At 37.9% G+C, this 288,358-nt stretch overlaps 1 long non-coding RNA gene across 1 annotated transcript; it reads right to left on the bottom strand.

Moving 5' to 3' along the window:
- Positions 1-85,729: 85,729 nt before the first annotated feature.
- On the bottom strand, positions 85,730-274,500 carry LOC130858076 (uncharacterized). Its single transcript, XR_009054982.1, has 3 exons — positions 274,413-274,500; positions 130,414-130,488; positions 85,730-85,969 (listed from the first exon to the last, which is right to left on the bottom strand). It is a non-coding gene; the product is annotated as an uncharacterized LOC130858076 (long non-coding RNA).
- Positions 274,501-288,358: the final 13,858 nt, after the last annotated feature.

Below are 288,358 nucleotides of genomic sequence, written 5' to 3'. Positions count from 1 at the left end.
ATTCACAGTGAACTCGACCCCCATGACCTTCAGAGGCAGATCTGAGAACCAGGCATCTTAGCTGAGTAAAGACCTGAGTGGGAAAATATTTCAGCTCCAAAACTGAGGTTTAAAGATTTGTACTTCTTTTCAGTGGGTCGTGACTGACATAAGTACACAACCGAAGTGAAGGAGATTCTTCCTTCAAATACACACACACACACACACACCAGTGAAGTGGAGCATCTAGCCCTTGTCCTTATTCCCCTCTGATTTTCCAACTTTCTTACATGCTTTCCTTCCTAACTATGTGTTACTGTCACAGACTCTTATTTGAGTTTGCTTGATGAACTAGACATTTTAAAAACATCTAACTGACAGCTCCTGCATGCTGTAGCTAAAGAGACTATTGTCATGAGAATAAAATAAAAATATGCTAAGGCATCATTTTTTTGTACGGAAATTCCTATACACATCTTTAATATTTTGAGGATAACTAATTAATTATTACAGGATAATTTAAGCAACTGAAAAATTAAAGTTCTGATTTCAGATGTATGATCTTATTATACCCTTAAATATTATTACATACTTTACAACGTGTCTTGATTTTGGGTTAGGAAATTGTTTGCCATGCTCAGAGCTTCTATTTGTTATACAAGAAACTTTGACATATTGTTTACAAACTTAAATGCTCATAAATTAAACGTGCGTTTTTATGGGCAACTTGAAGCAGTAAGGAACACAAAAGATGTTTATTGGTATCCAGGACTCACTCTGCATTTGATATTCTTCCACCCAGAGTCCCCACACCTCTCCATCTCAAGTTTCAAAGACTTTCCTCCAGCCAATTTAACAACTACCTAAACTAACTATAAATAAAGCACTAATTTTAAAATATGCCTTTAAGGTGCAGCTTTGCTACCGCAAGTTGGGTGATACTAAATTGCCACTTAACCCTGCTGGTTCTCAGTTATTACATCTGCAAAATGACGGTGTTGCAATATATGATTTTTCAGGAACTGTCTTTCAGATACTTATGGTTGTTTTTTCACAAGAATTTTACACTTAGGAACAAATTTTACATAGGCCTGACTAATCATAACTGGAAAAGAGTTCTGTAAAACATGGCTATTGACCAAGCACATCATGTTTCCAAATAAGAGTTTTGCCTAACAAATTAAGGCTTCCTTTAAAAGAACTATTACACTGATCTTAGAGAAAACTCAGTGAGGGCCAGAAACCCTCACTGTATTGATCCAGACACATATAGAACTTCAGTGTCTCTGCTTCAATTCAAAAGATGCAGAAACACACCTGGTAAATGCGTCTTTACTTTACATAGCCCTTACATTGGATCTTTTTTCTAATTGTTTTTGCTAATACTACCAAAGTAACAAAGTTTACTTTTAGAATTCCTCCTGTTTCTAACACCAATAATCCTATGGATCTGCAAAGGGTCATTGAAAGTTCAAAACTAGAGTCACACTGAGACTTAATCTCTCGCTAAATTATTTTGTCAAAATGAAAACCATCAGGACACTCATTGGGACACATTTGGTGCCTGTGACTATTTGTTTTTTGGGTTTTTTTTTAAGATTTATTTTATTATTTATTTATTTAATTTATGGCTGCGTTGGGCCTTCCTTGCTGCACATGGGCTTTCTCTAGCTGCGGTAAGCAGGAGCTACTTTTCGTTGCAGTGCATGGTCTTCTCATTGTGGTGGCTTCTCTTGTTGCGGAGTACCGGCTCTAGGTGCACGGGCTTCAGTAGTTGTGGTGCATGGGCTTAGTTGCTCCACGGCATGTGGGATCTTCCAGGCCCAGGGATTGAACCCATGTCCCCTGCATTGGCAGGCCGATTCTTAACCACTGCGCAACCGAGGAAGCCCCTGGTGCCTGTGACTATTTGAATGCATGCTCCTGGCAATAGGGAACAACTCTTCTTCAGTGGGGAATGCCTGTTGCTTGCATACACATCACGCAGACACATCATCAGTGCTTTATTACTGGTCTCAGAAGACTTTTCCTTTTTTTTTTTTTCTAAATCAAACAGTAAGACACATGGCGCCAAATTAAAATTTAAATAGAGAGATAGCTGGTGGAATATTATCCTAGGAGTGTGTATTTGGAAGTGAAAGATCTTGACGCATCAAGGTCAGCCCCAAGAGTAGTGACTCCAGGGCTTAGCGTTCTTTTCAGAGCACAGCAGAGGATGTTCACTTTACGTTTCTAATTATCTAACTCAGGTTCTCCCAGTCTTATGAGGAGAAGATCGCCAAGGAGCAGAGAAACAGCAAAGGCAACCAGGCATGCATTAAAAAATCATTACAGCCTTGAGCTGAGCTCAATTTCTCTCAGGTCTGGGTTATGTGGCTGTGTGCAGAGGGAAACAAATGCAGCTATAGGTATACAAATGTCTCAAATGTGTTATTCTTCTACACATTTGTAAGAGCTTTTAAGAACAACTTTGCTGGGTCATTGCAGTCCAAAGGGAAAGTGGCTATCTATAAAATCTGTCACATTAAATGCTGGAAACTAGAAGATATACTTGGTAATATCTGGAATGACTTTTCCAAAAAACTTCCCAAGGAATTAAACTTCCCAAAGCTCATCCTCTTCCTCCCACGTTGGTGAGAGGACATTTGATTAGGAAATGTCATCCTAGTGCAACCCAAGCAAGGTCTCAGGCCATCTTTATTATCTAAAATCTTCAAGCTGGTGCAACCTTGTTTGGTAATTTCATCGCGAGCAGTGGTGCTACCTTGTGATGAAATAGAAGAGGTTTCCCCTTCCCCTTCCCTCTAATATTTTTTTTTAATGAAAAGAGCAAAATCCTCTAAGAGAAGGTTTTCTGTTTTTCAACCCAATATTCTGACCATAAAAATACAAACCATGCTGTTGGAAGATGTTAATGGCTAAAAACTTAGATGTAATAGTTTGCAGAAAAGAATTAAAAAAGAATGTATATATGTGTATAACTGAGTCACTCTGTTATATAGTAGAGATTGGTACATTATAAATCAACTATACGTCAATAAAAAAATTTTTAAGTCCCCCCCCCCAAAGAAAAAACCTACTAGAATAACCAGCATATCTACTACCTGAGTTGTCTGCCATGGAGAGCTCTGCTGAATTCTGGATTATTTTAATCAAAGCCCAACCATCTTTTCAAAGTCCAAGAATATAAAGTGATTAGACCTGCTTCTCATTTGATTAAGGACATTTAAGTATGAAGGGTACTGACAGCTATTCATGTGCCAAGTCAACTTGCTAGGATTTGTGTCAAACATTGATATGTTTTTCTCAGGTGAAAAGAGTAGAATCTGATTTGGATGTCAGCTTGTACTGTGCAATTTGGGTCAAATAAACATACCTTACCTTGTGTTATCATCTCTAAGATAAGGAAAATAATATTTACCTTAGAGTTACTGTGAGTAGAAAACAGTAAGCATTAAAGTTAGTGACCATCCCTTACCTTTAATTTGTCCTTTGAGCAGATGCTGTTGTTTAAAGATACATCACATCATCTCAAAGAAAGGCAAGAAATATAATATTAGTGAGTGTATCAGTCACGGTCCCAGTCAGGAATATATAAATGCATCTGAAAGTTTCACATAGAGGTAAATTTAATACAAAAAAAGTGGTTACAAAAATTGTGGCTAGGTGGAAGAGTCAAGGGGAGAATGGGGGCACTCTACAGAGTCCGTAAATAATGCATTTACTGCTGAGGTTGCCACCAATGTCACTGGAGCCTGTCATCTGTCATACCCACTACTGTCTCTTGCTAGTCCCAGATCCACCGACGCTGCTGGAGGTCATAGTCACCCACAGTCACCTGTACTTTTGCCCACAGCTCCTGCTGGAATCAGAAGCAGAAAGACTACCCCCTTTGTTGTCCTTGGAATCCCACTGAAATGCTCCCTACTGGCAAAGCTTAATAGAAACCTGTCAGAAAGAGAGTTTGGGGAATGCATTTGCTAGGCATCCAGACCCCTCAATACAGGGGAGAGCATGAAAGGGAAGGGGAACAGGTGGAGCATGAGCAGACATTATCCCAAAGAATAAACACTCATGTTAGTTACCACTCTCGTGCCAGGAAGCAAGCAATAATTCTGGTTCAAAAGGTGGACTATGTTTCTCTCTCCCCCCAAATCCCATGGAAATGCCATAAAAGATATGAAGGAAAAGAGTAAAGCATTTGTGATGTTAACTTTATGTGTCAACTTGACTGGGCCACAAGGTGCCCAGATATTTAGTTAAATGTTATCCCGGGTGCGTTTGTGAATATGTTTTGGGGTGAGATTAATATTTGAGTTGGTAGACCAAGTAAAGAAGATTGCCCTCCCTGATGTGCGCGACCCTCATCCGATCCACTGAAGGCCTCAATAGAACTAAAGACTGAGGAAGAGAGAATCCTTTCTCTTTGCCCGTCTCCAAGATGGGACATTGATCTTCTCTTGTCTTTGAACTTGCACTGGAACTTACACCATTGGTTCTCCTGGCTTTCAGGCCTTTGGACCCAAGCTGGAACTTACATCATTGGTTCTTCTGGGTCTCCAGATTGCTGACTACATATCTTGGGACTTCTCAGCCTCCAAAATCCTGTGAGCCAATTCCTCATAGTAAATGAATAAATAGACAGTTATGGATATAGATACAGATATAGATAGAAATATCCTATTGGTTCTGTTTCTTTGGAGAACCTAGACTATTAGATTCATCGATAGATTAGAAACGTTGGTAAGTTTCTAGAAGAAAGAAAGTAGAGAGAATCATATTGATGAACAGACCACAACAGAGAATACTGTATTCTGAAGATGCACAGGAGTTGGTGACACTGGGAGGGGCAGCTCCCTTTCCTGGGAGGTGCCCAGCAGGTCCAGCTGATGCTGAAACCAGAAAGGAGGAAGGGCTGTAATCAGGGCAGTTGCTAATGAGCGTCTAAGGAATAGTTTGGACAAACTGTTCTTCCCCATCTCCTGTATGAAAAACCAAAAACTTGTGCAAGGAAAGTATGGCCCAAAAATAAAGTTAAATAAAACCTGACCTGACTTTTATGCCAATTATGGAATCCAGAGAAAGAAACTCCATTCGACTTGGAACATTGTCATTCAAGCGAAGAGCTTAATAACATAGGATTATATTTCTTTCTCTGAGCACAATCACATTGCTTGGTTCTGGCAATGCAAACATATTATTGTAAATACTGCTTATTGTTTTTTTGTTTGTTTTTTAAAGATTTGTTTTATTATTTATTTATTTTTGGCTGTGCTGGGTCTTCGTTGCTGTGCACAGGCTTTCTCTAGTTGTGGCGATGCATGGGCTTCTCATTGCAGTGGTTTCTCTTGTTGCGGAGCACAGGCTCTAGGCACGCAGGCTTCAGTAGTTGCGGCACGTGGGCTCAGCAATTGTGGCTCTCCAGCTCTAGAGAGCAGGCTCAGTAGTTGTGGTGCATGGGCTTAGTTGTTCTGCAGCATGTGGGATCTTTCCGGCCCAGGGATCCAACCCGTGTTCCCTGCACTGGCAGGTGGATTCTTAACCACTGTACCATCAGGGAAGTCCCTGCTTATGGGTTTTTAATCAATTTCAAGTATAAAACATCATTATGGTTATAGAGAAGAATACATGAAATAAAATTTGGCAATGGAAAAGCAAAGGTACAACTAACCAAGGTTGGGAGGCAGAAATGGAGGAAGAGAAGTAGGAGAACGCACTTATATATTTACTCCTCATCTAAAACAATGTGAAGTCAATGGATTCTGTCTAAGGTGATGGGTCAAGAAACATTTATGTGTATTGTTTAATAGCTGTAAAGTTAACCCCTAGAAGAAAGGGAAAAAATTAGTAACAGATCGAGAATGAAAGAGACAGAAATAGGACCGAATTATTCATTTTTCATATTCAGGAGTAAATAGATAAGATCTAAAGCTGACAAATTAACAAATCAAGTTTCAAACATATAATTTAGTGTTGTGACTATAACCATAGAAAACAAGATCAGAAAGAGTAAAAAATTATTACCTCTTGTGAGTAAGGCTATGGTTAGTGGAAGGATGAGATTTTTTTACTTTTTCATTTTCATATTTTTGCACTATTTAATTTTTATTCTGCACATGTATTGTGATTTTATAATAAATAAATATAGGGGAAATGTTCTTGTCGGAGTGGATACAGTGAGAGGCAGGCATACAAGCCTCAGCTCCATGTTTAGTTACAGTGATTTTATGAATGTAAAGCAGCTACATATGTAAACTGAAGAGAGAGATCAATGCTACTGTCTGATAAAATAGAGTCAATAGTGTACATGTTACCCGGGGCACCATACCTAAGCAATCATGTGCGAAGGAAACCTTTCTTAGAGTCAGCTGCCAAAGCAGCAAAGAGTTTTCAGGCTGGTTTAACCTTTTTTCCCCTTCTCCCCAACTTTCACTTATAACATTTAAACTCAAAGAAAATTATTGGCCAGACAAACGTGAAACTTTCTCAACAGGAAGTACTCCTCAGTTCCTTGTTGAAAAAAACTATCATAAGAAAAGAGTAAATAAATAAAACATATGATGCCTGACAAGGTTATATGGTTGAGAAGTCACTTTGGTTTTACATTAAGGAATAAATCAAGTCGGCAGCACTTTTCTCACTTCTGGTTGAGTGTACACAATTTGCGGGGGCCGAGGGGGGGGTGTTCCTTGTATTTTGTATATGTCTCCACAAAGAAAGGTCTTTGAAACGAAGTCCCAACTTCCCCTGTGTTATAAGAAGTCAGCTCTCAGTGCACACTGAAAATTCTGGCATTTGGACCAAGCCTCTGTCACTCACTAGAAACTTAACAGTAGTAGCTCACATTCCTAAAGCAAAATAGTGACAGTTGGCATCCACTTCTTAACTAATCCATAGAAAAGTGTGAGCAATCCCCTTTGATCCAGAATTGCCATGAGGCCCAAAGGTCAGGGTCAGAATATGTGGGCTAAAATAACGTTAATATATCTTTTTTGGACCATCTTCCTAGTCCCATTGCCTTCACTTCCTTTAGTTAAATCTTAGCAAGTTTTTGACAATTCAGTTTGTCTAGATTGTTCAGAATCCTCATTTGCAAAAATATTCCCAGTCTTTTCATTAAATAAAAGCCCATGACTCGGTACCTACTATCATCCAAGAATTTTTGAGACACTGAGAATAAAGCAGAGAGCAAAACAAACCCCTCTTCCCCTCAAAATCTCATGGAGTTTTATTCTGAGTGTGAGAGACAATAAACAAGATAAATAAGGAAAAAAAAAAAAACGCCCATGATCTCCAAACAATCTCACCAAATTACTTCTCACTGGGTGCATGAGGACCTTAGTGTGTAGCTTTCCAACTAAGACTCAGAGCCCAGAGCTCCTATTTCAAGTGGGTCCTACTTGTCTCAAGTTCTTACACGAGTTTCCAACTCCATCAGGAAAATGAATATGGTCAGAAAATCCTTGGAAATTCACATATCCTTTTGAAAAATAAAGTCTCTCTGTTTAAAAATGAAGCAAGCCAAAACAGCCTATGCTAACCCATAAGGAAAATAATTTCAGTGCCTACGTGTGGAGAATTTCCAACTTCTGAACTACTTGGTATTCCCACATGGTCAAAATTAATGTCATTCCATCCTGACTGACTCTTCCTGTCCCCATGGGTGGAAGTGGGTTCAGAAACATGTTGGATGGAGAAATTTCCCAGTGTATCACAGTTACCAAACCAGCTGTTCAAGGTCATTTTTACACAGATAGAGTTGAAATCTTACAGATTTCTGACAGGCTTAATTATTGTACCTATCTTGTGAGCTCTGGGATCTGGGCCAGATTGTGAAAAATATGTGAAGCTTTCTGGACAAAGGATAAGGATGCTCTTGTGTATCATAAAGAACTCTGGTCTGGGACTTAACAGTTCCAACTCCATGTCAGCACAAATACAGACCCCAGGCCTTTGTTGTTTATCAGAACATACACAGCAATAACACTTAAGCATAATGTTTAGAGAATTGGGGGTTTGGGTTTCCATTTACTTTAATTTTCTGGTTGACTTGGGATTAAACAAACAAACACTTTTTGTATTCAAGCCTATGGAAAAGGGAAGGAAGGAAATAACATTTATTGACTATTGTGGCAAATATAATGCTAACTTTCAAAAAGTATATCATTTATCTTCACTATAAGCCTATGAAGTATGTATAATTTAAAAAAAAAAACTTGAGGAAAAATCCTCAGAAAGGTTAAGTAAGTTGCTCAAATCACAAAGCTAGTGTTCAGAAATATAAAATTAAAACCTAAGTTGGTCTGCTTCCAAAAGACCATGTCTGCCTAATATTTTAACAAGATGAAATTCTATTTCTTTGTATGTGTAGATTTAAAATAATTAGTATATTTTGATTTTTTTAAATCAATATTTTTTGTCATCTATTAAGTGCTAATCTCTGGGCTTACTATTAAAGATAGAAAGGTGAATTCTATGTAATAATGCCTTCAAGAAACTTTCAACAGAATAGGCACTACTACTTAGTGATAAATATTTAGAATACAGGGTGTTTATTTCTATGAAATAGTCGTTTTCTCTGTATTATGCAGGAGCTACCATTAATAACTAGGGGTAGGAGAATGGCATTAAAAAAGCTTCAGAGGGAAGGCAATTTGAGCTCACTGGCAGGAAAGGTACACCAGGTGGGGAACAGCACATGCAGTGGTAAAGAGCCATGAAAGTACATACTTGAGGCTCTACAAGTGGCTTAGCACAGTCAGAAGAACAGGGACCTATAGGACACTGATGAAAAGTGAGCCTGGAAAGGCAAGCGTGGAGCCACAGCATATGTGCAATAGTGTATGGTCTGAGTTGTACTGTGTGTGCGATAGAAACTGAAAGTGGAAAGACATCAGATTCACATTTTAAATTATGTCTTCAAAATGGAGGGAGATCATTTAAAGTTATTTAGGAAACTCCAAAAACCTGGTGAAGGATCACCAGTTGAAGAGCGGGAGAGGCTTCCAGTTTAAATGAGGACGCTGCACAGCTCCAGAGCCATCTGCAGGAGCCCAGGTGCCTCTGGGAAGCGCCACAGGTGCAGAAGACAGACGATACAAGATGGAATCTCACTGCCTCCCAGGCATACCGAAAAGTTAAATTTTAAAAATCTGTTATTGAATTAGGGACTTGATATTTGCTTTTCTAATAAAAGAGGAGAATGGAAATACTGTTTGAGTGCTTCTGTTAATAAAAGGTTTACTGTACATTTCAAGAGGTCATTTGCTGTTATTTCCCCTGATGCTGTCATCCAAATCTCCCACAAGAGTGGATCCTACTCTTTACCTGCAAAGTGACCCTATCAGGAGGAGGAGGAGGGTGAGTGGCCATACCAGGGCGCCTGGGGAGAAGTCTAAAAAAGCTCGCCACAAGTTTTGTATTTCTTTGAAGTCATTTTTATTTGTCATGTGCATCATATATTCTGCTCTATAATATAATCATTTTGAAACATTTAAAACACTATTGTAAATGTTTTTCACTTTTCTCCAAAATTCTTGAATAAATTTGAAACGCCAAGAAAACATACCAAATTTACGAGGTAAATTCTTGTTTCTTGTTGGGCATAACGCACTGTACTTGGAGACTCTGGTATTATCCTATTCTGTTAGCCAAAGACAGGCAGCCCATTCATTTAGGAAATTAACAAATGGATTTTCCTTTCTCATGTCAATAGAAGTAAGTACTCTTTCCCAAATTTTATTCACAAGAATCATACTAGTTGTTAAAAAGAAAAGTCAGAGTCCCAAGATTCATCCACGGAGACTATTTTAATATAACATGTCCATGGAACCAACATTTAAAAAAAAATGACTGTAAGTGATTTTGTTGGTGTTCTGTAGCCCCCACACTCAGATGCTTGGTTTCAGTGAAACTCTAGACTATGGACAACACCGCATGGGCCAAGGTCCCTATTATCTTCCACTGCGTTGTCCAGCACACTAAGCCTGCAGCTGCCTAGGCCCCATATCCCTGCAACATGAGATACAACACACATGGACCCCAAGGTAAAGGAGTCAGAATCCTCACACCCTCTGGGCTGTAGGTATAAATGCACTCAGACTTAGAGCCACTCAACAATGGAACTATAGTGTACTATGAAAGCAAATTGCACTGTAGGAAAGAATATTTTAAAGTATATAAAAATATATTTTAAGTATATTACAAAATAGTGCTGAAGTTTAAAAAAAAGGTGAGGACAATAAAAAAAGAAAGGCAATCTAAAAATAACTGGTTATGGGGCGCCTTCCAAAATTTGTTAAGCTGAGCCCTCCATGATCATTTCAATCATGTCGGGAGTGTGGAGGGAACTAACGGTTATTAAATGCCCACTGTCTATCAGGTAGAACTAGTAATGAGGTATGAACACTTTCCCATTTTTTCCTAAGAAAAGACAAAGACAAAGACTCATTGAGGTAAGCTAAATAGTAAAGTTAAACAAAAGCATATTGGAACCGGTCCAAAGTCATTCTTAGGCTCTCTCTGGAAGCACTGATACCTGTTTGTAACTTGGAACTTGGTAAGATTTATTTCCTTAGGGGCTGTCCAGTCACATCCCTTTGCCACAGCTTGGAGCTCTAAAGAAAGTCGCCTCACCCACAGAGGACAAAGGTGAGACGACAGATAACCTGAAGGAAGTCGTTTGTCACTGGAGATGCCGGCAAGACCTCAGAAAAGAGGAAGATGATGCCACTCTCCCAGTTCGCTCGCATGATCTAAACTAGCACAGGCACCACCCTGCACCGTCTCACCCCCATGCCCAGTGTCATCACTGTGCACCTCTAAGAGCCAGAGGTGCAAACACATCACTCCAGCCCAAGTGTGCCAGGGAAGTGTCTCTAGCTCTAGGGGAAGATCATCGACTGATGAGTTATCAGGACCCCAGGCAGCTTTCAAAATGGAACAAAAGAATCAATGAAGCATGTATTTCCATTTCAGATTCTTAATCCCATTAGAATGGGCTGAAATGAAGCTGGAAGAAAAGACCTAAATATCTTCTTGTCTACAACAACAAACAAACTTTGACATGGAAGGTCTTCAAGAGAGCATTTAGCCCAGTGCCTCCCTGGTTTTCTGGGCATTGTGCTAAGTCCCATGGAGAGAAAAATCCCAAGACCTACCAGGCAAAGGACGCATCTTCTAAAGAAATTGCAATTTCAGTGGTTTTTTTTCTGAGCAAACTTCTCAGCCCCATAGGGCTTTACTAAAATGGCAAGTTGGGACATGCCAAGGTAATGCCTAATTGGTCACACACAAATGCCTTCACTTCCTGCCTTGGAAGTAAAATCTTGCTGTTATATGACTAAGAAGTCTTGCAGCTCAGAGACACACCTGGGGTCCAAGTCATGCAAGCCATGTGCCCTTCTAATAAAACTGACAAGCAGAGCTGCAGTGCTCACAGGTTTCTTTCTCAGGCCCTCTTGCTGCTGGCAGAGCAATCTTTGATGTTAAAGTCACATGCGTTTCTTTTACCCCAGAGAAGAGATGCGGTGGCTATCCTTTAAGTGGCTGGTCTCAGTCACCTCATTTTATAGCACCAACTGTCATTTGGGCAGGAAATGTCTTCAGGGAACTGGCTCTTTCACACTAGCATTTTATGGTACTTCAAAATCAATTACAGATTGAACCCAAAAGTACGATTTTCTCTGTTTCTGATATGCTTTGCTGGATTCCGCTGAGCTAATTGGAAACATTTCAGTCCTGGAATGTCAGAGGAATGAAGAAAAATGAAACCAACCAGTCGTTCACTCCGACATAAGGAGGACCTTTCAGTAATTACAATGACGTTTCATGCACCTCTAAACCCAGACACCGTTAGAGACTCCGCAGCAGTTTGAGATATGGAGAACAGGAACCCCAGGTTCTAGTTCTAGCAAGATGACCATGCACAAGCCAGTGTCCACCCTTATGAAATAAAGATGAGGAAGTAGCTACCTCGAACACATTTTTTTGATAAAATTTACAAGATTCTGGTGAAGCATTGTGTGTTGGAAAAAAATTTAAAAAAAAGAATCAAGAACAAGGAGCATGGTGGGGAAGGAGAAGCCGGGACAAAGTGAGAGAGTAGCACTGACATATACACACTACCAAATGTAAAACAGATAGCTAGTAGGAAGCTGCTGCATAACACAGGGAGATCAACTCGATGATGAGTGATGACTTAGGAGGCGGGGGATAGGGAAGATGGGAAGGAGTCACGGGAGGGAGGGGATATGGGGATCTATGTATAAATACAGCTGATTCACTTTGTTGTACAGCAGAAACTGGCACAACAGTGTAAAGCAATTATACTCCAATAAAGAGCTTAAAAAAAAAAAGAACAAGGAGCAAATAATAACATCTTTCCTGCAAACACACTGCTACACTGAAACCTCTCAACAGCTGTATGAGGCAGGTTTCAGTGTCCCCGTTTTATAGGAGAAAAACTAGAGACTTGGAAAGGTTGAGGAGGCGGCCCAAGGTCACATTTAATCAGTAGCAGAGCAGAGATTCAAACCCATGTCTGTCTCCTTCCTAAGTCCACTGCACTTCATGGCCTCCCACTTGGCTCACAAGAAAGTTGTGAGGCTGTGTATGCATTACTTTCCTTCTTTGGACCTTAAACCTCTGTTACACTCTACCCTGAAGGGACTTAACAGGGTGTTACTCAAGCACATCAAGTGTAGGGAGGGGTCCGTGAGGAAGCCAGGGAGAAAGGTTCAGCCCTCACTCCCCCCACCCTCTTCCTCTACTTCCAGAAGACTTCAACTTTAGATATTTAGATATTGATCCTCTTAATGAGATATTTTTTTTAATGGTACCACTGCTTGAAAAACAGAAGAATGGGAGAAAGGAAGCAACAAACAAGGAAAGAGGAAGGAATAAAAGAAATTGAAAACGACTCAGTGACTCTTTATTTCATCTCTTAGAATTTTTAAAGCTTGAGCGCTCAAAGTGACAAAGCTAGGAGAGATTTCACATCTGTAAACTATTTTATAAACTGCCTCATAAACTAGGTTGCACTCCTCAACTTTTATGCTGTGGTCACAAAATTTCCAAAATCTCAAAGCTCACAGCACCCAATGTTCATTTCTCACTCATGTTACTAGTCCTGCACAGACTGACCATGGTTATGCTCCACAATGCCTTCACTTCCGGACCCAACGATGAAGGAGAAGCTCCCATCCAGGACATACAGTCTGGCGCCAGAGAAAAAGGACCCATGGTAGACCCATGAGAGAACATTTCAAGCTTCTGTGCAGCAGTGAATTAGGCTGATCATAAATAAAGATTCATTTAATTGACAAACAAATCACATAGCCACGCCTGAGAGCCAGATGTGGAGAGAAATTAACTGCTTACATGGAGAGGCGGCCACTAATGAGAAACAATGTAATTTTTCTCACATGACTTATGGTTACAAGACTTACTCTACCCTTAGTCACACATTTTTGTTTCTGTCCCTTCCTTGAATAAAATACACTCTCCCTCACTTCAGGAAAGAGGCTACAATGTCCACTCCAACCCAATCATAGCAACTGGCTCACTGTCTGAAATTTTATCATATTATCTACACCAGGGCAAGATGGGGGTCCTTTTGATCCAGAGACTATGCAGTTAAAACAAGTCCCCTGCCTCCCGTGTCACACATAAGGGATAACTACAATAAATAGTCCCATTAAGAAAGGGAAAGATGAGAGACACACAGCAGTCACTGGACTGCAGCAATTCTGAAGTCTTGCTGGTCAGACTCTGCAAGTGCCGTCTTCCTGGGCACAGGGAATGTGCCTTGATGAAGCCCTGGGTCTGCGCCCTGTGAGGAGCTCCCGAGACCATTTACTCCATGGGGTCTTGGCTCCACTCTCTGAAAAGGTCATTCTTTCTCGTGAGGAAAGTGTTGGAACTGTGCCTTTTGCAGGGTTGTGTAGCTTTCTCAACCAGCTTCCTTCTGTAGAAGGCTGGGACAGCAAAGCTGGTTTCAACCTCACAGTCTATTATAACCCAGGTTGGTAGCTCTTTCCACCGTACAATTCCCGCTAAAACTTAATTGGCTGTTTATCTGTTTGATTTCAGACAGCACCATGTACAAACAGCCACACCTATAACTCTTTTGGAGTCATACTTTTCTCATAAGACTTAAATACAGCAAATAACTGGGGAAAATGATGCAACTTCCATGCAGAATAAGAAAGGTCCAGGCAGTCACATGGACGATAAACGCACTGCAGTCTCTTTGCAGGTCCACAGGAAGTTTAGAATAATTATGAAAGCCTGTATATGTGCAGGGTCAAAGGTAGACTCCTCAACACCTAGACGGCTTCTCAGGGAGTGTCCCAGCCTGTGGCCCTTTCTCTGATAACTAACATTGATCCACTGCCCTTTGTCCTCTTTTCAGAGTTTACTTCAAATGACCTTAATGAGAGGGTGGCTGGCTGAGTAAGACTATCTCCCCTATTCAAAGTTTAGTGGGTCAGGGTTAGATGCCTGAACTGAGGAGCTAATCAAATTTCTTTCTGAGAATTTGATTTGGGACTCAGAGACTCTAGCTAACCTCTGTTGGAGGTTGAGCAAGGAGGGTATCACTCAGGCTATATTACTCTAGGCACAGTGAAGCCCATAGTCTGCAAAGAGAAACAGAGAGAGAGAGAGAGAGAGAGAGAGAAAGGCGGTAATGAAATATATACACTGTTGCAATCAGAGAAATTTGCCTGCCCTTATGAACCATGACATTCTTTTTCAGAAAGTTCTTCTTTACCGGAGATATTCTGTGAGTTTCTATAACTAACTTGCAACCAAATAATCATTCAGATCGCCTGTTAAACTGAAATTCAATTTCCTTCAACAAATCCTTCCTAAATTCTATGAACACATTACTAAAAAAGAATTCCCAAAGAATAACAAGATGAATACAACACAATTACAAGACTTAGGGTGTCTAAAACATTTGAGAGAGGTACACAAGTACCCACAATGAAGATAATAATAGAATAAAATATTGGGGCAATTCAAAAGAAATCGTGGTCACATCTGATTAGAAGAATCAGAATTTTTTATGGAAAAGGTGTCAATTGAGACACAGTTACAGGATGGACAAGATTTGAAAGGCAGAGATGACGGAAAACTTCAGTTGGAGTAAATGGCATAAGCAAAGGCCTGGACTAAGGAAATTTGGTGAGGTATTATTTGCCTGGAGCATGGGAAACATATTAGCAAGAGGAGGCAAATACCTGGAAAGGTAGTTTGGGATGTTGTTACAAAATATGTACAAATATTCATCAACTTAGGTAGATAACAGAATCCCACAGAAGGAAATGATGCAATCATTTAGAGATGTGATCCAGCAGCCATGTGTATGGTAGGTGTGCATGGAAACAAAACTATAAACAGAAAAATTAATAATCTATTGAAAGAAGTCCTAATGTCTTGAGTCAGACAGTCTCAGAGTTAGCAGGAAGGAAGTGTATACAACAGGAAAGAAGACAGTTGGAAGCTGGAGACCCACACATCTGATTAGATATGAACACAGAGAGAAGAGGGATTTGAAGAGGGAAAAGCTTTCATTCCATCAAAGGAAATAAGGACAAGAATGAGATGTTGGAGGGAAAAAGCATTTGGACTTGATAAATTAAATATGCCAGGACCTCCAGGTTGAGACAGCTACCTGGTAGGCCACTGAATATCATGAAATCCTAGAATTTTCATCTAAGAGAGTGCTTAGAAGTCATTCTGTAAACTCCCTCATTTTCTAGGCAAGAAGACTGAGGTCCAGGGTAATTCTTAGGGACTTGCCCCAAAGGACAAAGCTTATAATCTAGGAAATCTGTTGACAGAGATTTCAGGAGTAAAAATGCAAGGTCGATGGGTCAACCTAATGTCCAGACTGAGCAAGAAGAGGGAAATGAGGCTACATGACAGCTCTCCGTTTGCCAGTCTCCGTGGGAAGTGTGTAAATGCTGGCCATTGGCAACATGGCGCGCCTGCTGTGTGCTAAGGACCCCACTAAATACCCTGCAACGCTTCAAAAGACAGGAACAATGCAGACACCAGGTGCCTGCGGAAGCGCGGGGCTCTAATTGGGAGGGCAGGCCAGCTCCGGGAGAGCAGCCCTCACGGAGGGGTTCCAGCCCAGTGTGCAAACACAGGGACCTGACGCTCTCGGGATTAATCAAGGAAGAATCGCTCTAAGTGTTTCTAATCCAAAACACAGACAAAAGGAGGGCATTTATTATGTCTTAATAACCAAACCAAGATTTATAATCTTGTAAATTCTACCAAGGATCTTATTGTCAGAAGTTGGAAGCGACTTGCTTTCTTCCTTCAGGGTGGTTAGACTCTGTGTACTGAATTTACATTTAGGAAAGTTGGTGGTATTAAATATGCTCTGGGAATACCTACAAATTTTCAAATTAAAAAAAAACAGGAGTCATTACAATAAATATCGTATATTATCTGTGATCTTTAGGTTTTAGAGGCTGCTAAACTATTTTAATAAAGAATTGTATTTTCAAGACAGAAACAGAAAAAAGGAGCATTAATTATAATTAAATTTTATTAATATCTAGGCATATGTTATTTTAAAATAAAATTTCAATGTATTCCTTTGGCTCTGCTACATGATTGGTTGAAATGTATATTTATTATTGAAAAGCCTTAAATTACAAATGAAAACTATTTTGAGTAATGCACGAGTAGAAGCATCCTTGGAAGATGTGGGACAATTCCTAGAATAACATTCAACTTTTCCATCTGATCTCCTCTGACCCTCATCATATTCTAAAGGAATAAAGAAAAGATAGATTTGGGGGAAAAAATTCTCAGCTGTGGTCAAGTAGGCACTCTTCCTGCCTGTTGGTGATTATTTTGACCTATTTATATGCAAATGAAGAAGGGCCCTGTCCTCTTTAATTTGGAAATCTTGCTTCAACAGCTGGGATTTTGCCTTCTTTATCAGGCATTAAATTCTTATTCCCACACTTTCAGCAACTAGATGTTACTTGCCTCCTCCATAAGGCAGCCTCTGAAAGGTCCACATCGGAGGCACGAGCAAAAACGCCTCACACAGCATCACCGCTGTTAGGCAGTGTGTGGGAAGCCAAGCTTTCTCTCCAGGATGGAGCTTTTCAAGGCGCCCACATTTTTAAGAGACATACAGATGGTGCTACTTAAGACCTGAATAGGGCATTCTTTGCATTCCACAATGCATTTCTTTCAGAAGCAGCATTTCCAATCCTGCAGGTTATCAGAATGTCAAAAATGTTTGGGCCTGAAACACCTACATAAACTCTCACACAAAAAGAAAAACAGGCACAGCACAGTTTTTTGATCATATACATTTTAAGGCAATTTCCTTTTTTTTCTGATACTAATGATTCATTTTCTGAATGGGGGAAAGAAAACCATCCTCACAAAGGTTAGTGACAAAATGTCAAGGTAGGCCTGCCCAAAAGAGGATCTCCACCATGAAACACGTTTTTCCTCTTGCAAAAAGATTTGTGGCTAGAGAATAACATGTAATATCTCCAAGGTTACATGGAGGAAAAGCTAAGAGAATGACTTTTTTTTTTTTACTGGCAAAAAAGAAATCACATTGACGAATGCCCAAAAAGCAGTCAATTCAGTTTATGGAGAGGTGATACAGAATGTAGTGGTTGGATTTTAGCTGTAGAACACAGACAGCTGTTCTCCCTCCACTCAGCACATTAATAAGTGGCTCATAAATTTGACAATATTAATAAAATAAAAACATGTTTTTAAAATTCTTTGTATTATAAATTTAAAAAAAAGGTTTTGTAGCAAGTAAACTGGAATTTAAATTCTGGCTTAGACATGCACCTGATAATAGGATGCTGAGGAATTTACATCTGTGAACATCAGATCCTTCATTGAAGTATTAATATCTATGAGCCTGTCAAACAACACACACCAAATCCAAGAACTGGGGCCAGAAATTGATTTAATGGAAAGAAGGTAGCTCACAGAATCAGCTGAGGGTCTGGAGTCCCAAGTTTGGAAACAAAGAAAAAGCAAGCAAGCCTGGGTGTGTGAGGCCACACACCAAGCCAGGGGATTGCCTGTTACAGCCCTGCCAGGGGTAGACCCCTGAGCACTGGATGCTAGGTGCCGCCACTACAGCGACCGTCCACCTGTCCCTGTTTCTTTGGTGTAGAAGCCAAATTCCTGCCAGGGACCTCTGATTGGTCACACTTTAGATTACATACCTCAGGCCAGCTTGTGGAGCTCTAGGAGAAGAAATGCCCGATCTATCCGGCTACCTCCAGCGGAGGCCTAGCCTAGCCTTCCAACAAGAATCACACAAGAAGGATTTCTGAAACACAAACACAAAACATCCTTTTTGTAGAATTGTTTAAAGGACAAAATAATAAGATTCATGCAAATTTCACATTATGTTGCTCAGCCCAACCTGTCTTGATAGGAAGGGAAGAAAAGAGTATTGACTGAGTTCTGGCTATGTTGTTAAGAACGGTTATACTTCGAAGACCAGTTGAAGGGAATGATATCTACATGTACAATTACACATAATTTATTTACACATAAAATATAATTTTACATATATCATAATATAAATCTGAAGTCTGTTGGTTGGATGGCATTAATATTTTACCTTTTCTACTTCACTGGCAAAAATGTCAAGGTAGTACTACCTGTCATGGATAGAGGTTAGGATGCTCCTAGTGTAGAAAAGACAGGAGCAGAAGTTGAGATGGAGGGCTAAGTGTGGAACAAAACAGGAAACTGAGTACGGCTGAGGTACCAGAGATAGAAAAGGAGTGGGGTAAGTGCCTTGCAGGATACGAAATCTGTGAATGCTTCCTTAGCTGCATGAGTTCCAAAAGCAGAAGGGGAGTGGAAGGGGTGAGGGGAAGAAAGGGGGCCTGGCCTCCAGATGACCCTGGCCCTTGGGAAGGGGTCACTGGAAGGTGCCGAAGAGCTCTCAGGAGGGAGGCCTGGGTGTGGGGTGGGGAGGGGCAGGGGGAAGCTAGTATAATTTGGCAAGGCCAAAGACCAGCAAAGGCCAAAGAACGTGACGGCGGATTCTCAGAGGAACATCTTGCAATGAGAGACAGAACCAGAGAAGGCCATCAGAAAGCGCCACGACAGACTCTTAGCAGGGGACGTTCATTCATCACAAATTCGGTAGAGATGATTCAGAGCAACGAGCTGGCTGACATTCCCATGTCAGGACCAGGAACTATGAGGCACCTTCGGGAATCAGATAAGTTCTAATACGATGGAAGAATTATTGTTTTTTCTTAAATTTATGTCTGCTTCCTTTTATACAACAAAACTCAAGAATATGGGACACTTATTTTTAACGTTTTACTTTGAAACAATACAAACCTTAGGAATAGCTGAAAGAGTAGTCCAAAGAACTCTTGTATAACTTCACTTGAATTCACCAATTGTTACTATTTTGTCATGTTTGCTTTATCTGGCTATCTATCTATCACCTATCTATCTATCCATCATCTATCTACCTATAATCTTTTTCCTGAAACATTTCAGAGCAAGTTGCATCTATCGTGAGGATTTCCTAAACATATTTCAACAAATATTTCCTTTTACTTGAAAAAACTCCTCAATCTTTTGTTTTTTCTTTTATAATACTGACATTTTTTAGGACAACAGATCTTCTCAACTTGGCTTTATTAAATACTACTCATGATTAGACTCAGTTTGTGCATCTTTGGCCGGAATAGGATGTAAGTGATGGTTTGTCCTCAGCACATCACATCAGGAGTCACGTGTTGGATCTGTTCCATTACTATTGATGTGAAGTTTGATCGCTTGGTTAAACTGGTGTCTGTTATAATGAAGTTACTTTTTCTCTTATCAATAGGTATTTTGTATGGCGATACTGTGAGATTATGTTAATATCCTGTTTCCCAACAAATTTTCACTTGCTAGTTTTAGCATCCATTAATGAGTCTTGGCTGAATCCTTATTACCACAATATGTGTAAAACACTGATTTCGTATCTCCGTTATTCCTTTTACATTTCTTATAATTGTTGCCTATTGAAAGGAAGAACTTTTCCTTATTACTCATTTATGTATATATGTGTAGTTATACATATTATCTTTGTGCATATTATATGAAAATATAATTGTTTCTTGAGGTATAACTAGATTAATTATGGAGACTTGCCATGTTTTAAATTAACTGACTAAAACAAGACAGATCTAGGGTGTGATCAGGGGATAATAAATGACAGGTAAGGCTGAAGCAAGGGGTAGTAGGAGTAACCATCTGCCTGGATCCCTCTCCCAGGGAGAAGGGGGCCCTGTGTGTGGGGTCACCATATGCTGGCCATGCATACAGCTCTCAGCAGAATTTCAATGTGGGTCACACCATACCTTATGGCTCCAGGTGTGATATACAGAAGCCCAAGCACAGAAACACAGAAATAGCACTTTATGTACACCAGTAGTCCCCAACCTTTTTGGCACCAAGGACCAGTTTCGTGGAAGACAATTTTTCCAAGGACCAGAGGGGAGGTTGGTTCAGGAGGTAATGCCAGTGACAGGGAGTGATGGGGAGCGGCAGATGAAGCTTCGCTCGCTTGCCTGCCGCTCACCTCCTGCTGTGCAGCCCAGTTCTTAATGGGAACCCATCTGCGGAACCAGGGGTTGGGAACCCCTGATGTACACTATTAGGTGAGAATGTAACATGCTTCTTCAGCCAAGAGTCTTCAGCTGCTGGATGGGCCATATCCAGCACCTGGTGGTGCCATTCATGAGGCGGATCTAGAACACTCCTGATTGCCAGAGGAATAACTGAAAATGGAAAGGCAACAATCTAAAGAAAAGAAGAACCCAAGTAAAATAAAGGAAAAGCGGCATCTTGACAGCAGTCAAAGGTAAAAAAAAAATGGAAGCAAGTGAAGAACAGAATTCACTTAAAAAACTTAGCAAGTGGAAAAGAGAAAAAAAAAAATTGAAACACAAATTAAGCGATCCTGAAACAGATGCTAATAGACGCCAAGGAGTGAATTCAAAATAATCCACTGGGGCAATCAGAGAGAGTCGACAGGCCATTTCCTCCCGCCAGGAGTCGTAAGGAAATAACTCTTGAGGCAGGAGTTCTTTCTATGACGGAGATGCCAACGTCCGCAGGAGAGCAGGAGAAGGAGCACTGCATGTCCTGCCAATGAGTGCTGGGCGCTACCGAAACAAATGATAATCAGAACATACTCGAAGGTTTCTAAAAATGTATTCCAATATAATATACACACAGGAAAGTGTCCACATCATCAATTCGCTGCTCAGTGAGTTTGCATAATTGAGCACACCTGTGTGCTAACCAGCCCCCAACCAGGAAGCAGAACATTTACCAGCACCCCTGCAGCCCGGGCCCCTTTCGGTCACTCCCTCCTTTCCGGCTAAGGGTAACATCCTGCAGCATGGGTGAATTCGCCTTTATATGTACTTTATATGAATAAAATCATGGAGTATACACTCTTATTTTATGTCTTACTCCTTTGTTCAACATTAAGCTTTTGAGATTCATCCAGGCTGCTTGTGCCAACGTAATTTTTTTTTACCCTCAGTGCTGTGTAGTATTCCATTATATGAATATGCCCCAATTTATGTGCGTATTCTACCACTGATGGCCATTTGGGTAACTTCCAGTTTGGAGTAGTGTAAATAAATCTACTATGAACGTTGTAGTACATGTCTTCTGGTGACCATGTGTACATTCCTGCTTACTGTATACCTAAAAGTGGAATTATTAGGCCATAGCTATGCTTTAGTAGATAGTGACAAATAGGGAATACAAATTTCTCTTCTCACCTGGCCTATGCATTTTTTTAAAATTTATTTTATTTATTTATTTTATTGGCTGTGCGCAGGCTTTCTTTAGTTGTGGTGAGCGGGGGCTACTCTTCATTGTGGTGCGCAGGCTGCTCATTGCCGTGGCTTCTCTTCTTGCGGAGCATGGGCTCTAGGCGCGTGGGCTTTAGTAGTTGCAGCACATGGGCTCAATAGTTGTGGCTCATGGGCTCTAAAGCGCAGGCTCAATCGTTGTGGCGCATGGGCTTAGTTGCTCCATGGCATGTGGGATCTTCCTGGGGCAGGGCTCGAACCCATGTCCCCTGCATTGGCAGGTGGATTCTCAACCATTGCGCCACCTAGGAAGCCCCCCTATGCATTTTTAAAGCACAAAGGTTGATGATAATAGTTACCAGTGAATTAAGCTGCTTTCCTGGAAACGAAGAAAAAATGGCATTAGGGAGTAGCATTAATTCATGTGGATTATAATGAAAACAGTGACAGGCCAACATAAGCATATGATGTAAGAGAGCAAAGACGAAAAATTCTTCCCTCATAAGAGGGGTTTCCTTGAATTCACAGATTTTGAAATTCTTGTATTTGTATCTCCATACAAAGCCTAGAAAAAAATGGATGAAATGGTAGAAGAAATGTTTGCTGTTTGTAAAATTCTTTTTTTTAAATCCTGTAATTTGTAGCATATCATCTACATTTCTTAATGAATATACACATACACACAAATACAAATTGAAAGAGAGAGAAAAGCTGAGGTTTAACAAAGTCAAGCAACTTACCCATGATTAAAAGAAGTGAAAACTGGGGAATTCCCTGGTGGTCCAGTGGTTAGGACTCTGCGCTTCCACTGTAAGAAGCATGGGTTTGATTCCTGGTGGGGGAACTAAGATCCCACATGTTGTGCAGCGCAGCCAAAAAAAAATAAAAATAAAAAAAAAAACACTAAAACTGGGAAGTTAGATCTATTAGGGCCTTTCACGCAAACTCTGCAGGTCAGTAATGACACAGTACTTGGCACACTGTTTGCTGGAAGAATTTATTATTTGAAATAGATTATGATCAAATGACTTTGTTCCATTTGTATCACATGACATTAAAGTAGTAGCAAATTCTAAGAAATCAAGAAAATTGTACAAATGAAACATCCGGAGTTTTTCTCTCCCAGCTGAGTGGTGTGAAACATGGTGGCTGCCAGCACCTTATGTTCACTGACCATCTACTCTGGGCCCTAAATCATAACTGAATGCTCTGAGCCAGCAGAATGATATCTTAAGGCACCTTCCAAACCCCAAACAGTAACACACTAACCAATTCTTTTACACCGTAGCTGTGAAAATAAACCATAACCACCAGAAAGACCCAATGAAAGTGTAAGAGTGGAAAATACAAACAAAATGAGAATGTAGACAATTCCGCATGAGACAGCAAGTTCCATGAGGTTCCAGGACGGTGAGACCTCTGTGGGTGGCACGCATGGGAAAGGACTAACAAAAGAAGTAAAACTTGAATTGGGGCTTGAAGGGAGGATGGAATGTGGGTGAGTCTGTAGGAGACTGGGAGAACATTTCAGCTGGAGCGACACTGTGACCGAAAGCTGGGGGCGGAGGTGCATGCAGCTGTTCAAAGGACCTTGGGTAGGACTGGTTTGGCTTGAGTGAAGGGCCGAGGCCAGTCTGGAGCGGCAGTTGCATAATCCAAAGCCAGGGAAAGATGACAGGCCTTGGAATGTGTGGCATTCTCATGACTGTCCGGGTTGATGGCCCAGGCAAGCCCAGGTTTCTATGAGCATGAGAACTGGGGCAGCGTGGCTGGCACACCCACACCTTCCACGTTTGAAAACTGATCTTCAAATGTGAAAGTTCATCCCAGCTGCTGGAAGGCTGCCATCAGGGCTGGATCACCCAGATCTGTCACGTGATAGACGCAGTCAACCTCCTCATCACAGGCAGCTCCAGGAGCCTGGCGTGTCACCGTGGGCAGGATGTGTACTTATCACAAGTACGGATAGCAGATGTAAAAATGGAAAGAGAGATTTATCTGGAAAGATGCTCCATCTGGGAGGGCAGGCCAGGAATGGTATAATAATCTTGGAGTGGAGCAAGGGATGTCACGAAGATTTAGAGGAAGAACCATATTCCAAGTAGGTGGTAGGGCTGAGCTGTAGGGAAAAGCAGGGATGCACAAAAGACCTCGTGGGAGCAGAGACCCACCACCTGGACAAAGCCTGCTTATTCACTTTAGAAAGCAATTCTCTTGAGCATTTAACAGAAGGTCCATTTCAAAGATTAACCTTACAAAAAGACTCTGCCATTTGCAATTATTTTCCTTTTTAATTATTCTTTAATTTATACCAACAACATATTTGATTAAATGTTCCCATTAGCATTAAATTAACATATTGTTACACATATAACTTCTACATGTGTATACAATTATAAACCTCTCTTTAGCGGTAACATTTTTGCTTGAAAGATTGAATATGCATCTATTACATGTGTGAACGAATAGTATTTATATACCTGCAACTGTAAAAATCTGATAAATTAAGAACAATGTAATGTCATTTGCATTAAAAGGAAAAAACACAATGCCCTGTATTTGCACAAACTAGTTAGAGTGAATGTTGTTCTGAATTGCTGAAGTTGGGGAATTTTCTGTTCTTGCATTGGTTGAACAAGACAATATTTCTCCATATTTTAATAGATTTCTTACATACAGACAGTGTTGCTTTTAAAACAAAGTTTTTGGACGGGAGAAAAAAGGACTTAAAATGTAAATAAGGAGGGGAACATTAACCACAGGATATTTTGCTATACTGAACAAACACATGAGAACAGATAAAACATACTTCCCTGAGACTGATCACATGAAGATATATAAGTTTTAGTTTTGTGGGTTTTTGGTGGTTGCTTAACAACAGTATATAAATCATGACTTGCCAAAAGTTAAAGTTTCTCTTTTATTGGGAAAAGTGCTTTAAAATTCCTATGGGGAACTTAAATCTTAATATTGCCAAGTAAAACCAAAACTTTCCCAGACTTCTATAGCCTATGGCTAAAATGGGGACCCACTGAAATGAATGTTCCAGTGTTGCTGGCTCATCACCCCATATGTATAACTGGGGCTGGCCTTACAGCCCTCCCCTCCCAATCACCTCATGCTCTGTCCCCAGGGTACCTCCCACAAGGTCACAGAGACAAATCCACACACCATAGATGCTTGCTGCCTCAAGCTTACTTAGGTGGCCACTTCAGATGTGCCAGCATCTCAATGAAAAACATCTTTCCTGCCTGCATGCCATCTCTTTGGGCCACTGAGGCCTATAAAACCATCAGGATGCCAAATTGCATTGGCTTCCCTTGAACTTTCGTAGTGCTGAAGGTGAAATGAAAGAAAGCCATTCTCCCCAGTTCTGGACCTCCAGTTAGGACTGTTTGAAGTCCAAGTTTCATAAGGTCTTTGGTGAAAAAGTTCTTCTTGGCCTCCGCCTGTGGAAAGCGCAAACATTAGTCCCTGGGATCCAAGTAGGAGACAAATACAAACCTCTCCATTTCCTGTTTCTACCCCAGGGACCTGCACTCAAAACTTACTCCCAATAGAACCATCTCCCCTGCTGTGTACATCGATTCCTGCTGGAATTTACAGATCATCAGTTTTGCAGGCACAGCCAGAATTTCTTTCCCAGTTTAGGTTTAGCCAAAATGCCCCTGCTACTTGAGAAGCCATGTATCTTAGTATCTAAGCCTTAACTCAAAGTATGCACACAGTTGACAACAGGGTATTAGAAACAAACATGCTTGCAGTCTCTGATATTCCCCACCCTGAGATATGTGCACATCAACTGTGCTGAGAACAGAAGCCCATCCAGGGACCCAATGATAGAACCTTCACAAGGTCTAGGACAGCAGTTTGAGAGCTCCGTCCTCTGAACAGCCTTGAGAATGACTCAGGAAACATAGCCCTCACACCTAGTCACTGATTGTTTGGTATCTTGGGCAATATGCCTAAACAGTCGATCTTCTTAATGTTGGTAAATTAGGTATTTTTAGGTTGCTCCCAGTACTAAAATTCTATCATTCTGTTAGTCTAGAGGCTTTTTATAAAGCTCTGCCCACCCTTCAGCACTTTTTTGCAGGGGATCAAAATGCTTTCACTGAAAAGGGTTAAAAACAGAGTCGCATAAAGATAAAGCATTAATAAACAGAAACCTTGCCAAGCATAAAGCTAATGAAATGGTTGGTATCTAAGGGACAATCACATCTTTAAACATGAACAACAAGGTCCTGCCAGAAATTCAGCATCCGCATTTTTGTGGTCTCCTTGCTCATAGATTATTATCTTTGGATGCTCCTCCGGTGGGTGGTCCCTTGTACATAATGGACACTGTTGATTCTGCAGTAGGGCTTGACTTAAAATAACTGCAGGTTTGGTATTTTCTAGCACTTATTGCAGATTTCCTTTCCTAAACACCTCCCTGTTTTACTTAAGCTCCAAAAGGAAGCTTGGAGTCCTACTGGTAAATCTCCTCCCTTTTTGCCAGGAAATTGCTGGTTAGCCATTTGAAGAGAATTAAAGCAAAGTATCAAATGGCTTTAAAGGCTGAAGGGTACTTATCTTATACCTCCTTCTCCCAATTTCAAAGAGCAGACAAATTCTGGACTTTCTCTGGATCATGAGAAGGATTTTAGATACTGATCTGAGTAAACTAAAATCAGTTTCCAGTCTCCTGAATGTTAAAGTAACCAAGCTTGGCTGTAGAAAAAAATCACCATAAACTTTTGTTACCTTACATGTACTCTCAAGGAATCAGATAACTGAATTGTGAATGAGAGGTGGTTGCCGCACTCTAAAAGAGGGGTTTGCAAACTGCAGCCCAAACTGGCCTAGATTGAGGCTGCCACCTGCTTTTGTAAATCAAGTTTTATTGGAATACAGCTATGCTCATTTGTTTAGAAATTGTCTGCAGCTAACTTCACACTCAGCCAGATTTGAACAGTTTTGACAGAGGCTATACGTCACACAAAGTTTAAAATATTTCCTGCATGTTCCTTTACAGAAAAGGTTTGCAGATCCCTGTTTAAAACAATTCCATTTGGGGGTTACCAAAACCTCAAAGGCTGCAGTTTTGAGAATTGTAACCTCAGAATGACAGTTAGTTTTGTTTATTGTATTTAGAACAGTGTCACCCAAGTTGAGTTTCCTGAAATACTTGCTAGATATGCAGAATGTTACTAGATTTAACAAAAGAAAAAGAGAGTTGTGGTCAAAAAAAAAAATTGTCAAATGTTAGAATAAGCCAAGTGAAACACTTCTTTTTAGCAGCCCTTTTCAGGTCATTTGATGTGCTGATACATAGGGCAAGTCTACAAAAAAGGGTTAGATGATACAGAATTTCTAAAGTCACTTGGTCTTTAGCAAACCTTCTTTTCCATGGAGCATCTCATAGAGTTAATGTCTGAGAACATACTGTGGGGAAAATGCCTTGTTCAGACCTGCCCAGTCTGATAATACTGTATCATATCATACCACTTGTGTGTCTTCAAGAATGCTTAGCATTAAGAAGAATAAGCTGGCTAACAGGAGAAAGGTAAGTACCACAGGTTACGCAAATCACTCTGGGTTCACATAAAATTTAACTCTTTCAGTAGCAGTTAGCTCCTTGCTCAGAATGCATTAGAGACAATGTTATGTTGATGACATCACCATGACAGAGCAGAAAAGAACTCCCTGCATAAAACTTTCACTCAACACAGCAAAATTCTCAGGCCCTTTCTTCACCCTAAAATTTTAGAAACGCAAAAAGTCTATGGAACAAGTGTTCAAATCTCAGTCCCCAGTGAATTCTGACCAGCTTACTTCTGACCAGCCAGCACTTAGTATGGGAAGGTTCTGTGGGCATCAAGAGGCCGAGGAAAGCCTTATGTGTCCTTTGGGGGATGTTGCAAGAAACAATGGAAAAGTTCCTGAATATCGGGAAATGTTTTCTCAAGATCAAGAGATGTATTGGTATGTGGGAGAGATTCCAAAGCAGCTCTATTGCCCAAAACATTTCAAATTTGACTGCTGGCTGCCAGTGCCAATTTTGGGAAGGGCAATTTCAGTACAGTGGCACACAGTGTCCCAGGCTGCCTAAGTAACGCAGGACCAGTGAAACTGTGATTTTGTTTCCAAAGGCAGGACTTTTTTCCCTGTATTTTTAAATGACCAAGCATATTTTAAAAATTTCTACCGACACTGTCACCTATTTGCCTGAGGATGTTCTTGATAATAAGCCAGGTATTTGTTCACGGTAGTCAAGCAGGACTTGGAAACCAAAACAGTCACTCTGCAGTCCAAGGATTTGGCAGCTGTGGTGAGTGACCTCCACTTCAGAGAGTGCCAGGAACTGCCTGCTTGCTTGCAGGAAGAGAGCTTTCATCTGGCTGATAGATCTGTAGTCCTCTAGGTCAGAGATGGAAAGCCATCCTTACCCAGCACAGGGTAAGGAGCAGAGCGGTTACCTGGCAAGGCAGATCACAACTGATCTGAAATTGTAAGGCTCCCCAGCACTGCACCCTGTGAACATTCAAAAACACGCACAGGAGACAGGCCCTACTCAGGGCTCCTTTGTGCAAAGCCTTCATCACGGTGCTTATTATATAAGCGTCTCTGGCTGGATGCTACAAGGAGCTTTCCTGATGACTGGTACCACCAGCCCTTCCAGAATCAATAAACTCTGTAACTCAGGACTTCAAAAACCAACAAAAGGGATTGTTTGGGAAGAACCCAAAATAATGACATTGACAAATGATTCTTAGCCAGATTCATTATTAATATTAATTGTACTAATGACCTCTAATTTTTGAATTTGAAGGTGACCACTATTGATAGTGCATTTATTACCTCATTAAATCCCAACAGCAACCTATAAAGTAAAGGTGATTAAACTTATTTTACACAAGAGGAAACAGAGGCTCAGAGACTGGCTGTTTTGCCTTAGGCCACGTATGATTCAAATCCAAGTTTGTCTGTTCTAAGACCTAAAATCTATTGCCTGCAGTTTTATGTATTGAATCTTATTTAGGTCCAAGTTCCTCCCCACTAAGAACACCCCAGTGTTCAGAAACTCACAATCAAATACTTGCTGATGAGAACACTCATTTAGCAAATATTTACCAAGGGTCTGCTCTATGTCAGGCAATGTGCTGGTGCTGGGGACACAGCGCCAAACATCCTGGAGCCTTCAATCATGGGGAGGGACAGATGCTTACAAATAAGTTATTATTATATTACGTTACCATTACATTACATTACGTTACGTGACATGACATGACATTATTACATTATATTATATTATAATATATTATATTGATTATATTATATCATATTATATATTAGAAGGTAAAAACTGCTGTGGAGGAAATAAGCCAGGCATGAGGGACAGGGGATGCCAGAAGGATACAATGTCAAATAAGGTAGTCAAGGAAGGCCCCTGGAGAAGCCACCACTTGAGCAAAGATCTGCAGGAGGTGCGGAAACCAGCACTGGGAAGATCTAGGGGAAGAGAGGTCCAGCCAGTGGGAGCAGCAAGGGCGAAGGCCCTAAGATAGGAGCGGGTGGATGTATTTGATCCAGAAGAAGGAAGGCCAGGTGGCTGGAGGTGAGAAAGAGCTGGGGGCAAAGTGAGGCGCAAGACAATCCGTGTCCTCTTTGGCTGCCCTGCATCTGTCCGCGACTCAGTTCTCCTTGGCCACGTCTCTCTTCAGTAAAGGTAAGTAAACTTCCACTCTTCTAAGCTATCCGGTCTATCTGCTGGCAATACAGTTAATATTTCACCTTTTCTCATGTACTTTTTTTTTTTCTGCTCCGGTTCCACTAACCAGTGGACATCCTGACCTATGTGTCTGGTGTTGACAGCCCACATACAAAAAATTCCCAGAATTTTATCATTGATTCCTCTCTTTCTTTTCTCTCTCTCTCTTTCTGGTAACTCTTAGGACTGAATCATCTCATGTTTTGTATTTGTGTAGGGATTCAGTATTTAAATTTTGTAGCTAAGTCCTTGGCTTTTTCCAGCCTTGAGCTCTTTGCCCTAAGGTCTGCTCCAGCACCCCTTGTGCTGTTGGATGCTTCTAACAGGTTCACCCGGAGGCCCAGAATTTGGACTCCAACCCGTGATTTCAAACTATTCCATAGGTTTGCAGTGAAATATTGTGCTTTCATCTATTGCTGTATAAGAAATAATACTACATGTAGCAGTTTAAAACAATAATAACCATTTACGATCTCCCACAAAGAAGGAAGAGATTACTTTTCCCTGGTTTTCCTTCCGTAACAGCCCTCCTCCTCCATACATATCACTGCTTTCTTGCTTTTTTTTTTTTTCCTTCCAGAAAGCAGTGAGATGCAGGAAGAGGGGCTCTATCAAACAACAGCCATGGAAAACCAGTCTCTTCTTGACAAAGCCATGAGATTTCTCCAGAATTTATGTACCCAATTTCTCTGTCTAACTCTGTCCACCTCAGAAAAACAAAGTTTCTTTTTTATTTAACCTTCTAAATTTTAGCTGATTACTATTTTCACAGTTGTGATCTGACGGTCAAACATAAGCTTCTGAAATCAGCACATGAAAAAAATAATAATTTCCTTTGGTAGCAGAAGTTGTCCTTGCCCTGCCCATATCCTCCAGAACATCCAGCTAACTTCCAACTGCCAGTATCGCATCTCTGTGCCTGAGGGCACCCTCCGCCGGAAATACAGAAGGCACTCACTCACATGCAGACACGGCGCAGGCGGGAGCTACCAGGGAATTCATTCCCCCAGAAGTCGCGCCCCACCCACGACTCTCAGGAGTTGGTGTGTAAATACTTCAGCTCCACTGCCCCTCAGAAGAGAGTAATCAAGGTGGGGGTTTTGCAGCATATCCCTGCAGGATTAAACTCCATTCACTCACCATGGTAGATGGGTTGGTTAATACCTTACCCTTTATCGGCCTTTTCCTTTCCAGGTATCAGTTCCTCACTCCCTCATGGTATTTCCCATAGCTTCCAAATTACTTGCACTTGAATTCTTCTCCTCTCTCTCTCTTTTTTTTTAAATAAATTTTTTTATTTCTTTATTGGTTGTGTTGAGTCTTCGTTGTTGCACATGGGCTTTCTCTAGTTGCTGCAAGCAGGGGCTACTCTTCGTTGTGGTGCGCAGGCTCCTCATTTCTGTGGCTTCTTTTGTTGCGGAGCACAGGCTCTAGGTGCATGGGCTTCAGTAGTTGTGGCACATGGGCTCAATAGTTGTGGTGCACAGGCTTAGCTGCTCCGCAGCATGTGGAATCTTCCTGGAGCAGGGATCAAACCCATGTCCCCTGCATTAGCAGGTGGATTCTTAACCACTGCACCACCTAGGAAGTCCCCTCTCTTTTTTTTTTTCCTGTGGATAAGTGAACATTTAAAAAAATTTTTATTTTATATTGGACTATAGTTGATTAACAATGTTGTGTTAGTTTCAGGTGTACAGCAAAGTGATTCAGATATACATACACATGTATCTATTCTTTTTCAAATTCTTTTCCCATTTAGGTTATTACAGAGTATTGAGCAGAGTTCCCTGTGCTATACAGTAGTTCCTTGTTGGTTACCTATTTTAAACATAGCAGATTGTACATGTCAATCTCAAATTCCCCATCTATCCCTCCCCCCACCCTCCCCTGCTGTTAACCATAAGTTTGTTCTCTCAGTCTGACTTGCACTCAGGTTTTGTTCTGGAGGAATCCAAACTAAGTCACCTTCCCATTAATATTTAAATTATACGAAGTCATATATTACTTGAATGAAGACACTTTTCATTTGTTGGGGGAGGTAACTACTCCTTTTCACTACCTAAGCTATTTGTCCCCCAAATAAGTAACTGAAACCTAACCGCAAAAGTGAATGAGTTAGAAAAAACCAATGACGCTTGATTCTAGGTATGCCACATCTACTTAGGACTTGCTGGTCAGAATGTATGTAATTTAGAATGTGTGCTCTTAAAAATGCTGGAAAGTAGAGCATCTTTTTAAAAAGTTGAACAATTAAGTAGAAAGACAAAGCTATATAGAGCAAAATACTGAAGACAGATGATTTGGAACAGATGGACCTGGGTGCCTTGCTTGGATCAACTTTCCAGATGGGTCATTCTGGGCAAATTACCTTATTTTCTGAGCAACTTGGCAAAACTACATTTTCTTATCCAATGAGTAACTCAGAAAATATAAGTAAAGTGCTGAACATAGGCCTTAGTGTAGTAAGTGATCAATAAATTTAGATTTCCAGAAAAGTCGGGCAGGTATCAACCCAGGCAGGCCAAGGGTCCTAAGTCATTTCCTCACCCACACCACAACCACAACCACAACCTTCCTGATGTCACACAAGTAGCTAATGATCCCTACTGGTTCTAACGTGCGGTTACTCTGGCACTGGATGTGCCAGAAGTAATTCACATTCCTTATGGTAGCACAGAAGTGCCTTAGCTAAGCTAACACATTTTATTATTCCAGAAGTAATTTACAGCTATGTTTCTCTAGTTCCATTACTCATTCCCTACTTTGAACTCAATCAGGATCTTTGAAACTGGCCAATGTTTGCAGGCATTTTGTGCTGGGCCTGGAGGACATGGCCTCCATGTGAAAGGGACTGGGATAAACTGGCGAGCAGTCTTTAATGCCTACATTCTCCAGTAGTTGACTGGATCCTGCTAAGTAGTCCTCCTTCATGGGTTAACCCTGTATGGCTTCTACTTTAATCTTTCTACCCAGACGCTCATTTCTAAGTAATTTGTTCCCCTTTTAGTTTAATTCAATAGACAATTCTAGTATTTGGAAGAAAAAAAAATTCAAAAGGGGTTGATATACTTAAAATCAACCAGGATTATGTGATGACTGAGGTCATTTAGTACAATGAAAATTTTGATCTGGTTTTAGCTTTGAGTTGAAAATGTCAGTTACCAAAACTATAAGCTGCTTAGCAATAGACTGGATGAGAAAACATGCTACTTATTTCTCAGATGCTTTCTGTGAGTATTAAACCTTAGACATTGAAATTATGTGGAGCCTTCATGTTGGAAATTATAATTAGAAAGTATCATGATAAGGGGCCTTGGCTGAGTTATTTATACACTTGTGTGTTTTGGAACTAACCATGACTGGCTCTGGCATTCTTTGTGGCAGGGATTGGGCTTAGCTTTCTCCTTGTATGGCTACCGTTAGCATGAGGGGGCATGCCCAGCAGACAAGGGTCTGCACCCTGCGGTACCTCTGCCTTCATCCCCCGCCCCCCACCCCCACCCCCACAATAAATTGCGGCCTTTATCTTTCAAGAGGGTCCAGGGGAACAAGCCATACTTGCTTTCTTATCACTTACTGTCGTGAAAATCTTCTTCTAAAATATATTTTATTCTTAGACACTTACAGGTAAATACATTCTGCCCTCTGACCCCCAGCTAGACTTCTTCCTAAGGACCCTGAACATTGTGTGAACGTATTGGTTTGCTAGGGTTGCCATAACAAAATACCACAGATTGGGGGACTTAAAAAATAGGAATTTATTTTCTCACAGTTCTGGAGGCTGGAAGTCTAAGATCAAGGTGCCAAAGGGTTGGTTTCATTCTGAGCCCTCTCTCCTTGGCTTGTAGATGGCAGCCTTCTCACTATGTCCTTACATGGTCTTTATTATTTAATTAAAAAAAGATTTTTGTGTGTACATGTGCCCCGGTGTCTCTTTATATGTCCTAATTTCTTCTTATAAGGGCACTAGTCAGAGAGGATTAGGGCTGACCCTAATGGCCTCATTTTAACTTAATTGCCTCTTTAAAGGCCCTACTGCTAAATACAGTCACATTCTGAGATATAGGTGATATATTCACATATATATACAGATATATTCTGAGGGCTTCAACCTATGAATTTTAAGGGGACACAATTCAGCCTATAATAGTAACATTATAATATAATCAGCTTTATTAATTGCTGCTGCAACTCAAAAGCTACCTTTTTCTGAAAATTAGTGGCAGAAACAAGAAGAAGAAAAGAAAGAAAAATTAGTAGTTATTTACATAAGTATTTACCTATTACTGTTCTAAAAGCTTAACACTGCTTTCACTTAGAAAGTCCCGCTTTTGACGAGCACTGCAGCACATGTAGAGCAGGCTGTACTGCAATCAGTGTGCAGGTTCTACCTGGACTCATTTGAATTCCCCTACCTGTCTTAACAACTTCCAGAACTCAGTAAGGACTGCTGGTTGCAACTGGCAGGATTTTGAGATGCTTATTCTATTTTAGTGTTTACTTCTAACTGAAATGCTGAGGTTTTTTAAAAGAAACTCATTAACTCCCTCTGAGACCTAACCTCTCATCTTTGGCTGGTTTCTCTTATAATTGGCCTCAGTAGAAGAGTCAGCACAGGAAACTGAGATGAAATGTGTTGAGCTCAACTGAAAATGGAAATCAGTGAATCTGTACATTTAAGCTTCGTTAAAAATACATGAACAAATCAATTTGCCAAAGAGATGACTGATTGACAGGGTCTAAAGTTCACTTAATGGGTTACATTCTGTTATGTTCCTGTAAAGAGATTTCCCAAATCTATTTTCTTGAAAAGTACTTTTAACTGAATTCTTCATACAGATATTAGGTCAAGTCTATCTAAGCTCATCTGTAGATTAAGCCATTCATCTAACAACCTTAGAATGTTTTCCAAACTCTAAAAATGGTGGGTCTAATTTGGGGATCGTTACATATATTGGAAGGAGTTTCTGGAAAGAGGTAGGGGAGTCTCAGAAGCTAGAAAGACGCTATAAGTTTTAAGGATACTGTCCATATATCATTTTAATATGAATTTTATTAAAATCATAATTTGAATTCTGAGCACAATTGAACTTAATTTGTAAATGTAAAAGTGAATTATGTTGTTTGAAATAATCTCAATTTATATTTTTCAGATCATAGGAAGAACTTTCTAGTTTTAGAAGTTAAGCCAATATAAATTTAAGCTAATGTACATTTAAGTCAATGTAAAGCATTTAAATCTTTTTAGAAAAAAGATAATATATTACTGTTGAATGGTAACACTGCAGAAAGGTATAAAATAATAAATAATTGGTCTCTTTTTCTTGTTACCTTCCTCACCACAATTCCAACTTAAATCCTCTCAATCTCCTGCTCCAGAGGAAATCACTGGTAATGATTTCTTAAATGCCCCAACAGATATGTCCTATGCATATGTATTGTTATGCAAAAGGAATCCTACTCTGTATAGAGTGCTATGACTTGCTTTATAAGCACACTTGTAAATTTATTTATATCTGCTTGCAACCTTATTTATTGGGTAAATTCCTAGATGTGTTAAATGAGATTCACATTTAAAATTTTGGGAACCAGTACCAAATTGTCCTCTAGAAAGCACTACATGCCTATTAGAATGGCTAAAATCCAAAAAGAAACCTGGCTGGTAAAGATGCAGAGCTGCAGGAATTCTGTTTCACTTCTGAAGGGAATGCAAAATGGTACAGCCATTTTGGAAGACAAGTTGGCCGTTTCTTACAAAACTAAACATAGTCTTACCATGTGATACCATTGCATTCCTAGGCATTTACCAAAGTAATTTGAAAACTTACAAATTTATGTCCACATGAAAACCTGCATGTGACTGTTTATAGCATCTTTGATTTTTAATTGGCCAAAACCAGAAGCAACCAAGATATCTCTTAGGTGAATGGATAAACTGTGGTACAAAAGATAAAAGTAAATGAGTTAACAAGCCACAAAAAGACATGGATAAATCTTAAATGCATAAGTGAAACAAGCCAATCTGAAATCATACATACTGTATGATTCTGACTACATGACATTCTGGAAAAAGCAATAAAGAATATGAAAATACAAAGCATACAAAAGAATTACAAATCATTTATGTAGGCTTTCCATCAAGGAGGTGGAACATAACTCCCAACACTGTAAGTGTGAGCCGCCCATAGTGACTTTTTTCCGAAGAGGAGAGTATGGAAATGGAGTGAAAAAGAGTGATTTTACAGTGGAGTAATGTTGACAGGTCAACATTGACAGTGACAAGCTATGTTCCTAGTACATACTCCTGATATAATGTGTTGACAATGGCACTTTACCTCTGTGATCTTCCTCCTAACACATAAGAGAAACATCAGACAAATTCCTTTTAAGGGACATTCTACAAAACACCAGACTAGGACTCTTCAAAATTCTTAAAGCCACCAAAAGCAAAGAAAGCCTGAGAAACTGTCACATTTAAGAGAACCTAAAGAGACATGATGACTACATGTAATGTGATCTCCTGGATGGGATGCTGGAACAGAAAAATGACATGAGGTAAAAAATAAGGATATGTGAATGAAGTTTGGGCCTTAAGTACTAACATTAGTTCATTCATTGTAACATATATACCATAGTATCACAAATTGGTAATAACGGGAAACTTGGTGTGGGGGGTATAGGAGCTCTGCACTATCATCACAGCTTCTCTGTAAATCTAAAACTGTTCTAACATAAAAAGCTTATTTAAAAATGCACATAAATTTATACTGTTGCCAACATTTAGGAAAGTTTCTGCTTCCCCAGGTCTTCTGCAACATTGACTGTCAGTTTTTTTTTTGTTTTTTGTTTTTGTCTTTGCCAACTTGATAAGTTAAAAAATGTTATTTCATTGACTTACTTTTTGAGGCTTTAAGTATGAATAAAATTGAGCATCATGTATTTTTTGGTCATTTTTAGTTATTTTTAATTTTTTTCTTTTTTTTTTTTTGGATAAACTGCCTATTCATGTTCTTAGCCCTTTTCTCTATCAGTTGGCATTTTCTTCTTTCTTCTTGGTTTGTGGATACCCCTTGTATATCAAGGAGATTATTCTATGTGTTATATATAAAGAACAACTATTTTCCTTAGCATAACATTTGTCTTCTGACATACTGTTACAACTTATGAGGACCTGACTGACTTACATCACCTTTCCTTCTCTCTCCTACCCCCACCAACCTCCCAATTGACTTTTACCATTACTTTTAGTTCAAAATTCATTAACCTTATAACTTAAAATAATATACTAGTTCCTTTATTCTTTCTCATATCAATACGGAGAGCAGCTTTTGACTTACAAGATAAAAATTTTATTATCCACACTATTCCTTTCACTTCACCTACTGTTTCAATTCCAAATTATATTATATGTATTTACACATTTACATTCTATAATCATGGCTAAATTTAAAGTTTATAAATCTGTTCACATTTTTATGACTACATATTGTTCTCTGAAGAGCTATGAATCACTATGACTTCACTGCCTTTCCTATACCTTTCTTGAGTTTTTAATTGCCTTGATTTTCCATTTTGCTTTTCCCTTTTTTGTGTTTGCTTTTTCTTTTGCATAAATTTGCAATAAGCATATCTTTAAGTTCAACCAAATTTCTGAGAGGAAAGAGTTGAGCAGCTGGCCTGCAATCATTTCCTCCTTTTCCAGTGGGATATGCCTATTCTAAGGAAAGAAAGCCAATGAGCTGGCCTGAGGCCTGTCCACTGGACTTATATGTAAGTAGACTAATGAGATTTGCTAGGAGGAAAATACTTAATCTATAGGATGCCCTTTGTAAAGATATCTCTGGGCAAAGCATTACCTGCAGCAAATAAACACAGAATCTAAGAATTTTGAAACATGAATCCCTGGAGAAAGCCACATAAGTGAATCAACTCTCCGGAGCATAGAATGAAGATGTTTCATAACTTAAACATTCTTAGCTATGTGAATAAGCCCACAAAACTCACTTAGAGACTCCATCTATTATTCTGGGCCAGATGTGTGTGCCCATTGTCAAAAGGAAGGACCCAGGGAACCATGTGGGATACTTCTTTCTTCTCTCTACTTCATCTAGAGCTTGTATGATTACCCATATCCTTAAAATTGTTAGTAAAGCTTGATACTAGCTAAATTCTCTGATTTGTGTGAGTTTGATTGAAAATTCAATCCTGTGTGTTAGCTCAATATCCATCCACTTAAATCTTCCAAATATTCTTTGTCTATAAATTCCTTCTCCCATATACTGATTTCCTTTCCAGATGTTTCTGTCCTACTATAAAACACAATGAATTTATTCCTGTCCTGCCATTAAGAAGCAGGCTAATTAACCAAAAGATGAATCTCCATAGTATTAATTTAGTAAGCAACCAATTTGTCAAATTTACCAATTTATCTAATTCACCTTATTTTCAAAAGCATTTTAAAATATTACTTTTATTGACTGTACTGAATAAATATGCTCACCTCTTGAATATTCAATAGTCTATATAATTTAAAATATATTTACTATGAAAAAGAATATGCCAGAATTCAAGGGAGAATTAAATAAAATACTAATATTTATCAAAACACATCATTAACAAATTAGAATTTTTGGTCAGTTTGGTGAATTTTGAAAATTGATCCCTTAGTGAAGTAGTTTACAAGAAACTGATACTTAGCAAAATAGCCATCAGGTATATTGATTGGCTAAAAGTCTGGACGTTTGCTTTGCCCTGAGTTTTATAATTAATATTGTGTAAGTCTCATGGTAAAACATCATTTCTTATTCACGAATTTGCATTTGGCACTTGGAAATTTTAGAAATAAATGCAATGGCTAAAATTTCACGGCATATTGTGATTTACATTTAAAGCTTTATCCAAAAGTTTGCAAATAATTATTGTTTCCAATATTATGGAATTTAACTGTGTAATTCATATTCTACAACTTAAAGTTTATATATTTAAAAATTTTTTTAATTCTTTAAATTTGAATTATTCGTGGGCCTATTACATTCAATGGCTCATTTGAACCTGCAATAATTCTACCATAAAGCAATAGTTATGAATTATTCTTAGGTTAAAAATGAGGAAATTGATATTAGTAAGTTTGAATGATTTGCCCAAAGCTCTTATAGTCAGTGGCAGCAGTGGAATTCAACCTGGGTCCTCTACATCTATGTCTAGCTTTCTGGAGAATTTCTCATGATTCTTGTGCCCTTACATTATTTATTTAGTGTAACAATATTACACTAAAACATTTGCCATAATTTATTTTAATCAAAATGTTAAAAAGTTTATTATTGTAGAAGTATTATGCATATACAAATTCTATAAAACTTATGCATATAAATAATAATAAACTCATATGTCCTCCTAACAGAACTTTAGAAAAATAAGATGATATATACTCTTCTATTGCATTCTCTTCATTTCCGCTAACCAATATCCTGACTTTGTATTAATAATTCTTGTTTTTAGGGCTTCTCTGGTGGTACAGTGGTTAAGAAACTGCCTGCCAATGCAAGGAACACAGGTTCGAGCCCTGGTCTGGGAAGATCCCACATGCCACGGAGCAACTAAGCCTGTGTGCCATAACTACTGAGCCTGTGCTGTAAAGCTCGTGAGCCACAACTACTGATCCCATGTGCCGCAACTACTGAAGCCCGTGTGCCTAGAGCCTGTGCTCCGCAACAAGAGAAGCCACTGCAACGAGAAGCCCATGCACTGCAACAAAGAGTAGCCCCTGCTCTCCGCAACTACAGAAAGCTCACGCACAGCAACGAAGACCCAGTGCAGCCAATAAATAAAAAATAAAATAAACTTTTTAAAAAATTCTTGTTTTTCGATTATATTTTACCATTTGTTTAGTGTTACTATTTTCCAAGTTTATATGAACATATGCATACTGTGAGTATTCTTCTATGACCTGCTTTTTATGTAAGTATAAGCTTCCGAGATTTACCAGTGTTAATAACTGTGGCTTATTCCAAATATCTTATTTTGTGTTTATATCTTTTTATTGTAAATGTATACTCAGTTGTTTCCAGTTTGGGATTTTAAAATAATTATCTGTTTGCTTGTGTTTTTATACTATGAATTGTGAAGATTCTTATCCATGTGGTGGGGAGCACATGTATAAGAGTTTCTCTAAAATTTCTAGAGTGATATTTGGAGAATATGCTCAGAGTTCTTATAAAGGCCATAGAAAATAGCAACAGCATTTATGAATGTAACTAAATGAACCCCTACTTAGGTATGTAGGAACAGAAACTAGATAAGAAGAAGAAGCATTCTTGTTTGAACAAGTATTTCATTCAACATTTTGCCCTCATCAATGATAATTGATCACAACTAAGAAAAAAATATGACATTGATAGAGAGTGTATGTATATCAGTGCATGTGTACAAGTCCTTTCTGATAAGTGTTTATGCTTCTTCATCTTTTCTTCATGAAGAAGACCATTCTGTGATTTCTTGTAATTTTTCCAGTATCCTGAAATCAATGAAAATAACACCTACATTCCAAATTTTACTTTTAATAACAAAAATGTAAACAAAAATCTTTCCCACTAACAAATGTATATTTTTGGTTAATTTTTAAAAAATGGATTTATGGGGAACTATTCTTCTGTCAAGGCCATTAAACATTAAAGCTTATGAATATTTCTGTCACGGAAGAGTAATCACCAGTATAAACTCATCCCACTTGAGAAATTAATAATTTTCAAATTTCATTTTATTTTCAATGGAGTCTCTGGTCCATCAATACATAATTACATGTTTCTTGGTTCACATAATTTCTATAATTGAAAGAAAAGATCCAAATATATATTTTATTTACAGAATTATCTTTTACCACGTGAGTTTTGGTACTGTAATATTCTAGTACCAATAGCACTTTTCAACAGATTGGTCTGTGAAATAAGTCATAAATATACATACAATGGTCCCAAACAAAATAATACTGCAAACTCCCGACCCTCTGAATGGTATCAAAATTCCAAACATATGCTATGAGATGTCCAAGGGCCATATAAATCCCATGAAGTAGAAAAATTATGAATTACTACAAACATATGTTATCTGTAATACTTCCTTACAAAAAGATATTTGAATATTTATTCATACTAATGTTTTTTAGGAGTGCAAACATGACAAGAATAGTCATCTTTGATATCTTAACAGTTTAGTGAAGACTCTAGTGGAATACTTTATCTGCTTTTCTGTCCAGAGAAAGGCAATTTATAACATATAAATAATTCATGCCATCTTATGGGCATCTTTTAGTAATTATTATATAAAGGGAATTATATATGAGATCTAATCCTTAACTTCAAGGAACTTAAAACGAGCTGGGAAAATGAGTCATGTACACATAAAACACATTACAGTGAAACAAATAATGAACCTAACAGATCAAACATATCCCTTTGAAGTGATTTCTTTAAAAACTTGAAATACAGAAAATACAGAAAAAACTTGGACTTGAGTTGAAATATTCAAAATTCTCACCACTTTAGATTCCCCACCCTTATAATAGGTTTACATTTCAAAAACACCAGGTAGAACGATAGAAAGATTTATTAGAGTAAGCTCCACAAACAGTATACAGATTACTTATTGCCACAGATAATTATAATTCTTCCTTTCCTCTAACAGGATTATTCCTGGTCAGAAGATAAGATTTGGAAAACCTAGAGGAGAATACCTTTAGGAAGGTAGAAGACCTCAAGCTTCACACATAGAAGTAGGAAGGCCATTAAAATCTGCTGGAAGTCAATATTTGTCTATAGTTAAACTATGCCACTGACTTTTTGGAGTAGGTAAATAATCAGCTCATTCTTATTTGAACATCTCCATTCTAAACGAATAGGGGTAGTTTGGTGGAATAACAACTGGATTAGGAGGCAAAAGACAAACATTTTGTTCCTTTAATTAGTACTTATAACTGGCTCTATGATATGTGTATCTTAGTTGCTTTGTCATTTAGATTGGAAGTAAAATATCTATCCACGATGGTAGTTGTGAATGTTAAGGAAAGTTTTGTGAATACAAATGCCTTATATAATGCCTGAAACAAAATGTATACCCAGTAACTATTAATATATACTGATTATGCATGAAGACTCTTTGATAACCAGGTATTCCCCTTCATCTAGAAAGTGTGCTTCTGAGGATATTTTCTAAGAACATAATCCTAAAAGAAGAAAAAGTTTTTTTACAGATAAGTTTATTGAAGCCATATATCTATTAACAAAAAACCTGGAAACAACCACAAGGCCCCAAAAGAGAGAAATTATAAACTTGGTGCATTTAGTTTCTATATTATACAATCTTTAAAAATGATCTTTACAAAGTACTTATTATATTATAATATTAACTTATTATTATGCTATGCCATATTAAGAAATATGAGTATCAAAAACTGGAAATATAATATGACCATAAATATATGAACCAAATAAAGAGTATACATTGAAAAAAAAGCCACTGGGAATGAATACTTCAAAGTGTAGCAGGAATTGGTTTTGTGTGAGGAGGTTATGGATAATTTTTATTTTTCTTCTACTTCTCTGTAGTTTCCAAATATTCTATTCCAATTATTAATTACCTTTATAATGAAAGAAGAAATGTTGTCATTTTAGGTATGTGTTTTATCTTCCCAACAAACTGATGTTTCTTGAGGGCAAGAATCATGTGATTTGTTCCTTTGAATCATAGAGTACCATTACGCCTAAATTAAGTGCCCACTAAAGCTTTTCCAAGTGGCCAATGACTGATAGCTTTTTCCCTCTTAATTTCAGTTCTTTCTAGGACATCAAAAGGGCAAAAATGTGACTCAATCTATTTTGTTTCTAAATCGCATCCAAAAGATTCCATACACATACCAAATTATGAGGCTAAAACTAGGCTGTTATAAACTGTTTAGAAAGGGAAATATTGAAAAAGAGTCAGTTTCCTAAAGTTATGTGACTAACGCAGCATGTGCAAGATTTGGCATCAGTTCATACTCTGATAGCACCAGGCTCCCAAGAGAAAATCATTTCTTGTCTTTTCCTCACTTAAGGGAAGAAATAGTATCTGCTTTTACTGAGGAACTAAAGGTGAAGTGAAAAAGAGTTGCTGGAGTATTTCTACTGAAAACCCCATCCAACACTATGGTTGATAGTAATAAATGGTCTCGGAGCCTCCTATACTGGGTCCCATCTGTTAAAATGGCACCATGCCTAACTGCCAGATGGTGTACTGGCTTCACAGGGACAGAGGCGCCAAAAAGATGGCTTTAGAAGACTTTGTTAATACCACCCCCTTGGGCCTCCTGCCTCAGTTACAACTCACCCGTGTTGGCGCTTCTGTCACATCTCACACCGCTTTCATAATTTCTAGAAATACGTGGTTCCAAACACTTACTAAGTCACTTCCTTGAGCTGCCTACTGGTTTCTGATCTTACAAAAGTTGAAAAAGAATACTAAAGTGGGGGAAAGAAAGGCTGAGAGTATCCAAACACTTGATGTTGCCAACATCCACAGCAAGTGCCCAGAGGCCATTAAAATCATATGATGTGTCAAACGCCATCATGTAAGGGTGGATTGTGCAGGCACCACTTGTGAAATTTAACCAGTCTCAATGAGAAGAGAGCAGCTCTGCTGCACAGGAGGACCAGTTTATAGAGTACACTCACCAGAAAGAAAAAAGTAGCTCTAGTGACTCAAACAACAAAACCAAACCAAAATTTTTCTCAGTGGAAGTCAATGGAAGAAAAGATAATTTCAAAGTGCATTTATTAATGTCTTAAATATTCCTCAAAACGGTTATGTTAAACAAGAATGAGCATAGAGGGTAATTTTCAAAAAAAGATGTCTTTTATATAATAGATGTATCATTGTGTTAACTCATTAATTATGCGACCAGTAGGATGACAAAGTTGGTTCAAAGAACACTTGAGAAACTAGTTATACAGACATTTAAAAACATGAACATTAATTGTCTAAGTAAGACACAAAGCTTGTTTGGGTCCAATAGGGACAATAAGACAACAACTTTTGGGGTGATTTTTCTTATGGGAAAAAAATCTCCAAGTAACATGTAGCTTCAGAGTTATATTCTCCAGGTAAACCAAACAATCCAAGGGTGGACCTGTTGACACTATGTCACTGAAAAAATTATTCTGTACTCTTTTTACTCTTATTTCTAAGATTAGGATAATTTTTCTTAATTCCAATGTATACATCAGAATAGAATCTTTTGGAGATGGAGGCAATTCTGGAGAATCATGAGAATTTTCTTTAGCCACGGTAGAGATGGGGTGGGTTCCCACTTCCCTGGGTTGCAATCAGTTTCCTTATAGGCAGTTTATATATATATATATATATATATATATATATATATATAGTGTGTGTGTGTGTGTGTGTGTGTGTGTGTGGCATTCTGTCCCACGACATCCACAATCACCAAGAAGATGATTTGTATTTCATTCTGAATCCTTTTACCCCAGGATCTTTAATGACTTAACCTCATTGCAAATGCTTAGCTATCCTCATCAAACATATTATACCAAGCTAGTATAAGCATTTTCTTATGTAATTTGTATAGAAACAAAATATTTCAACATAAAATTAAATTTCTGATTGCATTTGGAGCATACATGCCTCTTTTTCTGTCATCTGTTCCACTAACTACTCCACTCTAAGAGCAAATGGGTTTGGAAGGGATCTTAAGCACTGTGGCTACTACATGGGATTCAGGCCTATATAAATCTGCCCTCCACATCTTGAACATGTGTGTGTGTGTTCCTGTGTGTGTACATATATATGCTCACACATATATGTATATATACATATGTACACACATATATACACACATATAAAACATATACATACATAACTGTATATGTGTATATACATAGTCATGTACTTATTTGGATAGGAATTCAAAGATTCTGGGTTTTCATGTTTATATGAATTAAATTATTCATTCATTCATTCTATAATTCCATCAGGTACTATTTTCTCAGTTAAATAATATTCTTGCCATTCAGACATTGGGCTTGATGCTAGGCATATAACTTTGAAAATAAATGAAGACAGTAAGTCTCCCTCTTGGAGCTTAAAGTCTTGTGGGAAAGACATTGAAAAACAAATTTATCATCTATCTATCATCTGTCTATTTACCTATCAATCTATTATCTATCTACCTATAATGTGAAAATGAAATAGAGGGTGCTATGAGAATGCAAATCAGGGAAAATGAACTACTCAAAACCAAAATAGTTTTCCCTGAAGCAATCACAAGAAAACTAAGAAATGAGGAATAAATAAAGTTTATCCAGGATCTCATGGGCCATGTTTGAAATAACATTGCAAATAATTAGACATAGTTTTTCTATCAGAAAGCCAAAGGCTCTGTCTTCCATTGTGTTCAAGAGGACAGTGATCCCTGTGTATCTTTGCTTTCTACTGGAGATGATGGAAAACCCAACTCAAAATTGTTTAAGAAAAAGAGGAATTTATTGCCTCATATAAGGGAACAGTGATTTCAGATATTGCTTATTCTAGAGTTCAAATAATTTTTCTCTCTCTTAATTTTTAGGCATTTCCTGTTCAGTATTGGCTCCATGATCTAAGCCCACATGGTTGCAAGATAGTAACTTATGCCCCTGGGGTAATATTCTTCCAGGTTTGAAGCCAGCAAAATTGACCCTTCACCATCATAAGATCTGAGATTCAAATTATACCAGCTCAGGTCACTTACCAATCCCTGAAATAGTATCACAAAACACTAGAAAATAAAAAACATAATATTTATGTGCAACTACAACTCTATAATACTATTAATCTTACTTTTATGGATGTACACTCTTTGCTTCTCCATATGACAATTCTGTAATATTTTCTACAGAGAATATAGAAAGCTAATTCAATGGTTTCTCTACCACAGTTGATACAATTTTATTATTGATAGATTAAAAATGTATCTTGGTTATGTGATTTATTAGTAATATTATGTTATTTTTTATGATTGTTGTTAAATATGTGAAAAACTCTTGAGGCTATGCCTGCCTTACTTACAACCAGCAATTGGTCCTTATTGCTAGTTCCAAAAACCATCCTGACAGCTTTCTGGGGCTACTTTTGGTACCTCTGTTTTAACTTGGGTTTCTTCAAATACAAAGGCTGAGCCAAAGTCTCATAGGTAGGTCCTTAAGGAAGAAAGTGATCTTAGAGGGCATGAGTAAGAGAAAGGGATAGCGAAAGGAAAGGCCAGTAAGCCAACTGTATTGGACACCACTGGAAGGGGCCGACTGCACCCTTGGGAAGCACTGTAAGATAAATCTCTGAATTATCATTTGAGAGAAGAAAGGTGAACACATTTACACTTTGGATTCCATCTTCCACTGGTCAAAGGTGATCTTTGGGCATTAACATCCCATTGCACATGCTTACCTGCCAGGTGAATCTCCAGGGATCCCGCATCACTGTGTTGGAGAAGCTCTGGGGTGAAAAGTGATAGGTACACTGTGTAGGTCCAAGAGAGGTTTTGTCAGTTTATGCTTGCACAAAGACGGTCAAAGCAGGTGCAGACAGGTTGAAGCAGCAATGGCTGAAGTCAAAGTAAGGTTGAGAGGATTTAAAGAGAAACATGCATACCCCATTTTCTTTTGTGGAAAAAAATACTTAGCCTAGAGTTCATAAAATTACCAATTCTGGGAAATATAGATCATATTCCAAGAATATTTTTCATCCATGAAAAGCAATCATATTGAAATAAAATGTTTTTTTCCCATCTCTCTTGGATGCATTTTCTGTATTATTGCTCCTTGTCACATATGAGAAAAGTAAGACACTGTCTTATTCCACATAACATCATCTTAAATAAATCATTAAATAATAAATACACAAATAAAGTTTCCAAGGAAAAAAATAATTCTGAATAGAATCTAGCTGACTATTTCCAGGCCTATATTTTTATAGGTCTTCTCATACAGTATTCTATTAAAAAATTCTAGTTCTCTAAACTGCAAATGTTCATACAATACTCTAAATATTTCTCTTTTGTGTGTCTCTTCTAAGTCTTCTAAATTTAAAGTAAAGAAAATGTAATCATCCCCACTGAGTTAAAGATTTTTCTTAGACCTAAATGGACAATAAATTTCTAGTTGAAGAAGGTGATTTCCTGTCCTTGACTTATTTCTCAGCTGTTATAATCATTTGTAAAACAGATTAAGAAACACCTTTGACATTCTCCTGTGGCTCTGAAATTGCTATGTAGCTATTCATCCACACAGAAATCAAATGAATGAATTACCAGAATTTAACAAAAAAAGAAATCTTCATGTGAAAAAAGCTGGGAAATGGTTGAAGAGAGCAGCAGACTGCAATCTAGTTAGTAAATAATAATGCAAACCACAGTGCAATGGAACTGAAAAGGAGAACAAATAGGTTGGTCTGATGAGGTTTCATAAAAATTTTGGCACTGAACAACTGGGAAATTTTCCTTGCCTATTCATATCAGCTAAAACATTCCCTATTAAGAAAAGCAAGAAGAAAATGAAAACTTTCCATAGAGAGTTCAAATAGGTTTATTTGTTATTCAAATTTTTGCTTCACCCTGCACAAAAGCATTAACTATTTTAGGACACCTGGGAGCCAGGTAAATTTACCTAATCTACCTTTGTAAATTTTTATGTACAAAGTAAGTAGGAAACTTAGCACTTCTTAAAAGCCACAGATATTTTTCTCAGTCTCTCCAGGAATATAAGTTTACACATTTATTCTTTCAGAAAATATTTTAATTGCACAATTAATTTCTGTTAATTTGAAAAACTGGGAAAACCACATGAGGAAAAAATACTAATTGCCTATATAATCTTAACACCCAGAGAGAACAACTCAACATTTGATAGTTTTCCAAATAGCTTTAATGCCTACACATGCACATAATACACACACACACACACACACACACACAATCTGAAATCTCAAAATAGATCACATTTTAGCTGCTGTTCTATTCTTTGCATATATGCTCCAAAAATCTTTTTCCATCAGTAAATAACTTACACATTTACTATGTGTATATACTATGTATATGTATACCATATATATACATATCCACATACATGCCTACATATGTGTGTACACTATTTTCAAATTTATAAGTTAAAAACTAGAAATCTACACTAACATTTCTGAAAAAAAATAGTGATCTTGTTTTCAAAGTAAAAGCAATTCATTCTCATTAAAAAAATTCTTTCCAAGCAAAACTGAAAAGGACTAAAGAAAAAAAATTAATCCCACAACCTGAAAATAACCACTGTTAACTTTGGAAAATCAAACCAAATATTTTTCAGGAATATATTCAAATAGAATAATAGCTGGATAAATGTATATACAGAAACAATTTTACAAAATAAGATAATAAATATTATTTTAAATAAATGTATTTTCCTTAATTGTCCTAGAATTTAAAAGCAGTAAAAAAGCAAATGACACTGAAGGAAATGTTGACACTTCCCATAAATACTTTTTCACTGAAATAGGTACTGGTTCCTAAAATATCTCTAAAATTTATAACAGCAGACGAGGTGATACAGAATGCATAAATGATCTGGAAGACAGAATAATAGAAATCACCCAATCAGAAAAGAAAAAAAAAAAAAAAACAAATTTTAAAATATGAGAACAGTTTAAGGGATCTCTGGGACAACATCAAGCATACCAACATTTGCATTACAGGGGTCCCAGAAGAGGAAGAGAGACAGAAGAGGGTAAAAGATATATTTGATAACATTTTGGCTGAAAAATTCCCAAACCTGAAGAAGGAAACAGATATCCAGGTTCAGGAAGTACAGAAGGTCCCAAATAAGATGAACCCAAATAGACCCACACCAAGACATATTACAATAAAAATGGTAAAAGTTAAAGATATGGAGCAAATTCTAAAGGCAGAGGAGAGAAAAAAAAGAGTTATATACAAGGGAACCCCCATAAGGCTATCAATTACGTTCTCCGCAGAAACTTTGCAGGCCAGAAGGGAGTGGCACAATACATTCAAGTGCTAAAAGGGAAAAGTCTGCAACTTAGGATACTCTACCCCGTAAGATTATCAGTTGGAATTGAAGGAGAGATAAAAGAACTTCACAAACAAGCAAAAACTAAGCGTTCATCAATACTAAACCTATCCTAAAAGAAATGTTAGTGTCTTCTCTAAGTGGAAAAGAAAAGGCTATAACAAGAAGTAAGAATCTATAGGAAAGGAAAAATCCCAGCAGTAAAGGCAAATATATAGTAAAGCCTGAGGATCAACCACTTAAATAAGCTAGTGTGAAGATTAAAAGACACAAAAATTGTAAAACCAACTATAACTATAATAAAGTAAAGGCATAAACATGAAGATGTAAAATATGACATCAAAAACACAAAAAGTGGGGAAGAGAAGTAAAAAATGTAGATCTTTTAGAATGTGTTTGCACTTAAATGACTCCTGTTTAAAACAAGTAAATATAGTTATACGTCAACATATATAAACCCCATGGTAACCACACATCAAAAACCTACATTAAATACACAAGAACTAGAAGGAATGGGACACAAGCATACCATTAAAGAAAATCATCAAATCACAAGGGAAGAAACTAAAAGAAGAAATAACAAAGAACTACAAAAATAATCAGAAAACAAGTAACAAAATGACAATATGTAAATACCTATCAATAATCACTTTCAATGTCAATGGACCAAAAACTCCAATCAAAGGACATACTGTGGCTGATTGGATAAAAACACAAAACCCATCTATTAGCTGCTTACAAGAGACTCATTTCAGAGCTAAAGACACACATAGACTGAAAATGAGGGGATGAAAAAAGATATTTCATGCAAATGGAAATGACAAGAAAATGGGGGTAGTGGTACTCATATCAAACAAAATAAACTTTAAAACAAAGTCTATAACAAAAGAAAAAGAAGATGCATTATAGAATGACAAAGAGATCAATACAAGAAGAGGATATTATACTCATTAACATATATGCACCCAATACAGGAGCACCTAGACATATAAAGCAAATATTAACAGACAATAATATAATAATAATAGGGGATTTTAACATCAACTTATATCAAAGAACAGTTCATCCAGTGAGAAAATAAATAAGACAACAGTGGTCTTAAGTGACACATTAGACTAGTTGGACTTGATAGATATCTACAGGATATTCCATCCCAAAACAGCAGAATACACATTCTTTTCAAGTGCACATGGAACTTTCTCCAGAATAGATCACATGCTAGTCCATAAAACAAGCTGAACAAATTTAAGCAGACAGAAATTATATCAAGCACTTTCTCTGACCACAACAGTATGAAACTAGACATTAATTATAGGAAGAAAAATGGAAAAGTTCAAACATATGGAGATAAACAATATGCTACCAAAAAAACAGTGAGTCAATGAAGAAATAAAAGAGGAAACCAGAAAATACCATGAGACAAATGAAAATGGAAACACAACTTTCCAAAATCTATGGAATGTAAAAACAGCAGCTCTAAGAAGGAAGTTTATAGTGATACAGGCCTACCTCAAGAAACAAGAAAAATCTCAGATAAACAACCTAACCTACTATCTAACGGACTTAGAAGAAGAACAAAGCCCAAAGTCAGCAGAAGGAAGGAAATAATAAAGATCAGAGAGAAAGTAAATAAAATAGAGACCCCAAAAACACAAAAGAAAAGATCAATAAAAGAAGAACGGACTTTTTGAAAGGATAAACAAAACAAAACAAAACTTTAGTCAGGCTCATCAACAAAAAAAAAGAGAGGACCCAAATAAACAAAATAAGAAATAAAAGAGAAATAAGAACAGATATCACAGAGGTAATAGCCTAGAAGAAATAGGTAAATTTCTAGAAAAATACAACCTCCAAAGACAGAATCAGGAAAAAATAAACAATCTGATCAGACTGACCACAAGTAGTTAGATTGAGTTTGTAATTCAAAAACTCTCAGTAAATGAAAGTCTAGGACCAGATGACTTTACAGGGGAATTCTATCAAATATAAAGAAGAGCTAATACCTGTCCTTCTCAAACTATTTTAAAAAACTGAAGAGGATGGAACACTCCCAAATTCATTTTGAGGCCACTATTAATTACCCTGATACCAAAATCAGAGAAAGAAAGAAAGAAAGAAAGAAAGAAAGAAAGAAAGAAAGAAAGAAAGAAAGAAAGAAAGAAAGAAAGAAAGGAGGAAGGAAAAAGAGAGAGAGAGAGAGAAAGGAAAGATGGAAGGAAAGAAGAAAGAAAGGGAAAGAAAATTATAGGCCAATATTTCTGATGAATATCAATGCAAAAATTCTTAACAAACCAAATTCTTAGCAAGCCAAATTCAGTAATGTAAAAAGAATCATACAACATGATCAAGTGGGATTTATTCCAGAGATGCAAGTATGGTTCATTATTAGCAAATCAATCAATGTGATACACCACATTAACCAAAGTAAGGATAAAAAGCATATGATCATCTCAATATGTGCAGAAAAAACATTTCACAAGATTCAACATTCATTTGTAATAAAAATTCTCATAAAAGTTGGTACAGAGGGAACATATCTCAACATACTAAAGCCCGTTTATGACAAACAGCCAACATCATACTCAACAGTGAAAAGCTGAAAGTATTTCCTCTAAAGTCAGGATCAAGAGAAGATGCCCATTCTCACCACTTCTATTTAACATAGGATTGGAAGTCCTAGCCATCACAATCAGACAAGATAAAGAAAGAAAAGGTATCCAAATTGGAAGGGAAGAAATAAAACTGTCAATATTTGTAAATGATATGATTCTATATATAAAAACCCTAGTCTTCACCAAAAAACTATTAGAACTAATAAATGAATTCAGTACAGTTGCAGGATACAAGATTAATATACAGAAATTGGTTGCTTTTCTATACGCTAAAAAAGACCTAGCCAAAAGAGAAAGCAAAAAAAAAAAAAAAAAAAAAAAAAAAATTAAACTGCATCAAAATGAATAAAATACCTAGGAATTAAAGTTAACTAAGGAAGTGAAAGACCTATACTCTGAAAACTATAAAACACTGATGAAGAAGTTTGAAAATGATACAAAGAAATGGAAAGATACACATGCTCATGGATTGGAAGAATTAATATTGTTAAAATGTTCATGCTACTCAAAGCAATCTACATATTTAATGCAATTTCTATCAAAATACCCATAACATTTTTCACAAAACTAGAACAAATAATTCTAAAATTTATATGGAACCATAAAAGACCCTGAAATACCAAACCAATCTTGAGAAAAAGAGAACAAACCTGGAAGTATCATGCTCCCTGACTTCAGATTATACTACAAAGCTACAGTAATCAAAACAGATGATACTACCACAAAAACAAACATATAGATCAATGGAACAGAATAGAGAGCCCAGAAATAAACCCACACACTTAAGGTAAATTAATCTATGACAAAGAAGGCCAGAATATACAATGGAGAAAGAAAGACTCTTCAATAAGTGGTGTGAAAACTGGACAGTTACATGGAAAAGAATGAAATTAGAACATTTTCTAACACCATATACAAAAATTAATTCAAAATGGATTAAAGACCTAAATGTAAGACCTGAAACCATAAAACTCCTAGAAGAGAATAGGCAGAACACTCTTTAACATAAATTGTAGCAATATTTTTTCAGATCTGTCTCCTAAGGCAAAAGAAATATGAGAAAAAATGAACAAATGAGACCTAATTAAACTTAAAAGCTTTTCACAGCAAAGAAAACCATAAACAAAGTGAAAAGACAACCTACTGAATGGAAGGAAATATTTGCAAATGATATGTCTGATAAAGGATTAATATTCAAAATTTCTAAACAGCTTATACAACTCAATATCAAAAAAAAAAAAAAACAAAAACCAAACAACCCAATTAAAAAAAAATGGACAGAAGACCTGAATAGACATTTTTCCAAAGAAGACATACAGATGACCAACAAACAGAAAAAAATCCTCAACATCGCTAATCACCAGAGAAATGCAAATCAAAACCACAAGGTATCATCTCACACTTAGTACTTCATCACCAAAAAGTCTACAAATGACAAATGTTGGCAAAATTGTGGAGAAAAGGGAATCCTAGTATGCTGTTGGTGGGAATTTCAATTGGTACAGCCACTATGGAATACAGTGTGGAGGTTCCTCAAAAAACTAAAAATAGAACTACCAATGACCCAGTAATTCCAATTCTGGGTATATGTCTGAAGAAAACAAAAACGCTAATTCAAAAAGATACACACACCTCAATGTTCATAGCAGCATAATCCATAATAACCAATATATGGAAGCAAACTAAGTGTCCATCAACAGATGAATATATATATACACACACTCATGATGACCTACTGTGTTGCTTGTTTAAGAACCTGGCATTTAGATCTTTTATTATTTATTTTTTATTACACCACAATCCAGTTTATCTTGATTAATAGAACACCAATCTTTAAACCACATCTTCTGCTGTTCTTAATTTTAATGTATCGCTTGATAAGCTGGATTTTATCTTTTTTTCCCCCAAGATATCGTGACAGTTATCTTATTGCAACATCAACTGTGCTTGAGAATTGTCTTTCTGTTGCTTTTAGAAACTTAGCTGAGTATGTAGTTACTGGGTCAAGTTTTCCTGACCTGACACAGCCAAAAAAAAAAAAAAAAAAGTAAATAAAATAAATAAATATTAAAAAAGAATACTACTAAGCAGTAAAAAAAAGAATGAAATCCTGCCATTTGCAGCAATATAGATGGACTAGAGGGCATTATGGGAAGTGAAATAAATCAGACAGAGAAAGACAAATACTGTATGATCTCACTTACAGGTGGAATCTGAAAACAAAAACAACAAAATGATCTCATAAAAGGAGAGGTCAGATTTGTGGTTACCAGAGGTGGGGGCGGGGAATTGAATTAAGGTGGTGAAAAGATTAAACTTCCAGTTATAAGATAAATAAGTACCAGGATGTCGTGTACAACATGACAACATTAACATGACAGTTAACACTGATATACAGGACACTTGAAAATTGCTAAGAGAGTAAATCCTAACAGTCTCTTTACAAGGAAAAAAACATTTTTAAAATCTATATGAGATGATGAATGTTAACTAAACTTATTGTGGTAATCATTTCACAATATACAGAAGTCAAGCCATTATGCTACACACCTTAAACATATACAGTGCTCTCTGTCATTTATATCTCAATAAAACTTAATGAAAAAAAAAGGAACTAGTTTGGATAAAGTGATGAACTGAGAACACTAACAAAAGCATCAACTTTATGCACCTTTTAAATTTAAAGACTTGTACAGAAATGGATGATCCTGTTCAGGTTAGTGTTTAATAAACACATATTTTAAGGTAAATGTTCCACATAGATTGTTACTTTGTTCTCCAAAATATAATCTTTAATTCTTAAAAACAAACCAAAAAAGCAATCATACTGCCTACAATATGTTTGAGAATAGTGAGAATCATTTCTTTGAACCCTTCTTTTTCTTTAGGAAACTCCTCTATTCTTTTTGCAACATGTATTTGCATAACTTTTTGTTTATGTTTTTTCCTTATTAAAAAAAATTTTGCTTCATTTCCTGTAGTTTCTTTAAGCTGGGAAGAATTAGCAAAAAAAAAAAAAAAAAAGGTTTATGAAGAAAGCTTCTCCTACAGCTCCGCCTCCCTTGCTCTCATGCAACATGAACTAGGTTTCTCTGAGATGTCTTCTTGTTCTTCAACACTTATTCTTGACCAAAAAATTTCTCATTCTATACTACGCTTTTGGTTATTGTGACTCTTTCAGGAAACCATGTAGTCCAACCCAAGACCTTGAAAGTATGTATCAGTTCTTAGTGTCCTTATCAGTTTTGGTTTCTGTAGTGTCACTGACCAGACAGGGTAAAAAATTATGATTTCGGGTTTGGCCATTTTCTTGTTTCAGTGAAGACTGAATTATTCCTTTTATTTTTTGTTCCTTTTCTAGTTGTCCTTACGTGAGGGAGAGGCATTGTGGAGGGACCACTGGTTATTCACCAATCAATCTCTTCTTCTTCCTGGGAGGAGAGCTAGATGACATTTCTCACATTCTTGCATTTAAGCGTGGTCATGTAAGATGTAAGAGACAGTGAGGATCACCACTTCCAGGACTGGACTAGAAAACCTCCGACACACCATTCTCCATTCTCTTTCCTATTCTGCAGCAATTTGGAAGCTGTGTTTTGAAGACAGTGGAGCTGAAAGATGGAAGAGAATCTGCCCCTCAGAGCAGGAATATCCACTTTGTTTTTGTGACTCTGAAGTACACTTCTATTTTGTTAAACCACTGAGGCATGAGGACTCATGGAGCAGCTAGAAGTACCTTAACAACACAGGACTAGAATAGAAGTGAGGAAAGAAAAACCTCCAAGTTATTCTCAAGGACAACAGAGGTATTTTTAAATAATCTATTTCATCTGCGAGAAACAAGAAGACCTAAGCCAGGTATTGCAAACTCAAAAGCACATACAGCCTAGGTAGATAATGTAACAGAGTAAGAAAAGGCAGAAGACATGAAAAATAACTACACACATAGTAAAGATTTCTATGTTTTAATTAAACTATCCTATATAACCATGCAAGATAATTCAACCATGGACTTTATTAGATTATATTTCAAATTAATTTCTTAAAAATAGAAATTGAAAATGATTTCTAATTATTAAATGTTTCTTCGTTTTCATTACAATTGATTTTTAACCTGAAACCTTACTTATTTTCTTCTGCACCAAGATACTCATTTAGCTCTAATAGTTGAGTTATGATAGGCAGTAAATAATTCATCCCTGAAAATATTAACTGAGAATGATATTTATTTTTATTCTGCTTCATAACATAAAACAGCTGTTCACAAAGATATATACTTTGAACATGGAAAGAATCCATGAATGGTTCTTTTTATGTTTTGGATAATTACTTCCAAGATATTTCAGAAACTTGGTATTCCAACAGTTTCAGATTTACTTTTTAGTACCGTTTTGCCTTTTAGTTCAGCAATTTCCAGTTGTATTCTTCATTCATACTGTCAGTGTTGATTAAGAAAGGAAATTAATCAATTTTACTTCATTTTCATGAGGTCTGCCACTATATAGCCTTTTTTGAAATTCAATTTTCATCTTCACAATGCCAGGAATGTAATTCAGCAAATTATTTTCATTTCTTGAAACTGATTTCAGCATAGGACAATGTGCCAGATTTTTTCTTGCCAAATGAATTTTCCAAAGACAAGTGTAGTGGGCCACATGATGACTTCAAAGATACTGTATCCTAATCCGTGGAAACTACAAATATTACCCTTTGTTGGAAAAAGTGTTCAGAATCTTGAGATGGGGAGATTATTTTGGATTAACTGGGTAAACTCTAAATGCCATCACAAGTGTCCTTTTAAGAGAGAGACAGAGAGAGATTAAATATACAGAAGTGGAGGGGGCAGTGTGATCACAAAAGCAAGAGACTAGAGTGATGCAGCCACAAACTGAAGACTGCTGGGAGACACCAGAAGCTAGAAGAGTTAAGGAACAGATTTTTCTCTATAGCCTCCTGAGGGAACACGGCCCTGCTTACACCTTGATTTAAGTCAGCAAAACTGATTTCAGAATTCTGATCTCCAGAACTGAGACAGAATAAATCTCTTTGTTTTAAGAATCCAAGTTTGTGGTAATTTGCTACAGCAGCCACAGGAAACTAATACAACATGTGTTCAGTAGAAATGAATGAGAAAAATCAAATCATAAACATCTGTAAAAATAGGAATTCCCTTGCACAGAAATATGCAAAAAAATTTTGTTGTTATTATTTAAATCTAAAAATAAAATTTTGATCTATTCTGTTGAGAAGCAGAGGCAAGAATTTTCTTTGGAAGACATGAACAAATTACTTTTTTTCAGTGGCTTAAAAAACGCCTTCACCACCTCCTTATGACCTAGCTTCGATGCAGTACAGTAATCTACCTTATTGTGCATCCACTTCAAGGATGGATCAAGATATGGAATCAATTCAGTTTACAACATTAACTACTATGTCCATTATGTATCCTATTTTCAACTTTTAGCACAAACCTATGCCAATAAATAATACAATTTTGAAACTGAAATTTCTTGTTTCTACCAAGTGTGCAACTTTGAATATGTTTTCTAAGAAGTCCGAGGTCAACTTCAGCGATCTCATGAATATTCTTTGCAGATAAGCTTACTGATTTTGCTAAGACAACATTAAACTTTTTCAACGTACAAAAAAGTCATTTTGTGAAATTCTACCTATCATATCCTAATGTCCAAATTTCTTGCTTCTATCAAAACTTTCACCAAAATTGTTGATGTGGCTAACTCAGTGGTATTTTTAATCTCTGTTTTCATCAGCTACAGTAGAAAATGCCCAAAATAATTAACATTTTCTTTGTTAATTTTTCCTGTAATTTCTAAACCATAGCTTAAACATTCTAAGCAATAATGTTTTAGTTATATTTACAAATGTGAATGCTTATTCCTGTTGGAAAACATATAATTCTTACTATATCCTATGGACTTAAAAAAATGCCAGTGTGAAAAGCTTTTAATTTGGGGGCAATTTTATGATCCAAAACATTTCAGAAATAAACCCTCTGACACGTTGACATGTTAATACCACTTTCAAGTTATAATATTTCTTTATTTTATTAAAGTTTCAATTTGCTTTTATTCTGATTTTCTACCTAGTTCTCTTTATGATTTGCTTTACAAAGATGATTTAAATTACACTCTTTCAGCACTGATACGTTTTATTTGCATATGATGCATGAAGGAATATTCTTTACAACCACAGGAAAAAATACACACTATAGTATTTTTCTTAAACAGGCAGCTCTCTCACTCTTTTATCCCCCTCACTTTTTTGACATAAATATGTATCTAGAATAGCCATCAAGAATATTTTATTCCTATTTAACACTAGCATAAGAGAAAAAAAAAACATGAGTATAATGATAAAATATAACTGAAACTTAATCTCAGGGTCAGAGAGGGTGAAGTTTATAGCAAACTGGACTCAAAATGTTCCATCTAAAGGGGAAGTCACAGCCTGTTGTTGCAAGCAGGATCTGAGATGTATTGCTGCCAGATCTCTCATTTCAAAAGAAGCTGGAATTCAGGATTTCTAACAAATCTCCTAATTTTTACACATTGGCAACTGAATTAAAACTTACAACCTACAACTCAAGGGGAAAAAAGAAAACTGATGAGACTAGTGGGGAGAAATATATAAAATAGGATGAGATAAAAATAAATTAGTCAAAAAAGAACTGCAAAGACATAAAAAATGCAATTCAAAAATTTGAATAACTATTTGGATGCAGTAAAGTACAGTAATGTCATCCAGAAACCTAAGCAATGACCAAAATGATTTTGAAAATTTCTCCTAGCATGCAGAATAAAAAGGAGAATGAAGGTCATGACTAGTAAAAAGATGATCAATATGCAGAATAGAGATTAAAGATTTAAACTAACAGTTATGATTTCTGAATTAGGAACAACAACAAAAAAGATAATTGAAAAAAAAGTATACTCAAAGACAAAACTGAAGAAAATTTCCAATTTGACAAATCACTTGGGTATCATTGTAGATTATTTTTTTTTAATGTCACCAAATATCCACCCATTTCAAATCTACACACTTTGCCACTCCTCTCATCAATAGGTGGATTCCATTTCTCCATCCCTGAATCTGAGATGTCCCTGTAACTTACTCTGACCAACAGAATGTGGTATAAGTGACGATATACCAGGCCTCCAGAGGCCTTGTATGCTTCTATTCTCTTCCCTGACACTCCATCATCACCATGGGAAAAGGCCTAAGCTAGCCTACTGAAGAATGTTCATCAGAGGAAAATCATCCTACCTGAGGCCAACTCTCAGTGAACCTGCTAGATGATCCCCATCACATGAGCAATTTTAAAGAGCAGCCAAGCCTAGCTCCTATCATCAGAACTACCCAGCTGACCCATAGATGTCCAAGCAATAATTAAATGCTTATTGTTTTAAGTCTCTTAACAATAGAGTGGTTTGTTAATGCAGCAATAGCCCACTGACACAGGTTATACTAGATGGACCAATCATATTCCAAACACAATGAATAGAAATATATGTACACCTAGATGAAAGCATAAACTACGTAAAAAAAATATTCTATAAGCAACTAGATGGTAGAAGAGGATGAGCATGAAGAAGGAAGAGGAGGAGGTGGAGAGGAGAAAATATGCTATAATAGTCATAAAATTAGATGGCCTTCTATTTCTCTTCTGAAATACTAAATGAAGAAACAAATTCAAGATAAAAATTTGCAAAGTTAGAAAAAAAACATATGCTACAAAACTATTACACTTAACCACTTGTGCATTCAGATGACAGAAAAATAGTTTATGCAAAGATATGGGAATTACACTTTCCATCAGTGGGGAGCTTACTGAAGATGTATTTTTGAGGTGATAAATTACAAATAATGCCATTAATAGTTTTCAAATGCTACTATTTTTTAAAGGCTACCATTTTACTAATTTAAAATGTCTCTCCATGTCCCCCCAAATAAGAAAATAGATAACATCATTTTTATTAAATGATTACTTCTGTGCCACGTACTATGTTTGGACTCTACATATAGAATCTAATGCTTAAAATATCCCTGAAAATTAAAATTAAATCCTAATTTAATAAGAACATCAATAATGGAAAAGTCATGGCCTAAAAGCATTGGCAATCAGAATTGACAATGGCTTATAAGTGACTTATGCTCAAATAATTCTTGTAATTTTTGGACCCAAATGTAATATCAATGCTAAAAAAATTGCTGCTCAAGAAGAAGATGTGGAACGTAGTATGCCATAATGTTCTGAATCCAAAAGTCTACAGCATATACTAAAAATACTGGTAAAATAAAGTGCAGGAGGAATAACGATACGCTAGGTTCCTCATCTTGTGGATTTGTCCTTAATTTGATAGAGAAATATTTATTTTAAAATTGATGATTGATTAAAAACATAATATATATTTTAAAAATTTATACATAACTAGTAAAGAAAAAATCCACATGGCAAAAGTCAGAAAACAAAATGACAATAAAATAGATCTCACATGCCTCAGAGCAACTAAGCCTGTGTGCTATAATTACTGAGCCTGTGCTCTGGATCCCGCGAGCCACAACTACTGAGCTCACGTGCTGCAACTACTGAAGCCCCCGTGCCTAGAGCATGTGCTCCGCAACAAGAGAAGCCACCGCAATGAGAAATCTTCGCACTGCAACAAAGAGTAGCCCTCGTTCTCTGCAACTAGAGAAAGCCCATGCACAGCAACAAAGACTCAACACAGCCAATATAAATAAATAAATAAATAATAAATCTATCTTTAAAAATACGTACTCCATAGCTGGGATATATCTTAAAAATTAAATAGAAATTTTGAACATAAAAGTAAATGGGAGGGGGAAGAATCAAGATGGCAGAGTAGGAGGACGTGTGCTCACTCCCTCTTGCAAGAGCACCGGAATTACAACTAACTGCTGAACAACCATCAACAGAAAGACACTGGAACTCACCAAAAAAAACCACCCCACATCCAGAGACAAAGGAGAAGCCACAATGAGATGGTAGGAGGGGAGCAATCGTGTTAAAATCAAATCCCATAAATGCTGGGTGGGTGACTCACAAGCTGGAGAATAGTTATACTGCAGAAGTCCTGAGGGTTCTGAGCCCCACATCAGGCTTCCTAACCTGGCAGTCCAACAACGGGAGGAGGAATCCCCAGAAAATCAGACTTTGAAAGCCAGCGGGATTTGATTGCAAGACCTCCACAGGACTGGGGGAAATGGAGACTCCACTGTTGGAGGGCACACAAAAAAGTGTGCTTACCAGGACCAGGGGGAAGGAGCAGTGACCCCATAGGAGACTGAACCAGACCTACCTGCTGGTGTTGGAGGGTTGCCTGCAGAGCTGGGGGGCAGCTGTGGCTTGCTGAGGAGACGGGGACACTGGCAGCAGGGGTTCTGAGAAGTGCTCATTGGCGTGAGCCCTTCCAGAGTCCACCATTAGCCCCACCAAAGAGCCTGTAAGATCCAGGGCTGGGTCGCCTCAGGCCCAACGACCAGCAGGGTGGGAACACAGCCCCACCCACTGGCAGACAAGCAGATTAAAGTGTCACTGAGCTCCTCCCACCAAATTGGATTAAAGTTTTGCTGAGCTCCACCCACCCAGCCCAACCCACCATCAGTCTCTCCCATCAGGAAGCACCCATGAGCCTCCTAGGCAGCTTCCTCTACAAGAGGGCAGACAGCAGAATGAAGCAGTATCAGCACTATTTCATCTTGTGGAACTGAAAATCACAGCCACATAAAGACAGAGAAAATGAAAAGGCAAAAGACTTTGTACCAGATGAAGGGACAAGATAAAACACCAGAAAAACAACTAAATGAAGAGGAGATAGGCACTCTTCCAGAAAAAGAATTCAGAATAATGATGGTGAAGATGATCCAGGACTTTGAAAAAAGACTAGATGCAAAGATCGAAATGTTGCAAGAAAAGTTTACCAAAGACCTAGAAGAATTAAAGAACAAACAGAGATATGCAACACAATAACTGAAATGAAAAATACACTAGAAGGAACCAATAGCAGATTAACTGAGGCAGAAGGATGAATAAGTGACCTGGAGAACAGAATGATGATAATCACTGATGTGGAAAAGAATAAAGAAAAAAGAATGAAAAGAGCTGAAGACAGCTTAAGAGACCTCTGGGACAATGTTAAACGCACCAACATTCGCATTATAGGGGTCCCAGAAGGAGAAGAGAGAGAGAAAGGACCCGAGAAAATATTGGAAGAGATTATAGTTGAAAACTTCCCTAACGTGGGAAAGGAAATAGCTACCCAAGTCCAGGAAGCGCAGAGGGTCCCAGGCAGAATAAACCCAAGGAGAAACATGCCAAGACATATAGTAGTCAAAATGACAAAAATTAAAGAGAGAGAAAAGTTATTAAAAGAAACAAGGGGAAAATGACAAATAACATATAAGGGAACTCCCATCAGGTTAACAGCTGATTTCTCAGCAGAAACTCTACAAGCCAGAAGGGAGTGGCATGATATATTTCAAGTGATGGAAGGGAAGAACCTACAACCAAGAATACTCTACCCAGCAAGGATCTCATTCAGATTCGGCGGAGAAATCAAAAGCTTTACAGACAAGCAACAGCTAAGAGAATTCAGCACCACCAAACCAGCCTTACAACAAATGCTAAAGGAACTTCTCTAAGTGGGAAACATAAGAGAAGAAAAGGACCTACAAAAACAAACACAAAACAATTAAGAAAATGGTAATAGGAACATACATATCAATAATCAACTTGAATGTAAATGGACTAAATGCCCCAACCAAAAGACACAGACTAGCTGAATGGATACAAAAACAAGACCCATATATATGCTGTCTACAAGAGACCCACTTCAGACCTAGGGACACATACAGACTGAAAGTGAGGGGATGGAAAAAGATATTCCATGCAAATGGAAATCAAAAGAAAGCTGGAGTAGTGATACTCATATCAGACAAAATAGACTTTAAAATAAAAAATGTTACAAGAGACAAGAAAGGACACTGCATAAAGATTGAAGGATCCATCCAAGAAGAAGAGATAACAATTATAAATATATATGCACCCAATATAGGAGCACCTCAATACATAAGGCAAATGCTAACAACTATGAAAAAGGAAATCAACAGTAACACAATCATAGTGGGGGACTTTAACACTCCCCTTACACCAATGGACAGATCATCCAGAAAGAAAATTAATAAGGAAACACAAGCTTTAAATGACACAATAAATCAGCTTGATTTAATAGATATCTATAGGACATTACATCCAAAAACAGTAGATTACACATTCTTCTTAAGTGCACATGGGACATTCTCCAGGATAGATCACATTTAGCATCATAAATCAAGCCTTGGTAAATTCAAGAAAATTGAAATCATATCAAGCATCTTTTCTGACCACAATGCTATGAGATTAGAAATCAATTACAGGAAAAAAACTGTAAAAAAACACAAACACATGGAGGCTAAACAATACGCTACTAAATAACCAAGAGATCACTGAAGAAATCAAAGAGGAAATCAAAAAATACCTAGAGACAAATGACAATGAAAGCACAACGATCCAAAACCTATGGGATGCAGCAAAGGCAGTTCGAAGAGGGAAGTTTATTGCGATACAATCCTACCTCAAGAAACAAGAAACATTCCAAATAAACAATCTAACCTTACATCTAAAGAAACTAGAGAAAGAAGAGCAAACAAAACCCACAGTTAGTAGACGGAGAGAAATCATAAAGATCAGAGCAGAAATAAATGAAATAGAGACAAAGAAAACAATAGCAAAAATCAATAAAACTAAAAGCTGGTTCTCTGAGAAGATAAATAAAATCAATAAACCTCTAGCAAGACTCATCAAGAAAAAGAAGGAGAGGACTCAAATCAACAAAATTAGAAATGAAACAGGAGAAGTTACAACAGACACTGCAGAAATAAAAAACACTGTAAGAGATTACTACAAGCAACTATATGCCAATAAAATGGACAACCTGGATGAAATGGACAGATTCTTAGAAAGGTATAACCTTCCAAGACTGAATCAGGAAGAAATAGAAAATATGAACAGACCAATCACGAGTAATGAAATTGAAACTGTGATTAAAAATCTCCCAACAAACAAAAGTCCAGGACCAGATGGATTCAAAGGTGAATTTTATCAAACATTTAGAGAAGAGCTAACACCCATCCTTCTCAAACTCTTCCAAAACATTGCAGAGGAAGGAACACTCCCAAACTCATTTTATGAAGCCACCAACACCCTGATACCAAAACCAGACAAAGATACTACAAAAAAAGAAAACTACAGACCAATATCACTGATGAATTTAGATGCAAAAATCCTCAAAAAATACTAGCCAACAGAATCCAACAGCACATTAAAAGGATCATCTACCATGATCAAGTGGGGTTTATCCCTGGAATGCAAGGATTTTTCAATATATGCAAATCAATCAATATGATACACCACATTAACAAACTGAAGGATAAAAACCACATGATCATCTCAATAGATGCAGAAAAAGCCTTTGACAAAATTCAACACCCATTTATGATAAAAACTCTCCAGAAGGTGGGCATAAAGGGAACCTACCTCAACATAATAAAGGCCATATATGACAAACCCACAGCACACATCATTCTCAGTGGTGAAAAACTGCAAGCATTCCCTCTAAGATCAGGAACAAGACAAGGATGTCCACTCTCGCCACTACTATTCAACATAGTTCTGGAAGTCCTTGCCACAGCAATCAGAGAAGAAAAAGAAATAAAAGGAATCCAAATTGGAAAAGAAGAAGTAAAACTGTCACTGTTTGCAGATGACATGATACTATACAAAAAAATCCTAAAGATGCCACCAGAAAACTACTCGAGCTAATCAATGAATTTGGTAAAGTTGCAGGATACAAAATTAACACACAGAAATCTCTTGCATTTCTCTACATTAACAATGAAAGATCAGAAAGAGAAATTAAGGGAACAACCCCATTCACCATTGCAACAAAAAGAATAAAATACCTAGGAATAAACCTAACCAAGGAGGTAAAAGACCTGTACTCAGAAAACTATAAGACACTAATGAAAGAAATCAAAGAAGACACAAACAGATGGAGGGACATACCATGTTCTTGGATTGGAAGAATCAACATTGTGAAAATGACTATACTACCGAAAGCAACTTACAGATTCAATGCAATCCCCATCAAATTACCAATGGCATTTTTCACAGAACTAGAACAAGAAATTTTACGATTGGTATGGAAACGCAAAAGACCCCGAATAGCCAAAGCAATCTTGAGAAGGAAAGACGGAGTTGGGGGAATCAGGCTTCCTGACTTCAGGCTATACTATAAGGCTACAGTGATCAAGACAGTATGGTACTGGCACAAAAACAGAAATATAGATCAATGGAACAGGATAGAAAGCCCAGAGATAAACTATGGTCAACTAATCTATGATAAAGGAGGCAAGGATATACAATGGAGAAAAGGCAGCCTCTTTAATAAGTGGTGCTGGGAAAACTGGACAGCTACATGTAAAAGAATGAAATTAGAACACTTCCTAACACCATACACAAAAAGAAACTCAAAATGGATAAAAGACCTAAATGTAAGGCCAGACACTATAAAACTCCTGGAGGAAAACATAGGAAGAACACTCTTTGACATAAATAACAGCAAGATCTTTTTTAATCCACCCCCTAGAATAATGGAAATAAAAACAAAAATAAACAAGTGGGACCTAATGAAACTTCACAGCTTCTGCACAGCAAAGGAAACTATAAGCAAGACGAAAAGACAACCCTCAGAATGGGAAAAAATATTTGCAAATGAATCAACAGACAAAGGATTAATCTCCAAAATATATAAACAGTTCATCCAGCTCAATATCAAAAAAATAAACAACCCAATCAAAAAATGGGCAGAAGACCTAAGTAGGCATTTCTCCAAAGAAGACATACAGATGGCCAAGAAGCACATGAAAAGCTGCTCAACATCACTAATTATTAGAGAAATGTAAATCAAAACTTCAATGAGGTATCACCTCACACCAGTTAGAATGGGCATCATTAGAAAATCGACAAACAGTAAATGCTGGAGAGGGTGTGGAGAAAAAGGAACGCTCTTGCATTGCTGGTGGGAATGTAAATTGATACAGCCACTATGGAAAACAGTATGGAGGTTCCTTGCAAAACTAAAAATAGAACTACCATATGACCCAGCAATCCCACTACTGGGCATATACCCAGAGAATACGCTCATTCAAAAAGACACATGCACTCCATTGTTCATTGCAGCACTATTTACAATAGCCAGGACATGGAAGCAACCTAAATGTCCATCAACAGATAATGGATAAAGAAGATGTGGTACATACATACAATGGAATATTACTCAGCTGTAAAAAGCAATGAAACTGGGACATTTGTAGAGACATGGATGGACCTAGAGACTGTCATACAGAGTGAAGTGAGTCAGAAAGAGAAAAACAAATATTGTATATTAACACATATATGTGGACTATTGAAAAATGGTACAAATCAACCAGTTTGCAAGGCAGAAATAGAGACACAGATGTAGAGAACAAACATATGGACACCAAAGGGGAAAGTGGGGAGGGTTGGGGGGGGAACGAATTGGGAGACTGGGATACCAAATTGTACACTCTAAATATATGCAGTTTTTTGTAAAAAATAAATAAAAAGTTAAAAAAAAAGAATGGGAAAAAAAAAAAAGTAAATGGGAGGACTTCCTAGGTGGCACAGTGGGTTAGAATCTGCCTGTCAATGCAGGGAACATGGGTTCAATTCCTGCCCCAGGAGGATACCACATGCCATGGAGCAACTAAGCCCGTGTGCCACAACTATTGAGCCTGTGCGCTAGAGCCCGTGAGCCACAACTATTGAGCCCATGTGCTGCAACTACGGAAGACCACGCGCCTAGAGCCCATGCTCTGTAACAAGAGAGGCCACGGCAATGAGACGCCCGTGCACCACAACGAAGAGTAGCCCCTGCTCGCCGCAAGTAGAGAAAGCCCATTTGCGGCAATGAAGACCCAACATTAAATAAATACATAAATAAATAAATAAATAAATTTTTAAAAAGTAAATGGGAGAAGACATTAGACAAACATTACTACAAATACAGTCACAATATTAAGTTCTAGGTGAATACTTTTATATATATGAAATAAAAAGATAATTTAAAAAATAACCCATAAAGTCATCAACATTTATACAAAACATGTCAGAGGATCTAAATATATGAAGGAAAAACTAGACCTATAAGAAAAATTGATAGCAGCATAATTTTATTAGACATTTAATGCCTCTTATGCCTGGGAAAACTACCACAGGGATTGACATTCTGCTAAAAGTAAAGCAGTTTTGGAGAAGGTATTTCAAAAAAATCCAGAGAAAGAACGAGAGTTTTCTGAGGGTTGAAAACTAATTATTGGAGGAGTTTATGGGCAAAGTGTTCTTATACATATATTTGTAGAAGGCCTTGTTAGAAGACAAGGATAGATTCTAAATTACTAGGAGTGATTTAATAAAGAAGGAAATGTAAACTGGGATGGTGGTTATTTCAACTCATCTAACTACAGTAGAGATTCTAGGGTGGAAAGATGAAGGAGGCTGGTGGGTCTCGAAATCCTACTCAGCAAATAAGCAAAAAACCAAAGAAACCAAGAGGAATCCTTACGGAGTTTGAAACAGTAGATTCCTAGTGGTAGGGGCAGTGCCGGTTGGTAGGAAACTATGGCCTGGATCCCAGCAGGGAATGGGAAAGGGAGAGCATTCTGGTTGCATCCACTTCTCTACCCAGGCTAGGCCCACACCAGTGCCTCAGAATCCAAAGTCCCAGATTATTATCCATCTGTTTGATTCTGGATAGGAAAGCAACAGCAGCAGCCAAGAGTGATAACTAACATCGGGACAGTGGCATAGCTGAGCTTAAGGCGGGAGCCATAAGCAAGGAATCCTGATTGCCTGGCTGGCCTCTGAACAACCCCACCCCTTGGCTATTGGAAGCAGCTGCCCCAATAAGAGCAGGGCTGACATATAAAGAGTTCTGGTGACAAGCCTGGGTGGTAGGAGAGAACTGGAGAGTGGAGGCAGATGGAAGAACAGGGAATGGTCTTGAGGTGCTCAGCCCCCATACACACCCAGAATGCTTTTTAAGAGCACAAAACAAGACTTGGACTTCTACTCTGTTTACTTTTCTTCCCTGAAGTAATATTACCACCCGACATACTTGTGAAGCCAGGGAACAGTGGGGGTGGGGGGAAGCCACATTACAAATGGAACGACTTAGGAAAATTAACTGATGGAATGAACAGAACACATATTCAAAATGGGATATTGGAAACATGGCATAAGAGCAAGCAGTTTTCGACAGGATCCTATTGAAGATATTAGGGTGAAATAAATGTATCATTACTGAAACAGAGACCTCAAAGGATAGGTTGAATAGAATATAAAACACTGGAAAATCAGTTATAAGCTGGGCAGAAAAGTTGAAGAACTCTCCCAGAATGTATCAACAAGGAATAATATAATAATATATGTGTATACACAAATTATGAATTCAAAAAGTTGAAGAAAGAATGAGCCAGAATTTCCTAGAGTTAAAGGTATATCAGACTCTGGCTGAATAAATGCCGAACAGTGTGCCAAAACTATAAATAAGAAAAAAGTAATTTAAATTAAAAAAATTTAAAACCTCAACTAAGCATATTATAGTGATATTTGAAACATAAAACAAAGAGAACATGCTGAAAGTTTCTGGAGAGAAAAAGAGAATCACCTAAAAATGAACACGAATCTGACTAATGTTAGACTTTTCAACAGTAATGCTGGACACATGAGAACAATGGAGTAATGCCTTTCTGATACATCCAATAGAAATTATTTAAATTACTTTTTTCATTTTATTTTGTTTTTTTCAGTACTCCAGCCACCTCCACCGCTCCCTCCACTTGGGGACTATTGCAATAGTCTACCTATCACATGCACTATGTCACAACCCATCAATGTATGCTCCACATAACAGTTTAAATGGTATTCTCAATGCTCAAATCTGAGCGTGTTACCTTCTAATTAAAATGCATCACTTTGGGGGAAACATCTAAAATCCCAACATGGCTTAAGGCACTGTCTGGCCTAGTCAAGCATCTCTGCACACTGCCTGATATGAGAATCCTCAGGGAGCTTTGTACCACTGCATGGGCCCTGCTTAGGTAGTTCTCCTTGAAGGGTCTGGGGCTGCCCCTAGCTCCTCAAGTGACTCTGAAGGCAGACAGTTCAGAAGCCCTGATCTTGCCCTTGCGGCCTCCCCAGCCCCACCTCTTCCTGCGCCCCTCAGTGCTCGTGCTACACAGCTCTCCTTCTGCACCTTGAACATGCCAGGCTCCTTCTTGCTCCAGTCTTTGTGCAAGCTGTTCCTCCATCCTGGAGCACTCCCATACCTTTTCCCAGGGTCACTTCTGCTGTGCCTGCTGATCTAGCTCACTCCTCACTTCCCCAGGGTAACCCTTTCCCATCTTCCTAAGTCCCTCTCATCTATCATAGAGATTTATAGCCAGAGATACATCTCCTCAACAGCACTTATGATGCTGGTTATTATTTATTTGCATGTGTCTTTCATAAAACTCTCTTTCTTTGTATTGTGAGCTCCATGGGATTAAGGATTATGTCAATTTTCTTATTTAGTATTGTATAGTTTTCAAGTAATGCAGTGCTGCCTAACATTTGCTGAAGGAATGAGTGAATGAATGATACCTATAAACCTAAAACCAGTAAACATCTTAAATTCACATATGCCTTGGTTGCACGTCATATACAAATTTATTGTTATTTCATGCATATATGATGGTAAAGGTGTGGTGAATCTAGTAGGTAGATGAGCTATTGAATGATACGAGGCTATGTTTTAAGTAGCACAAATATCATTTCAGTGTTACTGAAAAATTTTACAATTATTTTTCCCATGTTTGTTAAAAAAACATATAAACTTTTTCCTTTTCCAGAGAAAAATCATGATTGCAAACCGAATGATCTGTGCATTCAAAGCTAGAAACACATCTACGATAGGAAACATTTCCATGTTATTGAGACCCTTTTTTCATTTTTTTTTACTATGATTTTTCTAAAGTTGCTTTGATACAAAATGCCATTTCACGATCATTTAAAAAAGAAGAGTAAAGAATGTTAATTCATTTCGAAAATAAGTGAACAATTTATTCATGAAGTGTTTTTGAGGGTGATAAGTAAGAAATAAAGAATACAGGTTATCAAACTGAATCACTAACTTCTCCAAATCCAGAAGATTTGTGGATTTTTCTGTATATATATATATATATATATACCCACAATTTAATCATCATCACATTTTGAAAAATAAAAGCAACTGACAGCCTATTTGCCTTAGATTGCAAATGTCATTAGAAAAAGCATGAGGGTGATGAGGAGGGATCAACTTGAGTAACCAAGAGAAGAATAATATTTAATGGAGCACATTTTATCAAAGAAAATTGAGAATAGTAGATCCATAATACATGACACGCAAACCCTGAAATACCACTGACTCTTCCAGCTATGAAGCAAGTACTTCTCAGAAAATCCTCACCATCCATGGAACTAACATTTTTCTTCTGAAAGCAGAACACCTGTGCTGTAAAGAGCTAAACATCATGGAGCCAAAGGACTCACAGTAATCTATATATGTATTTACCCATACACAAAATTGTGCTATGCTTGTTTTTTTTATTTGACTTCTAATGAAAATGAATAATTTTATATATTCATTACTATGTAGTTTCTTCCACTCTTAACTTTTGTTCTAATTATTAGTGCATACTCATGTAATTTTAACACAAATGGGACAGTATAGAGTATTTTTTTTTTTTTTTTTTTGGTCTGAGGAACCTCTTTTTTACCTGTCCCTTCTCTCTCTTCCTCTTCTTCTCCACCCTGGGCTGCCATACATGGTTGTGCAAATTGCTAACTGCAAACATCAGATCACAGTGAGATCTATACATTAATTACCCATTGCTACATACCAATATTACCACACACTTGACAACTTAAAACAATATGAATTTATTATCTCACAGTTCCTGGGGGTCAGGAGTCAGGGTGTGGCTTAGTCAGAGCCTCTGCTTAGGGTCTCACGAGCCTGCAATCTAGGTGTCACCCAGGGCTGCAGCAGCATCTGGAGGCTTGACTGGGGAATTATCTGCTTCCCTGATTGCATAGTTGGTGGTAGGTCTGAGCGCTCAGGTTTTTGTGGTTGTTGGCCAGAGACCATCCTCAGCAACTCACCCACAGTACTTGTCATCTGGGGTTCCCCAACATGGCTACCTGCTTCCTCGCAGTCAATGAGGGTAAAAGAGATTCCAGAAAGATGGGCACTATAACCTTAAGTAACATAATCACATACATGTAATCACATACATGTAATTAAATTATATTGTACAATCAAATCACAGATTCTTCCTACACATAAGAAGAGGAAATCAAAAAAGGGCACGAACACTAGAAAGCAAGAGGGCACTTAAAACTCTGTCCACCACAGTCTATACAAATGATACCCCTGGAATTACAGAGTGCATAATCTGCGTGCCCATACGCAGCTGTCCCTTCCATCAGTATCAGTATCCCCTCACCGCCACCAAGTAACTTGTGGTAAAAACCTAGTGTATATCTTCCCCTATTTTTTTCCTTGCTTACATAATAATGTATACATATGTAATAGAAATTTTTATTATGGCTTGTTTTACAAATAGAGGTTATATTATGCAGTCTTTTCTCTACTGCTTTTCTCACTTAGTAACATTTCATTGAAAACATTCCAAGTCAATTGATACAGCTCTACTATATTTTTCTAATGGCTGTACGATATTCCAAAATGTGCATATGTAATAATTTATCTAATCTTTCAACTGTTGAAAAATACTCAGTTGTTTTATTTTTTCTTCCCCTCAAGTGAACATACATATATATTTATTGCAGGTGCATATATTGAATATATAACATATATTCATCTATATCTACCTATAAGAATATGGTTTTTTTACATTAGAAAATTTTAAATTTAATCTGAAAGGTTACAGCATCTTCCATATTAATCAACAACCATTTAATTCCTAGATGAAGGTTGAAATGATTTTCTTTGACTTACTAGCTTGGCATAAGGCTATACTTCAGGCTGTTAATTCACCTTGCAAAGGCTTCACTTGAATTCCTCCGGGTTCTGAAAGAGTGGGGCATCTTTTAAAAAGTTGGTCATTTTATTATGATGAGTCATAAGACAAACTCCATTAGAGTTTCTCTCTTTGAGCAACATTAGGTATAAGATGGTGGGTTTTTTAAAATTATGTACAATACTTGGAATGGGAGGATCTAGAGCTCAGGGGCAAGGCTATGGGATTCATCACCTCTCTCCTTCATTTCAGAGCCCATATATTGAGTGATTTTTAGATTGTTTTTGTAAGATTGTTGTTGTAAGATTTTAGATTGTTGTAAGAATTCAATACCCAAACGTTATTTCCTATTTAGAACAAAACCTCTTCAAATGAAGAAGAAATTTTTACATTATGTAGCATCTCTGTTCACAGACACTATTAATGATGACCATTATGTCAGTAAATTACAGTGACGATTTGGGAAAACTTCTACCTACTTCTGATATCTTTTCTTGTATTCCCAATGTGTTGCATCATCTTTCTAGTCCCTAGAATTTGTAGGGACTCAGCAGTGGTAGAAAGAGAGAGAAATGCCAGGGTTTAATTACTGATGACTTAGAGGTGCAAAAGTCTGAAAGTTCTATAGTCATCAAGTTAGGATTATCATTAAAGTGTAGGAATATATGTTCTTATAGATGGTTTCTCTCTTCCTAGGAGATGGAGTCTCAGAACTGGGTTGCTGAATTAAAGGGTATGTGTATTATATTTTAATAGATGGGGCCAGGTTCCTTCCAAATTGGCTTTAACAATCCACATTGTCATAAACAATGCATGAAAATACCTTCTCTTAACATCCCCCATAACAACAGGCATCTTAACTCTTAAAAATTATTACCAGTCTAATAGATGCAAAGCATAGTTCATTGTCACTGTAATTTGCATTGTCCAGGATACTCTGAGTTGGAAAATCCTGTAAATGTTCTTTCATTTATTGAAGACATATGTATTGAATGCCTACTATATTCCTACATACTGCTCTACAACAGGGAATACAGCACATCGTGTACATGTGAGCTATATATATAGTGAGCAAGATATTTTGTTCAAATGAGGGTTACATACTCATAATAATAATAAGTTGTTAATGGAGGTTATAGTACTATAGAACACATTCAGCATCTTTTAGAAGTTCATATAGGGAAGATAATTTTTATTATCCATATTTTGTGATGAAAATAAAGTTTCTCACCTCCTACATTTTAAAAAGCTTTAGATGGAGTTGGAGGTTGTCAGCCTATATGAATCTAGTAATGTTTAAAAATCTAGGAGACATTAACTATATCTCAGTGGTGGAAATGGGGATGGGGCAATATTCCCTTATATAAAGAGGTCACTTTCCAAGTCATGGAAGTAAGTTAGTGGGAAGTCATGGAAGTAAGTTAGGTCCCAGAATTGTAAAAAACAAACAAACAAACAAACAAAAAGAAAATATATGAAGGTGTGTGTATGTTATGGAGGTTGGGGGGAACACAGGAGTACCTCTTAAGAATCTTGAATATAAGGTTTGTGGAATGTTTAAAACAGCAATGGGTATAAGAAGAGTACACAGAATAAGCTGAATGAGACGGAGGGACTTAGGCAACCAACAAATTGGAAAACAGCATCACTACCAAGATCAGAAGTGAATGAGGTAGAGTCAGTCTAAGATAATGAAGAGTTCCTACTCCATATATAGGAGCACAGGAAGCAGGACCTCACCAGACCCTGAATCTGCCAGTACCTTGATCTTGGACTTCCCAGCTGCCAAAACTGTGAGAAATAAATGTTTATCCTTTGGGCCACCCAGTCTATGGTAGTTTGTTATAGCAGCCTGAACAGACTAAGACACTAGGTTAGCCAATACATAAGAATAACAAAAATCACTCCTCCAGCATCTTCTATGGGCTACGGTGTAGAATCCTCTCATGGCGAGAGGGGTCCTAGAGGAGAGCACCCTTGGGCTTTGACACTTCTTAGATCCTGCCTTTTGCAAAATTACTATGTTTTTTTCTTTGTCAAAAGTATATTTCAATCAATTTAATTAGTTAATATCCACTTTCTTAGAAACAAAAGCAATTTTTTTTCTTTAAGTCTGGGTAACTTCCTGCTTTGTATCATAGAAGAGAGTAATGTAAATAAGCCATTTTAGAGAAGGCTATGAGAAGCTGGGGACGCCATGACTTGCCTTTGCATATTATAGTGAAACTTAAAAGCACCCTTTCTTTCTATGCTCCTATATGGAATTGCCAAGTTAAATACTATATGACTATAAAATATTCTAAGCAATTAAACAAATAATGCTGGTGTCTCACATGAGACTTGGAAAGTGAATACTATGTTCTTGGAAGAAACATCCAAACTACACTGAGGACATAAAGATCGAAAGTACATTTAGAAAGAAAGCAAACATTCATGAATAAAAACTACTTAATCATTTCTTATACTTAGAAAGGTAAAAAATCTACATTAAACAAGAGAGTATAAACAAGCATGTGCTAAGTATTGAACCTCATTCCTCCTGGTAGAGACTGGTGCAGTCTCAAATGATTTAAAATTTAGGGGTTTTGTTTTCAATCCCCAAAATGTACTGAATGGAGGAAACAGAGGCAATAATATTTCTATACTGTGGCATTTTCTTTTTTGTGTGCAATAGATAGAAATCACTGGAACCTTTCTAAATGAGTAAAGAGAAAAAAATTTACAAAACAATAATGTAAACATATTTATAATACTTTTTGTTCTTTGTGAATTTGACAGACATGACAGACCTGCCTAAGTAGGGCAGGAAAACCCCACCTTTTTTTGAGTTCTTAAACATTTGTGTAAACACCTTTCGCACCTATTCACCTACGACATTTAAAAAAGATACCACAGTGTTCCGATAGAGCCTGAAAAGAATGAACTTTTATGGAATCTATCTTAATTTGCAAGTTCATCTGATTCTGTGGACTAGCCATGCATTAATTCACTGAATATCAAGTGCCTACTTTGTGCCACATATGTTCAAGGTATTGAGGCCTATAACGAGGTAAATGCATTCACCAAACTGTAAAAAGGAAAGTCTGAAACCACCGAGTGCTGAGAGAATGCTGAACAGAGGAATTTACACACACTGCTGGAAGAGACACACACTGGCAAACAGTTTAGTGCAGTCCAGCATCCTTATGCACAGATTCTGTATTTGTGAATTTACCTACTCACTAAAATTTATTTGTAGCCCCCAAATCAATACTCACAGTACTTTTGCAGTCATGTGTGGATGTGAAGAGAACAGTGAAAACTGAGTTGTCTGAAGCACATGTTCCCAGCTGACATCAAACAGGGTAACACTCTGCCTCTTGTTTCAGCTCCTCTCATTGTAAACAAGTGTCCTTTTTGCAGTCTATTTAATGCCATGTTTTTCACATTTTTGTGCCTCTTTTTGGTGATTTTGCTGTTTAACATGGCCCTTAAAGATAGTGCTGAAGTGCTGTCTACTGTTCCTAAGTGCTAATATGCTGTGATGGGTCTTATGGAGAAAATATGTGTATTAGATAAGCTTGCTGTTGGCCATGAGTTAATTACAAACGAACCCACAGTACATATTAAATAAGGCATCTTTAAACAGAAACACATAAGTTAGGGTTATGTGCTGATTGGTTGATGAAAATGTTGTGACCAGAGGCTCACAGGAACCTATCTGTATTTCCCCTAGGAGCAATGGTTCAGTACTCACTGATTCAGTGTTTGTGGCGACTTTACAGAACATAACTAACTCAAATAAGAATCTGCTGCATTTCCTCATTCCTATATACATTATCACTTCACAGGCAATGTCTATTTCTACAAAAGAAGCAAAGCTGGTCATTTCCCTTAATTATAACAGAATATCACTCTCAAATGCGACTGTGTGCTTCTTGCCATTACTTTCCTCAAAACCAGCCCTGCATAGCCTGAAAATTCACAGACATTCAGCCATTTGGCTTTCATTCTTAGAGGAGAGGGAAGCACCTTTAACTTGAGATTAGACAAGAAAAAGGAATGAAAGGAACAAGGGACTTCATAGATTAACAGGACTAACAGGCACTGTGGCCTAATTCTGACCAGTGGGGAGATGCTCCTTTTTCCAGTCCTTGGCTCCCTTTTCTTCTGCACCTCACTGGAGCTCAAACTCCAAGTCCCCATAGCATCATTCTACGGGATACCATTCCATGACTTTGACTTTGCACTTCAAAATTAAGGAGAGTGACTTAGAGGGAGAGGCAGTGAGATATTTTAATCAGCAGATGAAACCTAAGCATATAAACAAAAAACCCATTGCCAAGTTGAAAATAATAACAGCATCTAATATATATTGATTTTTCCTATGTGCCCAATACTATGTTAAACATCTTATATGGACTACTTTATTTAATCCTCATACTAACTCCAAGAGGCAGACACTAACAGTATCCATATTTTAGATGTGAGGAAAATGAGGTTAAGTGAATGTTCAAGGTCACAGAACTAGGAAGTGGTAGGACTTGGATTTGAAACTGGTCAGTCTAGTTTCAGAGCATTCTCTTAAACCACTCCCATTTGCTTCCTCTCATGAGATTATAAATTTCCTAGTCAAACCTAAGACTTGAAACTCCCTTAACAGAAATACTCATCTGAGACCCAGTGCAGCAGAGCTGAGCAAAGCAAAAAAGAACAGAAGTCAGTTACTTTCCTGCTTCCTCTCCTCACATGGGTGTGGACTGTTTCTTCTTTTGTGAGGGGTATCTAAGTTTATTTTCAAATTACATAAGGAGACTGGAATTATTCTTCTCATCTTCAGAAACCCATCAAATGGGTGAAACTGAATCGTGTGTCTCCCACCGAGGAGAGTAACTAGGAGACGATTTGACACGCAGGCAATGTGGGCTAGAGGTGGGGAAAGCTAGTGTCTTTCTAAACTTGCATTTGTTGATCATAAGCATGAGACCAGAGGAAAAAGTAAGCCTCCACTGATCATCTGTGGAGAAGGGAGCTCGCACGTCTATTTTCCTTGGCCTTGACTCCTAGGAGCAGCTCAGTGTTCACACTGGTCACATTTCAGTGTGAACATTGGATTTCCCTTTCCTCCTCATACCTAGGCCTAGCAGGAACCTCTACTGATCTGAACAGCTTGATCACACAGGTGGCCACATACTGGTCATCCTGGATGCCTGGCTCGGAGAGAGCTGAAACCCTGTCAAGGTGGGGTGCGAAGCATACCTGAGCGTGTGTGTGTTGTTGGTCTTATAAGAAAAGGATGGCCTAGAAAGATTTAAGTAATTTGAAACACACTATCAAGTTACATATAAGAAAATTACTATGTTTTTAATTGTTCAGGACATTGTTCTGTAACATGTAATCCTGTATACAAGCTCATGTTCTCTGATAATGTGTAGTGCTACACATACACACGCATACACATATCATATAGGTCCACAGAAATAAATTTACTAAAACCTCTGCGTTTGTAGGAACAAATAATTTATTACTGACTTTTTATTCCAACTATATCTTGGAAACAGATGGGATTCATTGGCCACCAGATATTTGCCTCTTCTGGGTGAGATATTATCAAGATATTTATAAACCACTTTTTCAAAGGGACTCTGATAGATAAGACCAGTTGCAGCATGTTCGATGTTTTGAGAGTAAGATAAGCAGAAAAGGCTTAATGAAACACAAATGAAAACTATAGTTTACCAAGATGGGAACAGGCTGTAAAACTGTTTTTCATCTGAGTTGGTTTTTGGGGGGGTACAAGAATCTTGCCTCTACTGATCAGGGAGCCTGCACACACTGGCCAAACTGGAAGGGCTCTGCAGCAGTACCTCTAGGGAGTCTTTAAGATCGGGATCTTCATGAAAATCATCAAGTGTTTGCTGACAGTGACTCGCGCCAAGCTTTGAACGAAGAGCTGTTTGCATTTTACATTGGCTGGATAGGGACACATGGGCACCTCAGACAGACTAATGCTTTGCTTCAACTTCAAACAGATCTTTTTAAAGTGTTCGTTCGATATTTTATTTAGAGACAAAGCATGAGGGAAGAGCAAAGAAGGAAAACCACGAGTGGTACCTTCTCTGTTATCCCAGCAATTTACCTTTGGCTCTAAGTTTACAGATCTCATTTCTAAAAAGGAGTGAAGAACATTTTTAGAGTATTTATTATTACCGAGGCATGCTCATTGGGATGTCTCACCTACACACAAAAGCTCCAAGGGGCTTATTCAAAAATTCCTGTTGCTAACTATGGAAGTTTCTCTAGAGTGACATTTCTAGAAATCTTGCTCATATACAAGTACCTGGTCTCCTTCCCTTGTGATATCACGCAGTAACCTAATCACAATCACCATGACTGAAGATACCATTCAGTGCATCCATGCTGACCTGTACTCGCTCCTCTCCTCTGAGGGTGAGGGGACTGGACTGCGTGATGACATCCACACCCCACGTTCCCTTGTTCCCTTGTTGCTGATTCTCTTCTGTGAGACCTGTAGGTCTGCAGTTTTTCATTTTGTGATGGGTTGTTCTCACATTTTAGGTCCCTGGAGATAATATTTACATAATCCTCAATCTTTGCATCTGCAAGTGCTCAAAACTTACTGTAAGTGCTCTCTTTTGGAAGGCTTCATTTCTTTTCATTGTGCTTATACAAAACATAGACTTCCTGGATTTTTTGGTTGATCTTTGGGAAAGTTTTGGTCATTTTACTTGATCCAGCAGACATTTCTCTTACTTAAAATTTCTTTCTCTCTACCAGCTGCGTTCTCTATCCTCTGTGCAGTTGATAGGAGATGTATTCAGAATCCCTTTCTTTTCTTTCTTGAGGTCGCGTTTGTTCTGTGCCACTAATGTATCATTAATAAGCATCATTACGCCCTACTAGCTAATTAATAGCACACTCATGCTACTATGGAATTATATCCAATATAAAAGGCTTTCCCTCAGCCAACTTTCTGTGAACACAGTGACAAAAAACTTCAGCTGAGAGGAAGGTCATGACTTTCTTTCTTTCTTTCTTTTTTTTTTTAGATTTTGAGTCTGTAATTGCAACAGACTTTCCTGCAACAGAGAAATCATGGATTTTGAAAATTCTTCATATTAAGTATTCTTTGCTATGTTCCAAACCTTCATAAATTCCATTGGCTATTAGAGAACTACACTGGTATCTAATATTTATGAAAAGCATATTAAGGCAGCTGACTGATTCTCTAGGCAGGAAAAGTATAACTCTGAATTTGAGGTCTCGGTAGACCATCCTTTACAAAGTGTAGAGAAATTGGAATTGACTATACTTTAGTTCACAGCTCCCACACTGGGGAGTTCTGATGAGTTGCAGATCCCAGATGATTCCTGGGAAGGGGCTTTTGGTCACTTCAGCTCATTCCTGAGATTTTTTTTTTTTTTTTAACAGAAAAGCTTAGTAAAGCAGCAGGTCATGTAAACTAATGTGTTCTGTAGACTCCAGCGCTATTAGGTTGGGAGCTACGATGGGACAAGAAAGAAAAAAGGGAAGCACAGGGACTCACATTTTACTGAGTTCCTACTCTCTGTTAGACTTGAAGTCTTGAATAATTATAGAATTCTCCTCAATTAGTTTGAATTTCATTAACAGGAGTTCGTTTAAGCCAAATGGATTCATGTACTTTTAACCAATGAAGAAACTTTCCCCAACAAAACTATTATCCCAAACTTTGTGAACAACCACAGGTTTGCTATACCAAATTAATAGTTTTCTACGTAATTTATGTGCTAATTTCAATTTCAATTTCACTCTCAATCCCATCTGTTATTGCTTCAATCCTGAATTAATGAGGCAAGTTAGAGCTGGAAAATGTCACATCATCTGAGGGCATTGTTCTTTTCTAAGGTCATATAAAATGAAAGAGTACTTTTGTCATAATTCAACAATCCATCCCATTTTATAGAGTCATAACATGTTAGAGCTGGACGGTTTATAAAATATCATCAAATGCAGATTTATAGGTAAGGAAACTGAGGTCCAAGGAGGTAAAGTGATTCATTCAAGTTTTTGTAGCCATTGTTCTTTATCCATTGCTTCTAGCTTTACAAGGTCTAGATGCAAGCTTTAATTCATCTGAATGCGACATTCTGCTACTCTTTACAGGTAGATTTAAGGACTCCTCACCTTTTCAATGCTCCTGCTGGAGTAAAGAAGGACTTGAGTTGCTTCACTCCCCTTCTTAACACTTAGGGGATTCTATTTAGTCAGGGCTTGCTATGTGCAGTCATTGTGTTAATACTTTTATATGCATTACCACATTTAATCTCCATAGAGATAGGAAAAGGCTTTGAGGATTGGTCGCCTGCCCAAAGTAGCATAGCTATTAAGGTGGAAAAGCAGAATTCAGAGACTTGGGGATGATGCTCTTTGCTGCTGTGCTATGCTGCCTCCTTCTGATGTGCTGACCTGGACTAGACGCTTCTGCACTCACCTCTGAGTTCACAGCTCCACCTTCCTCCAGTACCCTTGTTTTATTAAAGAGATTCCTGCCAGCAAGTTTCTGAGCTAGAATCTCCTTTCGAGGTCCAAGAAGGAGGATTCATTGTCTCTTTTGATTGACCTTCTGAATTCTTTCCTAGCAAATCTGTCTCACTTCCCAGCAAGAATTCTGACTTGGCTTTTTTTTTTTGGCAGGGGGTCTGTCTGCCTTCCCCAAATCCTCAGCCTGAAGGCTGGCACACTGCTGCTCTGACCTGGGCCCAGGCAGAGCTGCTGGCTGGGAACATTCACTTATTGATAATTCAGAAAGCAAAGGAAGCGGGAATCAAGATGGACAGGAGCCAGGTCATGCTAAGGAGTTTGGATTGGATTTTCTGGGTGATGGGGAACAGCTGAGGATTTGTCAGCAGGAAGGTGATAGGTCTGACCTTGTGGAAGTCTCAGAGGCAGAAAGAAGTCTCCAGCAGTGTGGAGAATATTTGGAGAAAGTTGAGGTAGAATGAACCTCTCTCTTCTGGTTTGCCTCTCTGTCCAATTGATGGACACCTGGGTTCCTCCCTGCCTCGAACACTTGCATACAGTCTTTGTGTGCAGAAATATGTTTTCATTTGTTTTGGATAAATACCTAGGAGTGGGATTCCTGGACTGCATGGTATGCATATATTTAACTTTATTAGAAATTGCCCAATTTTCCAAGTGGTTGTACCATTTTATAACCTCACCAGCAATGTATGAAAGTTCCAGCTATTCTACATCCTTGTCAGCACTTGGTAATGTCAATCTGCTTAATTTAGCCAATCTAGTAGATGTGAAGTAGTAACTCAATTTCGTTTTAACGTGTATTTCTTTAATGGCTAATAACATTAAGAACTTTTCATCTAGTAATTGATATTCTTCTGTGAAGCCAAATCTTTCCCACATTTTTAACTGCATCAACTTCTTATTATTGAGTTCTGAATTTTAAAAATTTGCCCTGTACAACATGCACACATTATTAAATATGTACCTGCAAATATTTTATGCCAGTCTAGTGACTTGCCTTCTTAACTTCCCTTACAATGACTTTCAAAGAGCAGAAGTTTACTTTTAATGAAATCCAATTTATCTTTTATCTTTAGCACTTCATGCTTTTGGTCCTAAGAAATGTTTGCCTAACCCAAGATCACAATGGTTCTCTCCTGTGTTTTCTTCAGATAGTTCTATAATTTTAGCTCTTATATTGAATTCAATCATACATTTTGAGTTTATTTTCATGTGTTGTAGTAGATAAGAGGAGGGATTTTTTATTTTGCATATGAATGTCATATTATTCCAGCACCATTTATTAGAAGACTATTCTTTTCCCAACTGAATTACCCTGGAACCTGTCCCAAATCAGTTGACCACATATTTCTTCTGTATTTCTGGACCTATTATTCTGTTACATTGATCTACATTTTTATTCTTTTGCTGCTATCTCCCCAGATGTTTACCATTTATTTAATGCTTGGATTACTTTTTGGTTTTTGCTTTTTACTACATTTCTCTGCAGAAGAGGTAATACAGCAGGCCTGACACCGCTATCCTTAGAAAAACCTGCTTGCCAGGTTGCCATCTGGGAGCTTAGATTTCAGGAGTGTTCCCACCATTCCTAACTTCTAAGAGTGATTCACTACACCTAAAATGTACAAACACTACAGTTATGCTGAACACCCGATTTTCCTTTGGAAGTCTGAAATTCTAGTATGTGCTAGGTAGTCAGTGCCTACCTGACCAATCCCTAATGAAAATCTTGGGCACACTCTAATGAGTTTCCCTGGTAGACAGTTCACACATGTTGTCACCATTCATTACTGGAAGAATTAAGCATGTACTAGGTGACATCTCAGGAAAGGACTCTTGGAGGCTTATGCCTGGTTTCCTCTTCCCTTTACCCCATGTGCCTTTTCCCTTTGCTAATTTTACTGTCTCCTTTTGCTGTAATAATCCATTCCTCTGTGTATGTGTATATATATATACACACACATATATATATACACACTGGTTCTGTGAGTCCTCTAGTAAATCACTGAACTTGGGAGTAGTTTAGGAACCCCCGAGACAGTGTCTGTCTTATCTCCCTGTCTAGACTATGAATTCTTTCTAGGACAGAGATAATAGCTTAACGGTCATAGCTTAAATCTGCCCATGGTGTCTTATATATGGCAGATATTTAATGGATGTTTATTGTTTGAGATGAAGGACCTAGAGAGATACAAACTAGAGAGTTTTATCATGCCCTTAGTTAGAAAGAAAACTTAAATCTAGAGAAGCTTTGAACCATAGAGGAAACAATTAAATCATTACTGCCTTGTAATTATTCAGAAAACAACAAAAACAAAAACAAATTTGCCTTTGCTTTGTATGTAGAGTACATTTTCCCAGGAGTTGAAGAGAAAAAGCAGCAATAAACTAAGTTTCTGCCTCACCTCATGATGGCCCCACAAAAAAAGTTACCAGTCTGGGGGACACCAATTCATAAAAATCCCTGTCCAATAATTTCTGCCTAGTGACTTGGAAATGTGCCCATCTTCCAGGGACTGAATACATTTTGAAAATAAGCGGCCCTGCTCTCCCTCTGGGCTCTCTCCAAGTTTTTCCCACTTCATCCAACCAATTAGCACATGGACTCACCCAGAGTAATCTCACTTTAAGAGATGAGGTTTCTAAAACTTAGTGCAAAGAACAGGATAGACATTTTGCCTAGTTTGCAAAACCATAACCCTGATGTATACAATCTTAAAATGGAAGTGTCCTTTTGAGACAAAGCCAGTTCACTCAGAGAAGACACTCCATTGTTAACCTCATAGCAAAGCTATTTTAACAAAAATTCTGACAGTAATGCACAAATGCAAAGTCAAAAGAAAAACATCCTGTTGGTTGTATAGCTAATGGAAACGTGTACAATCAGGGAATAAACAAGTCGCTCTATATTTGGAACTTATCAGAAACTATTAATCATTTGTTAAGAATTTTATGTGTCAGGAAAATCCAAAATATTCTCTCTTGGCTATTCTTTCCTTCCTTTTTCTCTTTCTACTGGTCTTTACGAAAAATTCTGTTTATCTATATCCATTAAGATAGCCCTGTGACATGATCTAGAAACCTAAGTGTGTTTCTCATAAATCATTATGTACTTTTGTCTTCCAAACAAGGAAGCTGCCTTTGCCACAAATAAACAAACAAATCCCAGAAGATTAGAGGTCAGTGCAGAATTCAGAAAAGTACATTTTAAGCACAGGAGGAATGTTCCTTCAAACTTATACATTTCACAAAACTAGTAAAATTTAAAAATTTTTGTCTTAAAGCTTTGTAACCACAGTTAATCCATGATGTAGAACAAAAGGTGAAGTTTAAAAAACCTTACGGAATTAAGAAATTTTCACCTAATGACATTTCAATTCAATAAATATGGGGTAAAAAAACACCCTTAAGAGTAAATATTGATTTCCACCCTTAAAGATGGAAATAATATATTTGGCTCAAACAGATTTTTAAATGCAAGAAAACTTTGCATTCCAAATCTGATGCACCAACTGGAATAGAGTTTACTCAAAAAATAGTTTTGTGTCTGAGTAGCAGTTCTACTCTGGCTTTTCCTGGAAGCACTGTTCAGTATCTCCCTTACATTTCAAATAACTACAGATGCTGTTATTCACATTTAAATTGGCAAATGTATTCTATCCTAGAAGATTTCATGAAAATGCTTTGATTTTTTTTACAGAAATTTCCACATTAGGAAAGCATGGCTAGATTAAGAATAATTGGAATAAAGCAAAGTCTTTAACTACTTGTACTTAAAAATTAATGTAAATTCTCATAGATAATAAAGAATTGACCCTAAGCTACAGAACATTTTGACATAAATACTGGCAAAGATGAGTTGCATACAAAATTCACTTTTTTCATGAAGCAGGAGGAAATTCCTTTCTGTGCATAGCTAATAATCAATATCCTAGAAACGTGAATAAAATTGAAACTATATTTTTTAAAGCCATGCTATTTTAAGGCTTCTCTTTATTAAGTTCTCTCATGGCACAGTTAAGGCATCACCTTGAAAAATTAAATCATCAATAATACTGTCTGCACTAAATAAGTTTCCTGAAAACTACTGAATTTATTCCTTCTGTGTCAGCTTTTCCTTCTCTACAAACTATTCAGCTATAAATCTAGTGTATTGAGGACTTCTGAGTTGTAAATTGCTAAGAGTCTTTCCTACTTGTTCAAATAAATAAAATGATAATCACCTTGTCTAAGCATTTAAAACTTTTCAGTATACAGTTTCTGAATCTATGCATAGAGCATTCTGCTTACCCATTTGTAGATTCTATAAATAAGGCCTGGGCAAGATTATCGAGGGTCCCTGAGCTCAGGACTCTCGCCAAATTAGGTCAAATGCCACTAGATTCTAGAAAGTCTGTGTACTAATGGCTCTTCAGAGAGCATTAACATTCCAGCAGGAAGAAAGCTGTATTCATTTTAGTTTTAAAGATTTTCCCTCCCCCACCCTGTTTTATTGGAATGAGCTGTTACACAGCAGCCCAACACTGACATGAAATTGGCTTTTGGTGGATTGTTCACTACCTTAGCAAGTGCAGAGAAAAAAATACGACCAAAGAGAAGGATGATAATGCTGTTAATGAACTCAGTTCTGCATAACTGAGTAGCAGTTTCTTCACGGGGGGTGTTCAGAGTTGACCTCAAAGGAAAGATGGCTGTCTTCCTTCCAGACTGGAGTATCCTGACCACGGTGAGAGATTCAAAAGAGAGACTTAAGTGCTGGCTATTGAGGATGGTGCTGTGGATTTTAAGCAAGGTAGTAACGCAAAGCTGTATCAACTAGTGTTGGGCTGTTAGTTCCCCTTTTTTGCTTTATTTATCAAAATAAAAAGTTTTATTTTTCTGATTATTAAAGTAATTCATGCTTCCTTGGAAAATTCCATTTAAATAAGAAACAAAAAATTACTTATAATCGTAATATCAAAAAATAGGCATTAATAGCAGAAGCACTATTATGTGTGTGTGTGTGTGTGTGTGTGTGTGTGCATAGGCACACATATTTAGAAAAAAATAGGACAGGACTGTGCATACGGCTTTGTGTTCTAACAATTTTTCATCAAACTGGTAACATAGTTTGGCCTTTCTATAATATATATAGCATATATTATACATAATTATTAATACATCAATGTAACTTATCATTTACATATTAATAATGTAATAATATTAATAATTAAACTTACACATTAATAATATTAATATGTTGAATTCTACGTAACATATAAATATATATAATGATTTTAAAATTTGTATGAACATACCATAATTTATTCAATCTCCCAGTAATATGTATTTATTATTTCTAATTTTTCATTAAACAATGCTGCAATGAACATTGTGGTGTGATTTGCTTTGCATATTAGTCCTGTGATTTCTCTAAAAGAAATTCCTAGGAGTGGAATTCTTGGGTCAAATGGTATGCACATTTTCAAGACTTGATAAATGCTGCCAAATTGTCCTTCAGAAAAGTTGCAATCATTTTTATTTCCACCAGCAGTTTAGAAGAGTGCTTATTTTCTGTTTCTACTTGTTAGCTGGGAGTGTAGTTAGTTTTCCTCATTTTTAAAAACAGAGTACCAATTTAATAAAGAAAATTCAAAGTTTATTTTTGCTTTAATTTGTATTTCTTTGGTTATTATTGAGGCTGGATATCATCTCACGTCGTATTTCTTCTTGTATTGAATATTCTTTTCCTTTGCCCATTCCCTTCGGGTAGTTCATTCTCTCATTACTTTGTCGGAGTGTTACTGGTCAACGATATGAGCGTTTTGCGTGTCATGTAGGGCACAACCGTTTTTTTTTTCCAGTCTGTCCTCTGTCTTTGACATTGACTTCTTTTAAATACAATTTTGTAAGCTGTTTTTAAATCCTTTCTGAATCAGGTGACAGCTAGATGGGTGGAAATACACAAGGACTCAGAATTAGTAAATAGCAGAACAGGTCTACCTTGAATCCAGGTCTATCTTTTTGCAACGTCTATGCCTTTACACTCTGTATTCCTCAAGTTCTGACTGTCTTGAATTTGGCCTATTAGTACATATTACCCACAAATACAGAAACAGCATTTGAAAATGGGCTGTCTTACTAACTACAGAGAGTATTATTCTCCTTCCTGCTTCTCTGGAGTTCTGGACCATGACAAATAACATAACTTCCCTGTACACCCCACAAGATCAAAACCACCCTGGCTGAGGCTGGCTCCTTTCCTCACCACGCAGTGGCAGGCACTCTCCTTTCTGTGCACAGAAGCGCTGAGTCCTTCAGTAACATCCATGGGAAGGGAGGGTTCCCAGCTCTAGGAGTCTCTCAATCCAATGGACGCATTTGTGGATCCACCTACAGGCACGGCCTTAATTTTCACAGACAGAAAATGACTCAGAATTCAGCAATGGCTCCTGTTCTTATCCACGCAATAAATATTTCCATAAAACTTCTATTTTGTGATGATAGTAAGTTAATACTTACTGTATGTCATTCTTCTGAGTGCTTTATGTTTGTTACTCATAGTATCCTCGTAATGACTCTATGCTGTAGGTGCTATTACGATCTTCCTTTAAATGGGGACATTTTGAGGCACAGAAAGGTTAACTAACTTGCCCAGGGTTGTACAGTTAATAAGTGGAGGAGACAGAAGGGACTCAGGGTGTCTGGTTCCAGAGCCTGCCTACCACTAACCTGAGCTGCCTCCCAGCACACGGTACCTGCACAGCATAAAGTACTGGATACAGAATTAAATACATAGACATACAGGGCTTCACCACACTGGGTGGAGGGCGTGGCACACAAATGGCAAGGTTCCCATACTGACTGCAGAGAAATAATCCACTCAGCCTGGGTTTTGGAAGCCAGAGACTTCAGAAAACCTCTTCTAGAGAAGAGGTGCCAAAATAAATGAATGGAGAAATGTGGGCTTTATAATCAACATGCAACTTTTTACTGCTGAAAACTCAATATATTAAAATAAAATTTTTAAGTGTAATTTGTTTTTCCAAGGCTTTCAGCCTCCTGGGGTTAAATTTCCTTTAATGCCCCAAAGAAAATGATTCAAGCCCTTATCCCACATGCTATGGGAACTTGTGTTCTGATTACCACTTGTTCCAAATTTCTCCTCCTGACTCATCTCCCCCTTGCTGTCCTCACTGCACTCTGTTTCCCCTGTCCTTCCGCTGACCTTTCCTAAAGAACCTCTACGCAAGCCTACTGTACATAGTCACCTTCTACTGAGGGCTGAGTATAAGTGAAGGGAAAGGAAGGAAACTTAAAATTAAATATTAGATATCATGGTGCTAACAGAAACAGCCACTAGAGTCTGGAGTTTCTCATAAGCCATTTGTCTCCCTGAGTTCTAACTTCTGTCAAAGTACAGGTCTTCTGTTCTCTACAGAGATCCTTCTCCTGTCTCTTATCATTTTCCTGGCACCCCACACGCAAGTGACCAGCATTCAACACCCAAGTGCTTGTTACTTCATACTAAGAAGAAAACTGGCTCTCTCTTTGTTTCCTGTTCCACATGATTTCCTGCAAACCTTGCGGGCATGGTGGGGGGGGAGGGCGCTTATCTCAAAACCACTGGAAATTTTCTCCATCAGAAGAGTTTATTCTCCTCCTAAAAATTCCATCTTTTGGAAGTAACTGCCTTAAAATACAGCCATCTCTGGAGATAATCAGTTTTGTCTCTCACACAATTACTTTCAGGAGGTAGTATTCAAATTATAGGAATAACATTTTTCATCACAGGATGTATTTAAAAGTAATATTTCTACTGTTTGTAGCTGTTTATAGACCATCTGAGGCTTGAAGAAAAGAGACACCTTGCACTGGATGTCAATCTGGGAGGAAGATGGAAACTTCCCGCATGTAATTCAATGCAAAGAACAAGATTCTGCAAGTCATTCCTCTGTTGGTGCCCATGATGAAAGTCTGTAAATTGATGGTTTGGAGCTCGGGCTATATTTTCATCAAATAAATAGTAGTCAGAGCTCAGATTATCCCATAAAGGCCTATTTAACCCCCACGGTGGCTGAAAAATGGTAGCAATTACACTGGTCTGAATTTGGGGTGTTGGGAGTAGGAGACTCCATGGTATAGGAAAGAAAGGAAAAAGAAAGATTAGTTCACTTACACTCATGACCCTAGACAGTTACAGTCATTGCTAGTTGCTAATATTTTATCTGTACTCTTCTTCCACCCCTTCCACCTCTCTCCTTAGGCAGGTCCAGCCCATGTCCTTCTCCACGGCACCCGCCCAGCCTTTGCCTCACACTAGAACTGTGTTCATGAGTGATTCCTTTCTTCACTCAACACCCCACTCTCTCAGTGCAGACAACCTCAGCCCAGTGTCAAGAACAACTATCTGAATCAGTTAATTGGCAGTAAGGAACAACTTCTAATACTGTCAACCTTTCAATGAGTATTTTTCTTTCAAAAATAATATTTAAATACTTTGAACATGTTTTGATGTGGTGGAATTCCAAATTAGTGAACAAATTTAAAAAAAATTTGTGTAGAAGGAAATATTTTCCAGAAATGGGAGGAAGAGGGGAGTAGAACAGAGAAAATGAATGAGTCATTAATGCCTAGGATTTTGTCCCTGGGATGAAGTTGATACATATTAAAAGCATCCAGTTTTCTGTTTGTTTTACTTTGGTTCCCTTAGGGAGGCAGCAATGCTTTGGACAATAGAGATGGTTGTTTCAGAATGTGTTTCTTGTTTAGATATTTTAGAAGCATGCCCATTGCCTAAATGAAAGTACATCTTTTGCCTAGTAATGGCAAAAGCTAAAACATTTCTATAAAATTATTTCAGTGTAACGTTGAATAATGGTTACTTCCCACCTACTTCCCTATATTTATGGTATACAGCATAACCAGCACATAATGTAAGCATAGTGAGGTAAAAATAGCAGAGTCCTGGACTATAAACCAAGAATCCTGCATTTGCCCTGGATGTGCCCATTGTTAAGAAGCTACAAAGAAAAGAAGACAACATTAGATGTTTCTTTTGGCCCAAAAGAACCTTACTACTTCATCAGTCTATTAACAGCCCAAACCACGGTCAAGGTGCACTGGCAGATCCGCCTTTTAAACTGACTTACTCATTCCCCCAGCTGCAGGGAATGCTGCCAACTGAACCCCATCCCAGAATGGCCCTCTGCTAAAGAAAAGCACCTCTTCCTGGAGCATCCGAATTCTAACGACTGGCCAACGCAGAGGTTTAACGTCTGAGCTCATGTCAATGAAGGTCAATCCTAAAGGCCTGCCCAGCTCCAAAGCTTGTAGTGGGATGAGCTGAGGCCTTCCTCGCAATTGTACTTCTGCCAAATGTCTTCACTTCCTCAGAGGTGTTGTTGCTACACTACAAGGAACCTCACGAGTGCAAGTCTCCCTCACAGAGTCTGTTTCCCCAGGAACCCAACCTAAGAAGGTTGGTGCCAAGAGCAGTTCAAGGAAGCAAAACCTAAAATTGGATTTTGGAGGTGGAGTACACATGGAGTATGAAAAGTTATTCCAAGGCATGCTACAGCCATGTACACTGTTACAACCGGTGGCCAACTGGGATGTGGTGCCTTTGGAAGGGGAGTGCTGCCTGGGTGCAATACCACAGGTGTTAAAAAGTTCAAGGAAAATAGTAATTATAAGAAGAATGAACTATTTAACACTCTGCTGAATGCCATCTATGCACTGGAAAGAGACAAAGAAAGTCTGAGCATGATTAATCACCAATTTAAGGCCAAGTGTGAAAATCAAACAGCCTGCTGGCAACATATAAAGATTCTGATCTCTAGGAGGGCAGAATAAGCTAAGTCTTTGGTCCAGGACTTAATTATAAGGGTAGTGGAGCACTAGGAAAATCTGAATTCTCATTTCTAGTCAATGCTAGGCCAAGGTCAGGGCAATGGTTAGAAAAGAATGGGGCTCTGAGATTACAGTAGAAACATCTGAATCCATGTACTTAAGAAACTTAAAAGCCTAAAGCTCCCTGAACCCTGCAGACCTATAGAAGGGGCTTGCTTCTCCCTTTGCAAGGCTAGTCTTCCCCTTTGGCTGAAGACAATACAAAGGCCTTTGTCTGCCTAGGAAGACAACACATGCTGACCTTCTCCCAAATTAGGATTTACCCTTCCTCCTTTCCTTGTTACCAGACCAATAACTTGGGTCATGTTACAATATTAACCAACCTGGGGACACCGTGGGCCTGCAAAGGGAGAAAGGGGATGATAAGTTGAAGAAGCCGCAGGACCTAATCAGTATGTGCTAATAGGAGCTGGAAAAGTCTGTATGGAACTGGATCTTGAAGGTGTTAGGTCAGTGTGGGGGAGGGGTGCAGAACATAAAACTGGATAAGGGAGGGTTTATCATTAAGGGGACGCTCTCCTGTACTGTGTGTTTTAACATCCTAGCAAGAACCCCAGAAAATCAGAATAACATGCTGCTATAACAGCTCTTAGAAACCTGGAGAAAGTGATGGCCCACAATAAGTAAAGGAGGGATTTCAGAACCACTGCTGTGGATAATAGCCTTATGGAGCAAATGGCTCAGAGAAATGGGCATAGCAAGGGTAAGGCCTGAGTACCAATCAGCTGGTTTTATTCCATCAGAGGTTCTGGAGGACACATCATTTTCCAAAGGGATGAGAAATGTGTTCAGAAAAAGAATACTAGCATCCAGATTATGAAGCCTCTTCCCTCCCATCACATTTTTCTAAGGCTTTTTGTGTCCTCAGACTGAAGTTACTCCAGGAGTTCATCTTAGACTCAGGCTTCTACAGGTATGAGTGTGCTTCCTTCCTTCCTTCTTTTAAGAAACAGCCAATAAGATGTTTAAAATTACACTTAGGACAATAAACCCACCAGTTGTGCTTAGTAACAAAACACCACTTGGTTTACTGGAGTTGGAAGTTAGTTGGACTCAGTACATAAGAGATTGTTATATGGAGAGATTCAAAGACAGAGTTAAACCATACAGGCTAAAATATCTCCAATGTGTATTTCAGTGGATTTCTCTATTGAATCTCATTAAACCTTTATCACTAATATTCTGTAACAGGCATGCCCACAGAGTCTAAACTTGCAGTATTTGCCCAAGAGTAATTCTGAAAGGTTGAGTGAAGAGTAAATATCTCCTTTTGAGGTAGTGAGAGGCATGGTTCAAAGGGGAAGGAGACTGAAAGGAGGATTACCAGAGTCTGAGGATAGTAAGGTGAGGGGATAAAAGGGAATGGCTTAACAGACTCTCCGAGTGAGCATGGTTTCATGCAACCAAGAGAAAAAGGAGGTTAAATGGATTAAGGGGCAGTTCACAGGTTTGATCATACCCCACTGTGAAGCCAGGTATTTCTAACGCATAATTATTCTTGAGTTCCCTTTTCTGAGAGCCACTGCTTGAGAAGGCATGCAAGTGGAAAAGCCATCAGTGGGCTGCAACCAGATCACCGGGAACATAAGTAACCACCGACTGTTTAAATAACTGCTACGCAGCCCTGTCGATCCAACTGTTTCCAGGAGACAGCCGTGCTCTCTGGCCCTATAAAATGCCCTCCTTTCCCCCAGCCTGAAGTGAAAAGGTCAACCAGCACTCTGGGTAATAGTGTCACCATCCACTCCACTATTTCACCTCTCTTTCTCCTCTGTCCTCACTCTAAGTACATGAGAAGGGGAGGCTCCTGGATCCCTACCCCCCTGGAGACCTCCATGCTGCTCCTTGGTGATGAACGGCAAATGAGGCAACGTTTGGCTGGTGATTGTAAGCCATTTGCCAAGCCTTGGCCAAAGGGAGATTTCATACACCAAGTGTTTTGTAGATTAGGGCAGCCTCAGCAAACACAGAATATGACTGACAAATCGTAACAGTTTCTCATGAAGAGCTCACAGCTCTCTGCAGGGCTCCACTTCATTAATCACTTGCTGAATGTGCGCTGCTTCAGCCACTGAGACAGGTGCAAGGTATATAAAGAAAAAGGAGGCACAGAAACTGTATTTTCAGTGTGGAAAAGCACTGGAGAGACAGCAGGATGTGAGGTTTAGGGATTTGGGATCTGGATGAGGTTGACCTGGGTTCAATTTGCTGCTTCACCACTTATGTGCTTTAGAACCTTTGCCAAGTTCCTTAATTGTTTGGATCCTCAGTTCCCTAATCTGTTAAATGGGGTCAATGTTCCCCAATGTTTTTTAAAGTCTTTACTGAATTTGTTACAATATTGCTTCTGTTTTATGTTTTGGTTTTTTGGCCTCCAAGCATGTGGGATCTTAGCTCCCTAACCAGGAATCAAACCTGCACCCCCTGCACTGGAAGGCGAAGTCTTAACCACTGAACGGCCAGCAAAGTCCCCAAATTTTTTAAAAGAACCAAATAGGATAAAATAAAGAGCTAGCACTGTCTTTGGTATGTCGAAAACACCCAACAAATGCCAGCTACTATTATAATAATAATTCAGGATGAGGGCACATAAGTATTGACTGAGACAGTGGCAAAGATATTCTAATCAAATGTGCTAAAATACCCAACACCAAAGTCATCCGAGTTAAAGCCACAGGATGTTGTCATTATTCAGACTCAATTTCCCATATTCTGATGTTGCCTATTTATATATTTCCACTTCTATCCCTGGTTGAGATTCTAACAAATGCAAAGAAGCAGAGAGTAAGTAAAGTATCCACCCTGCCTAACTGCATCTCCTGTATGCCTGCCTGTAGGTGAGAGGTGTGAGTTGAGGAAATCATGGTGGAGTGATGGACGAGGAGGTCCAATACAAGAGCAGAACATGTGAGTCCTCATCTTGGCCTAATTTCAATCTTTTTATTTATTTATTTTTGCCTTTAAGAACTTTTATTGAGATACAATTGACATACTAGTTTCAATCATTCTAATCTGTAAGCTAGATTTATATTAAAAGGAAAACAAATAAATATGTTACCCCCTAAGAGATAAAAATATTTTTCTTCTAACAGTTACCTTCAGGTACTGTTAAACAGGTACAAAGGGTACGTTGTGTACCCTTTGTTTTAACGTAAGGTAAAAACAACTTGTCAACATTTGGGTTTATACTGGTAGGAGAACCTCTCCCAACATTCTGAAATCACACTACATTTTAAGTAGGCCATTGCCTCTTTTACCTACATGCTATCCATGTTTACAAGTCCAAATATACTAAATTATCATATATGGAGAAATTATTAAGTATATTTACAAAAACCAGTTCTAATATGTCACAGTCAGTCAGTCAGTGAACATTTTATTAGTTGTTCACAGGGTACATGATGCTTATATTAGATATAATTTGGCAAAGATGCATTGCAATAGAAAAAAACTTAATTCAATCCAATCCAGTAACACACTCCACCAGAACAAATTACTATAAAGGATAATTTAACCCTGATAAATTCAGATACGTAGAAATGTTGTGGGTTTTTTTTTGTAATTCGGGTCTAGATTTATAATTAAAATTATAACTGTCTTAACAGTAATAGGAATGCTTTTTTTAAAGGCTTCAAAGCATTTGCTGGAAAATGATTATTTGATTCAGCAATTGCTTCAGACAGTCAACTAAGATGTATGCCTTGAAAAAAAGCCCCATGTCCGGACCATAACCTTTAAGAGATGAGAGGAATAATCTGAACCTGTAACAGCACCGACCGCTGTGCTCAAAAGTATAAATATTCCTGTCTTTGACTGGCATTTAGCATTATAAAAGAAGAATGATGTCCTCTATTACAGCAAGGAAAGAATCATCAATTCAGTTTACACGAAGATTTTCTACGTCCTTGCGTCAATCATTTCATAAAATTATTGATTAAAAGAAATAGAAAAGGAGTGAAATGTCATAAATAATGGAAAAACACTGAAGACCTGCACACACTCTGTGTTTGGAGCTTATGATGCAGATCTCAATTCAAATTTAACCTTCAAAGACAAATGTCAGGGACTGTGCCATCACTTTACTGAACATCCAAGGTCAATCAATTACTTCCGTCTACTTAGTACACAATTAGACACGCATTAGAGAAAACACAAAAACCTAGGATTCAGATACTGGTTTTCCTTTTCATTTGAATGTCAAATTTATCTGAATTTTAAAAAGAGGGCATATTATGAGCGAGCAGCTAGAAGAATTTCCAAAGTGAAAATACAAAATGGGTACATGAGAACTAGAAAGCCTCCTATAAGCCCCAGTCAGTAATTCCCCCTCCTTCTTCAAAGGTAACAGCAGCTTGCTTCTAACACCAAAGATTAATTTTGCTACTCTGTAACTTCATGTAAACTGAATTATACTGATTTTTTTTTTCTATTTCCCAAAGAGGTCCATAAGCATTTGAGAATGCTTTTTTTTTTTATTTTTTTTTTATTTTTTTTTTGGGGGGGGTATACCAAGTTCAATCATCTGTTTTTATACACATATCCCCATATTCCCTCCCTTCCTTGACTCCCCCCTCTCGAATCCCCCCCACCCTCCCCGCCCCAGTCCTCTAAGGCATCTTCCATCCTCGAGTTGGACTCCCTTTGTTATACAACAACTTCCCACTGACTATCTATTTTACAGTTGGTAGTATATATGTCTGTGCTACTCTCTCGCTTCGTCTCAGTTTCCCCTTCACCCCCCATCCGCTCCCATACCTCGAGTTCTCCAGTCCATTCTCTGTATCTGCATCCGTGTTTTTGTCACTGAGTTCATCAGTACCATTTTTAGATTCCGTATATGTGAGTTAGCATACAATATTTGTCTTTCTCTTTCTGACTTACTTCACTCTGTATGACAGATTGTAGTTCTATCCACCTCATTACATATAGCTCCATCTCATCCCTTTTTATAACTGAGTAATATTCCATTGTGTATATATGCCACATCTTCTTTATCCGTTCATTTGTTGATGGGAATTTAGGTTGTTTCCATGTCCTGGCTATTGTAAATAGTGCTGCAATAAACATTATGGTACAAGTTTCTTTTGGGATTATGGTTTTCTCTGGGTATATGCCCAGGAGTGGGATTACTGGATCATATCGAAGTTCTATTTGTAGTTTTTTAAGGAACCTCCAAATTGTTTTCCATAGTGGCTGGACCAACTTACAGTCCCACCAACAGTGCAGGAGAGTTCCCTTTTCTCCACACCCTCTCCAACATTTGTTGTTTCCAGACTTTGTGATGATGGCCATTCTGATTGGTGTGAGGTGATACCTCATTGTGGCTTTGACTTGCATTTCTCTGATGATTAGTGATGTTGAGCATCTTTTCATGTGTTTGTTGGCCATCTGTATGTCTTCTTTGGAGAAATGTCTATTTAGGTCTTCTGCCCATTTGTGGATTGGGTTATTTGCTTTTTTGGTATTAAGCTGCATGAGCTGCTTGTATATTTTGGAGGTTAATCCTTTGTCCGTTGTTTCATAGGCAATTACTTTTTCCCATTCTGAGGGTTGCCTTTTAGTCTTGTTTATGGTTTCTTTTGCTGTGCAAAAGCTTTTAAGTTTCATGAGGTCCCATTTGTTTATTCTTGATTTTATTTCCATGATTCTAGGAGGTGGGTCAAAAAGGATCTTGCTTTGATGGATGTCAAAGAGTGTTCTGCCTATGTTTTCCTCTAGGAGTTTTATAGTGTCTGGCCTTACATGTAGGTCTTTAATCCATTTTGAGTTTTTTTTTGTGTATGGTGTTAGGAAGTGTTCTAATTTCATTCTTTGACATGTTGCTGTCCAATTTTCCCAGCACCACTCATTGAAGAGGCTGTCTTTTTTCCATTGTATACTCATGCCTCCTTTGTCAAAGATAAGGTGCCCATATGTGTTTGGGCTTACTTCTGAGTTCTCTATTCTATTCCATTGATCTTCCTTTCTATTTTTGTGCCAGTACCATACTGTCTTGATCACTATGGCCTTGTAGTATAGTTTGAAGTCAGGAAGCCTGATTCCACCAACTCCATTTTTCCTTCTCAAGATTGCTTTGGCTATTTGGGGTCTTTTGCATTTCCATACAAATCGTAAGATTTCTTGCTCTAGTTCTGTGAAAAATGCCATTGGTAATTTGATCGGGATTGCATTGAACCTGTAAATGGCTTTGGGTAGTACAGTCATTTTCACGATGTTGATTCTTCCAATCCAGGAACATGGTATGTCCCTCCATCTGTTTGTGTCATCTTTGATATCTTTCATCAAAGTCTTAAAGTTGTCTGCATACAGATCTTTTGCCTCCTTAGGCAGGTTTATTCCTAGGTCTTTTATTCTTTTTGTTGCAATGGTGAATGGGAGAGTTTCCTTAATTTCTCTTTCTGCTCTTCCATTGTTAGTGTATAGGAATGCAAGAGATTTCTGTGCATTAATTTTGTATCCTGCTACTTGACTAAACACATCAATTAGTGCTAGCAGTTTTCTGGTAGAGTCTTTAGGGTTTTCTATATATAATATCATGTCATCTGCAAAGAGTGACAATTTTACTTCTTCTTTTCCAATTTGGATTCCTTTTATTTCTTTTTCTTCTCTGATTGCTGTGGCTAAAACTTCCAAAACTATGTTGAATAACAGTGGTGAGAGTGGACACCCTTGTCTTGTTCCTGTTCTTAGAGGGAATTCTTCTAGTTTTTCCCCATTGAGAACGATGTTGGCTTTTGGTTTTTCATATATGGCTTTTATTATGTTGAGGTAATTTCCTTCTATGCCCATTTTCTGGAGAGCTTTTATCATAAATGGATGTTGAACTTTGTCAAAAGCTTTTTCTGCATCTATTGAAATGATCATATGGTTTTTATCCTTCAAGTTGTTGATATGATGTATCACGTTGGTTGATTTGCATATATTGAAGAATCCTTGCATCCCAGGGATAAACCCCACTTGATCATGGTGTATGATTGTTTTAATGTGCTGTTGGAGTCTGTTAGCTAGTATTTTGTTGAGGATTTTTGCATCTATATTCATCAGTGATATTGGTCTGTCATTTTCTTTTTTTGTGACATCTTTGCCTGGTTTTGGTGTCAGGGTGATGGTGGCCTCATAGAATGAGTTTGGGAGTGTTCCTCCTTCTGCAATATTTTGGAAGATTTTCAGAAGGATAGGTGTTAGCTCTTCTCTAAATGTTGGATAGAATTCGCCCATGAATCCATCTGCTCCTAGGCTTCTGTTTGTTGGGAGATTTTTAATCACTGCCTCAATTTCCGTCCTTGTGATGGGTCTGTTCATAGTTTCTATTTCTTCCTGGTTCAGTCTTGGAAGATTGTATTTTTCTAAGAATGTATCCATTTCTTCCAGGTTATCCAATTGATTGGCATATAGTTGCTTGTAGTAGTCTCTCATGATGTTTTGTATTTCTGAGGTGTCCATTGTTACTTCTTTTTCATTTCTAATTCTGTTGATTTGCATCTTCTCCCTTTTTTTCTTGATGAGTTTGGCTAATGGTTTATCAATTTTGTTAATCTTCTCAAAGAACCAGCTTTTAGTTTTATTTATTTTTGCTATGGTTTCCTTCCTTTCTTTTTCATTTATTTCTGCTCTGATCTTTATGATTTCTTTCCTTCTGCTCACTTTGGGGTTTCTTTGTTCTTCTTTCTCTAGTTGTTTTAGGTGTAAGGTTAGGTTGTTTATTTGATCATTTTCTTGTTTCTTAAGGTAGGACTGTATTGCTATAAACTTCCCTCTTAGAACTGCTTTTGCTGCATCCCATAGGTTTTGGGTTGTTGTGTTTTCATTGTCATTTGTTTCTAGATAATTTTTGATTTCCTCTTTGATTTCTTTAGTGATTCCTTGGTTGTTTAAGAGTGAATTGTTTAGCCTCCATGTGTTTGTATTTTTTGCAGTTTTTTTCCTGTAATTGATATCTAGTCTCATGGCATTGTGGTCTGAGAAGATGCTTGACATGATTTCAATTTTCTTGAATTTGCTGAGGTTTGATTTGTGACCCAAGATGTGATCTATCCTGGAAAATGTTCCATGTGCACTTGAGAAGAAAGTGTAGTCTGTCGTTTTTGGATGGAATGTCCTATAACTATCAATTAAGTCAAGATGGTCTAATGTGTCATTTAAAGCTTGTGTGTCTTTATTTATTTTCTGTTTGGATGATCTGTCCATTGATGTAAGTGGGGTGTTCAAGTCTCCCACTATTATTGTGTTCCTGTCGATGTCCCCTTTTATAGCTGTTAGCATTTGCCTTATGTATTGAGGTGCTCCTATATTGGGGGCATAGATATTTACCATTGTGATATGTTCTTCTTGAATGGATCCCTTGATCATTATGGAGTGTCCTTCCTTGTCTCTTTTAATAGTCTTTACTTTCAAGTCTAATTTGTCTGATATGAGTATTGCTACTCCAGCTTTCTTTTGACTTCCATTTGCATGGAATATCTTTTTCCATCCCTTTCCTTTCAGTCTATATGTATCCCTTGGTCTGAAGTGGGTTTCTTGTAGGCAGCATATAGAAGGGTCTTCTTTTTGTATCCATTCAGCCAGTCTGTGTCTTTTGGTTGGAGCATTTAATCCATTTACATTTAAGGTGATTATTGACATGTGTATTCCAATTACCATTTTCTTAATTGTTTTGGCTTTGTATTTGTAGGTGTTTTCCTTTTCTTGTGTTTCCTACTTAGAGAAATTCCTTTAGCACTTGTTGTAAGGCTGGTTTGGTGGTGCTGAATTCTCTTAACTTTTGTTTGTCTGGAAAGCTTTGGATTTCTCCCTCAAATCTGAATGAGATTCTTGCTGGGTAGAGTATTCTTGGCTGTAGGTTTCTCTCTTTTAGGACTTTCAGTATATCCTGCCATTCCCTTCTGGCCTGCAGAGTTTCTGTAGAAAGGTCAGCTGTTATCCTTATGGGTTTTCCCTTATATGTTGTTTGTTGCTTTTCTCTTGATGCTTTTAATATTTTTTCTTTGTGTTTAATTGTCATTAGTTTGATTAATATGTGTCTTGATGTGTTTCTCCTTGGGTTTATTCTGTATGGGACTCTCTGTGCTTCTTGGACTTGGTTCATTATTTCCTTTCCCATGTTGGGAAAGTTTTCCACTATAACCTCTTCAAATATTTTCTCAGACCCTTTCTTGTTTTCTTCTTCTTCTGGGATGACTATAATTTGAATGTTGGTGTGCTTAATGTTATCACTGAGGTCTCTGAGACTGTCTTCTAGTCTTTTTATTCTTTTTTCTTTTTCCTGCTCTGTGGCAGTTATTTCCCCCATTCTATCTTCCAACTCACTTATTTGTTCTTCTGCCTCCGTCATTCTGCTGGTTATAGCATCTAGAGTATTTTTAATTTCAGTTATTTTGTTATCCATTGCTGTTTGTTTTTCTGAGTTCTTATGAACTGTTTCTTGTACTTTATTTTGTTATCGAGATTTTGTATCATTTTTACTATCATTACTCCAAATTCTTTTTCAGGCATTTTTCCTATTTCCTCCTCATTTATTTGGCCTTGTGTGTTTTTTTCCTGCTCCTTTGCCTGCATGGTGTTTCTTTGTTTCCTCATGGTTGTCCAAACTTTTGCGGTTGCTTGTCCTGGCGATAGAGGTGTTTATAGAAGACTGTCCAAGCCTTAGACTAATGTCCAAGTATTGGATTAAATAAATATTAAGTCTAGGAAACACATACATGTATAAGACACACAATTACTGAATCCATTAGGACATAAGGCTCTAGAAAGACCTGACAGAACCCCAGTGTGCTATCAGATATTCAAAGAGAAACCCAACAGAAATTGACAACTGAAACAGAACAAATCAGAGACAAAAGCAAAAGCAAACAAACAAACAAATAACACCTTACACATACAAACATTAATCCAGGGAGATTTTGTAAGCTAGGATCAAATATAGAAAAGAGCCAGAGTACCACCAGAGAGAATGGAGATTCTCCGAATGTAATTAGACAACTGTACTAAGAACTAAGATAGAGACAAAAGCCTAATATTAAATACCCAGGCAGTGCGTCATCTGGAGAATAGAGCAAGGAGTCTGAGCAGACCGACAGTGTTGCTTATAAGTATGTTAAGATAAAATAAACTTAAAAAGGCTGGAAGAAAGGGGAACAGAAGAGCATAATGTGGTTGGAAATATGGAAATAAAAAGAAAGGAACAGAAATGTATAAAAGATAGGGATGAAAGGAAAGTATGAGAGATATATTGTCCATAATACCAAAAACTTAGCTAGATATAGAAGTATATAAAAAGGCAAAAAAAAAAAAAAAAGAATAAAAAATATCATTAAAAAATTATGTTATAAAACTTGTAGACCCCTTAGGGCTAAGATCGTATTTAATAAAGAAAAAAAAAAAAAAGAGAGAGAGAGAAAGGAAAAAAAAAAAAAAATCCAGAACTGATCCCAGAATGGACCAGTTCAATAGATATTGATACTACTATTTCTGTTTCCTTAGAGTCTCAGCTGTAAGTGTCCTTCTCCTTGCCTTGGGTTTTTTTGCATTATTCTGTGACCAGCAGAGGTTCCTTTATTGTTCGTCTGTAAGCGTAGGTGTGTGGGGAGGGAGAGGGTACAATAGTGTCTCCTTCTCCTGGGAGTGAGTGATCAGTGGCGCACTGTTGTTTCAGTCAGGCTTGGAGGTGCCTGTTGCAGAGGGATGCTGGTGGCTCAGGTGTACACAGAAAGTCTTAGAGTTGGGCCTCTCTCGGGGTTTTTTTTGTTGTTGCTTTTTTTTTTTTTTTTTTCTCTCAGCAGCCTCCCTGCTGCTGGCGTTGCAAGGGGTTTTAATCTAGCCCCACCCGAGTGCCTGAGGGTACTTGTTATCCCTGAGGGCCTTAGTTGGCCCACAGGGCGTCTCTCCACTGCCTGTTGCAGAGGCGCCGAAAGAGAGAGAGAGGCTATGCGCGCGGCTCCTCCCCCCGCCCGTGAGCCTGCAGCCTCCAGCCGCCATCATGGCCGGGCAGCTCTCTGGGACGGGCACTCCTCTCCGCGGACCTCCTCCCTCCTGTCCTCTCGGTCCGTCACCCTACCGGCAACAATGTTTCTCACCCTGAACCAGCTCTCTGGTTCCCACGCTCCCATTCCCGGACCCTCCGTTCAGCCCAGCCGCGCATTGACGTCTCGATCCGGGAACGCTGATCTGCGCTGCGGACCCTGCGTGTGTTTCTCACTCCCTCCCGTCTGCAACAGCTCCGCCGCTTCACCCTCTTTGAGCCTTCGTAGATGCCTCCCTACCGGCTATGTCGGGCTCCCCGCGGTCCTTTCTGGTGTCCGAGGCCATCTGCTGGTGTTCAGCTGGTTCTCTGTGGGAATTACTGTGTCCTTCCGTGCGTTCCCAATGCATCTGTGGAGAGGGATGCACTCCACGTCCCTCTACTTCGCCGCCATCTTTTCTCCTATCCTGAATTATACTGATTTTGTGCCTGGCTTTTACTGTTCAACAGTACAGAGTATGAAAAGCACTTATTTTATTCATGTTTGTAGTTTGTTTTCATTGCTGAAAAGTAATCAATTTTATAGATGTACAAAGATATTAATCGCTCTATTATTAAAGGGCATTTGGATTGTTTGGGGATGTTACACACATAATTTTGCAATGGATATTCTTGTACATATTTTTGATGCACACGTGCAAGCATTTCTGCAGAAGACATTCCAAAAGGAAAAATGCTGGGTCATGGGGTGTGAGCATATTTAACATTCAGTAAGTGATGACAAATAGTCTTCTCAAGTAGGTGTAACAAATTACATTCCCATCAGCAATAAATGAGAGTTCTCATTGCTCCACCTCTTCACACACCTGGTAAGGTCAATCTGTTTAACTTTTAGACATTCTGGTGTGTATGTAGTTATAAAACCATGGAGGTGTAAATGCGTGTGTCCCCGATGACTAATGAAGTTGGGGGATTTTATATATACTTATTGACTGGACTCTATGTTACATCCCCAGAACTTATTTTAGAGCTGGAAATTTGTACACTTTGATCAACATCTCCCCGTTTCCACAACTCCCCCAGTCCCTGGCAACCAATTCTACTCTCGGTTTCTAAGAGTTCAGCTTTTTGAAGATTCCACATATAAGTGAGAGCATACAGCATTTGTCTTTCTAAGTCTGAATTATTTCATTTAGCATAATGTCCTCCATGTTGTGACAAGGTCCATCCATGTTGGATGGGTTACCTCGTTTTTATATCTGAATAATATTCATTCCCACCAACAGAGTAAAAGGATTCCAATTTCTCCACATCCTCACCAACACTTGTTATTTCTTGTCTTTTTAATAATAGCCATCCCAACAGGGTGAGGTGATATCTTGTTGTGGTTTTGGCTTGCATTTCCCTGATGATTAGTGACACTGAGCATCTTTTCATGTACCTGTTGGCCATTTGTGTCTTCTTTGGAGAAATGTCTATTCACGTCTTCAGCCCATTTTTAAATTGGGTTATTAGGCTTTTAGATTTTGTTTTGTATTTCTTTTTTTTGTTTGGGGGGGCGTTGCTATTGAGTTGTATGAGTTCCTTACATATTTTGGATACTAATCCCTTATCTGATATATGGCTACCAAATATTTTCTCCCTTTCTGTAGGTTGCCTCTTCATTTTTTTGATTATTTCCTTTGCTGTGCAGAAGCTTGTTAGTTTGATGTAGTCTCACTTGTTGATTTTCCTTTTGTTGTTTGTGTTTTTGGCATCAAATCAAAAAAATCAGTGCCAAGACCAAATCATTGCCACTTCCCTGTTTTCTTCTAGGAGTTTTATGGTATCAGGTCTTACGTTTAAACCTTTAATCTTTTTTGTGTTAATTTTTGTGAGTGGTGTAAGTCAGGGGTCCAATTTCATTGCATGTGAATATTCTCTTTTGCATGTGAATATTCAATTTTCCCAACACCATTTATTGAAAAGAATATCCTTTCCCCATCTGAGTATTTGTGAGTCCCTTGTCCAACATTAATTGAGATATATGCATGGGCTTACTTCTGGGCTCTTGATCATATTCCATTGGTCTATGTGTCTGTTTTTATGTAAGTACTATATTGTTTTGATTACTATAGCTTTGTAGTATAGCCTGAAATCATAACATGTGATGCCTCTGGCTTTGTTCTTTTTGAAGATTGTGTTCACTTCTGAAAGTCTTTTGTAGTTATATATAACTTTCAGGATTGTTCTATTTCTGTAAAAAAATGCTATTGGAAGTTTTATAGAGATTGCACTGAATCTATATTTGGCTTTGGATGGTATGGGCATTTTAACAATATTGATTGTTCTGAGCTATAAACACAGGATATCTTTCCATTTATCTGTGTCTTCAATTTTTTTCATCAATGTCTTCTGGTTTTCGGTGCACAGATCTTTCATTTCCTTGGTTAAATTATTCCTAAGTATTTTATTGTTTTTGATGCTATCATGAATAGGATTGTTTTATTTCTCTCATATATTTTATTGTTAGTGTGTAGAAACACAACTGATTTTTGTATGTAGATTTTGTATCCTGCAACTTTACTGAATTTGTTAATTACTTCTAAGAGTTTTTTGGTGGAGTCTTTAGATAATATCATCTGCAAACAGAGATAGTTTTATTTCCTTTCCTATTTGGATGTCTTTAATTGTTTTGTTTTGTTTTGTTTAGCCTAATATTTCTGGCTAAGATTTTCCAGAACTATGTTAAATAGGAGTGGTGAGAGTGAGCATCCTTGTCATGTTCTTGAATTCAGAAGAAAAGCTTTTCAGCTTTTCACCATTGAGTAGGTTAGTTGTGAGCTTGTCATATATGACTTTATTAAGTTGAGGTACAATCCCTCTATAATCCAATTAATTGAGAGCTTTTATCATGAGAGGGTTTTGAATTCTGTCAAATGCTTTTTCTGAATCTGTTGAAAGGATCAAATGGTTTTTATCCTTCATTCTTTCAATATGGTATATCATATTTATTGATTTGCATGTGTTGAACAATCTTTGCATCCTAGGGATAAATCCCACTTGATCATGGTGTATGATTCTTTTAATATGATGATGAATTCAATTTACTAGTATTTTGTGCAGAATTTTTGCATCTATATTCACCACAAATATTAGTCTGTAGTTTTCTCTTCTTGTAGTGTCTTTATCTGGTTTTGGTATCAAAGTAATTCTGGCCTCATAAAATGAGTTTGGGAGTATTCTTCTCTGTTAAATTTTTTGGAAGAGTTTGAGAAGGATCAGCATTAATTCTCCTTTAAATATCTGGTATACTCCACCAGTGAAACCATTTTGTCCTGGGCACTTCCTCATTGGGAGATTTTTGCTTACTGCTTCAAACTCCTTAATTGTTATTGGTCTGTCCAGATTTTCTATTTCTTTGTAATTCAGTCCTGGTAAGTGGTATGTTTCTAGTAATTTATTCATTTCTTTTAGGTCATCCAACATGTTGAACTTTGACTGTATCACCCCATTCCCTCCTGGCCTGCAAGGTTTCTGCAGAGAAATCCACTGATAGCCTTATAGTTTTCCCTTATTTGTGATGAGGGAATTCTTTTGCTGCTTTCAATATTCTCTCTTTGGTTTTTACTTTTAACACTTTGATTATACTGTGTCTTGGAGTAATGTCCTTTGAGCTTCCTGTATGTGGATGTGTGTATCTCTCTCAAGATTTGGGAAAGTTTTAAGTTATTATTTCTTTAAATGAGCTTTCATTGACTTGATGGCATCCCAAAATTCATATAGGCTTTCGACTTTCTTCACTCTTTTTCATTCCTTTTTCTTTTGTTCCTCTAACTGGCTAATTTTAAATGATCTTTGAGTTTGCTGATTCTTTCAACTGCATGATCAAGTCTGATGTTAAAGCTCCCTGTTGACTTTTTCTCTTTGTTCACTGTATTCTTCAGTTCCAAGATTTCTGTTTGGTTCTTTTTTTTTATGGCTTCTATTTCTTCATTAAACTTCTTGTTTTGTTCATGTGTTGTTTTCCTGATTTCATTCTGTTGTCTATATGTTCTCTTGTATTTCATTTATTTTCTTTAAAATAATTATTTTGAAATATTTGTCTTGCAAATCATAGATCTCCATTTCTTTAGGGTTGGTTACTGGAATTTTATTAGTTTCCTTCTGTGGTGTCATAGTGTCATATTTGCCTGATTCTCTGTGATCCATGTAGTCTTGCATTGGTGTCTGTGCCTCTGAAGGAGCAAACACCTCTTTCAATATTTATAGACTGCTTTCAGCAGGTAAAGACCTTCTTCTGTCAGTTCTGTAATCTGATGGGATTATCTCTGAAACTGCAGTCATACTGGGTTGGAGCCAGTTGTGAGCTTTGTCTCTATGCCTGCAGTGAGGCCTGCTGTTGGTGGGCTTGTTACCAAGAATTCAGGCGGGCATGGGTTCTGTCTCATCCCCAGGTAGATGAAGCTGCCTCCAGTACTTTGTTCAGTAGGGTGATGCCGGAACAGGGTCTGCTTCGGTGTCCAAAGCTGGGTTCTCAGACAGTGGGCCTATTTCCAGATACACAGATGGATGTGTCTCCAGCCACGTCCTTGAGAAGGTTCCTGGTTGATTGCTGGATGGGCCCCTGGGTGGGCAGGACTGGCCCTGGACTATGGCTGAGAAGGGCTGGAACTAAGCCTCAGGACTGTTTCAGGTTCCACAGCCAAGACTGAGGTCTGCAAACCTGGCTCTGGAGGCACGGATGGGCATGTCTCCCTCCAGGTCCTTAGGCTGGCTGTACTGCTCCTTGACTGCAACTCAAGAGGCTATAGCTGAGTGTAGCACACAAAGGATCTTCTGGGTCTTAGTTGGGAGTGTCTCTTGCCAAGTCTCTTTGCCAGCAAGATTGCTGGCTGACTGTGACTAGCATGGACTGGAGCCAAGTTAAGGGCCCTTTCATAATCTGCAGTCTGACCAAGTTTGGGGGGCTTACTTCCAGGGACACCTACACTGCAGCTGAAAGGGACCAGAGCAGGTTCACAGACCACTTTACAGTCCACAGCTAGGACTTATGTCTGTATGCCTGTTACATGATAATTGGTGGGCTTGACTCCTCCCAGGTCCCCAGGCATAGAATGGTGGTGACAGGACCAAATGGAGCTGTGGGCAAATCCTCAGGGTACAGGGCTGTCTCCAGGTCTGTAGTGGGACGACTGTTGGTGAGTCAGTCACCTGGGTGTGAGACTGCCTTCTTGAAATGCCTCCCCTCAGTGTTGGACTAAATCAGGGTTTAACAATCTCCTACCTGGATCCCATAGCTCTCACAAAGGCACTTTTGTTTGTGGATGGAAGTCTTGGAAACTATGTTGGCTGAAATCTTTGTGCGTTTGTAAAAGCCTATGGAGAATTTAAAGAGCTACTACAAGGCAACATGAACCCCATATTTAGGGATTGGGGGAGCTTAAGTAACATTATTTATTTCTTGGATAAGGGAATTAAGCCATGCACAAGACAGGTTATAACCAACATAAACCTATATTTGACTCAAATTTCTATACATTTTACATGAAAGTTGATCTTCTTTCAGCTCAATTTATCAGGGAAATTTCCAGGTTTGCCAAATTTGTAAAGTCATTGTCTTTGGCAACACTTGCTTCAAGGACTCTTTACCTGGTATTTCATAAGATGAGGTAAATATATCTTCTTGATTAAAATCATTGAATCTCTTCTTCACACTTCTAGACCACTGCCAAAAACAACAATTACTAAATTTAATACACAACATATCAGACTTGCAGTAATTGGTAGAACAAGTTGAGACGCTATACAATGTGACTTGGAGAGCACGGGTTATAGTGGATTGTACTCTCTTCTCTATTTAAGAAATCAAAATAATAAACAGAAGATCAATAGGACAATAGCATATGTAGAGGAGTAAAGGCTCCTAGGTGGGAGCCAGTATGGAGAGTTAGTTCAGGGAACTAAACAATGCAAATGTGACTGAAACAGGAGCTTGGGAGGGAGTGGAGCTGGATGAGGTTGCAGAGGTGAGCTGGGGTCAGAGCGTGCATAGTCTTGAGAGAAAGTCACAATAATTGTGGCTTCCTCCTAAGGGCAGTGTGAAGCCAAAAAAGAAATTAAGTCAAGCAGTGGCATGATGAGAACTGCATTTTTAAAAGGTCACTCTGGCTGCTGTGTAGAGAATAGATTAGAGTGAAGTGAGAAGACTCAGAGAAAGGATTCTAGAGGTCTGAGAGAAAAATGGTGACTCTCACTAGAAGAGTGGTGTGGAGATGGAGAGAAGACAGTGGACTCCTGAGAAATAAAAGGGAACACTACCTTCCTTTCAGACCATATCCCAGACATACATACAACATGGTCCATCTGAATACAGTCACTGGCTGGTGTGTGATATCCATGAAAGTCTGCAATCATTCTTCATGAATTAGCTCTAAGTAGGACTTTCTGGTTCAGGTTCACACCCTGTGTTCCATGCTGTGCTCAGCTGATTTTGAAAGAGGCAGAAGAGGAAGAGTTTGTGATAAGTCACAACCTGTGCATTTTGCCTCCTAAAGCTGGCACATGGTAGGCAGTGGGAGGAATGTTGACTGCCAGCAGGACACAGGTGCAGGGGCAAAGGTTCACCCACTCCCTCTAAGCTGTTGGTTTAGAAGCTTAAACACCTGCCAAGTCTGTAGCCTTAACCAGCCTAACTGAGCAGCCCTTTCTCCCACCTGGAGAAAGGACAGTTACAATCAATAAATAAACAGATTCAATCAGTTAAAATTTGCTTATAAACAATCCCATGAAATGCACTATGTCCTTAGAAGGAAGGCATTAACCTTTTGAAATGCAGTACCAATATCTCAACCCAAAGCCCAGTTTAATTATCCTCTGAAAAAAGCGATAATAAGAAGGAATGGCAGGGATTATCTCATATTAGAGGCATATCAGAGTCTTTACAGGCAAAAGGAGAGAGTATGATAACAAATGTTTTGTGTATTATGCTTAATACTTAATATCATTTACTTAATGGCCTAAGTTGTGTTGGGAAACTACAAACTGCAAGCTAAGTCCAGGCCAACACCTATTTTTTGAGTAAAGTTTGACTGGGACACAACCACACCCATTTATTTATGTGTTGTTTCTGGCTGTTTTCAAACTACGACATCAGAGATAAGTAGATGCAACTGACTGTATGGTCAACAAAGCCTAAATATATTTACCATCTGGCCCTTTAGAGAGAAGTATGCTGACCCTGCTTTTTCTCTAAACAGAACTTATTTAAGAGAGCAGTAGGCTTCTTTTAGTCAACTTTTATACCAAGTTCTTGATGTTCACACATATGGTTACCACTCACACGGAAAACTTCTGATCCAAATTCCATTTGGCACTAGTAAGAGATAGAATCATTTATTCTTCCTGAAGTCCAAAAACGTTGTTCTTACAGTAAGTATTTTTGTGTGTTTGAATAGCACAGGCTTTCATTTTAAAAGATAACTTTATGAAATTAAGCCCTTTTTAAAATAAGTTGAGGAGAAAACTGCTTTTTAAAAATTCAAAAAAAGTTTCTTTAAACCAACACTTGATGAAACAAAGCTCTCAAATTTTCAGGCTCCATTCAACTGTCCCTGGTTCCCCTAAATTCATAGCCCTCAAATAGAAAATAAGTTAAATAGTAAGAAATCCATAGTGAACTGTGCTATTTTAAATGATTTCATAACATCTATTTAACGCGAAAAACTCAGTTGCAACTATTCTATTTATTGCCATAGCAAACTGTAATTCCATTCGTACTCAACTGTTCTGTGTAAAAACAACCATATAAATTCCTTACTCAGAAACTGACACCCAATTGCTTGATTTATATTCTAGCTCATTAACCCAGTGAACATCCTGAACCAAGTTAAATTAAATGTCTTCAGTGCTGGTGCACAGTAAGTTGGTGTGAAGTTGATTTGTTTTCTGATATTATCTACCTGAGTAGTTTGAGGTGAGAGTTTGGAAGCAGTAGAATTGAAGGCTGGAAGGACCCTTTGTGACAATAGCCACTCATGAAGTCTGCTAGTATTTAGCAGACTTCATGAGAGAATCCAGGAGTCCTACTTTTGGCTAAAACACTGACAAACATTTAAAAGCTTGACAAGGTCAAGATGGGGCACAACAAGCACATCTGTCACTGATGGTGGGAGTGTGAACTGGCACATTACTTTGAACAACAATTCGGCATTATCATGTAAACGAAATATGTGCATATCCTAAACCCCAGCAAGTTGACTTCTAGGTATGTCATCTAAAGAAACTCGTACTTGCACACTGAGTCATAATCTAAAATGTTTAATGCAACACTGTTTGTAACGAAAAAAAAAAAAGGAAATAACTCAGATGTTTATCAATAGGAACAAATGCAATGGCATACTATGTAGCAGAAACACTGAGTGAATTAAAACTACAGTCTGGAAGAATCTTAAAAACAAAATGTTGAATGAAAAAAGCAAATCCCAAAGGAATATACATAGTGTGAGGGCTAATTTTATGTGCCAACTTAGCTAGGCCATAGTACCCAGTTTTTGGTCAAACACCAGTCTAGATGTTGCTGTGAATTAATACTTAGATGGGATTAATATTTGTTAGTAGACTCTGAGTAAAGCCCATAATGTGGGAGGGCCTCATTCAATCAGTTGAAAGCCTTACAAGAAAAGCCTGAAGTCCCCCAGGGAAGTAGGAATTCTGCCTCCAGACTGACTTTGGACTTGAGCTGCAACATGAGCTCTTCTTTGGGTGTCCAGCCTACTGCAGATTTCAGACTTTCTGGGTTCAATAATCATATGAGCCAATGCTGTAAAAGATGACTTGAATGTATATTAGTGGTAGAATGTAGTAGTAGGTGATGGTGCATATACATATTATGTAATATTCTGCAACTATTACTAAGAATGAGTAAAATTATACTATATCCATTTGATGGACTAGATGGCCATAATATATTTTTAACGATAAAACCAAATTTCAGAGTAATCTGTTTAGGTAGATCCCATGTTTGTTTTTAAACACACACACATACACACACACACACACACACACACACACAGAGAGAAAATATACCACTTTGCATATGATTGAATAAACACAAAAATATCTGAAAATAAAGATGCAAACAGTTAACATTAGTTAGTTCAAGGTGGAACGAAGAGAGTTGAGAATATTAACTTTTCATTTATATCTATTTTTTGTTTAACCTTAAGAAATAATCAAGTATTACTGTCATAAAATAAAACAAACTCAACAAAATGAACTCAAAGATCCCATTGGGCATTGAAGGTCCTTTAACTGCACAGTTGATCACTAATTATATATACAAACTTAGATTATAATCTTTCTTTTTAATAATTAACCCTAAACCTGAAGATCTACTTTCAAGTGGGTCTATCAATCTTTGCTTCCCATCTGAGCCTGAAGGTAAATCTTTTGCTTTAAATTTCTCCAAAGCCTCTTTTTCTCCCATATCTCTGTTTCTTAACTTGCACAAGAAAGAGCTTATAGAAAAAAGAAAAATGTGTTTATATCTTTGCCTGTCATTTCTCTGACTACCTATTTTCATCTTTGTTTCTTTTGATAGTCCCCCGAGAAAACTGTGTAGGTGCTTTAAAAAATAAAACAAAATATAGATATAATAAGGTTTCAATGCCAGAATGTTATTTAAAAATTTGTGCTAGCTTTTATACTTTTTTAATGGAGTATAACAAACTTTTATCTCTTTTACTGATGCCTAATAGTTTTAGCTAGGTGTCACTTTATTTTGATAAAGTAACTATAATTACCCTCAAAGGAACGATATCCCTTCCAATATACAAGATTAGTATAAATGTTATTAAAAACAAGATTACATGATTACACACACAAGAATAATACTACTGGCTTATCCTCTCTGTGACAACCACTTTGAATTGCTTTCAAAGAGGAGACATAAATAGTAGACCTATTCTTGTTGATGCCTTCACACTTTCTCACTAATTTTCCCTCTGAATTTGAAATCAGCATTAGGCAAAATTAAGATCTACATCTAGCCATTTCTGTTAACCACATACTCTGATGCTTCTTTGGTTTTGAATTCTATGACTTAGACAAATAACTCAGGTATGAGGATGTCTCCTCTAATTTTATACACAGGTGTATTTGAAGAATACCCGGTTGTCAAGATATTTGTGATTGCTGGCAAATGTTCCTCTTTTTAGTCACCTTGCCCACAGCAGGTGCAGACCTCATTTGTGACTCCATCTCTATGTGCTACTCCTAGAACCAGTTGTAGTTACTTATTTACAGCTACAGTGATTTCATGTATAATCTATGTGCCCCTTGAGATCTGGAATTTAGCCACGGTAAGTGTGTTAAAGAGACCAAACTACACACTGCTATAGTCTGAGTCCAGAACAGAAGTTCTTCTCATAGGACCCCCACTATATATTTATTTCACCAACCACTTTGGGCCCATAACACTAACAAGTGAATTCCAGGTAAATCTCACATTCCCTTCTGCAATTACTTTCTCAAATTTCTTTACATTTCTCAAACTGCAAATCTGCTCATCTTTCTACTTCCTCCCCCAAAGTCACCTCATTTCTAATTTACAGGCAACAGAAGCCATAAGACAGGAACTCCCTCTGTTGCCCATCCACAAACCTACATGTGCACATCACTCCTCCTCCCTCTGATTAATCAAAGGCCAATCCTTTTAGCTAAACTCTAAATCCTCTCTCCTAAGAAATTTTTGCACTATTAATTATCCCTTCAAACCATTTACCTTCCATTTTTCTCTACGAATCAGTCTCACAAAAAAGCAATATTTCTTAAGTATCTCGCATCTCCAAAACAACCAAAACCAAAATAAAATGAAACAAAACCACACATTTAATCATGTCCCTACTTCCCACCTTTCCAACAGCCAGACACTTGTCATAATCATCAGAAAAGGACTGAAAACATAAATCGTAATTCAGGAACTCATCACAGAACGAACAACTATGAACTCACTACCCGGGTGAAGAGCTAAACACTACCAGGTCTCACAAGACCCTCTCCCAACTCATGCCCTTTCCCAGTCACTGCTCCCTTCCCTCTGCCCTAAGGGGACTCCTAACATGACTTAGAATCCCGTAGTTCAGAGTTTGTGTAAGTTGATCATATAAATACTCATTATTATTATTTCTTAACATATTTTACAAATTCATCCATATTGGTGCAGTGATTCATTTACTTTTATTGCTTATAATTCTTCTTAGTATGATTGTTAGCAAAATAGTCGTGCATCCACCACCACACACAAGACGTATCAATAGAACATTTCCAACACCCCCAAAAGCTTTTTCATGTCCCTTTATAGCCAGTTCCCTTCCCCACCCAGAGACCCGGGCAACCATTGATCTGCTGTCATTATAATTTTGCCTTTTCTAGAATTTTATATAAATAAATTCATATAGTATGTACTCTTTTGTGTCTGTCTTATTTCACCTACAATAGTGCTCTTGAAATTCATCCATGTTGTCACATGTTGGTAGTTTGCTCTTTTTTATTGCTAAGCTATATTTCATTGTAGGAATTTATTTGTAATCTCTTTAATCCATTGAGCAGTTCTTGGACATTATTCGCTATAATGACAGGGTTACCAACCATTTATCTATCTTCTAAGTGTCTGTCCAACATTCTTGCCCATCATTCTACTAGGTAGACTTTCTTATTCATTTGAAGGGGTTCTTTACATATCCTGAATATAAGATCTTTGTTATTATTTTGATTGCCTTGGTTTTTCATTTCTTAATGATATCTTTTTTTTAATTTATTTATTATTTTTTGAATGATATCTTTTGATGAATAGAAACGATCATTTTATTGTAGTCAAATATATTGGTCATTTCCCTTTTGGTTGGTATATTTTGTATCCTGTTTAAAAAATCTTTCCCTGTCCCAAGAACATTAAAATATGTTCCTTCATTATCTTATACAAACCACATTAGTTTGTGTTTCATATTTAGATCTTAATGAACCTGAAATTAATTTTTGTGTATAGTGTGGGATAGGGGTTAATTTTCTTTCCTTTTTCCTTTCTATTTGTGTATTTGTTTGGAAAAAATATCTAGTTAAACTAATACCAGTTTTTGAAAAATCCATCCTACCCCATCAGCCTGTGTGTCACATATCATAAATCAATGTCCATATGGACACTGTTTTCTTTCTGGACTCCACACTAAATCTTCTAATCCATAAACATTATGTGTCCTTCTATTTTTTAATGTCTCCTTAAATTTCTCTCAATAACATACAAATATAAATATACATATACACACACACATATGTGTAGAGAATCTAACATTCTTAGTTAGACTTAGTAGGTAGTGGGGTTTTTTGACTATTGTAAAGGTATTTAAATTTTTTTTCTTACAGCTTCTTGCTGGTATATTTAAACAATTCATCTTTATATACTGACTTTTACACATCAACCTTGCTAAAGTCATTTCTCATTCCAATAATTCACATGTAGATATTTTGGCTTTCCTAATTATGCTGTCAGATCAAATACAAGTAACAGCATGTTTAACCTCTTTTAAATACTATATATCTTATTTCTTTTTATTAGCTTACTGAACTGCCAGTGTTTTGCTGAACAGAAGTCATATGCCTAATCTGAGAGAAAGCTTTCAATATTTCACCATTAAATATAATATTTGCTTTTAGTATTTTTTAAATGTTATTTATCAGATTAATGAACTTCTGTTCTATTCTTGGTATGTTAAGAATTATTAATTTTTAACCATAAATGGATGCTGAATTTTATCAAATGCTATTTTTGAGTATCTATTGAGATGAATATATTGTTTTTCTCCTTTGGTAGATAACACTGATTGACTCTTGAATATTAAATCACCCTTGCTTTACTGGAATAAGTCTAAATCGGTTGTGATATATTACACTTTTTGTATGTTGCAGGATTTGGTTCATGAGTCTAACTGCCTTATTCTTGTTCTTTTCTTTAATGCCCTTGTTCAGCTTTGGAATCAGGGTTGTGTTAGCTTCATAGCATAAGTTGGGAAGTCATTCCTTTCCTATGGAAAAGCTTGTGTAAGATCGATATTATTTGTTTCTTAAATATTTGGTAGAACTCAAGAGTGAAGCCATCTAAGCCTAGAATTTCCTTTGGGGGAATAATTTTAATTACAAAATCAGTATATTTAATGGTTAACAATACAATTCAATCGGTTATTTCTTCCCAATTGAATTTTGGGCATTTTTTTTTCCCTAGAAATTTCCACATTTCATCTGAAGTTTGTTCATAATATTTTCTCATGGTGGCTTTAATGTCTGTAGGATTCGTAGTGATGTCCTCTCTTTTTATGTTTGCTATTGTTCATTTCTGCCTTCTCTCAATTGTCTTCATCAGTCTCATGAGGCATTTACAATTCTATAACCTTTTAAAAGAATAAATTTGTCAGTTCTCTCAACTGTAGGCTTGTTTTCTATTTTGTTAATTTCTCCTTTTATTTACTTTCCCCTTCGTTTTGCATTCTTTGGATTAAATTTGCTATTCTCTTTCAATAGTCTTGCTCCAAACATTTGAGAGTGTTACAGTTTTAAAACCTGCAAGTCACAAATAGCTGTTGATTGAAATGTACTACCTAGGAAAAGTATATCTTTAAAATAATAATATTTTAGAATATTTGTAAGTTCATGGTTTTTATATGACTAAAATTTAGTAAAATACCCAGATGCCTAAATTTAACTATCACTGCACATGTTTGGGCATTCTATTTTGGAATGAGAGTCTTTGAATAGACAAAAAATAAAATCATGCCTAAATCAAAATTATTATATATTTTCCAGAAAAAATTTTTTTTACTTCTCTTCAGCACAATCATTAATTATACTGATATAATTAAGAATTTTAGGTAATTAACTTTCTAATGACAAATTTAAACTTTTTATTGAAATATTATAGTTCTTAGATGGTTTTAAATTAATTTCAATTTGGAAAAATTTTACTCTGCTGAGACTAAGGCAACTGGAATTGTCAACTGTCAAATTTAACCAAGAATTAACATAATCTTCAAGTACTGCAATGGAGTTATATTTGATAGATTATTATTATTACAAAAATATTACAAAACATTAAATGTCATAATGTAAATCATCATCACATAATTTGCAGAGAGCAAATGCAAGCTTCCTCAGTCTTTTGTCCTATCCAGGCCTTCACCAGATTGGATGACGCTCACCCACACTGGGGAAGGCCACCTGCTTTACTCAATCCACCAATTCAAATGCTAATCTCTTCCAGAAACACCCTCACAGACACACCCAGAAATAATGTTTAACTAGATATCTGGGCATCCTGCAGCCCAGTCAAGTTGACACACAAAATTAACTATCATACTTTTATTGCACACATTCCTGTGGAACTGTTGCTCCAACACCCTGCCCTCATTATTCAAGAAATGGAAGCATTCTCTAAGCCAATTAGGCCTCCTGCTCTGAATTTTTCAGTCTTGATTAGTAGGATGCAAGTTATATATGGGGAGGGGTGGAGAGTGGGGCTGATTCACCCAAGTAATGATATTTGGAAATGACTTTGCGGTGATCGATTCATGTTATTTACATGAATATTTATGGTGATTTATTTCATGTTCCGCTAATAATGGTTTTTGTTGCTTGAAATAAAAAACAAAACCACCAAACAGTAACAATAGTACTTATTCACAAATTAAGAATATTATTCAATTTACAATTTTCCTTTAAACTGTTGGACTACATCAAAGAAATACTTTAATGATGACATAAGTTTAAAACTCCTCTACTACATCTTAATTTTCTTTTCTAGCAAGAACAAAAAGGCAAGGTCTCAAGCTTAGAATTTAGGGCAAACAATAGTATATACAGCTAGAATTTAATGAAATTTTATTATATTTCTTCTATACTTCTTTCTGTCTATATCAGGTGTTAATGGTTTTTCCACTTATGATATGTCACATAAAACTGCTTTAAAGAAACATAATTCAAATAAAAATATTAAATAAAAAGATTGAGCAGTTTGAAGGGTGATATGGAAAAAATCAAGGACATGTTTTGAGAATGACTGAAGTTTGGGAAACACAGCCCAGTTGAAGGAATCTGGGCAGCGGCCAGTTCAGTGGTTAATCTAACCCACTCTTCATCATACTCCCATGACCAACTCTCCTTTCTTTCCAAATTTTCCTTCCAAAAAAACTCAACTTCTTTTATTAATGCTTGTCGCCTTACTTTCATAAATTTCTTCCCTCATTATCTTCTTTGGAGTTCTCAGATTGACTTTGTCTAAGTTCTACATATATCAAAGGCTGATTTTGTATACAACAGAGCACATTCTGCTATAGAATGGTTAAAACTGCAGGCCCCGCAAAAGTCATCCAAAAAAGCAAACCCTTCTAAGGCAGTTTATTTTTAATGTATAATAAATTAATCAGAGAAAAAATTGATTTTAAGTGTTTTTTGTGTGCATAAGTCCAGCCTGCCATGCCAGATGAATCCCATCTTACAGAAACAGTTTAGCTGCATCCCAGTCATTGTGAAACCCTCAAGCTAATTTCACGACAGGACTAGGCTCTGAATGCACAGAAACTTTTGAAATGCAAGTGACTGCAGGATCTACCTTTCCTAGTTACAAAAAGCTCTTCTGAAAGTGGCTGTTCTTTATACGCCTTGTATACAATTTCTTCACATTCCTTCCACTCCCTCCCCACTTTTTTTGCTGTGTTTTTGTTGGATCTTAACTTCCTTATAGTCCTTCTGTTTTTCATTTGTGGTGATGAAATCAATAATTAGACTAGGATATGAATCCAAATAAAGTTGTCTTCTTTTTAAAATTGAGAATACAACCAACAATTTGTTTTCATTTCTATTCTTCAGCAGTCTTTAACTGCATTTCTCAGTGAAATTTTATCAGAATATTCAATACTGATAACATTGCCAATCTCATTTTCAAAGCTGGGGCTTTTCATATGGGCTGTGTTTGGCACTGCCCTCTGCCTGATTTGGATTTTATTTAATCATTTTGGCTTCAACTGACATCGCGAGGCAAAGAAAACCAGCAATCAGCCTGCCATAAATTTGTCATGGGACCACATGCTGCTGCAGAAACAACCATATAAATGTGCTGAGGAAAGACAAATTCACAGCAGGCAGATTACAGCCTGGTCCCCATGCAATATAGGTTCCAGGGAAAGCAAAGCCTGAAGCATGAGCATAGAATGAGGAAGCTGCCAGGGAGGGGTATGTACATTCTTCCTGAGAGAATCCTTTTAAAAAAGCAGGAGCCACTGCACTTCTGTCACTAAAGGGAAGAAGGCAGTGTGACAACATATACACAGTTCGGGGCTAGAAGTTATGAAGACTGGATTTGAGACCATGCTCTGCCATTGAATACTTGTGTGGTTTAGAGTAAGGCAGGCAACACCCCCGAGCCTTAGTTTTCTTTTCTGTGAATGGGAGTAACAACTATGGCCATGAATAACTCTTAGCACATTGTCAAGATCAAATATAAAAATGTTTATGAGAATTGCCTCGTGAAATATAAAACTTTACAAGACTATAAAATGGTCTAATTAATCATTATCTTAAAGTTATTATTAATAATAATAATAACAGTAAACACCTAGCTCCTGAGTTAAGCAAGCAGCAATTAGTATTCAAGCAGTATAAGTATAAAGGTAAATATAAGTGGCATCTAAATCTCAGGAAATTTTTGTGCTTTCATTTTAAATTAGGGTTTCTTCATGATGGATCATTATTAGAGAGTTTCTCAGGGAAAAAAAAATTATCCATGGGGGGGATTGCACGCAAAATGGCTGTTTTCATGTATGGTTATAGGGACGCTCTAGTTCATTTTCTAGATGTTCACTGAATTTTCCTCTTCCCAGAGATCCATTTACTTTCTGCATTTTAATAACACTGCTATTTTCTGAACAGTTTTATGACACCAAGAGTGTTAAGTACAAAACCAATAGAAGTATTTATGAAATCCAACCATGGCTACCAATAAAATGAGAGAATAAACAAGCAAGCTTAAAACAATAGGATATGTACTATTCCCCAAAGGTCCCTGAACACTTAGTCCATAGGGCAGGTAGAAACAGAATCAGACAATAAAAGAAAAACAAAACAAAACCATGTGTACAGAGTAAACTTGGTTAGACTGTTAGGAAACAGTCATGAGATGAACTACAACAGTGCACTACCAATTTTTTAAGTTATTTAAAAATTAAGTTGATGTTCAACTACTACAACATGGGGTGTGTGTGTGTGTGCGTGTGTGTGTGTGTGAGAAATGGTTCTAGTCTATCATTAGTGAGGCATGAATTTTTGTTTTGTTTTTTATGTCAGTCATAGTAATATTATGATCTGGCTAATTCTAAAACACCAGACAAATAACTCAAAAGAACAGATCTCCAAAACCATATGATTGTTCACAAGCAGTATTTGCTTCAACTGACTTTGTTTGACAATAATATAGTTATACCACCTTTCTTTAGTTACCAATTTCAGCCTTTTAAGGTCAAACTTCCTGTAGATTAGCATTTTTAAAGTACCCCTTGTAAACAGGATTTGGCTTAAAAAAATTCTAGTTGGGTAATTTTTGTCTTATAATTGGAGCATTTAATCCATTTACATCTAAAATAATTATTGATGAATTTGTACAGTTTTTTTTTAATTTACACTTTGAAATAATTATACATTCATAGGAAGTTGCAAAGATAGTACTGAAAGGATTCTTATACATTTTATTCACTTCTTATATAATTATAATATCCAAGCCAGGAATTTGACATTGGTACAATGCGTGTGCATAGTATATAATTTCATCACCTGTGTAAGTTTGTGTAACCACAGTCAAAAACAAAACAGAACTATTCCATCACCACAAAGGTTTCCCTTCTGCTACTCCTTTATAAACACAGATACCCTCTAAGCTCGCCAGTCCTAAACCGTGGTAAACACTAATCTACTTTCCATCTTCATAAATTTTTTATTTTGAGAATGTTATATAAGTAGAATCATATAGTGTGTAACCCTTCTGAGATCTTTTTTCAACAAGTATAATGCCCTTGATTCATGCAAATTATTACATGTATAAAAAGTTTCTTTTTTTTATTGCTGAGTAGGACTCCACGGTATGGATGTGCCAAGTTTGTTTAACCATTCACCTATTGAGGGATATTTTGGTTTTATCCAGTTTTTGGCTATTACAAACAAAACTGCTATGAACAATCATGTGTTGATTTTTGTGTGGAAATACATTTTCATTTCTCTGGGGCAAATGCCCAGCAATGTAATTGATAACAGGTATGGTAAATGTGTTTAATTGTTTTAAAAACTACCAAACAATTTTTCAGAATGGCTGTACCATATTACATTCCCATGTATGAGGTCCATTTCTCTACATGCTTGCCAGTATTTGATCTTGTCACTATTTTTTTTTTTTTTTGCACATGGGCTTATTTGCTCCACGGCATGTGGGATCTTCCTGGAGCAGGGATCAAACCCGTGTCCTTTGCATTGGCAGGCGGATTCTTAACCACTGTGCCACCTAGGAAGCCTTGTCACTATTTTTTATTTTTGCAATTCTAATAGGTATGCAGGGATGTCTCATTTTGGTCTTTATTTTCATTTCCCTAATGTCCAGTCATGTTGAACATCTTTTCATGTGCTTATTTGCCATTCATATATCCTCTTTGGTGAAAGGCCTCTTCCTATCTTTTGCCCGTTTTCTAATTGGATTGTTTTCTTTTTGAGTTTTGAGTGTTCTTCTATATTCTAGACATGATTTCTCTGTAAGATACATGGTTTGCAGATATTTCATCCCAGTCAGTAGCTTGTCTTTTCATCCTCTTCATATGGTCTTTTTATAGCAAAAGGTTTTAATTGTGATGAAAGGCAACTTACCAGTATTTTTTTTTCTTTTTTTAAAACTTATCATCCGAGAAATGAGAAGACTATAACTTTTTTTTAATTAATTAATTTATTTATTTTATTGGCTGTGTTGGGTCTTCTTTGCTGTGCGCGGGCTTTCTTTTTAGTTGTGGTGAGTGGGGGCTACTCTTCGTCGTGGTGCGTGGGCTCCTCACCGCCGCGGCTTCTCTTATTGCAGAGCACGGGCTCTAGGTGTGTGGACTTCAGTAGTTGCAGCACATGGGCTCAACAGCTGTGGCTCACAGGCTCTAAAGCGCAGGCTCAGTAGTTGTGGCGCACGGGCTTAGTTGCTCCGCGGCATGTGGGATCTTCCTGGAGCAGAGATCGAACCCATGTCCCCTGTATTGGCAGGCAGATTCTCAACCACTGTGCCACCTAGGAAGCCCAGTATTTTTTTTTTTATGAATCTTGCTTCTGATGTCACGTCTAAGAACTCTTCCCCAAGCCCTAGGTCCCGAATATTTTACCCTATGTTATCTTCTATCAGCTTTATGATTTCATGTTTATATTTAAATCTGTGATCCATTTTGAGTTGTTTTACATGACGTTTAGGTTCTTTTATATTGCGGGGGGTGGATGGATATACAACTGATTTAGCACCATTTGTTAAAAAAAATTAGCCTTCATCTGTTGAATTGCTTTTGCACCTTTGTTAAACATCAATTGGCTACATTTGTGTGCGTTCTGGGTTCTCTATTCTGTTTCATTGATCTAAATGTCTACCCTCTGCCAATACCACACAGTCTTGATTACTCTAGCTATACAGTGTAAGTCTTGAAGTCAGGTAGACTAATTTCTCTCACTTTATTCTTTTTCAAAATTGTTTTAGCTATTCAACTTTACCTTTCCATATAAAATTTAAAGCTACTATATTACTTGTTTCTTTCTATTTATCCCACCTGTTCTGCACCTTTGTTTTGTTTTATTTAGTTATTTATTTGCTTTTTTCTTTTCTTCTTGTTTGATTATTTTCTATTACTTTACTACCTCTCTCCATTAGCTTGGAAGTTACATGCTTTTTTTACTATTTTTTCAGCACTTACCCTAGAGACTTATAAAATAAATGAATTGGTACTTTACCCTCTTCCTAGGCAATGTAAGAATCTTAAAACACTTTATTTCATTCTCCCAATTTATATGACATTGTTATAATTTATTTTAATTCTCTATATATTAAATGACATAATTTTTTATTATTTTACACAGACAACACTAATTTATTGAATGATATATTTACCAATTTTGTTTCTCTTGGGAGCATCTCTGAGCTTCCACAGGGAGTCATTTTTATTCTGCCTAAAGAGCAATACTCACTAATATTGCTTTCATAGTAGATCTGCTGGTGAAAAAGTATCCTTATTTCTGTTTAACTGAAAATATTTTTACTTCACTTTCATTTTCTAAGCATATTTTCCACAAGGCATAGATTTTATTGGTTGGTAGTTTGTTGTTGTTGTTGTTGTTTTTTCAATCAAGTATCAAGATTTTGAAGATTCTGTTGTCAGCTCTCATCATTATTACTGGTCTTTACACTTACTTTGCCTTCTCACCACCACCAACAAGAATCCTGCCCTCACTTAATTTAAATTTTGTTTGCCTTTTTTTTTCAACAATTTTACTATCATGTATATAGACAGTCCTTATTTTTATTTATGTTGCCCGGGATCTTCAGGGCTTTGTGATGTGTCTTGCATCAGTTTTCAAAGGTTCTCAGCTATTCTCTTTTCAAATACTGCTCTTGCCCTGTTTCTCTCTTCTTTTGAGATTTCAATTACATTTTTTTCACTTTCTTATTGTGTCTTCTCTTATGCTCTTTTCTGTATCCATTCTTTTATTCTCTCCATGATTCATTCTGTGTAATTTATTCTGACCTACATTCCATCTCATCAATTCTTCCTTTAGTTGCATCTAATATGGAACTAAACTCATCCATTGAGTTCTTAATTTGGAAACTGAGAACTTCAGTATTATAATTATTTTTAAAAGATTTATTTATTATATATTTATGTATCCATTTTGGAGTATAGCGTTGGGTCTTCGTCGCTGTGCATGGGCTTTCTCTAGTTGTGGCGAGTGGGGGCTACTGTTTGTTGCGTACACAGGCTTCTCAATCCAGTGGCTTCTCTAGTTGCGGAGCAGAGGCTCTAGGCACATGGGCTTCAGTAGTTGTGGTAGGTAGGCTCAGTAGTTGTGGTGCATGGGCTTAAGTGCTCCACAGCATGTGGGATCTTCCTGGACCAGGGATCAAACCCATGTCCCCTGCATAGGCAGGTGGATTCTTAACCACTGCAGCACCAGGGAAGTCCCAATATTATTTTTTAAAGTTTTTATTTTTTTCCTGCCAGAATTCTGTCTTGTCTCTTTTCTCCTTGAACAATAAAAATGATAGTTACTTTAAAGGTCTATGACTGACAACATCAATTATCCGGAATCCTGGAGGTCTATTTCTATTGTCTGGTATTTTCACTCATTCCTATTCATGTTATCTTGTCTCTGCATATGTATAGATATTTTAAATTATATGCCAGACATTTTATTTGTAAGATTGTTTGTATAAATAAATTGAGGACTAGGATGGTGTTATCTTGTATCAGAAAGTATCTTGTATCATATCTTGTATCAGAAATGTGTTCATTTCTGTCAGTTGCCTGTTAGCACCAGAATTCTGGGATCACCTCAATTATAGGGGTTAAAAGGGATCCTAAAATGAGCTGCAGTTCCTTTGAGAACATGTCTACTTTTAGTTTACCCTTTCTCCTAGGGTGCAGCCCTTAAGGGTTCCAAACACACAAGATAGATGCATTAGGATTTGAACCCTGACAGAACTTGGACTCTGTACTTTTAGCCCTTTAAACATGTCTAATGTGCCATTCGGCCTCTTATCTGTCCATCTGAACCATCAAAAGTGGCCACAGACATTGGTCTCTATTCTCCATACATTCTTGTTCTCGCCTGTTTCTAACCCCTTTAGCAGGTAGGCTCACCGTCTGTCTCACTCCTAGAACTTCGAAGGTGCTGACCTTTCTCTCTGCACCAACTATGATTCACACCCTCCTCTCTCTTTATGCTGCTTATGGAGGTTAAGGGGGGAGTAGGTCTCGACTTCTCTTGCCTCATATTTCCATGAGGAACTTCCTATACTTTTTCCCTGGGCCTCTCTCTCCTCATTCCTTTCCCACACTTCCCTCTGGGAGGATGAGTGAGTCAGTGTGATGTGAGTCTGGGAGAAGCCTCTTGTGGGCTGTGCTCCCTTACCGAGCTGGCTGCCTGTACAGAGAGGGCATTGTATTTTGCTCTCAACCATGTGGGCTATCTCCATCCCTGCAAAAGGAATTCCAGCAGATTTGAGTGCCAGATTAAATCCATTATGGAGGGTAAAGAAAATATTAAATGTCCATTTGGCCACATAGTAAATTGCATTCTCTGATGCAACTTTTATACATAAAAAACTACTATTTTAGTCTCTTTTTGTTTGACTTATGTCTTCTTTTTCGATAGGTTCCAAGCTCAGGAGGGAAAAAAAGGAGCGTTATTTATTGATTTCCCAAAAGCCTCCAAATGGCTATTTACCAAAAATCTCTCTTATAACTCATTGTGCAGTGGTAGATCTTCATCCTGATCCTCATCAGTGTGTGTCATCACCCCAGGGTCATGCCTGCAGCTTGACGCAATAATACTGATACATCCAGCCATATGCCTTCTTTCTCCCCATTGCCATATTCTGTTCACAGCCTGAGATTAATGACATGTTTAGAGTCACAGCAAACTGAAAACAACGAATGTGAAGGTATTTCCCCAAAGACACAAGGACATAGCATCATAAAATGTAACAGAAGCAACTGACAACCTGTGTGTTCTGCCCACAGCTATAATATCAAAGTTCACCTTCTCTGAACAAAGTAACCAAATTATTAACTATAGTTTACTTTTTTACAGTATGTGGGTTTTTTTTTTAAATAAAATATTACACCACCAATGAGACCTGATGTCGTCTAAGCCAAGGGAAGTGTTTCCCCAACCCAGCTAGAACAAAAGAGCCTGAACAATAGGAACAGTAGTGCACACCTGGTCCTTAAACCCACAGCCTGTGTTTACAGAGACATAACTGTAGATAAAACTCCTTTTATCTCAAAACTTTTCCATGAGCTTTAATTTTCCTCTTTTTTTTTTTTTCTTTTTTGAGAGCTTCTGCTTATTTGCAACTATTTCTGGGCTACAGCAGTACTCCAACAGAGTGCTTTGGCAACAGCCTCTGTTGTGGTCAGCAACTCCATCTGCAGCTGGGATTTCTTAAAAGAAGTGAGTAGCATTTGCCTTATAATGTTCCACCAACAAAACAAGCAAAACTTCCATGGGAATCAGATGGTCATGGAGCTTCACCCCTCTCTTTCCTTCCCTTCCTTCACGCGATCAGGGAGGTCAAAGCCACTGGTGCACATTTCAGCAAGTATGTCAGTCACAGCACAGCTAATACACAGATACAATCCTAACCACTAGGTCCTGAAACAGATCGTGGGAAACTTCATTGACTAAAGGGATTGCAGGACTAATAACCTGGGTGTTTGGAGCTGGAAGACTTGTTACAGGCTAAGACTGTATCCCCCTGAAGTAGAAACATGCCTCAGGGTGGGCATCTACACGTATGTGCATTTGGTGGGGAGTGGTTCAGCTACAGGATTTGCCCAAAGACAACAAAGCCATGGAATAAACAAACAAACATCTATCTTTGCCTTAACTATTGCCAATGAAACAAAGCAAAACCAAACAACAGCAACCAAAAAAGAAGACAATTTTTTGGCAATGCAGTAATTTCTGAATTAGGAGTTAGAAGTAGGTAAGGAGACAGAGGTGATGAGACTTACAAGGTAAAAGTCACAACTAACATCCTAAAATGTGGGAGTCTTATCTGGCTAACTGAACAAGTTGAACAAAGTCACAATAAGAAATCAACCTAAATACCCCAAAAATACGCCGTGAGGGTTACAAAAATGAGCTTGTGAAAATGTAGATGACTAAAATTTCACCTAATATCTCAAGATGTTGCCACCTTCTAATAACCTAAAGAAAACACCAAAACAACTAAAGAAACTTCATCGAGTCACCATGAGTTTAAATAATTATCAAGTTGGAATCAGAGAGATGGAAAAGCCTGTGAGAAATGTCCTAAAGCTAAAAAAACAGGCCACGGACTTTTTGTTTCACCTTGTAAAAACTAGTCTTTTATTAATGATATTTTTATGTGAACCTAAAAAAATTTTCTTTCAGTGTCAACCTCTCACTGCAAACATTCGTCTTTACTTTGAGGAACTGGTGACATTACCACCACTAGCGTCGTCCAATGAAGGTCAAACCCTTCTACTTTTGATAAGCAACAGTTTTCAAAACTCACATTAGGCAAAAGGGCATTTCTCACAAGAAAAACATGCTGTTAACTTTGACAAAGGGCTGTTTGTGAGGTTGCCTCCTGTTTGAATTGCCCCATAGTAAGACAGATCCTGGAAAGGGAAGTTCGAGAATCACTCTAATCCAGACCCACTTTTGGTTACTTCCTCTGCTTGCTTCCAACACAGCTGCACAGAATAAAACAAAAAGAGGAAATGGGGACACCCAGATTGAATATTACTGCCTTCAGCAAAAGCCTTTAAAAAACCCTCTCAGGAACCTGTGACATCACAGAGATGTGTCATCTTCCGTGTAGAACTTTGCTTTAAAAGCAGGATTTATGCAGTTTCTTAACACAGACAATTAATTGCTGAAATACAGCTAAGATGCAAGGCATTAACTTAAGAAAAAGGCAACACTCAGGCAAAGTCTTTCCGGGAATTAAAAATGTTATTAACAACCAATTTTTCTTTTAACCAACCAAATAAACAATAGCAAGACATGGTAAGCTTTGGCCCAGAGAAAGAGACTCACAGTAAAACTGCGGACTGAATGTCAGAGCCGTGGTGCTTTAACTCCTCTAAGACTATGGGTGATCTCCCTAAACTTACTTCATTCCTCTGAATCTTAGTATTCTCATATTAAAAAGTGAGTGTTGGACTTGATGATACTTCTTGTTTCTAGACATCTGACTGATGTCTTATGAACACATAAAAATAATATACTTAGATGTAACTCATTATCCCTACCAGTGTCCGACAAACACTCCCTCCTCCTCCAGTAATTCAATTTAGAATGGAGCAATTACCCTGCTTCCATAGTTAGAAATCTGTTAGCCATCCTTTCCTATTCTATTTTTCATAACACAGTCTTCCCTTAAGTTGTTCAGTATCATTTCACTACATATTTTTTGTGAAAACCTAGTCCTATGAGTTTAATATCTAAATCTCTTGTTGAACCATCTATTTTCATCAGCCTTCTCAGTCTAATCCTTAGCTCAGATCTGTCCCCTCTTATTCAGGCTTTGGCAAGAGTCTTCTAGCTGGTCTTCTGCCATTACGTCACACTGTACTGCATCCCCTTGCTACCTAGCTTTTCAAAGCCACCCTTAAAAGGTGCATACTATACACTGTCTCCTATTTAAAGTCCTTCAGATATATTCCTCACTGGACTCAAAATAAAGTCTAAGCACATCATGCAAAGTCCTTCAGCACCATTTCCTACAAACACTCCACCCACACTGCAAAAACTCCTGATTTTCGATAATCTCCTGAATACTTTGAAACCTCCACATATACAGTGTCCTAAACGCCTTGTTGATATAAATCTGTCCCTCAAGACTCGGCTGAAACATCAGCCCTTGTGCCTTTACTGCTAGTTTACCTTTCTGTCCTCCAGAATTCATTGCTAGTGTTTGCTTCTAAAGGGAATACTAAGCAGTACAAAGAGACAAGGCTTAGACATGTCTTTTTCTCTCTCTACACTAACAAAATTAAGAAGTAGAAAAAGAAGCCACCAGAAACAATAGCGAGTTGACAACTACAATCCCTTAATTTGTTCAGACTTCATCTGCATGAATATACTGAAAGGTACCTTTAGTTTATCTCCTATTATCAAGAAAGAAATATTGTAACTTCATAGTGAATATCACTCCGAATATGACAGTACTCCAGACAATCATGCCTTGAGGCCTAGAAAAATTAGTATAATTTATAAGTGCAGAGTGCTAGGGAAACAATCACACTCTTGAAACTGTGTCCCTGGGGGTGTTCTGCTATGGTTGTAATTAGTCTCAGGGAGGTGATAAGATCTAGAGTATCTAGAAAGGATACTTCTAAGAGATGAGAAAAATGGTGCAGAGGCTGCTGTGAGACCATGAGAAAGTTAACTTTCTTGGGTCTCAACTTTCTGTCCTGAAAGTTTAAGGCACCCAATCTGTAGAAAAAATTTGCAGCAATGGTTCTAGAACTACATGTGCACTTCTATGGGACAAAGGTTGAGGTAGGGTGGCCATACTTCAGTTGTCTAGTTTGCTTAGGACAGTCCTAGGTTATGCAAGCGGTCTTAACAAATTATTTTTTAAATGCTTCCTTACACTTTTCCAAATGTCCCATTGGGGGTGATAAATTATATAATAACTATAGTACAACTTTTAACTTTTTCTCTGAAAATCATTGGGAATTATGTACATGTCTGGCTTTTGCTAATTCACAGATTAGGGAAAAGATTGGGAGATGGGAGTTGGAAGCTGGACTGGAAAACTTTTGAAATCTCCTTAAAAACATTTTTTTTTATTTTCAATCTTTTAGCATAAATGAAAGTTTCATATAGTCTTTTAAAAATAATTTTCAGGTTTTATTTACTTTGGTTTAAGTTTACAGAACTCCAGTGGTACTATTTTTTTTTCCAAAGACTATTCTTATTGCACTCCTCCATTGAAAGCTTCCTTGTTTAGGGAATTCAGCAAAATATATACATCATTTTACCATCTGTAGGTTGACAGCATTTAATTAGGAAAACCAGGAGTACCAGAGGACATTTTCAAAGCAGCACCTCAGGTAAGAGACCCCCTCCCCACCTCTGCTGCAACTAATGGTTCTGCAACTCATTTTATGCTCATTGCATTACAGAATTTCCCCTAGAGAATACGAAATTCAAATCGGATGAACAGATGCTCACAAATTTAGGTACTCCATGTACATACCTACAGCAATCATGAAGTGGTAGGTAGAGAGGAAACAGACAAAGGAAGAAACACACAAGAAACTTATAAACCATTAATTTCTTGTCTCTCTTTCCCCTTATCTTTTCTCATCTCCATGGCCCTCTGCCATTATTGCTGTCCATCACTACATGATTTTTCCTATAACCTCTCAGTTGCCACAGACAGAGAGCTCTGCTCTCTGGCAGACAGTCACAATTGAGTTACTAAGGGGCATGTGTTTTCAGATGCCAAAAGTCAGTCTCTTCCTCTCTTCCTCTCTTCACAATCATGGAACTTCCTCTCAGTAGTCTGACTAAGAAACAGAGCTCATAAATACTGAACATTGCTTTTTTAGGCTATGGTTCAACAAACAGAGAAATTGGCTTTATCCTGAACAGAAGTGTTTCTCTAACAACACTGGTCCCCAGTTCCTTCCCCTTTGGACATTTCTCTCCAGATCACAGGCTTTGACCCAGGCTTGTTAGCCAAAGATCATTCAGGCTCATCTTCACCCAAATCCTAGGTCCCAACCACTGTTTCCCATCTTGACCCCAATCAAAATGTGCCCTTCTGCTTCTGTACCCCACAAACAGGAAATAAGCTATCCATGCTCTCATGCCTGATAAGGACATATATTTACATCTTGTTATCTACATTTATATTTTTTTTTTAAAAAAACCATCCTTTCACTGGAGTTAGTTCTTCTTAAGTGAGAAATATTGCAAAGATCTCAAGCAAGAATGCCTTTGAAAATCTTTTCTCTCTGTATATTAGATAGATGTCACTGTCTCATGAAAAACAGCCACAGTTCACCAGCAAACACTTTAATGAATACTTTTTTTGGCACACTATATTTCCTTCCATCCTCTTTTCTCAGTTGAATTTTAAAAGATATATTTGTTTTTACAAAACAATAATGATTTGTCATCTTTGTTTTGGAGTTTATGGAGAAATTATAAAAACCCATGTTTGTCTGTCTCCATCACTCTTTGCATCACATTATTTTATTCGTTAAACAATGCTTTAAAATGTCTTAGATTTATTTTTCTACTCCGGTTACAGCAACTCAGCATTTGTCTCAAGAGAGCCATTCCTCAGCTGCCTTATCTGTTTCTGAGAACCTCGCTAGTAGACTCGGCTGTGCGGCCACATGAGGTAAGGTCATTCAAGCTCATCGTGTCAAACTTGTCATAACCCTGAGACTTCACATCACCGAATTGCCCCTCGTGCATTCTTAGCAATGCCACACAACAGGGGATTTTAGAATCTGATCTGCAATATCATAGTCTCTAATTTGAATGGGTGTTTCAACAAAATTTCCAGCATTGTAAAATTGTGAAGCATAAAAATAAACAGATGAAGAAAATAGTGGCTCACCTCGTTTATTCTATTTCAAGGTGGAAAATTCATAGCAAAAGGAAAGAAAATCTTTTCTACCCATGGTAAGGGGTTGGTGGTAGAAGGGCGTGAGACAGCATAAAAGCCACATTTCCTCTAGCCATCCAGAAAACATCTTTGTTTACCACTGTAGTGTTGCCAAGGCAACAGCAGCTACTCATGACATCACGTCAAGATGGCTATCACAGGCACGATAGCACTGTTGTTTAAATGTTATACTGATTCTTGTCCTTCTCTGTCTTTCCCTAAAGGAAAGGCAAAAGGATCACTGGTAGCCAAAGACTGTAACAAAAGAGGAAAACTAGATTGGAGCCTACATTCAGCTACATATGGATCATTCTTATTTTATTTTTAGCCCAATAGTGATGAGTCGATTCTGATTTGGGGTTAACAGTTGAAGTTTGCACACACCTACACCCTAACCCTCACCTGCCATGTCTTTCCCAAAAATCTCAAAAGGAAATAGTAGAAGAATCACCTCAAACCATTTGGATCATCTCAGACCATCAGGGCATATCTTTGAAGACAGCCATGTTAACATGGCTTATTTTTTTTACATTTCTCTCTGGCCTTGACTCCTTACGGCCACAGAAACTCAAATATAATAGAATGTCATCCTCCCTATATAACTGTCCCCTGCCAACTTCCATACAATGCTCCTGAGAAAAACTTTCTGGCTATTACCCTGAAAATGTAGGAAGGACTTAAGCCAACCGTCAGGAAGAAGTGCACAGACGTTGTGCTGCCCAGTGGTGTGTGCACGGGGAAGCCAGAGGGAGGAGCAGCAGCGAGGAAATGCCAGTGAGCTGAGGTGCAAGGGTCTGCAAAGGGAAGAATCTAGATCAACCTGCTTTCTGCATACAGCCCTTAACACTTTTAGATTGTTTTGCAATATCTGGCAGATTCTCGAGAAGGAAAGTGCCTACGTCCCTATTTGGCTCTCTAAGCAAATAGGAGTCTATGTACTGGAGGGAGTGTAGATTGCAGACTTGGGAACGAGCTGGCACACTGATTAATGGCAGTTCACTCTAGGTGCCCAGAAAGGAAAGCAGAGGATACTATTGGCTCCCTACGCACAGGACTAACCTCACATGGTGGCAAGGAGATCGTGCACAGCTCAGCTTCACACAGATCCTCAGCATAGGTCTAGGGGAGAGGACTCTGCAAAAAAATGAAGCAAAAAGGTTTATAAAGTGAGAGGGAGCTTTGGGAAAGAAATGAAGTTGCCACAGATAAAGTATTACTTCTTTGAGGCATGTGGTGTCTTAGTAAAGAATCAGGCAAAGTGGCCAATACATTTACAATGATGAGGTGCCAGTGCATCATCAGTGGTAGCAATGGACCACATGATGCCTTAAGTGCTGCATATGGGGCTTCTCTCTGTTCTATAAACCCTTCACGGAGGTGGGCCCCATACAAGGTGTACGTCCAACACTCTCTCTTCACTGGGTTCCCTTTTGCCAGCCTGGACAGGTTGGAGGCACTTACTGCCCTTTTATTGTCTCCCAAACGCCTCACACAATTTGTCATATCTACCCACCATGCAATTCCTGAATAGACCCCCAAGTTTCTAATCTTTACTGCCTCTATTCCATGCTTAACTCTCCAAAGTCTCAACCTCATGGCATAAAACTTTCTACTTTGCAAGGTGATGGGGAGAGCTGTGTAATCATAGGCCTATATTTGGAGTAACTGTGGTCATTTTTACCATTCAATTCACAACATAGTTCACTATTTACCAAATCTGCTCAAATTGCTAACCCTTCATTGAGTACACAGCATTCAGGTTCTCAGGACAACATACAGGAGAACTCTAAAGGAAGTCATAATTTTGAAAAAGATATGAATATAAGTTCTTATTTGTGTAAATTATTGCTTCCTGCAGAAAGAGAAAAAAATGTTTATGACATCATGGAAGAAAAATGCTTCATTAAAAGTTATGTTTGTATGTATGTGTTTGTATGTTAGTTTATTTACTTATTTATTTATTTTGCAATCCCTATCAAAATACTGAGGGCATTTTTCACAGAGCTAGAACAAATAATTTTTAAATGTATATAGAAGTACAAAAGATGCCAAATAGCCAAAACAATCTTGAGAAAGAAGAACAGAACTGGAGAAACCACACTCCCTGACTTTAGACTATACTACAAAGCTACAATAATCAAAAGAGTATGTGTCCATAAACAGGTGAATGGACAAAGAAGATGTGGTACATATGTACACTGGAATACTACTCAGCCATTAAAAAAGAATGAAATCTTGCCACTTGCAACAACATGGATGGACTTGGAGGTTACTATGCTAAGGGAAATGTCAGAAAAAAGACAAATACTGTATGATATGATTTATATCAATATGTGGAATCTAAAAAAAAAGAACTAGTGAATATAACAAAAAAAGAAACAGACTCACAGATGTAGAGAACAAACTAGTGGTTACCAGCACAGAGAGGGAGGTGGGGAGGGGCAAGATATGGATAGGGGCTTAAGAGGTACAAACTACTATGTATAAAATAAATAAACTACAAGTATATATAGTACAACACAGGGAATATAGCCAATACTTTATAATAGCTATAAATGGAATACAACCTTTAAAATTTTTGAATCATATTGTACACCTGAAATATATAATATTGTACATCAACTAAACCTCAATAAAAATATAATACTCGTGCCATAAGACTACAGCCTATAGAAAGGGCTGCTATAAGTAAATGAGTGAGAAATGAACTGACCATATTGCATAGTAAAAAAAAATTAAATAAGAAATAGCAGAGCATCAAATATCTCCTCTGCTGCCCATCTACAGTCTAGATCACACACATCATAATATGGCTTTCTATTTATTAAAAGAAAAGGTGGAGAAAAAACTTGTTCTGATTTTTAAAATCCACTCCCAAAGTTAAACAAACAAACAAAAAAGAGTTATGTTTTCAATGAGGAATAGATTATTAGTGAATAATCACATAAAGTTAAAACTAAAAATAATTGCCATAAAGAAAAACTGGTTACATACCAATTGACATCTTTAAGAGAAAAGCCAAAAAGTATATAGTTTTAAAGTTTGTTAACTATATTTTAGGTTTATATTGTACTTACTTATCAACTCTGATTTTCATGTAAGCAATTATTATTTCAAGTCTTTAATTTCATTACAAACAATTGATTCTTTAAGCTCAAATGTAGGATTTGTATTTTCCCTATTAAATTTCATTTTATGAAAATGCCACATTATTCACGTTAACCTCATGTAACAAACGCTAAGAAACTTTTTGTCCTATTCACCCAATAACTCTCAGGTTTTTATTTCTTCTCTGAAAGTCGGAAGACTAATCAACAGTTCATGAAAGAAGTATAAGTACAATGGAGAAAGCTTGTTAATACCCTGGATGAGTAGTAATAGGTTGATTGATGAAGAATAATAAGGGTCTACCTTATAACTCCAAGGATTTTTCTGCAAAAAAAGTTTCGTATCTTTTATTTTGATGTACGAGGAACTCCCATCATACCCATTACCCAGATTCCACAATTTGTTTACATTTTGCTCCATATGATTGATTTCTGTCTATCTGTGCATGTACATATACATTTTTTTTTTCTGAACCTTTTGACAATAAGCTGGAGACAATGTATTTTTTTATCCCTAAAATTTTAAGTTATATTTCTGAGGAGGAAGGACATTTCCTTACCTAACCCCTGTATAATTACCACAATCAGAAAACTTAATATTGATATCTGGATGTTATGGACCAAATGTTTGTGTCCTTCCCCAAATTCATATGCTGAAGCCCTAACCCCCAATATGATGATATTTTGAATTGGGGCCTTTGGGAAGTAGATGAGATCATGGGGATGGGGCCCTGGTCTGATTGGGTAAGTGCCCTTTAAGAAGAAACACCAGATGGCTCTTTCTCTCCCTCTCCTTCTCTTTCTCTCTCTTCTCTCTCTCTTTCTCTCTCTCTCTCCACCCCAGCCCTTCCCTCCTCCTCTTCCTGCATGCCACTTGCAACCCAAAGAGAGAGTTCTCTCAGAAACTGCTGGCATGCTGATCTTGGACTTCTGGCCTCCAGGACTGTGAAAAAATAAATGTCTATTATTTAAGTCACCCATTTTATGGTATTTTGTTATGTAAGCTCAAGCAGACTAAGACACTAATCCACAGCCTATATTCAAATTTTGTTAATTGTTCCAATAATGTCTTTTATAGCTGCTTTCTCTTCCTCAGCTCAGGGTCCAACTTAGGCTTATATGTTAAAATTAATTGTCATGTTGCTTTAATCTCCTTTGATCTGGAAACTTTTCCCTGACTTTGTCTTTCATGATCTTGAAATTTCCTCTTTCCTTGTCTTTCATGACCTTGACATTTTCAAAGTGCACAGGTCAATCACTTCATAGAATGCCCCTTGGTCTGAGTTTGTCTGTTTCCTCATGATTATGTTCAAGTTCTTTGCTTTAGCAGGACTATCATGGAAGTGATGGGTTGTCCTTCTTTGCATCATATCTGGAGGTATTTGATATTGGTGGTCCCAGTATTGATGGTGTTTACTTTGGTAATTGCCAGGTTTCTAGACTGAAAGGTGCTATTTGTTGCTCTGCAATTAACAAATCATTTGTTTAGAGATAAGTGAAGCCTATGTAAATGTCCTGGTTCATTCAAATTCTACCCACAAGTTTTACCCATCAGCATCCAAAGATGATTTCTCTGTCATTCCTTCCACATTTATTGGTTGTCATTCTACTATAAAGAAGAACAGCTTTCCCTTCTGTCTGTTTTTTAAATTTACATAAGAAAGGACTTATGAATCCTTATTTTATATACTGGACTGTAAGTTTAACTATTGTTATTGTTGTTATTATATTTTGATGCTTAAATTGTTCCCAAATCTGCCAGTGGAAGCCCATTCAAGCTGGCTTCCATGTCCTTTTGACACGCCCCTGTCATTCTCTGGGCACATTCTTATTTTCTGCCACAACAAGATATTCCAGTCTCATCTTGTTCTTTCCTGCTGCAGTTCTAGAATCATCAATTACTCCAAGAAGCCATGATCCCGGTTCCTTTTTATGGATAAAGGTGATTAGATGTCAAGATCATCTGGGCGTTAGGTGTGTTCTTGGCTATAAATGTGGCTTTGTTTCAGGGCTTCTCAGCAGACAGAGGTGTGTACACACACACAATTAGTTTCTTTACATCATTCAAAAATTGAGGTTTAATTCTCTTTCTTCATTTTGTTTCCTTTCTCCTTTCTTTTTTGCCTTTTCTTGTCTGGCTACCATTCTCTATCTTTCTCCCTTTCTTTTACTTCTTTCTTTCTTTTCCCATGTTTATTCAGTCACCTTGTTTACAGCTAAGAGAAATGTGTCTTTGAATTTTCCAGGCACATAAATCACGTACATCTCCCATTCATTCAAGAAAGAATGGGAATAGATAGGGGAGAGGCTGCAGACTGGAAATGTCCCAGGAAGAGAGTATGCTGGTGGCCCTCCAAGCCCCTTATTTTCTACCAAAAGAATGAGGAATGTTGTTCTTGGCAGTTGTCCTTTGCAACATCCCTTGGTCTGGACATAATCACTAAAGAGAAGTGAGAGGAAGCCAGGCTTAAGTTTAAAATCATCTTGGACCTATGTTTCCCAACAATTAAACATAACCTTAAAAAAACAAAAAATTTGCAGTTTGAAGAAATTACACCAGACACTTTAACTTGTTTTAAGAAGCTTAAATAACAGATTCATAGAGTAGAGCAGTACTGCCAAAGCAGCAAAACATTTGGGATTCATAACTTGACACAAAATGTTTTTCTACTTTAACTTCCTAGTTTAAGATCTAATTAAGGGGGGTGATGTTTTCCTGCATACAATGGTAGGTCCTAAGTGGGTGTGAATATAAAATATACATATCTGGTGCAAATGTAGGGCTCAAAAATCAACCTTTCTGTACCAATTCAGGGCTCATAAAACTAAGCCTTCCAAATCTGGTATACTTCTCAAAAATATTCTAAAGGGTTCATCTAGGTCGCTTTGTTTGCCTTTTTCTTGACCTTATGGCTTTTTACCAAGTCATAGATTCATAGAATTTTAGTCAAAATTATGCAATCCTACCTTCTTAGTCTATGCTTACTTTTAAAGGAATTGTTTACTAAGACAAGTTTAACAGGTAGAGACTATTGAGAATTTTACCTCATTCTGAATAAAATCCTTTCAGTGCCTACAGTAAGCTGATAAATCAATTAGCTTTCAAATATTTCAATCAAGCATAACTTTTGTTTATTTATTGATGCCTGGCCATGTGCAAGGACCCTGTAGGTGCTGTGGATGTAGAAGCCTGGCTGGTGCATGGAGATTAGATGGCAGGGGATTACGGACAGAAGCAGGGACACCAGTTCGGAGGCTATTGCAATAACAGCTTATGCAAAAGGTAAACAACATGGACTAGGAGGATAGGTAAGGTGGTAGGTTAGCTGAATTTAAATATATTTTGTTAGAACTCACAGAATATGCTAATAACAGGATGTAGAATTGAGAAAAAGAAAGAAGTCAAGGGAATTCCCTGGCAGTTCAGTGATTAGGGCTCCCCGCTTCCACTGCAAGAGGCATATGTTCAATCCCTGGTTAGGGAACTAAGGTCCCACACACTGCAAGGCACAGCTAAATTAAAAAAAAAAAAAGAATTTCGTTTAAAAAAACATTTGAAAAAAAAAGAATTTCATCCAAGAAGAAAAGCAGAATTTTTTTAAAAAGTCAAGATGACTTCAGAATTGTATTTGTTTTTTAGTCTGAACAACTAGAAGAGTGAACTTGTCCTGCATATTGGAGGGAAAGACTAAGGGAGAACAGATTTGGAAGAGGAAAGAAGACAAGTGTATTTTGTGGGCATGATAATTTGGATATGAGCATTCTATTTCAAAGTGGAGGTGTATAAGTATTCCGAGTGGATAACTTAAGTGGGGTTCCATGGAGGATCAGGACTGGAGAAGTCATCAGCTTATAAACAGGATTTTATAGCATCAGACTGGGGCCCAAAGGTCTGTTTTTAGCTGACATTTCTTGAATCCTTACTGTGTGCCAGCAACTGTTCTGAGTGCTTTGCATGCATTGATTCATGTAACTCTAACAGCAATTCAATCCAATCAGGTAAATACGTTTATTATCATTATTTACAAATTAATAAACTGAGAGCAAAGAGAGACTATGTCATGTGTTCCAGGTTGCATTGCTAGTAAATGTCAAGGCAGAATTTGAACCCCAACAGTATGAATCCACAATCTTGCTGTTAACCATTAAGCTGCTGTTATTTATGTGATATGATCCTGCATGAAAGAAACTTATGGTTTAGTTGAAGAAATAAAATTAGCACACATCAAAAAACTAAAGACTATTTCGCTACTAACACCTTTTGGCACTGACTATGAGGCAAAGGAGTTTAGAATATGTGTGAACTACCAAGATAATGGGACACAGCAGTAATTAGCTGCTTCATTATGATTAAATTACACGCTGGAGATCTGAAAGAATTTTGCTGGTTCCATAGATATCCAATTTACAGCCATAGATTAGCTTAGTCATGGGTATTATCAAGCTCATAATGGCTAATCATTTAGATATTGTGCACACCTTGCCCTACTGCCTAGCACTTTTGTAAAATCTCACTGTCATTTAAGTCTTTCGCAATCACCCTTCATAAATAGGAGTGAAGAATGCTACTTAAAGGTTCATTGCATTAACCCCTTGTCTTCTAAATAGACAATTATAGTCTATGTTCACTTCATTCTACATAGTAAGCAAGAACTTAGGAACATTGTGGGAATTTCAATTAACTTAACAGATATTTATGGAGCACCAAATTGAGATTGGTAATGTACTTAGCCCTGTGAGAATATCTTTGCCCCAAGATTTTGCAGGCTCTGTGCGAAACTGTGCTAATTTCTCTCCTTTGAACATAAAGCAGGGGTCTCTGACTTTCTGATGAGGAAATACTTCTACTTTTCCTATGCAAGGATGACCACCTAACTTCTAGACTCCTGCTGTTCGATATTGCCTTTGCTGACAGTGCTGAAAGTGTGTGTTACCAGAACAGGCTCCCTAGAAGCATTTTCCAACTCAGAGAATTATTTGAACAGAGTATTGTCTATAGTAGCAACAAATGTTTCTCTGGTGTTCTAGGTCAGTATTCAACATGGCCCATGGACCACTCCAGCCCATCAGTTGTTTTTGTATAACCCATGAGCTTAAAATGGTTTTTCCATTTCTAAATAGCTAAAAAAAAATAAAAAGAAGAATAGTATTTCATGATGTGGGAAAATTATATGAAATTTACATTTCAGTGTCTATAAGTAAAGTTTTATTGGAACATGCTCATCCATTTACATGTTATCTATGGCTATTTTTGTACTATACAACAGTAGAGTTGAGTATTCATGACAGAGACCATAAGTCCTGCAAATTCTGGTCCTTCACAGCAAAAGCTTGCTAACCCCTTGCTCTATATACTTAAAAAAAGGATCTGTCAGAACATATTTTGAAATATAAAAGTTATTCATTATTATACTTCTGTCCTTAAACATCACAGCCCTATGTGGCAAAGCCTAGTCAAAAGTAAGAGGACCATCTTTATCAATGAGTTACAAAACAGAACAACATTGAAGCAAACCAACTCATCATTTAAAAAGAAACTAATTTGATAATAGTCCTGAGAGACAGCCAAACCAGAGTTACCACTGGCTTCTTTTTAATGACTTTCTATTCTTTCTTTAAGAGGATTTATTCCTAAATGTTTTCAGATAGGAAATTCCAGGGTTCTACACATGCATTCGTATTGGGCATTTTTTTTTTTTTTGTAGAAGAATGTGGAGAAGAAGGCTTTATGGTCTAAGGACAGAGCCCTTAGACTTAAAAACAAAAGCAAGATGATTAATTTATAATTGCATAAGGCTGTGACTAGTCAGAGTGTTAAAAAATTTAATTATCTCTTGTCATACCCACAACTTAAGTCGGCAAATTAAGTATATTTATCTTTGGTTTGAAATGAGGAAATTGAGGCTCAGAGCCTCATTGTATAATTTTTTACAAAGCATAGGGCTTAGAGTCAAAATCCCTGATCTTCTTCCCACTCAACTCTCCAAGCAACAGTGTCCCTTATGTAGAAAGAGAAGTGAGAACTCTTGACCAGCTAACCTCACTGGGATATTTGTTGTAAGACTGAATGAGATATATATGGACACACTTTATAAAAAGAAGAAGAAAAAAGAGAGAAGAAAGGAAAGTAATTTGCTTAGATCAAGTAACTCTTGGATAACTGGGGGTATTCACCTGCCTTCCAGCCCTGTGTTCATTCCATTAGCCAAGGTTAATGGAGATGAAAATAAAAATCATTTGCAATGGGAATCTATGCTTTTGGCCATCAAATGTTGTAAGCTTAGTCAGGATGAATTTCACACCAGAGGGACCTGCGATCCGCGACTGCACTGCTCTCACCTCTTTCCTCTAGCAAGTAGAGCAACAAAAGCTTTACACCCACTGCAACAAATGCCATCAATTCAAAATTTCCTTTAATAGCATGGATGCTGATATCATGAGTGTCAACACAACAGGGTTCCAGATGCCACTCAATCTATGTATTATTTAATAAATTGCAAATGTACTTTACTGAATAATATAATTGATAAAATCACCTTATCTTTGGACTTCAATGAACTGCTTGTGTGATGATGTTGTTCTTCATTACATGCCTGAATGCACTCATTAAGCTCAGAGTGAACAATAAGCCTGAAAAAGCAGAAAGGTGGTGTGCCTGAACCAGCAGGAAGTCCACATTTCAACCACCCCAGGATCTGGCAGGTCTGTTCCTCGAGAAGGAGAATATTCCAAGCATTGCACCTACATTTCATATTCAATAGGCGATTAAGCCTTTTGCTTTTCAAAAACTGAGAATGAGAGCTGAATATCCTTGATTATAAACACAAACCTGAGATGGGAAGATTCTTAAATTCACCTATTTTTCAAGTTATTAACACCTTTTACCTGTGCTGCTGAAATGCCTACACCTGTTTTCAAATTAATTTTCCCTCAAGCTGTGTATATCCTTGCCTTAAAATAGCACCACATTCCTGGGAACTTCGGAGGCTTTTACCTTCTCTCCTTGCTGTCTGATAGCAAAGGATGTACCCAGCTAGTCTGACAAAGGCTCTGCACAAGGGTTACGCAGCTTCATCCCTGTTGGAAAGGATTTCTGAACTAGATTTGGCTGATATAAAGCATTCATTTTTCTGGGTTCCCAAGTTTTAAACAGAATCCATTCACTAACTCATTCACCAAATATGTATTGAGCACTGGAATATTCCGGGTTCTGGGGATAAAAACAGATGAATAGAATAGAACAAAGTCCCTGTTTCCTTGATTCTCACATTAGTGGGGGTAGAAAAGGAAAGACAAACAATAAACAGAACATCTAGCATAATAGGTTTCATTATAATGAAATATAACATATACAGTATAATATGATATTATAAAGTGCTAGGGTGAAAATATGATGTGATAAGAGAGCAGAGTGGTAGGTGGAGCTGGAAATACTACCTTGCATAGAATGCTCTGGTCAACATCAATAATGCCCTGAAGTACTGCTGGTTGTCCTCTTCTTCCAGGAACACTCGAGGGTTACATTTGCTCACATTTCAAAAATTGGACATGACTATATGACTTACTTTGGCCTATGAAATGTGAATAGAAATGACATAGCACTGTCAGGCTGAAGAATTTGGGAGCCAATGTGCATCTCTCTGAGAGGTGTTTTCCCTGCTGTGTCAAAGCTTTAAGCCTCATGTTGAAATAGTGGTATTACAACTTCTGGTTTCTAGTTTGGCATGTAAGAATCTTGGAAGTCAGCACTCTTTCCTACACAAGAAGAAAAAAGTTGAAAAAACTAAAAATCAACAACTTGTTTTAGATCCAACAGAGAATTGAGGTTACAAGGAAAAAAAACTGTCCCCCCACCCCCAAACTGGGGAGGCAGACAGGTGGATACAGAGAATTACAATTTACTGGAATAAAAACCTGCAAGTAAAAACCTCCATGGGAGCCAATGTCAGGATAAGAAAACCTAAATGGGAATCGATGGAATTGCTGGTGGCTCAATACGGACAAATTTGAGAGTTAAAAATTCCAGGATACCTCTTAGGAGGATGACCCATACACTTTAGTGAGGTTTACCTCTAGGAGCCCTGCCAGGTTCTCACAGTGAAGATCGCAGGAAAATTCCCTGGTGCTTCCAGCAGGGGAGGAGGAAAAAGGAACCATTTTGAAATACTCCCAGAGCACTCTTTTTATTAGCAAGGCACACCCTCAAGAGAAACTATTTTACTAGAGTTTAACCAACTTGAGTTTTATCAGAACCTAACTGATCTGGAAGACAAGAAGCACCCAACTCCAGCTCCCTCTAGCCTTCCTGCCTAAACTAACGGTGATGGGGACTGAAAAGCACTAGTGAAGGTCACAGCCCAAGTGCGCAGGCACAGGCTCACTAAAACCTGAAAGTCAAAGCGTAGAACTATAGAGTGCCTCCTCTCCCCCTACACCTTACCACAACATCAACAGGGCTCCTGTATAATAGGCAGATACTATGCAAAGAACTGCATGCCTCAGAACTGCTTAAGAAAAAGTCTCCAGGGAAACCCACAGACAACAGGAGAGACAAAAACAAGGGCACCAGAGGAAATTTTAGCTTCTGACACCTACAGCTACAGCAAACAATAAAGACAGCCTAGCTCTTAATCAGATAAACACAAAACTTCACACTAAAAGGCTATGTACCTCAGTACCTTTTACCCAGTACATCATGCCTGGTTTACAACAGAAAATCATAAGGCATACTAAAAGACAAGAAAATATATAGTTTGAAGAGACAAAGTGAGCATCAGAACAGACACAGACATGGCAGAGATGTTGGAATATTAGACCAGAATTTAAAGCAACCATTATTAATATGCTAAGGGATATAATGAAAAAAGTGTACAACATGCAAGAACAGATAAGTAATGTAAGCAGAGAGATGGAAATTCTAAGAATCAAAAGGAAATGCTAGAAATCAAAACACTGTAACAGAAGTGAAAAACGTTTTCGAAGGGCTTATCAATGGGCTGGATACAGCCATGAAAAGAATCAGTGAACATTAAGAAATGCTAGTAAAAACTTCCAAAACTGAAATGCAAAGAGAAAAAAAGAACTTAAAATATAGGATATCCAAAAACTGCAGGACAATTATAAAAGGTATAACATATGCATAATGAGAATACCAGAAGGAGAAGGGAAAAAGAAAAGAAAGGAACAGAAGAGATAATTCAAGCAATAATAACAGAGAATTTTCCAAAATTAATGACAGACACCAAACCAAAGATCAAGGAAGTTTAGAGGACATGATGCAGGATAAATACACAGGCATAAAAAATATAGCTAGGAATATTATATTCAAAATGCAGAAAATCAAAGACAAAGAGAAAATCTTAAAAGAAGCCAAAGAACAAAACACCTCACCTATAGAGGAGCAAGGGTAAGAACTTCCTCAGATTTCTCTAGAAACTATGCCAGCAATAAGAGAGTGAAGTGAAATATTTAAAAAAAAAATTTTAATCCACCAACCTAGAATTCTCTATCCAGCAAAATTACATTTCAAAAGGGAAGGAGAAATAACACTTTCTCAGACAAACCAAAACTGAGGAAATCTGACACCAGTAAACCTGCTTTCCAAGAAATGTAAAATAGAAATTCTTCAAAAAGAAGGAAAATGATGATGTCAGACACTAATATCTACATAAAGAAAGGAAGAGCATTAGAAAAGGAAAAAACAAAGGTAAAATAAAATCTATTATTTTTCTTATTCAAAATTTTTTAATTTTTAAGTTTATTTTTTTATTGAAGTGTGGTTGATTTACAATATTATATTAGCTTCAGGAGTACAGCATAGTGATTCAGTATTTTTACAGTTTTTACTCCATTGAAAGTTATTACAAGATAATGGCTACAATTCTCTGTGATGTGCAGTATATCCTTGCTGCTTATCTGTTTTATATATAGCAGTTTGTATCTCTTAATCCCATACCCCAAGGTGCCCCTCCCTCCTTTCCTCTCTCCACTGGTAACCACTAGTTTGTTTTCTATATCTGTGAGTCTATTTCTGTTTTGCTGTAAACATTTATTTGTATTATTTTTAGATTCCACACATAAGTGATATCATACAGTGTTTTCTTTCTCTGACTTACTTCATCAAGCATAATATTCTCTAGGTCCATGCACATTGCTGCAAATGGCAAAATTTCATTCTTTTTATGACTAATATATGGTATATATATATACCACATTCTTACTCATTCACCTGTTGATGGACACTTGGGTTGTGTCTATATCTTGGCTACTATAAATGGTGCTGCTATGAACACTGGGGTACAAGTATCTTTCTGAATTAGTGTTTTCATTTTTTAAAAAATATATACCCAAAAGTGGGATTACTGGGTTATATGGTAGTTCTATTTTTAGTTTTTTAAGGAACCTCCAAACTTTTTTCCATCTTGGCTGTACCAATTTATAATCCCACCAGCAGGGTACTAAGATTCCCTTTTCCCCACACCCTCACCAACATTTGTTATTTGTAGACTTTTTTGATGATAGCCATTCTGATAGATGTGAGGTTATATCTCATTGTCGTTTTGATTTACATTTCTCTGATGATTATTTTTCTTATTTTAATTGATCTAACAGATAACAGTTTGTTCAAAATAATAATAACAATATATTTGGTAATATAGCATATGGATAAGTAAAATTAATGACAGCAATATCATAAGATATGGGAGGTAGAAACAGAGAATACTCTAAGATATTTGTATTACTAATGAAGTGGTATACCATTATTTGAAAGTGGACTTACATTAGTTGTAATTGTACATTGCAAACTCAAGGGAAGTGACTAAAAAAGTTAAAAATAATGTAATCGATATGCTGAGAGAATATCATATATTAAAACCAGAGAAAGCAGAAAGAGATGGAAGACCCCCCCCCAAAAAAAAACAAACAAGGAATAAAAGCAATGACTAGAAAATAGTAACAAATGTGGCAGATATTGATCCAACTACATTAATAATCACTTCAAACATCAATGGCCTAAATATACCAATTAAAAGACAAAGACTGACAGAGCAGATAAAACACACACACATACACACACACACACACACACACACACACACACACAAGACCTGACTACATGTAATGTACAAGAAACAAGAAACCCACTTTAAATATAAAGACACAAATAGATACAAGTTAAGAGATAGGGGAAAAAAGGTAAAAGGATGGAGAAGTTTATATGCTAACACTAATCAAAAGAAAGTTGAAATAGTGGCATTACCATGTGGTGGTGCCTTCATCAGCCTGGGTCCCTCAAGCCCATGATGAGCAGAGCCCCATCTTGCTGTTTCAAATTAAACATATAGGGAAAATAAAAAGCAAGCTTTTGTTATTTTAAATCATTGAGACTTGGGCATTGTTTGTCGGCACAGCACAACCTAGCCTAGCCTGACTGGTCTGAGTGGTCGGGGAGGAGCTCTCTGATAGCCACCTGAAGGACGGGTGATAGGAGATCTGTGCATATCCAGGGCAGGGAGCTCCAGGAAAGGAGACAATAAGAACTGAGGCTCTGAGTCAGGAGTGTTCTGGAACAGTGACAACAGTGTGGCTGCGGCAGAGGGAAGAAGGGACAGAATAGAAGACGGTAACAGAGAGAGTCAGGGCCAGATACCAGAATAAAATCCAAAATCCTCACTAAAGTTATTTTACATTTTCTTCTGCGAGAGATGAGAAACATATCAGTTTTCTCCATAACAAATCACCACAAACTAAAGAGCTTAAAATGACACAAATGTATTATCTTACAGTTTCTATGGGCCAGGAGCCTGGGCGTGGCACAGCTGGGTTCTCTGCTCAGAGTCTCGCCAGACTGAAATCAAGATGTCAGCAGGGGCTATGATCTCATCTAAGGCTTGGGATCCTCTTCCCATCTCATTCAGGTTGTTGGCAGAATTCATTTCCATGTGATTGTAGGACTGAGGTCCTTGTTTTCTTGCTGGATATCAGCCAGAGATTATTCACAGCTCCTAGAGGCTGCCCACAAATCTTTGCCAACATCCATCCCCCTCACAACATGGCCACCTTCTTCCAGCACAGCAGAAGGGCATCTTGCTGACATCAAATTTCTCTGACTTTTGGGAAGACCTGGACTCTTTTAAAGGTCTCACCCAATTAGGTCAAGCCCACTCAGGATAATCTCCCTTTTACTTATCTGAAGTCAACTGATTTGGGACCATAATGATACCTGCAAAATTCATTTTGTCTTATAACAATCCTGAGAGCGAAATCCCATCATATATACAAGTCCTGGTCACATTCAAGGGATTGTTCTTCTAAATAATTACAGAGAGTGTGCACATGAGGGGCTGGGAATCTTGGGGGCCAGCTCTGAATCCTGCCTACTACTAGAAGCCATCTGAAGATTTGAAACAGCAGAAGGACGTGATCTGGCTTATGTTTTAAATGCATCACTCTGGCTGCTGAGTAAGGAATAGTCTGTTGTCAGACACGGGTGGAAAAAAGGAGACCAGCAGGCGGTGATTACAACTGTCCAGGAAAGAGGTGATAGGAGCTTCAGCTGGGGTTTAGCAAATGAGATGATAACATGCGTTAAAGTCGAATATTATATGCATTACAGTTTTTAGCAAACACGTATGAAATAATCAGTTCAATAATATAGACTGGAATTTTAACACAATGTCAAATAAGCACTATACTTTTATGTACCACTTTTTTATGTTAAAATTTTACCAACACTTCTTAGCCCATTGGACTATGACTATTTCAATCTGAAAAAAATAAAGGCTGAGGGGCCAAAACTTAGAGATTGTGCATCCCCGTGTGCCCAGTTTATTTTGACAAGTAACTAAGGCCCAGCATATGCTGGGAGTCATATGTACCCAAGCCTCCTTTCTTCTTTACAGGGGGAGCCACAAAGACTTTAAAACTGTTTAATAGGGGACATAGAGGGAGGATATTGTCACGTGCTGGTTTCAGAGAAAACAAAAGTGTAATATTACCAGTTACTCAAATGAAAACCTATCACCCCCATGCCTCCTCTTCCCATGAAAATACCACTGAGGTAGAAAGATATGGAAATCTGGTGCCAAACAGCTAATCCCTATGTGTAAACAACCTGAAAGATCCTAAAGTACAGAAGTTTGTTCATTTAGCCCATATTTGTCCAAATATTTGGCCATTGATTTTTTTGCCTTACATCTATTAAAATTCCATATATTGTGGGAAATTCTTCCAAATTAGTTGGTTCCATTATGCTTTTGCTGGGCAATTTTAATTACATGTACCATATTCTTAGGTACTTGTTTAGGTTATATAGACAGTCTGGCTAGAGCTAAAAACAGCTGGAAACATTTCTGGAATTGAGGAGTTCCTTTAATTTTGAACAGTTACAAGAGAAATTAGCTGTCCAGGAAGGAGAAAATGGAGCCTAATAAAGCTAGAAACAGACACAAATATGTCTATCCAGAACGAAAGGAAGATTTCCATTGGGAAAATGCTCTCATAACTGGAAATTAGCCTTCTCTTTTTGACAGCTAACTACTGTACTTTAAAACACTCTCTTTAGGATGACTGGAATGATTATGGCTACTGCATCCTTCTGTGGGGAAATGGCTCCTGGAGAGATAAAGAGTGAGAGTAAGCAGGCTGAATAGTCCTATCTAATTAAAACCTGTCATCTAATTAAACACATTCCCAGCAACAGGAGGGTCTTAGTTAGTTTTCTGATAGGGTAATGGTTTTCCAAAGCATGAGTCACACAATCAAATGTTCTCACTGAGCATCACCAATTATCCTTTATTTAGGCACAGTTTCTCTTTTTATGGAAACAAGGACCCCAATTTTTCTATATGCAAATTAAATAGAACACTATTCCTCTTACACATGGTGTCTCCAGAAAAAAATATTCCCTTTCCTTGTTGAATATACTGGTGATCTTTGCGATACATGAACATCAAATTACAAATCTAGGCAGTAATGATCTATTTTCCCATTTTCTCCTTTTTGCCATTATAGGAATGACTCCATTCTAAGGCAATACCATGCTGCTTGAATTTTTAAACTTCTAAGTCCTGAAAACAACTGTGCTTCAATTTTGGCTTGTCCCACTGGAGCAGTCAAATCAAGTTAAAAATGCATGTACACATGAGCAGCTTTGACATCAAGATATCATTTGGCTATTAAACATTCATAGCGCTGTGTTTTTCTAAGCATTGCCTATGTATCCACATACAAGGCACCAAAATTCAAACTCTGTTGAAAACAAACATTTTGAAATAATTAATTTTCTGCTACTGGCTTTATTCCCATTATAACCTCCACTTTCCCAAAGGTTAACATGGGCTGGTCCCAAGTGCAAGGCCAGCTGTTGTTCCTCTCACTCTCCTATAGAACCATCCAGCCAACTTCTCTTAATTACATGTTGTTCTAGCCCCAGCTTAGCTTGTCCAAGTACTTGCTAAATTTTCTTTGCTGCAAGAGGCGCTAGCTAAAAACCTCTACCTAAAAGTACAAATGGGAACTAAAATGAAATCTTTTTTCCAAATTCCAAAGCAATTATTCCTTCTTTGTGACTAAACAAGAGACTACAATGTTAGTTACACAGAATTTTCCATTTGAGAAAGTGAAACTGAGCTTTTAACCTCCACTCGCTTGAGGGCCTAGCTTTGTAACCAGCCTGCTCTCATTGGTGCTGTGTTGCCTAGAGACAAATCAGTCATATATGTTTGCATGTGTGCAAGAGGGAGATGGTTCCTAATGCTGTAGAATGCTAGCACTCCTGACTCTCCAGAAAAATGGTCGTGTTCTCTGGCTCCATCATAATCACACTCATGTAAAAATCTCAAACGTCTTCCCTTGTCAGAGAATGAGCTTATTACACCTCTCTCACAGTTTCTCTTCTCTAGCAATTAGAAAGTCTCAAAAGAAACTTTTTGGTTGTATCTAAATTCCAATTTGCCTCATTTATTTTTGCCCATCAATGCAAGGTGATAAAACTGAATTCTACTAAGTATGTTGCATAAGCCCACATCTTAGTCTGTGTCTCTGTGCTGCCTTTTCCTTTCTTTATCCTACAAATAAATGTCCTTCCTCTTAGAAAAGTAAACCAAGCAAAGCTTAGCATAACACCTTTAATAAAAGATAAACTTACCCATGTGGGGTGATTCTACATTGCCTTCTCCTATATAAACAAGTATATATAGACATATAGATATATAGATACATATCTGAATCCGATTGACCCAGAGTTTACCTTAGATCCTTTATCTATTATTTGGCTACATAGGCAAGAACTCCTGCTATTCATATATCCAAATTGTCTGCTTTTATTGATAAGAATATCAATTAGTTAAGTGATTTGCCTAAAATCCCATGACAGAGTAAGAACAAAGCAGGACCAGAAAGCAATTTTCCTTCCTATAGTTTATGTAATATTTGTTTTCCTGATCAATCTCGCTTGCAAGGAGTTAATCAAGTACCTACTTTGAGAGCAAATAAAGAATTGAATATGAAAAATGAGCACATTAATTTAGAAAAAATGGTCATAGTAATTTAACTATTATTTTCTTGATGAACACACACATTCAAAGAGAAACAGACAGACACAGATAGATAACAGCACAAATTATATCATTGCTCTGCCATTTTATAATTCCCTGGCTTTTGGAGATAAGATCCCTTAGACAAAGAGATGGCCTTGCTGGAAGCCAAGGAACTTAGCACAAACTCTCTTTCAGCCCCAAGTTGATTCTCTGGCAACACTCAACTGAACTTCCATGATGGGCTGCACGGGTTGCTTTGCAACAGTTCACTAAGCAGCACCACAGGTAATAAAGATGGAACCAGTGGTCAAATCACAAGTGATGACAAGATGCTGTATCATTTCAAAGCAAATATGTGGTATTTTAAACATTTTTCTAGTCACAGTTCTTGGTTTAATATCCTGATTTCAAACACATCATGTTGACAATTCCACAAACCTTGTTCAAGTAGTAGATAATCTTATTGAACAACAGATACTTTGTTTTCTGCATTTGATGTTCTAGTTTAATGAAGTGTGACAAATCTGGGTAATGTCAAGTCTGTGAAATATAAGGTGATATTTTTCTATTTAATGGCAAATGAAGTGGCATCAGTGTGACTGTTTATCTGCAACCTTTTTTCCTCCCAACAAGATTACTACTAGCTTGCTTACTCAAGGGTAGTAAGGCTGTTTTAGAGACATCCTGATTGGGATTGTATACAAGAATTGACCTTCAGTAAAGCAACAGAGTGGGCTCTGCACAGAAGAGACATGAACGAGAGCTCCACTGTGGTAGTTTGGGAAAATGACACCACTTCTTCCCATCTTTTGGTGTCCACAGTTTTGACATGTAACTGTGCTGTACTCTTCTCCTTTGGCCAATCCACTGCACATAGAGGCTTGGGATGGACTTGTTGCATCTGGCCTCATCCTTTTGTCCTCTACTATTTCCGTAAGAAAACTCACATTGACCAGTCTGATGGTCCCAGAAAGAGCATCCAAGTCTTACAAAACAGAGCCAGTTCATCAATACATGAGTGAGCTGCTGAAGTGCAGACAACTGAGTGGGCCCAGCCCAATCCCCCAAACATGTGAGTAAGTGCAGGTAAGATCAGTAGAGATACCTAGCCTATCCCTGCTGATTCCAAAAATATAAACAACAAATGCTTATTGTTGTATGTCACTTTGTGCTTATTTATTACACAGCATTAATTGTGGCAGTAGTTGAACGATCCACTGTGGATCTCTTTGTCCCTCCATACCCTTTGACAATGCATATCCTGGTCCCCATTCTCAGAGATTTTGTAATCAAACAAGAAAAAGGAATGTTAGTCAGCACTGGCCATGTTCTCAGTATTGTGGGAAGATACACAAAAAGAACAAAGCATGGTCCATGTCTTCAAGAAGTCTACAGTCTCATTGAGAAAGAAAATTCACATACCCACAACAAGAGATAATTATTATCAGTGTATGTGGAGTATGGGCTTATTATCAATTTTGTTGGACACCTTTATCAAAATGTGCATGTTTTGGTGCCAGGCAGGACTCCTTGGATCTGAAAACTCTTGGGGATTTATATATATATATATGTCCCCAGAGAGATATATTTTGGAAAAGCTCTCCAGGGAATGTGAACTTCCTCCCCTGGTTAAGAACCAATGTTAAGGGTTAATACTGAGTTAACCTCAATGAGCTCAGTAGAGATTGGAATTGTCACAAAAGGCTTGAAAAGGTGGGGTCTGAATAAGTTCTTAAAGAATCACAGGATTTAGGTAAATAGAAAGTGAGGTGGGAATCCAAGCAGAGAGAATGTTATACACTCTAGAATGAAGATGGGAATTAATGTAGCATGGAAAGAACAGAAACTGAATGATTGATTGATTTACCAAGAAGTTCTTTAGTATTTACCATGTGCCAAGTGCTAGTCTGAGTTCTTTACAAATATTAATTGTCATAGCAACATTATAAGATAGACAATAATATCATTCTCATTTCATAGTATCAATACAAGCTGACCGGAATGGAAGAGTCCCAATACTCTCTAGAGAATGATCTTGCATGGGATAAGTATTCAATAGAAAAAGTCTAAATGTCAATACTAACTTTTCTTTGCAAAGAAAACCTACAGATTCCAAAGTTGCTGTCCACTACCTTTAATTAGACATTATTTCTTTTCCTGAGTATATATGGGTTGCAAAAAGGAAGATGGAAAAAAGGTAAGAAGGAAAGAGAATAAAACCACTTTATTATATCAACTGTAGTTGGAATTTGCTTTAATATAATATTAGTAAACTAGCTTGATTCAAATAAAAAAGATCCATCTTCTTGGAGAATGTATTCATGCCTTATTCCATGAATCTTCCATAATCTTCCATGAATTCCAAAGTCTTCTCTTAGTAAGTGAAAAAGATCTGGGGATTCTACCTGGATAGAACCAAATTCCTAAGCAAGTTAATTATCTAAAGATAAAACTGTTGCATGTATCTCCAAAGCCTTCACTAAATTTCGTGACATTCACCCAAGATTCAATTTTAATCATTCAAATTTTACCAAAACTCTACATATCACAAGTATTTTATAGGCTCTTTTTTTGTTAATGTAGTAAGAAGTATTTTTCCCCTGTAAGTAAGCTCTGAAAATCATTCTAACCTCCTGTTTTCCATTCTGGAAATCTCTTGATATGAACACCTAATTCATGTTTTGTTACATCATATTAAGAAATTTGCAAACCCAGACAGGTTTTATATATAGTTCTCTATTTTTCCAGAGTACATTCTAACTCCTTTAAGTCCAACTAATTGATTTCTATCTGAAAACAAATACCTAATAATCACCGAATTATGAAATTAATATATATAAATTTATAAAATAAGTAGAATTCAGATTAACTTAACCAGATATCCATCTACCTTTTCTTTAAACATTTTCAGGAAAAAAAGAAACATTAACACAAGTTCTCCCAGTAACCCATTCTCTGGGTTTTACATTCAGGCAACAAAGTGCTATATTAAAGAATAGGTGAATAAAGTTTACATTTATCTCTTGATAATTTGAGCCTGAAAGATTGTTGAAAGCTAATCAAGAGACACAGCACTAATATTTTTATCAGTAGTTGTTACTTTATCTTCTCTGAAGAAAAATCTGAACATGAATAAAAGATTATTTGTGTTGACTGACTGACCTGTATCTTCTTCTCTGGTCTGTTTGCGTACAGATCCAGTCTTTACCCTTCTGTTCTGTGTCACAGAGAGGCTGACCTCTGCAAACTGTGTTACCCAGTTCTGTGTGTGTTGGCTTCTGGTACGGTTTGGTCAAAAGGAGGTACTGGCAACAGATTGGGGGTGAGGGCATGGTAGAAAGAATGGAGAAACAGTGTATTCCCCCCTCTCTCTTCCCAAACAGTAACTCTGGTGGCACGTATTGTTGCAGCTTCTACCAGACAGGTATACCAGATGGCCTTGGCACCTAAGGTCCAGGAAACCACCTCCTCCATTCATCTAGTTTTTTTAAACCCAGGCACCATAGCTATTTCCTGTTAGTGCTAATCTGGGGGTTTCCACCTTTCCCTATTTGGCCTTTTCAGCTCTTCTTTCACCTATGTTACTAATTATCTGTAGTAACCACCCTCTGTTTGAACACCTGACTAGTCTTTGACTGTTACAAATAATAAGTAACTTGTTCCCAAAAAGGATTTGAGACAGCTTACAATAAAGGCACAGGACCATTAGACCAAAAGACACTGAAATGTATCTAAATCAAGAGGTAAATAGTGTGGTTAAAGAATAAAGAGATAGAGGGTTTGAAATTTGTAAATTAAATGTTTTCTGTGTGCAATGAAAAATTTTCTCCCAGCCATTTCCTCTTTGACTCTATATAGTAAATATTTCCTGCAAACTATTTACATAAAAATTTCAGAACAATGTAAAATGAGAGTATATTGGTGGAGCTAGGCACTGCTTTGGGCAGTGAGAGAAGCAGATCTTTTACTACTGGTGTTCTAGTCTGCCTGGGCCAAAGCCTATCACTCATGCTTCCATCATGTACACTAGACAAATACAAGTCACATATTCAACCCCCTCCCTGAGGCATACTCAGGTTTATAAGCAATCCCATTTCTTTCTCTTCCTCTCAAGAAAGTTTATAATAATATATAATGCATAATCATTAGCAGGATTATTATAAAGGTAACCTTGAATCCTTTCTAATTTATTTTAAAAATTAAATCATTCACAACCTTTGATATTTTATTTTAGTAAAATAATTAGTTCCAGCAGAGCTAACAACTAATCAAAGGCTTACTATTATAATATAACATATGGAGTTATTCTGGCTTAAACTTATAGCAGGAATCATATAATTGTCAGAGTTGTTACCTCACTTTGAACACACAGGCAGAATCTGTACGCTTTTTAAACATCATAAAAATAAACTAGAATGGACAATATATTATATACCAATGATCACTGTCACATGTACCCTAAAAAGTAATAACATCTGGAAATGGAATAAAAATAAGGTTGTCATGCTCTACAAACTATCAAAACTTTGTCTCTTATTTGAGACCTGAAACAAATTAGTTATATTAACTATATGACTAATAAGTTCCATACTTATAACTAAGAATATCTACAATGAATGAATGCAAAGTCACTGATTGTATCTTCTTAAAAGGCATAAAGTAAATTTTCAAAAAGCAAGCTAATATACCTTTGCATGACTCATGATTATGAGTCTCTAGTAAATTCTGAATTCTACAAGACCAGGAAAGGAATTCAGTTAATACTGCAACTGATCAGCTTAGGTGTTACAACAAACAAAGTCACTGGCACAAGTTAAATCTTTTGTAAGTAAATTAACATTACTGTAGGGCCCAATATTAAACAAAGTCTACCACCTGTCTAAAAAATGCTTAATGTCATCACAAGTGAATCAGAAACAGAGATGGTGCATGGATCAACCTGAGCACATGCCCCCAAATCCCCAAAGTATCTTGACTAAACAACCTGCTGAGAGTTACCCCAAAGTTTTCCTTTTGTAACATAAAGTACAACATTTAAAAACATGTTCCCATTATTTTGTATTACTTCATTAAAGTGAAAGTTTCACAAAAGTAGAAAGATGTTTATTTTGCTCACTTTGTCTCACAAATACCTGTCTCTGGCCCTTACAAGGGGCTCAATAAATATCTGTTGAATGAATGAATAAATGAATGAATGAATACCACCCTTATTCTAATTTGAATGTCTTGGTTGTTTAATGATTATGATAAATTACTGATTTTGATCATTTTAAATTAGAATACATGAATTAAAATCAAGTCCAGTCTTATCAGAGATCATGAAGAAGGCTGAATATAAAAAACCTCTCTCACTTCTGGAATAATTTTTTTTAACTTTTTTACAGTTGATATGCTTATTTCTAGTCTTTTCTTTCACATATACTTAAATAAATTTTTATTTGGGATCTTGTAATCAAAATTGTTTAACAACTTGATTTCTCATTTAACAGTATTGTGTATCTTCACTACTTGCCTTATTTAAAATTTTTTATTGAAATATAGCTGATTTATGATGTTGTGTGGAATGATTTTTCCCACCATCCAGTATACACAATGGGGAGAGTCAGACCTTCCAACTGTGGAAAAGAGTGTTTTCCATTTGCTGGATCTCAGGATATATATCTTTTCAGCCTCCTTCTCAAGATTTTATTCCTTGTAACATGAAAAGCTTACAGATGCCAGTATTATACAAACAAGTGTAACAATTTCCATGGGGGGACATCCTTTTTGGCAATTGACTATAGAGACCAAGAATCCATGTGGCTTGGCTAACCAAACTTTCCTGGAAACGGTCATCAGATATAATAGAAAACTGACCTTGTTCCTGCCAGTTCCATTCCTTTCCAGGAATAAACTCAAAAGTAACTCGTAAGCAAAGGTTCCCCAGTGGCATCCCCTAACAATTAATCTAATTCTCTTCCATAAAAAAGTGGAGAAATATCCATCCCATAACCTTTAAGAGGCTGAATACATTACCAGAATCGTTAAAACATAACAGTTCTTAAAACAAGGCCAAGTCTTAAACTTTCGCACCTCTTCTTTCCATCCTAATAGTCACCTGACTTCTGTTCAAATATCTGATAGGGAACTACAGCCAAACAAATCAGTTTAGTTTTTCTTACTAATTATTGTAATGAAGCACCAATGTAATGCAGCAAAGTAGGTCTACAAACAACACTGTTACATGGACAGGGTTTCAAAGCACTAGAATGTGTTTAATCCAAGCATTTGCATGCTGTCCACCTTCCATCTGCTGCAAAAAAATGAATCCTCCAGTTGGATGTGACTGTGATAGAATAAATATCATCTGAGGCTCTGCCAGTAGTGCAAACAATTACCAATTCTATCATGTGCTCTTCTTCCTCCTCTCTCCAACTATGAAAGAAACTAAGGCGGAAAGCAGGAAACATCCAGCTGGGCTCCCTGTGAGGACACCTTTCTTTCTACAATCAAACTAACAGAAACAGGCTTTTGCTACTGGGACATCAAACATGAAGAGACTGCTGTTCTGCAGAAAATAAATAAGCAGACATCAAAAGATTGGTAGAAAATTTGATTAAGAAACTTTCTCAGTCTTGCCACACAGCACACATTGCACTACTGAAACGTGTTGTAGCTAGAATTCAGCTTATAGACTTTTATTTTTGCCTTTGGATCCTATGTTACATTGATACACACCCATCAATTCGGACACTGTAATGAAAAATTAACAAAATGATGACCTTTGCATGAACCTAGTCTTTGAATCAGAAACCTTATTCATATAAGAATATCAAAACATTTTTGTATTTAAGATACACATTTGGTATTTAAGAGTGAGACTGAAATCCTTTGAAGAAGTGAGAAGTAAGTAATGCCTAATCAAAAATAATTTTGCTCTGGTGAAATATCAAGGCAAATTGCTTCCTTGCCCAAGGGTATACATACTGTATATTACCACAATAATAAGAGTGTGAGGGGGAAAAACAATAACTGTGCCTTATTCTTTCAACCATTCATGTAAGTCTGAAGATTCCATCAACGCGTAACCAAACTCAAAAATGCAGAAGAATGTAAATACTCAATAACATTAGAACGTGTATGGGTTACCTTCCAATCAAAGCCACTTGGATAAAAACATATTAAAAAGTTCAAACTGTAAAATCATTCCATGGAAAAGAAAAATCCACCCAGAAAATGAAGAACTTGAATAATTTATGTGATTTGGCCAAACATTACATTATTGCTCCAATTTCCACTTTGCTTTTGCTGGGGCTAATTTCTCCTGCCAGATTCTCTTGTCTATCTCCATCGCTGTCCTCTTCACTCGCAAGGCTCTTCACCTCATCTAACACAGCAAGCAGATCTTTGAAAATAAATTATATCATGTGTCTGGAAGCTACAAGACCTTGAGGAATGCCATATTTCAGAAGAGAGACTGTTGAAAAGGGAGTCTCCATCCTAAAAATTCTAGCCTTGATTACCTAATTGTTCCTAAAAGGTATGCTCATGACTTTTCCCCTAAATTCTTCACTTATCTGTTACAAGTCTCCAGCCACCTGGTATACAGGTCTAATATCAACTAGAAGATAGAGGCAATTAAGATAAGGGATCATAGCCCCCAGCCCTAATTAACCTACCAATGTCACATGAAAGTCCAAATGCCAAGTTTCCCCTTGGAAAACTCCCTAGAAATTTCAAAAGACTGGGTGGCTCAAGAGTCCTCCCACCAGCCAATGTCTGTTTGTTTGTTTGTTTTTCTGATCAGCCAACCTTTTACTGACACAAGGGTGGTCACCAATAAATCTCAGATTGTAATTATTCACCAGCACTTCATAGGCCCTAGCTACTCCTTTCTTATCATCAGACTCTTTGAAGTTTTGTGAGGGTCCATTTTTAATTTAGATGAAAGATTTCACTCTGTAGGCTTCTGCAATATGCTCAGGAGACGGTCGGGTTCATGTACTTCTACAGCCTTTCCTCACTCTCTTCTTTGTTTTGCAGGTGGTATTTAAACCACAGTATTTTTAGCTCTAAAGTCAAGGGCAGGAAAGAAATCCCTGTTGCCTCTGTGGCTATAGCTGAGAATCTGATTCATCTGAGTACCTACAAATACAGAGCAGTGGATCCTAGTGTCAGAGCCAACAACAACAACAACAAAAGCACTCAGTCACACTAAAAGGGCTCAAAGCACGAACCCAGAGAAATCAACTCAGCTGTAAGCAAAAAGGACTTCCCATAAAGCAGAAAAAACAAACTTCAGCCAACATCAATAGCACATCAATAAATACGGGAGGTGCTAAGGGGCATTTTTAAGATTGTTTGAGTGCTAAAGCAGAAAATTTTGTTTCAATATGTTCCGTTTTCTAATCCAAGACACTTTTCTGGACCTTGACCCTGAATCTGCAGTAGGTTCCTAGTGGCTAACTCAGTCTTTGGGTCTCAGCTAAAACATAACTTCTTTAATGAAATCTTCCCTCTCCCTCCAAACTAGATTAGATCTTGTGTTATATGTTGCCATAATATTCTTTACTTCTTCATAACGTTCATTACAATTAAAGTTATTTATGCAATTATCTGCTTAATTACTAAACCTTCTGTATTTAACATTCCAGGAGGTAGAACAATGTCTATTTTGTTCCCTGACATACAGGAGATGGCCAATATTTATTTATTGAATAATCAGTATTTGGAGACAATATCAAGACTGATATAGAGCAGAACCCAGAATATTAGACCTAGATCAGATTTTAAATTGCAGTTGGTCCAACCTCTATTGCAATGTGGGAATCCTCTCTCAAAGTGCGTGATTGGTAATCATCTAGTTGCTCCTTAAACAGTTCCAATGAAGGTCAGGAAGTGATTTGTGAGACTTGGTATTCTACCATCCACTACTTATTAGAAATACTCCTCAAGTGCTTCCTAAATCTTCTGCGTGTCAGTTCCAGTTTTAGGAGTAATCCAGAATAAAATCCATTCCTTCTTCTACACGAGAGTAATTAAAATGTGGCAAAACAGCAAAATAATGTGCTGCAATCAGTTTTCCTTCCTCCAGGCTTAAATCCTTGGTTCTTCTAAATATTCCTCATACTATCTGGTTTTGATTCTCCTCACAGTCATTTTTCCTTTACTCAGCCTGTGCCCTGATTTGACCAGATCCCACAACACTCCAAATGTTGTATGACCCAGACAAAGTACAATGAAACCATTGTCTTCCTTGATCTGGACTCCATAATTTTATTAGTGTAGCTTAATTTTGCATTGTTATTGGTATCCTACTAACCATATAAAGAAAAACTGAATTCTACTGATTTCAGCACTGGCTTAATAAAACTGTGATATGTCTTAGCAAATCGAAGAATTACTTTTCTTTGCCATATGTGTGTCAGTATTGTATTAAACTCCCATTGCCTTGGGGAAGATTATATGACATAAGAGTATGTGGACGTGTCTTAAGGTCTATCCCATAACAAGCACAAAAAATACAGTTTCTTTTTCCTTTTCCTTTCCTGCTGGTTATTTTCATTTGCCTCAAGACTCCACCAAACAGAACCAGGTCTTTCTGTTATGCTTGATGATCACTTCAAATGGTCGTGTCCTAAAGAATTGCCATGGTCTGCAAAAGGCAGCAACTGTTTTCATTTCAGGGGTGACACATTTCTAGACTTTTTAAAACCAAGCTGAAAAAAGGATGCAGTGCATCAAGTCTCTGAGTCACCAGTGTCTATGGCTCCTGTAACTAGAGGAAGCCTGGTGGTGTCTCTGCCTTTCCACTCCCAACAAGAATCCTTCACACAAACCTGCTGCTGCTCCCCACAAAGATCTTAGGGCTGTGAGCACAAAAAAGGAAACTGCCACATTCATGGTTCACCTCCTGTTTCTTAACAGCTTACATATTACATTATGCTCCAGGAAAGTATATCACCTTTCCTCTAAGTTATTGAATGTCTATGTCTGCATGCTTACAGCTACTCCGATGCTTTCTTTTACTGGGTTCATATGGCTTTATTTCTTTCTTTTCTTCCTTTCCATAAGGAAATGAACATGTAACACTTACTTGCTTATTTGTTCATTATATTATTTGTTGATTTACTTATATCAAGTAATACATTTTAAAAGTCAAATACCTTTATAGGTAGCAAGAGAAAAAAAGTTGTCATGCTCCATTTCCCTCTATTCCAAAGTCCTGATCAGCACAAATAATCATTTTCATCTCTTTTTAATTGTTTCTTCTGGCAATTTACCTCTTACTTTTAAACAAAATATTATATGCCTATATCTTGATATTTCAGTTATATATTATCTAATGCCTTCCAGTAATGCAAACCAATTTGACTCTTATATAAACCTCCACTTCTCTCTTTCTCTCTCTTACCTTCTCACCATCTTCTCACTGTAGTTATATAATTTTTGTCAAATTAATATTTAATGTATACATTATGACTATAAATAATTATTAAAGTTCGGCCAGATAGTATACTGTAATTACGTTCCCTTCATTGTAAACATTTTGTTTTTCTTGGGGTTAGTAATTGCATCTTTTTTTTTTAATGCTCGCTTTGCTTTATAAGTAATTAACACTAGTTCATTCGCAAATTTTAAAACGGAACTTTAAAAGTATACTTAAGCATGTTCAAACACATCACGTAAGCTTACAATATCCACTAGAACATTCTCTCCAATTTGGACTTCTTGAGAAACTATTTTTCTAAGACATTCCTTCACCATTATTTTGAACTGTTTTTCATCTTCCTTCTGTTTGGCCCCTGTGTCTCAGATCTCCTGTTTCAGTCTTCCCTAGCTTCCTCCACTTCCTTACCAGCACATTTTCAATGGCTTCCTGAAAAATTGTTACATGCAAAGTAGATTTTTGAGATACTGCATGTCTAAAAACACTTTTATTTCTACCTTCACACATGACAGATTAGCCGAGTACAGTATTCTAGGTTGGAAATTATTTTCCCTCAGGATTTTTACACAGTGCTCTACTGTTCTCTAGGTTTCAATGTTTCTGCTGAAAAGCTAATCCTTGAACTGTATGATATGATTCCCTCCTCTTCCCTCTCCGTCTCTTCTCCTGCTGCTCCTCCCTCTCTCTCACTTTCTCAGAGCTTTATGGATTTATTTTCTTCATCTCTGATGTTGTGAAATTTCATGATCTATTTCTCCAGTATTGGTGTTATTCAAATGGATTTTTTTCTGGGCTCCTTATGAATCCTTTCAGTCTGAAAACTTATGTGTGTCACTTTTAGGAAATGTATTAGTTTATTCATATTTTTCCCCACTTTTTTGTTCTGTTTTCTTTTTTGGAACTCATATTACTCAGCCATAGTATCTTTTCAAAAAATCTTATTTTCCTAACTTTTCCTCCAATTTTTCACCTTTTTGTCTTTTGATGTTACTTCTGGGAAGACTGCCTAAAATATATATTCCAAACATCATACTGATCTTAAAGTTTCTATTATCCTGTTTGTAGTTTGAAAGCACTCTTTCTTATTCAAGGGATACTCCCTTGTGAATGTACCCTGTTCTTGTTTCAAATGCAGTGCCTTATCTTACTAAAAACATTATTTGTAGCTTTTTTGTTTTTTAAGTTTTGTCTCTTTCCTCTATCAGATTTGTTTTCTCTGAGTCTCCCTTTTCTACCTGTTTATCGTGCTCTTTGCCTTCTATACTAGGGACTTTCAATGTCTGCTTTTCCCCGGCCAGCGATTTATATTTCAGAGTGATATCCTAAAACTCTGTTTGGAAAATAAAAAGAAGCTGTGGATTGACGGCTCTTACCATGAGTGATAAAGTAGAGATCATGCTATTTCACTTGAGAAGCCTTAATGAGAGTTTTGCAAACCTTTTGTTTTGAGCCAGTCTTTTGGGCCCAGTAAAGGAACTCCCTAGGTTACTTCTAATTTGTGCTGCCATCAGCATTCCAAGAGCCAAAAAGGAAAAGAGGGCTGGAAGACTCCCAGTACAGAATATAGACTTTCTCTCAGTCTTCTTGTTTCCAATTCAGGGCCACACCCAGTGCTTAGCTTTGCTCGCTCTCCCTCAGTCTCCCTAGATTAACTTTGCCAGAAACGAAAACTTCATTTCCTCTGCTGGGACTTGGGATTTAGCCTGGTTGTGAAGACTTAGAGGAGGTGACCCGGGAGTCTAGCTGCTCCTTAGATAGAACTTTCCACCAGGCTTCCTTGATTTAAGCCTCATCTCTTAAGCTCAACATAGAAGTATCTGGTACCCCAAACTCCTAAGACTTTGGGATTATGTAGGTAAATTGGTTGTCTTGTTTTTGTATCTCCTCAATAAATTCTTCCTTTCCAAGTCTAGTTAACAAAACACTTATCGAGCTTTCCATTTTCCAAATGAGTATACATACTTTTTTCATATAAGTATGTCTCATACAGAGTTGGACACATTTATACTAAAAATTTAGTTGTTTATCTAAAATTCAAATTTAACTGGGTGTCCTATATTTTATCCAGTACCTAAGCATGGCGGAAAGCAGAGTAAGGAGGTGTTAGGAGTGATGAAATTCTCACCTTACAAGATGGAGAATCAAGAGACGATATCTGTATTTGATAGAAAAGGAAATTGATATTTTTAACATAATATTTAGATTTTCAAAAGTAGCTAATAAAGTTATTAATCCAGAACTATTTTAGTTGGAGAGAGAATAGGTTGTGAGAAGTAGTATGAATAAAATCTTCAGCTATTTTAGCAGGAAACTGCTAATGTCTAAAGTTGGGAAATAAGAAAAGCAGTCCAACATTACCGCAATCACCAAAAGACCTAAAAGCAGGAATGACTGAATATGGATGTCCCTAGGCTCGGGGAAGCTGGCTGCAATGACATGTGGAGAAGATTATGGATTTTCAATATTAGCCTTGTAGTACCTTTTGCTTTCTAATACATGTTTTACTTAAATTAAAATTTTAAAATTTGTTTTAAGAAATACCTTACGTGAATATGTATACTTCTAATAAGGTGTTTATTATTATAAAGTAGTAAAAGTATTATGCCTATAATAAATGTCTACAGCCTTGACTTATGAACACTTTCACACACATCTCAAACTGAAAAGTCAGAGTCAGAATAGCTTCTGTTTCAAAGAAAGAAGTCTCTTGGAGAAATCAGATTTTCTCTTTTCCTAATAAGAAGAGACTTTTTCTTTCCCTAGGGAAAATGCTGAATATGAAAGCAAAAGTCCCAGCAGGTGATAATAATCTTGCTTTCATGAAAGAGCAGTCAAGAAAAACACATTCATTTGTCTACTTCCAAAGTTTGCTGCAGTTACTGTCAGATATCTGAGCAATGTTCCCATTTTTAATAATGATCAAATAAGTAATTGTTTCATTAGTCTTAATCTTAGGGTTTACTGAAATCTAGGTTTCATGAATAAGCATACTAATTTGTCTGATTAATTTCCATCTAGCAGTAATTTTAGTTAATAAGAGTGATAAAGGCAATACACAGAAAATGTAACATTCCTGTAATTACTAACTAAAGTTATGAATATAAAAATATACAATTTCCAAACTAGAGAAGCATGAAAAATAATAGAGGAGCATAGACCTAATACATTTGCATAGCAAGATTTAACAAACTTGATGTATAATGTCTGGTCGGTGAATCCACTTCAAGTCAAACTGGTTGACCGCACACACCAAATGCTGTTGTACCCTTCATGTTCAATACTGTAGGGTCTCTTATCAAGCTTCTCTGGTTATAAAATAAAATTACTCCATATCCACTACACACCATGATCTTACAAATAATTGACACTTCCCAGAGATAAAAACATATTTTTTATGGACATCTGAGTCTATGATGAAAGTCATGTCTACAAAATATTGAAGCCAATTTCCACAAAGTACACATAAAATCCACCCTAGTTCCCTGCCGAATACTTAACTCTTCTCAGTTGTATTTACAAAAGTACACCTCGCTGTAAAAAAGAAAATGATAGCAGTGCTGCAGCTACAACAAAAGTCAGTATTTGCATGAATTATTTATGTTTAAGGTTTTTTTCTACTTAAGATTCATAATATACTTTACCTTATTTTACAACAGAAAGAGAAATTATGGCTCAATTTACTAAAATAATTATAATCATAATCACATCTGCTCTTGAAGACTGTCAAATATCTCCAGAGTGCACTGCATACATTTCTTTTACTAGAGTCCCTCCTTTATGAGTTAATTAAACAATTTCACAGCATTATTGTACAACTATTCTGCATGGCATACTGTTTGTGTAGAACGTTCCCTTTAATAGCTCTATTCTTCAAACAGATGTTCATTTAAATTTTTTTTACAGATTTTATTGGAAGAACAATCAGGGCATTTATCCTCCTATGTTGTCACCTTTCTTTGGATTTTGAAGCAGCTCTATGTCTCTTATGGAAAGCCTAATGTGATCAAATATCTTAAAGGGAGAGACAAAAAAAATACCCTTTAGCAAATGTCTCGGGTCAGTGAACAAGGATATCAGAGCAAATTATCCCCAAATGATGGCTACTCAAAGTTACCTTGGAGGGGTGGGATAGGGAGGATGGGAGGGAGGCTCAGGAGGGCGGGGATATGGGGATATACGTATAAATACAACTGATTCACTGTGTTGCACAGCAGAAACTGGTACAACAGTGTAAAGCAATTATACTCCAATAAAGATCTGAAGAAAAAAAGTTACCTTGGTATTAGAGAACAAAGTCATTAAGAACTTTTCTCAAAGGCACGAAAAATAAAAATACATGATGCACAGTTCTCCACTCTACTCATTTTATTTTTATGAATTTTTACTTAGGCCTCCAAGCAGACTGGATTCATTGTAAACCAGAGTAAAAATGACACATTAAAGAGAAAGAAATGGATGCAACACCCCTTTAAGTTTATTTATCAAAAGACAACAAAATCAGCCATTCCCCAAGACTTATTTTCCTAAGAAAGTGACACTGCCCAGTGTTACAAATTGGCTTATCTTACCTAAACATTTTAAAGGAAAGAGATGCCATCTACCATATATTCTGAGGAGAAAATTTCCTTCTCTGCTTGACTCAAATCAAGTTTTACAGAGTTTGAGTCTCTGGCCAGGTTTGCTTTATGCAACTCTCTCAATGGATTTATCTCCTCTCTCACTATCTTGGCTACTGCAAAGAGTCAGCTGTGTTCTCCAATATAGATGCTGCACCTCATGTGAAGGGCTATTTTGTCTTCCTTTGTGAATAATCTCATTGCAGTGAAGTTAGAATCACACTCTTTTACTGTAATTTAAATAAACATTGGCACAGAAACACATTTTACCCTTGATTTTGAACTATGGACTAATGAATTATGGACATCTGTTTACCACCTTGAAAGTATAATGTGCATTCACTTGGGTGGAAATATAGTGTTAAGAAAAATGAGGAATCGCTATGTTTTCAAAGCTTTTCTTCTCTTTCTTGTTACTTCTTTCTTTTTCTTTTAACCAGAATTAGGTCCTATTAGAATAAGAAAACCTGGAAAGTTGAGACATCACTAGGAATTTAAAATGAGCACCTCATTTTTAGTTTAAAAATGTGCAAAATATTAATCATTGGAAAGTTTTAGAACAATTGCTCCATAATGGCCCAGTCTCCTCAGTGAATACAGCAGTTTAAGTAATGAATCTTGAATTGTTTCTTTACCTAGACCTAAGATCTCTAAATAGGAATGGTCTCTAGGAACATCATTTTAAAACAAGCTTATGAGATGCCAGTTTGGGAAAGAAGAGTGAAATGATTAGGATCCTTGGATGCATTGGGAGGGCATTTCTCACTGCCGTTTAAATTGTGTGGACCTGGCAGTGAGTGACGGTGGAATGGAAAGTAGATGACAGATCACCAGAAGCGGAGCACTCCAGTCATTGCAAAGGGAGTCCATGTAGGCACTGTTTAGAATGACCATAATTTGAAAACCACCTAAAACGTTCAGGTGAAGGTGTTTTTTTAAATGGATTTTAATATAGCGATGTAATAAAATGCTCTTTGGAAATCAAAAATGATGATTTTTTTTTTTTTTACTTAGTAGCACTGAAGAATGATTACAATGTAAATCCTTAAGAGAAAAAAAAAGTTAAAAAAACCCATATGCATATCATGAACTCATTTATGTATACATTTATATGAGCACCTGTTGTCCATACTAAACAACTTAGTTCTTATTGTATTTACTTATCTACTCTTTCCCCTTACTTCCTACGAATCCAGATTTGTTTGACACTACAGTGGTCCTGAAGGGAGTCTGCAGCCACATACATAAACACAAACACCCAGCTTGTAAGCCAAGCATTAGGCTACATTACTACATGGTTACTTTTTGGGGGGTTTCATCTGAACTCTTTAAAGTATACACCTTCATCCAGAAAGGTGCACTAATCATAACTGAATATGGTGATGAATCTTCAATAGTGGATATATCTAAGTCACTACCCCTCACATCAAGAAAAAAAAATTTCCAAGCTCATTCCTGCCTCCACTACTACTTCCACCCAAGCTTAACCACTATCTGACTTAGAATACTGTCTTGCTTCTTTTGCTCAATACTATTTTTTGTGATATTCATCTATGTTTTTACATTTAGCTATAGTTCATTTATTCTCATAGTTGTATATGTTTCATTTTATAAACATATCACAATTTATATACCCATTCTCCTATTAATGGACATATGGGTTGTTCCTAGTATATAACTTTTAAAAACAGTGCTGCTATGAACATAATTGTGACACTGACTGATATCTCAATGTTAACCCACTCTTAGATCACTACAATAAGCCCCATTAAAAATGGGATCCATACATGGATTTATGGATAATACAGATATATAATCTGTATTATTCTTCCTAATTTTAAGGGACATTCACATATGTGTTTGGTTACTAACTTTCTTCTTTGTAGTGTCATGGATTTATGGATAATACAGATATATAATCTGTATTATTCTTCCTAATTTTAAGGGACATTCACATATGTGTTTGGTTACTAACTTTCTTCTTTGTAGTGTCATGGATTTATGGATAATACAGATATATAATCTGTATTATTCTTCCTAATTTTAACGGACATTCACATATATGTTTGGTTACTAACTTTTCTTCTTTGTAGTATCCTGATCAGATTTTGGTATCAAGGTTGTGGTAGCTTCATAAAATATGTGAAGAAATGTTCCTCTTCTTCTATACTCTGGAATGGTTTTTGCAAGCTCACTCTTATTATGAATATTAAGAAGCATTTATGAGGAAGCTATTTGGTCTTGCATTTTTCTTGTGGGAAGTTTTAGTAACAATATTTTCAATTTCTTCAAAACATACATGATCATTTAGACTGTATCACTTTTGGTAAGTTGTTTTTCATAAAAATTTTTCCATTTATTCTACATGGTAGATGCCTAAAGTTTTCTCAATATTGCTTTTCTAAATGTTTTTAGTATCTATATTATTAACCACCTTTCTAATCTCTGACATTGGTAATATTTTTTTTCTCTTTTTTCTCTGGGTCAGTTTTGTTAAAGGTTTATCACTTTTGTTAGTATTTTCAATAAATCAAATTTGGTTTGTTGATTTTCTCTATTTTATGTTTGTTTCCTTTTTCATTGATTTCTAATCTTATTTTTAGAATTTCCTTCTTTTCCTTCCTTTGGTTTTGATTTGTTCTTTTCCTGTGTTCTTAAGATGGAAGCTTACATAATTCATTTTCAGCCTTACTTCAAATACAAACACTGCTTTTGTTTTTATATAATTTGTGTTTATGTTGGATTTTAGCTAGTAAATTTTAACTACAAAAAATAAGAATAATATTAATCTTAGGTGCCACAATAGCTGATATTTCACTGAGTTGTATAACAAATGTTTATTGAATGTCTGCCACATGCCAGGAGCTGGGGACACAGTGGTGAATGACACACATACCACATCCTCCTGGAGCTTCTATTAATGGGGGACAACAGATAATAGTCACACAAACAAACAAATACTTATTATTTGCCAACTATTGTTAAATAGCTGTGACTTTTGTATTAAAAGTAAAAAGAATCAGGATAAACACTAGGATGACAGAAAAAAAAATTTAATACTGATAAGTATGCTAGAAGATAGGCATTATTATCTGCATTTTACGAAGAAGTCAACTAAGTCACAAAGACCAAGTGAACAAGTTTATAACCAACAAATGGATGGAGTCTCCAAATATCATATTTTTCCACTTTATCAAGACTTCTTTCAAAGAGCCAGGCTCTCTGTTAAGGGGTTCATCCTTCCATCCTATTTTAGGCACATATAGTCTGACTCAAAGATAGTTTTAAACAGCAGACAACGGCAGGTATTTTCAATGAAGGTTTTAACAGTTCAAATGGTCTTTTGGTAATGAGACTAACATTCAAGGTTTGATTTGCAGAATCAAATGGTTATTACTGGAGGACATTCAGAGATTATTTTATTTGCTCCTACTTTTTACAGATTGACCACAAGCAGGATGGGAGGCAAATGTGTGAATGATTAGTGTAAAGCTAAAAGAGAAACAAACAAAGGGAACACAAGGCACATGCCTTAGAGAGCAACTGTATCTTTACAGAAAATTCACATTATATAAATAAGCATTTCTCCCAGCCTCAAAATTGAAAATGTTGCTGTCAGACATCCATTTTCCTCCTTTCCTAAATGGTTACTTCTTTCAAGTTCCTTTTTATGCATTCCCTAAGTAAAACCTCACAAATAAACAAAAGACACTGTATGAGCTCCATCTACAAACAAGCTCCTAGCAGGATTCTCAGCCGCTCTGTTGTTTCCCTTTGCTTCACGGCTGCTGGCCGACCCGCAGACAGCCAGCCCAGCTTTGCCTTCAGCAGAAGAGACTGAACAAAGAAATCCCTGCACCCAAACTGTTCAAAAGATTTTCTGCAAATACTTCAGGGCCAGTGAATTTTCAAAACCTGTGCTTTGGCTTTAAATTTAAGAAGGGCCAGGATGAACACCAAACGGGATGCTGTAGGGTTGGGAGAGAATGGCAGTGACTGAAGAGAGAGAGGCAGCCTCCTCCAGAGAGCTTCTGAAATGAGGAGAGGGAGACCTCCACTGTGAGGAATACTTGCAAAAGGAAAGGTCAGAGTTGGTGCTTCTTGGGCATACACCGGTTCACCTCTGTCAGATTCCTATTCCAGAGGTAACTAACCCAATCTGACAAATCACACTAACGGCCAAAACCCAGCTTCCGCTCTGACCGTTCTAGTATCAGTGTGGTGAATGTTGTTTAAAAACCATCAACCTGACAGAAGAAGTGTGCCTAATGAACACTCCCCTAATACCCCAGCAAATAACAAATCTGCTGTGGGAGAAAAACGCATTCACACTTCCTTATCAAATTAAGGCCCCCAAATGCTCCTAATTAGCTAAAATCAATTGATGTGACAGCAAAATGAATGTATTTATACTGTCAGCTAAAGGTACGTCAGAGAAGTGTCTAATATATAAAGAAGCTACTGGAGTTTCTTAAGGCAGTTAATAAAGGTTTGGGGCTGAGTGGATTTTATCAGTAACACGGAGAATCTGATGGAGATTTACCTCAAAAGCCGATATCCTAGGGCTTTCTAGGACTTCTAACTGTAATTATTCATTAAAATTTGGGGGGAGAAACATGCAGTTAATCAATAATGGTCATGCAGACTTTGGTGCTTATTTGCAACCACACATATAAATGAACATAGGCTTCCAAATAAAAGAGGTGCTTCAGACTGTCAATAGTAGGCTCTTCATGAGCTGTATTTACTGTGAAGCTTTCATGGGCAGTGACTCTTCAACAGACTTATCCTTTTCCCTCTTTTAGGACTATGCTAAGTGGAAAACTTGAGACAGAAAAGTGATACTTGCCAAATAACTCAGGTTGGGGGTCTGCGGATTACTGTGCTTCCATTTCTCTCCAACCATAGTGTTTTGATTTCTAGAATACTGGGCGCGTTAGGTAGCTTGAGAGAACTCTCTTACTGACAATATAATAGATTATTAAAAGAGAAATGCCCACATTGTGACAATTAGTTAAATGCGATCTAAAAGAACAATAATGACACATACCATGACCCCCTTCTATTCCAGACCAAGGATTTTTCTTCTGTAAAGGAACTTTGGGCAAGTTACACAACAAAGGTCAGCAGCTCCTCTAATTACAGCTGATTCTCACTGAAATCATCTTCCTCAAAGATTCCATTTCATTTCTCTCCATGTTAGTGGACACAATGGGTACCATGGGCTCCCCTGTGTGTGGATGGTGTGTTTGTTTACTTAGTGAAGTGTCTGGAGGCCTCTACTGGTGTTCAGGAAAATATCAACTGACATAGAACAGTAATTTTAAAAGGATTCTAAGCAGACAAACCTCCTTTACATGTCATGTATCCAAAACTTCCTTTCTACATTTTTAAGCACACTTTCATTACTGTGAACATTGGTAAGCTGAGTATTATCATTTCCCAATGTCACCTTTTCCAAGTGCACTGCGTGACCACATACCTTGTGTTCTCCTCTCTCTGGCAAATGCCATCCTGTTCTGCCCATCCTAGCTGCACTAAGTAATCTGCCTGAAGATTATTTTTTCACCCTCTGTCAATTTGTATCACATCTGAACTCACCGTTCTCTGGAGATTAGGGCAGATTTTCCATCAAACCAGCTGTTTGTCTTTTTTTTAGCTTTTAGTTTTTAAGAAAAAGCAAAACAGCTTCTTTATAAATTAACAGTGTCCACATCAGATGGGGGTAAAAATCAGCTTCTGTTTCATATCGGTTGTATTTCTAGTCTGGTAAAATGACAAACACATAAAACACAATGAGAAGCTGCCAGCAGGAGAAATGGGAGAGAGACAATAAAATCTGAAACAAGCAGAAAGGTGATTATAAAATTATTTCTAAAACATGTAGGAAGAAAGGAGGTGATTATTGTTAATTGTGACTTGGCTATATATCATGCTTTTTTAGGAATTTGCTCAAAAATACTAATAATACGAACATTGTCTTTCCACATTCAACAGCTTATGCAATTCTTTGTAATATTTATAATACATAACCCTAGTATTCTTCCATCAATGAAAGAAGAGCATAGAAAAAGGGAAAGTTGAATCAAATAAAACAAGCAGTGACCTTAGTGGCTTTACAGACATCTATATATTTCAAAATTGAACCCAGGCAATTCTTGAAATATAGGCAAGGTAGATAATCCTACGGGTTAAACTGCCACATGTCTTACGTCTAGTTCCCTGAACAACTGATCCTGAGACTAGGATTTTCCTGTGAGTTATTTTTTAAGGGAGTGCTCTCAGGAGAGACCAGTAGAAGAGACACAAGCAAGATGAAAAAGCAGAGAAGCTAAGCAAGGAATTGGTTTCTGGTGCACCTAGCCTCACTCCAATTTGGTAAGATCATACCAGGCTGCTATCTCCCACCTGGAGGCAAGGCGGTAGGTATCTGGTACCCCTTCCATTCAAAAAATGACTATGGGACTCAAAGGTCCTTCTGGAGGAGGTGGCTCCAGGTGCCCAAAGGATTTCAAAAGTGAGTCATTATCCCTGACAACCACAGCAGTCTTCATAGGGCTCCCCCAGGTGCTGAAGAGAGACATCCACAGAGTCTGCTACACTATGTGATGCTTTCATGGCATTTATTGAGAACCAGTGTTCAATTTCATATTAAACAGAGTTTTGTGATTGCCTGGCAAACGTAAAAGCTGATGAGACCCTCTAGGGAATGAAGACCATGAAGGGGGTCAGAACAAGTCTCCCCAAAATGTGTCCCTTTGGCATGTGGACTATTTTGAGCTGAAGGCAATCAAGATCCAGTAGAGGGACTTCTCTGGTGGTGCATTAAGAATCCACCTGCCAATACAGGGGACACAGGTTTGATCCTTGGGTGGGGAAGATCCCACATGCCTCGGAGCAACGAAGCCCGTGAGCCACGACTACAAAGCCCTCGCACCTAAGCTCATGGTCCGCAACAAGAGAAGCCACCACACTGAGAAGACCGCACACCACAACCAAGAGTAGCCTTGCTCGCCACAACTAGAGAAAGCCTCGTACGCAGCAACGAAGACCCAATGCAGCAAAAAAATTTAAGTAAATAAATAAATAAAGTGGAAAAAAAAACAAAAAAAGACCTAGTAGATTTAAGAAAAACTTTTGCCTCTCCCTGAACTACCTAAAAGAATACGGACAGACAGCCTGGTCCAGGAAAAGAACTATCAGCAGAGATAACTACAGAGACTATGCACTAGGTGTGGGAAACTGTGGGGAGCTCAGCTGGGCCTGGAGATCAAATTCCTTTCTATGGCCATTGTCTCTGTATGACATGGCTACTGTTTGCTCACCAAACATCTGCTCTTCCCATCTTCCTGGGAACTGTCTTCCTCCTCTTTGAAGTCTCAGACCCCTGCCCATTCTCCTGAGCTCATATAAGCGTCAACTACCTGAATTGTACGTAACTAAATTTGTTTTTCTCCTGTTAATCTGTCCTGTGTTGATTTGATTATTAGAACAGCCAAAGAACAAAGAAGGGTAGAGGAAAATTTTTCCCTCCCCTACAATATGCATAGAGATAAAAAAATAACTTTAATTATCTTGACAATTCCACCAATTGTATCTACGATCTCATTTTTCTATAAGATCATGAACAACAAAATCAATCTTTCTAATAATTAAATTCTAACAGCAGGGTTTTCTTTTAATAAAGAATATAAAAATACAATATTCTTTAAGTATAAGAAATACAAAATTCTATCCATTAATGTTAGCCATACAGCTATATTCTCAGCCAAGAAAGAGATTTTTAAGTTGTAGATGATATTTCGGGTAGCTTTTACTCTTTTCCAAAGATTTCGCAATATTCTAATTCCGTTCTAATTCTACTGTCTTTTCATGTAGAAAAACAAGAATACTGGCTATTATGGAATTTTAAGATTTATAGAAGTTATAGGATTTTAATTTGGTACAAAAAGAAAGCTGAGATTTCACTTACATCACTGAAGTTCTGATAAGCAGATCTACTCACTCACAGAGGTAGAAAAATGACACTCATTCATCTGATAGTCACTTATTTATCTGCCATGGCTGAACATTTACCACTTTAGATAATGCTGCAAAGGGTTTCTGAATACGCCCTCACAGTGTCCTAAAAGTTGTATGAATCTGCACTGTTCACAGCATTATGTCTACCTCTGCTGAACATTCTTCTAAATGGACACTAGGCCATCCAGACTGCAGTTCAAGACAAGATCATGGGTTGTAAGTTCAAATACGCCTAGAACTTACTACATACTCTGCTATCAATTAGCTGTGTGATCTTGAATATAACACTTAATCCCTCCAATCTGGAACTTCCTCCTCTATTAAAAAAAAAAAGTTATGTATGGATAACATCCGGAGTTATTGAGAAGATTAAAGTGTATATTTGATAAAGATGCCATGTTTAACACCTTATCTTCTGCTCAAATACCACGAAAAGACAGAAAATACACTTTCTAAAGATTCAAAAATAATTTGAAAACAAAGAGTTTAATTGGTAAGCCCAAAATTTTGAACAACTCTTGAAAAACAGAAAGCTTTCAGGGCTCAGTTATCTTGAAAATCCAGTCTGAGGGAACACCAAGAGTTAGCAGGTGGAAGGAACAGGGAAGGTTCTGAGGAAAAGTTCCTCCTCTCAGCCTTACTATTAAAATACTTGAGGTTTATAGAGTGCAAAGTTTCAACAGTAGCTTATTTTGTGATAATGCTCTCATTCAGGTTATATTGTACTGTCACCAAACCTTTCACGAGAGCATTTGAGATCCTACTAAATATCTGACACATTTCAAGGCACAGAATGGAGATGGAAGACAGTTCTTGAGAGGTGGAAACATTTCAAATAAGGTTCTATCAGAAAAGAGTAGCCCTGAAAACATTAATACTATTAAAATTACCTGAAATTTTAAAAATTTGCATTAATCTTTTTATGAGCAAAAGAAAAAAATTTAAAAATTTGAAATATATGGAAGATTCATGTTCTATTTATCAGATAATCTTATACCTAGTTTTTTTTCTTTAATAAAAATAGTTTCTAGCAATCACCTGATTTAAATACCAAATTTAAGGTGTTACTGCATGTAAAGAACAAGGGAATTGCATTATGTGAAAATAGTCCAAGAGAAAGAGATAGCAGAATCTCCTTGTCATGCAGAACCAGGTCAAAGAGACTCATTATTGGCATTCTTTGGTTCTTCAGACCCCATATTTCTTCTGTTAATAAGGACTTATTTTCTCTTTTTCCATCCTCCTTAGAGAAACTAAACATTTAATAACCATCCTTTGTAAAAAGCTTTCATTTGTCTAAAGATGCAAATTAATTATCACCACTTTGCATAATTGGTTCACAATCATTGAGGAGCATTCAACCAGCAGGGGAGTGGGGGGGGGGGGGGGGCGAATAGAAACAAGTTTAGGTTTAATGCTCCATGCTTGCATTCTTCACGCTCACTAAAGTGTTCCACCTCAGGAAAAAACTTTAAAAAAATAGGTGTAGAAATGACAGAAGATTTTTATTAAAGCTCAATATTTTGTAACCTATAAAGGAAAAGAATCTGAAAAAGAATATGTGTGTGTGTGTGTGTGTGTGTAGAACTGAATCACTTTGCTGTACACCTGAAAGTAACATAACATTGTATATCAACCATACTTCAATAAAAAAATTTCAGTTTTTTTATTTCAAGTTTTTTATTTAAAGGAACTACTTGAATATTCATCCTTAAAGATTTGATCACAGTTTAATGCTGTAACATTTAATTACCTTCATTTTTGGGCCACCATAAATCAAAAGATTGTAATTCAAATGTATACTAATTTATTCTTGACCTTGAAGTTAATGACTAACCATAAGAGGCTTTAATTATTGTTAGCAAGGTGGGAATATATCAAAAGAAGACCTGATGAAACAAGAAACAGAAATGAGGTTTGTGGGTGCAGAGAAGGTCTAGAAAACTTGGAAAATATATAACAAGGTAATACTAAGGAAGACCCTGATACCAAAACCTGATAAAGAAATAATAAGAAAAAACAAACTGTAGACCAATATCCTTAATAAAAATGCATGCAAAAATTCTAAATAAAATTTTAGCAAATTTAATCCAACAAATCTAAAAAAGTATACAATACATTATGACTAAGTGGAGTTTGGACTAGAAATACAAAGTTATTTTAACATGCAAAAATCAATCAAATTCTTCAGATTAACAAACTAACAAAAAACATAATCATCTCAACAGATGTAGAAAAACACAACAAAATTCAACACGCATGACTAATAAAAATCTCCCAACAAACGAGGAATAGAAAGGAACTCCTTAAACGTGACATAGAGCGTTTATGAAAAATCAACAGCTAATGTCTAATTTAGTTTTGGATCATAACCCATGAAAGCAAAAGGAAATGGCAACTTGGATCTCATAAAATTTTAAAACGTAGGCTCTTCAAAAGATATAGTGGGTGACTTCCAGTTCTGCCCAAGATAAATTCTGCCCCTTTCTTCTTGATCCAATCTCTTACCATCCACAAAACACAAAAGACAACTATACTTGGGCTCTGAAAGGTGGGAAGGAAAAGGCAGACTGTGTAGGAACCCTGGGACTTGAGGCCCTGCATTTCCTCACTGCCTCCTGTATATCTCAGAGAGGGCCCTGTAGAAACCTCCAATCCAGAACTGCTAACAGGTACAGACCCCTACTGCACACACAAAATTTCCAGGAAAAGCCTATTTCTCCTAGTCAAAATACCAGGGCCCTCTCAGAAGAAAAACTCGATCTGAGCCAGTGCCCTATCTGTACTGGTAAGGTGTCAGGGGGTCCAAGGGAGGAAACTGAACTTCCACCCCACCCATCTGCCATAAAGTAGTATGAACCAATGCCCCACCTTTGCACAGGGCTAAGCTGAATATACCTACCCACTCAGTCCTTGTGCTACACCTCAATGGGGGAATGAGGCTAAAAAAGATGAAAGAGAATCCAGAGTTTTATAATATAATATCCAAAATATCCCAGATACTCAAACGTCACTCATTACACCAAGAGTCAGAAAAATCACAACCATAATGAAAAAGACAACTAACAGATGCCAAGATAAGATGAATCAGATGTTGGAATTATCTGATAAGGATTTTAAAGCCACCAACATGAAAATACTTCAAAAAGCATTTAGGAATTCTTATGAAACAAATGAAAAAACAGAAAATCTTAACAACAACAAATAAAGAAGTTATAAAAAAGAACCACATGAGAATTATAGAACTACAAAATACAGTGACTGATTTTTTTAAAACTTGCTGGATGCACTCAATTTTTTAAAACTTTCTGGATGACAGATGACAGAATCAGTGAACTTAAGGACAGATCAATAAAATTTATCCAACTTGAACAACAGTGAGAAAATAAACTGAAAATAAAATAACAATGTATCAGGGACTTATGGGATAATAACCAAAAACCTAACATTCATGTCATCAGAGTCCCAGAAAGAGAAAAGAGAGAAAATGGAACTGAAAAAAAAAGCAAATAAAATGACAGGAAACTCCCCAAATTTGGAAAAGACATAAACTTACAGATTTAAAAGTCTAAGAAAACCTCAAGTAGAAGAAACCCAAAGAAATTTATTCTAAGACATATCATAATTAAACTTTTAAAAACTAAAGACAAAGAAATTTTTAAGTGACACATGACTTGTAAAAGAACACAAATCTGAATAAATGATTTCTCATCTGAAACCATCAGGCCAGAAGAAAGTGGTACAATATTTTTTCAAGAATTGTCAATCATGAATTTTATATCTGGAAAAAATATCCTTCATGGATTAAAGAGTATGGAAGACATTCTTATGTGAAGAAAAACTAAGAGAATTTATCACTACTAAATCTACCCTTGAAGAATTGCTAAAGGAGGTTCTCTAAACACAAACTAAATGATTAAAGAAGGCTTGGCACTTCAGAAAAGAAAGATGAACTTTAGAATGGGTAAAAACAAGGGGTATAAATATAATAACAAATAGAGTATCCTTCTCATGAACTTAGTAAATTATATTTGATGATTGAAGTAAAAATAACACCATTTGATTTGGGGCTTGATATATAGAGAAAAACTTTTTAAAAATTCTTTAAAAAGAAGGGAAGCAAAGGGAATTAAATTGAAGTAACATTGCTACAAGTCACTGAAGTGATAAAATACTGATACCCATTGACTGCTTTAAGTTACATATGTATACTATAATACCTAGAGAAACTACTAAAAAAGCTATACAATGTGATACACTTAAAACACTATAAATGAAGCCCCAAAAATGTTTATGGAACTCCAAGGAAGGCAATAAAAGAGAAACAGAGGAATAAGAGACAGAAGAAACTAACAGAAAACAAAGACATGTTGAGGGAAAGAAGGCAGACATAAAAATATGTATATGATATGATTCAATTTATGTGAACCACAAAGTATACATACTGAAGATATTTTCTTATTCTCGAGAATAAGACTAATCTATTGTGATAGCAATCAGAATATTGGTTACCTTTGTGGGGAGAGCACTGTATGGACTAGAAAGGGCTAAGAGAGACCTTCCCGGGTAAACAGAATGTTCTATATATTGATCTGGGTACAGTTGTATGTGTGTGTAAATTCATTGAGGTATATAAACTTAAGATTCAACCACTTTACTTCATGTAGGGTGTAACAGAGTAAAAAGATACAAAATTTAAGAGATGTAAAAATTTTAAAAATAAAATACTTGTCACAGTTTATATCTAATCAAGAGATAGAAGCCACAGAGTGATTTAAACAGGAAAGTTTAATAGGAGGGATGGTTACACTATATTAAAGAGTCACTATAAAATATAATAAAACTTTGTATGGTACCCTAGATCTGAGGGACATCATGCAATCTTTGAAGAGTACCCTCTCCCCAAGGCTGAGGTTCTCCCCAAGGCTTGGTTTTGACGACATCATTAGAGAAGGTATAGCTGAACCCACTGGGTGGCCAAGAAGTGGAATGGTTTGCGAGGCCAGAGCTGGTCTGCAGTCCTGAGTAAGCAGGAAGCAACCCTCTGAAGGCCAAGCAGGTACCTGAGCCACAGCTGGTGGCCAACATGTGGGCACAAGGTAAGAGTGGAGCACCTGTGGGGCAGGCAGCCCGAAGCATGAGGTGTCCCTGATGGGAAGGCCTCAAGAGACAAACTTGAGGGTTGTGTGTGAGCCAAGAGAATTGGGGCACTGGGGTGGGCAAGAGGAGTGTCCATATTGAAAAGATTATGTGGAGGTGGCCGCTGGCCACACTGGGGCTGTGCTGCAAGACCACCAAGCATCAGTACATTCTCAACACTAGACAGATCACCATCAGATGTCCTTACACCCACGCCAGTGACCCACCGTGCCACAGCTGGAAACACAGGGGAGCCCTTTCTCCTGCAATGTCCCTCCATCACCCTCTGCGAAGAAACCTTAACCTCATGCTCCCTTTAAAGCAGAGATGTTTAAAGGAGCTCCAGCCACCATTACAGAGTAGGTATTGAAGAGTGAATCTGGAGCTGAGAGGCAAAAAACAGACAACTGGCATAATATTTATCATAAAAATAATAAAAATAAATGAAACCTAGAATGAAAAAGTAAGTGAGATAATGCATGTAAAGCACTTGGCACAAGGCTACGCATTAGAGTGTAAATACTGCATAAACTCATTATTATTAATGCTATTCTGATGGTTATAATTATGACAATTTAATTTCAAATGCATGTCCCTTTGGGAAATAGGATAGAGACGTAGACCAACAACCAAAAGCTTTCCTTTCATCCTTTGTGTTGTGTTTCATTAATTGTTAAAGTAACAAATACCCACTGTAAAAATTTTATATTAGGTAGAAATATATTGAGTAAAAAAATACAAAATCTTTTTACATCCCACCACCAATCCTCCTCCCCTTTCCAGAGGCAACCACAGCTAGCAGTCCTTTGTCTACATATTTAAGTTATACTAATTATTAACAATACTTAACACTTCATAATACTAATATGTATTAGGCACTGCTCTAAGTTCTTTACAAATATACTTTTATGTAATTCTCCCAACAACCCTACATTGTTGGTTTTATTGTTATTCTTCCTTAATAGATGAAAAAACTGAGTCATTGACATTTAAACAAAGACTAAGGACAAAGACATGAGAAGCCTAAGAACATTTCCAAAGGTAAATAGAGTAGGTTAAAAGACCATAAGAAGGTAGCAATTGAGCAAAGACTTGAAGAGGTGATGGATTTAGCCATACGGGTAATTGGGAAAGAGGGCTCCAGGCAGAGAGAACAGCCAGAGCTCTGGCCCTGAGCACACGTGTGATGTCTGGGAACATCAAGGAGAGCAGAGCGGCTGGAGCTGAGAGGGGAGAGTGGTCCTTGGGCAGCTGCAAACTGGTCTGCAAAACCCTTAGTGCACACATTGGAGGCAAGTATTTAGAAACTTCTATAGCAGTTTGACAAAGGAATTTTTGGTCTGCTGAGTCAAATAATGCAAAACTAGGTCTTGCATTTTTATATCTATTTCTCATGCTTTTAAATTTTACTTTTTGGGGGTTTTTTTTTGTTGTTTTTTTTTTTTTGCATTTTATAAAAGTTTTGGTTCATGTGGATTCACAGGGTTTGGTGGTGGTGGTGGTGGTGGTGGTTGGTTGATTGGTTTTTTTAAATGATCTTTCACCACAGATAGTCTTGTGATGCCTGAGGATCCTGTTAAGATACAATTTCTTATTCAGAAGGTCTGGAGCAGGGTCTGAGATGCTGTATTTCTTTTGTGGTTTTTTTTTGTTGTTGTTGTTTGTTTTTTGTTTTTGACATACAACAAACTGTATATATTTAAAGTGTACAATTTGATATTTTTTTCTTATTAGTAATGTATATATGGCAATCCCAATCTCCCACTTCATCCCATCCCAACCCCCGCCCCCCCCCCCCCCCCGCTTGGTGTCCATATGTTTGTTCTCTACATCTATGTCTCTATTTCTGCCTTGCAAACCGGTTGATTTGTATTTTTCTATATTCCGCATATACGTGTTAATATACGATATTTGTTTTTCTCTTTCTGACTCACTTCACTCTGTATGACAGTCTCTAGGTCCATCCATGCGAGACTCTGTATTTCTAATAAGCTCTCAGGTTCTGCTGATGCTTCTAGTCCAAGGAGTAGCAGATTTTAAGAACAGGCAGTAAGAGAGTTTAGGCAGAAGCAGGGAAAACAGAAACTCAGGCAAGAGATGACAGAGCTTCAGATTAGAGTGGCAACCATGGTGGTGGTAACAAGTGGTCAAACGGTAGGTTTACATCTGAAAAGTAGAGACAAAAGGATTTCCAGATGTATAGGGTGTGGAGTGTGGGAAGAAGAGAGAAGTCAGGGACGACTTTAAGGTTTGTGGCATAAGCACAAAACAAATGCCACAACTGAATAAGATACAGTGACCCGTTAACTCATCTGCTGAATCAGAAAGGCAAGTGGACCAAGTAATCCTGGCCTGAATTATTTGAGTCTCTCAGGAGTCTTTATCATCAGGACTCTTCAGTGTTCTCTGTGAAGGAGATGGTTAATTAGATTTTACAGTAAAAGACATGAATGAATCAACACTGTGTTGATGCCTTATTAATGAATAATGAGGTCTGACTAAATGACATATGTTGTGCCAGGTATATGTGTGTGTGTGTGTGTATGTGTGTGGTTTGTGAGTTGCTAGGAAAAATGATGCCTAGAATGTCATACACTGCTAACAAAGGTGACCTCTGGGGAAGGGACTGAGGTTGACAGAAGAAGAAGGCACAGGAAGGGGGGACATCCTCTTTGTGAGATATACCTTTGATTTATTTGAATTATTTTATAACATATCACTTCTATAAGTTTCTGGATAAGACAAAGAAGGAAAAAATACTTGTCAGTCTCTCTACCTCCCTACCTCACCTTAAGAAAAATAAAACATGGCCTTCTCAGTAAATCTAACATTTTCCTAAAACATTTTGCTTATAGATATCCTGACAGGAATTTCCTTGAGTCATACACTACTATACAGATTAAATCCCTAAAACCCTTGCAAATATATACAACATTTCGCTCTTTATCTTTATCTCTATCAAACATCAACTCCCAAAACAATGAATATAAAAAGGCAAGTGGAACCTGAGAAGGTTAAAATGGCACCAAGATTTCTTCGTGCAGCAAAAACAAGGAAGCTGAATGCATTCGTGAACAACCATGAAGCCACCCTGTTGTAATAATTTTACCTAAGTCAAACTACACTTTTACTGTAACAAAGCTTTGTGCTGCATCACCAAATAGTCTCTCCAACTATCTAGCTTTCAAAGCTTATTAATATCACCTCTTCCTCCTTATTTACCTCCAAGGAGCATGCCTCACAATCTGCTCCATGGATTCAGGAAAGACCTTTCCTTGGCTAAGATCAAAGCCCTATGAACTAAGTAGTTTGATCCCTGTAGGTATCTGATTGCAAACTGCATGTATAATCCTGTGCTTTATAAATATAATGATCTTATAATAGACCTGCTGAGCATAAGTGGGCAGCTTAATGCACATGGCCTATGAATCTTCATATTAATTACTTCTGCTCCCAAACTGTGTGTAGTGGAAAGAACCAGATGGAGTTTAGAGTCTTAGCTCTACAGCTTACCAGGAGGACTTCACCAGTCACTCAACATCTTTGACTGTCAGTTTTCTTATCTATAAAGTAAGGATTAAAATATTTACTCCACAAAGTTGCCTTTGAGGCTTAGTGAGACATAAAGAAACTTGTGAAACTTCTTACTCAATGCCAAGCACATAATAAGCCCACAATAAATGCTAATTAATTTAAAAATATGATCCAGAAAGGAAATGCCTGTGAGATATCAGATCATACTTTAGAGGCTGCAAATAAGACTAACACTGGCCTTCCATGTGGAAAGAGTAGAGTTGGCAGCTACTTTGGTGAAGTGGGATGTAGGAAAGATTTATCCTCTCTCTTGGCCTCCTTAAAAAATGTTCTCTTTAGTTTGGCTCAGTCAATGTGGCCTCTGGTAAAGGTGATTTATTAAACAGGTAACAAACAAACAGAGGCCAGGTTTTTCTCCATAATGAATCCACCTCTACTTGCTATAACCCACCTGATCTAAGAGCTGTGGTAGGCAAACAGAAGGAAAAAGCACTGGACATGGAAGGACGGGGTGGAAAGCAACTGAAGCAAGGGGAAAAGAAACAAGAAAAGGAAATATGGGCTCATTTGTCAGCCTCACTCAAGGACAACCTGTGTCTATGTTGTAACGCCTGAAGGCTGCATGCAGGGAATTCCACATACAAGGAGGCCTGTTTGGGGTTTAAGGCATCCCAGCCCTGGCTCTCAGCCCTCCAAAGTTTAAGAAAGTGCACTTGGCAAAGTATGAGTTCAGGTGAAGGTACAGGCAGGTGTGCTGTGCTTAAATGCTGTCCTGGAAATTTGGACTGAGTTTGCCAAACTTCATCAGTTTGCAAGTTGGAACTGCTTAACCTTGTAGAACCTTGATTCAAAAGGATGACTAATAGGCCTGTTTCTGCAGTGAAAAGGGGGAGAAAAAGGTTGAGAGAATAAACTCTGTATTAAAGGAAGGATTAACTCTTTCCTGGAACTAGCTTTCCCGCCCAGCAGCAGGGAATCATGTAAATAGGATCCAAACAGCATAGTGTGAATGCACACTAAAATGTTACCGTATGATTTTTACCTCAGATTCTCCTTGAGATAATTTTGATATCCTTAAATATCAAAAATCAAGGCATGGGAAGGCTTACTCATAATCTGTTTATGTAGCACTAACTAGATACCAAGAATTGAAATAACAACTGCTGCATTTGGAGTATTTATTATCTATTTGGGGATTTGGCATGAATATCAGTGATGATAAAATAAGGATAATGCTGCCTACCTAATAGGGTTGTCATGAGATTTCAATAGATAATGTAGGTAAGAGCTTCTGATGCAGTCCCTAACAGATAATAGGTGCTGAATAAACATTAGCTTTCTTTCTAAAGCATTCTGTAAACTTTGCTTATTTTATGGCTGGAGTCTGTACTTGTGTAATAGTTTAGATGGATCAGTGGTTCACTAAGAATCAAATGAGGCTCAAGTTCTGTGCATCTGCCCAACAGCAGTATGTGAATATTCTGGAGGGGCTGATGAGGAGGGGAAAAAAATAGGAAAATCTGTTTTTAATATAGACAATGCGTGTCATGGGCCAAATGCATGAATACTTCCATATCTACAAAGTACAACAACTTCATTCAGCATACTTGCCATTAGTTAGTAGGTGGAGAGAGAATTCTCAATTAGTGTAACAAGAAACATATTTATTTCACTTGTAGAACACAGAAAAAGTTACAATGAAAATAAACACATTTAATGTCTGCTTTTAGTCAAAATGGAATAAAAGGGACTGGCTTTATGTGCCAGCCTGAAACAAATAAATTTAAAAAAGCAAACAACAAAAGAAACAACAAAATACATAAACAGTGGTTTTCAGACACTGGACCTCAGGCTGCACAAAATGATTATCCCTGAGAAAGGGAGACATAAGAAGTGAGCTCTACAAATACCCTAACTTAACTGCCTGAAAAGAGATTCCAGGCTGCAGTGGAGGCAGAGGAGACCCAAACAGTCTTCCTTAGTTGAGATGAAAGTTGGGAGTCCAGGTAGACCAAGACACTACAATTTACAGTACAGGGAAGAGTACTGGAAAAGAAAAAGCTACACAGAGAGATAGCTCCAGATATCTGAAGAGGGTCCCTCTTAAGTCGAACTAAGTATTGATCAGTGCATGTGCGTAAGGAAAATATCCATGGCCAGGGAAAGAACCACCCAGAGCAGAAGGGGGTATATCACCGAGGTACACCCAGAGAGACAAGACTTGTTTTCATTCTAGCTTGTGTTCCCATCAGTCAGAGCAGGAAAACCTCAAAATTCACGGTAAAGGACTCTGAAAAATTTTGTCTCAGTTGTTGTACAAAATTAGACTTTGATTAAAGGCTATTTTGGTCCTGCCTAACAAAGCTTAAAAGCAAGAATCAAATGCCTTGAAAGGATCAAATGCTTCCCAACAACTTATCTGTGTCACAGAATAAAGTTCAAGGTTATTTGTCAGAATACAAAAAGATCTAGTTCCCAAAAGGAAACACTCACAATGTGTGATGTGCAGTAAAAACTACCAAGCATGAAAAGAAGCAGGAAAATAGCACCCACAATGAGGAGAAAGACCAATCAATTGAAACTGATGAAGGAATGATGCAAATGACAGAATTAACAGTTAAAGGTAAAACATTTATTATAACTGCATTCTATATGTTCAAGAAGGCAGAGGACGGCTTGAGATTATGGAGACATAGAAAATATTTTTTTAAAACAAACCCAAATTGAACTTCTAGAGATAAAAAATCCATATACTTTATTTTTAAAATAGTCTACATTTAGGCAACAAGGCATAAATGGTAAATTGGAGGAATGTATTATTATTGCTTTCTGGCTCATTTTAATGAGCAGGTTCACTTTTCCATAACTTTCTCAGATCCCACCTTGTATTGTAGAATGCTCTGAGGAAATCCCTTAACTTTTTCCAAGCCTCACTTTCTTCACTTTTGAAATGATGATAACACTGATCTGAAGGAACACTGTGAGAATTAGAAATAATCGATGCAAGGTGACCAGCGCTCTTAACAAAGATGCCTGTTTGTTGTTTCCTTTGCTTTTACATTAAAATTACAAGCAAAAAGAAAGTAAAACATGGAAACTACAAGGAAACAAAAATTGTCATTTGTGTATTTTGAAAGACACCTAAAACTATTTTTAGTGTGGCATTTAAAAATTTTTTATTGTGAATTATAGTATATATATATAAAAGGATACAAAAATAAATGTACCACTCAATAAATTTTCATAAACTAAACACTAATATATGTACTCTCTTGGCCAAAGAAACAGGAAGTTGTAGGCACCACAGAAAAGTTCCCCTAATGGCCCGTACCTCTTGTCTTTATTCTTTATTACTCCTCGAAAGTAATCACTATCCTGAACTCTAACATTATAATTTAGTTTTGCCTGTATCTGAGTGTTACATTAATGGAACCATACAATATATATTCCTTTATAAATGGTAGTTTTCTATCAACACTGTGTTTAGGAAATGTATGCTTTACTTTGAGAAGTGCAACCCCAAGTGGTAAGTGTATAGAAAGGGGGAAATGAGGCAAGAAAATACACAAGGAATGCAATGAAATATGTTACCATATTTCATCAAGCTACCAAGAGACATGATAGACTGCTCAGTAGCTGAGTTGACTTTCTGGCATTGTAACTTCTGTATACGGGTTGCAAGAATGAACCACACCTAGGAGTATTCAATGGAAGAAAGAACAGAGGGGGAATTTACCTTCCCAGATACTTTCCATTTCTTACTGTTCTAACTTCTACTCGTGAGCAGCTAATTCTCCAGCACTAGTAAAGTGTATTATCTGACCCTTTGATGGCCATTTAGGAAACCAGATACTGCCTAGGGATATAATATGTAGAACCTGAAACTAAGGATTGACATCTTTAATTAGTTTTAGAAAATTCTCAAGTATTACTTCAAATATTGCTTCTGCATTATTCTCTCTCTTTTTCTAGGATTCCAATTACATGCATGTGAGATTTTCTTACTATCTACCCTATGTCTTTGCCCCTCTCTTTTATTTCCAACATTCTTTTTCTTCTCTGGGTTTCATTTTAGATATTTTATTCTGGTGTATCCTCCAGTTACTCTTTTTTTTCTTCAGCTGTATCTAATCTGCTTTTATTCTCATATTTTGAGTTCTCAATTTCACACATTGTATCTTCCAATTTTATAACCTCTTAGAATTTTAAGAGTTACTAGGTTCTCCCTAAATCCTCAGTCTGGTACTTCCCTGACGGCACAGTGGTTAAGAATCCACCTGCCCATGAAGGGGACATGGGTTTGAGTGCTCATCCAGGAAGATCCCACATGCTGCAGAGTAACTAAGCCCATGAGCCACAAATATTGAGCCTGCACTCTAGAGCATGTGTGCCACAACTACTGAGCCCACATGCTGCAACTACTAAGCCCATGCACCTAGAGCCTGTGCTCCACAACAAGAGAAGACGCCACGCTGATAAGCCTGCTCATTGCAACAAAAAGTAGCCCCAATTGCCACAACTAGCAATGAAGCAACAAAGCAACAGACCCAATGCAGCCAAAAATAAATAAATAAATAAATAAATAGCCATGAGCTTAATTTTTAAAAAAAAAAAAATCCCCAATCTGGTCTTCTATCTCTTCGAATACATTAAAAATTGTTATTTTATTTTATTTTATTTTATTTTATTATTTTTTCTTATTGGAATATAATTGCTTTACACTCCTGTACCAGTTTTTGAGGTACATCAAGGTCAATCATCTGTATTTATACACACATTCCTATATTCCCTCCATCCCTCGACTCCCCCCACCTTCCCTGTCTCAGTCCTCTAAGGCACCATCCATCATAGAGTTGAACTCCCTTTGTTATACAGCAGCTTCCCACTGGCTATCTATTTTACGATTGGTAGTATATATATGTCTATGCTACTCTCTCACTTCGTCTCAGCTTCCCCTTCACCCACCGCCCCCCCAAACCTCAAGTTCTCCAGTCCATTCTCTGCATCTGTGTCCTTATTCTTGTCTTGTCACTGAGTTCATCAGTACCATTTTTAGATTCCGTATATATGAGTTAGCATACAATATTTGTCTTTCTCTTTCTGACTTACTTCACTCTGTACGACAGACTCTAGGTCTTTCCACCGCATTACATATAGCTTCATCTCATTCCTTTTTAGAGCTGAGTAATATTCCATTGTATATATATGCCACATCTTCTGTATCCATTCATCTGTTGATGGGCATTTAGGTTGCTTCCATGTCCTGGCTATTGTAAAGAGTGCTGCAATAAACATTATGGTACATGTTTCTTTGGGGATTATGGTTTTCTCTGGGTATATGCCCAGGAGTGGGATTACTGGATCATGTGGTAGTTCTATTTGTAGTTTTTTAAGGAACCTCCAAACTGTTTTCCATAGTGGCTGTACCAACTTACAGTCCCACCAACAGTGCAGGAGAGTTCCCTTTTCTCCACACCCTCTCCAACATTTATTGTTTCTAGATTTTGTGATGATGGCCATTCTGACCAGTGTGAGGTGATACCTCATTGTGGCTTTGACTTGCATTTCTCTGATCATTTGTGATGTGGAGCATCTTTTCATGTGTTTGTTGGCCATCTGTATGTCTTCTTTGGAGAAATGTCTATTTAGATCTTCCACCCATTTGTGGATTGGGTTCTTTGCTTTTTTGGTATTAAGCTTCATGAGATGTTTGTATATTTTAGAGGTTAATCCTTTGTCCGTTGTTTTGTTGGCAACTATTTTTTCCCATTCTGAGGGTTGCCTTCTTGTCTTGTTTATGGTTTCTTTCACTGTGCAAAAGCTTTTCAGTTTCATGAGGTCCCATTTGTTTATTCTTGATTTTATTTCCATGATTCTAGGAGGTGGGTCAAAAAGGATCTTGCTTTGATGGATGTCATAGAGTATTCTGCCTATGTTTTCCTCTAGGAGTTTTATAGTGTCTGGCCTTAAAAGTAGGTCTTTAATCCATTTGGAGTTTATTTTTGTGTATGGTGTTAGGAAGTGTTCTAATTTCATTCTTTCACATGTTGCTGTGCAATGTTCCCAGCACCACTTATTGAAGAGGCTGTCTTTTTTCCATTGTATATTCGTGCCTCCTTTGTCAAAGATAAGGTGCCCATATATGCTTGGGCTTACTTCTGAGTTCACCATTCTATTTCATTGATCTTCCTTTCTATTTTTGTGCCAGTACCATACTGTCTTCATCACTATGGCCTTGTAGTATAGTTTGAAGTCAGGAAGCCTGATTCCACCAACTCCACCTTTGCTTCTCAAGATTGCTTTGGCTATTTGGGGTCTTTTGCATTTCCATACAAATCGTAAGATTTCTTGTTCTAGTTCTGTGAAAAATACCATTGGTAATTTGATAGGGATTGCACTGAATCTGTAAATTGCTTTGGGTAGTACAGTCATTTTCACGATGTTGATTCTTCCAATCCAGGAACATGGTATGTCCCTCCATCTGTTTGTATCATCTTTGATTTCTTTCATCAGTGTCTTAAAGTTTTCTGCATACAGATCCTTTGCCTCCTTAGGCAGGTTTATTCCCAGGTATTTTATTCTTTTTGTTGCAATGATGAATGGGAGAGTTTCTTTAATTTCCCTTCCTGCTCTTCCATTGTTAGTGTATAGGAATGCAAGAGATTTCTGCACAATAATTTTGTATCCTGCTACTTGACTAAATTCATCAATTAGTGCTAGCAGTTTTCTGGTAGAGTCTTTAGGGTTTTCTATGTATTGTATCATGTCATCTGCAAAGAGTGACAATTTTACTTCTTTTCCAATTTGGATTCCTTTTATTTCTTTTTCTTCTCTCATTGCTGTGGCTAAAACTTCCAAACTATGTTGAATAACAATGGTGAGAGTGGACACCCTTGTCTTCTTCCTGTTCTAAGAGGGAATTCTTCCAGTTTTTCGCCATTGAGAACGATGTTGGCTTTTGGTTTCCCATATATGGCTTTTATTATGTTGAGGTAATTTCCTTCTATGCCCATATTCTGGAGAGCTTTTATCATAAATAGATGTTGAATTTTGTCAAAAGCGTTTTCTGCATCTATTGAGATGATCATATGGTTTTTATCCTTCAATTTCTTGATATGATGTATCACGTTGATTGATTTGTGTATATTGAAGAATCCTTGCATTCCAGGGATAAACCCCACTTGAGCATGGTGTATGATTTTTTTGAATGTGCTGTTGGATTCTGTTAGCTAGTATTTTGTTGAGGATTTTTGCATCTATATTCATCAGTGATATTGGTCTGTCATTTTCTTTTTTTGTGACATCTTTGCCTGGTTTTGGTATCAGGGTGATGGTGACCTCACAGAATGAGTTTGGAAGTGTTCCTCCTTCTGCAATATGTTGGCAGAGTTTGAGAAGGATAGGTGTTAGCTCTTCTCAAAATGTTTGATAGAATTTGTCTGTGAACCCATCTGGCCCTGGGCTTTTGTTTGTTGGGAGATTTTTAATCACTGCCTCAATTTCCATACTTGTGATTGGTCTGTTCATAGTTTCTATTTCTTCCTGGTTCAGTCTTGGAAGATTGTATTTTTCTAAGAATGTATCCATTTCTTCCAGGTTATCCAATTGATTGGCATATAGTTGCTTGTAGTAGTCTCTCATGATCTTTTTTTGTATTTTTGTGGTGTCCGTTGTTACTTCTCCTTTTTCTTTTCTAAATCTGTTGATTTGCATCTTCTCCCTTTTTTTCTTGATGAGTCTGGCTAATGGTTTATCAATTTTGTTTATTTTCTCAAAGAACCAGCTTTTAGTTTTATTAATTTTTGCTATTGCTTCCTTCCTTTCTTTTTCATTTATTTCTGCTCTAATCTTTATGATTTCTTTCCTTCTGCTCACTTTGGGGTTTTTTGTTCTTCTTTCTCTATTTGTCTTAGGTGTAAGGTTAGGTTGTTTATTCAATATTTTTCTTGTTTCTTAAGGTAGGACTGTATTGCTATAAACTTCCCTCTTAGAACTGCTTTTGCTGCATCCCATAGGTTTTGGGTTGTTGTGTTTTCATTGTCATTTGTTTCTAGATATTTTTTGACTTCCTCTTTGATTTCTTTAATGATTTCTTGGTTGTTTAAGAGTGAATTGTTTAGCCTCCATGTGTTTATATTTTTTGCAGTTTTTTTCCTGTAATTGATATCTAGTCTCATGGTGTTGTGTTCTGAGAAGATGCTTGATATGATTTCAATTTTCTTGAATTTGCCGAGGTTTGATTTGTGACCCAAAATGTGATCTATCCTGGAAAATGTTCCATGTGCCCTTGAGAAGAAAGTGTATTCTGTCGTTTTTGGATGGAATGTTCTATAAATATCAATGAAGTCGAGATGGTCTAATGTGTCATTTAAAGCTTGTGTGTCCTTATTTATTTTCTGTTTGGATGATCTGTCCATTGATGTAAGTGGGGTGTTCAAGTCTCCCACTATTATTGTGTTCCTGTCAATGTCCCCTTTTATGGCTGTTAGCATTTGCCTTATGTATTGAGGTGCTCCAATGTTGGGGGCATAGATATTTACCATTGTAATATGTTCTTCTTGGATGGATCCCTTGATTACGTAGTGTCCTTCCCTGCCTCTTGTAATATTCTTTACTTTAAAGTCTAATTTGTCTGATATGAGTATTGCTACTCCAGCTTTCTTTTACCTTTCATTTCCATGGAATATCTTTTTCCATCCCTTTCCTTTCAGTCTATATGTATCCCTTGGTCTGAAGTGGGTTTCTTGTAGGCAGCATATAGAAGGGTCTTGTTTTTGTATCCATTTAGCCAGTCTGTGTCTTTTGGTTAGAGCATTTAATCCATTTACATTTAAGGTGATTATTGACATGTGTGTTCCAATTACCATTTTCTTAATTGTTTTGGCTTTGTATTTGTAGGTGTTTTCCTTTTCTTGTGTTTCCTACTTAGAGAAATTCCTTTAGCAATTGTTGTAAAGCTCGTTTGGTGCTGCTGAATTCTCTTAACTTTTGCTTGTGTGTAAAGCTTTTGATTTCTCTGTCGAATCTGAATGAGATTCTTGCTGGGTGGAATATTCTTGGCTGTAGGTTTTTCTCTTTCAGGACTTTCAGTATATCCTGCCATTCCCTTCTGGCCTGCAGAGTTTCTGTAGAAATGTCAGCTGTTATCCTTATGGGTTTCCCCTTATACGTTATTTGTTGCTTTTCTCTTGCTGCTTTTAATATTTTTTCTTTGTGTTTAATTGTCGTTAGTTTGATTAATATGTGCCTTGGTGTATTTCTCCTTGGGTTTATTCTGTATGGGACTCTCTGTGCTTCTTCGACTTGGATAATTATTTCCTTTCCCAAGTTGGGGAAGTTTTCCACTAGAACCTCTTCAAATATTTTCTCAGACCCTTTCTTTTTTCCTTCTTCTTCTGGGATGCCTATGATTCGAATGTTGGTATGCTTAACATTATCACTGAGGTCTCTGAGACTGTCTTCTATTCCTTTTATTCATTTTTATTTTTCCTGCTCTGTGGCAGTTATTTCCCCCATTCTATCTTCCAACTCACTTATTCCTCCTTCTGCCTCAGTCATTCTGCTGGTTATACCATTTAGAGTATTTTTAATTTCAGTTATTTTGTTATCCATTGCTGTTTGTTTGTTCCTTCGTTCTTCTGAGTTCTTATGACCTGTTTCTTGTACTTTCTCTATTTTGTTATCGAGATTTTACTATCATTACTCTGAATTCTTTTTTCAGGCATTTTTCCTATTTCCTCCTCATTTATTTGGTCTTGTGGGGTTTTTTCCTGCTCCTCTGCCTGCATGGTGTTTCTCTGTTTCCTCATGGTAGTCCACACTTCTGGGGTTGCTTGTCTCAGTGATAGAGGGGTTTATAGAAGACTGTCCAAGCCCCAGACTCATGGCCAAGTGTTGGGTCAAACAAATACTAAGTCTAGGAAACACATACATGTATAAGACACACAATTACTGAATCCAATAGGACATAAGGCACTAGAAAGACCTGACAGAAGAACCCCAGTATGCTATCAGATATTCAAAGAGAAAACCAACAGAAATTCCAAACCAAAACAGAACAAAACAGAAACAAAAGCAAAAACAAACAAATAACACCTTACACATACAAACACAAATCCAGGGAGATATTGAAAGCTAGGATCAAATATAAAGAAGAGTTAGAGTACCACCAGACAGAATGGAGATTCTCAGAATGAAATTAGACAATTGTACTAAGAACTAAGATAAAGACAAAAACCTAATATTAAATACCAAGGCAGTGTGTCATCTGGAGAATAGAGCAAGGATTCTGGGCAGATCGATAGTGTTGCTTATAAGTATGTTAAGATAAAATAAACTAAAAATGGATGGAAGACAGGGGAACAGAAGAGCATAGTGTGACTGGAAATATGCAAATAAAAGGAAAGGAATAGAAATGTATAAAAGATAGAGATGAAAAGAAGGTAGGAGAGATATATAGTCTGTACTACAAAAAACTTAGCTAGAAATAGAAGTATATAAAAAGGCTAAAAATAAAAATGTAATAAGAAATAGAATTAAAAAATGTTATAAAACTTGTAGATCCCTTAGGACTAAGATCAGAATTAATAAAGAAAAAAAACAAACAAACTAGAACTGATCCCAGAATGGCCCAGTTCAATAGAATTGACACTAACATTTCCGTTTCCTTAGAGTCTCAGCTGTAAGTGTCCTTCTAGTCATCTTCCGTTTTTTTGTATTATTCTGTGACCAATAGAGCTTCTTTTATTGTTCATCTGTAAGTGTTGGTGTGTGGGGAGGGAGAGGATACAATAGTGGCTCCTTCCCCTGGGAGTGAGTGAGCAGTGGCACACTGTCGTTTCAGTCGGGCTTGGAGGTGCCTGTTGCAGAGGGACGCCGGTGGCTCAGGTGTAAACAGAATGTCTCAGAGTTGGGCCTCTCTCCGGGCTTTTTTGTTCTTGGCAGCCTCCCTGCTGCCGGCGCTCCAAGCCTGTTCTCGGCTGCCTGCTGGGGCTTTAAGCTAGCCCACCCGAGGGCCTGAGGGTCCTTGTTATCCCTGAGTGCCTTAGGTGGCCCACAGGGGTCCCTCCACTGCCCGCTGCAGGCGCCGAAAGAGAGAGAGAGGCTACGTGTGCGGCTCCTCCCCCCCGCCCGTGAGCCCGCAGCCTCCAGCCGCCATCATGGCCGGGCAGCTCTCAGGGGCAGGCACCCCTCGCTACGGACCTCTTCCCTCCTGTCCTCTCAGTCCGTCTCCTTACTGGCAACAATGTTTCTCACCCTGAACCAGCTCTCCGGTTCCCATGCTCCCGCTCCCAGACCCACTGTTCAGCTGTGAATCGACGTCTCAGTCCGGGAATGCTGAGCTGCAGTGCGGACCCTCCGTGTGTTTCTCACTCCCTCCCGTCTGCCACAGCTCCACCACTTCACCCTCTTTGAGCTGTCGTAGATGCCTCCCTACCGGTTATGTTGGGATCCTTGTGGGCCTTTCTGGTGTCCGAGGTCATCTGCTGGTGTTCAGCTGGTTCTCTGTGGGAATTATTGCGTCTTTTGTGCATTCCCAATGCATCTGTGGAAAGGGATGCATTCCATGTCCCTCTACTTCGCTGCCATCTTTCCATCTCCTCAAAAATTGTTATTTTAGTTGTTATGTCTGATCAGTCCATTATTTGAGGCCATGAGAGTCTTTTCCTGTTGTCTAATTTTTTTTCTATTTTTCTTATTGTCTTATCACTTCACATGGCTTGTAGTTTTAATTGAGGGTTGTGTACTGCATATAAAAATCATAACTATATTAGACCTATAGTGATATTATCTTTTTTACGAAAAGAATTTGCCCTGGCAGTTACCTAGAGTCACATTCAATCTAGAAAACAACAAATTTCAAGGAGGAAAAAGCTAGAAAATAGCCTTCTAAAAACCAGTGGCAGAAGTAAAGTTTTTTGAGCACTTACTACGTACCTGGCTCTTTGCAGACACTATTTCTTTTAATGACACAACATTCTTCTAAGTAAAGAGAAAGCAGAAAATCAAAATGCTAACAATTTAATCAAAAATACACCTCTACATGCAGCAGAGAAGAAATTCAAATTCTGTGATGCCAAATATTCTTCACATTCTGCTTCACGTTAAGTGAGGCCTCCTCTAACTTCTCTCAACCTGACTGGGTGGGATCTAGTTGCAGTGACAAAAGTCATCAGGATTGCCTGATTGTTAGGTAGAAACCCTTCCAAGATGCCAATATGTAGCAGACGGCAACCTATAAGTTGCTTAAAAATAAAACCTGGGCAGCAAATTAGAAAAAAAATAAAGAACTCAACAAACCAATATGCTGTCATGAGGAAAACAAAACCACAGGCTGACTGAATGAACGTTTACTCTGGGACAGATTTTGTTTAACATGTCAGAGTAAAGTCCCTCTATTCAACTGCTCCCTGGTAAGATCTCTTGAAAGCCCACCTCCTTGTATGCTTTGGGCAGTTCTGTGGCTGCTTGTGCTCTTTAGACATTCTCCTCCAAATCCAGGTCCCCATAACTAAAATTACAGCGGGAATTTACAGCACTGTATTCCTCCTCTCATGTGGTGGGAGGGAAAGAGAAAGCGTTTCATCATCCTCTTTTAAAAGATGATTTAAACTCTTTCAAGGCTTCATGCTTTTTATTGGACAATTTATGGAAATTTTTGAAGAGGTTCAATGAATTCCATTAAATGAAACTTAAATCCAAAAGAATTCCTTTCCCCTAAAGGAGTTCCATAGTATTTATTTGATCCTCACATCAATTAGCCTATGAGTCACTATTTTTAAGAGGCAGTTTGCTTAGATATCTTATTTGGCCTTAATTTAATATCTTAACAATAGGCTGTTGAGCTCAGCAATTACTATCTCACTGGGATACATTTCTCCTTTGAATGCTCTGTATCTTTCACAACAAGCAGGGTTGAAGATCTGGATGCTACTGTATCTACTGGTCTTAGGTTCTCAGGCTTTATATTACTGAAGGTTTAAGTAGTTTCCACGAACACTACTATATTTGAGGTCTGGATTACTGAGTAGGAAGGCGTTTCAGGGTGGTATTCATGATAGTCAGAACCTAAATAAAAGAATTCAAGTGATTGTAAAAGCATGAAGGAACGAAAAGAAGGGAAACCCCAAGTTTGAGAAAGGTTGGAATTTTATCATGATCTGGAAAGCAAGTAAATCATTCACCCTGATTCTTGGAATTAAGTCATTTCTTATGGGGACTATAGGCTGACCTCACATATTTCACAGAGGCGGGTAAAATCAAGGAAGGCTTAAAATGTGTGACTCTACTGTGTTAAAGCTGGTTCTTCTTGGCCCTCTTCCCAGTCACTTCGGTGCTGAGGCTAATGGCTAAGGAAACACTAGGGTGGGGGGTGGGTAGAGGGGGATCAGTGAATAAGACCTTGAAAAGAAACTAAAGCTGAATATAGAGCAGAGGAAAAGGAGAAAATCTCCCAGTGAAAAATATTAAAATATTTAAGGAAGTACTGAATATCCCCTACACACCCACCTCATCTCAGGCATGACATTACCAACCATGTCACAGAGGAGAGAGAAGTGCAAAAAAAACGAAGCAGAAACAACCCCAGAATAGCCACTTCCATGGCTCCTGGGTAACTGATAACACAGTAACTACCAAACAAACTGCACACTGCCACATTCCAGATACCTAAAGGATGACATTACACCATCTTCAGAAACAGAGAAGAAAAATTTAAATAATGAAAGCGAGGAAGTTGTAACTATATCATGTTTATCTCCCTTGCATTTCTTTGAAGTATTTCATCCATATATAAAATTTATGTAAATGTCAGTGGAGAAAAATGCAATAGCAAAAGGACTCATAAACAAAGGTTTGTAGTGGCTTTATGCATAAATATCTCCAAACTGAAAACAAGCCATACTTCAACAGGGAAATGGATAAACACATTATAGCACAGTCACATAATGGAATACTATGTAGCAAAAAGAAAAAAACAAGCCAGAGGGGGAGGGGGAGCATAAACTACTGATTTGTACCATGACAGGTATGAATTCTAAAACTGGTATACTGAGTGAAATAAACCAGACACTAAAGAGTACAAAACGAGCTATCATTTACACAAAATCTTAGGAAAGAAAAAAACCCAAATCTATATTAAGAGAAAGAGATCAGTGGCTGCCTGGGGCTAGGTATTGGAAGGACAGGGTGGCTATTAATTGCAAAATAGGAAATTTGGGGGGGTTGATCGAGATGTAATATATACATATTGACTGTGGTGGTGGTTATAAAAGTGTATACATTTTTTAAAACCCATTGAACTTCACATTTCAAAAAGGTATATTTATTTTTATGAAAATTATACGTCAATAATGTTGGGTTTTTAATGCAATTATATTCAACTTGGAAAAAATCAAGTCTAAAACTTGAGTGTTCTCTTTAGAGTCTATTCACATACCAATAAGAGTAGGTAAAAATACAGATGTAGTGAAAATACTGGTTGTGTAAAGCTACCAGGATGTTGTTTTATGTGGATTTTTTTATCCAAAAGTAAGAAAGAAATATCTTCTCCTTGCCAGACTCTACATGGATGAACAGTTCTTTCAAAAGGCAAGGAATAAAAGATCTAGAATTCAGAGAGACAGTTACAGTCAGAAACCGTCCTTTATTTTCTACTCAAGACATTATTAAATAATAATCAGATGTTACACACATTCGTTTCTCAGCCTGCTTCTAGGAAAGCCTCTTTCCTCAAACTATTGAAAATACTGGGCAGCACTGAATACCAGCCCCACCTCCCATCTTAAAAGGGTGAACCAAACACGTGTATCCACAGTCAGCTCTACAGACATTCATCCCACTCTCCCCATGAGGCTATAGCTTCTTTTGTTAACAAAAACAAAATAATTGACAGTGATGACATTCAAGCATAAAATTTTTCTCTACCATCGGAATACTGGGAGGCCAGTTTCTCCTGTTCTCTAACAAAGATACTACCAAGTAGCAAGCATGAAAAAATTTATCTTTACATAGCACAAAATATAAAGACTGTAATAAATCTCATTTTTTCCATCTCTCCTCTAGTTAAAACTTAAATAAATTACCTGACAGGAACAAAACAGAGTAGGCCATGCCATACTGTATTATTCCTTGTAGTCAGAGTTAAAAGAGCAACTAATATTAATTGAATGCTTACTATATACCAGTCAATGTTCTACATACTTTATATCCACTAATATTTTTTACATGCACAACCATGAGAGATTCTATTACAGTCACTATTTTTTATAAGTTGAAAGCGGGGATACAAAGAGGTGAAGTAAAATAGCTTATGTGAAGTTATGTGAAGCTGGCCATTGGTGGAGGGATTCAAACTTAGGTAGTCTGTCTCCTGTTTCCACATTTTTAATCACCACATTGCACACTGCATTGAAATTTGTCAAATGGACAAGGCTCCTATCTGCCATTCAAGTGTGTCTACGTTCCTGCCATCTGTCTTTTTTTCATCTTTGCAGAATCATGTGCTACCCCAACTCAAAGTGCATGGCGTTCAGAGGCATGGTGCTAACATACGAGTCTCCCAGAGCAGAAGGCTCACTGTCAATAAAAATCCCCAGACACCATTCTGAAGGGGCCATTTTTTTTTAACTTGATATCTAAGAGGTTTCAAAGAAGGATACATTCTAAAAGAGATAGCGGATTCTCTTTCTTTCCTTATAATCATAAATTTAAAAAGTGTGCAAATCACATAGTATGCTAAGTGTAACACTTTAATACTCTAATTACAGCATTTTGCCTATTTTAAATGAAGAAATAAGTTTTGAAAGGCTAAAGAAATCGTTCAAGTATCTACTAAGTGGCAGAGCTCAGGTTTAAAACAAGTTCTGTCTGATTCCAAAGCCCACACCTCTAATCACGAATCTGTAAAGATTTAACAACATACAGTAATTCACTTTACAGAAAACTGTGACCCTCTATGGGGATAACTCTAGGAGAATTTTAGGAGGAGAAGGGCACTTAATGGCTGAATCTGGCATCTACTGCCTTTTTTCCTACTTCAAAGAGCAACAATCTCTGAGATAATTATGAGCTGTCTCTTGTTTGAACAAATCCTGGATGACTTGGTTATCTGGAAAATGCTAAGATGAGGTACCTATTCCAGAACTTTCCCCATCTGAAAAGCAAGTACAAACAAATACCTGAAAAACATGCAATCCATCTTTGAGAATATTTAGCCAAAAGGGTTTTGGATTTTTCTGCCCTCATATGCTCTCCACTATCACTTATAGGATACTAGAATAATTTTATAAATAGTAAATGAAAAAAGAATAGAATTTTATTTGGATCTAAATACTGATCAAGAAGGTTTTTGCTGACATTATTTCCCTCATGATTTCTGATTATATATATATATATATATATATCGAGAAAACTGCTATCTTTATGTAGTATTACATGTTTAAATAAAAGAAAGTGTTAAGTGAACAAATACTTAACATGAACACATCCTAATGACCTGTGGATTTAAAAGAAAAAGCTTTTATCCATTATGAATGCAAAATAGAAGCATTCGATCCTAGTAAAATTCTGGCTTTGAGATAACTAGGTTCATAATTTTGAAAATCTTTGCCCTAGCCTCCCATAATGACATGGTATAAAGCTTTTTCTCTTCAATTTCTGGCAATCTGTGTTACAAACATTCAAGATCTGAATCAATAACTATTTCAAGGGAAAAAATCAAATGAACAATCTAAAGAAGCAACCTAGAACACCAAAGGGCACAGGCAATGAAGTCTCAAGAAAATCTTGTTCTTTCTAGTAAAATGACCAGGAGATGCCTAGCAATACAGGAAACTTTTATACAATAATCACCCGACTCAAACCAAAGACAGGTTAACTGGGGAGCCTAGACTTTAACTTCACACGGCTATAATTAGGAGTGACTACAACTCCCACCATCCTGATGTCTCAGAAGGCCAAGTGGTAAGCAGGGCCTTTCTTTCCCACCAACTGGTAACAAGCTCTCTTCTAATTGTGGTGTCAGTAGAAACCATGGGTGGTGAGGAGGACCTGCACTTCCCCCACACCATTTAGTAATGAGGTACCCTTCCCAAAGGGCTGGTGTCAAATGAAGGCTAGTAGAGAATCAGGAATTCTACTACCACCCAGTTGTAATGAGGCCAACCCTCCCTCTGCCATCCTTCACCACTCCACCGTGTCAGTGGAAGCCAATGGCAAGCAGTAATAAAGCACCTCTGCCCTTCCCAGGCAGCGTGGTATCATGAAAGCCCAGGAAACAGTCCGAGCTTCCAACCCTGCCCTGTAATAATAAGGAATCCTTCCCCTGCCAGAGTGTCAAAAGAAGCTGAATGGCGAACTGGACTTCTACTCCCATCTGACAGTAATGAGGTGGCACCCTCCTCTCCTCACCAACCCAGCGTTAGAGGAGGTCAGCTAAAATACAGAAGTTTAACTAAGAACCAGAGTCTCACAACATAATACACAAAATGTACAGGTATACTTAAAAAGCATTTGACATAACAAAAACCTAAACGTGAAAAAAATCTCGAATTGAATAAGAAATGGGAATCAACAGACACCAAGAGGACACAGATGCTGGACTTAACTGACCAGGACTTTTTTTAAATTAATTTTTATTGGAGTATAGTTGCTTTACAATGTTGTGTTAGTTTCTGCTGTACAGCAAAATGAATCAGTTATACGTATACATATATCCCCTCTTTTTTAGATTTCCTTCCCATTTAGGTCACCACAGAGCACTGAGTAGAGTTCCCTGTGCTATACAATAGGTTCTCATTAGTTATCTATTTTATACATAGTATAGTATATATGTCAATCCCAATCTCCCAATTCATCTCACCCCCACCCCCCAAAGCAGCCACCATAAAAATGCTTCAATAAGTAACAACAAACATGCTGGAAACAGATGAAAAAATATAACACCTTCGCAAAGAAATAGAAGACATTAATAAGAATCAATAATCAAACTAAAAAACGGATTAGATGAGCTCAATAGCAGAATGGAAATGACAGAGGAAAAAATCAGGGAACTTGAAAATAAAACGATAGAAGTTCCCCAGTCTGAACAACAGAGAGACATAGATTGGAAATACAACAACAACAATGAATGATCAAAACTTAAAAAACTATAGAGGTGAGGAAGATATTAGTAGTCGCCAGGGATTAGGAATGGATGGCAAAAGGGAGTGTGACTATAAAGGAGCAACATGAGGAAGACCTTTGTAGTGATGGAATAGTTCTGTATCTTTATTGTATTGGTGCTTCCACGAATCTACACATGTGATAAAATGTCACAGAACTACACACACAGCAATATAAATTTCCTAAATTTAATACTGTACAATAGATGTTGTACTCGTTTAGTGTCTCAGTAACAAATTCCATAAATGTAGTGGCCTTAAGCAATGATAATTTATTATCTCACAGTTCTGGGTCACAGGTCTGGACACAGTGTGGCTCAGATGATTCTTTGCTCCTGGTTTCATGGAGCCAAAATCAAGGTGTTGGCAGGGCTGCATTCCTTCGAGAGGTTCCAGGTTAAATCCACGTCCAAGCTCAATCAGGTTATTGGTAGAATTCAGTTCCTTGTGATTGTAGGTTGAAAACCTCTCCTTCCCTGCTGGCAGGGGTCATTCTTAATTTCCAGAGGTTCTTCTTCCAGGGACTACCTGCATTTCTTGACTCATGGATTGCTTTCTTCATCTTCAAAGCCAGAAGTGGCAAGTCACATGCTTCTCACTCTCTGAATCTCTCTGACCTCTCTGCTTCATTTATCCTCTGTTTTCCTCTTCCACCACATTTCTCTGACTCCAATTGGAGAAATTTCTCTGCTTTCAAGGGCTCAAGCGATTAGATTATGTCCACCTGGACAATCCAGGATAAATGTCCCTATTTTAAGATCCATAAACTTCCTGACATCTGCACATTTCCTTCACAGCAGTATCTGGATTAGTGTTTGAATAATCAGGAGATGGGAATATTGAGGAGACATCAGTGAAATTCTGTCTATCACAATTACGCAAAATGTAACCATTGGAGGAAATTGGATAAAGGTTACACGGAACCTCTCTATGCTATTCTGGCAATTTCTTGTGAACTTATAATTATTTCAAAATAAAAAATCTTTTAAAATGCACAGGAAAAAGTATAGGCAAAATAAATATATTTCATATCAAAAAATATTTTCTACCACCAAAAGACCTACTGTAAAAGAAATACTAAGGAAGGTCCTTTAAGTAGGAAAAAAAATATCTCAGTTGGAGACTTGGAATTGCAGGAAACAAAGACATTGAAAAGGGTAAATATGTGAGGAAAATCTAAGTTAATATTAAGTTTATAATACAGTAAAAATAACGTTAGGCTTAAAATATATATACAATTGAAATGCAAATCAGAATAGCATAAAAAGAAGGAAGGACTTAAATGGAGTTCAAGTGTTTTAAAATTTTTACACTGTCAGGAAGTTTAAAGTGACTAAATTACAGATGATGCTAAAAAAAGTTAAGGATGCATATTATAACCTCTAATATAACCACTAAATGAATGATGAAAGAATGTGTTAACAAACCAACAGAGATAAAGAAATGGGAAAATAAAAAAAAAAAAAAAATACATTGACCCAAAAGATAACTAGAAAGGAGAAACCAGAAATGAATATTAGGTGTGACAGAGAGAAAACTCAAACATATCAACAAATACATTAAATGTAAACAGACCACATATTCTAATTAAAAGACAAAGTCTATAGGAACAGGTAATAAAAACCTGTATGCTGCTTTGAAGAAACACACTTAATATAAGAGGACAAGTTGAAAGTAAAAGGATGGAAATAGAAAAACACATAAAATTACTCTCCCACAAAAAAAGAAACCCTGGACTTCCTGGGTAGCGCAGTGGTTAAGAATCTGCCTGCCAATGCTGAGGACACAGGTTCAAGCCCTGGTCCGGGAAGACCCCACATGCTGCGGAGCAACTAAGCCCGTGCACCACAACTACTGAGCCTGCACTCTAGAGACCACGAGCCACAACTACTGAGCCCACGTGCCGCAACTACTAAAGCCCACGTGCTCTAGAGCCCGTGCTCCACAACAAGACAAGCCACTGCAATGAGAAGCTCACACACCACAACGAAGAGTAGCCCCCGCTCTCTACAACTAGAGAAAGCCCGCGTGCAGGAATGAAAACCCAACACAGCTATAAATAAAGAAATAAATAAAGAAATAAATAAATAAATAATTTTTTTAATAAGAAAGAAACCCTAATGTAGCTATGTTAAAATCACAAGAACAGAGAGGCTAAAGAAAGGTGATAAAGATAATACATGACGTTGAAAGCACCAACCTTCCCAGAAGGTATAGTTCTTAATGTGTATGCACGAATAGCGTAACAAAATATGTTAAGTAAAAACTGGTAGAATTAATAAAATTTGGCAAATTCATAAGCATGGTTGGAGATTTTAGTTAGCATTTCTCAGTAACTGTTAGGATAGACTGAAATACATTAGGAGGGATATAAAAGATTTGAATAACACAATTAATAAACTTTATCTAATTGACATATGTATAATAATACACACATTGAAGAACACTCATTTCAATGCCCACAGAACATTTACAAAAATTGTACATTTAGACTATACAGCTAGTCTTAAACTGCCAAGGACTGAAATCACACAGAGAATATTCTCTTATCACAGTGGAATTAAAACTGAAATCAATAATAATATTAAAATGTAACTAGAAAATGGCCAAATGTTTGGAAACTAAGCAATACAAAGTGGGTCAAAGAAAGAAATTCCAATGGAATTTAGAAAATGTTTTGAAGTGAAAAATAACCAAAATATGGCATAGCAAAATTCACAGGTTACAGCAAAAACCTGTGCTTGAAGAAAAATTTATAGGTTTATTTGTATACATTATGAAAAAATGTAGGGCTAAAAATCCAGTAACATTTCTCAATAAGTTAGAAATAGAAGAGTAAATGTTATCCTGCCTTTTTTTATTTTCAAATGTTTCAAATCCTTGAGTTTTCAAACTAGAGCTTTCTAAAGTCATGTATTCTTTGAAGAAACATCATTGTTGTTGGATTTAGAATGCTGGGTGCCTCTAGCAGGAATTCACCACTAGTCAATTTAGAGGGTTTAATCAAAACCCCCAATTTGTATTTGAAATTGTTGCTGATGTATTGTGAACCTGTTAACAGCATCTATATCTTAAAAGAGCTTTAATGTGGCTATAGTTTTGTAGTTTGGAATGCTATTGTAAGTATTAATACATGTTTTTAAAGCTCTTATAAATCTGCAGATGAAAAGAGCAATATAAATGCAAAAGCTTGGTTTTTCAAACCATTTACAATGTTCAGAATAAAAGAGAGAAGAGAAAAACTGAAATGTGAACTGAACCACAAAATTGGAGTGTTTACTTTTCTCTTTTCATTTTTAAAACAAGCAAGACTCAGAGGAATAAAAGATAAGGGTAGCTGTAGAATTGGTTTTCCAACTCATGAATAGTAGTTCTAAAAATAAGCTAACTGGTTGAAGAAAGACATAGGAAGTTCTCAAATAAAACAAGCAACCAATATTTCTCAAACCTGATAATATTGAGAAAATAGATATCAAACGATCAAAAAATTTCAGTAGATTTCTTATTATTCATTCACCAACCCATTCATTCAACCATTCGACCATGCATTAATCCAAGAGATCTTTGTTAACTGACAGGCACTGTGCTAAGTGCAGAAGATATAATGGTGAGCAGAGACCTGTTTTCTTTCCTCGGGGTGCTCACAGTCTGGTAGGAGAGAATGGAATTAAAATAATCAAACAGGTAAGCACAGACTGAGATTCTGACAGGTGAGAGAGAGGCACAGGTGTTTTGTGAGCATATAACAGGAGATTTAGCCTAGGGAGTAAGGGACAGGTTCCCCTAGAAAGTCTTCCCTGAGCTGTTGTATGTAAAATAGAGACTGGTTAATCAGGTCAAAGCCAAGGCTTCTGGTTGGTGTGAGGAACTGAATAAAGGCCAGTGTGGCTGAACAAAGGGGATGAGGGGAGGGTGTGAAAGGGGGAGAGCTGATGAGAGAGTGAAGGAGGTGAGGTGGAGCTGTGGAGGTCAGCAGAAACCGAATCCCAGGAGCTTCATAGGCCATCTTAAAGGTTTTGTCTTTCTCCTGATATCAAAGCAAAGCTAGGAAGGGGTTTTAGCGGGGAAGTGACATGGTTAGTTCAGTATTTTTTTAAAATCTCACTTCCCCTGTTGTAAACAGTACAAATGGATTTCAGGAGACCAGCTGGGATTCCACTGTATCGCATAACTGAGAAGATAGTAGGTTGGAACTTGGAACAATCTTTGGAGGACACTTCCTCCCCCTGTCAGCCTAAGCCCTGCCCGATCTGAGTCTACTTCCCTTTTCCAAATCTACTTTCAAGGATCCCTGCTCCTGCCAACCCAATATGCGCACTGTCACCTACATGAATCTTTCTTATTCTTTCTTCCACCTTTGCTCATGTTGCGCTTTGCTTCACAAATATCATCTGCAGCTTTCACCTAAACTGAACCATCTTACACACCAAGCTCAAAGTTGCGTCTGCCTCCCTTTTCTTTAGGACATTTCCACCCACACCCAGGTCCTTCTGGCCTGCCCTGCACGCTTACCAAGCATGCCCCATGGCCAAAGAAAGCACTCAGGAGAGTTGAGAGCTAGCAGTGGGAAGCTGCAGTGCGTGCTGGAAAGGTACATTCCAATGGCATGTGATAAGAGCACCTTCGGCACCTGCCACACCCATTCTCATGCCTTTGCTTTTGCACGTATTTCTACTTGTAATTCCTTTCTTCCAATGTTTATCTTCTAAAAAGCTTACTCAGATATTTTCCCTCTCCACAAAGACTTTCCTAATTGCTCCAGCATAATGTGGTCTTTTCAGGTTGGAAGTTCTGTGGTTCTTTTTTTGCATCATGTTACAGTCTGCCTTGAATTATGTTTATTTATATGTTGGTTTCAATGACTGATTCTAGAGATTTGTGGTCCCCATGTCTCTTTCTTTTTGTTCCCTGCAGGGCCTAACATAGTACTTTGCCCATAGTAAGTGCTCGATAAATACTGTTTGGATTAAATTGTATTCCATATAGAAAATGATTAAGCACAAAATGTACTCGTCTTCTTCACTGTGCAAGTGTTATATTCAGCGTCCTGGGAAATGTTTGCTGGAACATCTCTTCTCCTTCCTTAATGAATTTTGATCTTACAACATATTTAAATGCCTTGGAGTTCCAAAAGACAAATATATCCTCATGTAATTTAAATGACAATCAGCAGGCTATTTTTTTCTTATTAATATACAGAATGCTTGTGGTCACAGCGGGTAACTGATGAGGCTAATCTGTCAATGTCCTGATAATTCTCTGCATGATTGCTCCCAGTCCAGGAGGTTGCATAATCACAGAAACACCAAGCGATGTGATCAGGACCAGAATAGATAATCGATTGTCCTCAGGTGAGCTGAGTGTTGGCACTGGATGAGGTAAGCACGATATCTCAAGGGAGCCCCTCAGGAAGAAATCAATATTGAGACTTCAAAATAGTGTAGAGAGGAGCTACAGGAAACTTCTATGAGATGCAATCCTAGGAATACTTGGTGTGGCGGAAAGAGAATTGGTGTGATTAGACATCATATTCTGTTAACTGGGACTCCAGCCAAAGGCATTCAGAAAGATCTGAGGATCCTAACAGATGACTCAGCTGTTTGATTGCTTTGGCTTCCATTCTTCTCAACAGTTTTCTAAACAGTCTGAACTATTTATTAACCAATTGTTAACAAAAATATTCTCCAAACAAAAGGGAAATCGTTGTTTCCATTATAGTGTAGGGGAAATAAACAGGTGGCAAGGCCTTCACAGTGATTAAAGGACACAATTTTTTTTTTTTTTTTGGCTGCAATGAGTCTTCATTGCCACGGGCGGGCTTCCTCTAGTTGGGGAAACAATATTTTTGACGACGACTTTTAACAAATAAAAATGCTGCACACAGGTTGAAACTTTACCCTTTATTTTGATAGCACTTTTAGATAAGTAACATTTACACAACTGAATATTCCCAAAGTTTAGCATATATGCCTTCCTTGCTCCAAGCCATTGCCTTCCCTGTTTGGTCCTTTGGAGTCAATTTTACTTTTAATTTAAAACCTTTCAGAAGCCAGGTTTCTCCTCTTCCTTATACATTACGCTCACTAATTTATGACATCTAGGGAAGAAGCAGAGGAGCAGAAGCAAAGCAAAGGGGCACAGCAAAGTTCACACTTAACCGGTACTGTTGTGTTGATCTGGCATCAGGGCTTTCTGAACTTGCTAAGTGTTGAAGACTAACTTGTTCTTTATGAAGCTCCTTTATGAGTTCTTTGTAGACCCCAATCTCTGAAGATCTCCAACCTACCGTTCCTTTGCTAAAGACTAACACATTTCTACCCTTCTGTTTCAGACTTTAAGAATCCAGCAATACCATCAGCTTCTCTCGACTGAAGTCCATTCGTTCTTCCAGATGGTCCTCTGACTTAAGACTTCTTTGGCAAGAAGGCCAGGGAAAACTCACACATTCTCCCAACTAAGTCTGTAAGTGCAGTTATTTTCTGAAGGGTAGGACACTTGAAGTCAGCCTCTCACTTTACATATTTCTCACAGAAAGCAGAGCCCAGTCCATGGTGTCTCCACCAACAATGGTTTAAGCTCTTCTAATGATTCCCTTTGACCAAGGGCTTGCAAGTGCCCATCACTTACCCACTAAACTGTGGCTTGACTAGACCTTGGTCAGGCTTCTCTCTTCCCTATGTGCCTCTAAACTCTGGCTGGCCCCCAAGTCTGAGCAAGCACTAAAGCAAAACATCCCCCTTAACAGCATCATTCTGAGAATCAGCTGATCACAGAGAGAAACATTTCCTGTTACACTTCCCTCATCATGCTATCTGCTCACCCCAACCACTTGCCCTGCTCCCCGCAGAGCTCCTGCTGGTCCTGTTTACTACCCCCTCTAAAAGAAAATCCTTTTTCTATTGAATTTTGAGACCCTTGCACATCCTGAGGTCAGAACATTCTCCTATTGCAAAAATTTCCAAATGAAGTCTCTCCCTACGTAAGTCTGAAGTTGCTTTTATTTGACACCTTTAAATCTGTCTTGAATGGAGATGAAGGAAGTTCTCGTGTACTCCCACTCCTTCCCTCTTTTTAGAGGAAGGGGAAAGGATCCGAAGTTCATCGACCGCTTTAACTACTTCTCTGAAAAATCCTCCAGTTATGACGTAGATGTGGGTGAAAGGTTACGTTTTTCTGACACCCCTCTGTTAGCTCTGACTATGGTCCAGCACTTCCTTTGTAGTGTGATATCACACTGGTTTCATTTAAAAATGAATGTTTGGATGTTACAATTATAAACACATTTGCTGGGAAAGAAAAACTTTTCCTTTACCTTCTTAGGTAGTGATTGGGGGGCCTGCAAATTAACAGGAGAAAAGGTACACAACTTTTATTAATATTTACATGCATGGGGCTCATAGAAAAGAAATGAAAATCAAAGAAGCAGTTAGACTCAGAGCTTAGACCCTTTTAACAAAGGAGAGAGTGTTTGGGCTTCAGGGGACAATCAGTTGTGAGGAAGTAACTAAGAAATATATGGGGGAACTAATGTAAGAGAAGCTCTATATTAGTAAGGTCTGTTTCTACAAACTTCTCTTGGTGTTCACGCCACATCTTCTGGGATGAGTCTGCTCTTCTCTCTGGATCTGAGGGTAGGGGATGGGAGGGGTTTCCTTCCTCTCAGGAAAATTTATGCCTTGCTTTTAGGTAAATAATAGGAAAGCAGAGAACTCTTCCTGATCTGTTGATTCTCAATTGCCTTTGGCTCAAAAGAATTCCTATGCCAAAGTGGCATATTTTGGGGTGGCATATTCTGATTCCCTTCATATTTGACCTATAATTTCTTCAGAGGTTACCCTAAAAGATATTTAATATGTAGGGTGCATCACTGCTTTTCAAGGAAGGACTTGTGTATTTTTGGCTTAGCACATTGAAATGAAGTTATAATTTTACAACTATGAGCTTTCTAGTCATGGGGCAATACATGGGGCAAAGCACTGGAATTAAATAACTATTTGAGAAGAAAACTGTGATTTTTTTTTTTCAGTTAAATCTTTCAAAACTGCTAAGCATATGAATGCAAATTTCCTCATCATGTTTGATAGTGCAGAATACTTCATTAAGGAAAACATTTTTAGCTAAGTAATATATACCCATTTTGTAATGTCTTTTTCAAGATTAAAATGTCCCAACTAGCTATGCAAAGGGCAGGTCATATAGGGCCCTGAACCCCAGGGTGAGGAGTCTGAATTTTATTCCAAGTGGGATGGAAGGTTTTGGATGATTTCCAACAGGGGAGCCTCATAATCTGATTTACACTTTTAAAAGCTCCCTCTTGGCTGAAAGGTGGAGAAAGAACACTAGAAGGACAAGAGCAGCACTCAGGAATCCAGTCTAGATAAAAGATGATGGCTATCTCGCCACAGTATAGCTACTAAGCAACTCAGAATGAATCTCTCAGAGACTGAGGCTGAAGACATTGTCATATCATACAAAGTGTACTTCCCACCTAAAATCAGCTAGAATACATCCTTAAATACGTTGCATGCTCCCTGACTTTCTCTCACCTTCTTTGCCTTCACAGGACTCATCTTCACCCATTTTCTCCACATATTACCCCCACTCCCACCCTGGTTGGGGTCACTTTGGTCTTTCTTCTCTCTTCAACAATATTAGGACTTCCCTGACGGCGCAGTGGTTGAGAATCCGCCTGCCATTACAGGGGATATGGGTTCAATCCCTGGCCTGGGAAGACCCCACACGCTGTGGAGCAAATAAGCCCGCGAGCCACAACTAATGAAGCCCACGTGCCTAGGCCTGTGCTCCGCAACAAGAGAAGCCACTGCAATGAGAAGCCCGTGCATCGCAACGAAGAGTGGACCCTGCTTACTGCAACTAGAGAAAGCCCACAACACAGCAATGAAGACCCGACACAGGCAAAATAAATAAATAAATAATTTTTAAAAAAAAAACAATTTTAATCTTGGCAACTCAGAAGACATAAATTTGGGGTACCAAGTAGGCAAAAACTTTGGTTATAAAATGCCAATCATCCTTTTAACCTCAGAGAAATTAGGCTAATGATACTATTGCTTAGTGGTCACTGCACTATTGGATACCAACTCTTCCTAGGTTAAAAGTCTAGGCCCACTACTTATTAACTATGATCTTGGACAAGTTGCTGAAATTCTCTGTGCCTCCATTTCCTCATATGTAAAGCAGGAATACTAACAGCACTTATCTCACAGGATTATTACAAAGATTTCATGAGCTGACATTTGCAAAGTGCTTAGAACTCTAACACATAATACATGCTACTTGGATATTTGCTATTAGCATCAGCTACCTTCTCGAGCTGTATGAGAAAGAGAAACAATGCCTGAAAAGCACTCAGCACAGGGGCTCATACACATATAGTGAGTATCCAATTAATGCTCAGCTATTACTACTTTCTTCAAATATGATACAAATCTCAGCAATGATCCACTGTTTATTTTCTTGCCTCCCTTGCTGTTTCTAATTTCTTTTTCAGCCTCTATGAGGTCATCTATGTCTGTGCCTGTGTCTGTGATGAGTATATTTAAACTTGGGGCCAGGACAGAAGATGTTGGAGGAGAGGCAGAAGCCATTGGCTCATTTCCCAGTTTTCCCTCTTTATTAAAAAAAATAATAAAAGTATTTCTCCTAAGAACTAGGTACCAGATTTTTGAGACTCCAGCTGAGGTAAATTAGTTGAATAGTTCATTAATTTTGGCACTCTTACATGAAATGAAAGCAGTTTTGAAAAGTGTACCTTTGTCTGGGTTAATTAGTAAATGAGAACATTGGGACTTTAGTACATTTTTTGCTTCAGTAATCCTTGTAATTATTCTTTTAGCTTCATGTTCTATATGAACTTTATTATAAAGACACTTTTTAATATCCATTCTGCGATACAGAGATATTAGTAGGGTTCAAGATACATCCAGAGGTAGGGGGAGTATAACAGCTGTGTTGCCAGAAGCAGGTAAAGAAATCAAAGAGAGAGGGGCTGGGGGAAAGCGATGAGACTGCCTAAATAAGAAAGGACACAGGAAAGAGGGAACAGCAGCGCAAGGAAGCACCAGTCACAGCCTGTTCCATTTTGACGTCTGACTACACGCACCCCAACCTCGTTTTTGTCATCTTCATGTTTATATTGTTGCTGACACCCTTGACTTCTGCAACTTCCGCATGCCTCTTCAGGAATCTCTCCAATTATTTGAGTTTTTCACAGATATTTAAAATGTTACAGAATAGCAAACAAATGCTTAGTCATGCAATAAGGAGTATAGATACTGGTGCTGCCTGAATGAGTTCAGAATACAATTTTTTTCCCTTCCTTTTGGTTTCCACCAATTTTTTAGAACAAAATTGGCATCTGATGCCCAGATGAACATGTATACTACATTCTTTCTTTGGCTCTATAAAAATTACAGAACCCCTTCTGCTCACATCCCCGTGTTGTCTGATGCTCCAGGTTAAATTGTAGTGTGATATATAATCCACCTGGATGAGGGTAAGAGCCATTCTTCTGAGTAGTCTAGTACCGGCTGTGCAAAATCATGAGAGGGTCAAGAGGAAGGCTGGAAAGTACCTGAAGAAGACAAACTTTTATAAACTGTATAAGATCACTGAGTCAAAAGCAGTTTCCTTACTCCAGGACTACCTGACTATTTGGGGAATTAATGTTTATAGAGTCACAAAATCTGTATCTGATAATTTACATAATTATTTTATCCATTCTTTGTTACAACATTATAAAATAAGTAGCAATAGCCCTGTTTTACAGACAGGAAAACTGAGGTTCAAAGAAATGAAATAACCAGCCTAAGGGGATGCTGCATGTTGATGTATTTATAAAATTAAACACTCAGGACAGGTTTGAGTCTAAGCTGTCTAAGATTATCCCTTGTACCCATCTTTCTATATGTGTGTGATCAGCGAAGTGATCCCTGGTCCCAAGCACAGGCTGCAAGGAGCCAGAACACATGTTTTTTAGGTAGTGTTACTCAGGCCAGTGGAATGTATCACAGAGAAAATGACATCACAGATGCTCCTGTGTGTCACACACTCCGGCTATTTAAATGTTTGTAACAGAATCCTACTCCAACATGATTTTAGATGCATGTGGCAAAACAAATCTAATGTTGGCTGGGCCCCAGAACTCCCTGACAGCTGAGCATGGAGGAGTTCTCCCCTAGGACCATGGTGATGGATACTGCGCTATCTTAGGATCCTTGAGGATCCTGAAGCAGAGGTTGCTCTGGATCCCAAGAGTCTCCACATCCTAAGTCTGATCACCCCAGCTGAAAAAAGCACTCTCTCACCAATCAATCAATCAATCAATCAATCAATTTCTCTCATACACACACACATACACACAAACACACACACACACATATCTTTCTTTCAAATCTCTCTTAAGATTTCTTTCCTTCCTGATAGATTCTCTCAAAAGACTCCAAGGAAGCTGGGACTGCTCCAGATCCACAGCACTATGAAGAGACATTTTCTGTTGTCGCAGTAACTGAGGGGCACTCTGGCCTTTACTCACATTTACGTCTGGCAATCAGGATCAGAGATGCTAAATGTCACCCAGTATGCAGGGCAGTCTGTACAACACAAACTGTCCCTCCCAGAGCAACAGTCCTCATGGAGCAGCACTGCACCAGTGTCTCCCTACCTTCCCTTCTTCCCACTTTTTTCTCAGTCCTCTCCCCGCCCCCAACTCAACAGCTCATTCCAGCAAGTGCCTTGTGGAAGGAGATGGGAAATGGATTAAGCTATCACTTAAAGAAGATAACTTACTGTTCTGGGTTCTGACCTCTTCCGACCCAGGTTCTCCAGTTTCTTGGCTCGTGGAGAACTTTGCCTTTTGCTCAGCTTGCTGCACACTCTATTGGCAGCTACTCAGAAGCCCCTACTTGAAAATTTCAGCCCGTGGGGTTGATTTCTACTGCCAAAAACAGCAGTTGTTGAAGTCTGCTACATATTGCTGGGTCATCCATAAGGGTTCTGCCTTTTTCCAATATGGAAAACATTTGTTCTGCCAAAGTCATGCCTACCCCCAGCACGGGAGTTGACAGGATTCCATTTGCTTCTAGCAGGGGGAGAACGTACCCTTATAGATTACATTCTTCAATAATGGCCTGGCCCAGAGAAATCTGGCATTACCCCAAATCTTTGGCTTTCCAGACTCACATATGCTCGATGAGGGGAAGGGGGGAGGGAAGGAGAGCAATCAGGAACAACTTCTCAGACTGACCTGAGCCCCTGGGTGCTTGTGATGCTCCTTATTAAGATGTGGAAAACTGCCTGCGAAAAAAATCTGGAGAGAGGAACATCAGGGGCTCAGCTTTGGCCTCGTTAAGTTTGAGAGCCTGTTGGACATCTAAATGGAGATGTTAATATGGCAGTTGGGTCCATGAGTTAAGATTTCAGGGAATGGCCAGGGTTGGAGACATACATTTGGGAAAGATACACAATTCTAAGTCCAGGGGCTGGTGAAGATAACCTAAAGAGAGTACAAATACAGAAAGAAAAAAAAAAAAAGACATCTCAGGACCAGGTAGCTGCATGATTTAGAACCACTGAGTATGAAATCATTACCAGGTTCTGAGTCTTGTGACTATCACTAACAGGCACACTGTCTAATTGTGATGCCGAAATTAACAACTGGAGCGTCAGTTTTACATATCCCATTGCTTTTCCACAACTGTGAAATGAAGAGTGAGATGTACATGATGGTGAGATTATGGATGTTTTTTAATTTCTTCCTTGTCCTTTTCTATATTGTTCAAGTTCTCTACAATGAGCATGCAACAATTCTGCAATGAGAAAAACACAATAAATATTTCAAAGAGTAACAGCCTATATATGGTTCCCAGTGTACCGTAGCCACTGATCATAAACTCTTACACACTCCACCACATGATGATGTGAACACCAGTGTGAAGGCGGGTATTTTTCCTGTAATTTTCAATGAATTATGTCTATAAACATTTACATTTTTTTAAAGACCTAGAATAATGACACCTTGGTAAAAGTGGTAAGACCAATATGTCAGCATGATACTGTGGACATAATAAAAGCATATTTATTGAATAGACAAAAGGTCACAGCTAAAAGTCACCCTACAAGAGCCTATTAGTTAGCTTGAGAAGTAGTTCACAAGCATGTTCCTTACATCTCTGTATGTTTTCCGACTCTCCAAATGCAGAGGGATAGCAAAAATGTAATCAGGGAAATAATTCTTGGCCACAACTCACATTCCAAAGGAAAAAATAACAACAACAAAATACCCAAGCAAAACCATCAAACCACATCCTGGTAAAAACCTTTCATGTGTTGCTGGGGCATCATCTGGTCCCCATCATTACCAGCTGTGAGTTGCACACCCGGGAAAGGCCAGACTGTAGCAAGAGGAGCTAAAATAAAAGGCCCATGACAAGGCTTTGAAGTTGAGTATGTTTAGCAGCATTTGTAACTAAGGTGGCGACTAGAGAATTAAAGAAGGGACAGACAGGGTCAGCATAAGACCAAGTCGCTAGATCCTATTAATAAAGATAGGAGGAGTCTTTTCAAATCCAGATAGGAATGGCAATTTTCAGATCTGTCACAAGAACTTTCTATTTTTTCATCCAGTCCATGTGAATTAAAAGCCCACTTGGAGCAGTGTACATGAGGGTGCTTGCTTGAGGAGATGGGACAACAAAACTGAAGCACTTTATATCAAGTTGGGGAGAAATGACTAAATACTCTGGAAATGATATCAGCAAACTTAATCCTGATAATACCGATTTATTACCAGCTGTATCCTGGAGCCCATTCCACAGAACAACATCTCCTAGGGATATAAACGTGTGATCAAATAAGTTAATCAAGATAAGCTTCTTACAGCAAAACTTTTAAAACATGCTGCAAGTCTCCCAGAGGGGGAAAATAGAAGCAACATTTCCCTCAGTTCTTTACTTATGAAACCTTTTACCCAGAGCATCACAGAAGGGTTGCATTCCAAAAAACACACTTGCTAAATCTTTCCTAGCAGACATTAGGGTCACATAGGATTAATCAGGAAGAACTTTGCGGAAGTTGGAGCAGAGTTTCTAAACAGAGAGGTACATAATGTGATGGAGAAGTGAGAAGGCATGTTAGACTGAGGGACCATACAACGGCTCAAAAATTAAACTTGTTTCCGAGGGTGAGAACAAGCTTTGTTCATGAAAGAGGCATGGACACCAAACTTGGTGGGGTTGAGTGAGCTTTCTCTAAGAACTGCAGAAGCCCAAGCAAATCAGGTAACTGGAAAAGTCAACCAGCGCTTTTGAATTATAATTATTATGAGGTCAATGAGGAAATGGTGGGTGAATCTTGAAGACTCTACTAATCTTATAGATAACGTACCACAGAAGAGAATTCCTAAATTGTTTTTTAATTATTGTTTTGAATAATTTAAGAGTTGCCACAAGTTTACAACTTAAATATTTCAAAGCCAGTATATATTAGTTGTCATTAATCTGTTTCTTGGGAGTTTTATTTGTCCCTTGGAAGGCTGTATGCTTTATAAGACAAATTCACAGTACTATGTAAGGCATTTGTTGCTTCTAGAATTCAGAATTATCAACCTTAAGGCAGAAATCTTGCCAATCCTATCCTCTCAAGACATCATCAAAATGCTGATTCATACTTGACAAAATAAGCTGCATATTAACTACTCATTTCAGTGTCAGAGTGTTCATTATTTTCCAAGGGAGGGAAAGATAAGGAGACACTGATGCTTCCAAGGAATCTCATTGAAATGCACAATACAGCAAAAATAAGTTACTTTTGTCCTTTAAATGAATTATGTAGAACAAATCTGTGAAAATAATAGCGAAACTGAAGCCTTCATCATTCGGAGCCAAGTGTACATTTTTAGTCTCCTCTCTTAAAATGCTTTTGGTGGCTCAAATCTATACAAGTTATGTTACAGTTTCTCCAATCTACATCCCTACAGTCGATGCCTCTAGTTCCTCACTGCATACTTCCTGTCACTAGCACGGCAGGTTTTAGTAAAGTCTGAGGCCACGAAGAGAACCTGATGTGGTAGAAACTCATCCTGGACTTGGGCACTGTTCACCTGCTGCATTTCAGGTCTGCCCAAGCAAGTCTTATGTGAGAAAGTAAATCATGCTCCCTCTAGTTAAATAGTGCTGTGTACAGCATACGGCTGGTCAGAAGCACTTAATTAAATGGTACTGTTAAGCTGAAGATGGTTATAATTATGACAAGGATGAAGATCAGGATGAGAATGAAGTTGATGTTGCTGCTTTCTGGTGAATTGGAGGGACAGTACTCACCAAAGTTTCTCACAATGACGTCAAGAAGTCCCTTGGAACCAGAACTTAAGCCACATTCCCTTCTAGGGCTTAGGCACATCTAGGAGATAATTTGATGGCCCAAAGGTTTTCTGGATAGAGGCTGAAAAGTCTACTCGTAGGAAGCACATGCTAAGGGAAAAGATGAAGATGAGCCGATCCTATTACAAAGGCTTAGTTATCAGAATGGAGTAGGGATTCTGGGTACATCCTGGTAAACACATTCCAAACTCGTCCAGCCCCCAGCCTCCTGAACACATGTACAAGTGCAAAAAAGTGAGATGGAGCTGTAATTGTTAATTAAAATAATTATTTCCACTAAATTGTATATTACATCTGTTGTGATTCTACCCTACCAGAACATTAGGCAAAGGGGAGAAAATCAATGCCCTTCCTCACCTCCTGCCCCTCCTCATTCCCCTGACCCCAACCAGGTAGATTTGGTGTGATGGAGCCTCAGGTCTTGATGAATCAGTCCAGCTGCTAACTGTGCAGAGTAGAGCCACGGGAGGGACTGGAATGGCCAGTGAAGGAGCATGGAGAAGGGGGACCCCAAGGCCAGAAAAGGGTATGTAGAGCCGTGTCAGGGAGGCACCGTGTACAGAAGAACAATGGGAGGACAAAACTGCCCAGTGTTGCTGGGTGTGTCCAGGGTGAAACTGCTGGGAGTCCATTTAAGACACCCCATAGAGAGTCCCAGAAATACTGGAGGGTGGGCTGGCAGGGGGCTGAAAGTCCTTTGCCAACAGGTGAGGAAGGCCAGCAAAACTAATGGATTTTGAGCTTTTACTATGAATGTGACCTCATGGGTTTTTCTAGCTGATAAGTCCTAGGAGAAATGTGTGGCATACACGAATCTGGAGAGAGGTCCCCCTGCCCCTTTTCTAATATAGAACAGAGGTCTGCTAACTGCCACTCTAGGAGGATCAATTTGAGGACTCAAAATAGCTGGTCAAATATACCAAATTTCTTGTTTTCTTTCATTTCTGAAACATAGGAGCAAAGCGTGGGAGGTGAAGTGATCATTCCGGGCCAGAAAGCAGGATGGGAGAAGAGAAGCAGAGATGGAGAGAGGTAGCCTAGGGGTCAATGAGCACCTGCCTTGTGTTAGGCTCTTGGCTGGATTTCTTTCATGGCCATTGTTTTAGTTGATTCCCAAACAAACAAGCAAACAAACCTGAATCAAGTATTACTATCACCATTTTACTGCAAATAGTTGCAGAGGGGTAAAAGTAACTTGTCCAAGATCACATAACTTCTAAGCGTTAGAGCAAAAATTTGAATCAAGGTCAATATGACATCAAAGCCCATGCCTGCACACCCAAGTAAGAGCAAGTCAGCCTGCTAGGAAAGACATTAAAATTCCTATTTCTATTTCTTTTGGACTTATGTTTGTCAGCAGGACCATTTTAGTCCAGATCAAGTAGTGACATACCACACACAGTTCACAAAGTATCTGAAGGAAGAAGGGCTGAGAAAGATGACAGTGGGGATGACCGTGGCCTCCTCACTCACTCATCGGCGTTTACTGTATTATGATGTGTTGTCGTTTATGGGGCCCGAATAAGTAATTTATATCATGATGACACAATACGTTCTGAATCGAAGTCAGGCAGAAAAAAAAAATGATCAAGCCTATTTGAGGTAGGGATTGATATTTAACATTGTGAATACTGCCTTGGTGTATGTTACATATTTGTATATACTGTGCTTTTGAGGGCGTTTTTTCCAGTTATGCCTACTTAGAAGCAAATTTGCAAATCACTGTTTCAAATTTTAAATAATTTCAAAAACAACAAAATATTTGTAATAGGTTTAGTACTAATAAAGGTTAGTACTAACAAGTCTAGTACTTCATGAGGAACAAAATGATTTTGTCATTGATGAATACACAGTTTTTAAATATTCTGTGTTGCATTCTTATCTCACCTTCTCTTTTGGAGTAAATGGACATGATATATTAATTCAGTGGCATGTATATGTAATTTACGAACAAATAAATTTATTTTTATTGAGGATTCATGTTCAAAAAGTCTAATAGGGTATGTTACCCAAAAAATTTTTGCTGGGTACTATGAATATTGTGTGGTATATAAAAGGTTTTTGAAAAATATTTTTAACAAATAAATAGGAGAATAAATACCGAATAGGTATGAGGTAAACATCATAGAGTAAGGGATGTTTGGGAAACAGAAGAAAGGGAGACATCTTAATTTTAAGAACAAGACTGAAGCCCTCAGGGGATGCCCATACATCTCCTCTAGCTTTGGCCTGTGCTTGTCACCCCAGCATCTCTTCCAGAGGGCGCCCCTTCCACTCTCAAAGCGATGGATTAGAGGATAAATTTTGTGGTCACCTTAATTATATAAAAAACTTTTTAAATTTTCAACTTCTTCATCTCACCCTACTTCTCTTACTTGCTTGCCTTTCTACCCTGATTCAAAGAAAAACTTGTCCCTTATATTCATGGCCAGCCCTGTCATCTGTATCCAATAGCCTCTAGGCTATGATAAGTTTAGGTCATGATCTTCCTTCTTGGCTAAATATATCTCAGGTGGGAGTTCCCTGGCGGTCCAGTGGTTAAGACTAGATGCTTTCACTGCTGTGGGCCTGGGTTCGATCTCCTGTCTGGGAACTAAGATCCCACAAGCTGCACAGCATGGCCAAAAAGAAAAAAAAAAAAAATCTTAGGTGACATCTTCTCCTGCCTATAAACATATTTGTCTTGTAAAATCTAAAATCTAAAGAAAATATATATATATATATATACATGTATACGTGTACGTGTATATATATATATACGTGTATATATATATGTAGAGAGAGAGAGACCAATCTCTCTTTAAAATTTTTTTCCTACTTTATTTTATTTTGAAAATTCCCTAAAAGGAAGTTCTTAATTACTACATCTGTTTCCTTCTACACCCAACACACTACTAACATTGCTTTCTTAAAGCTTCACAATGACAATGCCACTTCACATACCCTGTTCTCTATTTTCGACTGCAGAAATTTAATGAGAGCTTCATTAGAGGTTTGAGCAGGGATCCCAGCCCTTTGACCAAAGTATAGTCCTCCTTTATCTACTCAGCCAAGTGCAGTGAACTGGTGACTTTTACATGGCCACAACCATATCAGCCTCCCACCCAAAGGCATTTTCTTAGCTCCCCTCCTCTGTATCTTTAGCTGAATGTTTGGAATTATTGACCAGATTTGACAATCTTAAATGTTTCTATTATTTTGGTATATTTCAGGACACTACAAGGTATAGTATAAATCCTATGGAATTTCACGACAGAAAGATTTGATTGTGAATTCTGGTTCAGCCCCACAATATTACTCGGTGACCCCACCCAAGTCATTAGCTTCTCTGAACCTGATTTCATTGCCATCAAATGGAATTGATGACACCTCACCAAAGACTATGTTCAAATGGACACTGGCTCATGTTTGTTTATTTGTCTGTTTGTTTTTTGTAGTTAAAAGTTTTCAACTGCCTTAAACGGCACAATTCATTGAGCTTCCTGTGCTTTAATCCACATTAACTTGCAATAGAATCAAAAGCGTAGCTAGAGTCACTGTTGATGCAGTGTGTACTCTCCACATACCTGCGTCTAGAGTCCTTAGGGCAATGACACCAACTGTTTCTATGCGAACTCAAGAGAAATAAATGTACCAAGAAACTTTCTGGACAGCACCCAGGATCTTATTTTCCTATAGTTTATGCTGAATATTTTTTTCCTAATCCATGTATATAATATGTAAATAAAAGGAAGAAAGATATGAAAGAATGTAAGGGAAGAGTGTAACAGAAAAATTCTGGAGCTACCACTAAACACACCTGATGATGGAGCAAGAGTCCAGCCTGAGAAGAGATACATCGACCCCCCCTCTCAGAGCCGCAGGCAAGAAATGTTCAGTGGCTGGTGGGGAAGGATTCTGAAGAGTCTTCAGGGGACCCATAAGAATCAGAGTCCACTTTAAACACCTGCCAAGCCCATGGCACACAGACACCCCGTACAGATATGCCCACAGGTAAATAATGCTCCCTCTTCCTTCTTATCTCCTCCACATGTCAGAATCCACAGGAATATAGAGGAGGAAGAGTAGAAGCATTTAGAAAAACAGCTGAACACACCACCTTTCCTCACTCAGGCTTTCCACCTACAACTTGCACAATCCCAAATTAGAGAAAGAAGAGTCACTTCAACTTAAAATCAAGTTGGGAGTTTTGATAATTATATGGGACTGGATATTATACTCACTTATCTGAGTATGTGTTTTATGTCTGGTCACCAAGAGTGACCAGAAAAATCAAGGGACTGCCTAAGTTTTCACCCAGGAGCAGGGCTGCCTCAAAAAAAAAATTAGAGTCAACAAAAGGCAAAAATAAAATTTGTATACCTGGTTCAATAACCTCAGTTATTCCTCTCACTGAGACACTGGTCCTAGGCTGTCCCCCAAGCTGCAGGTGCACCTTAAGTGCAAAACTGACACAACAAAGCCTTAGGTTTGAGAAGCCCACTGTAATGGTCAATACTGTAAGCCCAGGCATGACAGAGGAATTGTGGTCTACTATGTTGACTGGAACTTAGAGCGTAATAGGAGGAAGAATTGAAAGTGAGGTTAGGACAGGGACTCCAGGAGAAGGAGCAAAGACAAAGGCTTTAAAGACATCGACCACCAAGAGGCCCCACATTTCCGCTGCCTTCCAACAGCCCTCAGCACATAATCCAAACTCCCATCCTGCTACTGCCAAGCACACATTTGCTGATAAACAGCACTGACACTGAAATCAGCTAGAGAGAGCAAAGAACTTTTTCTTTAGTTATGGTCTGAGGAGTTAAAATTTTTATCTCAACTTGGTTCTTTGAAGAGCAGGAGAAAATGTTACTGAAAAGTTTCCGTCCTCTGATAAAAAATCGGGCAACTATAGACATGAAGTAAGCCTCCATCTCAGAGAGACTGTATGCAGTGATTTATAGGCAGCATTCCTAGGGTGGGGGAAGGCAAGAGCCTCAGTGCTGTAGACCAAGGAGACAACGCTTTATAATCTACTGAACAAATGATAAGTCAAATTACAGAAAACATAGAACTGCAGAGATAAAAGCACATTCCCTGGGGCCAGGAAATTGTAGAGCATTTATCCAGGAAGCTTAAAATGAGACAATTTCCCTGAGCCCACTCCCTACATTTATCTTTCTTGTCTCATTTCTCATTTTTCTGTCTTCATTTCTCATTTCCTGTATCTTACTGACATTATTTTAATAATCAAATAATCAATCTATACAGAGGTAAGTCAGCATTTTAAAAAATTAAATAATATATATATATATCTTCAATATTCCAAAATCATATTTGTCTCCAAATAGTGCTAAAGATTCAACACTTTCTATCTGAAAACAAAACAAAAAACCCTTAATCCATAAAGACTTAATAAACCAAAATACAGAGAGCATGGTATGATAAACATTTTAACACAGTAGCTAGGAATAAATCATTCTGATTTTAACTTTTTTTCTGAAAAAATCCTCTTTCCACATTTCTTTGGAAACTGGGAAGTACTATTTTCCTCCTCATTAAATTTACTGTGCTTAATGAAATCAATAATGGTCACTTTCAGTTTAAAATTCCATGAATATCAATCAATACCTATTGCCTTAAACCACCTCCCTACATTCATTGTGCAAGTTTTCATATTTGCAGCACAGACAATGAGTCATAGTTATGCAATGATTTCTAGTTTTCAAAAGATACGACTCTATTTGGGATAATAAGACCCCTTAGCCTACCCTAAACAGCCATTCTTTTTTTTTTTAATTTATTCATTTATTTATCTATTTTTATTTATTTATTTAGGTTGTGTTGGGTCTTCCTTGCTGCTCATGGGCTTTCTCTAGTTGCGGTGAGCAGGGGGCTACTCTTCCTTGCAGTACACGGGCTTCTCAGTGTGGTGGCGTCTCCCATTGTGGAGCATAGGCTCTAGGCGAGTGAGCTCAGTAGTTGTGGCTCATGGGCTGAATTGCTCTGCGGCATGTGGGATCCTCCCGGACCAGGGTTCAAACCCATGTCCCCTGCGCTGGCAGGCAGATTCTTAACCACTGCGCCACCAGGGAAGTCCCTAAACAGCCATTCTTAAACCACTGTTTTGATCAGTTTTCCTAAGTGTTGACTAAAAAAATAATTCTTTGATTTTTGAAATTCAGCCTAAATTGATTATTCTCATAGTTGATTATATTTAGAAATTCACCTCAAATTGTTGTTGAGCATTTCTATTTGGGAGAAGCTATACTAATGGCTTTACATGCAATAGCTCGTGCAACTCTCCCAACCATCCTATAAGAGCAGTATATTTGCATATAGGATGATTCTCTGACAGGGACAGAAGACCCTCAGCATCCACCATCCCACACAGCCCCATGGAAAAGATTGAAATGTGAAGTGGTGGGCGGTCCTGGGGCAGAGTCCAGCAGGGCCCAGCTGCCCCCACAGAGAAGCCCAGCAGCTCCCCACAGCCTGATTCTGGAAGGCGATCTGTGTGGCCTGAGCAGCTGTGAAGCACCCAGATGGCCCCTCTGCGCTGGCACCAAGGCCCTAAAGAAAGGCTAACTCACTTGTTAGCAATATCCTTCCTGTCCTCCCTGCTGTTAAGGCAAACACTTGTGTTTCTTTGCTGAGGACCTTTCTTCAGATCCTAGTAATCCAGAGTTCAAGCTGACCTCTTTTATACTTGGTCATTCTGCAACACTTTAAAAAATTCCTGAGCTTAAATAAAGTGTACTTAATGCAGTAAGCATGACGCCTTCAAAATATGTGAAGACTTAAGCTTTGTTTTATTAACTGTTATGGGTTGAATTATGTACCCCCAAAAGATACGTTGAAGTCCTAACCCCTAGTACCTCAGAATGTGACTTTCTTTAGAAAGAGGCTCTTTATAGAGGTAACCAACTTAATATGATGGCATAAAGGTAGGTCCTGATCCAATATGATTGGTATCTTTATAAAAAGCAGAAATTTGGACACAGAGAGTGTAACTAATCAGGACCCTACAGGGCCTTCCTGGGAAAGACCCCTCCCCTCCATGTTCTAGACCTGCCTCTTCTTTGTAGAAAAGCTGTAGTCTCCCAGGCCTCCTCTGAGTCACAAAAGCCTGGCTCAAGAATTAATGACTGAAAAGATGTGAACTTGTAGTGACAAATACCGCAGTTGAGCCAGGAGAACTGGTAAGAATTTAAACAGTAAAATCAGCTATATGGCAGTCACAGAATCTTTAGTTCCCCTATGAAGCACCTAGATAACAGGATCTGATGCACATTTCCTGAGTCATTTTACAAAAGCTAAAACCCCCAACAAATGGAAGAAGTTAACTACTTGATGACCATGAGCAAGTAGCCCCCAGACCTCCTGGAGCCTGAAGATTGATAATGTTAACACCTGTGACAAAGTTTCCTTGAAACCCATCAGGGAATTTGGGTCTTTTGAGCATGAGCCACCTCATTTATCCTTCCCTCAGACACCTTGATTTCAGGCTTCAAGCTTCCAGAACTGTGAAACAATAAGTTTCCATTGTTTAAACCCCCTGCTTTGTGTTACTTTGTTAAGGCATCCCTAGCAAACTAACAGATTAACCAAACCTCTTTCTGGTTTCCTTCCCCCCGCCCTCCCCCCCCCCCCCCCCCATTATTATGGTTAGTTTGACTACTTGCAACTAAATGGCTGCTCCGATTTTCTCTTTTATTAAATTATTTTTTCTTGGCCTCAGAGATGAATTGAATCTTAGTTCCATTGCTGCTGCAAATGAAGCTGTAAAAAATAAAAAATAAAGTTCCACTATCAAAGGAGGTCCTCATTTTATGTTGCAAAAGGTAAGGAAGGTTAGTGATGAGATCCACAGCCTCTGGCTCATATACTGCCTTGGCATTGCAGCTCTAGCACAAAAGGCAATTCTCCCTCCCCCACTCTCCAAATGAATGAGAGTTTAAATGACAAAAGACTTATCATTATTTGCTTGACAGCTCAGCCTCTGCCAGTACCATCTTGCATCTGCAGATCTGCTTGTCACTACATCCAGAGGAGAGCTGGGGATATCGCTAGGCTTCAGGGATGCTTCTAGCAGCCATAAGATCCAGCTCCACACTGTAACCCATATGCCCATAGGCATGCCCGTGTTCCCAGCTACACACAAATCTAAGTGAATTCATGATATGGAGCTCTCTTCCCATCCTTTCTAATAACACTGGTGAAAATGTAATCCTCTGTGGGATAGAGGATGAAACCAATCTTATAGCCTTTCATTACAGTGAGGTTTTTAAAAAATTCTGATTATTTCAGTATCTTTTTTTTTTTCTGGGTCAAAATATTTATTGTAAGACCTCTCTCTCATGGAATGCTATCAAACCATTCATGTAGTCATCTGTTTTACTCAATAAGCAGACATTACTACAACATACAAAATAAACAGCGACCATTTATCAAGAGCTTATTATGTGCCAGGCACTGTGCTAAGTGCTTTACTTGATCACTTTTACACCTAACAATCACATAAGGTACATACTATTATCACCCCATTTAACAGACAGTGACATTCACCTGCTCAACGGTCCACATTCAGGTTCATAGAGTCAATACTTAAAACCAAACCTCTGACTTTGGAGTCCACACTCCTAACTACTCAGCTAATCTGCCTCTATTGAGTGCTCATCAGATGTCAGCTATTGTGCTAAAAACAGAGAAGAACAAGATTTTTCTTTTAATGGCTATATTCCTTGTGGTCAAGGAGTTCAGGGAGCAGAAATGGTAAACAAGCATCTTATAATCATTGAGTCTGACAATGCCCAAAATGTAGCTGTTTATGCTGCTATAGTTCACATCAAAATCTCTTAATACACAATGTCAAGGACTCTCTCTAGTATTTGCTTAAAACAAGGATCTTCAGAAGGAATATTCTAAATGAATGACAGGAAATAAGAAAATTAAAATATGTACACACGCTGCTTTGAAACTCAAATTGAAATAATCTAGAAGGCCAGCAGATGTACCCTGTCTTGGCAAACCTAGGAAGCAGTCATAAAGTCGTAAAGAGAGTGTGGTGGGAATGGCCTCCTCTTTCTCTCCTAGTCAAAACCTCCTGAAGAGGACATGCTGTCTTTCCTCTCTTGCCTTCCTCTTTCTCAGGCAGAGACAGGAAGTTCCAAATCCCTATGGGGAATCCCCTTGTCTGCTGGACCCTAGAACAGCACGCACTCTCAATATTCAAGTTTTATTTAAATCTTGGCTTGTCTTTGGCCTGATTTCTTCAAGTTCCCCAAGGCTGAGGGTTACTGCTAAGTGCTGTCTTGTCTAATTATCAGTCGTATGCAACCCTGTGGCATTTTGTAGCTGAAACAGACCTTAGAGATCATTTCCTTGAACCCGCTCATTACTCTGTCACCCCTCAGCATTTACACAATTAGTTTGCTCTGTTTCATTTGTATTTATACAGTTGATGCTTTTGTAGTATACTAAGAATTTTTCCTCTACGCATTTTCTCTCTCAACTAGATTACATGATCCTCAAGCACAGGGAATGTATGAATACAAAGCATCTGTTTTTACTGCTCCCTCCAATGGTTTTCAAGCAGCCGGTGTTCAGTAAAAGTTTTTAAGTGGAGAATCCAAAATTGTAAAAGTAGGATAAATACAGAAAGTACATCTAGAAGTCCTTTTTCTTCATTTAATGAAACAGCCCACCTACTCCTCAAAGCTTTTCTAAACTAATTAGAGCAAAATCCAAAACTGTGTTTGGACTTGGGTTACTGTATCAGACAATCTTCTGATATCAATTCACATTAAACATCTATCCTATGACACTCTGGACATTCTGGTTACCAATAACAGAAACTCACTCATAAATAAGAGAAAACGACGGAAGTCACTGTGAGACTACGAGGACAGGAAGTAAGCTGTGCTTCAGGATAGGGTCTCTGACACATCAGAAAGGCCTTCCACCCCTCATCTCTGCTCCCCTTTCACACATATCCTTTATTCATCTCCAGCTCTCTCTCTCCTCTCCTTCAGATAAACCACGAGGGAAAACAAGGTGCCCAGCAGGGACCTAGTTAAATGTTGCAAGTGCAGCCACCCAAAAGAGTCTGAATTTTTCAATCCCAGTTCCAAATTTCCTAAGGAAGCGATTTTGATAGACCCAACTTGATTCTTCTGTCAACCTCTGGACCATGATCAGAGAAACAGGATCCTGTCAAATCTTGGTTATTTCCATTCTAATGGGGAGAGAGGTTGATGAGAGAGATTTTCTGGGGGGAGGAGGGAGGGAATTAAACCGAGACAGAAAAGAAGAATTAGTGGGAATTACTATAATTTCTATGCCCACACAGAAATGATTCACTCAGGTTCTTACTTACTCAGGTTCTCTAAATTCTGACTCAGAGAATTAAGTCACAAAACTTATCTTTTGCACATAGAAGTGCTCAAATGTTTGCTATTATAATTATTTAGGAGAAGTAACTACTCAGTAAACATGCGCAGGTGATGACAGCCATAATGAATGATCAGAAGTCTTTTTTATCTTAGACTTAGGTCTCAATACTTTATTCATTTATTTTATGTCTCAACATTTTATTTTATTTACTTATTTAAATCTCTCTAAATCCTACTCCAATTCAATTTGCCATTTTTTTCCTTTTGAAACCAGTTGATTGCTTAATGAATAATTTAATTCTTATAGAACCATAAAGTCTAATCCTGGGAGACTCCTCAAATTCTCCAGAGAATTAGAGAATTCCAGTGGTGAAAATACAGTCAGAGGGAAAGACTCATAGATTGCTCTCATGGTATAACATATAGAAACAACTACTGTGATATTTTCAAGGCTCCATGAGCCAGGAGTTGCATACGAGCACCATGGAAATACCTCAACAACCTAATGACTAATTTCAGGCAAATTCTAGGATTTTTTTTTTACCTCATCCAACATATTTAACATAATATATTCCACAAAGTGTCTCAGAGAGAAAATGACAAGTACACAAGAGCCAGTGTTCTTTGAGTGTGGAAAATTCTAGAATGAGAAATAAACTATTCTTTGTGAGACCAAGACAACATACACATGCAGGAAACAGCTAAATGTAACCGAGTGAGTGTTCTGCAGCAAGATGTTCATGCTGAACAGCGTGACCAAAACCTCGGGGTTCCAAATCTTCCTCCCCTACAGAGACGGGTAACTGCCCATTCATTATTTGGAGCAGGGATGACTGACTGTGGGACCCTCAAATCATGCATAATACAAAGAGACTGACTTCCCTCAGGCTTCCAGATTGTCAGGCAAGGCCATTCAGGGCACTATGGCATTAAAATCCAAACAGTCACTGAACAATAAAATACGTTGCAATTGGATCCAGTCCAGGCGAGTCAAGGTCTCATTATACAGGCCCTCAGGGCTGAGAAGAGGCAGGAGAACAATGATGGAAATAAGCGTTGCCATGGTGTCCCCGCTGCATCCCCTCCGTTCACGGGATGGCACTGAGTCTCTTTGAATCAATTTGGTGGCAAACATCTTCTGCTTACCTTTCACAGAACTCAGATCAACAGTGAATGCTCCTGCATCCCACACTGGTCATTATAAACTCTTACTCTTCGGGTTTCCTAAGTGATCGTTTCCTGATCCTGGAATGGAGTTGGCTTATTGTAGCTGAGAGAGAAAAGGAATTTTTCCACGATGCAGATGCACTTTTGAAATGTGAGACTATTAAGAGAGAGAAGGGAGCATAATCAGAGGCACAGAGCTACCACACGTTGGGAGAAGGAAGACCAGGGTTCTCAGCCTAACGCTGTTCCCAAATTACAAGGCAACCTTCAGGAAACTCCTAAAATAGCTGAGGCCTCGATGTCTTCATCTTCTCTAAGATACTGATTAAAAGATGCACAACTCTTCCATTCATGACTAAGAAAAGAAAACCACAGCCATTTAGAAGTGTAATATACCATGGGTTATAAAATGCATCCTGATTTCAGAGATGTTAAAATATGGAAAAAAGTACATTTTAGAATCAGTAATAAATAGTGTAATTGATGGGTGGAGGTGTAGTAAAACAGTTATTTCTGAAAGAGGTCCGCCCTGGTTGCTTGCTTTTTTCAAGAAATGACTATTTGAATTGTTGACTTCCCTTCTTTTTGCAGTTGCACTTAAGCAACTGAAAACAGCTGTAGAAAAGAGAGGACCAGGGCTTTTAAGGAAAATGCACTTCTATCAGTATTTGTAGAGTGACTCTGAATCAATTAGGCATTTGAAAGCTAAATTCCTGGCCCATTCAAAACAAAACCCAAAGTTGAGAATTTGCAAAAGGTCAATTTGCACTCCCTGTTTACCAACCAGCCTTCAAAGCAACTGTCCTCATCTACCAGAATCTCATCACTTCCAGCTTCATGATTTGTTATCTCTTCTTTCTCCCCCTGTTTCTCTCCCTTCCCTTTTTCTTTCTTCTTTCCTTCCTTCTTCTCATGCATCCATATTCATTAAGCACCTACTCTGTGCTTAATAAATAGCCAGGTCCTATGCCAAGTGCTCACATACAACAGTGAATAAAACAGGCACAGTCTGACCCTCTTCCAGAAATACGCTCATCTAGAGTGGGACACAGTTGTGGGAAAAGCAATTGCAATGCAGCATAATAGGAGTAGACACAGGACTCAGAAGATCAACATCAAAGCTGGGACCTGAAGCATAATTAGGAACATGCCAATTTATACACGGGTGAGTCAAAAATTATCCTCACTCTGGCTGTAGAATTTATTTTAATTAACTTTTAGAAAAGACAAATACATCATTTTTTGACATAACCTCCCTGCTTTTCAATGCACTTTGTCCATCTGTCAACAAGCTTTCGTATTCCCTCATTAAAAAATGTTTTAAGGCTGAACTGTGAGCCGTGAATGCACCACTGTCTTCCCTTCCTCATCAGAGGCGAATCTTCATCTTCATAGGGCTGCTAACCCTAAAGCAACCTTCCTTGAACTTCTCTATCCATTCACACACACTCCTTTGTGACAAAACACTTTCTCCAGACTGCGCACAAAGTCTTCGATAAATAATGGCACCAGGTACACCCTCAGACCACAAAAAATGAATCATGCACGCTGCTCTTCTTTCGTGCAAATCACAAGTAGGGCATCCATTTTTGCTCGCACCACAGTTACAAATGAACTGATGTAACACGTTGACACCTGCACAGCAGTGACTGGGGAGACTGTAGCCTTGAACAGAAAGTGCTGCTAAGACAGTGTGACCAACAGAAGTTCTAATATAACTGAAGTGTGGATTATTTTTGACTCACCCTCGTACAATAAACTCCCTCACAATGGAAAACCGCGTGCTCCAGTTAACTGAATTCTGGTTAACTAGAATAACTCAAGAACGTGTGACCTACATACTCTATTTTCTCCCACAATCTAACCTTATTTTGTAATCTCCTCTCCAGGTTACCTTTTGCACTAGCCAATCAGTAGCCTCACTTCCCTGTGCCCCACACCTTCACTCCACTCTTTCAGTTACCCAATGGACTCTCTTCCACACTCCTCCACCCAATTACACCTATGACTTACACAGCACCTGTTAGGCAACTCTGCACAATTTTCTCAGGAGAAAATTGAGATGCAGACAGGTTTAGCAACTAGTCTCAGGTCACATAGCCAGTAAGTAGCCAAGCAGAATTCAAACCAGACCAAGTTGTTCCCAAAATCTCTCCTCTTTCCACTACACCCCACTGGCCCAGTATAGCCACAGCTCTTCTTTATTTCAAGGCCAAGCTCAAGTCTACCATCCCCATGTGGTTTCCCACTGATCGTTGCAGCCCATGCAGATCTTACTTTCCCTAGTCTTTGTGTTTATTCCCTGAAATTTCTTATAGACTGTGACACTGTTTTTAAATGAGCATAATATTTTTCAATGAAATTGTAAACAATTTATGGGAAGAGAGTGTACTTTACATCTCTTTGGGATTTGGGATTATCAATGCTATCATTTATAGTTGTCATTCTCTAACGACAAGTAACGGGCTTTTTTATATATGTAGGTTGGAAGATCAGTATATTAGCTATTTGAGGGGACTCCTTAGTGGGTTCCAGGTAAGGGACACTTTTGGTGATTTGGGGCTATACAAGAAGCTCTCAGAGGCACAAGCCAGACTGGTTTTACTCTTAATTCAGCTCTCCCTCCAGGCAGTTCCATAAACTTAGTGAGTGTTCACTGTAAATGAGAAATGAAGAAAACTTAAGCTCTAAGCTCCGAACTCCCTCCCAAAGCAGCCAGACCAGAAAAGTATCCCTCTCTGGATGCAAATCAAACACTATTGTGGATGAGAAATTAGATTTTTTCCATTGAAATTTCTCAGGACATGAATTCTCAAGTGGATAAGAGCTGACATGTATTACTGGTTTTTATTCTTCCCCATACCTAAGTCACTCCCAGGATGTTCACGAGGCACTTAGAGAAGTGCATTCACCCCACCAGGCTGCCAGTTGGTCATTTAGTACATTATTACATAACTTACTACCAGAAAGAGGCAGGAGCACAGAGTGGAATCTGATTCCTTATCATCATTTTCCTGACATATATAGCACTTTCCTCCAGGCTCTGTGCAGAGAATATTTAACAAGCCACATTAACTTCCAGGCATCTAGAATTGCACAGTTGAAAACAAAGGAAGCAGAAGAAGGAATGGGAACAGTAAAGGGTGGAATAAGGGAAGATCTGACACTGGGCAAATAAAAGCAGATAAAAGCAAAATTAAGTCCCAAAGCGGATGAAAGAATGTGTTCTAGCTACCTGGGAGTAATGATACCATACAGATCACAAAACAAAACTACCTAAAGAGTTCCACTTGCCCTTTAGGCCAGAGGTCAATTTGCTGAACTGAATAAGAGACTATTTGGCCTAGGAAATAAGAGCAAAAAGCATTTCCACTTTGCCATAAATGTGCTGAGCTGAAGGCAGAGTAAGCATAAGGAAATCTTCATGTGGACCCCAAGTAGAGCCTATTATCTAGTTATGTGGGTACATACTACCTAGAGCAGAGGACACAAATCCTGAAATTCTCTTCTTTCTACTCAAAGAATAAAAAGAAGCACCCAGAGTGATGTCCACATCCTCATTTACCCAGGAATTTTATTTTACAGACATCAACCTTTGTCAGTTTTTACTAGAATAGGCTTTTCTCTAGAATGTTTCCTTATTTTCAGCATTTTAATTACCATTTCACATATAGATAACCACCCCCCCACACACACACACACACATACACATACCATATGACTTTGCATTGGATGTACAGACCTAGTTTAGAGGTTGTACATTTTTCATTGATCACATTCTCCTACATATTCTGGATGTGTCTCAAATGCTATGTCAACTTCCAGTATCGCCCAAACCCCTAATTATGGCCATACAGTCTGCATCAGTTCATAAAGGTCTCTTTAATCGCATGCGATTTGCATTACCAGGATGTTCTCTTTTCAAGAAAATGCCAAGAGAAAAGAGACAACCTGAAGAGATTTGGCAGAACTTCCCTGGTCATTTGTAAGAGATAAACATTTCCTTTACCTCATTAATTCACACCTTTTGGCACAGAGAATGTGCAGTTATCACGAGCCTCAAAAAACCCTGGAAAATTTGTGAAAAAGCTTTAATGGTTCATGCTATAAATGGTAAAATTCCCCCAGCTGGCATCTGTAACTTGCTAGAGCCATTCATGGAGTATTGCTTTCCAGATGAAAATTAAGCTGGAAGATAAAATGGGGAAAGCATCACAAAAGGCCTTGTAATCTCCAGACAAATTTGGGAGCACTTAATTTCCATTTGTCTAGGATTTCAGATGTTTACCATAAAGTTTTCATTTGGGAATGGGAAACCAGGATTGCATGATAAATAACAGATAAGTGATCTCAAAGGACAGTATGCATGGTATCCATTTTTTAACCATCCATATATCCCTTCAATAAATACATGCAGAATAGTTATCACGTGTTCTTCATATTTTAGAAGATATAAAGAAGAATAAGTCATGTGATGTTCACAAGGAACTTACAGTCTTCTTTTGGAGAGAAGACATATTTTTAAAAAATGGTAATAAGCAAAGACAAAGAACTTATAATAACAGATAACTATTGATACCTCCCCACTCAACTTTTTTCTTAGCTATATTCAGAGACAGTTTAGAGATAGATGTCATCTCTGGGTTCATGAATTCAACTCATTAGTATCCATTAGTATCCACTAGTATCCATTTTTAAAGTAATCTATTATTTACCATTTTTACATGTCAGTTTATTGAAATGGAGACAAGCTGCACAGAGCATATTCATGGGACCATGAGTTGTCAGTTTCATCTGCAGCATGGGGAATTTGTAGAGTATTTTAGAAGAGTAAGTCTGAAAAAGTGTGAATCCACACGGTCGAACATCTTAAAGGCAAGGTCTGGCTAGGTTTAATTCAGTAAGCAATAACTAGGCCAAAGTTTGAAAAATAATCTGTCATTACTAAATTTATCCATACATGTATAAATTATGAAAAGAAGAACTAAAAATCAGAGCAATCGGGTAGGGAGGTATAGTATTCTTCATAATCGGTGATGGAAGAATGAGCTAAATTAGTAACAAGGAGAAAAAAAAGTGAGTTCAATTTTGATCACTTTGAGTTTGAGTTTGAATCAATGGGTCATCTTTCAGGTGAAAATATGCAGCAAACAACTGAAAATGCAGGTCTAAGTCAGGTCGTTGTGATTTATGGTTTGGAGGTATCTTCTAAGAAGTGCTATTTTAATTTGCATGAGCAGATGCAATCACTTAGAGAAAGACTACAGCTAGGGAGAGAACTGAGAACTAAGAATAAAGAGCATCTTCATTTAGAAACAAGGAAGAGGACCAAAGGGCAAGTCTTGACCAAAAGTCAAGAAGTTAAGAGCTAAGAAGAGGTCTTTTGAGTTATAGACTATGAGATCTTGCTGACCAAGAAGAGACAACTTGAGCATAATACTGAGGTGGGAAGCCAGATTCCAAGAATTGTGTGAGTTCCAAGGAGGTGAAGGTGGCAGGTGCAGACTAAGATGTTTGTCAGCAAAGTGAAGAGGTGGTATCAGGGTCAAGGGGTCCTGGGGGGTGGGGGGGCGGGGACTGCTTGTTACCAGTTTTTTCAGTTTGTTTGTTTTTACTTAATAGCAACTTGAGCATGTTTGTCAAATGAAGAGACATGCCCAGAGATGTCTCTGAAAAACATACTGAAGTAAAATATAAAGGGAATAACCAGCAGAGCAAGATCCCAGGGGAAGCAGGAGGCCATGAGATAGAGGAGACCAGTGACAAAGCTGAAGGATGCCTCTCTCCCTGAAATTAGAAGACAACAGTGGAAAGTGGGTATAGATGCTGAGAAATACGCAAGAGATGCTTCCCTCACTCACAAAAGTAATGTTGGCTCAAGATACCTCTAGACTCAGAGGATGATGGCCAGGCTCAGAGAATGTGCAGAAGGTTGAGACAGTTTAGAATCAGGACTCAGCAGCATGTGAGAGGGCACCAAAGAGAAAGGACAAAGGCACTGTCAAGCAGTATGGAATGATGGGAGGCTCTGTTGCAGAAGAGCTATGTACCCCTCATTTAAAGCTCTGGGATCACTTCTGTGACTCACTCCATGGGTTACCAGAAGCCTGTGAACAAGAACGGCAAAAACCCAAAGTGACAAGGCAGGACTATTAGCTGTGTGTGCTGCTGTCTCCCAGTGTTCCTTGTAGCTGGTGGGAATGGCAGAAGGTCTGTGGGTCACAGAAATCAAGAGCTGACAGCAAGAGTATTGCTGGAATTCTTAGCACTTAGGTCCACGCTGGATAGGGAGGCCACTGAGGCCCAAAGCACAAAAGCTGGTAACTAGATGCTGTTTCTGAACACATGATATGGGGGAGGTAGGTGCATATGATACTGGAGGAGGTAAGGTCAAGTCTGTACTTTATCCTTCCTAGAAATAAGGCATGGGAAAATTCCTCATTCCTTCTGAGGCAGAACAGCCCTTGGTATACAAACTAATTCAAGGGAGCATTGCCCCATCCATCCTCTAGCACAGCTCGGAAGGATATACCTGGCTGGCTGCTGAACTGTCCCAGCAGAGGCTTCCACACTAAACACTGACCTTTGCTTCACCAAGACAGCTCAGGCACGAACACTAACTGTGTAGTTACTTCAGAGGCAAAGCTCCAAAGCACACTGGGAAACAGCTGAAAACAGTAGTGAGTGACTCTTTTAAAGTGTCTAGATACATGGCGTGACCAGGATTTTTGACTCTACAGGAAACTTCCCATGTTCTCTCTGTACATGTGAACTGGACCATTTTCTATAATATTCCTTTAAGTATAAGGGCCATGGTACATACTCCAATTAGATGAAGTTTCCACCAATAAAGAAATATCTTGTTTCACTAGTGTTGAGTCCATTCAGCTGCCAATAACATTTGAATTTTCAGCTGAATAAACAATAAATTCAAGAGGCCATTTAGATGTATGGTGCACTTGAAAGAAGCTTTTTAGGACACAGAAACCAAAGATGGTTACTCTAACATTTAAAAGGTAATATAGCTGAGTTGAATTAGCCCATTTGGGGATGCATTTCTTCCCAAGGGAAACTACAAAGTTATTCTTCACAAGAAGTCATCACTGCCCCCACACAATTAGACACTGGGGATCAGATAAAGTGTTACTGTATTTATCACCCTGAACTACAAATTCCTTCAAATAAATCCAATTACCCACTTAGATAACTTAAAAATGTGCTTTTTAGGGCAAATAACCTATGGCATAGAAAAAGTTATTGCATGTAAAGAATGCTGTATGAAAGAATGAAATCAGAACAAATCTCCCTCTCCCCTACTCCCTCCCTCAGGGCTCTCTGGGGTGGGGGGCAGGCCCTCTTCCCCAAGGATGGCTGCTTGCCAAAGGCAGCCCTCAGGACACGGCACGAATCAGAGGCTATAGCAGAAACTGCGCAAACACCACAAGAGTCAGTGGGACCCATTCTGCTCTGCAGGCATGAATTTTGACTGATCCAGAGGCCAGAAGAGGTAGTTATGGCCCAGACCTGCTGATGGTGTGTTTCTGATTATAAGAATTTTGGAGAAGGAAAATTGCTTGAAAATAGTTCAAAAGATAAACCTATAGCATCTCACTGTCTGAAGGGGGACTGACTACATAACAGACTTTCACAGTCTGACTGATCAATCACAGGTCTCCAATGAGCACTGCTCAGTTCAACTTCCCACCCTGGTCCATACTGTTCATCAAAAGGAGCTCCTTCCCTGACTCGACGTCCTTCTCACTCACTTTCAATACTCAACTCAGAACTTACTACTTCCAGAGTGTCTCCCTTGGCAACTCCAGCTCTCCACCCCCTCTTCCCCTCTAAAACCTCCTATCGCCTATTGTCTGCCACTCATGTGTCTCATATTTTTTCCACAAGGCACTCTAATGTTAGTTTTCATATGTATATCTTGATTGCTTAACTGCATTATGGCTGCTCAGTATCACAGACTTTGGCTCCACCCACAGAGATGCCTAACACTACCTCTGGAGTCACTGAGTAGAGAATTGAAACTCCCCTGGGTTAAGAGGCAGACTGCTGTAAATACGCACAGCGCAATAAGTGCCCTCTTTGGTACATGGGTGAATCAATCCCACCTCAGACACAATGTGGTGTGAAAAGGGACAGCAGAGAAGCAGGAGAGAGGCTCCATGAGCCTCTGCCCTTCTGTAAATGTTTGAATTTGGTTACCCTAGAGGAGGGAAACAAGCTCAGCTCTGAACACAGCAGAACTTGGAAGGGCAGGTATTTGCTGGAGACATCCATGAGGTCAGACATGGAGGCCTGAGGATAACTGAGGTCATCTCTGAACACGATTCACACTGGCCAAAGGTTTGCTTCATCTCGGCCTCACTGTCATGGTGCTGCCGTAATAAAGAAGCATGGAGAACTGGCCTGACCACAGAGGCGTGGGGACCAGGCCTGTTGCTGGACTGATGACTCTGAGAAACAGAGTACAGAATTATGGCCCAGTAAGAGTTTCCTTACTAGAAACAGGGTAGGTTCTTGCAGCTGACCCATGGTTCTGGGCTTTGCTCACATGGCAGATTCCTCTGCATTGACCATTTTCTGAGAGTATCTTCAGGAGCAACTAAGGGGACTGTCTACTCACTTATATCCTCATTCACACACACACACACACACACACACACACACACATCTTGCTCGTGGGCTGGTTCCAAGCAGACTAACCTCGGTCAAGCTCTGGTCATCAACCACAACAAACTCTGAAGCTTTGTTCACGGCCTTCATCCAGCTCAAGTGGACATGCCTACTCTTGAGACCACATAAGTCTCTGGTCTTATCTTCCGACCCTCCGTGGCCTTCAGCCTTGATTCTGGAGATCTCGTCATCTTATTTTCAATCACTAGGTGCTGCCCAATGACTAGGGAAACTCAAACCCAGAGAAGACAAGACATCAGTCTGAATAGCACCAAATTTTATTCCAAAACTCAAAGGCCTTCATGTGTGACCATCCTGTAAGCTATCTGACCATGTGTTTGGGGAGTACCTAAAAATTCCCAACATAACAAAGCCACCAGAACTCTTGCAAAACGGAAATCCTTTAAAAACTGGGGGAGACGTGTCTTTTATCTCAGTTTGCTATAAGACATCAAACACAAGTCAGCACCATTCTCTTAGGCATTCCTTCTTGGATTTTATTTTTAATGAAATATTTGGTATCAAAACATACTTTAAAAGTCTAATACCCCATATCAGCAATTACTATTTTAAAAGGCAAGCTTTTTCACTCAAAAATCTAAAAACTTCAGACCTCACATGGCATTAACCAGCTCTTTAAGGTTTGCTAAAATGAATGCTAAGAGCTTTTCATGTATTATTTTGAATTCTCTGCTGACTTGGAAGCAGCAGAGAACTTTTGCCCCTCATACCTCCTGAGGACTGCTGCTCAAGAGCAAGGAGCTCTCTGTCAGCAAGAATGAAAAGGGGGAAACCAGGACTCCAACCCCATAACCTTTACAAATGAACTTATTTCTTGTCCAGGAGGGTTTCTTAGCTTTTGTCTTCCTCATTCAACCCTGAAAATGAAGCCCTGTCCAGCTGTCTGCGTTTGTTCTGTGTACAAGGAGACGACACCCCGGCCCTCCTCCAGTTACACCCCTCCTCACAAAGCAAGGAAGACCTCCTCTTAGCAACCCCGTACTTCTAGAAGATGTCCCAGGCACTCAGGACTCCAGAGTAGTCCCTGCCCAAAGAGTCCAAGCCTGTTTCTATGGCCATATGATACAGCCCCACCTGAAGAATCACCCAATGGGACAGGCACAATTAGAAGAACTGGTCTTGAAACATGCTAGTAATTTTTTGGAAAGAAGATTTATTTAAAGACCATCTCTTCTCATTGTCATAAATTCAATGAGATTATAAAAGCTGGGAGGACCTTGGAGACCTGTGACTTCATCCCCTCATTTTATGGCCTAGTGCTGTGGCACAGAGCAGAAACCCGCCCTTGGCTGGAATCTCAGCTACAACTGTTATAGGTCCACAACCCCTTTTCTGAAACCCTTGTGGCAAATTGTGTTTTGAAGTCCTGAATTCAGGGCGTAGAAGGTGACAGAGTACATATAACATAAAACATCACACCCCTGGTGGGGTCAGCACCCCATAATCAAATATAGTAATATCTCTTTAAGAGACACATTAATATTCACACTATTATGGGCTGAAAGTTTGTGTCCCCTCAAACTTCATATGTTGAAGCCCTAACCCCCAGTACTTCAGAGTATGACTGTATTTGGAGATAAGAGTCTTTAGAGAGGTAATTAAGTTAAAACGTGGTCATTAGGGTGTGTCCTAACCCGATATACTGGTGTCCTTATAAGAAGAGGAAATTAGGACACAGAGAAGCATAGAGGGAAGACCATGTGAAGACAGAGAAAAGACAGCCACCTACTAGCCAAGAAGGAGGCCTCAGAAGAAACCAACCCTTCCAACACCTTGATCTTGGATTTGCAACCTCTAGAATTGTGAGGAAAATTTTTCCTGTTGTTAAAGCCTGTGGTACCTTGTTATGGAATCCCTGGCAAACTAATGCACGCACGAAGTAAAGATGATCAATAACCTCATGTCAGTTAAGGTCAGGTTCTAGTCCCAAATGAATTACAAAAAAGTTTCCTGTTTTCAGAGCTTTTTTGGCTTTCAGAAGAGAACTGAGTATGGGCTTGGCTGTGTGGGTCTGTGGACAAGTTGTCTAACCCAGCCAAGAGTCTGGAGTCACAAGCCTTTCCAAGAGCACACAGAGCGATGTGAGTCCCTTCCATGATCTGGAAGCTTCTTCACAGCCTGGCTGCCCGTGTTTCCAAGCTGCCCTCTGAACAGGCTTCAGATGAATATGAATCTTGCCAACGAAATAACTTCTGTTACACAAGGTTCCTCTAAAAGCAAATCCTGAATTAGCCTCTCACCAGGTCCTCCCAGGTCTGCTAAATGCTTCAGATTCTTTGAATTCTGTGGCCTTGCTACCCCTTCCATTTTAGCACCATTGGGGAACAGACATCCTTTTCCTCTCCATTATACCAACATTTTGGTTTGATTTCTACATTGAATCAAAAGAAGGGGGGATCACCTCAGTGCTTCTGTCAGGTAATAAGCACATATGTGTGTATGTAAGAGAAAAATAAACCATTTGTAAATAGTTTTATTTAACAACCAGCTGTCCTTCCCCCACTTTCCCAAATCCTTGATCGGGGCAAGCAGCCAGTTGCTAAATTTGACAGTTTATTACTTAGCAGTAAAAACAAGCTCAGTTACTAAGCTCTTTAAAGAAACACGAAGTACCATTTTTATTCCCAGCACTCCTCTTTTAGCCCTCTCTGGCTTTGTTTCTTAAGTTATTTAATTTTTCCTAAACTGAATCATCTCCCTTAAAATTCTACCTTGCAAGGTCTTCACCAAGGCATAGAAAACCTTACTTCCAAAGACCAGCTTATTTCCTATTACATAGCTATGTAACAAGAACAATAATACTTACGCTTCCTCAAACCAGACACTATTCTAACTGCTTTTGCATATACCTCATTTAATGATCAGAAGTCTGTTGCTATTATTATTATCCCCATTTTATGGATGAGGAAACCAAGAGATGGAGAGGTAAAATAAATTGTCCAAGGTCACATTCTAATAAGCAAGAGAACTGAGACTTGAACCCAAGCATCCTGGCTCCTCTTAGCCAACAACTTTGCACCCATCCAGTTGTTCACTGTTTCCATAGGCAAACATGGATAGCCACATACACAATCCCAATGAGAAATATTACTTTCAGTGTATATACAATGTCCTTCTTTTTCAAAGACTTTACTTTTTAGAGAAGTTTTAGGCTTGCAACAAAATTGGGAGGAAGGTTCAGAGATTTCACATATACCCCCTGCATCCGCACATGCACAGCCTCCTCCCTTTTACCAACCTCACTCACCAATGGTACAATTTTTACCACAGCTGAATCTACATTGACACAACATAATCACCCACGGTTCCTAGTTTACATTATGATTCATTCTTGGTGTTGTACATTCTATGGGTTTGGACAAATATATAATGACATATAACCATTATAACATTAGACGGAGTATTTTAACTTCCCTAAAAACCCTCTGTGCTCTATCTCTTCATCTCCCCCCTCCCCCAACCCCGGCAACCACTGTTTTTTTTTTTTATTGTCTCCATTGTGTAGCTTTTCCAGATGTCACGTAGTTTGAAGCATACAGTATGTAGCCTTTTCAGATTGGCCTTTTTCATGTAACAATATGCATCTAAGGTTCTTTCACATCTTTTCATGATTTGATAGTTCAGTTCTTTTTAATGATGAATAATATTCCATTGTCTGGATGCACCACAGTTTATTTATACATTCATCTCCTGAAGGATGTCTGGGTTGCTTCAGAGTTTGGCCAATTATAAGTAAAGCTGCCACAAACATCTGGGTGCAGGTTTTTGTGTGGACACAAGTTTTCAACTCCTTCTGGTAAATACCAAGGAGCATAATTGCTGGATCGTATGTTTAAAATGTTTAATTTTGTAAGAAACCACCAAACTGTCTTCCAAAGTGGCTGTATCATTTTACATTTCCACCAGCAATGTGTGAGAGTTTCTGTTGTTCCACATCCTCTTCAGCATTTGATGCTGTCAGTATTCTAGATTTGGGCCATTCTAATTGCTATGTAGTGACAGCTCATCCTTGTTTTAAATGACATTTCCCTGATGACATACAATGTGGAAGATCTCTTTGTATGCTCCTTTGCCATCTGTATATCTTCTTTGGTGAGGTGTTTGTTAAGGTCTTTGGCCCATTTTTTGAACGGGTTGTTTGTTTTCTTATTGTTGAGTACCATATTGTTTTTAGAGTAAATTGTGTTAATAGTATGGTTATTAGAAAGAACACTGCACTGAAAAATTAAAACAGGGATCTCATTCCGTTGACTTGTGACCTTGGAAAATCATTTATATACACCAAGGAAGTTTAACAAGCATAAAGTCAAAAAAATTAAGGGCATAGTTGTCAAGTGGAGAGGCACTGTTAAAGAGAAGAACCCAAAATTTGCTGAGTGTAGACTATGAGTCAGAGATCTGTTACAGCACATAATCTCAATGCAAATCCTCTAAGGTCTGTGTGACGGGCTGAAAAATGGCCCCCCAATGTATATGTCCATGTCCTTATCCCTGGAAGCTGTGAATGTAATCTTATTTATGAAAAAAGGCCTTTGTATATATAACTAAGTTAAAGATCTCCAGATGAGGAGACCATCCTAGATTATTTGGATGGGCCAAATCCAATGGCAATTTTTCTTTCAAGAGACACACAGAGGACACAGAGAAGGAAGAAGTAATGTGACCATAGAGGCAGAGATTGGAGTGACATAGTGATAACCCAAGGAATGCTGACAGCCACCTGATATTAGAAGAGGCAAGGAACAGAATCTCCCTTAGAGCCTGTGGAAGGAGCACCATCCTACTAACACCATGATTTCAGACTTATGGCCTCTAGAACTACAGGAGAATAAACTTCTGTTATTTTAAGTCACCTGGTCTATGGTAATTTGTTATAGGAGTGACAAGAAACACAACCAATACTACAAGAACTGACCATCAAAGGGTTGGCAGGTACCACATGCAGTTTACCTTAATATCCACATAAGTATGCATATTTCCATTTTACAAGAAAGAAAACTTAATCTCAGAGAAATCGCTCCTCCTGTTTACCTCAAAGGGACAGTATGAAAATTAAATGAGACATTTATACAAGACAGGTCTTTGAGAACTGTAAAATACCACACCATAAGAGCTATGATGATGAGGATGATGACGAGGATGATGATTTTGACTGTACAGAATGCAAAAAGGCACATTTTTCTGAATCAAATATGGAAAGTAATACATTGGAAAATTCCCTAAACAAATATTTCTAGTCTTCAAAAATTACAATATAATACACATAAAATATGACTAAACATTTTTTTGGGGGGGGTACACCAGGTTCAATCATCTGTTTTTATACACATATCCCCTATTCCCTCCCTTCCTTGACTCCCCCCGCCTCGAGTCCCCATAAACATTTTTAATAATTAAAAAGAATCACATAGCTCCTCAGTCTTCATTATGAATACTAATTATTATTGCATTGTCAAAGCAATAAAAAAACTTCTATTTGGAGCTGAAGAAACTAACATTTATGGAATGCTCACCATGTGTTATATATAGTACCAGTGCTTTCATAAGCATTATCTGATACCAGTCAACTTTTAATACTTTTTCGTTTAGCTCTCTCCATATGTGGTCAACAGTAACCAAAATGAGCAATGCCCTTTCTGATAGCATTGGTGTTCTTCCATAATATAAGTGAAGAGCCTGCTACCCAAGCAGCAATAGACACACAATTATAATCATTCAGGGAAAGACATTATTTAGGTACTTCATCCAATACATCTGGGTATGTGGCAAATAATGAGTCAAGTCTCCTCTTCTGAAATGGACACATTTCCATTTGCACATTGATAAGCACATTTTTTATGCCCATTTAGACCTTCTCAAATATTCTCACCCTAATTAGTATTGACACAATGAAATTAGCCTAGGGTTTTCTCCTCACATGCATCCTTTGAAACATTCATCTGAGTCGTATTTCTTTCCTTAAGATGTTGACACTTGAACAAAGAAACAGCAAGCATGTAGACAAGCAAAATATTTTAATGGATCTGTTCAAGAAAGCTTTACAGTGAAATCTGAAAAGAAATGGGGGTGGGGGGGAAGTTCAGATAAAATGGTAAAACCAAGCACTGCGATAGAAAAGAAAGGTCATGAAAAGAAAAACTAATCATGGACAAGGAAGCTAGTGATTCTCTGGGGGAAATGACTGTGAAGAGGATCCAGAGTAACACACATGATGTCCAATGCCCATAAACCTACATACGTAGCATGAGGCATGAAAACAAACGGGGAATGCACAAGCTGATGCGAGGGAGAAATAGAGCATTGCTCTGTGTTAAATATTAGCTTTTTACAAATGGGGTAGATCGCGACATCAAGACTCAAACAGATGTTACTTCCCCATAAATCTGGAGGAACGAGGTTTTTCCCTTAATGGCAATTGAAGGAGACACCTGGTTCAAGGAGACACACCAGTTAAGAAGGAGAAAGATCATTGTACGTGTTAAGAGCACATTCGCTATAAGAATTGTGTACTAAATGTATAATTAAATGAACGTTAATGTTAATATGTTGTCATTAAGGAAAAGAATGTCTTATTCTTGAGAAACATATTCTGAATTACTTAGGTGTGAAGTGCCAGGATGCTGCAATGTATTTCAACTGGTTCATTAAAAACTGATATCCAAGAAAGGTCTTTGAGGAAGAGAGAAAAAGATTTAAATGTGGACACGTGTTGAATATAGGTACAGGTACTTGTATAATGCACGTTCATTATATGCCTTCCAACTTTTTTGTAGGTTTGAAATTTTTCAAAATAAAAATTGGGGGGGAGAAAAGAAAATATTCATCTGAACTTACCAACTTGAAACCCTAAAGACAATTACCTAGCTCATAAACTTGTTTTGTCTGACCCATGTAGTGTTTTTGGCTTTGTTTTAATGAATGAATTTCATTTTAAGAACTAGGAGCTTTCCCATAAAAGTCTGGACTTCTGTGTTATTCTAAAATATTGGATGATTTGTCTGCCTTTTCTCACGGTCACAGCTAGCGGAAGGGGGTTCACTGCTTGTCCTTGTACACTGGGCATAAACACATCCCACTGTTCCCGCCACACCTGCTTCCCTCATTTCCAGTACCTTATTGCCCCCACACATAGTTGAGTTTGTGACCCCTCAGTTCACAGCATGAACCTGATGAGAAAAGGAAAGGTGAAGACCACTGGTAAAACTAAAAGGAGAATCAAACCCAACAGGGCTGCTTGGAAAAGTACAGCCAAACAGAAAATGAAGGACCTTTTCTTAATTCCCACTGTCAGTCTAGAAGCCAGACAAAATAAAGTAGTGGAGGGAACTTCTGTGCCCACTGGTCATGATCAGGTCTTGTGATTATTTACATTTCTGGGCATGCTTCTCCTCACCGTACGTGTCACACGGCTTGTATCACATCAGGGGGTTGGTCTTCTTCACTAGACTGAAATGTCTTTGAAGGTAGTCTTATTTGTGTCTCCACTTCTCCCAGGAGCCATGACTTCTGCTAGGAGCTCTAAAAAGGTTTATAGGATGAGTGAAGGAATAAATGAATGAAAGAAGTTGGTGCTATGTAAGCAATGAAGAAGAATAGCCAACAATAATTCAGCTTAAAAAGAGAGAGGTAGAGGTGACAATACCTGAGGCAAATCTCAAAGATTAATTATAATAGGAACTAATACGTACTCATAGAGAACTTACTCTTCGCGAGCACTACTCTAAGCATTCTGCACGTGTTATATCATCTAATCTTCATAACAATCTAGGAGATAGGCACTATTATTATCTCCTTTTGACAGAAGAGGAAACTAAGACAAAGATGTTAAGCGACTTCTGTAACATTCTAAACGCAGGTAGTTTTGGCTTCAGGATCTGCCCCTTTAATCACTGAGCAAAACTCCCTCAGGGCCAATGACCAATGAGCATGGATAATGCACCAGCTCTCCCCCATGTGCTCTACCTATATTATCTCACTTAACTTTCACAGCAACAGAAGTGCTGGATGACATTCCGGTCAAGGGACAACATTAAGCAAAAGCATGGAGGTGGGGGACCAAAAAAAGGCAGCAGGTACTGGGAGTTACAAGCTCTTCAGTGTTCTGAATGTGACAAGCCCAAGACAGGTAGGATCAGCCATGCAGCTAGATGACATCCTGGAAGGAAAGGCAAAAGGAACTTGGACTGTATCCTGTTCACAGTGGGGAACAGCTGACGGACAGAAGAGTGAAACAGATTTCATTTTAGATGAGCCGCTCCATCATGAAGCAGAGGACAGGTTAGGAAATCACTGTGATGCCCACAGTGAGAAATGATAAAGGCTGCTGCTTCAGCAGTCATAACGGGGGACGGATGGAAGGCTGCATGGCCAGTTTTGCAACTGATTGGATGGAAGAGATCATGAAAAGGGAGGGACCGAGGCTGAATCTTTCAACCTGGGGACTGATGGATGGCAGAGCCACCAGCTACGAGGACAGCCCCAGAGAAAACCAAGAGAGACCGCACAGGCTCCAGAAGCACACACCAACCACTCGTTTTATTTCTTCTTTGATAAAGTTGCTAAGTGATAACTGAAGAAGATCCTAGATATGGTTCGTTTGGATTTTTACAAACTCTCAAAGCCTCTTTGCGAGTCCTCTAATACAGAAACACACTACCTTCCCAGGGCCTTTATGCAGAAAATGCTTCCTGGAGAGGTTCAGATGGCTGGTTCCTCATCTCATTCACATCTTTACTTAAAAGAAGTTTTCCCTGACCTACCTATAAACGAGCACTTTCCTACCTCGCCCTCCTTTATTATTCCAGTTACCTTGCTTGATCTTTCTTATTTAATAAACACATGAACTTCTTATCTTTCTGCTCCTAGAATATAGCCCCATGAAAGCAGTGATTTGTTTTTGCTCCTTGCTCTAGCCACAGGGCCTAGAGTAGTACCTAGCACTTAGCAGGTGTTTAATAAATGGTTACCAAAGTAATAAAATAATGAATGGAATCCTTATAAAAAAAGTTGTAAATGTGAATGAGGAGACAGTAGAGGAAGGTGGACCCAAAGGGGGTTCATGAATAGATTCACATTAACATGATGAGAGGGCCCTCACCACAGAGATAACTAGCCTCTACCTTTTCCTGACCCTGTACCAATCAATATTTCTATAACAACAGCTTCTATCAGGTCAAGAAGGCAGTTATATCATAACTGGAGGAATAATGATAGAATTCTTTTCAAAAATCTGGAATGATAAAACAAGAGCAGAGTAAATATAAAAATCTACACTTAAGAGTCCATAAACTTATGGAAACAAACTTGACAACGGTATGTGGAAAAGGTATGAGAAATTGCAAATTTGAGTATTTTCATTGCTTACCTCACTTACCAACTAGGTCCTTTAAATATTTATTAAAGTCTTCCTGGGTGCCAAATACCATGCTAGACAGACGCAGATGCAGAAAATATGGTCCCTACTTTCAAGAAGCTTAAAGTATATCTACAAACATCAAAGTAGATAAATTGCATATAATGTACACATTTCTGAACTTTTAGTACAAAAAGGCTAATATTTGAGATGGAGAGAGAGTGGTTACTTCAGTCCAAGGGTTCAGGGCAGAATTCTCAGCAGAGATGATAACTAAGCACGGTGTTAAAGGACATGCCCATATTGGGCAGGTGAAGAGAGGGGAGGAGTGCATTCCAGGAAGAGGGACGAGAAGGAGTAAAGACAGCAACATTACACAACTTAGCAACACAGCACTTCCAGAGCAGTCTGAGCGGTTAAAAACAACCAGCGGCCATTCTGCTCCCCAACACTGCCCCACCCCAATTGTCCTTCCTGCTCACGCTCTGGTGACCTCATCTGCTCTATCTCCTGTTCACCAGTGGTAGGATTTGGATTTAGGACTTGGGAGACAATGAGGTCCCCCTTACGCCTTTGGACCAAATTATCGGGGCTTTCAATGGTGCTTTGGCAAAAACCCACGCTAATAATAAAGTAGTTCCCTGTTCTCTTTTCCTATATGTTTCTCTCCTCAGAGACTCCACATGTAATGGGCAAGCTGGCTGGGTCTGGGTACTCCTGAATCCCCAAGCCAAAGTCTACCTAACGACACCTCAATCCTGCCGTTAACTTCAACACAAACATCTGAATGGCAATTGTATAAAAGAGGGAGAAAACACACTATAATGCTTTTACAGGCAGAAAGACAGTATCTGCATTCTCACGGGCAGGTGAAACTTACTAGGAATGAAGCCAAACTTTCCAACAGTCACAACTTGTGTTCCAAAAATGACCGTTCTAAAAATGGCTTCTGGACACGAGACATGCTAAATGGACGTTAGAGGACAAGGACCAACAGAGCCCCGGGTTAACAGCTGGAAGGCATAAATAGGGAATCATATCATGTCTAGAGTTTGGTGGCCCTTGTCCTGGATGACCACCGAGAACGCTCTGGCTCTGTATTGCACTGCCGTGTATCTAAGCTGTGTCTGACACACAGCTCAGCCAGAGACTTTTAACTAACTGGGGCATGTTTTTGCTTGTTTGTTTTCTGAAAAAATAGACTCCTAAATAATTCTACCCTCAACTACTGTCCCCTTGCTCACTTTTGTTTGTCTGTTTGCTTATTTGTTGCTGGGACCTAAAGGCCTAGATCTGTCCTTGGCTCTCCCATCTCTGTGTTCTTAAAAATGTGTTAAAAAAAAATTTTTTTAAACAGCATTTCCTGTAGTTTCCTCTAACTCTGGGTGGTAGACCTAGTTTCAATGGTTTTAATTTTGCCTTTAACATTCAAATACATTTTAATCCAGGAATGAACATCAAATGGTAAACATTTTCTTTTCCCTATATGGCTAGAGTCCAAGATACATGTTTTTTATATGTTGCCACTGTTATGCCTAGGATATATTTACAATATTCATTTCATCAAATGATGGACTCTCATTTCCAGAATTTTTTAAATTCCATGTGTTTCTTCAGAAGAGAGGAATAAACAATCTTGTTCAATACAGTTAAAAGAGCTCTAGGCTATTTATAGCGATTAGACCATAAAGAGGGAAACAAACCATATGTACATTTATTATGTCCATAAAATATATAGAAATACATTTTGACAGTGATGGTGGAACTATGTGCATGTCACATGTCAGCAAGCAGCATGGGAATTAATGAACAGGATTTGTCACAATGCTGTCTTTTTGGATCTGGAAGGGTCAAACTGCCATAATAAATATTAGCTGTGACTAACACTGGATGACATCGTAGGGGCAGAGAGGAATGTGTCCTTATCTCACCTTCCTTAGTCTTTAGTTCCTTCATGATAATTTTCAAGGGATGCAGAGCGTCGCATCACACTCAAGCCTGTTCTACACCCTGAGATGCCAGAAAAAGCTTCTGCTTCAAAGGGTCTCTTGCATCAACAGAAGCAAATCCTCCTCCTGAGGACTGAGGCCTCGGCTATTATGTCGGGGCAGAAACACTACTTAGTTGCAGCTTCTGCTTCACTTGGCAGAGTGGTGCCTGCACCGGGGGCCCTGCCCAGGGAGGGAAGAAACTTTGCTTCTCCTTCTGCACAGCCTACTGCGCAGACAGCACCACGCCTGGTGCAGGAAAGAAGGAACAGAGGGCAGCCAAAGGATCCGAAGACGTGGCCTACCCCCTGAGGGAGTCAGAAGGCAACCAAGAGATGGAACATGCACACATAAAATAATGGTGTGACCAAAACTTGTGTTATTTATAACCTCTCACTGAATCTGGAGGAGGATGGATGCTCACAAGCACTGAGTGCAGAAGAATCCTAACTCTCATAATAATGGCCTTTGTTCAGCATGAAGCAGTGGGCGGGAGCATTCAGAGGAGATCAACGGTGCCTCGCGAGAAGGGGAGGCAGGGAAAAGCACCCAGCAGATGCAGGGGTGGGAGGCTAGAGCCGGCAATGCTCTCACATCTTCCAGAGAAGCAACCTCCCGCCTCCAGGCTGAGGAGAGAGACAGGGGAAACGGATAAATGGAGGGGGTAAGTGGAGGGGTTGAAAGATGCTCTCTGAACGTATGATGTAAAACCCACCTTCTTCTTCCCTATGCGACTGCTGGTATAATCTTCATTTCTCAGACATGCCCTGTGGAGTATATATTTTCTTTGAAGACATTGCAAAGCCTTGCTGATTCCTCACTGAAGTCTTTTTTTTTTCTTTGATCACTAAACATACATTTATTTACTTTTCTTAATTTTTACAGAGACAAAGATGTTTTTTCTTTTTTTTAAGCTCTTTATTGGAGTATAATTGCTTTACACTGCTGTGCCAGTTTCTGCTGTGCAACAAAGTGAATCAGCTGTATTTATACATATATCCCCATATCCCCTCCCTCCTGCAACTCCTTCCCACCCTCCCTATTCCAGCCCTCTAAGTCATCACCCATCATCGAGTTGATCTCCCTATGTTAGGGAGCTGGCAGCTTCCTACCAGCTATTTATTTTACATTTGGTAGTGTATATATGTCTATGCTACTCTCTCACTTCGTCCCAGCTTCCCCTTCGCCCCCCCACTCCCCACCCTGTGTCCTCAAGTCCATTCTCTACATCTGCATCTTTATCCTTGCCCTGTCACTGGGTTCATCAGTACCATTTTTTTAGACTGTATATATATGCATTAGCATACAGTATTTGTTTTTCTCTTACTGGCTTACTTCACTCTGTATGACAGACTCTGAAGTCTTGAGTGAGGAATCAGCTGATGCTATTCATATAGATATGCTATCTAGTATACAATGGAAATATCACAAAGCAATAAGCTAACAGGTGTTCAAGTTCTATCTGCCCATTATGGCCCCATTCAAATGACAACCTAATCCAAGAAGCCTCGGTTTAAAATAGGTTCTCTTTCCTCTGAGCTCCTGTATTGTTCCATCTGTACCTTGTGTGTGGTACTTATTACTACTACCTGTGGTACTCACTAACACTACAAGATATGTGTGAGCTTTCCTTCTAAATACTACACATTACTCGAAGACATGATATGTCTGAGGCATCTTTGCAACTTCACATTGCCAGTACCGGGCTTGAATGCAGTACATATTTGCTGAATGAATAAGTAAATTTATGAATGTTGAAATAATACAGTATACATGACAGACATAAATAGTGAAGGAACTTTGTATTAACAGGTAAACAGGCTGGAGTGGAAGTGGTCAGGTAAGGCATTTAGGCAGAGGTAACTTTTGAGCTGGTTCATAGATAAAATGTGGACTTGGATCAACGTGGGTCATAAACAGCATTCTAGGAAAAGAATAGTATTATTAGAAAAAAGCACTGACCACCGTCATCCAAGGATGTAGCTATGTATTTATAGTAATCCCCACTTTTTTCCCACTGAGAGGGGAAATGACGCTCTACCCCTCTTGAGTTAAAGCAGACTACTGTGGGATGAGAATAAGGAATAATAAAAGTTACCAGTCGGCTTTTTTTATGATAGAAATGAAATTTACACTGAAAACATAAGGCACAAACATTACTAAGCAAATTCCAAGAAAATTGTATGATGTTCTTTCAAAAGCATGACAATCTATTTCTCATGTTAATTTATTCTACTAATAGCTGGCAGAAACCTAGGGCATTTAGAGCAGCAACACCAGAAGCTGCTCTGGTGTGAACAAATTATCTGCTGGACTAGACCAGTTTCTAGAAATGCACTCATTTATATATTCAATGTTCAATTATTCAAATATTTAGTGAATCCCAAATGCATATGAAGCACTTGCTAAGCAATTTAGGACATGCATATAAGTTTAAGACAAGATCCTTGTCCTCACAGAAATTTGTCTAGTTTGAAAGATCAGAATTGCATGATAAATCAAAAATAAATCCTAAATCAAAAATAAAATTTCATAAATCAAAAATAAAAGATTAATGTAATGTCTGTTACATGTGAGTATAAGTAAACCACTTAGAAAGGACTTTCATAGAAGGGGTCAACCACTGAGCTAAAGTACTTCATGGAAAAGGTTGCCTTTGGTCTAGGACTTGAAGAAGGATACAGCTGCATGGAGTTTTAGAAAGGGCACTACAGATTAATAGCAAGGCATTAGTACAAACACACAGGATTATATAGTTTATTCCTGGAGCACTAAATATCCAAAATTCCATACTCATTGGAATGGAACGTAAATATGGAGAACAAAAAACAAAACAAAACAAGAACAATGGGTTGGGCACAGATTGTATATGGGGTTTTTCTGCTAGTCCCAAGGCCTGTTGAATGCACAAGGCTTTTCCAAAAGCTCAGGCAGTCACAGAGATTTTCCCATGACTGGAATTTACCTGCGTTATTGAAAACAGCTGTTTGGTTTCTCTTGGGTAAATTTCCAATTTATTTCCTTGAAGTATGGATTGTTTTCATTTTCCAAAAACAAAAAAAATCAAAATCATACAACATTAGATATTATGATACATTCCTTGAAAATTTCAGTATTATCTTCCAGATATTCAAAAACAAGGAAATTCCATTTAGCCGTACCAAGTTAATTTATTGTGTAAACAGTTAACATAATCCTATAGCATTTTAGCAGCAAAACCAGAACCTCTGAAGTCAATCAATGAGGGCTAGAGTATCAGCCATAATTTACATTTCCAGATTATAACCACAGTAATGAAACCCTTTAGGATTATTCAAATGCATTTTGTACAGTGTATTTATTATTTGGCATTTCTTATTTATGACTCATAGAAAGGTGAAGCTAAGTGAAATAAAACACAAACTACACTTTCACTAAAATAATGAGATCTTATTCATTCTCTTAGCCAAATACACTTTTATTAGGTTTTAAATGGCTGTGTTGGTTTGATTCTTGGGAGCAATGCTTTTCATGTTACCTATCTTGGAGGCCTTTCTTAAGCAAACTAATTTAGCATAAAGAAAACACTGTATGTAGCTCTTGGAGCTAAACTATATTATTTAAAACACCTGGTGGGTAAAGGTTTCGTTGATGTGAAATCACAAGAGCAAATGATTGCAAGTTTTTCTGATAGAATTATTACTGACCACACTAGGGCTAGCCGACCTGATCTGGCATTATCTTAATAATCAAAAACCACCCTCACTTAAGTCAGAATGAGGACCCAGAAAAAAGAAACATAATCATCCAGCCACATCACTCAATTATTATCATTTCCTACTTATAAAACAGCAAAACCTCCCTTATGACTTTCATACTGCCAGAAAACTGTTCTCACTCAAACTAGAGCAAATTACAAAACATGCCTTCTTTAAAGTGCTTCATTTACTGATGGCATGGCCTTCTCAAGGAGAACAAAAGTGACCTTCCTTGCAGAGCTTCTGACTCAATCATTCTTCTCCAACGAGTGTTTCCTCAAGCCACACCATCGTGGGAGAGGAAAGGACCAACAAGATCACTTTATTCAGCCCTATTTAGTTACTTCTCTTCTAATAAGACCTCAGAGTGTGCAAAACTTCCCTATCTCCATGTCAAGTCCTGGTTCTTTCAGAAAATTCCCTAGGGCTCTTGCCAGGAAAAGCAGCATCCCTCCTGGCATGGCTGCTCCGATGCCTCTTGCCAGTCCATGTGGCTTCACTGTGACTTGATCACACCCACAGAAGTGGGGCAGGCCCTGGAGTCTGTGTTGAGATGTATCCCATCGCCTCATCATTACCAGCACTGTGATGGTCACAGGCACATTTTCTAAACTTCTTTGTACTCAGATTTCTCATCTGAAAAATGGATATAAACATAACACCTACCTCAAATAATTGTCATGATAGAGCTGTGATAAATAAAAACTGTTACTATCATTGCTTTTTAAGGCCTCCAGTCAGGCATCAGCCATGAAGCAGCTGAGTCAGGGAGCAATCTGGTTACTTGACTCAGCAACTTTACTCAAAATTGTCCTTCCCTGACAGTCACCACCTCTGGACTCAACTTGTGTTCCATGAATTTCCCAGCATTCCTTCTTTCAATAGAAGGATAACCCCCTTCTATTTGCTGAGAGAACCCTGGCGCACCCTCCCAGCCAGCTTTGCAGGCATGCTTACTTGGCTCATGCATTGGAACACTCAGCACACTGACTGAAGCCATAAATACCTAGGAAAGACTTCTGAAAAAACAGTCAGGGCATATGCACACAGTGACTGAGAGCACCGCATAGTGGTTAAGAGCCTGCACGCCTGGGTCAGATGGCAGGCTCACTACTGTCACCAGGAATCTTGAGCAAGTTATTTAACCTCTCAGTTTCTCCACCTTCAGATGTGGATAGTGGTAATAACTGTACCAATCCCATAGGGTTGATATGAACACAAAAGAAGTGAATGTGTATAGTGCTTAGAATAGCTCAGCAAGTTGTTTTTTTTTTTAAGATTTTTTTTTATGTGAACCATTTTTAGAGTCTTTATTGAATTTGTTACAATATTGCTTCTGTTTTATGTTTTGGCTTTTTGGCCTCAAGGCATGTGGGATCTTAGCTCCCTGAGCAGGGATCAAACCTGCACCCTCTGCATTGAAAGGCAGTCTTTAACCAATGGACCACCAGGGAAGCCCCCCTAGCAAGCATTTTAGAGCACAATATAGAACATTAACTCTGGTTACCTGTTATCTTTGCTATAAAACATGATTGTTCAGAAGCTTGGAAGGTTAAGTCTGGGCTTGAATCCCAGCCACTCCATTTTCAAACTCTATAATCCTGGATGATGAGGAGGGTGATAACTAATATTTACTGAATTACATACCAGACAGTTTATGTATGTTATAGCATTTGTATTTCACTAATGTGCTATAAGGTAAGTATTGTTATTATACCCATTGTCCAGATGAGCAGCTAAGATCTAGAGGAGTTTATAATTACCAAAAGGTACAGAGCTGGCTAGTGGCAGAATAAGGATTATTACCCTGTGCCCTTAACCACTAGGCCATATTCCCTCTCCATAGTACATACTATCCACCTTGCAGGGTTAAGAGGATCAAAAATAACCTAAGTGGTCAAGAACGGTAGCAAGTGTATCAAACCTTACTGCACTTCATGAGAAGCATAAGATCCTTCTGTGAACAGCGAGTGTCTGAGGCTTGGGGGTTAAAGTGTTGAAAGCACACCACACAGTTCTCAAGGAGAGAATATTCAGAGCTCGGTCAGTTCCTTACAGATGTGCGCTAGCGCAGGCCTGAAGCAGCACGGCCTCCAGGTGCTAATCAAAAGATTTTAACAACACTTAAGCTCATACCTCTAAAACAAGAAGTGCATCCAAGGGCCCTGTAAACATGGTCCAAAATGTCTTTTTCACACTTGGTATCTTTTGCTGACACGGCTCTGAAGGAAACGGAATGCAGGCTCCAATGTGCTCTGGGGAACACTTCCTCTCCCTGGGACACACCCCCGAAGTACTTCCTTTATTCTGTTTCAACGTTGTTTAAAAGACATCGGCTAGGGGCTTCCGAGGTGGCGCAGTGGTTAAGAATCCGCCTGACAATGCAAAGACATCGGCTGCCCTGAGATGGGTGGAGGCAACAGGAGTGCATCGCATCGCAGAGGGCCAAGCAGCCATGAAGCAGGATTCTGGGAGAAACATGTCCTGGGTGAGGAATGCACCGTCCTTCTGAAACCTCTTGCTGAGGGTTTATATAAAGGGAATGGATCCAGCCCCCCTCGTTTGTAACAAGGAGAGCTCTATGTTGCCAGGGGCATAGATGAACAACAGTTTTGTTTTGCTGCAAAGGTGTGGACTACAAACACATGAGATTTTAGAGGCTTTATAAAAATGGGGAAATGGAAAGAAAAGAAACAGTAAATGGAAAACTTGAAGGTGCGAGAGGAGAGACGAGGCTGGGGAGAGAGAACAAAGAAATCTAAAGGGAGGTTTTCTTAACCTTTGCCTGTAATTTGAAAGTCTCCTCATCTCCCCATGAAAAACTACAGTAACATTTGCACTATCTGCCATTATTTGTGGAATGAGCTTTTTATTTTAAGAAAGGTATGGGCACGGGGATAGTTTGTAACCAACTTCCATTCAGCCCAGAGGCTGCTCAAGAGGACCCAGCAGTTAGGAGTCACTGAAAATCCCTTGGCTGAACATTTTTGTAGAAAGAGGGGGGAAAAGTGACTTCAAAGGCATTCCTAGTGATGTGAACTGGCCCGTACATCTAGCAAATTCCCTCTGGTGGGTATCTGGAAGACAGCAGGCTCTCTCCCCCATAATCTTATTCCAGGTCACTGTACGGTACAAAGAAAGCAAATCTCAGACCAAATTCAGCAATACTTCCTAACAGTTATTACCTAACAGTGAGCATTATAAGCCTATCCATGGAAGCTTGGTCCTGTCCCACCCAGCTCCATGCAACTCACACCTACCAAAGAAAGAGCCACTTGGGACAAGTGGTGACACAATCACACAGAAGGAGAATTCACCTGAGCTTCTGTCTGGATCAGGTGCACCAGGTTTGAACAGAAAACACAGAAAGAGAATCAGAGCCAGGGTGCCTCTAATTCTGCAGCGAGGGTGGAGGTGCCAAGGGCCTACACAATATTTCTAACTCACATATCTGGCACGCTACACCAGATGAGTACAATTTCACCAATGAATAAAATTTTCAGCAGTTCTTATGTTCACTGAAAACCTTGTAATGTAGGTTGAGATAGCAGTGCTTGAAGGTTTATACCCACGGCCTTCAGAAAGTGAAGTCCTGATTAGAGTCTTTCAAATGTTAACTAAGCAGTCTCTGATGTGTACTCTGGATTAAATTTCTTCAAATATTAACTAGCCATGAATTAAAAGTAATTTACACTCACTCACACATATTATCATCCATGCTAGAGTATTTTAAATCTAAATTACAGCCATTGTAATAGCCCACTGTCTTTGGGCCTGCAGCTAGTAAACAGCCCAGCCAGAACCAAAGCCTCATCTGGCCCAAGGCAAACATTTCTATCACTAAAAGGAGTTTAGGATCCAGTAGGAAAAACTGACACGTACACAGATAAAATAAAGGAATGAGAGAAACCAGCCTAAAGTGTGCAAAGAGTAAAATTAGTGTTTGTGTTGCTTTAAAACCCAAGCCTATTTTTTCAGTGAATAAGATAACTGGCTATTCATATAGAAAAAAAAATTCTGATTCTTCTTCACATGATTCTCTAAAGTAAATTGCAAATGATTGGCAACATGCATGAAAACGTAAAATGTACAAATTCTTTAATCCAGCATCTTCTCTTTTCAACATCTGCTTTAATGAGACAATCACATATATGAAATATATGTACAAGGATGCCACTACATCATCATGTTAGTGAAACATCAGAAACAGCTAAAAGTCATCAGTAGGGAACTGATTAAGCCAATTAGTGTAACTGACTACAATGGACGACTCCACATCCATCAAGCATATTGATGTACATCACTGCTGATGTAGAAAGATAACCACAAAATGTTGTTGAGTGTTTATTAAGGCCAGTGGGGCAAAGAACAATATAGTTTGATCATCTGAATATAAAATTGTAGGCATGTGTACATACTATGTGAAAGAAAAGTTCACCTAAATGTTAAGTGACTTTCTCTGAATGATGGAATTCACAATGAATTTTGCCTTCCTTTATGTACTTCTGTAAATTGTGTGAATGTTTATGATGAGTATATGTTTACAAGAGTCATCAAGAGATATTAAAGGCATGGTGGATGGTATGACTTATTACTTTGGATTTACACTCTTTAAAATGTAAATCGACTCATGCCACTCACCTGCTCCCAACACTTTAATCGCCTCCAACCAAATCTGCAATTAAACACAAATCTTTATAAGGTCTGGCCCACGCCTGCCTTTCCAGCCTTATCCTCCATCATTCACCCCACCCTGCCCCCAGTTCTCTACCCTTCAGTCCCACTGGCCATCACGCAGTTCCTTCAGCACACATGCCTTGTTTCCCACCCCAGAGTACCAGCCCTACTCAGTCCTACAGCTTCCCTGCTGAGAAGACATATTGACCCCCTCTTCACCTACACAGCTTTTCCTTATAATCCAACATCAAGTGGCTGTCAATTCTTCAAGCAGGCCCTGCCTGACCTATTATCTAAATTCAATCCCCATTATACTTTCTTCTAGAAATGAGTACTCTTCCACCTCAGCTTTTATCACCAGGCATGATTACACAGTTGTTAATGTATTTCTTCAAAGTCAGATTTCCCATCATTGAGCTATCAGCTCCAGGTAGGACCTTCAGGTGTGACCACCCCACCCTAGTAGCTGCCCAGGATCTGACACTTAGTGGAGATTCAATACACCTCTGTTCAGTGGATAACTAGGAACTGAGGAACAGGGCAAGGAACATGTGATTTTAAATTCTGAAACAAAAAATAACACATAGCATCTCTTGAGGATTTTATAAGAAAGTAGTTTTCCCCTTTTTTTATTTACTCCTGATAAAATTGTGTATAGTAGGTTATCATTATCCATGATTTATAAAAAGATCAGAAGCTATTAAATGATAAAAAATAAAGTTTTTTAAAATACACAAATAATAAACATGTTGATGCAATTCTCAAAACCAAGTCTTCAGCTCTAAACCCAGGCCCTACTGCACTGCCACCTTCAAGAAGCTGGTTGAAAATGAATAACCCTACCTGTATCTGAGGGCAAGAGAGTGCCAGATGGAGGGAGCAGGTTCATGTTCAGGCCCACCAGCAGAGTTTATGATAGATGATCATCCTGACTAGATTTTCAGGTGACTAACGAGCTAAGCAGAACGCCTACATATTGGAGCATTTGAGAAAAAGCTCTACAATCTTTGATAAATGTTTTTAACTTACAGACAAAAGTTAATAATTTAGAAGATCTGGTCATCTATCTTGCAGACATTAAACATCAATAAATAAAAATTAAATGTTCCACTTCTGGATTTTAGCCCATGGAAACTACACACATGCAATACACACATATACATGCGCATACTTCACATACATACGTCACACACCATAGGACATACCAGAATTATTTTTCTATGAATTATCTTCTAAAGAGCCATGGACAATACTCATCTACTAAGAACAGTGATAGCAAACAAATTCCTAATAACCACTTAAGTAACAAAATTTTCTAACTAAGCTTAAAGTCACATAATGAGTGCCTCCAAAAAAAGAGAAATCACCCAAGAAGTCAGAGTAGTCAATTCCGCTAAATAAGAACATAAAAAATAACAAGCCACCTGTTTACTCCCCTCTGTTTTTCTCCTTTTGTCTCAACTGATGAGGGGCCCCGAAATATTGGACAAATATACGTTTTAATATTCTATGTTTGAACAAGAACAGCAACTATATTTATTCCAAATAACATTTAGTCTCTTCACTCTCAGAAGGGGTTTATTCTGAATTTTACTTTAGATTTCAAAAAGAGCTGCGCTTCACAAATAGAAAATGAAGAATCCTTTTAGGCAAGAGAAAAATTCCATGGAAAAGTTTTATCATTTAATTTCTGACACAAGTAGTTGCAAGTTGGCAACCATTATATTATTTCAGTATGAAACAATTTATCATGCGTTCGATTGTCCCCAAAATACCTAAGAAATTTTAATTTTTCACTAGAAACATCTTTCAAACACCCTGGTACTGAATTTTCCATTTCCATCACTTAAAATAAATGTTGTTTGTGTATGTATGTGTATACCCATACACCTATAACATAATAAAAGTGAGCTGCAACTCTAGAAGCTATAGAAAGAAACTATTTCTCTGGAGATGAGATGTATCTCAAAAATACATCAATTAATACCAGACATAGTCTTATCCCTTTAATATTCCATAGACAATCTATTTCATTCCTTATGGACTGGCATCTACACATAAATGATATTTCCCATATGTCAGAAAGGAAAGCTCATGATGAAATGTTAATAGTTAGACTAGAGTTTCAATCATTTTGGCTTCTTTTCTGGAAAGCAGGGAGTCAGCACCAAGCTGAAGTCATTTGTACAGAAGCCTTCTTTTTTCTAAGGTTTGGTTATTTTGCTTGAATTCAGTGTCAGCTGTGAACATCAGCAAAGTTTGGGGTCACTGAATTCTTAATATTCAAGATTTTCTTTTATTTCATGGTGGTTACAATTGTATATAGGGAAAGATCAAAGGCCCTTGGGATTATTTTTCTTCTGAAAGAATTACTGTAAATTTAGATTCTCCTTTGGTCCTGAAGAGGACATTCTCTAGCAATCTCCAGAGACTTCAATTTTGCCCCCAGGTAGCCTCAAATGAGACCTGTAGTTCTTCAATTAATTTTGAACTCAATGTCCTGGCTATTGTAAATAGTGCTGCAGTGAACATTATGCTACATGTTTCTTTTTGGATTATGGTTTTCTCTGGGTATATGCCCAGGAGTGGGATTGCTGTGTCATATGGTAGTTTCATTTTTAGTTTTTTAAGGAACCTCCATACTGTTTTCCATAGTGGCTGTATCAACTTACATTCCCACCAACAGTGCAGGAGGGTTCCCTTTTCTCCACACCCTCTCCAGCATTTATTGTTTCTAGATTTTTGGATGATGGCCATTCTGACTGGTGTGAGGTGATACCTCATTGTGGTTTTGACTTGCATTTCTCTAATGATTAGTGATGTTGAGCATCTTTTCATGTGTTTGTTAGCCATGTGCATGTCTTCTTCGTAGAAATGTCTATTTAGGTCTTCTGCCCATTTGTACACTACCAAATGTAAAATAGATAGCTAGTGGGAAGTTCCTGCATATCATAGGGAGATAAACTCGATGATGGATGATGACTTGGAGGGCCAGGATAGGGAGGGTGGGAAGCAGTCACGGGAGGGAGGGGATATGGGGATATATGTATAAATACAGCTGATTCACTTTGGTGTACCTCAAAAACTGGCACAACAGTGTAAAGCAATTATATTCTAATAAAGAGCTTTAAAAAAAATAAAATTACTCTGAAGCAGTATAAAGAAAAAAAAATTTTGAACTCAAGATTACAGCTGCCCTCACTCCCATCCCCAACCCCCTCAGCCCTGGGGAGCCAGGACACATTCAGGAAGAGTCTGTGAGAGAGGACAATCTTTCTCTTATGCATAGTTACATAAGGATGACTTCTCATATCTGTGTGCCTCCAAAAATAAAAGGCACCAGATACTTGAGCCACTAGGACATTCCCAAACTTGTGTTTCTAACTGACCTAATAGAGCCTTCCCTGATCTGATAGTGTAATCAGTGAAATGCAGTATAATCACAGGCTGTGAAAAACAATGCACTGAATCCCTTCTCATGCTGGGGCATACCTTGAGAAGATCTCACCTAAGCAAGTTGTGGCTGGTTGTGTCTGAAGTAGATTCAGCCACATGAGGTTTCTGAGAGCCTGTCCTGGGGTGAGAGCCTGACTGCAGCTCAATCCCAGATGAACTTTGTTCTCACCACCTCTCTGCCAGCACTTCTACTAGGCTGTTCCAGCAATTCAAGTTACTCACCTCTCGAGGTAGTTCTGTTGGAGGAGAGGCCCAAGTTGCAAAATAGGAACTTTTTAAAAATATCTTCATGGTAAAAGTATGAAAGGAATGGAATAAAAGGATTTTCATTTAAAAACACTTATCAAGGGTTGTAAAATGATAGAACTGGCTCAAATCCAGCTCTGAATAAAGACAACCCTCCATTTCCACTAACCATCTCTAGGGAATAATATCATCCACTAGATACTCTGGAAATTATTATACCTGATGCATAAAGGTATATTAATTAAGTAACTAAGAAATTATTATGAGACGTGATGAAGACAGACTTCAAGGGAAACTGAATAAACATTCTTTATGTGGCACTGCACTACCCAGAAGTACTGCAACATTGCCTCTGGATATTTTGAAATGACACATTAATTAGCATATATGTCTCTACCACTAAACTGATAACTTGATAAATTCAGGAACTATGGCTATCTGGCTCACCACCATACTACCAGTGTCTAGCAAACACTGTAGGCTCTCCATAAATATTTGAATAAATAACTGAATGAACTTATGGTACAAAGAAACTTGGTATGCATGACAATAAGCACTGTATGAATGTATATATTAATATGTTTTATACTGCTTTTAGCATCAAACCTATTTTATTTCTTTATATTTATTTGAAAATTATTGCATATTGCGGCAGAGAGTTCTCTTCTTCTTCTTCTTTTGGCCCCACCACCAGACTACATTGCCCAGCTCCCACTCTGGTTAGGTAGCATCATTGGTTTGAGTTCCAGCCAATGTAATATAAGCAGAAGTTGAAGTGGATATGCTTTCTCCACATTCTCTTACTTTCCCTACATGCGTAGTTGAATGCAGAAGACAACAAGGTCCTAGAAGCTAGTGTAGCCACACAAGGGAATAAGTCTGATTTCCTGAGTGACCACATGGAGCAGAGCCTTACGCTGAACCATATCAGACTATGAAACAAAAGAAAAATAAACTTCTATTATATATTTTATATATATTGTATAGCCATTAGCTTATAATAACTCATATACATGGATTAGGAAGAGAAAGCTATTATTTATTAGGATGTTACATTCTCCCAAACATTATTTTTAAAAATTAATTATTTTAGTATAAAGCAGAAAGCAGAGAATCTCAGAAAAGATGAAATCCAAGTATCTCTCCTCCTCGGCATTTGCCCATATTCCATCCTCATTCTACTTTTACAGAGTAAGTAAAGGGAATAAAATATTCTGGGAAATGGAAGGGTGAATAATGCAACAGTCTCAAATTTTCTGACAACAGATTTATACCATTGGGTTCTCTCATTATCTTCTAGAGCAAAATAGAATTCCTTTCCTTGAAAGTTTCTTTCCCACCATTGCATTCATTTATCTATGGAAAGAATTTTCTTTTCTTTCAGGGTTTGGCAAATTTTGAATCGACCCAAAGTTGCACTAGTGGCTCGTGTGCCACTCTCAAATTCTAAGCACCAGGCAAAAGAGTTGAACTGGTTCCTTGTAATTGTGCTTATGCCAAAATTTTTCTTAAATTTTCTTAGCACTGTTCATGAAATAACATCTCCACAGGCTATAGTGAGCTAAGAAGTAAAAATTACAGTTACATAATTTTGGAGACAAATAAGGATTACCACTGCACAAATTATTACATATCTTTTGTTTTCCCATCATTATAGGCTGATGATATAAGAAAGAAAATCAACATAAGTCCAGATTTTGAAAATCTTTAGGCTGAAAAAGATTTAGTTTGGCTCAGGCATAGATGCACCTGTGTTCTCTTGGCACCTTGGCACTATTCTCCTTATAAGGCAATCACCCTTCTCCCTTTCCCTATAGGAAACCAGATCTATGGTTCAGAAGCCACAAGCATCAGTCTGAAGGCCCCATATAATAAATTATCTTCCTCATACAAGACCCTAAGGAAATTAAAAAAGAGAAATAAAGTTATCACTTTTTGTTTGTTTGATCTGGGCCTATGGCTTGATTTAATTAAGTATAACCATCTAATTTCATTTGGTTCTGCTCATGTGGCCAAGCATGTATTATCACAGGAGTTGTATGCTACTCTTTAAAAGATATCCTTAAATATCTTAAACAAACCTTGACCAGTAATAGGCCTATTCTGTTAATGAAGAGATTATTATGGTCTGAAGCTACATACTTGGGATTTAGAAAAGTCTGAAAGATAAATAAATTTAAAGCTGAAATGGAAACAGAGTTGGCATAAATGTCAAAATAATTAAACATCAACTTAAGAAATATAACTCTAGTTGAGAATATTCTTAGAAATTCTTATATTTTGCTGATAACTCAGAAGGACCAAATTCCTACCATTTTTGGGCAAAACAAAATATTACCTGATAGATTAGCAAAATAAGCATAATGTCTTCTCCCTAAATAAACCCTCCTATTTCAATCTCCACACACAGTGTGCTTTGCTATGGACCAGTGACCATAAAAGGAAGTAATATCTGCCCAGTTTTCCACTGCTGCTTCATTTCATGGATAAATCACTCCAAGAATGGCGTGAATATGTAGAGAATTCCTGGCATGCTACTTGCCATACACACTTTTAAAACTTTCAAAAGGCTGGCCCTAGAAGGCATATAAAATGCCCTGGGAGCAGTGTTCTATTTGCTGTGGCCTAGAATTCACTCAAAATTTGATCATTATTTAGACACCATGGAAATTACGCTTAGTAGAAACTGGCTATAGACATTACCGTTTCCCCTGGGAATACAAACCATTCCCACTCCACTCCCTGCATACCCACACCCATCTTAAAAACATTCATGAGGATAAATTCCTCAGCCACTTACTTACATGAGGTTTTAGTTCCCCCAGGTCAAGAATCCCTCAGCTAAAAAAACGACTGCATCTTCACCATTGGAGTCCTGTATTCTCACCATAGTGGGCTGGTTTTACTTGAAGTAGCAAAAAGTTAGAGGAATTCCTAGAGTACCAAAGCTACTGGAGCCTTCACATGTGTTTCATTATTTGCTTGATATTGTTTTTCCTAAAAACTTAACAGGGATCACCTGTTCAGCCAGTGCTTATGTTGTGGTGTCACATATGTACACCAAGTATGAGGGAGAACTTTTTTTCCTTTTTGAGTCCAGTTCTGTGCTAGAGCACAAGGGGATTGCAGGTAGTAAGACTGTAAGGGGCTACTCTGAGTCCCTGCGTGCTATGCCGGCATCCATGTTGGTCCACTTACCACAAATGAAACTATTCCATGACCTTCTACTGTTTACCAGATCCAATCCTGACTGAGAAAAGGAGCCTTGAGCAGCTCCAGGCCCACATTCGACATTCCTGTCCAGAGCATGAAAGTACCCTTGTTTTAAAATATGCCACCTAAAGAGATGTTCATGACGTGTTGTTAAGTGAACAAAGCATATCACAAAATAACTTGTCAAATATGATCCCACAGTCATAATGCAGATGTATTAGTTTGCTAGGGCTGCTGTAACCAGGTACCACAAACAGAGTAGTTTAAACAACAGAAATGTCTCATTACTCTGGAAGCTGGAAATCCAAGACCAAGGTGTTGGCAAGCTTGGTTCCTTCTGAGAACTGTGTGAGAGAAGATCTGATCCAGGTGCCTTCCGTAGCTCCTGGTTCTTTCCTGGCAATCTTTGGTGTTCCTTGGCTTGTAGAAGCATCACTCTACTCTCTGCCTTCACCTTCACATGGCATTCTCCCTGTATGTATGTTTCTGTGTTCAAATTTTTCCTTTTTATAAGGACACCAGTCATATTGGATTAGGGCCCTCTCTAATGACCTCATCTTAACTAATTATATCTGCAATGATTCTATTTCCAAATAAGGTCATATTCTGAGGTACTGTGTGCAAGGACTTCAACATCTGGATTTTGAAGGGATACAACCCATCACAGCAAATGAAAATGAAAAGATTCTATTTATTTGTATACAGTTGTATAAGTATAGAGAAAGGGATGGAAATATATATGGGATACACAAACTGTTAACTTTCATTAACCAGGTATGGGATTAGCTGGGGTTAAGGACTAGTTATTGCCTATTTTATTATACATTTAATACTGCAGCAACTGTTAGAATGAATAGGTATTAATTTCATAATTAAAATCCAATAAAATTAAAATGATAACTTTAAGTAATAAAATATATTGCTGGAAAACAGAAATTTTCTCAAATTATTGCACTTCTCCTCCTCCTTTTAACCCATTTCTATAAAGCCTTAAAGTAATCATTCTCTCTAAGAATCCAGGATGCAGAAACTATACACTGATGGAAAGAGAGAAAATCCGATAGTAACAAAGTCAACTGATAGAAAAGTAGGGACAAAAGCTAAAGATAACAGATATGAGAATCATGGTTGCAATAACAGATTGGGTAAGTGTGAAAATCACTGGTTTGAAGGGAGAGGAGAGAAAAAAATTACAGGAAAGTAAGTATTGATGTGTGAAAAGAGGAGTGGCTATCAAGATTGCTGCACGGAAACAGAGATCTGCTGAAATGTTGGATGAGTTGGGAAGAGAAAATGAAACAGAGAATGAGAACCCCAAGATAAAAACTTAAAAGGCCCGATCATAATGTGTCTTCCTGAATGTGAAAAGGTAAGTGTGGGAGGCAGAATAATGCCTCCCCTCCAAAGATATCCACTCCCTAATCACTCAAAACCCGTGACTGTTATGTTTGTGACAAAGGGACCTTGTAAGTATCATTAAGGGTACAGACCTTTAGAGAGAATATGCTGGATTATCTGGGTGGTTCCAATCTAATCTTATCAGTACACACAAACAGAACTTTTCTAGTCTGAGTTCGAGATGAGACAGAAGAAGGAAGAGAGATTCCAAGCTGGGGAAGGACTCAACCCACCACTGCTGGCCTTGCAGACAGAGGAAGGGAGTCAAGAGCCCAGGAGTATGGGTGGCCTCTAGAAGCTGGGAAGAGCCCTCAACTGACAGCCAACAGGACAAGGGGATTTCACTCCCACAACAATAAGGGACTAAATCCTTGCCAATAGCCTGAAAGAGCAGAAAACAGATCTGCCTCTAGAATCTCCAGAAAGGAACACAGCAAGCTGTCAATACTGTGATTTTAGCCTGGTGAGACCCGTGTTGAACTTCTGATCTTCAGAAATACAGGATACTAAATTTGAGTTGTTTAAGGCCACTAGTTGTTGTTAAGGCCAGTTGTTTACAGTAATTTGTTATGGCAACGACAGCAAACTAATAAGTAAGAATTACAGGATCTATGATTATAAATATTTAAATGTTGCCTTTTGAGAGTCCCCTCTATTCAATGCACTGTTCTGGATATGTTATGAATGTACTCACCACTGGATCTCCTCTGTAGATTGTGTAGTCCAACCGTCTCTTTTTAAATCTCAGTGAATTAAGGGCAGGGAAACAAAAATATCTACTGTCATACGGCTCTTTGGAATCACAAGCTTTTGATCTGATACTACTGGTACAGCAATCTCTGAGACAAACAAGTGATATTTTTCTAACAGTGGGGATGGACTGCCCTGTCTTATTCCCGTTTCTGCTTCTGCTTTCAGGGAGAGAATGCTTGGAGTCAGTCGTGCTATCAGGGAATGAAGGAAAGTTATCTGGCCCTCATCGAGATAGAGTCTGCCCCCTGAAAAGCTAGAATGCACTGTAACTGAAGGTTAATTAAAACAGAGAGGGAAATTTTAGGCGAAATTTTAAGGCAGGACTGAGATAAGGTGACAAACGACACCTTCTCTTTGAAAGTGGCTCCCTTTCCTCTTCCCAGAGATGCTTTCCTCTGAGTTCATGCAGCATTTCCCCTCTGGCTTTTATGGCCTTACTGCTTGCTAGCTTGTGTTAGAGTTGCTTAAGCACATGCCTAATCTCAGAGTGTGGTTATGATTTACTGAACCATACCCTGCGCCAGACACTCAGCTAGATGATTTACCTGTATTATCTCATTTAATCCCCGTAAACGTCTATGTGATGGGTACTATAATTATCGACAGTTGTGCACACAGAGTCTGAAGTCAGACAGATCTCGCAACTTACTCAAGGCCTCACAAATAATAAGTGGCACAGCCAATATTCAAGACCTGCTGTTTGTCTCCTAAGCCTGTGCTCTTAACTTACAACAAAGCTCTTCAAGGACGAAATGAAAGCAATGTTTATTCATTGGTTTATTCACTGCATCCCCAGGGCACAGCAAAGAATAAATATTTGCAGAGTGGAAGAAAAGAGGCCACAAGTGGGAAAATTTCAGAAAGAAAAGTCTGACTAATGAAGGACATCACCTATTTAAAATCTAGCTCACCACCTCTCCCAAATATGAAATAGGATTAAATAGAGGTAAATATTCCTGTACTCACATACTATTTACTGGGAACTACATTTATATATCTATATTAACATATTGTAATTTTCATTTTTTTACTACCAATGAACCAATCCAAAGGGCAAAAATGGAACATGATGTGACTTACTAAAATATTTAGGAGAAAGTGCACAGCCTGGAGTGTCTACTGGCCAGTCTTCTCTTATGACCCTGCAGCTCTATCTGTGAAGCCCCGTAACCACTGCAGTCTGATCACAGGGAGACCATATTGTCACGGCCTCCAGATGTGACTAAGCATACATACATCCTACAAAGGTAGATGCTGATGCTTCAGGTAAAGGCATCATTGAATCCACAAGGTATTCTTTTCTAACTACGCATGTTCAGCATCTCTACTTTCTGCTCGATTATAAATTCCATGCAGTAGGAACAATATTGATTTGGTTCATGGCTTCATCCCCAGTGCCTGGCCCAGGGCAAAGGCTCAATAACCATTTGCTGAATGAATCCATAAATGAATAAATATCTCTAGACCAGCACCCAGTGAACTAATTACCAAGACAACATACCAGTGATTACATATGTAGGTTTCTGATTTGACTCTAACAATGGAATATATAATTTATCTATAATGATACTGTACCAGTTTTGACTAAAAGATGAAGAAAATCCAAGTAAAAGTCAGAAAATGTATTATCTGATGTCACAAGAAGCTGGGAGGCAGAGTGGTTAAGGAGCTGGTTATTTGGCTCTTCAGAGACATCCTCAAGGCATCAGCTTCTTTCTGTTTGTGCCCTCTGCCATCTATAACACACTGCCTGGTCCTCTGGCTAGCTCCTCTTGTAATTACAGGAGAGAATCAGAAGATCCAGCCTCACCTCCTCACCCAGATTCAACCAGAGACAATAAGCAACTGAACTTTCTTTTGCTTCTATCCTAAGGATCAAAAATATCTGTCTCCCACACAGATGTAGAGAACAAACATATGGACACCAAGTAGGGAAAGTGGGGAGGGTTGGGGGGGAATCAATTCGGAGATTGGGATACCAAACAGTACACTCTAAATATATGCAGTTAATTGTATGTTAACTGTATCTCAATAAAAGTTCTTTAAAAAAAAATTTATCTGTCTCTCAAGCCCTGTCAACTGAAGTATCCTCATTGGTCAGAATTACATTGCACATCTCATTCTGAAGCTAATCACCATCAAGGTGGCTGGACTTACCATGACAGAATTAGACATATCAAGATTCACTCCCAAAATAGATAGCCAGGGGGAAGTTGTTGTATAACAAAGGGAGTTCAACTCGAAGATGGAAGATGCCTTAGAGGACTGGGACGGGGAGGGTGGGGGGGACTCGAGGGAGGGTGGGGGGGGAGCTGTGGGAGGGAGGGAATATGGGGATATGTGTATAAAAACAGATGATTGAATTTGGTGTACCCCCCCAAAATAAATAAATAAATAAACAAATAAATAAATAAAGATTCACTCCCTGAGGACTGGAAAGGGCTCAGACTCTCCTGGTGGCCACAGCCAACTGATTACTAAACAAATAAACTTACTGTGGCAAGGAAGACGTAAAGGAAATGGCTGTTGAATAAACAGCTACAAGAGCTCCAGATTAAGGCAAGAAAAAGTCTAGATGGTCTTCTTTTGGCATAGATATCTAATTGCCAAGTAGATCCCCAAAACCTGCCTTCATCATTTTAAAGGTCAGCAGTCATGTTTGTGACAGACAATTTCTTTTTCCTGGCATAAATTTTGTCCTCAACAGGAGTAGGAAACTGTGATTTCCACTACTATAGACTCTTCCCCTTTTTAAAAAATCAGATTCCAGTCCTCCCAGGGCTCCATATTCCTGTTTAAGATTCAGTCCTAAGGACTTCCCTGGTGGCACAGTGGTTAAGAATCCACCTGCCACTGCAGGGAACACGGGTTTGAGCCCTGGTCCGGGAAGATCCCACATGACGTGGTACAGCTACATCCATGTGCCACAACTACTGAGCCTGTGCTCTAGAGCCCGTAAGCCACAACTACTGAAGCGTGCACACCCAGAGCCCATGCTCCGCAACAAGAGAAGCCACTGCGATGAGAAGCCTGCGGACTGCAATGAAGAGTAGCCCCTGCTCTCCACAATTAGAGAAAGCCCAAGCGCAGCAACAAAGACCCAACACAGCCAAAAATTAAATAAATAAATAAATAAATAAATAAAAAAAAGATCCAGTCCTAGATTCTGACTCATTCTATATTTTGATAGGTAAAAAAAGCTTTAACTGATCAAAACAAATCTGAGTGATCCAGGAAACCTGTTGCAATGGACTGAATGTTATGTTACCCCAAATTTCATGTTGAAATCCTAATCCACAAAGTGATGGTATTAGGTATTAGGCAGAGCCCTCACGAATGAAATTAGTGCCCTTATAAAAGCAACCCCAGAGAGATCCTTGCCCCTTTTCCCATGTGAGGTTACATTAAAAAGACAGCTGTCTAAAGAAGCAGACTCTCAGTAGACACTGAATCTGCCAGAACTTTGATTTTGACTTTCCAGCCTCCAAAACTGTAAGAAATAAATTTCTATTGTTTATAAGTTACCCAGTGTGTGGCATTTTGTTATAGCAGCTAGAATGGACTAATACATCTGTCTTTCTGGAAATGCACTGAATTCTAAACTACCACCACAGAGCAGGGTTTGGGGGAAGGATAAGAAGAGTCAATCCTGTGTGACCTACCCATTGCTACTGATATAAACAGCACTGTTCTTTATCCAGATCACTCCCTCTAAGAGATCATTCTTACCCTTTATTTTTGAGATCTGATATCTCCATCTTTGAGTACATTATATGTAGCCAGTTAACTCCAAAGTTTGAAGTCTTAAGTCTGAACCAAAGTTTTAAGTCTGCCCTTCTCATTTAGCAGCAGTTATGCCAATAATAGCAGCTAAAAACATGGATCATGAATGATCTCTCAAAGATACCCAGTAGGACTTTCACTTCTTCAGATCTAACTGAATTTGGATTTCTAGGTGCATTTCCTGCCTTGATAGTTCATGATGACTTATAACACAAAAGGGGGAAAAAGTGATTTCCATGCCACTCTTCTGATTACATATTTAGAGAAAGAGTGGATTAAGAAACCTATGCCAAAAATACAAAATAAAAATAATGAAAGTAGCAGGGAGAGAGAGCAAAAGTGTGTGTGTGCTCAGACTCTCATAGGCTGTGTTAAATGTGGCTGCGGGTTGCAGAGATGCCTGTGGGATAGGCAAACATGCTGTCAGTCCCAATTATCTCACTGGGCCTTGTTTTTGTTACTTCAGGCCCTCTGCATCAGCCAAGATCCTAGCCAGCTGAAGAAGATTGAGAGGCAGGCCTTGCACTTGAGCCTGGGAACTGTCACTCTGTGTCTCTTTAGACTTGTGACAGGATATGCCTTTCCAATGGGCTGTCAGTTTGATTCCTGACTTGCCAAAGCAGCTGTGTGCACAGAGGTCTTTAAAAAATCATAGAGGAGCACCTGATTTAGTCCAACAAGTGATGACGAAAAACAGCCATTGTTTTAGGGGGTAAGAAAAGAGAAAGAGAAGTATAGCAACAATTAACTGGCAAAATTAATTAACTCACTCTGTGACTAATAACTGTGATGCAAAAAAAGAAAAAAAAAAAGCAGTCACCGTGCAAACTTACAAATTAACACTGTAAATGATCCATGCAGAAATGAACTTGAAATTAATTCTACTGACTTAATGTATTGAAAAAGCACACTGAATTGGTAGGTTCCTTTGGCTTCCATTACATTAAACAATATTGGGGGGAAAAAGGTTATAATTGGTACCAACTCATCCTGTGAACTGCAAAGCCAAGAATGTTTTGTTGCCTATGACATTTTTCCCAGGGTTAATATCCGTCTTACTTCAATTAGAGAGACATTTAAAAGATCAGCTCATGGATTAGCACCTGAGCATATTATTTTTTACTGTTTTAATGTCAGGGACAGGGATCAAAGAATCTACTTCACTATAACTATAAAGTTTTTTAAACTCTAAGAGGAAAGAGAAAAAGTCCCCACAGGGCAGTGATGAATGTCTGGCTACAAATTCAACCTAGTTCAACATCACCATTGCTTACTTTTGCTGACCCACACACCAAAGGAGTCATTTCTCCAGTCTCATCTCCCAAAATGGACATCAGGACTCCCGCTCTTCAGCCCTAACAAGTTCTCTATCCTGCAACACGGAGTAGTCTGAAAATGCAGAGAGAGACACATACGCCTCTCATAAGAAATGAACAGTAATCTGTGCAGTGTGTCTGGGATACTGGCTTCAAATCATCAGTAAAGGAAGAGTAAGACTGGAGACTGCACAGCCTCAGGAGTCTCCAGACAAAGTTGTCTGACTGCCAGCATTATGGCACCCAGAAAGCAACAACCTGGTTTGAGATTTGTAACCTGTTTTGGCTTCTTGTAATGGCTACCAGTACAACTATTTGTATCCTGTCTGTGTGACTTTGGGCTAATTATATTTAGCCTCTCTCTGACTCAGTTTGCTCATCTGTAAAATGAGGATAAGTAACAAATGATTGTTATGAAGAATAAATGAGTTAATTTTCACAAAGCACTTATAACAGGTAAGCACTATGTGAGAATTAGCTTTTATTTTTAATCTAACAACATATAACTAGCTTAATCTTCTATTTCTTTAATTATTATTTATTTCCTGTTAAATGATGAAGGAACTCCTATCATTCTAATTCCTTGCCTCTGCCCTCTCTTCCCTTTGATCTTAGTTATTACATTCTTTACATCTTTAGACACTTTTATAGCACTATGTGATATATTTACATCTATTAGTTGATTTATCAGCTTTCAACAATACACACTGACTTCTGATACAAAAGAAACTCAGAAAATATGTATGGGATAATTTCAGACTCACTGGGCCCACTGTGAGGCAGACTTGGGTCAAAAGTCCCTAAGATCCCACTTTGTGAGGAGTACCACAGTGGAATTCTGGATCCTTTGGAGAATAGTATTACCTCAGAGCTGATATACAATAATCTCAACAATTTGCGTATCTCTGTTTATCACATGCATATTTATCCTGTTAAAGATGGGAGTTTTCTTTGGAAGAAGGCTAAGGGAGAAGATTCTCACAATTGCTACTTGTTCCAGGTATCTATGGCTATGTAACAAACAACCCCTAAATTAAGAAGCCTAAAAAGAACACATAATTATTATTGTTCACATTTCTATAACTGAATGGGCTCCAAGTGGGTAGTTTCTGTTAGAGCCTCCCATGCTTTGCAGTCAGACAGAGCTAGTGCTGGCGTCATCTAAGAGCTTGACTGTGTTGGACATCCACGATGGTTTTTCATTCACAGGCCTGGCACCTGGGTATTCCTTGGTCTTCCTCCCTCTTTGTGCTTTTTAGTTTTCATAGCATGGTGGTCTTGGGATAGTCACATTTCTTACCCCTTCTTCACTAGCTTCCAAGAAGCCAGAAAGAAGCTGTTAGGCCAGTTAAAAGGTACACCTGGAATTGGCACAAGGACACTTCTACCATACTCTATTGGTTAAAGCATTCACAGAGCCTACCCAGATTCAAGGGAGCCAAGACATAAGCTCCATTTTTTGATGGGGGAGTGTCCCATCGATGGGGGGAGCTCACACTGCAGAGGGTATGTGGACTGGGAGATCTGCCACCCCGAGAAGTTTGTAGTATCAAGCCTCTCCTTCACTCTAAGGACTCTGGGTTTGTGAACTGCCTCAGGAGTATTAACAGAGGCTATGACTCTTTTGGAGGCTAAAGTCAAGCCTCTGCTCACCATACCTAAAGAGGATTTTTAATCCTACAAAGAGATTCTTAGCGAATTCCCATATCTAAGAATAATACTTTGGCAAAATTAATTAAGAATAAAAGAAAAAAGAGATATCAACATTAGAATTAAAAAGGGAGGAAAATGACAGTAAAGCTTTTTCAAATCAAAAAGGGGGTGCTATGAAAAATTTCCTGCCAAAAAAATGGAAAACGCAGACAAAATAGAAAATTAACTAGGAAACTATATAACTTACCATGGTGAACTCAATAATAAATAGAAAAACTTAATAGCCTCATAACCATTTAACAAATAGAATCAGTAATTATAAATCTCCACTATTATCTCTCTCAAAAACTTACCCTAATAGTAATTGGTAATTTCTACCACAACCTCAAGGAATATATAATTTAAATTTTTTAAAAAATAAGCAAAGTTCCAACTCATTCTACAAAGCTAAAAACCTTGATATCAACAATGTATAAGATAGTTCGTAAAAGGAAAATCATAAACAAATCTGATTTTTAATACAGATGGAATGTTAGAAAACAATATCAACACTGTTGGACAAGTAACATATCATGGCTAAATACTGTTCCAGGAATACAGAGATTATTACAATTCAGAAACTGTGCGGAGGTAATTTCCATATTAACGGATTAAAAGAGAAAAGGCAAATAATCCTCTCCAAAGGTACAGAGAAGCAGTCAATAAAACCCAACCAATCTCTTAGCAAACTAAAAATAGAGGAAGCTTCCTCAACCTAAGAAGTACTTACTGCAAACCAGCAACAGACACCCACTTAATAAAGCATTCTCTTTACAATTAGGAAACAAACAAGTATTCTCTGTCACCACCCCTCCTCCACATTGAACTAGGTGCCCTGGCCTATTACGAGAAGGAAGGAAGGAATGAAGGAAGGTAGGAAGGAAGGAAGGAAGGAAGGAAGGAAGGAAGGAAGGAGAAAAGAGAGAAAGGATGGAGGGAGAGGGGGAGGGAGGAAGGAAGAAAGGAAGGAAGAAAGGGAAGAAAATATGTAAAACTGAAACAGAAGGAAAACAACTGTCACTACTCACAGAAAATATAACTGTCAGCATAGAAAAAAAACACAGATAACTAGAATTATAACAAAGTTTAGCAAAGCAATGAGATGGCTATAAGACCAATATATAAAATTTTCTATAATCATATAGAATCTAAAATGTACATAATTTATAACCTAGTAATTCAACTTCTGTGTACCTCCCCTAAAGAAACTCTCATGGATATGCATAAGAGATACACAAAGGATATTCAAAGTTCTATCTATCAGTAGGGGAATAAACTGTGACATTCATATAACAGAATACTATACACCAGTTAAAATGAACTAGGGCCATATGTATCAACATGGATAAATCTGAAAACACAGTGGCATAAAAAAAACATGTTAGAAAAGAGTAAGAGTATGACCTCGAGCAAGTTAACAAACCTCTCTGAAACTCAGTTTCCTTGTTTATAAAATGAGGATAATAATGGCACCCAGCTTCTACGGTTAGTTCGTGTAATACGCTTCAGGACAGTGCCTGAAGGACAGTAAGTGCTCAGTAAGTGTTCACCATGATGATGGTGACAGCACATACTTTTTAAACATAAAAAGAAATTTATACATTATTTATGCACAATACATAGTAAAATTACAAAATGGAAATGTCACAATAATAGTAATTCTGGATAAAGGAGGGAGGAAAAGGAAGTGTATCTCTATAATAGATGTATTTGTCAACAAGAGAGATCTGAAGAAAATATAGCAAAAAGGTAACATATTTAAATCTAGGTAGTAGATGTGTGTGTGTGTGGCTTTGTCATATTATCTTCTATATTTCTGTAAGTTTGAAATACTTCATTTAAAAATTCAAAGAAAAAGATTGAAACAAGGTATTTCAAGATGTCAAGAGTTTATGATGAATGTTCTTTGCTTTCTTGAATAGAGTTCTCTGAATTTTCCAAATTTTCTACGAGAATGTATTTCTTTTATAATTAGACAAAAATAATTTTTCAAAGCAAAAATAAAATCCTTTTAATACTGAAGTCACCAGAGATTTGCTTCATCTAAATTAATCTTCATTTAGATGTCATCTAATCCAAACCAAATCTGTATCTATTAAAAATTGCATAACTTTAATAGTAGAGCATTTGATTTATTATATCAAGATAAATATCTATAATAAAGCATCCCTTTCTAATTCATAAATAATTTATGGATTTTTTTCACCACCTTTAGTGTAATAAAATGTCATCCCCTATAAATTCTCATTCTGTTACAATGAGGAAAGGGTACAAAGGATCTCTGGGTGTATTTCTTAGAAAACCCACATAATGACGCTACCACAGATCTTCTCTAGTCTCCCCTATTTGATGTTTCATATCTAAAAGTGCATCTAATCTGAAAACAGAACTAATCTTCAGAAACCTTGTAATTTATCTTTTACCATGATTACAATTTCTAATTTAACCAGCAGCAGTTCAAATTGAACTCTGATCCAAATGATCAATAGCCGTGCATGACCCATTAGATGTGCGAATATGAAATCATTTTTGGATAAGGGCTGTCCAAACGAAAAGCATATAATTACCATCTATTAACATAAATTGAAGCAAATAACACAAAAATGCAAAATGTGTCTCATGCAATCCATCTGAATTCCAGTGACTATGATGCTAGGGTTAGATCTTATATTTTACATATGGATTTGTTCCAAATCATGATATGTGTTCTTAAGTGTTTATTATTATAAATGCTGGCCTTAGGCCACAAAATGGATAAATTTGTGAATAAAATACATTTAATTTCTGATTCCATTCTTCTTTGTGTCTGTGCTTTCTTAGCATAAAAGTTTTCCTACCGACTTGTAGGAAGTAGCCACGGTCAGTGATTAAAAGGATAATTAAATCAGTTTGATAAGAAAATAATTCCAAATATCTAGCTTACTTTTCACGTTTTCCCTTGCAAATAAAAGGCCTATATAGTTATAGAAGCATAAAATTATATAAAGAATAGAACTTACGGAAGAATGAGTCCAATCTCCTAGCTTGAGTTTCAGAGAAAACAGCAATAAAGTTCTCTAAATATCCTATGGTAGCGCCTTCCAATATTTAACAACGCAGTCTTTGGAAACTTTTCTTTATGAAAACCTAAATCCCTAGTGTTCTAAAGTAAACCTAGACAAGCAACCTTTTATGGCATATTTCCCAGTCTCCCTTGCAGTTAGATGAAGGTTTTGCGACTGTATCCAGGACAGTAGGATATAAGAAAGATGATGTAATCTACTTCCAGATCTGTCCTTCAAAACATCTCATATGAAGATGGATATCAGCTGAACCTATTGTCATCATTTCACAACATATGTAAATCAAACCATCATGGTGCGTGACTTAAACGTATATAGTGATGTATGTCAATTATTTTTCAATAAAACTGGGAAAAAAAACTTAGGTGTCTCCTCATTGCTATGGTAAGGCTACATGTTCCAAATGCTGTAGCTGTAAGAGGGAGGAGTATCACCCAGGGCCAAAAATAAACTTATATTATAGTAAGCCTCTGAGGTTTCTGGGTTTGCTTGAGACTACATCATAGGCTAGCCTCTTCAGGTTCAGACACTTACTGAAGGTATTTTCAGGTTTCAGCATAATGAAAAAATCTTCCAGCATTTACTCCCCTTTCCATCCCCCCCCACTACCATCCTGTGGCCATTCTTTTCATTCAACAGTGCCATAATTCAGGATCAGCTTCCTGTCCTCATAGTCCCTAGATGTTTTTTTCTCCCTCCACACCTACACAGATTTAGCCACTAGTCCTTCCTCCTTTGTTTCTTTGTTTTTTCCAAATCCCAAATTCTCTCTCTTGGGCCAGAAGTGGGTTGGGTAAGCTGTTCTTAGCTGTCCGTGCATCTCCAGATGTAGAGCAGATAATTCCCTCTTCTTCTTCTCACCACGCTCTGGGGACATGATAGGGAAGCCTTCTTGTGAGAAGCATTATGTGCCAGGTTTAACCTGGGCAGGACCTGAAGGTCAGAGAAGTTAGGTCTTTTGTTTCAACAGATTTCAGCCTTGTTGGATAAAGGAGTATGAAGCCCTCTTCTCTGGTCTTCTTGGGGCAGGGCTAAGGCTATTATCTAATGCCACTGCCTTTACTTCTAAAATTGCTTCACTGGTGAAGGTATTTCCAAAAAAGCCTATTTAAAATACACAGAAATCTAAATAACATCCACCTTCCAGTGCCTGTTTTAGTGCTTTAACTGTCTGAGTGATTGTCTGATGAGATTTCCCCATTGTCTTTACATTAGGGCTCCATTTTTTTTAATCTTTTTACACAGGAACCATTTCAACAGACCTGCCATGTAGAACTAGAGTCTTTCAGGCAAGATAAAGATTAGCCTGACCTTTCTTACATCAATTAATCAATACGGTTACACCACAGATTTACCTTTTAACCTTGGTGTTTCCACAGTGCAATATCAAAGCATGATTTGAGAGCTTGCTCCATTTTATATATGGTTAAGAACCCTCTGTCTGTGTGCTTTGATAAAGTGTCAGAGCATAACGCAATACAAGAGGAAAAGGAAGCTTTTATTGTCTTCATCAAGAATGGCTTTGTAAATCTAAATTGGGAGCAGCAATACCAGCAAAACCGGCTGATTGAAATTAACTACTGGGCTCTGTTCACGGATTCATGCTGCTGGAAAGGCCATTGTCAGGGAATGCTCTCAAGGGTGGAATCATTTGATCTGAGTTTCAGATAAGAATATGTGTCTGTCACCAATATCAATACCCTCCCCCCATCGCTGAAGCTTATCCCCAAGGGAAACAAGATGGGTTTGCTCCACTCTGTCCTGAACCCACAATTGCCACTTTCTGCTTTAGCCTGTTTCATAGGTGAAGAATTTAGAGAAGGCAAAGATGCTGAAGTATCTCGGAATACAATCAAATCCTTTCACTGACCCACTTCACGGCAGAGAACACTACCACTGTGTCTTCTGTGAGGTCTCTATAGACAGAAAGATTTCTCCACCAGACCACAACAATGTGCTTAAGAGCCTGTCTCATTAAAGAACTGTAGAATCTCTTTTTGCACATTATCCATCCCTTTTGTTTTACACAGAAGAATCTGGGCTCCAGAAAATGACATGTTTTAACCCAGGTTCCACAGATATTTAGTGGTAGACTCGGACCTTAGAAACCAGCACAGTTTCTCCCTCAAATGTCAAGCTGTCACATTAGTTCTTAAGAAAGCATTTAAATGTGTGATGATAATTGCAAACTTACCACTTCCTCAGACGCCAATAATAAACCTTCCTGTGGAGACTGCACGTTTTCTTGGGGCTTGCTTGGCAGTGCTCAGTTTTCACCTGGTCATCCAGACGTACCATCTTAAATCAGAAGAAAATTCATATTACAGTTCTGCCATTTACCAGCTCTGTGACCTTTGGCAAGATATTTAGCCCCTCTGTGTCTCACTGACCTCTTGGATAAAATAAAATACCTCATGGGGCTATCTAGAAAGAACTAATACCTATGAAGCACTAAAAACAGTATCTGGCACATAATAAGCACCATATAAGTGTTCGCTCATACTTTTCCTTCCATTACTTTCCCGGATTATTTAGTGAATCTGGGGCATCAGCCCACAGCTTTGTGATATTTTGTTCCTTCATAAAGCCTAAGTGTTTTATAATTCTTGACTCCTTCATAGTGAGCATACTGTACAGTTCCTCCAGTTCATTTTGAACACAAACAGGGGGCATTTGGAAGAGGTGCCTTTTTTATATAATACATTAAAAAAAAAAAACACTGACATCTATCATCGCGTTCACATTCTGATTCTCTTCGGGTAACTCACAGACTTAAGCTGTCTCATTCCCAGGACACAGTACCAAAGGCTGTTGACTGAATTTCACTGTGCTTTCAACCTTTAAAGTATGAGAAGCACCACGGAATGCCAAGATCAAGTACCCTGTGATCACTGCACAAAGTAAACTTTATTGTGGATTCTATGATGTTCCCAATGGAGATGCAATTATTGTTTTCTTTTAATAACAGAGCAGTACCTTTCTCTTGAACCTGGTTTGACCAATCATTAAAATGTGTCTGGTTTAGTCAAGGAATGCACTTAAATAATGTGAGCTCCTAGGCTATTATAATCACAGCTTTGAGGTGACTATCTTTGTTTCCTTACATTTAGCTAAATGAAACTTCCTATTCTAAGGAAGTCTCTTTAAACGATATGTGCCTCAATAAATAAAGTGCCGCTGATTCAAATATAAATTAATTTTAGGTATGAAATTTGAAATTATATGATGGTTTAAATAATATGGAGGAAGGGTAAAATTAAATGGAAAAATCATGTTTAGCAAAACATGGCTTAAACTTGCTCAGTTTCCAAATTGAGGTCAATTGTTTAAGGACCATAAAGACATTATCTTCTTAGTGGTACCTGGCCAATATTTTTCAGCAACTAGTAAGAGTATTAGTGTGTGTGTGTGTGTGTGTGTGTGTGTGTGTGTGCGCGCGCGCGCCCATGTGCCCATGTATGTGCATGTGTATGTGTGTAAATGGTGTAACCCAACTGCACAGAATAAATAATCATCTCACAAACTGATCTAGAGTATATGGAAAGACAATACTACTCCCGTGCTTCTCTTTGTGCGAAAATATAAGAATTTTGTTCAAAACAAAGCAGTAGCTGTGTATTGTTTAGGAAATTTTTTCTTTTTTTGAATGGGGACACACATTCATGAAGGGTCAGGCTATTAGTTCTGTTCCATATTCCCCAAAACAAACCTATCAAGCATATTTTTCATAGTTTTCCTTTTTTTCCACTAAGGCCTGAGGAGACATTACACCCCTGGCCACTTTCGCACTGACCACAGAGGGACAAAGACTGAAGGAGAATGAAGTCCCACCTGGTCACAAAAGTCAGGTGATGCCAAGGCTTAACTTCCATAACCTTTTCCTTTCCTCTCATTTGAGATTCTGCCTAGGGGAGGGTTTGTCATTCTCAGGACAAGGCTACATTAGCAAATGAGCTCTGAGAGCAAGGAGCCTGAGGTTTAAAATAAAATTCAAGGATGTTCTTAATAAGGTTGTATACTGTTAATCCATGGTTTTCTGCCAAGTAGTGTCTCAAATGCCTATTTAGGGATTTGTTCTACTTTAGAAGGATGGCGGATATATATATTTAAGTATGTGGAGATTTTGTCTTTGACCTAATGAAGTTTACATTTTGTTTAGATAGTAGTCTTAGAAATGTGATTATTATAGAATGGATAGACACTGGAATGCAAAGAAAAGCAATAAAGTCAGATTGTTTTTGTCTAATGGAGTTCCCAAAGATTAAAAGGCATGATAACCATTAGTGTGGGCGTGTAAAATGGGCATTCTCATACATTGCTAGGAGTATAAATTGGTCCTTCCTTTAAGGGAAGGAATTTGGCAATATACATTAAGAGCCACAGAAGCGTATAAACACCAACCCGTATGTCCTCTTCTAGGGAATTATCCTAAGGATATAATTGGCCAAGTGCACAAAAATATATATGCAAGAGTCTATAGCTTATAAAAGTAAAAACTGGGAAAAAAATATAAGTATCTAATAACAAGGATTTTTTTTTTTTACATCTTTATTGGAGTATAATTGCTTTACAGTGTTGTGTTAATTTCTGCTGTACAACAAAGTGAATCAGCTATATGTATACATATATCCCCATATCCCCTCCCTCTGAAGCCTCCCTCCCTCCCCATCCCACCCCTCTAGGTCGTCACAAAGCACCAAGCTGATCTCCCTGTGCTATGCAGCAGTTTCCCACTAGTTATCTATTTTACATTTGGTAGTGTATATATGTCAATGCTACTCTCTCACTACATCCCAGCCTCAACAAGGATTATTTTAATCAGGTACTTTTACACAATAGAATGCTATGTAGCTGATAGACATGATTATGTAGGTGTACATTTACCAATTTGAAAAGATATTTTGAATGATTATTAAGTAAAAACAGCCCATTATAAACCAAACTCTAATATGATACTGCTATAAGAAGGAAAAACAGTATATGGATAGGTATGAATTGAAGACACGCACTAAAATGTTACCTATGATTGTCTTTGAATATTGAGTATTTATTATTTATTTATATTTCCTAATGTCTCTACAATTAATATGCATTACTTGAGTATAAAAAATAAAGAATGGGATATATTTTTGAAAGGAATTAATGGTGTTTGGAGATATAATGATGTCATCACATTTATTTCAACTTACTGGAATGAAAATATTGTTTCATTCCATATGATTTATACGTTATCATGAGGAACTTTTAAAAAAAAGACTCTACCTTAGAGAAGTCAGAATTACAGAGAGAAGGAAAGGGGATGGAGAGAAGAGAAGAGAGAGAGAGAGGAAGGGAATGATTAAATTTAATGCAATGGTGTTTCTGCAGGCTAGAAACTGTCAGATCTAAGTTGAATTCCTGGCAATTACCCTTAGGTTTGTTTAAACTTGTAAAAACCACTTTAGCCCCTTAAGTTTCAAGATTTTTATCTGTAAATTGAGAGTCATAATAATATTCACAGGACTGTTATGAGGATTAAGTAAGAGGAATAAGTCAAAGTGTCTTGCTCAAAAACAGTATGTGATAAATACCTAGAGTGGGTGGGTAATATATACTGGACACAGAGCTATGCACTTTATGTACATTATTACGTACGTAATAATATGTCACAACAACCCTATCACACAGGCATTTTATCTCCATGTTTCAGATGAGGAAACAGAGTTGTAGGGAATTTAAGAAAGTTGCCCAAAGCCAGAGAGCAGGAAAGAGAGATGGGGATTAGCATGAAACTGCCCAAAATGGAAGCTCCATGTTAGATAGTGACAAACCAGGTCCTCAGTCCCTCCATCCCTCCCCCACTCCCCCAACTCCCTCTCTCCGAAAAAGAGAAAAGCAGATCACTTAAACTCAAACTGTATCCTGAAAAATCCTGAGTTGTTCAAATTCTTCATAAAACTCATTTTACTCTACGAGCTAGTCTTGAAAACATTCAAGCCCAATGGAAAGATAGTTGAAAGACAATATATGCTCTTTCTTATATATTCTTGTATAAATTTCCCTTTCTGAAGTTAATTTTTTATGTATTTTATTTTTCATTGCAAATTTAATCTGATCTTGATACCCAAATACCTACTGTATTTCCATACAAATATTCTCTAATACAGTCCAAAAGGATAACTTTCTGGCTTTTCTTGTGCTGTTTTCTTTTTCAACTCAGCCTGTGCTTTGTCACAATGGAATATTTTTTTTATCTCCAATCTGTTCAGAAGTAATGATACTTCTAGGATATATAAATCTTAACTCTAAAATAACACGATTTAAAATAAAACACTTGATTCAGACCCAAAATATTCTGTACGTAGTCTACCAATTTTTTATTTTCATTATAAACAGTATGTAAATAAGTATATGCATAATCATGATTCTGAGCTTCAAAACGGTTGTTATGTATCAAATGACCAAGCACAATCACAACCAACATGTAAGATGAAATGCGGCTGTGACATTACTGTGATAGTACATGAGGATCAAAGCCATTGCATAAGACCTTTAAGAATTCATCAGGTCAACATGATGCTATCAAACCTCTCTTCCCAGACCACAAGCCCCGCCATCACAGGAACCACAGCAATATGCATTATTGTAAAAAAGAGCAATTAAAATCCTTTTACAGCACTCTGTATATCCAGGCTTCTGGAGAAATACATTTTATTCTTCTGCTACTTTACTCACATTCTTTATGTCACCTATACACCCCATCCTAAAATCCCTTACAACTTCCGCGTGTTGAACTTATATTCATCATCTTTGCACACGGCATTTCTTTCATGGAACCTGTCCTGTTGTCTTGTGAACCAGATTTCTTTCCTCCTCTGCACCCACGTAGCAACTTATCTCTTACGTCACTTGCATTCTACTTGCCCTATAGGTCTACAATCCCTTAGAGGAAAATTTGGGGACTCCTGAAAAGTAATACCATAGCATGGACCGTACATGACACAGCATGTCCAGCAAGCAGTGAGGGGCTCAGTGGGTCACAAATGACCTTGTTAATAATGCAATTGTCTTCACTGTACCCTTAGAAGGTTGTGTTTTCCTCCAATGGAAGAAAAGAACCTGTACACAAATAAAGGGAAAAGCCCTCTTTACCTCCAAAGCCAGAATCTCCTGTGAGAGGCGAAAGGCTTCTTCAATATGCTCAAAGGCCTGGTATCCAGAGTCAATCACTTCTTCCAAACTAATCACTTGAGAAGAGATTATCTGAGTTGAGTATGAGGGGGCCGTGAATACCCTTAGATCATACAACTTCATACAACAAAATAAGAATGAGGCAAAGAGCTCTGTAAGTACCTAGATTAAGTCTCCCAACAATTGGCAAATCACTAATAACAGGCCTTTTGTTCCTTTTGCAAGCGGTCAAAAATAATGAATAATAGAATGTTATGCCAAGTCGACTAACAGCCAGTTCACGTGAGATCATTTAAAACAGGAGAAAACGATGCTTGAAAAGGTCCCTGATGAGATTTTGCTTTTCCCTAAGAGACTCTAGATAGCATTCTGCGGCAGCATTTTAAAAACCACTTTCCAAAATTGGGCACCCTCATTATCATGCATTATATTTGCACTCTCCACTTAGGCTGCTTTGAAATAGAATGACACCCAGTTGTGTTTTTTACATTAAATGCACCTTCTCTCACATTTGATCTCTCCCTTTGTGACACTCATTTTATTTCACAGCAACCACATTTCTCTGTCTCTAGTTGACTGACTGTGTAGTTTTCAAATTATGCAGAGACAGCCATTTTGGCTGTTGTGGACAGAGAGAAACTGGAAGTTTGCCTGTCAGGTCCAGCTTTACTCAGCTAGCATCAAAGTAAATCAGCACAGGGGCTTTGAGTTGGGTCACTTCCATCCAGGGCAAGAGAGACGCATTGGAAAGTAAAGCCTGCTGTTGTTTTTATTTACATTCTCACTGTTGTAACTGTTGTTTTAATTGACTGAGATTATGTTGCAGACAGAAAGTTACTTTTGCCAGAGCTAAAAGGAGTGAGGTCATTCTATGAACCCCTGAGTATAACGTCACCTCTGGACAGAAGATGGTGGTGCCTAAGTCAACTTCAGAGGCCTAGAAGTAGACAGGAATTGGTATATAAACACTGCACTCTGAGGAAACACATTCATGACTAAAGCATCTGATTCATAGTAAATCTTAGGGTTTCAAATTCCTCAGTAACCAGCTTTATCCCGGCCCACAAAATATCCTGGGCCTATTTCATTGGCTTATCTGAAGCAAGAACTCATAGGAAAGAGGAGAAAATAAATATTAAAGTCTTGTGTATATTTTAATCCATTCAAGTATGTTACATTAATATATTAAATATAAATATCAAATGTATTGCTATAATGCTACAGTGCTTTATATTCATAAATATGATAATAATATACTTAGTAAATAAATATGGATGCAAATGGTTGGGATTGTATTGAAATGCAGATAAATCAGAACTTACTTTATCATTTATACCATAACTAGTTCAAGAATGTGAACTACGTTGGCATTCCTCACCTACTTATGTCACCTAGTAACAAAAATCCAACAACATTTAAAAAAAAATCTCAAAGCAAACTGGGGTTATTAATATATGTGGACAATTCATTTACTAGCTTTAGCAGGCTCTGAGGGAGTCGCTAAGTGCTATAACATAGTACAGCACTTGACTCATAGGTAATCAAGAAAAGTTTAAATTATCCACTTTATTTAAACACATAAGGATGTCAAAAAAGTGTGTAATACAACTTATGATTATTTCTGTGAAATTATTAAAGCAAAACACAGCAAGGAACCAGTTTCACCTGGAAAATCCATTAATGTAGAAAACCTCATTCTTCAATGATGTGTCATCATACTTACGTTGTCTTACATATTTAAGATAAGTCTGGGGAATTCTGAAATGCTAAGGGAAATGATTAGCCTAAGACATTCTTGCGGAGAAATGGGGCTTCAGGTTCTCAAATTAGGAAGGTGAAATCTTAAGAGTCCCCTTCAAGTGGATGTGAAGAGAGCATCTGGGTGTCATTCATAGGCCTCTGAACTGCTACAGTCACTCCATCTTCCCCTTGGGAGACAGGCACCTGGGAGAGCGCTGAAGCATGAGCCCTCCATTCTTGGTCAGGAGTTGGGGATGCTTATGCTCCTTGTAACCAAAACACTGCTCCCCATCAGTGCCACCCAGACCTTGAGTCATCCACCATCACTGTGGTGGAGCTCTGGACCAGAGAAATCAGCAGGAAGAAAAACAGAGCCCTGAGAGCCTGTCCTGCTCTCTCCACTAGTTATTGCAGGAAAGAGGCAATTCCAGAGTTAATTTTCTAGTTCATCCAGGTATTAGAAAATGGATCTCACACTATTCCCAAGTGGGAAGAAGGAAAAGAGAGAAACTAACAATGATCTATTAAGTGTATACTGTACCGTAATGACATTTATAATAATGGTTTTGACTGTTCCCAGGGATTTTACACGCTTCTTTAAACTCATCCTCTAATTTAATCTCTAAAATAACCCTCCAAGGTAGGTATTATTGTATTCACTTGACACAGAAGAAAACTGAAACTCAAAGAGGTTAAATATTTTTGCCCAGGATCACAAAGCTAGTAAGCTGAAGAATTAGGATTCGAACCAGCTCCATCTGACTGCAAAAGCCAGTAATGGAGATTACTCAGTCAGTGGTGAGGTGGAGATGTGAGTCTCTGGTTTCCGGGTCTCTGTGCTGCTCTCTTTCTTTAACATTTCAGTACCTGCACACTAGCTCCCGTTTCTATACAGCAGGCCTAGTAGCCCAAGAATACTTGAATGGGAAGAACTCCCAAACAGAAACAAGGGTTCTTAGGCGTCAAGGGGGCTCACAGTCCTCATGGAGAATCTGATCAGTATTATGGTCCCTCACCCCAGAAAGACATGTGCACCTCAATTCTTGTTATTCATTGGAGTTATATTCTATACAGGTACCAAGAACACTGAATTAGCGAATACTAAACCATCACTAGGGAAATGCAGGGTTAGATTCCTGTGAGCCTCTGGACACAACATTTTTAGTAACTAATCAATACATAACCTTATTTTATGTGTGTTTCTGTTTAAAGACACTTTATTTAATGTATATTTTTGATTCATTAACATTGAACTCACAGCTAGAGCACTATGACTAATGCCAGAATGAAGCTTATCTGGCACATATATTTTCTCCACAAGGCACAGCACAGCCTTCCTGCTCTTAGGAACACTAGACAACATTTCAGTGGTATGCTTGGGGGTCATTTCAAACAGGAAAATCACACATAGAAAGCAGAAAAATGTGAAAAATGTGGCACTGAACAGACTGTGAAAAAGACACATTTACAATCTGAGCACTGAAACAAGAAGGCATGGCATTACCTTGATGGACCTCAGCTGGGAGGGTATCTTGGGTGACTTCCAATTTTTGCTGCTCTGTGGGTGTCTGCTAACGACTGCAGAAGCATTGTGAGTATTGATTTGGAGGTTACAAAACATTTTACTGAGTAGGCAAATTCGCATATACAGAATCCATGAATAATGAGGATTGACAGTGTGCATGTAAGATTTCATATAATTCTGTAGGCTATATGGACTGCACCAAGTCCACCCATCATCTTTTTTTAAATGCCTGATCTAGAGCAACTCACTGTACTCATCGGTTCCTGAATATTGGGAGAATACTTGAGCATGAAAACAAGCTATAGTTTTGAATAATAAAGAAAAATGTTAACAAGATTCCTAAAACAAGTGATCCATGAATACACATTAGTAAAATTTATTTTAAAAAAATAAAATGAACAAATAAACTTTATTAATATGAAAGTTCAGGGAATATGACGTTTGCTTGTTATTGTATTAACTATAAAATCACAAATATTATCTTCTGTTAAGATACTGTTTATGCTCAATGCTTTAAAAAGATACATTTGTGCTCTAAGAAAATGTCCACAAATAATCCTCAGGTATAACATTCTTACTTAGAAAAACTGAACTAGGTTGTGATTAATAGTTGATTTTGGTGAGATGAGCAAGCAGAAACAGCTAAATGTCTTTAACCTTTGTCTCTCAAACAATGTATTATTATACTAGTCAGCTTCAGTCTCAACCCAAACACGTTTGCCACTGTAAGTTACAGAAACCTGACCATGAGCACATACTGACAAACAACCATGTAGAATGCAAAGATGAAATCACTCCCTTCCGGGGTCTCCAATCTCCACCGATACAGAAATAGAGTAAGAGAGAGTGCAAACACAGGTAAAAAACATTAATTTGTCTTGGAACATATTTCTCTCTGTTTTGCCCCATTCCTCTTCTTCTCTCCAGTAAAGTGTTCCAATGAACACACACACACACTCACACACACATGCACACTACTCATACAGCACTGGGAAGCTCTCTGTCACCAATTCTACCTTCTGAAATCCGATGTATCCTTGAGTCCCAGCTCCCTCTGTAAAGCCTCTTTTATCCCTTAACAATGCATAATTTCTCCCTACTCTGACCATTTCAGTCCCCACATCATTGACCTTATTTTGTAAATATTTTTGTGCTTATCTTAAACAGAATGGCAAGACCAAGGGGAGCAGGGCAAATGCCTCATGCATCCTGTTATATCCCAGAGGCCTGATTTATCTCATTGCTATATCTTAACTGCTAGCATAGTGCCAATCATGGACAAAGTAATCAATAACTACCGTTTGGATGAATGGAAGGATGAATAAACTAGAGTAAGTCGACTGCATAGTGTGGTTATTCAGAAGGCATAAACACAGCCAATTATAAAGACCAAAGTTCCAGTCTGGTATAATTTGGCTGCACTTACAGCATCCTAGACTTATGTTTATAATCAAATTTCAACTGATGTGAACCTGAATTCATTCATTCAACATGCAGTCAATCAATATGTACTGAGTACCTGGTCTGGGCAAGGCTCTATGCTGGGGTCAGGATACAGCAATGAACAAAACAGGTATCAGGGCCCCTGTTTAAAATGTGGAGATGAACACAAAAACAGACTTCAGTCAGTGAGTGTCAATGAATTCAAAGCCATGTTCTCTAGACTAGTCAAGAAACATTTGGCTAAAACAGCCAGGAAATAACTATCATTAAAATAAAGTTATTTCATACTGGCTTTCCCTCAAGCCTTATCTGTAAGACACTGTAATACAGTACATGCCAGAAGGGGAGTGAGAACACTCCACCTGAGAAATCTGTGCCATTCTTTCAGCCTGAGCACTGTTTATCTTGAAAACCTACTGCTCCTGGCCTTGCTCCAAGGCAAGCAATCCAATGATTCATTGAGGTTTTACTCTTTGGGGATCAGTTTTCAGCAGCAAGGGCAAACAGGCTGTCCCAATAAAAACATGTCTTAAGGAAAGAAAATCCCATATTTTTCTCCTAATAGAAGTCTCATAAATTTTGGAGTTAAGAAATTCCTCTATTGAAATGGCACTGCCTCTTATAAACATGATGTCTGAGATTGAAAATGCAGACCTGCTCTTCAAAACTAAAAAAATAATCCTAAATCCAGATTTGGATTCAAGCTTAAAACATAATTTTGGAGTGAACAGAGAAAGATAGCATTAATATTTCCATACTAAAGGAGACCAAGTTAAAATCAGGACAGATGATGATTCCAGCTTCACTATTCTTCCTTCAATGAGAATTTTCACAACCCTTCTCTGTCCTTATGCCCTCTGCATGCAAACTGAATTGATTGCTTACGCTATAGGGTGAGACTCAAATGAATGGGCTGCCGTAATGCAGGCTTCAGAAAATTAACTAATTGGATAGATTGAGTCTTTCTATAGCATGAAAAAACATCAGATAGAGCTTCTCACAGTAAAGAAAAAGAGAAAAAAGAGAGAAACAGTATTACCTATCATTCTAAACCTAAGAACCAGTCCAAACAATTCCATTTTATGGCAAAATGTCATCCCCTTATAAAAAATAATAAAATAAAATACTATTAGATGCGGGACACAGTACAACGATATTTTTAAGAAGCTTGATTCCCTTACATGACATAAAAATATTTTTCCTCAACTAGATGAATTAAAATATTTTAAGATTAAATTCTTTGGCATCATTTACATTCTAAAACTGAGTAAAAAAAATTAATAAAAATTTGCTGGTTATTTATTTACTGTTATAAAATATAACCTATTTACATATTAAAGATCAATATACCTGCCTTTAATCACTTGAGTTCTGAATCTATAAAGATATTTAGTTCAGACAATTCTTTAGGGATAAATATCAATCTATTTTTACTCATATTGATAATACATATTCTACTTACATGGATAGTATGTATAAAATGATCATAACTATATACATATTATGTAGTTATGAGAAATATTAAGGAAGATCAAGTAATTTGACTAAGAAAAGAGTAAGATATAAGTATCACTAACAACTTTCAAGAATTCAAAAGATTACTATACATAAAACAATGAATCCCAAGATCAGATATAAAACATCCTAGTAGGTCTCAACTCATCTCAAATGCTGTCCTAATATTCTCTAACCAACATTAGTGTATTTAACTTAAATAAAAATAAAAAGGCAGATGACAAAATGCTTTTGACAAAAAGGAAGAAAGAAAGAAAAGAAAACAAAATCTCCAAAATCAATGTAGATATTAAAATGGTCAAAAGAAAGCCAAGAATCTCAAACACACTTTGACCAGCTATCATTAATTTCTGTAGAGGACAGAACCAGAACATGGACCTGACTGAAACAGAAGCTGTTTATGAAGGTTCTCCTGACTACGAGGTTTGCTAAACTCACTAGAAGTTGGGTGTTGAGAAGGAAGGGCTTCGCTAGGCAAAGTTCAAAACCAGTATGAACTAACTTACATGTGACTCTGCTTGAAGGATGGGAAACAAGAGTCATGCAGGTTTCCTTTTAACTCTGAAAATACATAGTAATATATTTTTTAAGAGTGCACAGAATGCCTGATCATTCAGCTCCTTCAAAAATGGATATACATAGGACCTGGGAAACAAATGCATTGAATTTCACTTCTAAAATATGCTTGATACTACTACACACATTGTTTATTTAGGTTTTCCAGATACTATCTTTCCTATCATTTCATTTATATAAAAAGGGGGAAACCTGCTACCCAGACCTGAGGATTTACTTTCACCATTTCATGGCCCAATTCTGGAATAATTAAGATAATTTACTACTTTGTGTGGCTACTATATGCTCAAAGATTCTAACTCCTTTTAGTGACATTTTTAAAAGTCATGTTTAATCCAATGGGACCCTGTTCTCTTGTATTTTTGCTACCACCTCTACTATCATGGCAACTGGCTGTCTAATGTTACTCGAACTGGGTTTTGCTTGAACTGATCACACTTTAGGGATGGAGCCTAGGAAAGGTTATTGCTCACTACCTAATGTATGTTCTTAGTAACATTCACTAACATTCATACCTCCTCTGTAAACCTTGCTCCATTTTTCAACAAATAATTTATTTTGATAAAATATAGAAAACTGTCCCAGTGATTCATGTTACTCATTACTTTAATAAATTATTCAACAGAGAAATAACAAAACTCTATGAAGTATAATCTAAATTGTGCTAAAGACATCAAAATTAATGAATAGTTCGCCCTTTATTTTTATTGTTTACTCAACTGCTGTTTAATTAGAGAAATGCCATTATTCAGACTACAGATCCCTATCACTATAAAAATCCATGAGACTCTACATAAAACTATTTTTAACTTGAGACCCAGTAACTGTTCTCCTCAGCCTAACAATAATGAATATTAAATCAGTATTTCAATAAAATTGAAAGTTCGGTTGCCCAAGACAGAAACTTCAGTGGAGCCACCAATAAATATGCAAATAGTTTCCAAATTTTTCAGCATTTATTTAAATCCTTTTAGAACCACTTTGATTTTACTTTGGTGGTTATTTGAAGGCAGCTGATAGAAATTCAATTTAGTTAGATTATACATTCCAAAGAGAAGAAAATGTAGTAGCTCTGAGTTCCATTTCTGCCTGGGGCCATGAAGAGAAACAAATGATGCATGATCAAACCATTCAGTCATCATTATTCTGTGCAGACCATCTCAAAATTGCTTGGGTCATAGAACCCTTTAGAACTTCAAGGAATTAGAGCCACAGAGAAGAAGAGGATCAAATATATTAAGTTCACTTTTATACAGCTTGATTTATTAGCTCAGTCATATCAGTATGACTTTTGTCATTAAACTTAACAAACTAATTTTGTTCAGTTCACCCCATAACTTTATTTGTTGTTGTTGTTTGTTTTGTTTTGTTTTTAAATTTTTGAGATACATTTAACATACAATAAACTGCATATATTTAGAGTGTACAATTTGGTATCCCAATCTCCCAATTCATAACTTTATAATGTGAGCAAAATTACAAAGTGTAACTTAATGATAAGTGATCCCAATAACAGTAGGTCACAATCCTCATATTCATATACTTATTCATACGATTATAATCTAATCCTAACAGGATAATTAAGTTCTTCTTTCTTGAAGTTCAACAAATATTATACAGAAGAACAAGAAACTGGGAAATTCATGTGGAATATACTAAGTGAAGCGTAAATCATACATGGAAAAGTCAAATGTAGGCAGATACCTGTTTGGGGGCCATCTTTACGATGAATACAGCAGGACCAGTCCCTGTAACTCAGAAGTGTGTTGTTCAGCCACAGCACCTTCTACTGCACACCAGGCAGAACCTAAACTTTTGAGCCTCATACAATTTAACAGAAGTCAACTAGAAGCAGTTGTAACGTTCTAGGGCCTCTGGGACGAAAACAGAGGCAAAAATCAAACCAAGAAGATTTATCCAATCATGGTCTAGCTAAAATACATGTTAACAACATACAAACAACCTGTAATTCTGTAAGTAAGAATCTACCCAAGGAATGATTGCCCCCTCCAGAAGGCTTGGGTGTCACTGACTGAAAAAAAGCATAATTTCATTATTTCCCTTGTTTAGCTTTTGTTTGTTTTTCCTCTGTCATGGACGCAGCAAAAACAAATTATCTGGGGGAGCCAGTTTGGCTTGCATAGCAGCTGCACCAGTAGGACACATCATGG

This window comes from Hippopotamus amphibius, chromosome 8 (genome assembly GCF_030028045.1).
Source record: "Hippopotamus amphibius kiboko isolate mHipAmp2 chromosome 8, mHipAmp2.hap2, whole genome shotgun sequence".
NCBI classification, from domain to species: Eukaryota; Metazoa; Chordata; class Mammalia; order Artiodactyla; family Hippopotamidae; genus Hippopotamus; species Hippopotamus amphibius.
This window is presented reverse-complemented; position numbering and strand designations above follow the sequence as displayed.